This window comes from Astyanax mexicanus, chromosome 15 (assembly GCF_023375975.1).
Source record: "Astyanax mexicanus isolate ESR-SI-001 chromosome 15, AstMex3_surface, whole genome shotgun sequence".
Taxonomy (NCBI): domain Eukaryota; kingdom Metazoa; phylum Chordata; class Actinopteri; order Characiformes; family Acestrorhamphidae; genus Astyanax; species Astyanax mexicanus.
The window spans coordinates 9,175,609-9,387,500 of NC_064422.1; the positions used below are offsets into that span (position 1 = coordinate 9,175,609).

The following is a 211,892-nucleotide window of genomic DNA, read 5'->3' on the forward strand; positions in this document are numbered from 1 at the left end:
TGTTGATCCACTGTGTTTTATTATCAAGTCTATAATCAGTGCAGTGTTTTCCAGGAAAACTGACAATGGATTTCATTTTCCAGCAGGACTTGGCACACTGCCAAACCTAAAGATTGCTCTTGTACAATATTATCATTTTCTGAGAAACAGACTGAAGAAAAGATCTGGTGAGATGTCTTTATGTAAAAGTAATTTTGTGCACTTCATGAACATGTTTTGTATAGAACATAGAAGTATTTTAACTTGTGTAAAAAGAGGTATAATATATCACCTTTAAAGCAGAAACATTTAGAATATTATGTCATGTAAAGAAAGAGACTTTGCCTTTAATGAGGATATATATAGATGAGCTGTTCAGATTGGCTGCTATATACAAAAAAAAGGCCATTGTATAGGGTTAGGGTTAAATGAGCATGTTTAGGGAAAGTGGCCGGATAGTCCTCTATGTGGAGCTGTAATGCATTGCTGGTCCACTAGGGAGCAGCAGATCACTTCTGCTAACAGTGTATTAATTAAACATAGATAATATTAGATCATTTTTGCAAATACTTACAGCTTTAAAATTCCATTGTCACACATAAAATCATACTGTTTTATTTTAAAGAGAGGTAAAGCTTAGGCTGACAAAATATCAAGGTAATTCAAATCCTTTACTACAATCTAAATGTATCTTTGATAAAGAACAAGGTCATCATGATGAACAGTTTAAAATGTATGAAAATCTAGATCAACCACATTTACCTCCATTAAATGATAATTTTGGGTTAAAGTTATAAGGTTGTATTTAATGTCATTTAATATCATTTGTTTTATGTTTTTTATATTCCGTTATTTGAGCTTAAACACTGACACATGACGGGGATGCACATGGTTTGCATTGCAGATTGCATTTCCAATCTTCCAATGGTGCATGCTGTTGCCATGGCAACATAATACAGTGTTCATGTCTAAAAATTATATTATTGCTGTCATGCAAAAAGCTCATATCTTCAAAATGGGAACTTTACAGCAGAATCCAGATTTACATTATGGTATGTCAAAAAGTTAACAAAAGCAAAACTGGAGATTTTCTGAGACACTGATTTTTGGGTTTTCATTGGCTGTAAGCCAGAATCATCAACAATAACACTTAAAATAGATTTTCGGATGAGAAATCACTGGCAAAAAACTAGTGTAACAAATGTAATATTTCTTTGTTAAAATTCTGATAACCATTTTATTATCTGAGATTAATGATGTTTATGGTCCTTTCCTTCATGACAATCATTAGAAATTGCTAGTAGTACAGATCTGAAGCTAGTAACCTAGCTAAATATATTTACAGTTCCACCTTAAATGGTGTAGCAGTGGCATTCTGGAACCTGAAATTCAAACAAAACACTGGAGAATACCTTCAGAATAACTTCAGCTTTCTATTGCAAAGGAATTGTGGCTAGATGATAATAAATAATTGCCGGATTACATCCCACATCAATCCTACCATCTGTTGCGTATCACAACACCGACGCTGTCTCGTCAGCTAAAGAGCTTACATCTCTGTTTACAGCAGCTAGTTTCCGCTAGCTATCTTGTGTAGATAACTATAGGTTTAAATCGGATCTCCGGTTGATTCTGCGTTTTACCGAGACATTAAATATACATTATGGGAAGCACGGTTTGACAATGTAGCACAATTTGACAGAACCATTCCTGTTGAATTTAATAATATAAAGCGGACTCTGGGGTGCCGAATCACCAGGTCTGAAGTAAGAGTTTAGTAGCCTTAGTTTAGCTGAAAGAAACGTTATCAATGCCACAGTGAGAGCAGTATCGCTTGGCAGCGCGACGCTGAGAGTCTGACGTTTAGCAAAGTTTTTAAGTGTTAACTTTATCTAGCACTCAGTGCTGTATCTTTATAACTAAGGCTGTATCTCTGAAAAAAAAATCTCCTTTTAGAGAGTTTTAGAGCTGTAAAATTGACTGTGGGGAAGGCAGCAGGTAGGCGTTCTCTGCTGCAGTGCTGTTAGCCAATCAAAGGCGATATATTTGCATGTATAAATATTCATGAGCATGAGTCAAAACCTTCAAAACTGTCTTTCTTCAAAAACAAGTAATTCAGTGAAATAAAGCAAATAATGGGCTATACAGAAACACCAGAGCACCTTTTTTCACCACATATGGCATTCATTCATACTAGAGACCACAACTAGACATTTTCAAATGAATGAAAAAATGATAGAATGAGACCTTTCAAATTGGAACAGCAAGAGGGGTAGTGGTACAAATGAGGAATGAAATCTGCCCAGTAAAACTGAGCGTAAAAAAGACTCATTTTTGAATCTGTCTGTGATTAATTTATTTCTCCTACACCTCTCAGTATTGCAATTTCACAAGTTTTAAGAACAAAAACAGGCCATTTATGGTTGGTTAGAGAAAGACAGACATGCTGTAATGAGTAACATGTTCTAGCCTGCTCTGAAACCACCTTCCATCAACACTCGTGTCGCAAGAAATTGCGCACAATTCCACAAGCTGGAACAGAGCTTCGCCCCTAGACACCTCGCAGGATTTTTTTTTTTCTACTGGCTTTTCAAGATTTCACTTGAAAGCCCACAAGCTGTGTACAGAGAAGACGGCCAAGGATTATACAGCGCGCTCTCTGTCTGGAAAGAAAGCCATAAAATCTATCTGCATTCGACGTTTTAATAACGTGCACTTTCCTGTGGAGGAATCAACCTCTTAACAGCTCTCTCCCCCTCCATGAGCCTCTCTAGCACTGTTACCGAAACATGCTTACACGTCTCGATTGTGTGAAGCATCATTAGGCCTCGGCTGCCTCTAATGAGTTTTCAAAAGAGGCAGAAAATGAGGATCTCTTCAGATAATGAAAGGCAATTCCTGCTTCCGGTCCTTCTTTAGCTTCTCAGAACCATCACTGATTATCTGTCAATAATATTTGAATCCTAGAAATCGCTGGTTCTACTTCTTTGAATGTTAAAAAATGTCCATTTTGGAAGTTCTCTGGTCCACCAAGAGCAGAGCTACCAGTCCAACCATCTTATCTGAGACCATTATTCCCTCCACAGGCTATAATTTAACACAATTAACCAAAATTAATCAGTTCTCTCTCGATCCTGTGGAGACTAAATCAGCGGGGTTCACGTCCGTCAACCCTACGTCCATCCGTCCATCCATCCATCCGTCAGCTCTCTCCATCCTCTCCTTCTCCTCTCTGGTCCTTGTGCCCTCTTTCTGAAGCTCCGTCAGACGCCACAAAGTCTGTGACCACCACCCGAGCCTCCCCCAGCTTCTTCACGCACCGTCCCACCGCCTTCAGCACTCTCTCCAGCCGCCGGTCCAGCGCCTGCAGGTGGAGCTCCGTCAGGATGGGCCTGAGAGAATCCCGAGCCAAAGACTCCCTCATCACGTCACTCAGCCGGAACTCGGGCCGGGACAGCAGCCGGAGACGCAGCAGCGTGGAGCGCTTGATGCTGCGGGAAAAGACAAGGCATTAAAGCAAATAATGCTAACATTGCTAACGGCACATAAAAATGTTCATTGTTGAAACATTCACACTTGCTATGCTTTAAACTGATTTTTTCATAAATATCAGAAGCAGTTCAGTACAGTGCAGACTTCCCAAGTCTTCCGCATATCAATAATGGATCCCTTATGCCCACAAGTCAGATAAAATCTCTCAGAATCTAGAACGAGGCGGCACAGACTTTTCCCCCCAATCGCGTGTGGGAAACACCATGTTCATGAAGTGCATACAAAACTGAGAGAGGTCTGATTGGCCTGTCCTCTGCAAAGACTCTGTGAGTCAGCCAGTCAGTTTTTAGTGTGGGTGGGCAATGTTTTTTTTTCTCCTCCTGAATTAGATGCGTTCAGGAGCATCATGGCTCCCATCAAAACTGACTACTCTAAAGCACAGTACTCTAATTCATTTATCTCAGCAATATGTGTGTTTTACCTGAAAAAAGCACCACATGTGATCTAAACATATGCAAAAAAACATACATACAGTAAAACGTAACAAGGAATTCTCATTTTTAACTAAGTTAATGTTTTATCCTGTGAGCCGAGCTGAAGAACAAAGTGTAGAATCTCCAGATTTCTGCTGGATGCTCCTCAGCCAGCATGTGTATATTATGTTCAGTTCCATCAGCAGCTCACCTGATTTACCACATTTACCAATTTACCAAAGCAGGTGTTGATTAATATGATGAGAACTAGAAATTAAACTCTATAAAAATGATGTTTTAAGGAAAACAGGGATGTAAAAGCTCTGCTTTTTGTAAAATTGCTGTTTGTATTTTTTGTAATGTTGGTGTTTTACTGTGTTAATAAACACTTACTTCACAGATAAAAAGCTTTTTCTTTACTGAAATTCTCACAGGTGGGACTCAGATTTGATTTTTTTATGGCTGCGACATGAATGTGAACGGGTAATTCGGAATTCATGCGTCTTTTTGCTTTTTTACGCTGCGCTACGTGCTTCTCTCGCGTACCCACACATCTCTTGGTGCAGCTGTGCAGCTATAGCTGCAAAAAAAACAGCAAAAGCAAACCGCCTGGCCTTTTTTCTCCTCCTCCTTCAGACCAGCTGTTTACTCTTCACTCCAGCAAAAGATGCTCCACATATGAGCTGTTAACTCATCCATTTCCCTTTAGAAAGCTACGAGTCTCACGTCTCTCAGATATGAGTTTTTTTTTGTTGGTGAAGAAGATGTTTATACAGGTATCAGTGTGCAGCATGTGAGACGTTTTAGGGACAGATTCGTTCACATTACAAACAGATACAGATCACTTACATTTGTAAATGTGAACCATCAAGATCGCCAAATCCGATCTGAGCAAAAAATATTTTTTGAGCAACGTGGCTTGTAATGTGAACATAGCCTTAAATGCCATAGAGACAGACCAGAGGGACACAAAATAACATTTGTAGTAGAGAGGTGGAGGATGCTGGTGTTAAACATTATCCATCTATATTAAACCTTGAGGAAACATCAGTAATTCTGTTTGCATTAATGAGAGAAAACTCACATGCAGCACTGAGTCAGGGGGGCCAGAATGGACATCTCATCATGAGAATGCCGCCCAAACCTGTAACACAAACACACACATTAGCTCATCTGTGTAAACTGAAAACACAGTTGTACTTATCAGACATGTTGATGAACTCTGGGTAACAGCACAAACCCTCTGGCGTTGTCTAGATGAAGCAGAAATCCGTCGTCTCCAAACTTGGTGAAGATTTCGTAGTGGTGTCGGTCCATGTTCCCTAAAACAGATAGAGATGACAGAGTTCAGGGTTTTCCTGAATGTCTTTGGGAGCTGATGGGCTTCATTAGCTCAGTTTTTCCTCTTTACCCAGATACATTGCAGCAGAGGTAACTCTTGCTCTTCCTTTCCTGGGGTGGTCCTGATAAGTGACTGCACTTGAGGATACTTCCTATATTTCTTAAAGCATTTTTTTCTTTACTTAGTTGAGCAGTTCTTGTTTCTCATAATCTGGATTAGAACATTACTCAAATATTCACTATTCACTGTATACCTGTAACTCTACCTCTTCACTACTTTACAACTGATGCTCTCAAACACATTAAGAGACAAGAAATTCAAGTAATTAACTCTTGATGAGTTCAGCACAGCTGTTAACTGAATTTATAGTGTGTTTATAGTGTCCAAACTTTTGACTGGCACTGTAAATCCATTCTTTATTTCAGGTCTGCAGCACATTCCGTAGGGCAGTAAAGCATTTTCCACTACAGTGTAAATGACTGAAAAGAATATGTTTTTGCACAAAGGATATCAAACAGTAAAGTGTGATGTCCTATTTGTTCTTCAAATCTTCTTGAAAAATATATAATCTTAAAGGAAGCATATGCTGTTGTAACATTTTAAGTGTGAATTTCTGCATTAATGCGGAATATATGTAATACGCATTAACAGTCTCTTCTCCAATAAAGCAGACATTTATAAAGAGTCCATGCTGTCACAGTAAATGGATCATTTTTGGTATGTATGAAAGTGCTGTGAAATTTACAGAATGAACTGCAGGAAAGGCATGAAAAATCTGGAATTTTAAGAACCCAAATCCCAGAAACAGGAGATTTACATGAGACTGCTATTGTAAAAGAAAAGTGCTTTTTAATATATTTTTTAAACTTTAAGCACTAAAATTAATACGTACATAAATACATACTAAATGCACTATTTAGGAACAACGTATCGCAATTTAAGTATATTTCAATTGTAATTAAGCTACTATATTTAAATACAACATATAAGCATTAGCTTGTGTTTTTGAGTGCTTTTTTCATATAACTTATGCAAACGTAAGCAGATTTAAGTGTGTGTTCTTTAAACATACTTTTAATACACCTGTATGAAAGTATATTGTAAATGTACTACTTTAAATGCACTTTAAGCAGTATTTAATGTGACTACATATATTGTCTAACAACACAATGTATAATTTAAAGCATATTGCTTAAAAATACATTTTAAGAAAATACAGAGGAAGAATATTTAATGTGTGTTTTCATTGAGTACATTAAACAAAAAATGTACTTTTAGTATTCTTTACCTAGTTTAAACATATTTTTAACTTTTTTACAAGGGTGGAGAGCACAGTGCTGGGTGAAGTGAGTGAGCTGTGAGGAAGACGGAGCTGCAGTACCTGTGAGGAAGTCAAAGATGGTCATGTCGATGATGTTGAGCAGTCTGTTTCCAGAGCTGTAAGGGTAGAGTCTCTTAATCGTGTCACAGTATGATGGATTCACCTCCCATCTGCAACAACCAAATAACATGTGACTTTAACAGCATGTGATTTTTTATTATTATATTGGAGTTGCTGTGATTATAGCGAGCTGGTCTAAAAAAGAAATACAGGTTTGAATTTGGTTCCTGTCTGGTGGCAGCACCTTAGTCCCCTGAATTACCCAGAGCTCCATGAGTAGGAGTTCCCTTATAATATGAGTGTGTAATGGGTTGGGAGCAGTAGCTCTCCAGCCCAGAAGGTTTTTAGAACCCAAGTGCAGAGCAGTAGATCTCAAAGCAGGTAAACCCAAGAGAAATAATAATAATAATAATAATAATAATAAATATATATATAATTGTTATATATATATATATATATATATATATATATATATATATATATATATATATATATATATATCAATAGGATATATAATAATATTATGTATATATAATTATTATTAAACCCCGCTCCACGCGGGGATCGAACCCAGGCTGTCACAGCCGCAGCCCAATGCTCTAACCGCTGAACCAGCGAGCGGATTGGGACGCAGCCGCTTTATTTGCCCTTAGACCCTCCGCCGAAAGGGGCGGAGCAACGAAAAACGGGCGGATAATGAAAACGGGTGGAAAACAAAAGTCCCGCCTAGCGTGAGCGAGAGAGAAGGGGAGTGAATCAAAACAAAGACCGCCGGTAAGTGCCGGCTACCTCTTATGGCGCGAGGTGAGGATTAATTAAACAAAGGGCTTCCAAACTAAACAAAGAAGTGAACTAAGGTGATTGTGGATTTTAACGCTTCTCCACCAGAACAGCGCGGGAGAGAGAAGGTGAGCGAGCCGCGTGGCCTCGCAGCTGTTTCACCCACACACACACAGACACAGAAACTCAAGAGGAGAGCGGTGGAGCACACAGCTCTACACAGCCACACCAAACTCGAAAGAAAAAGGGATAGAAGAAAATACTTTGGCGGGAGAGGCACGCCAGCGATGCTGAACAATGCTCTCTCCAAAGGGAAAGGCAGGAAACCGGCTGTTGCCGTAGATAGAGCAGGGAGGAAAAGAAAGAGCCGATGCTCACTCGAGAAACCGGCATAGATTCGCTCTGATAGCATCAAAGATCCAGCGCCGAGTGGCTGGTTGGCGTTGCTTTTGAAGTGTTCACAGCAGGTGTTGGTAATTAGCCAAATCAACCCTCGGCGCTGGGCTGGCGCGCCCTCCGATGCCCTGGAAGATGCCTCGATCTGGCACCAGCCCTTACAGAGTGTGTAAAAATCTGTTTACGAAAGAATTCCCTCTTTTCCACAAAAATCTATTATACTAAATGTATTAGCTTATCAGTTATGTCGTGACTGGATGTACAAGTGGGGAAAACATCCATAGCAACTCCTTCCTTCAGCCTAAAAACTGTTTAACCCTTGTGTGGTGTTCATATTTTTGTTACTCGTTTACTTTGTTAATTGTATTTAATTCAGCAAAATTAAGCAATTTTACATTAAAATGCTTTACACATGCTTGCTTCACCTAAATTGCAAACAATATAAACAGCTTACATGGTTAATATTTGCCCTTTACCTTTCTTATGTTACATTTCTTTCAAAAAGTGCTACTCTTTTTTTTATTAGTTTTTTAATAAAATGTAAAAGGAAATGAATTAAACTCAAGATATGAGTAGAAAATGTGTTTAGTTTCAAATTTACAAGTGAAGCAATGTTTATTAGCCCTTGGCCAAACATACTGTATGTAATATAAATGTGTAGGGGGGGGGGGGGGGGTACAGTGTGTGTTTATCGAAAATGTGTTTTGATATATGTTTTTCACAAAAAAATGAGCCAATGCCAATGAGTTTGAGTTAGAATTTTTTTTTTTTAGTATCATTTGATGAAAAATGAAAACGGGTCCCACAGACCCGAACACCACACAAGGGTTAAAGATGTTTTCAGCACATTTAATCAGTCAATTAAAATCAGTTTTTGGAACTGTTTTACCTTTACCTTTATTTTTAGGTACTTTGGGCCCAATCCCATTTCATCCCTTCATCCTACCACTTACCCCTACCCCTGTTTTGCATGTGCATGTCTAGGGGTAGGGTGTTTTGATTCTTGTTAGGCTGGAAGGGTGGATTATTGGAAGTGTTGGGGCTACATGCTCCTTTAAAATGAGATTTATTAGAGGCACACTTAAAACATAGGGCTATGAGTAACACTGGAAACATGGCACTGGTACAAGCGACCAATGAAACCTACAAATTTGGGTATTTTCCTTGTTACAAATTACAACAACCAATTGCTATATTACCATAGTTTAATGTGTACCTTCAATGTTTATGGACATTTTCTTCATAAGAAGCATAACAAGAATTGCTAGTAGTTTGTCTCAGAAACTACCCTGCAGGCACATAACAGTATTAGACATTATACTGATACCCACTCTTTGTCATTTGACGCCATGATCAACATTAAACCTGAAATTAACGTCTATTGACGTTGGTGGCCAGCTGGGTATCTAGCTACCTAGCTAACTTTCCCTTTCCACCTTAAATGCTGCAACAGACAGCCCAAACTGCTGCATTTAAGGTGTAATGGATAAATAAAATAAAAGCTAATCAAAGCTAATTTCAGCGCCCCATCACAGAGGAATTAAGGAATAGACAATGATAATTAATTTCTGCACCACCTGCCCCCTTTCTGAAGATATACGATGTCTTAACCCTTGTGTGGTGTTTTCATTTTTCATCAAATGATACTAAAAAAATATTTTTTCTAACTCAAACTCATTGGCATTGGCTCATTTTTTGTAAAAAACATATATCAAAACACATTTTCGATAAACACACACTGCACCGCCCCCCCCCCCCCCCCCCCTTTTTGAAAGAAATGTAACATAAGAAAGGTAAAGGGCAAATATTAACCATGTAAGCTGTTTATATTGCTTGCAATTTAGGTGAAGCAAGCATGTGTAAAGCATGTTAATGTAAAATTGCTTAATTTTGCTGAATTAAATACAAGTAACAAAGTAAACCAGTAACAAAAATATGAACACCACACAAGGGTTAAATTAACTAGTTAACCAGCCGCTAGGTTGCTGAACTTTAGCGCCCCAATGCTATCATATCATCCCAGTAGGGTCATCTACAGGTTCTTGAAGGGTTGTTCCAATTCTTAGGTGGAGGATTTCACTCCGTCCCCTTATAACTCTGTTCTAAGACAAGGGTTACACTAGAAAACAAGGGTTAGGGGTACAAAGGAGAAATGGGATTGGGCCCAAGGGGTTTCCCCATTCATATTGCTAAACGAATGCTGAGTAAACAGAATTAAACAGACGGAGCTCTGGTTTACAGCTAAAGAAGCAAAAACCTGAAAATAAAAATGAGTTGGTATCTGGGGTAGAAGTTGATCTGTACAAATTATATATTCTAAACCATTTTTTTATTTATTATTTTATATATTTGAAGCTTACTCCTCTCTCCCGGTGAAGGTGTAGGAGCGGATCCAGGGGTTGGGGATGGAGATACGGGGAGCGATGCTCAGGCCGGGCAGATACGCAGACATGGATCCCTCCAGCAGGTCCGGGTGCCCACACACTGCGTACTCAGTCTTACACACGTACAGACACTTAGCAAAGAAGCAAGTGTTGTTTGCTGACCAGGAGAAAAAAAAATATTTAAAGTAAATACAAATATATACAGATTTGTCAGTTTATTATTAAAGCCTACGTTGTACCTATGATCATTGACCATTTTATGAGAAACACCTACAGTTTGTGCTGCTGCACAATGTATCAGCTTCCCTCTATCATATTTAAAAAGTAATTACACCAAATGATTATGAATGCATTTCCAAATGCGAAACAACATTTATATACGGTTGAGAGGATTCTGGATTAATGACATGTTTTTATAAAATTGCATATCATTAAAAGGATGGAGGGATATAGGCAAGGTGTTAAAAAATAATTCCTTTAAAAAAAAAACTCTTTTTAACTGTGTGTGTGCATGTGTGTGTGTCCATACTTACCTGGAGAGGTGAAGAAGACACTGCGGAGATCATCACTGTGAGTGGTGTACAAGATGTCTCCTGTCACGTTGACGAATCTTCCAACAACAGGCGGAACTCTCCGGAAATCCAGCACCCTGAACAGAACGAGACAGACAGAGAATAATAAAGAATATTGCATCTTTTAAAAAACGTTTAAAAACCCACTTTTACTTTTTGGTTTTCAAGAGCAATCATGGGAAATGTGCCTAACCTTTGTGGTTTGAATGTGCTGTTTTATTTATTTTTTATTATTTCTAATTTTTCCCATTTTCTCCCCAATTTACACAGCCAATTACCCAACCCACTCACTAGGACTCCCCATATCACTAGTGATGCCCCAACACACCAGGAGGGTTAAGAAGACTAGCACAAGCTTCCTCTGATACATGTGAAGTCAGACTCCGCCTCTTTTCGAGCTGCTGCTGATGCTGTAGCATTGCTGAGCAGCATCACAGTGCTAACGCTCGGAGGAAAGCGCAGCGACTCGGTTCTGATACATCAGCTCACAGATGCCCTGTGCTGTGGACATCACCCTAGGAGTGATGTGGGAGGAGAGCGCCATCTACCCCCCCGGAGGGAGCAGGGTCAAATTGTGCTCCCTCTGAACGCCGGCAGCTTGATGGCAAAGCTGCATAAATGCTGTTTTATTTATTTTATCATTATTTATGTATTTTTTTTTTATTATTTTATTGTAAAGCACTTTGTGGCTCTGTCTTAGAAAAGTGCTCTGTAAATAAATGTTACTTACTTACTAAACGTGAGAAAGAAGAAGAAGTCTCAAAATACATGTGGTGTGTCAACTTGCCCACAGTTTTAGTCACTCTGGGCACAACTTTTTGATAAAAGAAATTTCACACAGTTCGTAACTCTTCCTCAAGGCTTCACTTTAAAGCTGACTGGTAGAGAGATAGAGACCGCAGGTGATCACCCCCCCCCCCCCCCCCCCCCCTCAGCCCCCCTCTATAATTACTCACTTTCATAATGAAAGCTCTGTCTCAAGTCTAATCACGCCCGGCCTGTTGAGAGAGTCTCATTACAATGCAGCCCTGACACACCAGACTGCTCCCAATCAGACTTCAGGAGCTCTGCTGTTCGTAATGAAGCCCTTTGTCTCGACACGCTTCAGATGTTGTGCAAACAGTTCAGTGGTCTCGTCCCGCAGAGCGCCGGGAGTCTGATCTGTGTTTACTTGTAGCTTTAAAGTGTGATTTTTTTTTTTTACGCTGTGTGAGATCAGCACTGTGTGTGTGTGTGTGTGTCTGTGGGGGTGGTCTGGCTTCTAACTTTATCTCACACCTTTAGGAAGATCTGCCGGGTAGACAACACAGCGGGAGGGAAAATACTCATTACAGGGGAGGCTCTTTTACAATACCTGCTTATTTTCAGACACGCTCAGAAACGCTTGCCAACGTCTGACGACTCAACTCACATCCCTCACAGCTTCTTCTCACATCAGCATGCTGTTATTATTATAGGTTTAGTTTTTAGCATCTGCTTTGTCTGGAAAATGTGTGAACTTTTGAAGTATATCTACATAAATTTAGTAACTTTTTAAAATTTTTTAACTTTTAAATTTACCTGCCATGCACACGATTGTTGATGCTGTTTATTGTTCTCCTGATGTTGGACTCATGAGCATTAACATTAGCCAATGTGAGAGCAGCCTTCAGTTGCTTAGAAGTTAACTTATGCTGCCCGTACACTACAGCATACAGCTTGTACAGCTTCAACTCTGCATATAAGCTTCTTTTTCACACTTTTTTTGCTACAACCTTGTATAGCAAAGAATCACAGTTTCACTGCTTTACATTTGCCTTTGTTTTAGATAGAATTAATGTAAAAAAGAACATCCCTGTTCTTTGTATTTTCCGTAACACTTAATAATACAGCCTGTGTTTTAGAGAGTACGTTCCCTTTACTTATGGTGTAACTTAAAATAAAATACTTAAAATACTTACCGGGTCCCAGGAACAAGAGTGTAACAATTAGGTAACTTTCTAAAACTTACCCTGTAACTGTTCTCTATAAATCAGTAAATACATAATACTTATGGGGTCCTATTCGCATTTAAATTTAAGTACAAATAAGACACAGGAGCAATTTCCTGCAATTTCCTTAAACTTGTGCATTTTTCATATAAAATAAAATATAATCATTTTGCCCTTTGTTCGTGGCAGTTATGAAGGCTTCATTTCAGTCACACTCCAGGAAATTATTTGTCACGTCCTGGTCTTGTCTCATGTCTCTGTGTGTTATTCCCACGTGACCTATATGAAAACATATAGTTTGTAATGTCAAGACTAAAATACAATAATATTTATATATCTATCATAACACAATCAGGAATGCTGAGATTTTAAATAAAATATATTCATTAATACACAGAAACCACAGGGTTTTATATTAATTGTTAATAAACCCACACCTCACCTGATTTTTGATTCTTACTCTTTAAGTACACAGTATTTACTCAGTAAATACTCAGAAACAACAGGGAGTGGGCTGTATTATGTAGTGTACAGTGTTTTACCGTTCTTACTCTGTAATTACACAGTACTTACCCTCTAAAATGTGGGCTGTATTATAAAGCATTACCAAATTTTCATTGATTGTAAACACCTGACCCTAATTTTACCTTTCAAATGATCTATATCCTACAGGGTCACATACTTTTTCCACACACTTTAAACAATTTTTTAAAACAACATTTTATTTAAACAATAAATGAACAAGTCTTTCTCTCTGTCTTATCTTGATTAGAATCTTGATAAACCATCCATGCAATCCATGAAACAAATCAGAAAAGGCCTCTAATCCAGTTGAGCTGAAGTGACAGAATAATAGAGGAGAATATACAGAACCTGTCCAGATGGAAGGAGGCGATCTCTGCGTTGTGTCTCTGAAAATCAACAAAATAAAAGAAGTCCTCTGGCGTCTCCTCGTGTCGCTCCTGCCTGAAAAACAGGAAATTTACTGCATGAACTCACATGTGTCACATACTGTATATGTATACTGTATTTCCAGAATATGTTATGTAGTGTCATAATTAGACTTACCTCATAGGTTTAAACATGGCTTTTCCAAAGTCCTGCAGCTTCAGTGCCAGCTTTAGGTGATGCCCACTGGGCTTGACCACTGAGGAGAAGATACAGACACATTTTTATTATGAATTACTGAATTAAATCAGTTGCTCACAGTGATGCTTGATGTCTAGTGCAGTTGATAACTACACCTTTTTTAATGAGCTTCACTTTTACTTTAGTATTTAGTATTTCAGTTTTATAATAACAATAACAATATTGCTGTGTTGCCAATGTCTCCAGGCAACATGAGCGGCAGTTTAGGGATCGTGGGAAAAATATTCAGCAAATGATACAAAATCTAACTAGAAAAGTGCCTCTTCTGAAGGAAACAGAGGATGGTTTGTGGTTAAAATGTCTCTCAACGTTTGCTATGGTATGCCATGCTATGGTATGATATATATTGCTAAGGGGTTGCTATGGTGTTGGTAAGTGGTTGCAAGGTGGTTGCTAAGGTGATGCTTTGGTATCTGTGGTGGCTTCTATGATGTTGGTAACTGGTTGATAAGGTGTCCATGGTGGGTGCTATGATGTTGGTATGTGGTTGCTGAGTGGTTTCTTAGGTGTTGCTTGACGGTAGAATGCAAATATGTTTGGTTAATATTTTATGGTTGGTTTGACATCACGAGATCAAAGATCTTTATAAGGGTAAACAGATTATTTATTGCTCATTTTGCCTGGCATTTTTTCTACATTACCTTAAGTGATGCTCGGTGCGGGAGAGAAAGAGAGAGTGTGGCAATATTTCCTGTCACCTATCATTTTTCTAATATTTTTTTATCCCACCCATTTAGCTGTATATCCCCATCACTGGTGATGCCACAACACAAGGAGGGTGAAGACTAGCACATGCCTCCTCCGATACATGTGAAGTCAGACTCCGCCTCTTTTTGAACAGCTGGTGATGCAGCATCGCTGAGAAGCGACTCGGTTCTGATACATCAGCTCACAGATGCGGACTTATGCTGATCCACATCACCCTAGGATTGTGAAAGAGCACCATCTACCCACACAGAAAGAGCAAGGCCTACACCACTAACAAACTAACTACTTCTAACCTCATTTCCTTCTTTATCCCATTATTTCCCTTTGACCTTCTTTAGGCCCTTTCTATAAATGTTTTTTACCTTAAACTTTTATTACTAAATGTACATCATCAATGTACTGTAATGCAATGTAATGTAATTACTGGATACAAGCGTTAACCGAATGGATGGAATATTACATTTCTGAAGCTGTGCAGAATTTAACATTCCTCTACACACTTCCTATAGGTCAGGTCCCACAGGTCAGTGCAGAGTTCTTTAGCTTCTATGAGACACAATATTACTTCCAGGTCCCATGACATTTGGCACATCAGAGTATCTTCCAGGGTTTTCAGTGTTGGATTTTTTGTTGGGGTTTGAGGGATTTATATTGCTCTGTTTTGAAGTGAACGCAGGCTCCTGGCTTTGATAGCTTAATTACATAGAGTGTTTTTAAACTGGAGCTTGGTGTGCTCTGTCCTCATATGGAGCTGTTCCCTTTCCTTCTGCTTTGTCTGAAGTTGTGGCATTCCATGGAAAGCTGCCTCCAACCCCAAACCACAGCCTTCTTTTAGCCTCTCTGAGACTCGATCGCTTTAATAGTGCACAGCCACAACCACCACGCTTCAAAACAGGTGACTCATGATTCAGCACCAGAGCTGATTGCAATCAAGCAAAGTATAAAAACAAAAACCTAAAAAGAGCTTAAAGAAATGCAATGACACTGGATCAGTTATGTAATAGTAAAACAGTAGGGTGAATAGTATCAATAAAACAGGCCTTTTGTGCTGCAGCACAGTTACTATACAATATTATCTCTGAAAAAACACATTATTACAGATATAGAAGAATGTTAATTTTCATTTTAAAGAACTTTTTGTACATTATATACACTTTTCTTTGGTGTGTGTATGTGAGGGCTTTTTGCCACGTTCACAATTCTGCCTAATTAACTTGAGTAAATAAGTTTTAGTGGTTTTTAAGTGGTTTCATATAGATGTCTTATTATACATTTTGTTTCGTTCTTTCATTGCATTTTAATGACTTATTTAGCTATTTTTTTAAATAAAAATATCAAGCTAGTTAAACAGCATGGATGCATGCAAGACAAGACATAAAAATATATTAAGCTGGAAAAACATTTGATATCTTTGTAATCTCTGTAAATCTTGTAGAAGATTAAAACAATGAACGATTTTAAGTCATTTAGGTCAAACACAATATTAATGGTCCAGCCAGCAGCTGCTAAAAAGCTTTTCAAAAATAATATATTTTTTCTTTAATGAATAGTTTGGTTGGGATGAAAACAATATTAATCAAATTTGTTTTGTTTTTTTAATTTTACAGTCAATTTTACAGTATTACTCTTATATTTATTTTTCTGGACAATATTAATAATTAATATAGCAACATTATACTGTTTATTAAAATGCGTGAGTTTAGGCATAAACCTAACTATGAAATTAAAAAAAAGTATTCTTAACAGTATTTATAGTAATTTTACATGAAATTGATGATGTTATGTCAAATACAGATTATAAATCCAAGATAATGCAAAAGTACATTAAAATGGGGTGCTAGAAATTTTTTATTTTTTTTTTTACATTTATTTCTTTGTTAACTATGCTTTAATCATCACTATAAATAAATCTAATTTAGCAAGTTTTTATACAGTTAAGCACGATTTTACACCAAACCTTCACTCTAAATGTTCTAATGTCTTGTTATACAGATCATTTTTAGCTTTAACTTTAGTTATGTTAATATATGGTAGCTTTAAATCTGGAGGGAAATTCTTCAGAGAGAGAAAACAGAGGTTGGAGGAAAAGTCCCTGTGCTTGGAAGGCTGTGCTCTGTAAGTGTGTGAAAGGGCCTGTTTGGTTTTGGGGGGGCGTGGTGGCGGAACTGCACTCGCTATGATTCCAGGGCTAAAAAACTCTGCAGTTCAGAGTGATTGACTTTTACAGGCCGGTTGTTTGTAGCTGTAAGGTTTCTGTGGCTCAGCCAGAAGCTGCTATAAAAGGCCACACTGCCATAGTATCATTCTATAGAAGCCAGCAGAGCTCTCTATACAGGGCACAATATATATATATATATATATATATATATATATATATATATATATATATATATATATATATATATATATATATATATATATATATAGCTAAACTGATTCTAGTAGGATGTGCTTTAGGCCATTTTATCATGTTCCCATCGCTTTCTACCAATTTTCTCCAGATTATTTTTAGAGAATAGCACATTTTCTGTACCAGTGTCTCTCCAGACCATCACTGATTGGTTGAAACTTCACACTAGACCTCGAGCAGTTTGGACTGTGTGTCTCTCCACTCTTCCTCCAGACTCTGATCTCTTGATTTCCTTTAAATGAAATGTAAAATGTACTGATGATCAGTGATGGTTTGGAGAGACATGTCATCTGCTGCTGTTGATCCACTGTGTTTTATTATCAAGTATAAAGTCAGTGCAATTTATTTTCACACAAAATCTTACAGCACTTCATATCTTACAGCTTCCCTCTGCTACTGACAACTTTTATGGAGATGCAGATTTCATTTTCCAGCAGGACTTGTCACACTGCCCATTGCAAAATAATTTTACAGCAACCATTTCTGGCAGAATCTGGTAATACAATTTCAAACATACCTAAAAAAGACCAGACTATTCCATGTAAGTCACATTTGCCTGCCTTAATCATATTATTGGTAATCTGGCTTCATTTAGGGTGATTTCACACCTCCCTTGTTTGGTCCGGACTTTCTGACTTTACATTTTTTGGTCGGAACCAAAATAGCAGGTTTGAAAGTGGGTGTCCATGAATCACAGTCTGGACCAAATCACCAGAGTTTGGTCAGACCAAAAGAGCTGTTGTCGGTCTAAATTTACTGAACCATGGTCTGGTTCATCTGCAATGTGAAACACTTTTCTAAATGATTCAGACCTACACACCAGTGACAGGAAGCTGAGTCAGTCTTTAAACAAACCAGAGGATACCAAGAACTGGTGTTGTGCCGAAATACGACGGTGCAGGTACCTCATTTATTTACTGTAACATTAGATTAACCCCTATTTATAAACAGAAATAAAAGCAATCTTAGGATAATCATGTACACAAAGGGGAGTTGCATTCTGACAGAGAACTAGAATTCGTCATGACTGCAGCATCATCTTGCTGCAGATGATGTCACTGACAAACAGAGTCGCCTGAGGTATGCAAAAGCATCAAGCGTCAACCTCAGGCGACTCTGTTTGTGGCGTGCTTGCAGAAATGGCTTCTTTCGCATCACACCATACAGCTTCTCCTTGTGCAAAGTGCGCTGTATTGTTGACCGATGCACAGTGACACCATCTGCAGCAAGATGATGCTGCAGCTCTTTTGAGGTGGTCTGTGGATTGTCCTTGACTGTTCTCACCATTCTTCTTCTCTGCCTTTCTGATATTTTTCTTGGCCTGCCACTTCAGGGCTTAACAAGAACTGTCCCTGTGGTCTTCCATTTCCTTACTATGTTCCTCACAGTGGAAACTGACAGGTTAAATCTCTGAGACATTTTTTTGTATCCTTCCCCTGAACAACTATGTTGAACAATCTTTGTTTTTAGATCATTTGAGAGTTGTTTTGATGAGCCCATGATGCCATTCTTCAGAGGAGATTCAAATAGGAGAACAACTTGCAATTGGCCACCTTAAATACCTTTTCTCATGATTGGATACACCTGGCTATGAAGTTTAAAGCTCAATGAGGTTACCAAACCAATTTTGTGCCTCAGTAAGTCAGTAAAAAGTAGTTAGGAGTATTCAAATCAATAAAATGATAAGGGTGCACATACTTTTGCACCAGTCAAATTTTGGTTTAATGCATATTGCACATTTTCTGTTAGTACAATAAACCTCATTTTAATCCTGAAATATTACTGTGTCCATCAGTTATTAGATATATCAAACTGAAATGGCTGTTGCAAACACCCAAATATTTACAACTAAAAATGATTAAGATTAATAGGGGTGCCCAAACTTTTTCATATGACTGTATATAACAAAGACACAAACCTTAGTGTGAACTCTGGACCTGCACATGTCTACTATGTGTAAAGCTAGCTGCTATCTAGCTTTCTTTAATACACTTCACTGCCTTCAGTAAATCACTCACATGAAGAACATAGATTGTTTGAATTTAAAATTCCACCTTAAATGCTGCTGCTTTCCTATTTCACCTTAAATGCCACCTTAAATGCTTTAGGGTAAAGATGTGTCTTTAGGTGCTTTGAACTTAGGGTCTTCAGGATTTAAGGTTGAACAGATTATTCAAATATGAATCCAGGTTTTGTTTTTTTGTGGACTGTTTGTGATTTTTGCACAACATAAGCAGACGCGTATGAAGGTGGATCAGAAACACACTGTAGTACATACATTTCTAATCAAGATGTGTCCAAAGTGTTGTTGAAACTACCTGCACCATGTTTGGAAGCAGAACTTTAGTGTGGGTAGCTCTCACTGTGAGTGGTTTGTCTGTGTAATTACTGTGCAATTGAAACTTAATAAAAAAATAAATAATAATAAATAAATAAATAAATAATTAAATTAAAACATAAAAAAACACAATAAAAAAGTGTACCTTGTGTGCAGTCACATGACCCCTTTAAGGCTTTCTCATCCTGAGTGTAATCTGAAAGAGAGACAGTAACTTTTTTAGACAGACAGTAAACTTAAAAACACACTATCACTATATATATATTTTTTTTTTCAGACCTCAAATAATGCAAAGAAAACAAATTCATATTTATAACATTTTATTTATTCATATTTATAACGTCAATATTTGGTGGAATAACCCTGTTTTTCTAATCACAGTTTTCATGCATCTTGGCATCATGTTCTCCTCCACCAGTCTTACACAATGCTTTTGGATAACTTTATGCTGCTTTACTCCTGGTGCAAAAATTCAAGCAGTTCAGTTTGGTTTGATGGCTTGTGATCATCCATTTTCCATCTTCCTCTTGATTATATTCCAGAGGTTTTTAATTTGGTAAAATCAAAGAAACCGATCATTTATAAGTGGTCTGTTCATTTTTTTCAAGAGCTGTATATAGCCATTAGTGTCTTAACAAAGACATATCTAAACAAATAAATTATATTATTATTTTAGAATTAGTATAACATATCTGATTGTAGTAGCACACTACTAGACTATAATGCATTATAGGGTTTAATGGTTTAACAGATTATTATATTATAAAATCTGGTTATGATTTTAATCACCTGCACCGATGACCGGGGCGCTCTGCATGTCCTGCAGCAGCGTGTCGATGCTGTGGTCCTCTCTGGAGTACAGGGCATAGCGGGTAATCCCTAAGTGGAATTTCAGCCAGCTGGCACCTGGGTTAAAGGTCACGGGCTGCTCGGGCACTGAGATATTGGACGCAGCCGCCGCCTCGATGTACAACTTCTGCTGCCTGCAGGGGAGAGATTTACACTTATTATTAATATTATTATTCACAAACTACTTATTAACATCTTCATTCCACCTTAAAAGAGCCTGAGGTGCTAATGCTACAGCTGCATCAATTAAGGTGGAATGGAGAATTTTAATTAGAAGCCAGTTCAGACTTGTAGCTCCTTTGCTGAGCGATGCTGGATGTTGTTGGATAGTTTAAGACTACTAGCAGCTACTTACTGTATATGTATTATGTTTATTTGGAATTTGGAGAATTTCTGTATTTTGGAATAGAATTAACTTTGAGTTTAATCAACTGATTTTAATGAGTGACTTTTGGGGCAGAGTTAAAGTAACACTTGAATATTGGATCTGGGAGTTTTATCAGGAGTGACTTTTCTTAGAACATCACACTAGAAGTACATCTTTCCTATTGGCTCCTCGATTTCTTTTTTATTATTATTTATTTCTAATATTTTCCCAGTTTCTCCCAATTTAGCTAGGTCAATTGTCCCACCCATTCAGCCTCTACTCAGCTGTATATCCCCATCACTCTTTGTGGTTCTGATACATCAGCTCACAGGTGCCTTGTGCTGATCAACATCACCCTAGTAGTGATGAGGGGAAAGAGCGCCATCTACTGTACCCACCCAGAGAGAGCAAGGTCAATTGTGGTTATTATGGTATCCCATGTGTTTAGTTTGGTACTACTAAGTGGTTGTTAAGTAGTTTCCATTGTGTTGTAAGTTGGGCCACATATAGTTTAACGTTTAGGTCTGTTTTGGCTGTTACCCCTGTTTTTTGAAGAATTTACTTCTGGGCTGGCATACCCAGCATATGAGCTTTTTTTCTAAAATCAATCAATTGTGCTCTCTCTGATGGCAAGCTGCATGACCGGGTTTCGAACCAGTGATCTCCCGTTCATAGTGCCAGTGCTTTAGACCACTTTTGACCACTCCGCGCCTGTAGGTTTGTTTTTCAGTATGGTTTAAAGTTCTGACCTTCTGAAAGGGTGTGAGAATACATTAATTGTCATATGGTTTTGTCCACCATTGCTGCCTTTTTTTAGAGGTGAGTAGAATAGTAGTAGAAAAAAAAAAACTCAAGAAACTCATAAAAGTAAATTTGTTCAGAAAACTAACCAAGTAAATGTAAAGATATAAATGTACTGCATTACTGTCCACCTCTACTTTTTTTAGACCAAACCTTCAGTAAACACAGAGCTGATACATGACAAACTCCTAAAGAGGTGATCATCGCCTTCCAAGCTCACCCCTCGCAATCAGTAGAGCTGACCTCAGCACAGCCACAAACCACAGGTCCCAGAGAGCTTTACACAACACACCCCCATTTAAAGAACCCAGACCTGACCAGACCCAACCAGACCTGACCACACCTGAGAGTGGTTTCCGCTGTAGCTGACCTCCTTCTGTTTATAAAGAGCCCATATTACCAAACTGTACTTGTGTAAATGTGGCTTTAATGTTTTGTATAAACATTGCAAACATCTCAAACCATACAATTCCATGTATGTATTCATTGTTTTTATAATGTAACATTAATGAAACATTTCTCCACCAATTCACACTAAAGTGGTTCAGCCAAACCATTCACTTTTTAAGTAATCTGCTCATTGATTGTCTGTTCTAAGATCAATGGTATTAAAATATATTTTGTACACTGTTAAACCGTCAAAGTCCAGAAAAGTTTTTTTTTATTATTGTGGTTGATTTAGTTAATGTAATATACAACTCTGGAAAAATAAGAGAGCACTTAAAAATTATGAGTTTCTTTGATTTAACCAAAGTGAAAACCTCTGGAATATAATCAAGAGGAAGATGGATGATCACAAGCCATCAAACCACCAAACTGAACTGCTTGAATTTTTGCACCAGGAGTAAAGGCATAAAGTTAGCCAAAAGCAGTGTGTAAGGCTGGTGGAGGAGAACATGATGCCAAGATGCATGAAAACTGTGATTAAAAACCAGGGTTATTCCACCAAATATTGATTTCTGAACTTCATGAATATGATCTAGTTTTCTTTGCATTATTTGAGGTCTGAAAGCTCTGCATCTTTTTTTTATTTCAGACATTTTTCATTTTATGCAAATAAATGCTCTAAATTACTATGCTTTTATTTGAAATTTGGGAGAAATGTTGTCCGCAGTTTATTGAATAAAACTACAGTGCTCATTTTACTCAAACATATACCTATAAATAGCAAAATCAGAATAATATTAGGATGTTGGCATAGTTTTAAATGCTTACGCTATATTGCTGGGTACTTAAGTAGTTTCCATAGTGTTGTAAGGTGGGCCGTATATAGTTTTACATTTAGGTTTGTTTTGGCTGTTACCCTTGTTTTTTGAAGAACTTTACATGAAACTTTGCGTTAGCGCCCCCTTCTGGGCTGGCGTACCCAGCAAATGAGCATATTTGTATTCTTCCGTAAATGCAGAAATCTTTTTTTAAAGTCTACTGGAGATTGACATTTCTAAACTTGTGTGGATGAGGCCAGAGATGATTTGGACTACATTTGGAGTTTATTACACACTGTACCATCTTAAAACAAATCTTCCTCTGCGTTCTGTGAGGTGGGTTAAATTCAGTCTGCTCTAATTTAGATGGGAACCAGAGGAGAACCGATCAAACCTCCCACGAAACCACACTGATGGAAATGTGCAGATAGAAAAGGCCGCCTGTGTTTTTTTCTGAGGAGCTTCTGTAAATGCTAATACGCCATTCACGGTCCGTGCCGCTGTGTTATACACACACACACAGACCCACAGCGAAGAGACAGATCTCCTGAACCTGCTGCAAATCATATCACACCGTGAAGGCCATTTGCATATCCCTGATTGGAACTCCCTCAGGCTAAGATATGGTCCAATCCTCTTAAGAGCTCTTTATCTTAGTTTTAAATGTTTCTGAAAGAGCCACAGCAGAGCGAAGGTCCTTTTCTTCTGCTTGTGGTAAAAAGTACAGCTTTTATTATTTTTTTTTTTTAGTTGCTGAACGTTTTGAGTGACAAAAAAGAGTCACAGTGACCCGGTGCACACTCATGACCCTCAGACACACTCCACGTGGCCTAAACTCACGTGTTTAAATGTGTGTTTGTAGTGGTGGCTCAGTGGTTAGAGTGGATTATTAAACTCAGGGCTGTGGGTTCAATGCCTGTATTTGCTATGCTGCCACTGTTGGGACCTTGAGCGAGGCCTTTAACCCCTTTAACCCCTTACACACTGTGCTCTACGCTACAATATATGAAGAAAAAAATTTAACTATACTGTGCAAGAGTAAATATATACAGTACATATCTACATATATACAGTGGTAAGAAAAAGTATGCGAACTTTCTGAACCTTAAACATTTTTAGTTTGTGTCGAACAAAGAGGAAATGCATTTGAGAGCCATTCCTTGCCAAAATGGACTTTTAGAGAATCTACAATCAAAAATTGTTGATTTACATAAACTTGGAAAGAGTTATAAAGTTTATAAAAGAACAGAGGTCACTAATAGGCAATGCGGACCGATACCAATAAACTACTGAGAAGGATTAAATTCTGACTGAGTTTATTTAAAGCAGCGGAACTTTTCTTGTCTTTATTGTATATGGTATACAGTAAACTCACAGACCAATCACGTGTGTTGTAAGATCACCAAATGCTCTCCTCTGCCAATCAGATCTGTGCATATCGACCCTGTCCAATGAAAAACACTTATCTCCAAAATAGCAACTTTACAGGAGAGAGAAAAAAAAAACTTCTAAACTTTCTATGGAAGTCAATGTAAAAAAAAAGTTTATTTCAGGTCATTTTGAAGAGTTTCTATTGTTCATCAAGAAATTGTGGCACAGTGTAGGACAGTTTGTCTGTTCAGTTATGTAGTCAACTAAAATCGTCAAAAATGGAGATAAGTGTTCTTCATAGGACAGCGACAATATGCTGGAGCGCGGAGCCACACAGCAGAAATAGGCCGTGAGAACTTGCAGTCTGAGAATGAAGCGAGAAAGGCTAATTCAGATGGTGCGCACCAGAAAAAGAAATTAAAATACTGTATTTATAAAACATACTAACAATAAGTAATAATATTAAATTAAATAAAACTGCTGTTTTTAAACACATATGCATGATATATGATATTCTGGCCAAGTTCAGCCAACATTTCTCCATATATTGTACGATTTGTCATTCATGTAATTATCATGACAGACAGGCCTAAACCTAATATTAATAAAATCAAATAGAATAAATATAGCATTTTGAAATAAAGTTGACAAAAAGATTCACAGTAATAGACTCGATAAGTTAAATAAAATAACTGAGTGTGGTAACTGTGTAATTGTGACAGGCCTATTTAAAACAATAAATATTGTTGAAATATACTAAATAGTATTTGTAATTTGTTTTGTCTTTCAGTTGTTGATGACATAAAAACACTGACAGAACTACTAGGCTTCTTCAGTAAACAGGATATAATACTGAATCACAACACAAGTAAAAAATTTAAAAATGACGACAGTCCAGACCTCGGCCTGGCGAAATTGCCTCAAACTGAACTGTACTAAATTGTAATTAATTGTATTAAATTACAATTAATTGTAATTAAATACCCCTGCTACAGAAATTCACCAGTCTTCAGTAAAGCAAAATAATCTACGAATGGAGACAATTTGTGCGGGTGGCTGCTCTGCCAAGAGGTGGGTGGCACCCAGTCAAAATTACCCCAAGAGTACAGAGAGACTCATCAATAAGGTAAAGAAACAACCCTGAATGTCATTGTTACAGACTAGCATCTATGTTCATAAGCCTATAATCTGTAAAACCTTGAATAAGCAGGGTGTGTATGATAGGACACACCATGACTCTTACAAAAGAGCACAACGACACTCCACAATTGTACTGGCAAAATGTTTTGTGGACAGATGACACTAAAATTGAATTATTTCTGAACTACATCTGGCAAAGGAAGGGCAAGAGTTACCTCAGTTGCATAAAGTGTCAGAAAATCAAAGTATCTCCAAACTTGCAATGTATGTAAACATGAAGATACGCATAATCCTGACATTAACAAATATTTGGTTTGTAAAAATGACATTTTAGTGTTTTATTATGTAATAAATAACTGTAAGCTTTTGAAACACATGGAGACGCATTCTGTGCTTAAATCATCTCATTAAATATTTTAAATGCAAATACTGTAGCACCTGTTAATTAGAATGACGCATCTGCAGTCTGATCATACAAATCTGAATTCACAGACTTTAAACTTCAGCTGATTTTCCCTGCAGTGCAAATAAAGCCTACTGCCCCCTTTACATTCCACTCACAGTATTTACTTACACCTATCTCTGATTTACCCCTGATAATATTCACTATATTACACTACCAGGACTTTATCAGGGATATGCTGAGTGCCCCAAGGTTATTATACAGTATATACAGTACATACACGTACGCATCTTATCTTTCTAATCCAGAATAATTTGCCTCACACTGTAAACCCAAACACTACTATTAACTTATTATTAACTTTATTGGTGTATGAAGATATACACCTGATCATTTTATTGCTGTTAATGTTAATATATCTTTAATATATTTTAAAATATTTAATATTTTTGAACCTAAGTATGAACAGCTCTAATGCAGGATTTAATCATTTCTGAACACTTTCCATATAACTCAGTCAGCTGTGCTGATTTAATAATAATGCAGTGACCTGTAGGGGTTGTTTGTGTAATACTACCTCTTTGAATAAAGCTTACATAATTTCTATTGGCCTCTGGCACCATATATTTGCATACTGGGCGTGTCCTCCTGTCACTGACACTTACCGTCAATGTGTAGTCGTTTCCCCATGGGCTATCTTCTCTTAGGCACACATGCACATTATTTATTCATTATGGTTCAGTCATTGCCTGGGTTCAGTGTTCAGGAGGCTATAGGAGCAATATAGCTGTTTTCTGTGCTGTAAGTGTTTAGAAGATTACTGAACAATTATAAAGAACTAAATAATTATAAAGAGCATTATTATTACAAATATTAGGACAACTTTAAAAGCATAAAATGCATATCACTAATGAAAAAAAGTAGATTAAAGTATACTATAAGCATTATTATGCTCTAGTGCACTAAAGTGTTCTTGTAGCCACATTATTATTAATCAGTATATTTAAAGAGTGCTAAAATGGAACAACTTTTTTTGTACTTATTATATTTTAATTATATAAAGATATGTATAAAAACTGTGCTAAGTGTACTTAACTGTACTAAAATGGAACTATTTTAAATATATTTAAGTGACATTTAAACATACCACTTCATGTGTTATATGTAACCCCATATTTTAAATATGCTTACAGAAAATGTATAATACATTTAATGAGTATTACAACTGTATCACTATTATAATACACCGGGTATATTAGGAATGTACTAAGAATTAATGTAAAATATATTTACATTAGAGTACAAATATGCTTCTTGTACGTAGCACACTTCTAGTATACTTCGTTGGGTATAAAAATATATTTTAATATACTGCACTACAATTTTTAGCGTGTTACAAATTGACTTTAAATGTTATAAATGTAGTCATTTAATTTACTTTCTAAAAAGTTACATGATATATTGTACTTTAAGTGAACTACTGTAACAGTTGTTTTTAACACACTTTGCTAAAAATGTACAAAAATATATTTGGAAATAGTATTTTATATAATTATTATTATAAATAATAATTATAAAGTATTTTAGAAGTATAATAAATTAAATTAAAGTAAAAGTGTACTTAATAGTAATCTGTTTTTTTAATAGACTATATTGTACTTTTTAAAAAGGATCATCAAAGTTTACTTTCAAGCATTTGATGAAAGCATAATATTTATGTACTTTTAATATAATATATTAGTAAATACATAAATCTGTTAGTATATTTAAAGCATACAATTAGTACAATTAAGTGTATTTTTTTTTTATCAGGGATGTTATGTACATTCAATTAAACTTATTTTATTTAACTTACACCTAAATAAATGTACGTAAAATACTACAGAGTTTAGTTAAAATATTATTGGAAATAGTTCACTAAAACAAAAAAAATAATAATTTTATTTGGTTTTACAGTGGAGTAATTAATCATTTTACCTGATTTCAGGACATCTGTGCTCAACAAAAACAGAATATGTGAGTATCAGAACTTTATATTCACTGCAGTTGCTCTCACCTCTCCCAGCGGCTGACTTTCCTCCGATAATACCCCATCAGCTCCTCCTCCTCCAGCAGCCTCTCGTCTGGAGCTAGCTCTGGCAGACGGATGTTGTACAGCGGATGCTCGAACAGCTTTTCCAGCTTGGACCCCTGTTCTGTAAAGTTGGTGCTTGGGGTCCATTGTTGGCCAACTGGTCCCTCATACCTAACACTGTCATTAACCCCCCGGCAGGTGCAGCCGTTCCTGGACAGGTGATACCAGTTTCTCAGCCTGGGGAGTAGCACAAAATACACATCAGCTGCCAGAACAGTGGTCAAGGTGATGGCCAGCACGAACCGATCCCTCCTCATGCCTGCGATGAGATGGTCTTACAAGGTAGACCAAGGTAGAACGTCCACCATATTGGGTTCCTTATCAGTCACTTGGTTTAAAAGTGTCTTAGAAGGTAAAAAAATGTCTGTGGTTGATCTGATTCCACCTGTTACAAAGTTGAGAAGATTGCAGAGGGGTAAAGATCATTCATCAAACTGGGTTCCTTGGTGGATTAAGACGATCTCAGGCTTACCAGATCCCAATTTTTAGATATATAAAGGTCTTACAAGATGAACTAGCCACTGTTGAAGTTTCATCTGTGGATTTGATCCCACCTTAGAAGGTAGACCATCCACTGGGCTGGGTTCCTCTGTGGATGACGATAATCTCGGTTTGTCTGATTCCACTTCTTAAAGTTGTAAAGGTTGTAAAGATGAACTAGCAACTATGGCAGCTTCTTCTGTGCATCTGATTCCACCTGTTACTGGGCTTCACAAGGTAGACCCCCCGCCAAGCTGGATTCACTGGAGAATTTAGTCAATCCACCATATTTGTTTCTTCTTTGGGTGAAGACAATCTCCGACAATCTTTGGTCCCACTTTGACAAAGTTTAGATGGCCTTAGAAGAAAGATCATCCACTATTCTGGCTTCTCACTTGGTCAACAGGGGTTTAGAAGGCAAACTATTGATCTATTGAAGCTGGGCTCAAGTAAATCTCAGACTTACTTGATCTCACTTTTGACTTTTTAGTTAAGACGATTCTAGAAGGCAGACCATCCACCATCCTTGGTTCTTCTTTGGGTAAAGAAAAAGTCTCACACTTATCTGGTCCCACTCTTACTAAATTAAGATGAACTCAGATAATCCAAGGCAGATAATCAATCATATTTGTTTCTTCTCTAGAAGAAGACCATCTTCTCTGGAGTGGCTGATCTGATCCCTCTTTTACTGAGTTGAGATGAACTTAGAAGGCACATCATCCAGCATCCTTGGTTCTTCTTTTGGTAAAGAAAGTCTCAGGATTATCTGGTCCTACTAGGACTGAGTTAAGATGAACTCGGTCATGAGGTCCTGAGGTTTTGTAGAAGGTAAACCATTCTTCTTACCAAGCTGGATTCCTTGATGCATTAATTCATTACCTGACCCCACTTTTTTACAGAGTTGAGATGTTGAGATGATCCTCAAAGGCAGGTCATTCCACTTTACTTCTTTAGGTGAGAAGAACAATGTCTCAAGCTGATTTGTAGAGATTTTTGGGCTCATTGAGTCGAATTCTCTCTAGGTCAAGATGATTTTAGATGGTAACCCATTCATCCATCCAAGCTTCTTTCTCAAGGTTCTCAAGGTTCTTCTTGTTGGCTAAGTTTATAGTGAATTCATTCAGTCTGCACTGAATCAGGATGTCTTCTGGATGTCTTCTCAACTCCTACACCAAATGTATCAGGTGGATATGAGATGTTGGTCTTCAATGGGGCTTCACCAGCCAATTTGGTTGGTCCCCCTGTAGAGTAGGACTCAGGTTGAGGCACTGAAGCAGAATCGTTCTGTCTCTCTCTCTCTTTCTCTCTCTTTCTCCTCCTCGTTCTCCCTCAGCTGCCTGAGACCATGCCCTCAGCCACTGTTCTGCCACTGGGCTGCTCTCCTGCTCTCTCCTGACTGAAGCGTGGAAACGCTCTCTTTCCTCTCGCCTCTGGGCTCTGATCCAGCTGCACCTTCTCACTTCCCATGTAGGCACAGCCTCTGGTCAAACACACGCCGTCACAGAGCGAGAGAGTGAGCGAGAGTGACAGAGACAGAGAGAGAGAGGGAAGAAGGAAGGAGAAAGAGAGGGAGGACCCACAGTCTCTCTCTGGAGATTCAGCGCAAACAAGCCGAGCTCTCGTACCATGTGTTTTCAGTAGCAGAAATGACAGGGAAGAACGTGGCGTGTCGTCCTCGGCTCAGAGCTCCGGCTGGGGAGGAACAGCTGAAATTTGAATGTGGCATTTCTGCGGAATGCTAGAGCACCGGATGGGAAATACAGAAGGCATTTCCCAGCCTGCATCTGTACTTCTGCTGCCATGATATTTTACAACATCTGATATTTGTTTGTGAGAGAGTATGTGTGTGTGTGTCTGTTCTTGTTTTCATATATTTCCTGGACAAAAAATTATCCTCATTGTGGTAAAAGCAAAAAAGGTCATGAATTTGTAAAGTGCTTTTTTCAAATGTATTCTCAAACAGTTCAAAATAAATATTACATTATTTATAGGTACAGTGGTATAAAAAAAGTTTGGGCACCCTTGATCATTTTCATGATTTTCATTTATAAAACATTGATTGATTTCAGTTGAATACATCATAAAGTAAGACAAACACAGTGATATTTGAAAAGTGAAATGAAGTTCATATGATTTACAGAAAGTGTGCAATAATTCTTTAAACAAAATAAGACCTGCATAAATTTGGGCATTTTTTGCAGAAATAACAGCCTCTAAACTCTTCCTATAGCTTCCAATGAGAGTCTTTCTTCTGGTTGAAGGTATTTTGGATGATTTTTTTTTACAAAACATCTCCAGATCAGTCAGGTCTGATGGTTTCTGATCATGAACAGCATAAATGCTTTAAATCACACCACAGATTTTAATGTAGGTCTTTGGAGCTGCTCTGTGGGTTCACCATGACTGTTCTCATCATCCTTCTCCTCTGCTTATCTGAGATTTTTGGCCAGTGGTTCTTTCATTTCCTCATTTGAGAGTTTTGTTTAATCACTTTAATCGTTTATCATAATTTGATTGACCTGTATGAATGCAGGTCAAGGGTCAATGAGCTTTTACCAAACTAATTTTGTGTTCGAATAATTAATATATTCAAATCTGTTTAACAACAATGGTGCTTAATTTATGCACCTGCCTAATTTTGTTTAAAGAATTATTGCACACATTCTGTAAATCCTATGAACTTCATTTCACTTCTCAAATATCACTGTGTTCATCTGCTTTATGATATATTAGAACTGAAATTGCTGATCTAATGAACAACCAATGATTTATGAAGAAAAATCATTATAATTATTAGGGAAGCCCAAACATTTTCATAGCACTGTATTGGTTTTTAGATACTGTATATGAAAAATGAATAATATGAACAAAAGATTTCTAGATAGACAGCAGCTGGTGGTTTTATTCAAAACTTAAAAGTTGAGTTGGCCTCAAAACTTAGTGTTTTCTCAACTTTTATTTTTACAGTGTGTATGGATTTTACCCATAAATCCCCATAAAACTCTTTTTATATACACAATATCACATTGCATGCCTTCCTGAGGCTGAGCGTCGTATATGAGGAGTGTATTGTTGTCCTGCACTGAAATATCAGCGAGGCCGTGAGGAATGAAGACAGAAACCCGAGGACTATATTTAACTACTGTAAAACGCAGCTCTTCCCCCAAACTACCAAACACTCAGATGTGCCATTCCACAGGCACGGCTCTGTTCCGGACAGCGTTCCCAGATCAGTTTAGACAAACAGCTTTAACGGCGGCGGTGGCTTAATCAAAAGAAAACTCCTCATCGTTAAGGAAACGCAGCACTGACCTCTGCAGCTGTTGGCGTTGTTGATGTTTCCAGATGTTTAGCAGGGGAGCGTGTGTTTGGGTAACACCCTGTCTGTTACTACTGCACTGTGAACTCATCAGTGGCACGTCTCCAGGGATTAAAAGAAGGATGGTGGAAGGGGATCAGGGTGTCCTGAGTGGGTGGGAGGGGTGGACGTCCTCCAGGAGATTCATGCAGGACATCTGCTAGCAGAAGTTTGGACGGTTGGTCAGATCTAATCCTTGACTGAGTGTAAAACAGGGCCTTGAGTGTTCTCTTCCTGCCCGAGCTTCAGGGAGACCATCAAACTGATGCTCCTCTCTCCAGGCCGCTCAGTTCGCTGGCTTGGATTATTTACAGAGAGCAGCGGCTCAAGATTCCGGGATGTTGTCCAGTGCATAACAGCGCGTCAAAAGTTGTCTTTCGGGAAAAAAAAGGGTCGCTGGTATGCACATAGCATTCTGTAATCCTAAAGACATGCAATGTAAAATACATACACTGTAAAAAAAATGTCCTGTAAAATTACAGTGATTAATTGATTTGTTATATATGTGGCATCTACCTATAGCAAGTTTCTTGTACTAAATCCCTTGATTTTTGCTGACTCCACTCTCAGCTCAAGTTTGAATAAGGCAAAAAAAATGGGAGGGGTCATTTGGGAAGGGTACTGAGTGATCAAATCAAATCAAATTTATCAGTAATAGTCAGTAATCAATATTTGTGTTAATGTTTTGTGCTTACAAAATGCAGCATAAAACAGCAAGTTTTTGTGATGCATTAAGAGCCACATTATCCAAGGTAATGTCAGCATACCACCAAGAAGGAACAACCAAATCCAACAGGATTAACTGTGGACGCTGTAAGAGGAAGCTGTCTGAAAGGGATGTTCGGGTGCTAACCCGGATTGTATCCAAAAAACATAAAACCACGGCTGATCAAATCACGGCAGAATTCAATGTTCAGCTCAACTCTCCTGTTTCCACCAGAACTGTCCGTCACCACAATAAATTATTGTAGTCTAAAATCAGGTGTTTCAGTTTCATTGTCCAACCCCTGTATATATTCATATTATTAAAAAATAATGTTTAACATATTTTAATAGGTATAATCTGTTTGATTTAAGTTTAAATTTCTGTTTATTGAGGCCTACTATTATAACATGTTATTATAATCATTATTAAGCAGTTATTACCTGAGTCTCCTCTCCGCCATGTTGGAGAAGGCGGAGTCTGGTGTTCAGCGTAAGGTGCACATCCCCCCCTTTTTTGGTTAAATTCAGATCCAGGTCGCATAAAACCAACAGGAGTTTCCACATTCCCAGACAGGATCGAGGGCCAACCCCGGGATTCCAGCGTCATGTTTTTTATCTGAACTAATTCGCTCCCGCGACCTTCCAGCTTCATCGTCACTGGATAGGTAGAACAACTGATAAATCAAAACACGGCTGCTCTCGTGTTCAGCTGAAACTCTCAGGAATGTCTGAACCAGCGTCTGCCAAGATCCGCAGAGCAGACCGAGCTCGAGCCCGGGGCTGGAGCTGCTGATGAAGACCAACGTAAAACTCTTCCTGTGCGTAGATATAGAATACTGCGAAGAATGGAAACCATTGTTCCACAGGCTTATGGGAAAACTGTATGGTCATCAATCAGTCTATACATGTATACAGGTGCATCTAAAAAAAATAGAATATCATTGAAAAGTAATTTTTTTCAGTAATTCATTATTCAATATATATTATATAAATGTATTACACACAGAGTGATCTATTTTACGCGTTTATTTATTTTAATTTTGAAATCAATCAGTATCTCAGAAAATTAGAATATTTTATAAGACCAATTGGTACCTTTGGCAGTGTCCTGCTGGAAAATGAAATCCTCATCTTCATAAAAACCTCCAAACCATCACTGATTGGTGGAAACTTCACACTAGACCCCAAGCAGCTTGGACTGTGTGTCTCTCCACTCTTCCTCCAGACTCTGATCCCTGGAAAATCTTACAGCACATCATGCTTCCCTCTGCTGAAAACTTTTATGGAGATGAGGATTTCATTTTCCGGCAGGACTTGGCACACTGCCCACACTGCGAAAAGTACCAATTGGTCTTATATTATATTATAATTTTCTAAAACACAGATTTTTGGGTTTTCATTGGCTGTAAGCCATAATCATCAACATAAAAAAAAAATACACACTTAAAATAGATCACTCTGTAATGTTTAATACATCTACAGGGGTTGGACAATGAAACTGAAACACCTGGTTTTAGACCACAATAATTTATGGTGGTGATGGACAGTTCTGGTGGAAACAGGAGAGTTGAGGTGCACATTGAATTCTGCCGTGATTTGAGCAGCCGTGGTTTTATGTTTTTTGGATACAATCCGGGTTAGCACCCGAACATCTCTTTCAGACAGCTTCCTCTTACAGAGTCCACAGTTAATCCTGTTGGATGTGGTTGGTCCTTCTTGTAGGTATGCTGACATTACCCTGGATACCGTGGCTCTTGATACATCACAAAGACTTGCTGTCTTGGTCACAGATGTGCCAGCAAGACGTGCACCAACAATTTGTCCTCTTTTGAACTCTGGTATGTCACTCATAATGTTGTGTGTATTGCAATATTTTGAGCCAAACTGTGCTCTTACCCTGCTAATTGAACCTTCACACTCTGATCTTACTGGTGCAATGTGCAATTAATGAAGATTGGCCACCAGGCTGCTCCAATTTAGCCATGAAAACCTCCCATACTAAAATGACAGGTGTTTCAGTTTCATTGTCCAACCCCTGTATATAATATAGTAGAGTAGAGTAATAGAGTTTCACATTTTGAACTGAATTACTGAAATAAAGTAACTTTTCAATGATATTTTGTAAGATCGATGGGACGCTCTGAGTGGTTCTGCTGGTGGAAACTACAGTATATGCTATATATCTCAGCACTGGGTCCTTATGGGATACTGTTTCCAAGAATGTCCAGAAACGACAGTTTTCACAGTATAAGACATGCTGTTTAGGAAATGTAGAATAGTGTATTTTTATCCTAAAATGTTTATTTAAACATTCCTTTTAGACTAAGCCTGGACTATAACAGATATTTAATGCTGAATTGTTATCGTCACTGCAGTCTAGTCTGAAACCAGGCTTAATCTGTGTGTAGGAAACAACAGGAAAATCACAATAATTAAAATAAAATAAAAGTTCTGTTGAAAATAATATTGGAGATTTAGTCACTGAAGATATTCACAGTACACTCTAAGAAAAGTAAGTACAGATTTGTACTTAAAAGAGTACAAAGCTTGTCGCTGGGGCTGTACCTTATATTGAGGTACAAAAAAGTACCTTTCAGTGAAAGTCCTTTTTTGTACCCATGGTTTTTGTGGCAGTAAAGATCATAAAGATTATAAACGTTATCATCAACTAAATATGGCTCAAAAACTTGATGATACAAAATTGTCTGGCTTTCAAATAAAAAATGTGCTATTTAAATATATATTGTTCATTAGTACAGTGATGCAGAATACTGAATGTACCCTTTGGCTGGTTAAATGGTACAAATCTGTACTTATTGCTGTTAGAAATGACTTTGTACTTCAGAGGGAACAAATCTGACCCCGTAAAGACCAATATTGTACCTTTGAGGGTACAATTATAAAGAGTGTACCTTCGAGTACAAAAAAGTACTCATATCGTACCTCTGTTTTTTAGAGTGTACACAGAAAAATATCAGGCATATTCTGCCAAACGGGTGCCATTTCTGTCCACAGGAAATTACATGTATAAATGTGCACACAAAATAACTTTAAAACACCTTTTATTATTGTAAAAAAGCATAGTGTCTTGTATACTGACCTAATTGCAAAAGTAAGATATGCAATTAAAACATTAATAAAACATATTTTTTCATACTAAATCCATAATATTTAAAATAAGTTAAAATACACATTTCAGTTGTGTCCCTGGTTTTTCACTCAGTCCTGTTACCGTAACACATTACCCCATCTGAAACATCTGGAACATTCAGGAAGTGACATCAGCTGGTTCTTCTGAAGATCATGGGAAGATCCAAATTAAGTTCCCTCATTTGTTTTTCAGTGTATTCGATCTTATTGCAACGATGACTGATTAGGTCAATCTCAAAACTCTGTCATATTACCTAAATTCATTCTTAGATCTTAATTGTTTGCTTAGTTACTGAGGGACACAAAGAGGGCGGAGCCGTCGCTGGAGAGCAGAGGTGAGCTCAGATCAGTGGCTCGGGAGAAACACTGCGACCCATTCAGCATCCTCGACATTACCCTAACATCCTCAGTCTCCCTCAGTTCCTGGAAAAGAGAGAGAGAGGATAAAAGAAGGTGCTACTATGAAGAAGACTTTTAGTTTAATGTAATTCAATATACTTCTAAAATGCTTAATTCAAAATATACTTTTGTATATTTTTAGCAAAGTGTGTTAAAAACAACTGTTACAGTAGTTTACTTAAAGTACAATATATCATGTAACTTTTTAGAAAGTAAATTAAATTACTATTACAAATTTAAAAAATTTAAAGGAAATTTGCTACACTGTAAAAACTGTAGTACAGTATATTAAAATATATTCTTATACCCAATAATGTATACTAGAAGTGTATAGAGGAACAATAAATATATTTTTAACATTTATTCTTAAATTAAAGTAAATTCCTAATATACCTGATGTATAATAATAGTGATACAGTTGTAATACGCATTAAATGCACTATAATTTACTGTAAGCATATTTAAAGTATGGGGTTACATGCATGAAGTAGTTAAAAGGTTTAAATGTTACTTAAGTATATTTAAAATAGTTCCATTTTAGTACAGTTAAGTGCACTTAGCATAATTTAAGTAAGACTTTTGTACTATTTTTATACAATTAAAGTATAATAAGTACAAAAACAGTTGTTCCATTTTAGCACTCTTTAAATATACTGATTAATAATAATAATGTGGCTACAAGAAAACACTTTAGTGCACTATAGTATAATAATGCTTAGTATATTTTAATCTATTTTTTTTTCACTAGGTATTGGACATTTGGTGCATGCATAGTATTCTAAATGTTGTTTAAAGTTTTTAAACTAACTCAGAGTTGTACTGGCCAGTAACACACTAAACATGATGTCTTATAGATGGGCAGATCATGTCTATATTGCGTCCATTGGTCCAATACCAATTCTGCACTTCTACACGCCGTGCAAACTAGGTCCGCTATTTGGACGTCTAACTATGACCGTAATTGGACGTCAGTATGCAGTTAAACATTTGAACGTCAGAGCAGGTAACATTATTAAAGAATATATTTATTATTTTTATATTAATTTATCAACCTTGTTGTTATCAATATAATTGATCAATATGAATATATATTGTTTATTACTAAGCATAGTTTATTACTAATTACATTATATTTTGTATCTATTTAATTAATTAATGAATTTTGGTATTATTTATGTTTTTGTTTTTTTTGGAAATGCAATCTGTGTGGAACATTTTTAGGTTGATTTCAAGCAGACAGCGCCACTCTGATTTGCTGAGACCGCAGGTCATTATAACCCAAACTCCACTCTGATCCAGGCACCACATATTTGCATATTGGGTGTGGCCTCTACCTTACTTACCATCTTTGTGTTGTCTGTTGTATATATCATATATGTTGTATATATATTATATATATATATATATATATATATATATATATATATATATATATGCCTAAATTTCTTTCAGGAGAAATACAGTATCTATCTATCTATCTATCTATCTATCTATCTATCTATCTATCTATCTATCTATCTATCTATCTATCTATCTATCTATCTATCTATCTATCTATCAGATAAGGGCTAATTCTATCCCCAATTATGTCGTTGCAGACATCTTTTCTATGTAATTAGCCCTTATCTGAAGGTCTGGGGGACGTCAATACTGAACGTGAGGAAGACTTCGGAAAAAAGACGTCATCTGGCGTCACAGTCTGCACCTTCAGGAGACCAAAATTGGACGTGCAAAAATTACCTAGAAAAGATGTCGTTTCAACGTCTCTTTGTTTAGTGGGAAGTTGAGAATGAAAAGTTTAAGTTGGATTTTTAGAACTAAACATCTAACAGTACCAAATCTTCCTCACAGCAAAGTTACAACATCTTGTGTAAAGCCTTCTCAGAAGAGATCATTCTGATTAAATAAACCAAGCCTTCTCAGGGCAAATAAAGTCTAATAGTCTTTTCATACGCTTGTTGTTTTTTAATCTACGCCTCTTTTAAAGGATTTAATCCTCACTCTGGCAACCCAGGCCCAAGCCCATCTTGTGCAACCTGGTTGCCATAACAATGTCTCCCCCCACGATCAGGCGGTTCAGTAGCCGATGTTGGCAGCCGGCGACGCCTACTCGCTCTTTCACACGTGCTCTCGTGCTCGGCCTGGTGCTCCTTCATTTTTCACCGGATCTCTGGCCCTGAGCGTCGGCCCCGGGCTTAGCCCGATTTAAGGTGGCACACGCGTGTGTATGTAACCCCCATCACCCCAAAACCGCTGAGATGAGTCTGACATGGCAACAAACGCACAACAAACAGACAGACCAGAATCATCACCATCACTAATGCCATCTACATATGCACCTGTTATGGTACTTAACTCTAGAGAACTCTACTGCTGGTTCTCAGCACAACACTGTGGTATATCTACAGTTTACGCTAATTATTCAAAATTATACATTATTATTAATTAATAAGCTTGCATATTAATATACATATTAATAACCAACACTCTGGGCCCTATTTTAGCGATCAACCAGTCAGTTGCGCTTCGTTATTTAGTTATTTAGGGGCGTGTCCTGTGTCTTTGGTATTGTGAGGGCACAAAAAAATACACCTTACTCGCAATTATTACTAATTCTCTTTATTATTCGTGGGTGTGTTTTGGGCGTAACGTGAAATAAACCAATCAGTGTGCCCGCTGTCATTCCCTTTAAGACGTAGGTGTGCTCTGACTTTTGCGCATTGGTATCTTAAGAGACTGCCCTTTGTGCGTCTCAGCAGAGGATACTGACCTGCGCGTTCACACTGTGAAGATACGCCAGCAGCTCATTTAAGGGAACAGTATTATTCAATATTTCAACACACGTGCAAGACGTAAAAATAGACTGTTAATGGGGTATAAGATAGCAACAAGCATTGTGACATGCCTTTGCGCAGAGTGTACCATAGGGCCCTCTGCCTGTTTAAATACCACAATCAACAAGGAATCTGCGCATGACATGCACTTGCATTGCCAAGATAGCAATGCACATCTGACTGTTGACTGTTGTCAGGGTTTAAATCAGTCAGTGACGCACCTGTGTTTTCCGTAGCCAAGATATCTATACTTACTTCATTTGCAGACCATCATGGCGCTCAGATTTAATATATTCACAAGCACCTTCACTATTTAAACGACACAGATGGAAGGTGTGAAAATAGTAAAAAGTAAAAAGACGCTCACCACTATTTTCACGGCGTGAAAGGGGGTGCACTCGTTGCCGAAGCGGTAGAGCTTATTTCTATCTATGTCTCCAAACACCTGCCGCTTCTCCAGCCTTGCAGCTGTCTTCCTCTGCAGCTTCACGCTCTCATGCTCCACCAGCACACACTGAAAAACGAGTTAATACTATAACACAAATGCTCTATAAGCTTTACACTAATAGAAATAAGTGAAAGACATGCAGAAGTTTGATCTGACCTTGTTGAGATGATCTGGTGAGGGTGAGATTAAGCAGCTGAGAGATTCTGCTCGGCTCTTCCTGTCTGGAGATTGAAGGAGCAGGTGGTGGTCTTCAGGGATTGGAGGAGACTCTACAATTAAGAGTAACATTAGTAAACTGTGGACTATACAAATTGGCCTATATAATTACAGTTCTCACTGACAGCAGGTTTAACACCATTTATTTGAACAATATTTTAATGTTTTTACAATGTTTTTTATAACTGTCAGGTAGGAGCAGGAAGGAGATGTGGAAAGCAGATGCACTTATGGGTGATTTATTAATAAACAATAACAAATAAACAAAAAAAACTAAAAAACACAAAGTAACAGTACAACCAAGGACGAGGAACACAGGAACAAGGAGAACTATTTATACACACAGACAAGGACAGGAAACCAGAAACACCTGGGACAGAGTAACCGGGTAACAAATAACATATCATATTAGTATATTAGTATGATGATATAAAAAGAAAAATTATAAAAATATAAAATTTGCATCATTAGAACAACAAGTGCAATTTTTTGCTGTTAATCGCAGAATATTGTCATGATTAATTGGATTTATTTTTTTTATCGATTGACACCACTATGGGGAGAGTAATCCAGCTCAGAGTTACCTATTTGCAGATCATAGCTGGCATGAAATCATACATTGCAACAAAGAAAGCTGGTACCTTGCTCTTACTGCATATACTGTGTAAAATACAAATCAATAACAAAGGGATGTTATCCCTGGCATCCCTGATTACACAGTTATATAAATAAATGGTAAATAATAGCAGGAGCAACTTTTTGTCAGGAGCCTTTTGGTAAATTATTTAACTTAAATGCTAAGTCACACTTTGTAACTTACTCTAACTGAAGTATACAGTATTTCAGTTGCTGCAGGTAAGTAGATTTACTTATGAAGCTAATGGAGCACCATATTAACCAATTATTTCAGGAAACCCTTCTGGTTCCTAGAATCATTTATTTGTATAATGGGCATGACCCCCCCCCCCCCCCCCACTCACTAACCACCACCACCATGCTTAACAGTTGGAAAAATGTTTTTTTTTTTTTTGATGGAATGGCTCATCTTTACCACAATGCCTTATACCTAAGTATTTCTGGTCACTGTGACTAAACTTCACAGTCTTTGACACATCTGACCATAAAAGGTTCTTCCAGGCCTTCTCTTTATTCATGTGCAATGATGGTATAAAATGTCAAGTGAATCCAGCCCATATAAATGTAAATTATCAAGCGACAACATAATATATTGTATAATCATTATGTAAGGCTTAACAGTGTCTGTCTAACCTGGAGTTCTGAGAGTGTACTGCTCTTCAGGAAAAAAAATCTGAGCATTCAAACACTCTGACCTTGTCCCAGTGAGTATCTAAACACCCACTCGTACCGCAGACTGCACCCGGCACGGTGTAGAAGTTCCACTAATCGCTTGTTTTGGCGTGACAGGGGATCAGGGCAGACTGGGAGTGGGAGCTTGTCTCTACATTCAGCCTCTTTTATCCCAACCACATCCACTCAACCCTAAAACTACTGAGTTGACTAAGTATATATTTAGTAGAAATACAGTATTGTGCAAAAGTTTTAGGCACCTGTGGGAATTTTAGTAAAGAAAACGATTCTTATCTGTGAAGTAAGTGATTATTATCTCAGTAAAACACATTACAGCATTACAATAAATACTGGCAACAGCAATTTTACAAAAAGCAGAGCAGCTTTTACAGCCCTATTTACCTTAAAACATCTCCTAATCTCTCCTTCTAATCTGAGTTTAATAGGGTTATTTCTAGTTCTCATCATATTAATCAACACCTGGTTTGGTAAATTACTGGTAAATGTGGTAAATCAGGTGAGCTGCTGACGGAACTGAACATAATAATATACACATGCTGGCTGAGGAGCATCCAGGAGAAATCTGGAATCTCTACACTTTGTTCTTCAGCTCGGCTCACAGGATATAATATACTTATAATTAAAAATGAGAATTTCTTTGTACGTTTTACTGTATGTATGTTAATTTGCATCTGTTCAAATCATATGTGGTGTTTTTTTTCAGGTAAAAACACTCATATTTCTGAGATAAATGGATGTGTAATAGTGTAATTTGCTTTGGTGCCAAAAACATTTGCACAGTATTGTACACTTTACACCTCAGTGGGCTTTTGGAGAGAAAGTCATTTAATAGAAATAAACTCATTGTGATTCTGTTCTTTTACTTTTAATTTTAATGTATTGATTCTTTTACTAACGGAACCTAATATTATCCAGTGGAAATGTACTTTATTACCAGTAATGCTTAAAATCTGTTTTTAAACAAATATTTTAATAAATACAATTTGTAAAATAATTTAGTTATTCTTGAAACCAATCCCTGCTGTAGGCACCTCCAGGAACTCCTTCAAGATGCTGAGAAAACTATTCCAGGTGTCTCTCCCTCATTAAGACACTGAGATTAAAATACCAAAAGTCTGCAGCTCTGTCCTCAAAGATAAATGTGCTGCTTAGAAGAATCTAAACATGTTTTTTTTTACTGAATAATTCCACGTGTTCCTGTATAGCTTTGATATAGTCTTCAATATTAAATTTACAATGCAAAAAAAATAATAAAAAGAAAGAAAACACATTGAATGAGAAGAGGTGTCTCCAAACTTGTGACTGTTACTTTTTTCTTTGATAAACTGAACTGAAAGATGTGCTGCTGGGTCTGAATCTGTTCAGTCTGACCTGTTTGGTGACAGTTGCCCTCGCTGGGGCATCTCGCTCCTCTACCCACGTCTCCTGAGTTCTGACCCCAGTCAGTGAGATAAGGCGGGCCTTTGATGTTCTCTACTTGGTTGAGTTCACTGGTTTCTGTCTCTTCCTCTGTGGATGAACTGGTGAGCTTTCTGCAAACAAATAATCACATGCTGATGAATGATTAACCAAAGCACACACAGACTGCTTGCTCTTTTGAAGATGTTCTTCATGCATTATCATGTCATGACATGTCATAGTGTAATGTCATAACCTCAACACAAAGTTAAATATTATCTCATGGAAAACACAGTGTACCACAAATACATCTCCAGCATTTGCTGAAACACAAAAAGCGTTTGGACACCTGATCCTCCAGTGTATCTCCTAAAATCAGTAACCATGCGGACCAAGCTGGCATATACTCTAAATACACTCACCTACACAAAACAAAGCAACTTGCTCTTATAGCCTACAACACTGAGACCAGACAGTTATTACTATTTTATAACACATAAAGTATATATAAATCCCAAGAGAAGCAGCAGCAGCAGGCTGTGGGGAATGACTACACACTGATGGTGAGTGAGAGATGAGAGGACACGCCCAATATGCAAATAACGTGACCAACATCAGGTGAAAACCCCTGCAGAATTGCTCCTTAGACCACATTCAACTAAAGAGTCAAACTGAGCATGTGCAGTAGCTCAGAGTAGTTGGCTTGGCCTTGACTAGGGTTCAACTACAGTTTGTAAATTTTGCCAACACAGATTATTTATTTATTTATTTAGACCTAAAAAGTTGACTTAAATTATGTCTCAATAGAAGAACCACTTCTGCAAAGAATTATTTGTGGTATCTTTATTTTAACGACTACAATATGTAAAAATATGATTTTTAAAATTTGTTTTCCATGATATGCTGTAGGCTTTTACGTACAAGTCCTCCTACGCTAAGCCAACCTGATGCTAAGACGGCGATTATAGAACCTCTGTCTTGGCAGATGGTCGACTCTCCTCAGCAGTCATTCCACAACCTCTGAAGACCCCTGGAGGACGTCCAAAGAAAACAATATGGTGCAGGAGAACAGCTGATTGGCTGATTCCTCATTCGCTTGCGCAACCGAACGCTTCTCCCATCTGGTTTAGCTTAGCTGTGGTGATGTCTGACCATCGACAACATTCATTCCTCCCATTTATTCCTTTATTTGTTAGAGCCTCTCAGCGTGATGCGCCAAACCAGAGCTGCCAGCTGAGGAGAGCGATCACATATCCCTTAAAGCCCCTTCACTGCTGCAGCCCAGATCCTAACTGTGATAACTGTCCTGAGGGCACTTCCACAGCAAGTATGTATATCAGTAAGCCATAACATTAAAACCACCTGCCTAATATTGTAGAAGTCCTCTTCGAGGAGCCTTAAAGGAATGGTTTCTTTCCTTAAAGCAGTTTTGGTAGGTACTGACCACTCCATACCAAGAGCACCCAACATCCCAACAAGACCTGCCTGATGTTCTGAGCCAATCGTCCAGCCATCACAGTTTATCAATTTCTCTTAGGCTACCTGACCAAAAAAAGTTACTGTCTCACATAGGCCTGTCACGATAATTACATTATCGACTTATCGCACATTAAATAGACATGACCTCAATAATACTTGATAATTGTGATATCGTATATTGTGTTTATTTGTATGTTTGTTCACATATACTATAACTGAACATTATTTTATCCAAATTTAAATATTTTTAGTTAAAACACACATTCAAATATTTACATAATCTCAAAGAATTATTTAGTAAATAGACCAAGTCTCACTAAAAAGTATACTAAAAAGAATGTATCACATGCCATCCATGTGTTGAGACAGTGTAATATGTGTGTTTTGACAAAAAATAAATACACTTTAAGAATTATAATATATTATATATCATAAATTATTTGAGTAATATTGTATAAACTAATTGTAATTAGGTAATATTGTATGCAGAAACTAAGTAAAGTTTACTAAAAGAAAGGATTGATTCAGCAAAAATAAATTAAGTAAAGTTTACTAAAAGAAAGGATTGATTCAGTAAAAATAAATTAAGTAAAATTTACTAAAATAAAGGATTCATTCAGTAAAAATAAATTAAGTAAAATTTACTAAAATAAAGGATTCATTCAGCAAAAATAAATTAAGTAAAGTTTACTAAAAGAAAGGATTGATTCAGTAAAAATAAATCAAGTAAAATTTACTAAAAGAAAGAATTGACCGATGTTCAGTCCCCTTATTTTCTCTATTTAACATTTAAGTCTTGAAAAACCGAGTTAAAGTTACTTAAATTTATCTGAAATTAAATTTACCTAAAAAAAAGCAAATGCAGAAAGTTGCGAAACGTATTTAAGTAAATTTTACTCATCAATTTTTTCAGTGATTTTTTTAAACTAATTTGTGATTTTTCAAAAATAGATAGTAATGTTTACCTTAATTAATTCAATTACTTTAAAGTAACCAAATGGCACAATTCTGCAGGAATTCAGGTAACAGACATTCAGGTAACATAACAGCGTTCAGTGAAGTCAGTGATCTTTAACAGTAAGTTTAATACAACAAAGAGTTTAAGAAAACAAATAGGGGAGGATGTTTGAAGGGAGTGACTACACATAGATGGTGAGTGAGGGCGAGAAGGCGCACCCACAGTATGCAAATAGATGGTACCAGGAGGCTATGGGAAAGGTGTAAGCTTTACTCATCAAAGCTTTATCACTTCCCAAACAAAAAAAGTAGAATAAAAAATGCATTCATGTGTTTTTTTTAATCTACCTGTTGGCTCGGTATGTGTGTGAATCATTCAGATCCCACAACAGTTCCTGTCCAAAAGAGCCCACACAAACTCCACAACTGGTCCAAAGACAGGCGTTAAGGTCCACTGACACACTGACCAGAAACAGGTCTTTGCCGTGCTCCAGAACCTCCATGCTCACTACCGCCTCCTCATGGGCTCTCCAAGTGTGCACTAGTGGAGGCTGCTCACTGACAACCTGAAAAAAAAAGCAGTAGCAGCACAAACATTAAAAATTAAATTAATCAGAAGACTAGTGCTGCTACTGTACACACAACCTCAGGTGTTCCAGAGACCGACCTCATCTCCATCATACAGGCCATACTGGGAGATGTTCCAGACCTGGATGGATCCTGTAGTGTCTCCAGTAATCAACAAACTGTTGTCATGGTTTGTACGTAAAGCATTTACGCGTTCATCTTCTCTTTGAGGAACATAGAACTTTGCTGCGAAGAAAGAGAAGGAGAGAAGATACAGAATCAGGTCCGAATAATTTCACCTGGTTCCACTGTTTTGTAAAAGCTCTACAAGCCTTTTCTACACTCTCCTGATGTTGTGGTGGGGGGGTGGATAAGGGTCTCCAACCATGAATCATTATTTTAAGTAAGAGTTATTGCTTGTTTGGCATTCTTTCATTCCCTATCTTGTTCTAAATAGGGGTTAATTGTGGCGTAATTACTCCACCCCTAAAAGAGAGCAAAGTTCATAAAGTTATTAAATAAATTATTAAGTGAACAATAAAAATAATAACTGTATATATAAATGTATAAAACATTTAAGAATAAGAGTGTGAAGGTGTGGTTATCTCCAATCACACCCTTCACTCAGATAGCTAGTCGTTTCCTAATTCATCTGCACTGGTCCCAGAACAGCAGTGATGCTTCTCTGCCACTCAGGGTCACGTTATGCAAAACCAAATAGACACTTTTACTAAGTTTGACTTCTCATTACTCCAAAATGAAACTTATATCCTTAATAGCATGTAAAAAGTTCTCCGATGATTTAATGGTGTCTTTTGATAACAGTTTGATTTGACTTTAAAATCTGGTTTATGCAAAACCAAGTATACTTTCTATCTTATTTGACTTCCCATTACTCCAAAATGCTACAGTAATATCACTTGATACTTATATGATTATGACCATATTTCCTTCTTCCCCTCCTTTACTTCTCTATCCCTTTATTTCCCTTTGACCTCCTTTAAGCCCTATCTAAAAATGGGTTATCTTAATTCCTATTACTTTTGTACTTCATTATTGTAAGTCGCTTTGGACAAAAGCGTCTGCCAAATGTAATGTAATGTAATGTAATGATTAATAGTAGGGAAAGGATTCTATAAGAATTTAAGGGTGTCATTTGATAACAGTTTGATTTGCTGGTTTTATAGGACTTCAAAATCTGGTTTATGAAAAAAACAAATAAACATTTTTCCAGTGGTTGACCTCTCATTACTTCAAAATGCTGCAGTAATATCGATTGATAGTTATGTAATTAATATTATACAAAGGGTTCTTAAAGAATTTAATGGTGTCATTTAATAACAGTGTGATTTGCTGGTTTTATGGGACTTCAAAATCTGGTTTATACCAAACCGAATAGACATTTTTCCTAAGTTTGACCTACTATTACCGCAAATTGCTACAGTAAAATCACTTAATACTTATGTCATTAATATTATAGAAAGACTTCTTCAAGAATTGAATGGTGTCATTTGAAAACAATTTGATTTGCTGTTTTAATAGGACTCCAAAATCTGGTTTATGCCAAACTAAATGGACAAGTTTGACCTCTCATTACTCCAAAATGCTAAATTAATATCACTCGATATTCATACCACTAATATTATAGAATGGGTTCTTCCAGGACTTAATGGTATCATTTGATAACAGTTTGATTTGCTGGTTTTATAGGACATCAAAATCTGGTTTATGCAAAACTGAATAGACACTTTTACTTTACTTTAAGTTTGACTTTCCATTACACCAAAATGCTACAGTAAAATAACTTACAACAAAGATGATATCTTTATAATATATTGTTGTGATATGATAACCCTTTCTAGCATCATAAGCCTCATCTGATCGACTGCATTCATTGCAAACAAGAACACAGAGCTGAATTTTGGCCAAACCGCTGTTTTATGGGATCCGTTCCCTTCATGTGATAAAAATATATCATCACACAGTATCCGCTGCAGCACACTGACGCTGTGCAGCGTGAACGCCCACTCAGTTAGAGCGTGTTTATGGCAGACGCAGGGGGTCATTTGGCAATACAGTGAGCTGTATAATGAGTGTGTGTAGGCCTGTATTGTGACACTCAGCACTGATGCAGATCTTGAGGCAGCAGCTGTGGGAAGGACTGCAGTACACTGGCTGTGGGGATGAGGCGTGGAACGCTGAGAAGAACAGCTATTATCTTACTTTGTAATTGTGGTGTTTGACTGTCTGTCACTTGCACTCACTTATTATAGTGTCTGAGTGCTTGTGCCTGTGTGTAATATAGTGTGTGTGTGTGTGTGTGTGTGTGTGTGTGTGTGTGTGTGTGTGTGTGTGTGTGTGTGTGTGTGTGTGTGTGTTTACCGTGGTTGTGTGTGGGCCCACAGATGCTCCACCAACATATGTATCCAGCCTGAGAGCTGAGCAGAAGAGCTCTGTTTCGCCACTGTTGGTCCTCAACTCGCTTCTGAAGGAATAGCAGCCTGTCGATGGGAGGATACACCCTTGACACACACACACACACACAAACACACGCATGTATAGTTATCTCTCCAAAAGTTTATAACTTAGGGAAATTAAATTCCCTGAAAATGTAAAAAAAAAAAAAAGTATCTGAATCAGTTTCTCTGATTTTGCTATTTATAGGTTTATGTTTGAGTAAAATGAACACTGATGTTTTATTCTATAAACAAACAACATTTCTCACAAATTCCAAATAAAAATAAAGTCATTTAGAGCATTTCTTTGCAGAAAATGAGACATTAATGAAATAACAAAAAGATGCAGAGCTTTCAGACCTCAAATAATGCAAAGAAAACAAGTTCATATTCATTAAGTTTTAAGAGTTCAGAAATCAATATTTGGTGGAGTAACCCTGGTTTTTAAACACAGTTTTCATGCATCTTGGCATCATGTTCTCCTCCACCAGTCTTACACACTGCTTTTGGATAACTTTATGCTGCTTTACTCCTGGTGCAAAAAATCAAGCAGTTCAGTTTGGTTTGGTGGCTTGTGATCATCCATCTTCCTCTTGATTATATTTTAGAGGTTTTAAATTCTTAAAATATTTTTTACTTCTTCAGCATTGTATAAGTGCTGCTACTAGATCAGACCAAGTGAACTAACCTCCCAGGCAGTGGGCGTTGAAGTCGAGCGACAGGCCTCTGTGTGTCCAGCGTCCAGACGATGATCTCTCCATCGTAACTTCCTGTGGCCAACAGCCGCTTCCCAGCACAGTGATCTGCTGCCAGGATGTCCTCACTGTGTAACCGGCCTGACTTCCACGACACATCTGCCTTCACGTACATGTCCTACACAGCAAAGGTCAAGAGATAAATTAACTCCCACAGAGATGATGCTAAAAACAGTTAAAAGTCTATTAAAAAAAGAGTAGTAGCTTGTTTTATAGTTTTAAATACTGGATATAATGGCCTTGCTTCTCATTTGCCAGTCTCCTAGAACACTGTGGACTTCACTTTCATTACATAAAATGAAAGTAAATACACAAGGAAATTCTAAATGTTGTTCTAAATGCATTGAGTGAATTCTATAGTTGTTTATTCTATACTTGAGTAACATTATACCAAAGAAGTAAAATAAGTAGGCAGAGTAAAATTAAATCTCTGTAGAGTTGGGCAGTAAAAATAATTTATTTTGGGTTAAGACTAAGATATCAAATTCCGTCTAATAACTCCAGCATTAAACTCCTAGATATTATTGGGGTAGGTACTCCTATAATTAAAAAAATTGCTTTGTTACTCCTATTTCATTTCAGCTTGTTTTCATTCTGGCTTCTCATCATTCAATAAAACCCCTATCCAGATAAATATCTTCATTTCTCTCAACATTAACATTTTAATAGAACATTAGGGGGTGGGTAGTGCACTATAGGACCCTGTGGATCGGCCTACGTTTTTGTTCTTAATGGCTTTATTTTCCCACCTTACATTACTTTTATAGTTATACTTTAATTAGTTTAAAAATCTGATTTTTTTACACTTTTACTTAAAGAGTAAAAAGCTTGAGTTGATACTAAAACTTCTACAGAAGTATTTTTAAACCTAGTATCTATACTTCTACCTACAGAGTAGTGAATGTTAATATATTTGACTGATGGTCTTGAGGAGGCAACAGAGCAACTAAGAAGCTCTAATATGTACAAAGGGTTTAATAAAGTGTAGGATTTAATTCCTCTATATTTGTAATGATGTGTTTGTTCAGAGTAAACTGTAAAAAAGAGGTTTTGTTACACAGTGTTTTTACAGACATTAAAGGCAGGTTATACTGATATTGACCCGTACAGTGTATGAGACAGTAACAGGCTGTACTGCTGCTGTGTTTGAGACACAGTAAGCTCTTGTTATGGCTGTTAGAGGACGGGTTCTGCTGCCTCAGCTCCTGTGCGACGTCAGATCAGTCATGAAGACTGCCTTTTCTGTCAGGCACGTCTCTGAGTACAACCGCAGAAACCCCAGAGCTGAGCACGGGCTACAAAAGGTCTTACCTAAAAGCCCGGGGCTGCTGTTTATCCTGGCTCAGGCTCTTAAGGTGGCGCTGAAGGAGATGTGTGTGCTCTGTGTGATTGACTGTAGGCTACTGTACTGCATGTGAGAACTGCCCTCACGTGTGAACCGCCGATGCTGTACCGAGCAACCAGCCGACTCCAGCCCACGGCCAGCAGCTGGTCGTCATGGAGACAGATAACCCCTGTGACCTCTGCGTCCGACACGGCCTCCAGTTTGTGGAGCGGACGACCGTTCTGCAAGCTCCACACCTACAGCACACACACACACACACACACACACACACACACACACAGCAGAACAAGTTCTCCAGTGTTCCTCGAGATTTAGATGCAGATTTTATCATCACTTTATCATCTTTATCTCTCTAATTTCACTGCTATTAATCAGGTTTAGAATACTTAATAATAGCTGTAACTTTCCCAATTTCCCAAGTAAAAAAAAAGTAGATTAAAGTATACTAAACATTATTATTTAATAGTGCACAAAAGTGTTCTTGTAGCCACATTATTATTAATCAGTATATTTGAAGTGTGCTAAAGTGGAACAACTTTTTTTTTTTTACTTATTATACTTTAATTGTATAAAAAAATAGTACAAAATTCAACTTAACTATACTAAAACGGAACTATTTTAAATAGAATTAAGTAACATTTAAACATTTAAATTACTTTATGTATGTAGCCCCATATTTTAAATATGCTTACAGTAAAATGACAGGATTATTAGGAATGTATTAATAATTGATGTTAAATATATTTATATTAGTGTAGCACACTTCTAGTATACTTCGTTGGGTATAAAAATATATTTTAATATACTGTACTACATTTTTTAGTGTGAATGTAGTAAAAAATGTAGTAAATTAATTTACCTTCTAAAAAGTTACATGATACGTTGTACTTTAAGTTAACTATTGTAACAGTGGTTTTTAACACACTTTGCTAAAAATGTACAAAAACGTGTTTTGAAAAAAATATTTTAGAAGTATATTGAATTACATAAAATTTAAAGTGTACTTCATAGAATATATACAGGGGTTGGACAATGAAACTGAAACACCTGTTTTTAGACCACAATAATTTATTGTGGTGATGGACAGTTCTGGTGGAAACAGGAGAGTTCAGGTGCACATTGAATTCCTCTTACAGCGTCCACAGTTAATCCTGTTGGATGTGGTTGGTACTTCTTGGTGGTATGCTGACATTACCCTGGATACCGTGGCTCTTGATGCATCACAAAGACTTGCTGTCTTGGTCACAGATGCTCCAGCAAGACGTGCACCAACAATTTGTCCTCTTTTGAACTCTGGTATGTCACCCATAATGTTGTGTGCATTGCATTATTTTGAGTAAAACTGTGCTCTTACCCTGCTAATTGAACCTTCACACTCTGCTCTTACTGGTGCAATGTGCAATTAATGAAGATTGGCCACCGGGCTGCTCCAATTTAGCCATGAAACCTCCCACACTACAATGACAGGTGTTTCAGTTTCATTGTCCAACCCCTGTATTTTTTTAAATACACTATATTGCACTGTTTAAAAAGTATGATCAAAGTTTAGGCCTGGAGTCTGAATTCGGTGATTTGGATGAAGAAATGAATACTTTTGGCAATATAGTGAGTGTTATGTACAAGCAGAGTTGTGAATAATTTAATTCAATATATGGTCTTTTTAAATTTATATTAGACATTTTTATGTAATTTGTCATTTTTATCGAGTAATCCCTACTCCACATTGTTTTCAGTGTTAATGGTGTCAGCGGGAATTCTGGGTGTTCACCTTGATGGTGCCGTTGGAAGCTGCAGTGATGAGCCGGCGCTGGCTGGGGTCTGCTGTCATGGCTGTGATCTCCTCCTGACCGTGTGCGTTATTCAGCTCCATGCACTTTCTGCCTGTGTTCACGTCCCACACCACCACAGAGGATTTAGCACAAGCTGTCACTACCTGTTCACACACACACACACACACACACACACACACACAACCATTTACAATAGCCACTATTAATTAGTTTGATTACATAGCAGTTTAAACTTTGCTAAATTGAAATGTAGAGTAGATGAGGGGGTGCAAAATGATACTTTCTGCCTTTTTTATCTACAATATTTATCTATAAAGTTTTTTATAATACACTCTCAGAAAACACAGCTGTGAACAGGTGTGAACTTTTACCTATAGGGATAAATGTGTACCCTGGCTGTTTGTACCTTAAAGAGCTACTAAACTCTAAACCATATTTTTATTTTTTGACATTAATATCTGAAATGCGTTCCTTTGAAGTAATGAAGTAAACTTTACAGTCCTGATTACATTTTTAGAAACCTTTCCTAACCTTTAATAAACACTTTTACTGTGGTAATGTTTGCCTCTGTAGCGCCCTCTCAGGTTTAACTGTGCTATAGGTGAGAATGATGTGTTTGTTTACTTTGGTACGCAGACACATCATTACAATATACAGATCCATCAATCAGTAATAATACCGCCTCCCTGCTCACCGCTATCAGAGGCACACTGCTGCTGCTGCAGCACAACCAATCAGCTCTCACTCCTGCCCTGCCTCTAAACCCATACATCACCCAGTGCTCCTCCCAAAATACCCCTCCCATTTACTCCTACCAAATACACTATAAAAAATTGGTGCAACAAAAAAGTAATGTAACCTTTTACAGTTTTACAGTTGTTTTTTTTGTTGTCAACTTCAATCCAACAAAGTATTTTGAGTACGATGAATTTGTCTTTCAAACATAGTAAAGCAATATTTTAAATAGCATGAACTTGAATTTAATTAATTAAATCTATTGAAATCATTTTGACAAACTTTTAAGCACATTAAAATCCTTTTAAAGCTTTGTATCAACACGTGTACAAAACAGTGCCATGCAAGGTCAAACATGCACCTTTTATGTAAATAGATCACTGATGGGGTCAATACTGTATTTGTTTTGTAGTTGTCTGAACATTGTTGTGAGACAAATTTGTTTTCATTCAGTCCCACAAAATAGAGAACACTGGTGAGGTCTGGTGAGGTTACTTATGTTGGATGAACTGTTTGTATCTTTTGGATTTGGATGAAGCGCAATTTCTCCACAGGGGCTTTATTCCCATCATGCTTAGCACTGGAAACAGTGAGCACACTCTCTTGTTCACTGCTAGAGCTGCAGTCTAAACGTCAGATGCTTAACCCCTAGAACACTAACGTTAAAATTAATAACACCATCACTAAGCGTTGGGTTTACACTGGGTTTACAACATACAACATCACATTAAATAAAAAAGGTACCATGGATGACCTATAAAAAAACAGACAAATTATTGAAAAAAACATTAATGACATCAATAAGGATCACCCTGAAGCTCCCCAAAGTCCCATACAGCTCAGACATCAGCAACACAATGAAAATAACATGAAAAAAATGTGTAGGTGTAAATCACCCGGCGTTAGCGTTCTAGGGTTAAGGAAATAAAGCTGTACCTGTTTGAGTTTGGGGATGTACAGTGTGCAGGAGAAGGTTGAGGGTCTGCAGTTGGAGGTTGGATTCTGCAGTCTCAGCAGAGACAGATATTCCCTGCAGCTGATCAGCAGTGCAGGAGCTGCAGCCAGGCTGAGCAGCAGTGGGAAGCTGCCCTGCTCCGGGAAACATGCAGGCTGAATGTTGGGGAACCTCAGAGACAGGGTCTTCACACACTGCTGAGAACAGATGTCCCACATCTTCAGGACCTGGAGGGAGAGACGCCAGAGGCCAAAGGTCATCAAACTCTGGAGGACAGATACTGAACTGTACTGTACTGTGAGTCGCCCCCAAACCCACCTTTTAAATAAGGCAAGGCAAGGCAAGGCAAGTTTATTTATATAGCACCTTTCATACACAGCGGTCATTCAAAGTGCTTTACAAATTAGAAAATACACAGAGAAGTCATATAAAAAATAATAATAAAAAAACATGTAAAAGAATAACAGTAAAAATGGAAAATAAAAACTAAAATAAGAGTCAAGAAGTAAAATTAAAAACATGTAAAAGAACAACAAGGAATTGGAAATAAAATTAAAATAAGAAAAAAACATAATATAAAAGTGCCGTTACAGAATAAAAGTGGGCGGAGCTGCAGTGTTTTAAACTGAGCTGAAAGCCTGATCAAACATGTAGGTTTTCAGTCTGGATTTAAACATGTTTAGTGTTGGAGCTCTTCTAATGCTCTCTGTTAACTGGTTCCATTTAAGAGCAGCGTAGTAGCTAAACGCTGCCTCTCCATGTTTAGTTTTTACTTTAGGCAGCTCTAACTGACCAGTTCCTGATGATCTGAGAGTTCTGCTCTGCTCATACTGCTGGAGCACATCAGATAAATATGCTGGTCCTGCACCATTAACACATTTATAGACCAGTAACAGTACCTTAAAGTCTATTCTGTAACATACTGGTATCCAGTGCAGGGATTTAAGGATGGGGGTGATGTGCTCCCTTCTTTTACTCCTAGTCAAAACTCTGGCTGCTGCATTCTGAATCAGCTGAAGCTGTTTGATGGTCTTTTTTGGGAGTCCAGTTAGGAGTCCATTACAGTAATCAATCCTACTAGAAATAAAGGCGTGGATGAGTTTCTCCAGATCTGCTTTAGACAGAAAATCTCTGATCTTATTTATGTTCTTGAGGTGATAAAATGCTGATTTGGTGACGGCTTTGACGTGACTGTTAAAAGTGAGATCAGAGTCCATTTGTACACCAAGATTACGCACTAGTTCTTTAGATTTTAGACTTTTTGAATCCAGATAGGCAGCTAGTCTGTGCCTCTCATTACTATTCCCAAATAAAATAATCTCTGTTTTATCTTTATTTAACTGCAGAAAGTTCTGTCCCATCCATTTATTTATCTGCTCAAGGCATTTACACAGTGAGTCAATGGGACTGAAATTGTTTGGGCAGAGGGCCATGTAGATCTGAGTGTCATCTGCATAGCTGTGGTAAGATATCCCATAGTCACGCATGATTTCACCCAGAGGAATCATATATAAATTAAATAAGAGTGGCCCAAGAATTGAACCCTGGGGTACACCACAGGTCACTGGCACAGTCTCAGAAACATTATTTTCCATTTCCACAAAGTATTTCCTTCCTTGAAGGTATGAACTGAACCATTTTAGGACAGTTCCAGAAATTCCAACCCGGTTCTCAAGTCTATCTATGAGAATGTTGTGGTCAATGGTGTCAAAAGCAGCACTGAGATCAAGCAGTAGTAGAATAGATATTTTTCCTGAGTCTGTGTTTAAGCGAATGTCATTGATAACCTTAATAAGCGCAGTCTCAGTACTATGATTGGGCCGGAAACCTGACTGAAATTGGTCTAGACAGTTATTTATGGACAGGAAGTGCATAACTTGCTTGAAGACAATTTTTTCAATTATTTTTCCAATGAATGGTAGATTAGAAATTGGTCTGTAATTGTTTAATAAGTTTGTATCTAAATTTTTCTTTTTTAAGAGAGGCTTCACAACGGCTGTTTTTAATGAATTTGGAAAATCACCCGACATGAGTGAGGTATTTACTATTTGAAGAATGTCTGCTGATATTGAGTAAAACACATTCTTTAAAAACTTGGTTGGTAATGTATCAAGACTGCAGGTGGATGATTTGAGGTGACTCACTGTATCAATTAAAACTTCTTCATTAATAGTGCTAAATTGGGACATGTTGACTATGATGCATGGTTTTGGAGAGCACGAGGGCTCGTTGGTGAATGTAGATGTACTGATGGCTTGTCTGATATTGTGGATTTTAGTATTAAAAAATTTAGCAAACTCATTACATCTCTCAGTTGAAACTAGCTCAGAGGTCATATATGTAGATGAGTTAGTTAGTCTGTCAACCACAGTGAAAAGAACTTTGCTATTGTTAATATTATTGTTAATAATGCTGGAGAAGTAGGTTTGTCTACATGTGCACATTATTTTATTGTAATCACGCAATCTATCTTTAAAAATTTCTTTGTGAATGTGAAGCTTGGTTTTAATAAGTCTGTTCCTATACTGTATGTAACATTTAATTATTGACAAACCATTCATATTCCCATCTCAGCCCAAGTCTGTCCTACTCTAAGTCAAAAGTTGCATTAATAAACTCTAAAAAACACTATAGTACTTTAATTTATTTTTACAGGGAAACGAGTAAAGTACTGTTTCAATAAAATACAGGGCATTGCTGTAAATACTGATAAATAAAATCAAGTAAATGCTGAAATAAAAATTTCTTCAGACCACCAATATTTTCATCACTTTTTCAAGAAAATAAAGACCTAGTCAGCAAGACTACACACTGATGGTATTATGCACAGATTAATATGTTTGTAAATTATAAACCAGTGAATTTTCCAAAATTTATTTCAGCAATTCAATTTAAAATGTAAAACTCATATATTATATAGATGTATTACACACAGAGTGATCTATTTTAAGTGTTTTTTATCGTTGAGGATTATGGTTTACAGCCAATGAAAACCTAAAAATCTGTGACTCAGGAAATTAGAATATTATATAATTGGTACTTTTGGCAGTGTGGGCAGTGTGCCAAGTCCTGCTGGAAAATGAAACCAGCATCTCCATAAAAGTTGTCAGTAGCAGAGAGAAGAATGAAGTGCTGTAAGATTTTGTGGGAAAACTAAACTACACTGACTTTAGACTTGATAATAAAACACAGTGGATCAACACCAGCAGATGTCAGACATGTCTCTCCAAACCATCACTGATCATCAGTATTTTTTACATTTCATTTGTAAATCAAGAGATCAGAGTCTGGAGGAAGAGTGGAGAGACACACAGTCCAAACTGCTTGAGGTCTAGTGTGAAGTTTTCACCAATCAGTGATGGTTTGGAGAGACATGTCATCTGCTGGTGTTGATCCACCGTGTTTTATCAAGTTTTTCCCAGAAAAGCACTTCATGTTTCCCTCTTATATAGTGTTTTAATCAAATTCCTGACATTGCTGTGAATAGAACATCCCCATATGAGAATGTTTTTAACTACAGTAATTAAATGCAAATAGTAATGCATGCTTGTGTTATTTTTGTTCAAAACTGATCATCACTTGTTCATAAAGATGTAATTTTAACGATAAAAAAGCACTCATAGGCACTGCCTAATGGCACAACCTAATGCTTTTATGTTGTATTTAAATATAGCTTAATTACAATTGAAATATACTTAAGTTGTCATGGGTTGTTCCAAAATACTACATTTAGAATGTATATATATGTATTTAAAAATATATTTTTAATATACTTAAATACACTTTTCTTTTACAAGGGATGACATAGATAAGATCATGTTTCAAACATTATTTAACCATAAATGATATCCCTGATCCCTGATAAATAATTCCAGGAGCCAATGAGAAACTTAATGTGGTAAAAAAAATGTTTTACGGGATTTTATTTTAAAGTGATGTAATTTTACTTACAGCATCTTTTGAATAGCTGAAGATCTTGTCCAGAGTTTGGTGGATAACCACGTCCACCACTGTAGTCCTGTGACCATGTAGCACAGCAGCAGGTCGAGAGGTAACGTAGCGGTTCCATATCCTGAGAGCCGGGTCCAGCCCTGCGGTCACCAGCAGACCCAGAGACCAGCTGATATCAAAACACAGGATTCCCTACAGAATAGATACAGATAAACTTCACATCAATAAAACCCTGTAAACATCTCTGAAACGTAAAGGCAGCTCAGGTCTAGCGCCTCTGCTGGCTGGTTGCAGTATGATGTGTAGTTCTGCTCATCTGCTAGGGGTGGGCAATATTATATTGTATACAAAAAGTAGTCTATTATTTACTGTGAAGCTTTAGGTGCATTTATTGTATAATTGTTTTAGTTTGCAGTTTATATGCATGCACTAAATATTCTGCAATATTTTTAACATTATGATTATGCTGTTATACTCTTACACTATATTCCTGAAATTAATTAATTATTTTTCTGTTTTCCTATATTGCCAAGTATATCGTTATCGCAAAAAATACACTGAAATATCGTGATATTATTTTAGATCAATATCGCCCACCCCTATCATCTGCTCATATTTTATCTCATAGTCCTTCTTTAAACTGTCTTCATATCTCCAGTGTTTGACTCCTACAGTTGATACTGATACTTTTTTTTTTTCCATATTTGGCTATACCATACGGTATACGGAGGATGGAGTTATACTTGGGAATTAAATGATTGACACACTTTAACAAATAGCACTTTTTTACAATAAAATAAAATATTACATAACTGCACAACAGTGAGCTGGAATTCACTACAGGAAGTTCACTACTAGCAGTGGATAATAGATTTGACTGTGTTACGGTTGAAGCCACTCTCTAACAGTCTAGTTTATTCTGCACAGCATGGCTGTTGGATCTAGAGCTTCTTTGAGAGTTTCAGGATTAATCCGTCTAGACACCACATTAAAGTGTTTTTACCACTTGTTATTTTGTTACCATATTACAAAATAGAAGTTTTAATACTCTCCTCTCACTGTATTCTTTATTAGAAACCAAACACACCCTTCTGGAAAGCCGCAACAACAAATTGAAAACACCACCACCCTTCTGAGTCATGTGTTCATATTTAGCCTCAAAGGCAGCGGCACAGTCTTTCTCCACAGCTAAAGGACGAGGCCAGGGTCTGGACTTTGATCCACGGGTGAAGCAATCTGTGAAATTGTGCAGTGGAAACTCTTGCAGATAAAATAAATACAAGAGTGTTTCAAACATGGTAGCATTGTGGGAGAGATGAGTTTCTAATGTAATAGAAGAAGGTAGCTGTTTCTGATGCCTTCAGATAACCCAAAAATTGTTATGGAAAAATCTCACCCTGGACTCCATCTCTTAAACAATATAGGCCAATTATCCAACCCATTTAATTGCTAAATAGCTGTACATCCCCCATCACTAGTGCTGCTACAACACAAAGAGGTTGAAGGCTAGCACACGCCTCCTCCGACACATGTGATGTCAGACTCTGCCTTTATTTAAACTGCTGCTGATACAGCATTACCAAGTAGCATCACAACGCTCTCGGAGGACTTTTTTTTTAATCTATGTTTAAAATGTATGTTTATACAACATGGGACTGTGCAATTATTTGATTAGATGAGTTGAAATATAAAAATGTAGTATAAAGCCCTATCCGGACATGATTAATAATAAAATATAAAAAATTAAAATATGTATTTCACACTTCTACTCAGTGATAAAACTCTTGCATCCGGACTGCAACTGTAAAAACAGGAGGACTAGTGAGTTTTTAGGCTTTCTCGGTCACATGACATCAGTAGTTCAGTAGCTCCTCCATTTCCACTCGCTGTTGTGTTTACATGGACCTCTGTGGAAACACACGTCCAAAGTGTGATTATGGTGCGCGGCAATGGACAAAAAGCTATTTTATCAAAAGTGAGGTGATGAAATTCAGAGATGTGAGTCCGGACGGGACTAAAATTACCGGAGGACCACAGAGTTCAGAGAAAAACAGTAGATAATTCAGCCTGTAATTTTCTCTGAAGACGTTTGAGAAAAACATGCACATGTTCATTCCAGACGGGAATAAAATCACAGAAGACCCCCCCCCCCCCCCCCCATAAAAGAGAAAATTACTGAGAAACGAATCCCTCTCTCACCTTCTCAATTTTCCAAATGTAACTTTCCCTCCTGTGCTTCATGTCCACAATGACCAATGAGCTGCTCTCACTCTCTGATGACGTAATGATGAGTTCAGCTTCAGGCTCATATCTGATTCTGTTGATTGGTTCACTGTGGAGTTTTGGGCTTTGTTGGTAAGAGACCAGAGAGTTCTGGCCGCAGATGTCCTGTAAGAGTGTAGAGACAAAACAATGGTGAATTATTAGTGTTACTCTTTAACTATGATCCCAAGGGAGGTGTTTCTAATAAAGTGACCAGTTAGTGTAGGTGTAGCACGGTAGGTGCTTTTAATAAAGAGGCCAGTGAGCGGAAGAGAGTAGATGATTCTAATAAAGTAACCAGTTAGTGTAAGCAGAAAGTTTGTGTTTCTAGTAAAGTGGCCAGTGAATGCATTCACAGGGTAGGTGTTTCTAATAAAGTGTCCAGTGAGTGGAAGCACAGTACAGTAGATGATTCTGATAAAGTAACCAGTTAGTGTAAGCAGAAAGTATGTGTTTCTAGTAAAGTGGCCAATGAATGCATGCACAGGGTAGGTGTTTCTAATAAAGTGGCCAGTTATTGGAAGCACAATGTAGTCGTTTTTTTAATAAAGTGGCCAGTGAGTGGAAGTACAATTAAGGTGTTTCTAATAATGTGGCCAGTAAGTAAAAGTACAATTAAGTTGTTTCTAATAAAGTGGCCAGAGAGTTCACACTGATCAAATTCGTACTGGTAGAAACACTTGGTGGGGTTCACACTGGTTGGAACGAGTCTCAAACAGGCCTTTGTGAGGCTGCAGGAACCACAGCAAGTTCACAGCTCCTCTCTCATCCCCCCACATCAGCACACACCTCTCTCCTGGAGCCTGAGAGAAGATAATAAGCTAATGGTGAGTCAGTCAATAACAGGCTTGCAGAAACTGTGAGGGAGTGTTTATGAGCATTAAATTAAATCTTATTTAAACAGTGCCTAGCTTCGGTCGCTCAACCTACCTCGACATTGTACCAGTAACAGAGAGCAGTCGCAACATGACCGAGTCCTGCAAAACCACAGACACGATAAAACAATATAAAAAAAAAATTCAGTAAGGTTAAAAATAGCCAAAATTTATTTTTTACACACACACTCAAAATGTTCAAAATTTTGAGTGTCAGAAACTCAAAATTGCACTTTAAACAAACTTAGTTAAAGATGAACAGTGATTGTCTTTATCATGACAATTAATCATCATAATCAAAAAGGTTGTGAGGAGTGCAGGGAGAGGACGAGGAAAGCGGGTGCATTTGCGAGTATTTATTAAGAAACAGTGAAAACAAACAAACAATAAACCAAAAACTTTAACTTTTTAAGAAACACGCCGTACATTTGGACTGAAATAAAACAACCGACAACTAAAAACAGACACAAAAGGGTTGTTTATACACACAGATGGTGACAGGAAACACGAAACACCGGGGAACAGGTAACGAGGGGGCGGAGCTACAGAGGAAAACACAGGGCCATCGGAGCAGCCTGGTGGCCAATCTTCATTAATTACACATTGCATCAGTAAGAGCAGAGTGTGAAGGTTCAATTAGCAGGGTAAGAGCACAGTTCTGCTCAAAATATTGCAATGCACACAACATTATGGGTGACATACCAGAGTTCAAAAGAGGACAAATTGTTGGTGCACGTCTTGCTGGAGCATCTGTGACCAAGACAGCAAGTCTTTGTGATGCATCAAGAGCCACGGTATCCAGGGTAACGTTAGCATACCACCAAGAAGGACCAACCACATCCAACAGGATTAACTGTGGACGCTGTAAGAGGAAGCTGTCTGAAAGGGATGTTCGGGTGCTAACCCGGATTGTATCCAAAAAACCTAAAACCACGACTGATCAAATCACGGCAGAATTCAATGTGCACCTCAACTCTCCTGTTTCCACCAGAACTGTCTGTCACCACAATTAAATTATTGTAGTCTAAAACCAGGGGTTTCAGTTTCATTGTCCAACCCCTGTACTTCTACATACAGAGTAATGAATGTTGATACTTTTCACACCTTTGCATTTCCTACTGTAAACTTTTTAGGTAAAGGCAGCGTACCATACAAGTGGGATTCCTGAATGCAGGCACTGCTGGACACGTCGATCAGGTGGATGTCCCGGCTCATGGAGGCCACTGCAACCTTGTGGATGTTTGGCATGTATACAGCGTCTGTGATCCAGCCTCGGAACTGCCTCCCTGAGCCTCCAGTCTCACCAGCGCCCCCACACAACTTAACCCAGAACCAAAAGAAGAACACTGTATTACTCAGAACTGTGGTGATACAGCAGATTGTGGTGCCAGCCGCTGAGTAGCAATGACTGATATATGATTATATGATAGACACAGACATATAATAACAGGTTATAACACTCATAACACTACTTTAAAACCTCCCTGATTGTATCATATAAGACTGATAACACACCTTGCCTGTCAGTGGGCTAACACAGGCATTTTGTAAATGTAGACGACCACAAGTGGCGCTGTGTGTGCAGTTCTCTGCTCACAACATTCAGAACTGTCTATTCAGAAATTCTGAAGTACAGTGGTATAAAAAAGGTTTTGGCACCCCTGATCATTTTCACGATTTTCCTTTATAAATCATTGGTTGTGCAGATCAGCAATTTCAGTTTAATATATCATATAGCAGAAGAACACAGTGATATTTAAGAAGTGAAATTAAGTTTATAGGATTTACAGAAAGTGTGCAATAATTTCTTAAACTAAATCGCGCAAATGCATAAATTTGGGCACCAAAACAGAAACATGACATCAATATCAAGTAGATCCTCCTTTTGCAGAAATAACAGCCTCTAAACACTTCCTGTAGCTTCCAATGAGAGTCTGGCTTCTGGTTAAAGGTATTTTAAAGATGGCTACACTTATTTTTTTATTGTCTATCACACAGAAATGATCTTATATCTTATATTTTGAAACATACAAAAATTTTCTACTAGAATGTAATATCTACTAAATTACTAGTTATAATAAAAAATGGTTTGATTTTTTATAGTGTATTGTATAATGTAAATTGTGCTTATGCTTAAGCTGTATGCTAAGTTTGTAATTCTATATATTTTTTATATTATACAAATTTGGTGGAAAACTAATTTAAGTGCATAAAATGATTCTGATACGCTAGTTGTGCACTGTCATTTGCTCACAGATTTTTTTCAACTTATTAATAAAATAAATTTGAGGGGCTCCAAGTGGTCCAACAGGCTAGGCGCTGCCACTATGATCGGTAGATCGCTGAGTCCAATCGTGTTCATGTACAGTAAGTAGCTTGTCATTGGCTGCCGGAGCCCTGAGAGAGCATAATTGTTCTTGCTCTCTCTGGGTGGGTACAGTAGATGGCGCTCTTTACCCTCATCACTCCTAGGGTGATGTCGATCAGCACAAGGCATCTGTGAGCTGATGTATCAGAACCAAGTCGCTGTGATGCTACTCGGTAATGCTACATCAGCAGCAGTTCGAAAAGAGGCGGATGAGGAAGATATATAATTGTGGTGGAATGGCAATGATATAATGGTGTTATCTACATTTATGTATGTATTCATTCATATTTTTTCTTCTTACCTCCAGAGACCTGATGGCCTGAAGACTGCTGCTGTTCCACACAGTGAGTGTCCCCCCTTTGCTGATGGTGATGTAACGCAGGGGCGGTGGCTGACTCACTTCCACTATACGAGTTACTGGTTCCCGCTGGTGAGATCATTGAGAACATCATTATACTGATGACCCTGAATGATGCAGTAACAGAAACATGAAGGGTCCTGGAGAAGTGAGATGCCTGGGTTGGCCTCAACTTACCTTGACGTGTCGGCAGTGGCGTATCAGTGGATCAGAGCTGATGATGCTTTGTTTAGGCTCGGATAAGTCTTCATTATGGGCGCTTTTCTGTAGAACGTAGGTGCAAAGCTTCTCCCACCCATCACCACCTTCACAGGAGAGGTCCAGCTGAAACAGGGAACACATCTGAACACATCTGCCCTGAGAACACACACCCTCTGACCAGCCTCACAGTCTGAGTCTGATCATTAATAACGAATACAGTCATATGAAAAGGTTTGGGCACCCCTATTAATCTTAATCATTTTTAGTTCTAAATATTTGGGTGTTTGCAACAGCCATTTCAGTTTGATATATCTAATAACTGATGGGCACAGTAATATTTCAGGATTGAAATGAGGTTTATTGTACTAACAGAAAATGTACAATATGCATTAAACCAAAATTTGACCGGTCATATTAAAAAGTATATTTCCTTACTATGTTCCTCACAGTGGAAACTGACAGGTTAAGTCTCTGAGACAACTTTTTGTATTCTTCCCCTGAACAACTATGTTGAACAATCTTTGTTTTTAGATCATTTGAGAGTTGTTTTGATGAGCCCATGATGCCACTCTTCAGAGGAGATTCAAATAGGAGAACAACTTGCAATTGGTCACCTTAAATACCTTTTCTCATGATTGGATACACCTGGCTATGAAGTTCAAAGCTCAATGAGGTTAACAAACCAATTTTGTGCTTCAGTAAGTCAGTAAAAAGTAGTTAGGAGTATTCAAATCAATAAAATGATAAGGGTGCCCATACTTTTGCACCGGTCAAATTTTGGTTTAATGCATATTGCACATTTTCTGTTAGTACAATAAACCTCATTTCAATCCTGAAATATTACTGTGTCCATCAGTTATTAGATATATCAAACTGAAATGGCTGTTGCAAACCTTTAATCGCTTCTGTATGTTTCACTTGTTCTTGGAAAAAAGGAAAAAAATAAAAAAGGAAAAAGATATTCATAAAAAAAATACATTTGTTCTCCCAACTTAAAAGTTTGTATTATCTTAGATACTGATGACCAAGAATAGATTTTTAAAAAATAAAATGTAAGCTGACATCACTCAAATTCGCAACTAAGAGTTGAATTTATTTAACACTATGAGCTTCTCATACTTTTAATGACCAAAGCATTAATCAATGCCATCTTTTACAATAGTATAGCTCAGCTGTTAGTGGGCACTGTAGCCTTTAGGCAACATAAAGCCACACTCAGCTGCAGAAAAGGGTAACTTGAACTTTACTACATCCTGTCGTCATCAGCTACGTCTCATCTATGTTTTATAATGCTGCACAGCACATTGAAAAAAGTTTCTTTTTAATTTCACAGTAAGTAAATAAAAAAAAGTTGCCATTAATGGATTATAAAATTGTTAAAAGTAATTCACTGTATTACTCTATAATAAGAATAGTATTTTTATTTTTTTGTAAACAGATTAGATTATTAGAGTTTTTTAGAGTAAGTTTTGGCACACTGTAAGCAATTCCTGTTCTTTTTTTTACAGTAAATTCATACAGCAAATAACTGTTTAACAATTATATGTTGTAAAATATATAACATTATATGCATCTTGGGATGTCTTATGAATATGCCAGTTTTGTATGATGGCTGTCTGTTGTCTGTCTGGCCACAGTGATGTAGGCGAATGGGAAGGGCTATCTTAAACTGCTGTAGGCTGAATGGGTGGGGCTAAACTGCTGTAGGTTAAATGGATGGGGCTAAACTGCTGTAGGTTAAATGGGTGAGGCTAAACTGCTGTAGGTTGAATGGGTGGGGCTAAACTGCTGTAAGTTAAATGGGTGGGGCTAAACTGTTGTAGGTTGAATGGGTGAGGCTAAACTGCTGTAGGTTAAATGGGTGAGGCTAAACTTCTGTAGGTTGAATGGGTGGGGCTAAATTGCTGTAGGTTAAATGGGTGGGGCTAAACTGCTGTAGGTTGAATAGGTGGGGCTAAACTGTTGTAGGTTGAATGGGTGGGGCTAAACTGCTGTAGGTTGAATGGGTGGGGTTAAACTGCTGTAGGCTGAATAGGTGGGGCTAAATGTGTCTCCTTTAAGACCCTTACCTCATTAACCAGCTCCTCTAATGAACTGTTCCAGGACTCTTCCCCCACCTCAGCAGTCAGAGCTGTTCTGAGCTGCTCCAGGTCTGAAGAGCCAGTTTTAGAGTCCCTGACTCTCCTTTGAGAGCGGACGTTTAGAGTTCGCTGTCTGGAGAAAAAGTCCTTAAGGAGATGCAGGTGCTGAAGCTGCAATGAGTCCTGGAGACCAGCACTCCTGTCAGCGTACCTGGACACCACAGGAACCATAAAATAACATGTTATATAAATTTGATGGGAAAAAATATAAACAAAATGACAAAACTGATCAGCCAAGTCATGCCAAGTTAGCTGATGGCAAGCTGCATGACTGGGATTCAAATCAGCAATCTTCAGATCATAGTGGCAGCACTGGAGCACTTGTCACCTCTATATCGCTTTTCTAAATACACTTTGTTGCTTTAAGTAAATCAATCAAATAGAATTTGTCTGATAGTTCCACCTTAAATGCTGCTGAGGCAATACACAAGCATCAGGCTGAAAATGTGGCACTTTGAACCTTTTAGACACTTTGAGTGCCTAGGTGGAACAGAATATTTAAAATATATTATAACAGAATATTCAAAATAAGCACCTAGGTGTTGTATGTTGTTTGCAATTTCATGTACAACATGAGCAGAAATGAAATGAAAATGAGAAGATGAAAGTTAAAGCTTTATACTCTTGGCTGCAGTAGGGAGAAATTAGTTGCTCAGATGAGAAGAAAAACTTGATTATTTTTTTCTTAATTTGTCCCAGATTTTAGTGTGTAGCTGTCAGGGACTTAATAAATCCCTTATTTTTATTTAGTGCTAGTAATTGTGTCACTATGGCTCCACCTAGTGCAAGACATGGTTAAAGGCAAGGCCCTGAATTTTTATAAATATGATAGTGTGGTTCATAAATTTAAATGTATATCAGATCTTATTCAGATTTTTTTTATCTGAAAATGTATGGATGATGTGTTTTTGTTTTCAACAGCATTTTTTCACCAGAAGAAAGTTAACAAGATAAAAGCAGCATTGTCAAAATTAAAATTAGTAACTAAACTGTATAAATTAAATGTTAATTAATTAATTTAAATTAATTAAAAAAACAATACTTCATAAACACACAGCTCTGATTTGTTGGTTGAATTTAAAACCTTTTTAATGACCTTTAATGACTCTTACCGAATGGTTCTGCTGGGGATTTCCTCCTCATACACTCTCCATGGGTCGTCTTTGGCCCGGTCATCCATATCACCAAACCCTAAAGATGGATCCTCTCTGGTATTAGGCTGACTGTGATGTTCCTCTGGTCACCTCGCTGTTGGAGGAGGGATGTTGTAGCTTTCCAAAAGCTGAAAATCTCTGAAATCTCTTTTTAACACATAGTTATTCCTTCGCACCAACACACTAGTTATTCAGCGACTCTCTCTCCCTGATCTCAGAGCGTTTACTCTTCTGTTTCTCCCCCAGGCTGAGCATTCCCAATGGCAGCAGCTCAAACAACAAGGAACCAGTGGTCAGCTTTCCAGATTAATCATCCATCAATCACCAAGGTAATCTCACACAACAAAGATCCAGCTGGAGCCAACACTGTGTTCACCAGTCACACACATTGATCACTGTAATGCACTGTTAGATTCCTTTTCAGTGTTTTTCCCATCCCATCCAAGCTGATAAACCATGGAAGGGCCCATATATCAGGAAAGCAATAATAAATAAGGTTTAGTGTAGGACAGCCAGTCAGAACTGAGCAAAACTGGATAACATACCTCTGAAGAATGTCAGCTTTGAGTAAATGTTCCACCAAGAAAATATTAATGATAGACTAAGAATGATTTCAAGTTATCCCGGTCATTGTACCAATGATATGACAAGCCATGCCTCAAGAAATAATATAAACATATTAGTACATATAAGCATTTCTGACATAGAAATCCCACAGAATCAGCAAAAGCTTCTAATAAACATACAGTAACATATGAAGTGTTCACATTGGTGGCAAATTAAATAAGCAGATTCTTAAATCTCTTTAAATCTCTTAAATCTACCTCATGGAAAATTAATACATTAAATGGTTATTACTAACCCTTTCAGACCCAATTTTCCATTGCAATGGACATTATAGGTCTGCAATTTAGCAATCTGTAGCCTAGCCGTCAACCGAGCACCTCACAGTTTGATTTAGGGCGTGTCAGTGTGTCTTTGCTATCGTAATGACGGGAAAAGTATGTGTGCTTCTTGAAACGTGCAAAAAGCATGTACTAATTATTTTAATTTATCATGGCTGTGTTCATTGCTGTGTCTGCATTATGAATAAAAAGGCCTATTTTTATTGTGGTCATGGCTTCACCATTACTGTAAAGTAATGGCCCCTAAGGTGACAGCATGTTAAAAATAAAATAATGCGTGGCCATGACTTATTAAGGCGTGGAAATAAGAACCTCACTTTTTTTTTTACATGATATCACAGGCTCTGTTTAATAGAGACAGTTAGCTAGTATTACAATGTGTTCCTCTAATGTGTTTATGTATTCTGACAAATATATAATCTAATAATCTATGTTATACTAATCTGTAACATAATGTGCACCACGTATTGTTAAATGCAGAAAATGCAACAAAAAATAATAATAATAAAAAAAGCGTTTTTATCTAAATTAAAGACTACTACTATGTTGTTTTGTGGCTGTACTACATGTCCCAGAATGCAGCGCGGCCCCGTAGCTGCCTAAGTTCCTGGATACATGTCAACTGCTAGCCAGCAAAGCTGTAAACAGCGGCAACTGTTAAAACATTAGAACCGCAGGGATGTCGCTCAGCTTTATAGAGTAAGAACTGCTTATTTATACATTTATTTGACTTATTTTAATCTATTTTAGCGTGTTCTAGAGACTGTTGTAGCTCGCTGGCTAGCACAATAGCTAACTGAGCTAGCTAACAACAAATTAATGCTAGCTAGCTTAACTAGCTAACCCTAACTGTCTAACTTTTGTGTAATTGGAGTTATTTTACTACATGTTTGTATTTTATTAATGAATAATGAAGCCATGTGTAATACAGGCTTAATAAGATGAACTAAAGTTTGCCTTTTACTTCACTATCTTGTTATATGAATGATTCTGTCCACCTTAAATTCTGCAGCAGTTACATTAGGGGGATTCAGAAGTCAGAATGTAAAGGCTCAGAAACACTAAAGCATTTAAGGTGGAACGGACAATTGCAAAAATAAGCAATTATTATGTATTTATAAAAGGTTAAGGGTTAATTAATTGGTCTAAAGTAACTAAGTACCTAATAGAAGCGTTTCATACCGTTTTATACACACAATATCGTGACACAATAATATCATTATTTTCTGTGAAAGGTTTTTTTTTGGTATATCTGTCTATGTTTGCAGTTTATATGCATGTCTTAAATGTTCTGTACTTTAGTATTATGGTGTTTATTTTGGTACATTACATTATTGTTATGTTAAATTTTGTTTTTATGTTGACATGATTTTGTTATTACATTTAAAAACTAAATAAAATTGTAAAATAAAAAATGTCCAAGCATTTGACTGGTAACGTTACTGTATTTAGTTGCAGTAATAAGGATTTAAAATTTTTGTTTTGTCATATTGCCAAGAATATTGTAACTGCAAAAAATATCCTAAAATATATCTTATTATTATTTTAGGGCCATATCATCCACCCTAAGTAACTAATAGCCTTGTTTGATTATAATCAATTACAACAACTCACATAAACTAAATATAAATGCTTGGGTTTTAAATGTAATGTAATATAATGCATGTTGCAACATAACAGTGCATTGAGCACCCCTTCCCCTCTTGTAGTTGCATCTAGAAGCATGTTGTTGATTTGAATTTAAATCCTTTTTGAACATCTTCAACGTGACCCTTTGCTCCTTCTGCAATCATGATGATTGCATTTACATTAGAGATGGAGAAAATTCTGCATGCAGTCTATTGGCTGGAGATGCAGCTCAGATCAGACACCAATATTATAATAAGACTGAGGTGAAGATGTTTTTTTTTTTTCCCCTCAAATACAATATTCTCTTTTTGTCTTTTGTCTTTTTGCAGCTCTGTATGTGAGTGAGGGAGCTTGTCTGTTGATGGAGGACTTCAGGCGGGCCTACATGCAGCTCTGTAAGGAGGCTGGGGTGGAGCCCCAGGAGTCAGTCCTGGCTCAACTGCAGGGGACGCGAGCGGCAGCTGGAGGAACCAGGCTGGACCTAAGTGGTCAGAGTCTGACCGTGGAGTCTTGTGCCGTGCTGGGAAGGACGCTGCAGAAGGACACGCTGTTCACTGAGCTCGGCCTCAGTGACTGCATGCTTAGTGAAGAAGGTGAGTCTAAACTGACCTTATTACTGCTTATTACTTTACCTTTTAGACCTCTAATCTTCTCTTCACTGCTGAAACTGAGACTCGGTCCAGACATGTTAAGCTAAAGAGCTAAAGGCTAAAGCTGTTTCCATGTGGGTCAGCCAGACGTCTTCCTGTAGCAGTTTTCTCCAGTTTCCAAGAATCTTTTGAAGGTGTAGGAAACAGTACTCACCACTCTCTGGCTTCATCTGTAATTTGTCTAAAGACTGAAAGACTTCTACTTTCAATAGTTACAGAGTTCTCTGCTTTTCTTTGTCTTTTTCTAGTTATTATGATGATGAAAGTGTGAATGTGCTGTGTGAGTGTGTAAATGCTGCAGTAGAGAGTGCAGTAACATCATCTGTTCCGTCACTGCTTTACTACAGACAATTTTCTTTGCCATTTACCATCTGTAAGCTGTTAACAAATAAATTGTTTGCTAAAAATCACACACTCCTTTTTAAACAACATATGACTTTTATACTTTTTTAGTTTTTCATTCATTTTTTTCTCTTAAAGGTCCTGGCAGTTTACTAGAATTTTTTTTACACTGGATTAAAAAGCTTAAATGTCAAAAATAAAGGGGAAAAATTGCGGAGTTCTAAACTTTTGATCAGTAGTGTATATACGGATGGTGTCTCAGAGGAAGATCAGCTAGATGTAGATGCAGAGGATCCTTATGGTTCAATTTTTTTTACAGCGATTTTATAATACTGTTCTAATAGGTCTTAAATGCTCAATGAATGCTTGTTTAATTTTAAGGGATAAATTAAAGTACCTGTAGTAGATAAAAAAAAATTAAAATACTGGAAAAATATAAAATATGGCCCTATAACTTATTTAACATTGGCATTGGCATATTATCTTAAACAATTTGAAGGACAAATAGATTGCTCTGATGTATATAATCAGTACCATCTGTTCTGGATCTGCGTTTACAGGTGCCAAGCTTTTCCTGAGTGGGCTGTGTTCCAATACCACAGTAAAAGTCCTGGATCTTAAGGTAAGATCATAGTCATGGACTTTAAAATAGCCATTTCCTTTAATAGAATGTGCTTTTTTAAAATTAATTTATTAATGCATGCGAAAAGGGAATTTAATATGTTTTATGTTTGCAAGTACAGCACACTGAAATGTTAATGATGAAATGCTAATGATCATCAAATTCTTTAATATTAATAATTGTAAAATTCCTTAGGGGAATAACTTAAGAGGAGCCGGAGCAGAAGCTTTGGGGAAATTGTTGGTGAGGAATAAGACGTTACGAAGGTGAATGCCCATGTTTTACATTAAAAAGCACTATAGTTATACTCTAACTATAGTACCAGCTTAACAATTGTAAAGAGACAGACTCACTCATCAGGTTTCTGATTTTGCTGTTTGTATGTATAACGTCTGCTTCTTGTTCACAGGCTTGTTTTGGAGTGGAATGCTCTCGGGATGTGGGAAGAGGGGTTTTCTATATTCTGTGAGGGTCTCGCATCTAACAGTTGCCTCACTCAGCTAGACCTGCGTAACAATCAAATCAACCATCAGGGGGCAGCTGAGCTTGCCTTAGCTCTGAAACGAAACTCTGTCCTCCAAGAGCTTGGTGAGTGTTTACAGACAGGCATTATCGGACATCCCCACGTTTTGTGATCTCTAATACAGGAGTTTTGAAGCTTTGACTCCTCATAGCTCACCTGTTCATAACAAGAAAACATATCTGCTCACAAGAAAAAAAGTTTTTTTTTGTATATATATTTTATTTATTTCTTATTTCATACTTAAGAGCTGACACTAAATGTAAAATCTGAACAATAGATTAGAAATTATATCTTCTATTTGTGTTCAGTCACAGAAAGTATGTTTTTTTTAGGCTCCTACTCCTAAATTCATATTTTAAGCCTTTGATTTTTGGGTTGTACTTTTAATTTATTTTTTCTGAGGAACAGTATCACCATTCTTGGTTAAAAAAAAAATCACAGCTGAGATTTTTAAATCTGATGGTGTTTATTTTGCCAAATTACATTACTTCTGCAATATATTTTTTGTATATATAATGTTCATATTTTTAACGTGATTGAGGTTTAAATTTTTACTATACAATTTTTTTCCAACATACATTTCTTTGACTCTCCTACTGGATGCAAAACATTTGCTACTTTTTAAACTCCTCGTTTTTAATCAGAGGTGTGGTGTAGACAGATTTTCACTTAAAAAATCTGCAGCAGCATTAGAATAAAGGATGCGTCTCAGCTGATTGACTACATTTGGGATATGTTTAAATAGATTTATGTGTGTATGTCTGTGTTTGAGGCAGATCTGCGGTGGAATAACATTGGCCTCCTGGGAGGTCGAGCCTTGATGGACGCTCTGCAGCAGAACCGCTCTCTCCTCCAGCTGGAGATGGCCGGCAACAACATCCCCAGTGACATCCTCAGATCCATCGGTCAGACAAATACAGCAGATACAAGTAGATTTACTGTTTCTTCATTTTCTGCTAAAGAAGTCAGTCAGCCAAGACAGCGATAGTTACAGTATCGACTTTTTGTAAAATTAATGGACATGTCCTCTATCATTTGTGTTGACCTTGATATTGCTCATTGTGTTTACTCAGCAAGGAGAGCCAGTAATGTGAATTATTTATTTAAATTGGTATTTATATGCTCCATTTTAATATATTAAAAACAACCACAATGATCCTCCAGATAGTTGAAGTTAAGTCAGTTCTCAGTATTGATTGAACAAACAGGACACAGCTTCATTTAAACCCTTTTTAACTCTCTCCAGAGCAGTCTATGGAGCACAGCTCAGATCGTCAGTCCACTATGAGAGAGAGCCGCTCTAGAACCCATGTGCTCAGCAAGGAGATCCAGATCTTAAAGGAGGAGAAGGGACGGCAGGTCAGTTCTGCTGGGAGTTGTAGTTTGGAGACTAAAATGTTGTCTACTTGTTGACACTAATGCTCTATTTTTTTATTTTTAGTTTCTAAGCCTCATGGAGACCATTGATAAACAAAAGGATGAAATGGGGAGAAGCAGCAGGTCAGTCTTAAATTAGGTTAAATTTAAATATACAGCTTTGGAAAAAAAATAAGAGACCACTTATTATTATGAGTTAAGAGTTTATTTTATGAGTTTCTTTGATTTTACCAAATTGAAAACCTCTGGAATATAATCAAGAGGAAGATTGATGACCGCAAGCCATCAAACCAAACTGAACTGCTTGAAATTTTGTACCAGGAGTAAAGGCATAAAGTTATCCAAAAGCAGTGTGTAAGACTGGTGGAGGAGAACATGATGTCCAGATGCATGAAAACGGTGATTAAAAACCAGGTTTATTCCACCAAATATTGATTTCTGAACTTTTTATGAAACTTTATGAATATGAACTTGTTTTCTTTGCATTATTTAAAATCTGAAAGCTCTGCATCTTTTTGGTTATTCCAGCCTTTTCTCATTTTCTGCAAAGAAATGCTCTAAATTACAATATTTTTATTTGGAATTTGGGAGAAATGTTGTCTGTAGTTTATAGAATAAAACAACAATGCTCATTTTACTCAAACTTATACCTATAAATAGCAAAATTAAAAAAACTGACTCAGAAACTGAAGTGGTCTCTTATTTTTTTCCAGAGCTGAATGTGTCCTTGTTGTTAATGGTTTGATATTGGGATTAATCATTACTGCTGGGAATTTACAACTCAGTTCAACTCTGCTTGTGTGTGTGTTATTACTACTGATGAACATCTCACTCAAATTCTTCTAAACTTCTGGTCAGACGTTTTAGGATACCACTATTTTTTAGTAGTCTGGTAGCAGTGCTGCATGTTTTAGAATCTTTAAATATCATAGCCTTATCTTTCAGAAACTCATCCATTCGCGTGGGCCAACTTCAGGAAGCTCTGAGCGAACGGAAATCAACCGTGAATGCCCTCACAGCCAAGTAAGCACACTCCCACACTGTCTAGCCACTCCCACCCTGACAAAATACAAAACTGTTTAAATGTAAAACAGAGAAAACAGATTTTCTATTTAATTAATATATGTTACTTAAAATATCTAGCATAAGATTACATGTTTTTATACCCCCTCCCCCTTTCCCTCATAGTAAGTCTGTGTGGATTGTTCCCATTTCTGTTTGCACATGAAGACACTGCAATTTAACTCCTTATTAATTCCTTATTATAAACCTGCTCAATCTTTGTGAATGGGATCAAGTCTCAGCCACAAGTTTTCTATTAGATCGAGGGAATCGAGTGGAATAAAACGCTATCTGAAAAGTGGTTAAATTTAACTCTAAAGTGTTTAATCAACAAATTAATTTTTACGGTGTGGAACAGTGTTGTAGTGTGTGTATGCACTGTTCTGTAATAGACGGCGTGTGGTTTGTTGTTTTGACTGAACAGGCTGCAGATGACGGAGGCGGCTCTAGCGATGTCTGAGCAGAAGGTCAATAACCTGGGAGACCTGCTGACCAGAGTGAAGCTGGAGAAGACTGAGCTTATGGAGAGACACTCCAAAGATATAAAGAAACATCAAGAGGTTCTGCAGTCTAGTTTCATTTCAGTTTTCCTCTCAGCTCAGCAAAGTTATGCTGGATTTCAGTGTGTAGCCTGCTTCTTGGTATATTATAAGGCTTAGCTTCTATTACTTAGCTACATTATTCTTGCATATCCTTGTAGCTCTAGTTTTAAAACTACAGAAGCGTTTATTTATTTTAATGTTGACGATTATGGCTAACAGGCAATGAAAACACAAAAATCAGTGTTTCAGAAAATTATAATATTATATAGGACTAATTGGTACTTTTGGTAGTGTGGGCAGTGTGCCAAGTCCTGCTGGAAAATGAAATCCGCATCTCCATAAAAGTTGTCAGTAGCAGAGGGAAGCATGAAGTGCTGTAAGATTTCTCAGGAAAACCAAACTGCGCTGACTTTAGACTTGATAATAAAACACACTGGATCAACACCAGCAGATGACATGTCTCTCCAATTTGTAGGATAACGTCCTGCATGAAGGAAAGCTTTTGAGGGAGGTGAACAGTCTTTCTGAGAAGAACCACCAGTTAAAGAACAAGGTACAGGAGCTGAAAGTAGTATGTTTTTGTTTGCACTTGTTTTGTGGTGTGTGTGTGTGTTAATGTGATGTGTGTATTCTTGTGCTAGCTAGAAGAGCGTGAGCGACGCTGCAAATCTCAGCAAGATCAAATCTTTGAGCTGAAGCAAGAGCTCACAAACTCCACTGCAGAGCTGAAACTACGCTTAGCCCAGGCTGAAGGTACCATCATCTCACATCTTCTTGTCTCTCTCTTTAACACATTCACACACACTCACACACTCACACACACACACACACACACAGTATCTCAGACAGATGTTGTTTCATCAGGGTGCTTTCTTAACAGAGCGCTTGGACATGGAGAAGAGAAGAGCCAAGCAGGCTCTTGAAGACATGGACAGTTTACGGCAGAAAGAGGTAATTCCATAAGCAACACCCAAGCAACCACATAAGAGACCACTTAAAGCAATATTATGGCCTAATCCCATTTCTCTTTGCAGCAATTAATATTATTATCCATTTCTCTGTGATGGTTAGCTGAATTTAGCTTTTATTAGCTTTTATTTTATTTTATTTTGTTTTTTCATTCCACCTTAAATTCTGAAGCCTCTGTCATCTGTTGCACCATTTAAAATGGAACGGGGACTATTAGAGATTTCCTAATTCTTTTCATGAAAAAAATGTTCATAAACAAAACATTGAAACTACACATTAAACTATAGTAATATAGTGATTATGATCTTTTTTTAATGAGGAAAATACTAAAATTGATGTGTTTCTTGATTAACTGGTACCACCATCTTTCCAGTGGCTCTCTGTTTAAAGTGGTCCTTACGGTCATGAAAAACCTGAAAAAAGTCAGGGAATTTAAAGTTTTGAAAAAAATATAAATACCCAGAAAGTTTTGGAATATTCATGGAAATTTGGTCTACAAGTCTTTGTGATTCTGTTTATCGATGGAGAAAATCTATTTTGAGCTAACAAAATCTGTCAGCTCAGAGTTAATTCAGTAATTTAGCCCTACATAATGGAGCTCTGAGGATCTGACTCACATTTTATTATTAAAGGTTGTTTTAGATTCATTTTAGACCTACTATAATGAATTTTGATTATAGTTTTAGTTGATTTTTGAAAGTTGATAGATTTAGTTGATTGTTTGATCATAAAAATTTGCCTTGTAATGAAAAAAGTAATGAAAAATCATGGAAATTTATTGGTTAAAAAGTGTATGAACCCTGCAGCCCCCATCAAACTCCAGCTGATGCAGCTTTAACCAACATCACACTATTAGTTTGGCTAGAGAGCACCGTCTACCCACCCCTGAAAGAGCACAGCCAATTGTACTCTCTCAGACTCCGGCTGCTGATGGCAAGCGTTATGATTCAGGATTCAAACTGGCGATCCTCAGACTTTTGTTTAAGCATAAAACAATTAATTGTAGTAATACCCACAAATAATCTTTTTTATGTGTAGGTAGATCACATTAACAGGCATCTGGAAGAAAGTGAGAGAGCTCTACAAGATCGTATTCTCAAACTGGAGGGTCAGCGGATCCAGCTGGAGGAGGCAAGATTAAATCACCTTTTAGAACTTTTGACCTGGACTAAATGCTTTATGAGAGAGACAGAATTTACTTAGTTTTGAGCTGACCATCTTGCTTTATTTTCACGCAGGAGCTGAGCCGAGTGAAGGCCGCTATAGTGACGGAGAGAGCACAGGCAGAGGAAGAGCTCGGGAAAGTGAGAACGCAAGTGCGGCTGGAGGAGGTACAGAGCTCCACCAATAGAGCTGAATTACCCCTATAGACTGATATAGGCTAAATGTGTGGGGCTAAAGTGCTGTAGGCTGGAAAGGAGTCAAGGGTCAATATTTAATTGAAGATTGTATAGCTCTGGAGCAAAAATAAGAGATCACTTCAGTTTCTAAAACATTTGTTGTTTTATTCTATAAACTAAACACAACATTTCTACCAAATTCCAAATACAAATATTGTCATTTATATAGAGCATTTATATGCAGAAGTTGAGAAATGGCTGAAATAACAAAAAAGATGCAGAGCTTTCAGACCTTATATAATGCAAAGAAAACAAGTTCATATTCATCAAGTTTGAGAGTTGAGAAATCAATATTTGGTGGAATAATAACCCTGGTTTTAATCAAAATTTATATGCATCTCGGCATGTTCTCCTCCACCAGTCTTACACACTGCTTTTGGATAACTTTATGCCTTTACTCCTGGTGCAAAAATTCAAGCAGTTCAGCTTGATTTGATAATCCATTTTAATTTTAATTATGTTCCAGAGGTTTTCAATTTGGTAAAAAGTGGTCTCTTATTTTTTTTCCAGAGCTGTTTATTTATAGTTCTTCAAATTGGATGTTATTCATGACTGTGTCTCCAACCCTGCAGCAGCAGCATCTGAGCAGCATGGAGGAAAAGCTCCGGAATGCCCGCCAGGCCCGGGACGAGGCTCAGAGCCACTGCACCCAGCAGAAGCAGACCATCGCTGAGCTGCATGCACGTACAGGCCAGCAGAGCATCGAGATGGACGCCCTGCGCCGCAGAATAGACGAGCAACAGCAGGTGCTTTACATTAGGCTTAAAGTTTTGAAAGTCATAATTAAATGTATTTAATTAGCTGGAGCTGTGAGGCTTATTTGTGCACGCCAGCATGTCCAAAACAAGACACTAAAATTATGCCTGTAAAAAATTATTTGAGTACCTCATGTGACAGTTAAGGGCTTTATATCTCATCTTATGTTCCAATTTTGGTCCTTTGGTCTGGATTATGGTTCCCTGCACATTTTACCTGCTTATTTGGTTTGAGAGACTGTAACAGGCTTAATAAGCTGATCAGAAAGTGTGCGTCTGTGATGAGTGGGAGAGTGGACAGATGTCGGGGAGATAGTGGAGAAAAGGGTGAGGTGTCTGATGCAACAGCTGAACAACTGCAGACACCCTCTGCATGAGACCTTGGCAGCTCAGACAAGCAGAGGCTTCTCTCACTGCGGTGTAGAACTACAAGTTTCAAAATATCCTTCATTCCTGCTGCTATAAGACTGTATAACATCAGCTATTGACAGTCTGCTCTGTTATTACTATGTGTTTTTTGTCATTAGTAGTTGTCTTGTGTTCTGTGATGTACTTCTGCACTTGTGTGTAGTTTATTTTTGTATATGTTTGCTGCTGAACAAATGAATTTCCCCATTGGGGATTAATAAAGTGAAGTCAAGTCAAGTCAAGTATCCTGACACTGTTCTGCTGCTTGTAGGAGCTGTCTGGGAAGGAGCAGGAGAAGATGGCGGAGGTGGCGCGGGTCAGGGTGGAGCTGCAGGAGCAGATTGGCCACCTTCAGGCTGAGAGGACGGCTCAGAGCAGCCTGAAGGAGAAGATCGCTGCTCTGGAGAGAGAAATGAAGGGTAAAACCAGATTAGTAAAGGCTGTTTAAAAAAAATGGCAGGAAATGCTTGATTACAGGATTTGCTTGGCTAACTAGATGATAGGATTTTGGCTTTTGCTCATGAATATTCCTATATGCAAACATATTGCCTCTGATTGGCTAACAGCACTTCGATACCAGGATGCACGGACGAGATGGAAAACAGTATAAATAAAGACATTTTTGCACTAATAACTGTTTTTGCAATGGGTTGGCTGAGCCGCAGCAGAGTTGGAACAAAACCCTGGGGTGGATTTTTACTTTTAACTAGTGTAAACAGAACTGTTTTTAACAGACACCTACCTATCTCAATTGGACTTCGCTGGTGGTGTTCCATAGACAACCATGCTAACCATTCTAACTCTGAATTACTGGGTAAAGCATAAAACACTGATGTGTTATTCGCACAAATAACACAGGAATGAACTGCATGCTGTTCCTAGCGCTGTTAGCTCCTATCTGATGAGACAGCGTCGCTGCCCGGCTTCAGCTCTGCCTGTGGGCGATCGCGAGCCAAGGTGGGCGGGGCCATGAATACTAGTTCACGGGTTGATGTAGACACGGTGCTTTTCCTGATCGACTTGTTTTTCTGAATATTTTCTTTACTAGCTGCTGTAGACAGTGGAGGTTGAGAAAGAGTTTCATGTGCAGCATCATAAACAACTCAGAGAGACTTACTGTATTTCACAAACAAGAAAAACAAGAAAAAGTGAATTTTAACAGAAGGTCACATTTAAGACCGCTGTAACACTTTCTGTATGGTTAATAAAACACTCTACTTCATTTATCTTGTGTTTATTCTAATATTATGCACTGTAGTATTTTGTATTTGAAGAGTATAGTTTATTTGTTTTGCAGCACTTAGTACCTCCCACCGCGAGGCTCTTCTGGATAAAGAGAGTGAGATATCGTCTCTGCTGGAGCGTCTGCGCATGAAGGAGGGCGAGATTCAGCGCATGCGTGAAGACGAGGCACAGAGGGCCAGCTTCCTTCAGAACGCTATCCTTACGTACGTCCAGGGCTCCACGCTGGGACACCTCAGTCCCAAAAAATAACCCGCTGGAGACAGAGACACGGACCAATTCAAGCTAGACTCCTACACATGAACTATCTCCAGTTTCCTCCATAAATACACCTGGGTGGTCTTATTGTGTCTTATGAATTTGTACATTGTAAATACGATGACATATCACACAGCTATAAAGATGAGATATCATTTAGAGCATTATATTGGTCCTTTCATCGTGGAATGTTTACATGCTGTAAAGCAGAGCTGGTGTTTTCAAACAGTACAGTCACAGCGATGATATTCTTACCGATATGCATATATCTTTGGTATATCTGTGGTATTATGATTTTTTTTTTCTCTTCAACATGAATAAATTATTTTATTAAACCTCTTCACCCTAACCAGCCGATATCTCAGGATAAGCCATTTCAAGCAAGGCTTTTTTGGAACAAATGCAACAAATAATATTTAATCCATATTTTGGACAAAAACTGAGAGAGAAATAGAGAGTTTTGAATTTTCTGTTGTTTGCTGGTAGTGAATGAAAGACAGGTCAAGATTTTTGCTATTTTATACTTGAATATTTCTTGTATTGTTTTTACACAATAAAATGTTTACAAAAAAATGAGAATGGCATGTGTGGTAAAAACAATTACTTTTGTTCTCATGTAAACGCACAAAATGTGCTTTCAGTGGATGATTTTTCAGTTTTGCCCTGACTGTAACACTTAACATTTTTTTTGGTAAATAATTTATTTGGATTACAAGAGTATCTCACCAGTAAACATACATATAATATAACTACTGAAGGTAAACAATAGATCAATTCTACTTTTTAAATATGATCCTTCATAAACCAAATAGTAAATGTCTGCAGATTCTGCAACCATTTTATTTGCACAGTGGGTGCGTCTCTCTATCTCATTTACTTAACATCAGTGTGCAGTCAAGCCCCTCAGTTTTATTTAATATTGTTTTAATTTTTAATGAGCCTGATTTTTTTTTGTGTGCAATGGTTGACTGGCCAGTCTCAGTGTTGAAGAAAACGTCCTCAACTAAGTCATAATTATGAGATAGTAAGTCGTAATTATGAGATACTAAGTCATAATTATGAGATAGTAAGTCATAATTATGAGATAGAAAAGTCATAATTATGGGATAGTAAGTCATAATTATGAGATAGTAAGTCATATTTATGAGATAAAAAGTCATCTCATAATTATGACTTTCTATCTCATAATTATTTTACATTTACATTACATTTGGCAGACGCTTTTGTCCAAGTACAAGTTATGTACTTAAGTTAAGTTACAAATTATGACTTTCTATCTCATAATTATGACTTAGTATCTCATAATTATGACTTTCTATCTCATACTTATGACTTAGTATCTCATAATTATGACTTTTTATCTCATAAATATGACTTACTATCTCATAATTATGACTTACTATCTCATAATTATGACTTACTATCCCATAATCATGACTTTTCTATCTCATAATTATGACTTAGTTGAGGACGTTTTTTTTTTCTTCAGGTGGCGGAAATGGGCTTCCATATTAAAACAGAGCACAGTGATGGCCCCTTTAAAACCGCTCGGCATTTTCCGTACATTTCCGCCGAAGAGCCGAATCGGCGGCGGAGGGCTGGAACCGTGTGTGTGATATTTTCAGCTCCCCATCACAAACTGGAATTGCTAAATACACTAAAACTGCGAGATTTAGACACACACCGGCGAAGCTACGCTTACAAATGCAAGCTATTAAATGCGTGGTGGTGGGAGACGGGTGAGTAACGTTCATGTTCTTATAGATACTAACGGGGAGAGAGAGAGAGAGGGAGGAGATAGGGAGGGAGCATCTTCAGAAAAACACACACTGCAGGCTGTTGGAGAAAACCTGAGACACCTTATAAAGAATAAAACATATTTAAGCTCAGATTATGCTCTTATATTTGTGTTATAGTGAAATAAATCCCCTGTTTCAGTTCGTTTTAGAAGGAATCCAGTGTTAGCTTCGTTTTCTCCAACCTCTTGGTCAGAATTGTCCGTTCCACCTTAAATGGTGCAGCAGTTACATTGAGGCGCCACCATTTAAGGTGGAACGGACGATTCTGACCAAAAGGTTGGCTAAAAAGCCAACTACGCTATTTTAACTGAGCATTCTCTAAAAATATACAGAAAATTATTTCTAAATCTGTTAATACCATGTTTCTAGCTAATATTAAATCATTTTTAATTCAAAAATTGTATTTTCATTGATGCAAGATGAACCGAACGTGGTGAATCGATACTGAAGAACCGATTCTTCCAAAAACTGATTCGAGTAGCTTCTGAGAATCAAATCTAGTTTATTATGATTGAGAAAATAATATATGAAATATTATAAACAAAATAGCTAGATATTATTTAATATTATTATTATTTTTTTTTATATTTTTATAAGTTTATTTTTTAAATAGAATTCTGTGTTTGGCCTTTTATTTTCCCCCATTTTAATTAAGCTATATTCGAAAATACAAAATTGGGTATAAAACATAATCATTATTTTTTTGCAAATAGAATTTCAAGAAAAATAAAAAGGTGAATATTCTCTCAATTTTCACATTTGTCCATTTTTGTATCTTGTAACACAAATCTGTGGTATAATCCAACTTGCAAAATGCAGTGTGGTGAGTTCAGCAAATGTTGGCTGTAATGTATTCTAAATAATATGCATTAGGTGTGAGCGATATGAGAAAACATTGAATAAAAAATATATGTATAGTAATAATAACAGGAATACACTAAAGCAACTAAATTAATATTAAAAATATTTATTTAAGGATGATATTGCACACGACTAGACAGAAAGATAGAGTAAACATTGAATCAAAAACATATATAATAATTTTACGAATACACTACTGTACTGCATCAAAAAAGTACATTTTATTTGAGGATATTATTGCATACAATATGATGTATATGGCAAACCCCTATTTTTTTTTTTTTTTTTTTTTTACCAAATTCTAATAGTAAGTAAGCAAGTGATCTTATATGTCATGATATCAATACAATATATGCAATCCATATGTCCAGGGTTAAAGTAAAATAGATAGATAGATTTATATATTTTAATATTTTATTTATTATACCAGCAGGAGGGACAGAGGGAGTGTGGCCCTGGGCAGTGTGAATCTGGGACAAAGTCTGTCACTGAGACACACACACACACACACACACACACACAGCAGTACACACAGCAATACATCAGTTAACAATCTTGGCTTTATATGCATTATAATGCGTGTATAATTTGTGTATATGCGTAATAATAGGACACCTAATTAAATTTATACATATTTTAAACATTTTTAAACACGCTGAACTAAACAAAGTACCAAAAGATACAGTACCAGTCAAAAGTTTGGACACACCTTAAATCTAGTGTTTTTTTTTTCTTTTATATAGACACCTGGAATAGCTTTCAGTTAACAGCTGTGCCTCATCAAGAGTTTTCAAGAGAAATTTCTTGGCCACGTGATCAGCCACACTAGCAATTTGAGCCCCGGAGGAGACCACCGGAAGTTAAAAAGAAGCTTCAGCTGTACTCAAAACCTTAAAAAAAAATCATGCTTTTTTTTATCTTACACAAAATTCTATGTATTGTTAATGCACAAAAATTCCAGTTCTAAGTCTCATTTAAGGCCTGAGTTTAAACTAAAAAGCATTAGCAGCAGAGAATAACAATCTGCTTTGCTTTCCTAGTCTGGGACTAAATTCAGGTTGCTTGGAAATGGGAAAGGTTGTTAACTAACTGTTATCTCTGTTTTTTTTTCTCAGGGCTGTGGGTAAGACCTGTCTACTAATCAGCTACACCACCAATGCCTTCCCCGGCGAGTACATACCCACAGTGTGAGTACCCTCAGGCTTTAACCAGGCTTTTACCACTGTTAGCCTGCTTACTGTAGCTTTAGCTGACCCCCATTCAGACGAATGCTCCCTCAGCCTGCAGGAAAATCATATTTATTCATATCTCCCCCCTCTAACAGCTAATGCAAGCAAAATGTTATTTTAGGATTGTAGTAAAGGAGGCTTGGCTTGTCTATCTTTATACATACTGCAAATAACACAGCGAATTACAGCACAGTTGCACCAGTGAGAAACCCAATATAAATCCCCCTGGTTAACTTTACTGATGCTCATACTTGGCTAAAATAATGCACACATCCTGTCTTAGCTATGAGCACTGTGCTGACATATGATGTAATGATCAATATTGTAGAAAAAAATTACTTTGGAGTATGTAGGAATAATACTGCATCCCATTTCATTTGAGTTTGGATGTTGGAATTTCTATGTTCCAATTAGGAACGCTCATAGGTCAGATTTCCTCTACAGAAAGTTGTAGACAGTAGTCACAAGCCTATATTAATAATAATAATAATAAACTTTATTTATATAGCACCTTTCATACATTAAAATGCAGCTCAAAGTGCTGTACATAGAAAAAGGCAATCAAAACACTAATAAAAAAGGAAAAATGTAAAAGAAAAAAAATGTAAAATTAAAGATAAAAAGGAACATTATATATTATATTAAATTTTATTTAATTACATTATATATTACATTATATATTATATATTATATTAAAGTCTAGTCATGCAAAAAAAAATCAATTAATAAAGTAAAATAATCATAAAATAATAAAAATGAGTTAGAATCTTGGAAAATTCTGTGATATATATTTTTGGTCATACATCCCAGCACTAATCTGACGTCATTCCCAGCTCCAACGTCCGAGGTACAGTAAATGCAGCAAAAGCTTCCCTGTAAAGCATGTTTAGATATTTTTATATCTGCGATATATTTGCAATAAAACAGAGAATTTTACCAGATCTTACCAGAAGTCAGAAATTTGACATGTCATGAAATCAGTAACCCACTCTGTGTTTCCACTATTGGAGTTAAATAAATGATCTGCCTCTGGTAGATTTTCTTGGAAAATGAAAATGGTGTGAATTCTTCTTTTGTATTAAGCAGAAAAAAGTTTTGTGTGATTGTGGTGATGATGCTATATCGATGTTTTGCAGTGCTCCTCTAATTGGGGAAAAAGTGATAATATTAAACAGTGATCCTACACCTGTCCTCTGAATTTATACAAAATATTGAAGATGGTAAAAGATGGAAAATTACACCCTGCTTGTATCCAACCTCGTTTTCAATGATATTTGTTTTTACAAACACAACATAAAATGTTTTAGACCCAAACCCATCTAACTCTGTACCCATTTCCATTTGGTGAAATAGTTTTCAGTGTCCAAGTTTTTAAAAAATTCAGACAATTTGATTTTATTTGCCACAACTGTGAACGTAAAGCATTTAACATCAAACATCATTTTTTTCACATATTAACCATTTAATTATGCAGAGTTTTTTAAATACTTGGAATTCCTAAAGAATGAGAGATGAGGAAGAATTTGACCTTAGGTCACCACATAGTGATGCTGATTAGCATGACCATGCATTAGCCAGTGGGATGCTCTATAGAGCTAATGAACCGTGCAGTGATTCCTATCAGCATCAAATTCCAAATCCAGAGTGAAAGTCAGCAGTGACGTTTCAGATTGTGGTGAGCAAATCTGAATGTTCACGCTCCTCACAGAAATAAATATCTGGTCCTTTAGGGTCACTGGTTTAGAATGCAGGTTGGATTTTTGGAAATCCATTCTCCACCTAAAATAAAACTAAAAATATTTTGAAACATGACCTAATCGAGACGTTTCCCTACACAGATTCGATAACTACTCCGCCAATGTTATGGTGGATGGGAAACCGGTCAACCTGGGCCTGTGGGACACAGCAGGACAGGAAGACTACGACCGCCTTCGCCCTCTCTCATATCCACAGACGGTCTGAATCTCAGTCTCTCATACACTTAAAATCATATCATTAAATAATGTGATTTTAATGTTGTGTGTTTGTATAATTTCTCCACAGGACGTGTTCTTAATATGCTTCTCCTTAGTGAGCCCTGCATCCTTTGAGAATGTCCGTGCAAAGGTCTGTGTATAATATTTTTCTACGTGTTTCTTTATTTGTGAGAAAAGCTGCTTAAAATTTAAATGACAGAGTTTTCAATGTCAGAATAACAGAGACAATGTAAATATGTTGTGTGTAAACTGGCAAAACAAATGTATTCTTCCAGTTAATCCAGAGGTTAATTTAATTCACTTTTAATACTACAAAGCTGGCTCATATTAAACTATTCTATTTTTTGTTAGAAAGTTTGCCTTAAAGAGAGTAGAGAGACTTGAATGAGAGCTAAGCTAACTTAACATAGGCATTTTGTCATCAGAATAATACACTGCAATCAATAATACAATCAGTTTTCAAAAACTAGAAAAAATATATAAAAATTTAATTCGGGTAAGCATTGTAAGATAAAAAAAAAAAAGCTATTTCAAAATCTCAAAATTCTTGGAGTAAGACTGAAATAAACTAAAAATTTTATATTTTACACTTAGACACACTAAACTAAATAATTTGACTGGTGACTTTTTGTACTTATTTTGAGTTCAAATTACGTAAAATTAAGGGAAAATAGGAAAGGAAAAAAGAGACTGGGTAAGCAAAATAATCTTACAATTGCAATGCATGGTAAGATCTAAAAGCTTATATAAAAATATGTAATATTGCTATATACTGACTAAAGACAGCTAGCCTATATGTAGACTTTATACAACTGGATCTAGGTTACACTTTCTGCTTATTTCTGTTTGTATTATTGGATTTTTTTCCAATATATATACAGCTCTGGAAAAAAAAAATAAAAGACCACTTAAAAATGATGAGTTTCTTTGATTTTACCAAATTGAAAACCTCTGGAATATAATCAAGAGGAAGATGGATGATCACAAACCATCAAACCAAACTGAACTGCTTGAATTTTTGCACCAGGAGTAAAGCAGCATAAAGTTATCCAAAAGCAGTGTGTAAGACTGGTGGAGGAGAACATGATGCCAAGATGCATGAAAACTGTAAAAACCAGGGTTATTCCACCAAATATTGATTTCTGAACTATTTAAACTTAATGAATATGAACTTGTTTTCTTTGCATTATTTAATTATTAGTTTATAGAATAAAACAACAATGTTCATTTTACTTTAAACATGTACCTAAAACTAGCAAAATCAGAGAAACATCTCTGATTCAGATCTTTTACTTGTTTTCACAGCTGCATATATATTGTGATAATATTACTTCCAGAAACAAAGGAGTAAGTAGTAAAGGAGTAAAATGATAAGATTAAAGAGTGAAATTAATTAAATTAGATTAAATTAGAGAGACATAATCTCGCTCTTGTAACAATGTCAAGGAAAATGGCAACAGTATGAATGTTCCTTTTCATCAACCAACAAATAAATTGCTGTATTTTATTGAATTTGTCTTACATAACTTTGCGCATCCTGTGATGTAACTACTGAGCATTATCACATTGCGATGGTAATATTAAAACTATATATTGTGCAGCCCTACATTCTATGCAAATTACACTAATTAGTCGTTGAATAACAGTATAGCTATTTATCATGGTATTTATCATGCTTATTCTTCTGTGTACAGTGGTATCCAGAGGTGAGACATCACTGCCCCAACACGCCAATCATCCTGGTGGGCACCAAGCTGGACCTGCGTGACGACAAGGACACCATCGAGAGGCTGCGGGACAAAAAGCTCTCGCCCATCACTTACCCACAGGGCCTGGCCATGGCCCGAGAGATCGGTAAGAGCAGGAAATGTATTTTCATGTATTTTCTTTTTTTATGTTTTGTTGCACATTACACTATTTAAGAGCTGTTGTCCATCAGAATAGACCATGAACTATGAACCGGCCAATGAACACGTTTATAAACCAATGAAACAGTAACCTGGCACCACTGGTGGTCTAGCTTGATTATGCTTGGTCATACTGGTGGCCTAGCTTGGTCATACTGGTTGTCTAGCTTGATTATGCTTGGTCATACTGGTGGTCTAGCTTGGTCATGCTTGGTCATACTGTTGGTCTAGCTTGGTCATACTGGTGGTCTAGCTATGTTATGCCTGGTAATACTGGTGGTCTAGCTTGGTCATGATTGGTCATACTGGTGGTCTAGCTTGATCATGCTTGGTCATACTGGTGGTCTAGCTTGATTATACTTGGTCATACTGGTGGTCTAGCTTGATTATACTTGGTCATACTGGTGGTCTAGCTTGATTATACTTGGTCATACTGGTGGTCTAGCTTAGTCAGGCTGCTGATTATGCTTGTAGACCTTGCAGAATGGAAATACACCATGTACTGGTCTAGAGCTAAGCTGGTCAACCAGTATTGAACTTTCCAGTCTGTTTTTCCTTGTCTGTTTAAAACACAGCAGTACTAGCTTAGCATATAGCATCACTAGCATTTTGCCTCCTTATTGAGGTTGTAATTTCCTCAGGGTAAATGTAGATGTGGGGTATGGAACGGTTGAATGATCTGTGGTGTTATAGGTAATATAGGTAAAGTTTATATCTGAACTCAGGCTGGAGCTTCAGACGAGTAATGAGCTGATCCCTCAGAGCGAGTGGGTTTATGGGCAGTGTTGTCATGTGCTGGAGCTCGCTCAGCTCACTACAGTGGTCCATTGTGTGAACAGCGAGAGTGTGGGGGGTGTAGAGATGCAGAGTCACAGAAACTGAACGGCCTCCGTGAGGAGAACCACGCATCCGCTGGAACAGAGGACTCCTTTGTGGCGCTGCGTTTCCCTGGGCCACTGTCCTGAAGCCGAGTGGAGCTTTAGAGCCAGAAACAATAAGAGCCTGACTTGCACAAGAACGCTGTCCCAGATAATCGCCTCAGCTCCCAAAATGAATTGCTTTCTCTTATTTTATATATCTGTCTTATATCTGTGTGTGTGTCTGATCAGACTGGGCAGAAAGAAGCTAAAGTAGCTTACATTTACACAGCTTTAAAATTCCAAGAAATATCAGATAAATACAAATAAAGAGAAAAAATACAATTTAAAACTGGATGTAAGATGATTTCACTCACTAAAACATCTTTTTTAAGGCGTCTAAGTATTTATTTTTAAAGTATACTTAACATGGAAAAGTACATACTTTTAAAATGAAAATATATAGTTAAATACATACTAAATGCACTATTTTGTAAAAAATTATCGTAACTTAAGTATATTTCAGTTGTAGTTAAGCTATATTTAAACACAACATAAAAGCATTAGGTTGTGCTTTTGCATGCTTTTTTCGTATAACTTCTGCAAACATAAGTAGATTTAAGTATGTGTCTTTTAACAGAATTTTTTATACACTTTTAAGTATATAGTAAATGTACTACTTACTGTACTACTGTGTATTGATGCACATATTGTGAAAACCTTCAAAAACCTACAAAAAAAACATTAAATTGCACTTTAAGCAGTAATTAATGCCACTATATATATTTTTTTCTACCGAAACAATGTGTAATTTAAAGCATAATGGTTAAAAAAACATATCAAAATACTAAGAAAGTATATTTAATGTGTATTTTCATAAAGTATATAAAATAGAAAATTTGAACATAATTTAAATGCTCTTAAGTATACTATATACAAGTGCTAGGACCCGTTCTGCCTTTCACTCTGAGAACTTTCCAATGCTTTTTGTAATAACTACACTAAAACACAGTACTGTACTTTTACTCTCAGTTCTAACTACTTAAACAATACTTTAAGTACAAAAAATGTTGAATACTTTAGTACTTCCACTTAAGTGTGGAGCTTATAGAACGCTTTAACTTTTACTTAAGTCACTTTCTGGGTCTCTAGTACCTTATGCACTGCCTTGCCAAAAAAAAAGGCTCCACCTGGATGTAATAAGTAAATGATGTGGGGTTGGTTGATGCTGCAGTTGGTCTGCAGGTGTAGGTTCAACAACAGTATGTGCTGAAAGAATGAGGTCAGCTGACTACCTGAATATACTGAATATAGACCAGGTTATTCCTGGATCAATTGATTTTTTCTTCCCTGATGACACGGACATATTCCAAGATGACAATGTCAGGAATTATGGGGCTGGAATTGTGAAAGAGTTCAGGGTTCAGGGAGCAAGAGATCATCATTTTCACACATGGATTGAGAGAGTTCACCACAATGCTACAGTGAATGTGTGAAGCTGCAATCAAAGATAAAGACTGTCCAAAGAAATATTAGAGTTTGTGACCTTTTTTTTTTGGCCAGGCAGTATATATATATCTGCTAAATGAACATGCTCCTTTTTCTTCTTCCTCTCCTCCTCCTTCTCGTTCTCATTATATTAACATATCGGTTTGTGTGTTCTAGGTGCTGTGAAGTATCTGGAATGCTCAGCTCTGACCCAGCGTGGCCTGAAGACCGTGTTTGATGAGGCTATCCGGGCCGTCCTCTGCCCCCCGCCTGTTAAGAAGCGAGGAAAGAGGTGCACCCTGTTCTGAACGCTGGGACGACCTGGAGGAAGGTCCCAGCAGCTTCCTGCCCCACCCCAACACACACACACACACACACACATTGCTCAACACTACAGCGGTAGGATTCTCCACTGAGAGAGTCCTACACCAAACACTACGTCCGTCAGGCTCTGAGACAGACGCCTCAGTTTCCCGAGGTTTTTTTCCATGTGGAGAGTTAATACATGTGTGTGAGAAAGTGTATATATATGTGTGTGTGTGTGTGTTTACTCGAGTCGTTGGCATGGTTTGAGCCGAGGGGTGTTGTTTGGTCAGAAACATTGTGGTAGGTGGCTTTTTTAAGTCCGTGCTTGTTTTCCCTTTCACACCACGACACGACGTCCCTTTCACTATGTTTTCTGGTGATCACAGTGTGTGTGTGTGTGTGTGTGTGTGTGTGTGTGTGTTGACGTGCTTGTGAGAAGAACAGTGGCGTGGGCTACTGGACTGGCTACATGTTTAGATGGTTGCATAGAACGCTCACATGTCCTTGATATCGGTTCTGCTCCTGTTGGCTCTAGAACAAACCACAGGTTTGTAATGTTGATGATGGTAAAATAGTGGCAAATCTGATCAAATGCGTTTTCTGTTGGGACTATATACAGTATTCAGGAATAGTTTTAGGCACCTGTGGGAATTTCAGTAAAGAAAAAGTGCAGTTCTTATCTGGTCAGTAAGTGTTTATTAGCTCAGTAAAACACTACATTCTGCGTTACAATAAAATAAATAGAAACTGCAATTTTACAAAAAGCAGAAAAGACTTTTACAGCCCTGTTTTCTTTCATTAAAAAACATTCCTAACATCTCCTAATCTCTCCTCCTCATCTGAGTTTAATAGAGTTTAATTTCTAGTTCTCATCATATTAATCAACACCTGGTTTGGTAAATTACTGGTAAATGTGGTAAATCAGGTGAGCTGCTGATGGAACTGAACATATTATTCACATGCTGGCTGAGGGAAATCATCCAGGAGAAATCTGAAATCTCTACACTTTGTTCTTCAGCTCGACTCACAGGATTGAACATACTTAGTTAAAAATGAGAATTCTTTGTTACGTTTTACTGTATTTATGTTTATTTGCGTCTGTTCAAATCATATGTGGTGCTTTTTCAGGTAAAAACACTCGTATTGCTGAGATGGATTAAATGGATTAGTGTAATTAACTTTGGTGCCTAAAACTTTTGCACAGTGCTGTGTGTATATATATATATATATATATATATATATATATATATATATATATATATATATATATATATATATATATATATATATATATATTGCCGCACAACACCTGCATGCATCCTTTTAGCATTTTAATGATGTGCAATTTTTAAAACATCTTGTCAGGCATCAGGCAGTGTATTTATAACCAGAATTCTTTGGTGAATTAACTTTCTGTGAGGGAGCTTTTAGAGTTTGTAGAGTTCTGACCTGGTAAGTTTCTCTAGAACAGAGTATTTTATACCAAACCCACTCTGAATTCACATACTAATCATTTAATTAAGATAAAGTTTTCGAAATTTAGTTCAATTTCCCTTCAGTCAGGCAAGTGTTTGATAGATGGATAGTTGGATGATATGCTTTTTTTTTTTTTTAGATAAGAGAATTAAACAGGATGTCATCTGGTTATGCTGGGAAGTTGATCCACAGGAAAATATATAATCCAGAGTAAATATATTCCAGCAAAACTAGATCTAAATACAATCTGTGTAATCTATGTAAGACGCTTTCCTGCCCCCAAAATTGGGTCCACTTTGGAATACACTCCACTTGTTTGTGTTTTGTGTGGACGTGAGCATTTGCTCTGTGTCTGTGTGAGTGTGTGTGAGGGAGAGAGAGAAAGAGAGAGGACAAAAAGAGAGCTTTTATGTTTGTGTGTGTGTGTGTGGTCACTAGCAGTGTCCTCCTGCACAGGTGCTACAGCGTAACTACAGTGTTTCTGGAGCTGGAGGAGAGGAATGATGTTCACAGCTGCCAAAAGACATTTCCGTGAATGAGTGAAAGTGAAAGTGGAATATATAAAACACTGTTTTAGATGAGAAATGCATTCATTAATAAATCTACTCATGTCTTACTGACCTTCTTACATCAGTGCTTGTTTTTTTATCTGGATATTAATCAACAGAAATGGCTGATCATCAGGGGGATCGGGACAATTCCCGGTGGGCTGCTCTGAGTGTGGGCTGCTGAAAGAGCCAAAAACAGAACCTGACTGCAGTAATCCAATACTGAGTTGTCCATTGGTCCAAATAACTGAAGTTCCCGGCCATTAGCCAATCACGAACGTGACGCCACGTCTCCAGAATGAACCTGCCGGTAGTCACAGCAACTGCAAAGGGTAAAAACTGAAGAAACTACAATTAGATGCTTTGCTTGTAATTTTATGTCTAGTTAATGGAAATATAGTATATTTACACATGTTGGCATCTAACATTTTTGTTCCAAGTAGGTTTGGAGCATTTCTGCTGGTCGATTTATCATGAAGTTCTGACACAATATATATAAAACTTCTACTAGATACTACCAATGAACAAAATAGAGGTACTGTACAAGGTTTTTGCATTACAGTGACAATACACTGTGAATAACACTAAACAAGTCTTTTTATTCAGTTTTTTTTATATTTCCCTTCAGAATTCCCACGTTTTACAGAGTAATTTGTGAAGATCTGCAGATCTAGCAGGCCAGGAAGCCTCCATCTATAGGCAGGGTCACGCCATTGGTCATGGCGCTCTTGTCGCTCAGAAGAAACAGAATGGAGTTGACCACATCTTCCACTTCTGGAAGAAAAAACACAGACAGACATTTCATCAGTTTACTGTATTTTTTGCATTATAAGGCGCACCTAAAATCCTTTAATGCGCACTAAGCGCTAGCTCTTTTCGAGGCATTTAGAGGTGAGTATATTAGACTGTAGTCTTTGTGTTTACTGTCTTAAAACAAGCTACATGTGACGAACTTCTAGCTAATATCTCCCTTGGTTACAGGAACACTCAGGGTTCCTCAGTGTAGCGCTGTCGGGCGGCATTAGCTGATAACCACGGCTAGTGCTAGCGGTAGGCTGCTAAGGCTAATGCTGCTGCGCCCAGCCTTAGTGGAAATCTGGAAATCTAAGCTTACTGTAAATAAACGGAAGCGCTTTGCTCATCCAAATAAGCATTTATTAGGAGAAGAATTACAGTTTTGTTTATTTAGCTTAGTTTTACTTACCTGCTGAATTTGAAGGAAAATGTTGCGACACCACTGTTCCTTACTAGTGTTGCATTGTTAGCCTAATAATCCAATGTGCTTTATGCATATAAATAGACCAGAAAGTATGTGTTTATTGATAATGCGCCTCATAACCCGGTGTGAAAATAATAGTGCAAAATATACAGTAATCAAAAGATGTATTAAGAGGGTTTTTTTTTCCATTCCTTTCTGACTAAAACAAATTAATACAGATTTTTAATATGTAAAAGACTTTTCTGAACCTTAGGACAGTTACTCCAACAAAAGCAGGGTAAATTATTTGTAACACCCAAGATTTTGAAACCATGAACAGCTTCAGTGCTAATTAGTAGGGTGTAAGCATGCATTGGTATAGAATTTGGGCCAAATTATAACTATTTTTCATTTAATTTACAGTATTTATCTGATGCTCATATCCATAGTCTTACAAGGTTATTTCTATTACAGAGGTAGGCCTACACAGTGTTAAGAGTCTTGCCCAAGGTCCTTTAATGGTGTAGCGCAGATTAGTCACCCAGACCAGGAATTGAACCCCAGTCTCCCACATGATAGGGTAGCTCACCAGCAGGTAGTGGTGTTATCCACTGCGCCACACCAATTATTTAATGAACCCATACAGTAAATCACTGCCAGTATGAGCTAGCATGTCCTCTACTCTGTCCTAATATGAATTTCTCAGTGTCTCACCGGCAAATTTGCCCAGTGGGATACGAGATGTCATGGTCTTGGCCTTCACCGGATCACTCCATCCTATTTTACCCATATCCGTCATCACCACTGTTGGGTTCACAGAGTTCACTCGAATCTGCACAAAAAGTCAATCACAAAATATGAGCCAGTTCACAATTACACTTCACAAATTCTCCACACATACAGTATGACTCAAAAGTTTGGACACTACTCTTCTTATTTAATTTTCAGATTTTTTACATTGTAAATGTAATATTGAAGACTATATTAAAGCTCTACATGAATACATGGAATTATTTTGTAGTTTTAAGAACAGATCTGCACACTTATTTGCAGAGCTTTCAGACCTCAAATAATGCAAAGAAAACACGTTCATATTCATAAAGTTTTAAGAGTTCAGAAATCAATATTTGGTGGAATAACCCTAAGGTTTTTAATCATAGTTTTCATGCATCTTGGCATCATGTTCTCCTCCACCAGTCTTACACACTGCTTTTGTATACTTTACTCCTGGTGCAAAAATTCAAGCAGTTCAGTTTGGTTTGATGGCTTGTGATCATCCATCTTCCTCTTGATTATATTCCAAAGGTTTTCAATTATGTCAAATAAAAAAAAAATCATAATTTTTAAGAGCTATAGCTGTCAGAGATGGATGCTCTGGAACATTAATAAGTCTATGAAGCCTAAATTCACCACTGCCCAAAGCCAAATGTTGGCTAGAGGATAAGACCCAAACAATACTTCTGATTTCAGACAAAACCCTGGAGGAGCAGATTTTGTTACTTTTGGACAGAGTAACAGAGTAACAGATGAATGTTGTTTTAACTGTGTGTGATTGAATTACCTGGTGCGGCCCCAGCTCCAGAGCCATTACTCGGGTCAGCATGTCGAGAGCTCCTTTGGTGGCACCTTAATAAAAACAATTATAGCACAACATCACAGTCAGATGCTTTCAGAGAAGAAGACGAGTAAGAGAACGACCCACACCAGCACAAAAACTCTGTCCATACTCTTATATAATACACCCAGGTGAGATGTGAGTGTGTCCTACGCACAGTAAACCGCGTGATCTTTAACGGCACACTGAGCAGCCTGGCTGGACACGTTCACGATGGAGCCGCCTCGACCCCGGGCCTTCATTCCTCTCCCCACGATCTGTTATAAAGTGAGGTGATGCAGTTTCAGTCATGTGATTTAAACTGCAAAAACTGGTGATTAAGGATATGTGATGTGTGTTGGCGTGTTTGTTTACTTGTGCGACGTGCAGCGCTGCTTTCACATTCACATTGAAAGATCTGTAATTAAACACAATTACAGTAGGAGTCTTTAAGATACAATCCAACATTTCACATATAAATTCTAACAGGACTGTAGGCAAAAAAATAAATATTTAAATATCTATTGTCATTATAGTTTTGGTTGCATTGTTGTTATTTTTGTCATGGGTTAATAATAGCCAAAGGTGCATCTCAAAAAAATTTAATATCATTGAAATGTTACTTTATTTCAGTAATTGAGTTCAAAATGTAACTTATATATTATGTACAGTTCTGGAAAAAAATAAGAAAAAATAAGAGATCACTTAAAATTTAGGAGGTTCTTTGATTTTACCAAACTGCGTGAATTTTTGCACCAGGAGTAAAGGCATAAAGTTATCCAAAAGCAGTGTACAAGACTGGTGGAGGAGAACATGATGCCAAGATACATGAAAACTGTGATTAAAAACCAGGGTTATTCCACCAAATATTGATTTCTGAACTCTGAACTTTATGAGTATGAGCTTGTTTTCTTTGCAGTATTTGAGGTCTGAAAGCTCTGCATCTTTTATGTTATTTGAGCCATTTCTCATTTTCTGCAAAAAATGCTCTTAATTACAATATTTTTATTTTACATTTGGGAGAAATGTTGTCTGTAGTTTATAGAATAAAACAACAATGTTCATTTTACTCAAACATATACCTATAAATAGCAAAATCAGAAAAACTGATTCAGAAACTGAAGTGGTCTCTAAATTTTCTTCCAGAGCTGTAGATGTATTACACACAGAGTGATGATTATGGCTTACAGCCATACAATGAAAACCCAAAAATCAGTGTCTCAGAAAATTAGAACATTATACAAGACCATTTAAGTATTTTAGGTATTGTGGGCAGTGTGCCAAGTCCTGCTAGAAAATTAAATCTGCATCTCTGTTAAAGTTAGGGAAGCATGAAGTGCTGTAAGATTTTGTTGGGAAAACAAAACTGCACTGACTTTAGACTTGATAATAAAACACAGTGGATCAACACCAGCAGATGTCATGTCCCTCCAAACCATCACTGATTGGTGGAAACTTCACACTAGACCTCGAGCAGTTTGGACTGTGTGTCTCTCCACTCTTCCTCCAGATTCTGTTCCCTTGATTTACAAATGAAATGTAAAATTTACTGATGATCAGTGATGGTTTGGAGAGACATGTCATCTGCTGGTGTTGATCCACTGTGTTCAATCTAAAATGTAAAATGTAACATAAAGTAACATAAAGCAGTCTTACATGTCAAACTCGTCCTCTGTGATCTCAAAGAAGGACTGCAGTTTAGCACAGCCTGCATTGTTCACCAGCAGATCAATAGGTCCTACATTCTTCAGTGCGGTCTCTGTAGCTCCCCAGTTTGCGAGGTCCACACACACCGGATTGATGGAAGGACACTGGAGAGAAACAGGTATCAAATGGTCAAAGGTCAAATACACTAATGTTATTCTACGCTGATCCACTGGTTTCAAAGATCACCTACAAATAAATGGATAAAACGTGCTTTTCGTATGCCTCACAGGTTAGTCAGACACTAGGGGGCATCTGTCCATAATTAATGGCTTCCTATAGTAACATACAGCTCTGAAAAAAATATGGGACCACTTAATGATGAGGTTTTCCTTGATTTTACCAAATAGAAAACATCAAGAATATAAACAAGAGGAAGATGGATGATCACAAGCCATCAAACCAAACTGAACTGCTTGAATTTTTGCACCAGGAGTAAAGCAGCATAAAGTTAACCAAAAGCAAGGTGTAAGACTGGTGGAGGAGAACATGATGCCAAGATACATGAAAACTGTGATTAAAAACCAGGGTTATTCCACGAAATATTGATTTCTGAACTCTTAAAACTTTATGAATATAAACTTGCTGTTTTCTTTGCATTATTTGAGGTCTGAAAGCTCTGCATCTTTTTTGTTATTTGAACCATTTCTTTTTTTGGAATTTGGGAGATATTTTTTGTAGTTTATAGAATAAAACAACAATGTTCATATTAATTAAACATAAACCTATAAATAGCAAATTCAGAGCAATTTATTCAGAAACTGAAGTGGTCCCTTTTTTTCCAGAGCTGTATTTAGCCGTTTAGTACAGAGCCCCTAAGGTGACATCATGTAAAAAAAATTATGTGTGGGAACAAGATACTAATGCATGGGAACGAGATAATTAAGGCGTGTCCACGACTTATTAAGGTGTGGGAACGAGTTAATTAAACCAAAGCCATTAAGGCATACCAAAAGGTCCTTTTGTTTCACAGCTCTCAGGGGTTGTGTACAATACTACGTAAAAACTGCGTAAGGAAAGTAAACAGGTCTGCATACTGTGTCTGTGTCTGAGCCAATCAGCTTTTAGTATGAGATTAAGTGTTTTTTACTCAAAATGATACACTGTCTCACTGAGAGAGACTCCAAAACATCATTATAATTCATTCAGAGATAAAAAAAAAACCAAAAAAAAAGTTCACTCCATTTTCTTACAGAAGATTATGCTCGGATCGGAGCTTTGATGTCATATAAAGTCTTCTTCATGAGCATTCGTTTACAGAAAAGCAAGCTTTATTATCCTCCAGCTAGATTTGATGAACTGGTGCCCATGATAATGGTAATGATCTCATTCCCTCCCCTTAATTATCTCATTCCCACACATTAGTATCTCGTTCTCAGGCCTTTATTATCTCGTTCCCGTGGCCAAGCATTATTAGTTTAGTTCCATTCACTCCCATTGAATATATGCTCTTGTTTGTATAGGACTGGCCAATGACTGGGCCTGCATCTATAAGTGCATGCTAGCATGCTACGCATAATGTAGCTATATGAGGTACGTTCAGGCTCAGTGGTTACCTCCTGCACGAGACTCTCCAAGTCTGCCTTGGTGCGCGTGACCGCGGTGACCTCAGCGCCGCCGCGTGCCAGAGCGAGGGCGGTGGCCCGGCCGATACCTGCGGGAACACAAACAGAAAAAATGCACTGATTGAATTTACAGAATCTCCAGATGTGCACTGGATGACCACATAAATCACCAAGTCCCAGTGAGTTGTGGTGTGGGTTGTGTCATTCAGATGCTTCTGCAGAATTATGTCCCATTAGGAACCCAGGCGTTTCACAGACCTGTTGTTAGATAATTCTTCCATATTGGCATCTTGACAATTAAACCAGTTAAGACCGGCTGATGATGATAGTCTGGATTCTAAAAGGTCTAATCTTATCTCTGAAGGGCATTCTTAAATATATATGAGATTTTTACAGGTCTATGAAGTTCAAGGATGATTATCAATTAAACAAGGCTAATAAACCATTCGGTCATGCTAATAGCTAACACCTATGCTCTTCTAATAATACCCAATCTCATTATGTATATCATAAGTATATCATAATACCTTTGCCTGAATTCCTTACTGTCCAGCTCATGCTGCTTAAGCTGTCAAAGTCAGTTTAACCATTCTACAGTATGTTTTTTTTACTAGTGTGGTCCAATGTCCAATGTATAGGTGGCCTTAAGCACTTTTCACCAGCAGGAACCAATAAAAAATAGCTTTTTGACTTTAGTGAGTCACTGGGACCACACACTATACACATTATTGTATCTTCCCTCACCAAACACTAATTAACACATGTCTTGAGCAGGTCATCCCACTAGTACTGGTTCTCTCATTAGTACAGTGGTTGTCAGTGTTGGTTATGAACTACCATTAGGGCAATGGTGTACTGTAGCTAAATATCAAATATCTCCATACTCCCTAAACAGTGCACTATGTGATGTAAGAAGGTTTGGCTTTTACAGAACCTTGTGGTAGTTCTCCAGATTGCAAAATGAATTCAGTGGAAACGCATCAACATTATAGAAATATTTTCAGCAACAGCTGGAATTCATGCATTTCCACAGAATTCATTTTGCAATCTCCTCCCAATCCTACCTATTCATTTGTGCTTATCAATTAACCTATCCTGACCTGAAGGTACTGTGTGTATAAACACTGTTTTTAATAAACAGAGTTCTCGGTGCCTCAGAATTCTACCAATAAAGTGTGAAGCTACTTTTAGCTTGTTAATAGTGTAAAAATAAAGAACTTTTTTTGCACTTTGCACTTTGCATGTGCAGCACTATGCCCCTATCACTAGCATTGTAAGCCTGTTAGAAGCATCAGCTAAAAGCATATTTCCAAAAGCTGGTGTTGAACGGATGTGGGCTATTTAACAAAAGTTCGTACTTTTTATAATGTTTCACTAGAACCCAAGTCCATTTCACACCAGATTTCTCCTTTAATATTCATTTTTGTTTAATATGATTGTAGTAGTGTATTCTTGAAAAATATATAAATATTATTTAATTCAACATTTTTTCACATTGTTAAGAATAATGTTATCGTTGAATCCATTATGCACTGTTTGGTTGCAGAAACCTATAGAGCCCCTCAAGAGACATGGTGTATTTTTAAAGGGAAAAATGTGGTGAGTACCATATACTAAGTGGTGAGCACCAGATATTAAGTATCACAGCACAATGTAGCAGTATGTGAAGTCATGTACTTCAGACCAGTGAATATACTATCTGGTGTTTATCACTTATAGTATGTGGTGCTCATCACTTAGTATCTAGTGCTCCCCACTTAATATGAGGTGCTCACCACTTAGTACCTGGTGCTCATCATTTAGTATCTTATGCACACCACTTAGTACCTGGGGCTCATCACTTAGTATCTCATGCACACCACTTAGTGTGTGGTGATCACCACTTAATATGTGGTGCTCAACAGTTAGTACCTGGTGCTCATCATTTAGTTTCTCATGCACACCACTTAGAATCTTGTGCACGCCACTTAGTATTTGGTACTCAATACTTAGTATCTTTTGCACACCACTTAGTACCTGCTGCTCATCACTTAGTATCTGGTGCACATCACTTAATATCTCATGCACACCACTAAATATGTGGTGCACATCACAAAATACCTGGTGCTCAATACTTAGCATCTTGTGCTCACTACTTAGTACTTGCTGCTCATCACTTAGCACCTGGTGCTCATCACTTAGTATTTCATGCACACCACTTAGTATGTAGTGCTCACAACCTAATATGTGGTGATCACCACTTAGCACTTGCTGCTCATCGCTTATACCTGGTGCTCATCACTTAGTATTTAATGCACACTACTTAGTATCTTGTGCACACCAATTAGTATTTCGTACACACTACTTAGTATGTAATGCTCACCACTTGTGCACACCACTTAGTATCTGGTGCTTATCTGGTGCTCAGCACATTTTTACCTTAAGAATACACCATGTCCCTTCAGGGCCTCTGTAGAAACCATTATTTTAAGCCCTAAATAGCTAGTGCACTAGCTAACAGGCTCCCTACACAGGCAAAAATGAGCCAATTGAATTGGGATTTGCCCTGAAGGGCGCAGGAAATGAACCGCCGGACCTGCATTTCTGTGGAGCTTTTTCTTCAGCCACAGTTAAAAAAACCAAAACAGTGAATAAATGTAGCTTTAAATTAGTTTTTAATAAAAGTAGCTAGTTTAACGTTACCTTTCCCCGCTCCGGTCACCAGCGCGCGCTTTCCCGTGAAAGTGATCTCCATCGCGTGAGGCTAGTGTTAACGGCTCGGGCTGAAACACAGCGGGAATTTGTGTTCACACTGTTATAACAGTGATAATCAGAGGAAAGTGCAGTAATGTCGCTGTTCAGGAAGAAGATAAGGGTTTATAGCAGCTCTGTGTTACTTTCCTACCTTCTGCTCTGAGCGGGGCTGCAGCTGACAGAGCAAAGTCCAGCCTCGGGGTGCTTACTATACTCACTATACACTACACACTACTCACTATTCACTATAACCAGTACTCACTATACACTACACACTATTCACTATAACCAGTACTCACTATACACTACTCACTACAGACTACTCACTATACACTACACACTATTCACTTTTTCCAGTACTCACTATACACTTCTCACTACAGGCTACTCACTATACACTACACACTACTCACTATAACCAGTAATCACTATACACTACTCACTACAGGCTACTCACTAATCACTATAACCTGTATTCACTATACACTACTCACTACAGAATATACACTACGTACTATACACTACACACTATACTCACTACTAGGCCTGTCACAATAATTGCAAAATCGATTTATCGTACAATAAATGAACATGACATCAGTAGTTTTTGAATATCATGATATTGTCTATTGTGTTTATTTGTATGTTTGTTCACATATATAACAGTGAACAGTATTTAAGTCAGTCATGCTATTATATATGCTAGTATATAATTCCCAAATTACTTCAAAATTTGTTGTCTTTAAAAAAGTGTATAATTGTTTTTTATGCTATTCTGTTATCATTATGTCAGTGGCATTTAATATTCTTAAAACTACAAAAATATTGTGTATCGCAATAAATTCTGGGACAATACATCGTCCACAAAATTTTTTTATCATGACAGGCCTACTCACTACACACTATTTACTACACACTACTCATATCATTACTCATTACACACTACACACTTCTCATTATACACTACACAATACTCACTACTCATTATTCACTACACACTACCTTTGTAAATCTCCCAGTATTACTGCTTTACACTATTTATTACTGCTGGCTTTACAGTTACAGCAGTAAACATGTAGAAACTGCTGAATATGAAGAGTTAATGTATGTGTGTGTGTAAGTGGGTGGGTGGTGGTCAGAGCAGAAATGCTGACTGTTATTTCCCCTTTCCTTTATAAACAACCCTGCTACAAAATCCAGCTCAAGGCCAGCTGGTCATCCAGAAAATAATACAATAAAGGAAAGGGTTAAAAAATGAATGCCCTGTTAAAACAGGTATGATTTGTTTATGGATGACCAGCTGGTCTTGAGCTGGATTTTTATTCTTTAACCCTTCAATTAATCAGCTATATTTTTTGGGACATAAATAACTGTTTTCAATTTTTTCTAGAGCATTCAAATAGATTAATTTCCCAATTCAATCCTTCATGCAAGTTCTATTTGGACATTAATTCAATAGTATTCAGTCTGAGCATAACCAGAGTGCAATATATGGTATTTTGCATGTTCTCTGCCATCAGGAGGTCACTTGTTTGACCCCTAGTGATGTCACAGCCATCCATAATCATGTGTTCCAGATCACATAATGTTCTCTTACTTTCTAAATGGGTAGGATGGCCCTCCCTCTCCCCAATCATTTAGCATGGTGGATGTTAGCTAGCACGGGTGTCTGTGTTGTAACTGATCTAACCGAATTAGTGAAGGAAAAATATAAGAATGCAGAGTGTCTCAGAAGGCATTTAGACTGGAGTATGATGTGTCATTATGGCTCAGCATTTAACCACTGCTTCCTCTGCTGTGATGAAGTCCAAGACCTGACCCTGCTTTTTCTCAGTGCCTGGCTTCATCATTAGTCAACCACCAACCTTTGAGACCTGGGAGAAGGGGCACTGCTTAGATAAGAGCAGGCCAGCCTTTAGCCTTTTATTTAAGGAAACATGATTGAAAAGGTATTTTCTGAAGAACATATAATCTGGGTCTAGTTGATCTCCAGAAAATTTTCTCTAAAATTTTTTGGCCACAGTAACAGGCTCTGCTGTAGAAGTCGGAACATGTTGTGGTGTGAAGGTTTAGTGCATTTAATGCACAAAGCCCTACAAGTGAAAACTTTAGTTGATGAGTTGATGGTGTTAAATGGTTAATTCTGCCACTCCAACTACACTGTCCCAACAGTACTGGATTGAGCTTCATTACGCTTATTCAATGGGATTGCAGTATCATAAGGTGCTACTTCAGGGGTCATCTTGAGAATGCCCATATCTGTTTAAGTTGTGAGGTGCTATCTTGTGTGTGAGGTTAAACACTGGCCAGCAGACTCATGACAAATGTGTGATTTGTAGATTATTTCTTTGTTATAACAATGGATCTTTGCAATATACTGGTTTTATACCATTGGAAATCCTGTTCATTTCCTTTTAAATGGAGCCACATTTATAAGAAACGAGCATTTGTGGGATGAGCAGCAGAGCTGAGTATATGCTGAGGTTATGCCCATGAAAAATGTACCAAATCTTGGATCATGCTTTTAGGTGCTGCCAATCAGGTGCTTAATTTGCATATTCTAATCTGTTACACACAGCCCCCCTTATAATTTAAAATGAACGACACATAAACATAAGCAACTTGATTTATTCACATGGAAAAAGAGAGCAGACAACAAGAGCAAAAACTAAAAACTACATTTTTTGTGACAGTATTTGGCAGCATGTTAGAGTTCCTATATGAAGCTTAGGTCTGATTTTTGGTGGGATTTACGTGAGCCACTGACTGGCCTGCAGTGAGAAGCCACGTGAGTGTGGTGCACACACAGAAAAAAAGTACCGGTAATCATAATCATAATAGTATTTTGTAGAAGAAAATAAAAAACTTATTTTTGGCAGGAATCAGGGCTATCTACGTATACCATAAAATTCCCTTCATTAAACAATGGAAATTCACTTACTTTGGTACAGCATGGAAGTGCGTGCGTTTATATCCAAACCTACCTTAAAATTAAAATAGAATTACAGAATTTTCTGTAAACATTTTCTGTTTCTACTTGTTTGATGATGTTTAACTAGGAAGACATTCAGAGTGGGGTTTGGTGTAAAACATTTCCGTGTAGAGACCGAATCCCTGTGAATCTACATTTGCTTTTTTGTGGTTTACAGTGGAAATTGTATATATACATGCAATAAAATTACAGGGGTTGGACAATGAAACTGAAACACCTGTAATTTTAGTGTGGGAGGTTTCATGGCTAAATTGGAGCAGCCTGGTGGCCAATCTTCATTAATTACACATTGCACCAGTAAGAGCAGAGTGTGAAGGTTCAATTAGCAGGGTAAGAGCACAGGTTTTCCCAAAATATTGCAATGCACACAACATTATGGGTGACATACCAGAGTTCAAAAGAGGACAAATTGTTGGTGCACGTCTTGCTGGAGCACCTGTGACCAAGACAGCAAGTCTTTGTGAAGCATCAAGAGCCACGATATTCAGGGTAATGTCAGCATACCACCAAGAAGCACCAACCACATCCAACAGGATTAACTGTGGACGCTGTAAGAGGAAGCGGTCTGAAAGGGATGTTCGGGTGATAACCCGGATTGTATCCAAAAAACATAAAACCACGGCTGCCCAAATCACATAGAATTCAATGTGCACCTCAACTCTCCTGTTTCCACCAGAACTGTCCGTCACCACAATAAATTACTGTGGTCTAAAACCAGGTGTTTCAGTTTCATTACTTTACTTTTTCTTCTTACAAAAGCCAGTGCGTATCTCTTCTCAAATCTTCTTTAAAACTGTGTCGCAGACATCAGGCAGTGTATTAATGACCATAAGTGTAATTACTTTTTGAAGAGAGCTTTTAGAGCCTCTGGTGTCTTTTGTGAACAGCTGTGATTTGAAGTGTTTCACACCAAACCATCTCTAAATGAGTGTTTAACACTAAATCCAATTCTAAATCTCAGCATTTAAGGCATAATACAATTTAAACCTAAACATAAGCTTAACTCATCGCTTGTAAACAATGCCATGTTTATAACAGCTAAATTCAGCCCAATTGAAGCCTTTGTCTAGTGTGTATTTCACATTAGATTCACATTCACTGAATCATTGAATTAAGCCTTCAAATTTAGTGAGGCACATTCCTTCTGCAGCATTTAAACCACAAGGTGTGTCCCAAATCTCAAACCAAAGAAATGTTTCGGGACAAAATAATAAATTACCCTGTCATCATGTTTATATATGTTAAAAAAAGTTTAAAATTCAATGCTGTACCACAGCTCTTCAGGGGGAGCTGTTCATTAGTTACAAAAAGGTAAAAGTGGTAAAATGTCGCATAGCAATTAAGGAGACGCTAAGGCTACGTTCACACATCAGGTCAAAGCCCAAATCCGTTTTTTCACCAAAAATGTTTGGATTAAATGTTTATTTAAGACTGTTCCCACTATATTTTTAAAGTGACCCCTGTCTGACATTTGTCTGAATGGTTTGCACTTTGCACAAGAGATAAATAAAAACTGAATAAAGGCTCTTTTTGCAGGTTCAAATGTTTAAAAAAAGCAACACTTTCCATAAAGTTTTGGTTTCATCTTCCACAGCATCACAGGAGAAATCAGGGATTTTTACTGAGAATGAATTTAAGATTTCAGTAAAAAAAGAAAAAAAGGGGGACGTTTTTGGGCCATGATTACTACTTTGATTTGCATCTTTGATTTTTTTTAACCCCTTAAATGCCTTGTCCCGTATACAGGCTACAGGTGTAGGTTATACAAAACCCTTTTTTCTGCAGTAAAATAACTTTTTTACACTCTAAAAATTTGAGGGTTTGAAATCTCCTACAGGACACCGGGAGAAGCGGCCTGTTTTCTCTTTACTTCAATTAATAATTAATAATGATTCCAGATCAGTTACAGGAATGAAACCTGCAGGTTTGAAAACAGACTTAAAACTAGACAAACATAACGTAACTAAAGGTTTGGAGGAGATTAACTGTTTGAATTGTTTTCAGGAAAATATTGATTTTTAAATGAAGTTCAGATAAGAGCCAATTTTATGATTTTAATTATATGTTTTGACATTAGCAGATTTACTTAAATGTTTTTTTTTATATTTTCTATTATTATTACTTACTATAATTATGTTTTTCAATAACATTCCTTATCAAACATGAAAGCATTTTATGTAATGCTTGAATAGAAATCCTCAAGATTTAGTGGTGTAATGTCAGGCAGACAACTGACAAAAATCCTGGTCTGTTATGGGGTTAAACTTTATAAGCTACAATTGGCTATTTCTTTAAAAACACTGAGTTGGTGCAAGACAGGCCTTTTAATATTATTAAAACAGAGACATCAGACCCAAATATATATTTATAAGGTCTGTTACCTGTTATAAAAGTTGCCATCCTTCCACTTAAATCCTCATTCACTGCTGTCGTCCATTTTCTCTTCTCCAGGACGTAAATGAAAAAAATTATTCTAATCTGGTTGTTCAGAAAAAAATCGCATTGCTGCAAATCCAATATGTTTAGACTTTCAATACCATGTATTGTGCCATATGCACCATACATATATGTGTCATACATATTATAATTAAAAATGATTGGATTTGGGACACTTTTCTACCTGCTGTGTGAACATAGCCTAAATTAATACTGATTTCATATAAACCTTTAAAGTGGTCATTGCTCTTCCACTAAAGGTGCGGCTTGGAGAGACTGTAGTGAAAAACACTGAAGTATCGCTTTAATGCACAGGAGCAGCCATTTTTTTTGCAAGTGTTCAGAGGAGATAGAAGGTCCAGTCTGCCTTCGCTCTGTATACAGGAGTGTGTGCTGATGTCAGTGACGGACGTTGTGGGGACACCAGGGAGTCTCAGGGTAAAGCAAGCAGTGGACAGTCTTAAACCTGTAAATGAGAAACACTCCAAAAATTAAACATGAACACAAATTGATTTTACCAAACTGAACAACTCTGGAATATAATCAAGAGGAAGATGGATGACAAAAGCCAATAAACCAAACTGAACTGCTTGAATTTTGCACCAGGAGTAAAGGCATAAAGTTATCCAAAAGCATTGTGTAAGACTGGTGGAGGAGAACATGATGCCAAGATGCATAAAAAACAGGGTTATTCCGCCAAATATTAATTTCTGAACTCTTAAAACTTTTATGAATATCAACTTACTTTCTTTGTATTATTTGAGATCTGAAAGCTCTGCATCTTTTTAGTTATTTTAGACATTTCTCATTTTCTGTAAATAAATGCTGTAAATGACAATATTTTTGGGGGGAATTTGGGAGCAATGTTGTCTGTAGTTTATAGAATAAAACAACAATGTTCATTTTACTCAAACATAAACCTATAAATAGCAAAATCAGAAAAACTGATTCAGAAACTGAAGTGCTCTTTTATTTTTTTTTTCCAGAGCTGTAGATATAGTTGATGTACACTAATTAAAGTCAGAGATAGATATCTTGCCACGCAGTTGGTGTTGGTCATCCTAAAGACTGTGGACTATTTTCAGTGCACCAGTAACAAATAGGTGTTTAAAAACTCCATGTGCGCTTATACGATCAGTGGATCTAATTAAATAAACAAGGAGTGTAGAAACAAGCAGATGCTAGTAATTTTATATCTGACTGGCCACTAATCATTTCTTACTCATTGAGTCTTTTAGCTTGATGGAGTAACTGTGAAGATTGTTCAATTGCAAAATTGTTCTAGAAATAAAATCTGATTTGAATGATTACCGAGAAGGATCTTCAGCCAAAGAGAAATCTCCTGCGATGCTGACCACATTCCTCCTGTTCTCAAAGCCACCGTAGCTGAGGGTCACCTGCAGGGGGAACACAGCATGTTGGAATTTTATATACAGGCTGATGGAGTAATCACGATTTGACCTACAGACATTTTATCTTTTTAATCTAAAATATCTAAAACAATGCTACTAATTTCTAAACAGTCTGAGGACTGAACTCATACTGAAAAAAGTTCCAGCCCTGTTTAAGGGCGTCTGCCAAATACCTTAAATGTAAATGTACACTGAAATGTATGAATGGGATGGGTGTGACCGTGACCTGTTGGAGGACGTTATCAGTGGGCAGCCTCTGCAGGTTCTCCAGGTGGGAGTGGAAGAGCCGTGTATGCGTCAGAGGAACCTCCAGCAAGGCCTCGATGATATAACCGATGGTGCAGTCATCAGGGAGACGTATCTTCTCTGCAGTAGTGATGAAGTTCCCCAGACTGGAACAAACAGATCATCATAAGCATTCAAGAAGGAATTGATCAAATATCACTACAAAGTATGTGTATATACCTAAATCATGACTTTCGATACAATACCTGCCTAAATATCTCAATAGCGATACTGAAATGATTAACCTCACTCACAAGATAGCACCTTGCAACATATATACACATGTGGGTGTTCCCAAACTGTGCCCTGATGTAACACTTTAAGACCAACAAGCACAGAGGGGAACATTTTATCTGCAGAGAGGGTGTTTATAGGTAATTACCTTGCCCATGGACTCATCTTGAGCGCCAGGCCTCGGCTGATGCAGAATCCAGCACCTCCAGTGGCAAACCAGAACTTTACTGACACCTGAGACAAAACACAAGGAAACACAAAGGTTTAAGAAATCAGTGGGTTTATCCTGGAAATACCAGCAGTGTAACAGTACAGTGTAACATGCCATATAGTTAAGTATGAAGCTCAATTCATATGCAGTGCATCATATATTACACTGTGCATTTTTAAACAACAGATGCAAAATTTTGAAAGCCACCATTCAAACATATTTCAATTGTTTAATTGAAAAAAAGAATTACATTGAGAAATACATAACAAGTGCACATTTTAGAGCTCCAAAACCAGAGGTGGAAAGTAATGAATTATATTTACTCACATTACTGTAATTAAGTAGACTTTATGAGTAATTTGTCATTTTTTAAGTAGTTTTTAAATTAGGTAATTTTACTTTTACTCAAGTACATTTTGACACAAGTAATTTACTTCGTTACATTGGAAAACTCCCCGTTACTGAGTAAAAATTAAATGCTGGGGGGGGGGGAACAAAAAAAAAAAAAAAATTGAATTGAAATTGAATTAAAAAATCTACTAAAAAAATTGGCGTGGATGCGCCGGCACACAGATGCTCGCGCACGTGGACTAACGAGTCAAAAATGTCCTCAGGCAATGCAAAATGCAAAACTTCCCACATCAAACCTGAGAAAGCATGTGGTGGTAAGTATTTTTATCATTAAACAATCTGCTTGAATGTTAAAGTAATGTAAATATCAGTTAAAGCACAGCAATGGCAAATTAAAATATAACAAAGACCTGTAAAACTATAAAAATAAAGTTTATAGTCGCCTATAGACCGTTTCAATGAGGACAACAATAACAAAGCTACTGTGCATGTCTGTTCTTTTGACACTTCCGGTGGCGCTATTTTCAACTATACAGCTGTCAAAATGAGAGTGCATATTTCGCAAATCTCCCGAAAACAGAGCAAGCATATGGTCAGAAATTAGTAAAAAGTGATCAAACCTCTTTTCCTGATCCTTTTGATAAGGATTTAAGAGGGAAGTACCAGTACTCTGCATGGTTTATAGATAAGAAGGAGGGAGAAGTTGTGAGCGGACACTGTAACTGCATGACAGGTCAGCAGTGTGAAAAACGAAAGCAGGCGTGTTTACTGTGAAGGACCAAAAATGACATAAGTATAAATAAATAAATGTTTAAATAAATAAATGAATAAATAAATAAATGTTGACATAAGTAAATGCACATATAAATGAATAAATAAATATAAAAATAAGAAATGTATTTATTAATTAATTTATTTACCTATAAAATTATTTGTGCACGTATTTATTTATATATATATATATATATATATATTTATTTCTACATTTATATGTGCATTTATACATATATTTATTCATTTCAACATTAATTTATGTATTCATTTATTTATTTATATATTTATACATTTATATGTGTATTTATTTATACTTATGTCATTTTTGGTCCTCCATAGTTTACTTGTTTAAAGAACAATTTGACCTGATTTTCAATGTTTGTGACTCTCAGATTAGGTGAAGTTTGCATTCATGTTAAATTAAAAAGTTACATCCACTGTTTTGAACGCTGTTTACCGCTGAACGGAAGTGTCCTAGGAACAGCGACGTCACTTCCTACGCTCATGAATATTCCTCTGAAACGGTCTATATGACCATAACTTTTTAACTTTTTAACAGTAATGAAAAAAAATGGATTATATAAACCTATGCTACTTGTTCTTGAAAATGTAAAGTAACTATGTAACTTTTACGCAAAGTACATTTTAAATTGAGTACTTTTTTACTTTTACTTGAGTAGAATTTTAGCAAAGTAAAGGTAATTTTACTTAATTACAATGTTTCAGTACTTTTTCCACCTCTGCCCAAAACTAAAACATGTTTTTAGTATGGCAACACAGCTACATTAAATAAGAGGGCTCACCGTTCCGTCGCTCTTGACCCTCTCTGCAGCCTCTATAGGGTGGTCCAGGCTGGGCCGGCCCAGATACACGTCCTGCGTATGGGAGTAGGAGGACAGCAGCTGCAGGAGACTAGGGAGGATTATGTAGTTGTCATCATCCACGTGACAAAACCATCTAGAGAAGCGCAGAGAGAAAAGAAAATCAGATCTGGATCAGGTTTTAGACCAAAGAGACGTGTGTTTAAGTCAAGCTGAGGCTGAATTTCAATTAAATTCTACGATTTCAAACATACAACCAGCGAACAAAAAATTAAAATACAACTTAGCAGTGTTAAAACATGATGCATGTTATACTACAGGATTCCTCAGTTTCAGCGTATGCCGTTTCATCTTTCTAATGCACCTGATTCGCCTAATCAGCTCATTAACAAGCCCTTATAGAGCTGCAGTGGGTGTATTAAAGCAAGCTATCCTCTAAAATTGCCTGTTATTAATTTTCCAATCAGTGCTGGAGACTTTTTGCTTGATTACTGTGTATAACGATAACAATTTATCATGATAACAATAAAAAATTGTCATAGTGCTGACCTCTACTGGCAAGTACTAAGTTCATTTTGTTCTTGAAAGAAATCTTTCAAGTCTTTTTTGCTTTATGGTCTACTATTTTAAATTTAAATTACTGATTAAACAGTGATTTACAGAAAGTAAATATTCTAATATTTTTGAGATATCAGATTTTACGAGCTACTGCCATCTTGTCAACATTAAAACAAATATAATTTATAAAAATCATTTACATTTTATTTTATAAGTAAATGAATATAAAAATAATGTAATAACAATTTAAATAAACAGGTCTATTTTTAACATTTATGAAGTGTTTTACAATATAATTTTTTCTCCTAGAACAAGCAATAGTTCCCGGTAGCTCCGGTAAAGTGAGGTCTCAGGCACTTAAATGAAGACAAAACTCAACTTTTTCTGTGACTCGATGAACTTGTCGTACTCCACAGACATCTTACAGCACAGGGCCTGGCGGGTGTGGGCGGCGGAGCAGTTGGTGTTGATGACGTTGCCACCTTGGATGAGAGAACAGACAAAATAACAGAGAGAGATGAGAGTAGGAAATACAAACCACTAAAACTACACAACAAAAAACATGGTAAACTCAAAACTTAAAAAGGCCCATCCCATGGGAACAAGGTTTTTCTTGATGTAATAAAAAAAATAACAAGGTGTTTTTTTTTTTGTTGTTGTTTTTTTTATCAAAACTTCTGGAGGAGCCCTCCAGAACCTTTCCCAAACTAACTTTCTTTAAAAATGTTTCCACACCGATCAAGTGTTGAAACCCACGCAGACACAAAGAGAATATTAAAACTCCACCCAAATAGGGACTTGAACCCAGGACCCCAGTGCTGGGAAGTGAACGTCCTAACCACTAAGCCACCGTGCCTCCTTAGTGGCATATGCTTACTAGGGGTGTGCCATATCATATCGTACATGATAATATCGCCAAAAAAAATTTATATCGTGAACGATATTTTACCTGGAAAAAACATGCCGTATCACCCACCCCTAATTATCACATCAGGGTGCTACTTTTTTGCTGTTTTTAGCATTAGAAAAATTCACACTGTTCTCATTTCCCATTATATATCTACTAAAAACAGATTCTGTCCAGTAGCTTTCTTTTTTTTTTATTTAATACTGGAGCACATTATTAGTGCCATGACATTCTGGATCATTGACTTCTGTTACAGATCTGATAAATTTCTTGTATTTTTTAATATCTCAGTTAGGGGTGTGCCTTATCATATCATATGCAATAAGAACATTTAATGTTTATTTTGGTGCAGTAGTGTATTCTTGAAAAAAAAAAATTAAATCAGTATTTCGTCATATCTTTAAGAGTAGCGTTATCACGATAATATCATGAAATATTGTGATATTATTTTAGGGCCATATTGCCCACCCCTAATGCTTACTCTAGTTAATGTTAAGCCTACCCAATTCACCCATGCTGAGGTTATTGGAAGATTTCAATTCTTTTTAAATTAGAGCTGATAAAGAGCAGCCAAAAAGACATCAGTCATACAATTTAATTCTATAACTAATTACTGTAACATATTTAACTTCATAGGATAAAGAGAAATCGGAAAATGCAAAACCATGCAAATATTACAAGTAAAGGAGAAAAAAAAATCAAAGGCTTATGTAGTGCATGAGTTCCTAAAATGTGGCATGATGGATGAGGTACGCTTTAACACAGAACCCAAACCCCCTCAGAATTCCCAGAAACTATTAGTTTAGTGTTAATAGGAGATCACACATCTCAAACCAGGCTGTGTGCTATATTACCTGCCTTCCTCTTCAGCTCTTTATCCTCTCCATCCGTGAAGATAAACGTCTGAAACAGACAAAGAGGTTAGTGTCTGCCCTCCACACCAAAGAGAACAAGACCATATGTGAAGGCTTTTGCTAGATTACACATTACCAGAGCTGGCTTCTGCTAGCACCTGACTGATATGACCAATATACAGTGAATACTGTATATGTAGTCATCCAGACTATGAAGGAACACATAAGAAATCATAAAGTAAACTTAAAAAAACCCCAAAGAAACCAAAATACTATGTAAAACATTTAGGTGCTCTTATTTTGGATGCTTTTAACGTGCGGTAACTCTGATGAGCTTATGTCTCTCTTTCCTGGGGTGATCCTGATGAGAGCCAGTTTCATCATAAAGTTTTTGATGGTCTTTGTGAAAAAGTTTTTTTTTCTTTACTTAGTTGAGTATTTCTTGCTTCTCATAATATGGATTAGAACATTAGTCAAATAGAGCTACTCACATACACATACAAATTCTACCTCTTCACAACTTTACAACTGATGCTCTCAAACACATTAAGAGGCAAGACATTTAAGTAATTAACTCTTGATGAGTTCAGCACAGCTGTTAACTCTACCTCATAAAGCTGACTGAGAAAATCCAGCCAAGATGTGTAAAGCTGTCATACATGTCCTTACGTTCACTATATGTCCACATAAGTCCTTATAGTTTGGATGAATTTAGTATTAATCTACAAATGCAGATAATTTTACATTAAAGAAAAACCACTAAATTTAAGTACATGTTCAAACCTTTGACTTGTGGTTCATTTAAGACTAATTATACCACAGTTAGTTCTGACCCTGCAATGTAATTGGCTGAGAGGCGTTCTTTGAGTGCCATTATCAGCCAGTAATGCACTGTAACTGAAGCTGTCCATGTATTACTAACCCACATACAGGTAAACTAGCAACGATGCAGCTCTTACAGTGCAGCTACAAACAGAGCAACAATGAAACCATTTTAATTTGCAAAGTGTTTATAACCTAAGAGATCGTATTTTCTCATCCTCTTTAACTCAAAACCTTTAATAAACTGCGATAATAGAACTGTGGTATAAACGCAATAATACACTCAAGGTTCGTGCTATAACGTGTAATATTGGCACTGCTGTGCTGCGGTTGTAGGCATGAGGCCACAGTTATAGCACTCCCTCTCGTGTATTATTGCTTAATTAATTGATTGATTTGCTGGTTCAACACTGGGACAAAGCCAACACTGTTGGACCACTGCAGGCCTGGACAGTGCTGGGCCATCCCTGCCAAACCAAAACCACTCCAAGCTACTCCCTAATCAACTCCAGCAGCAGCTCTAGAGGAGCAGAGCCATCTCAGGACATCAGAAAGCCTCACATCAACTGAGTGCTGTTGTAACGTCTCTGGCAATCACAGCGCTTTTAGTGGGGGAGCTTGAAGCAATCAGAACATCACCAATGAAAACAACAGCAGAGCGTCTTACGAAATACTCTGCATGTCCAAACACTGAAATCAAGGCTATTAATATGGAGTTCACGGCAGGCTTGGAACATTGCTGTGAAGAGGATTTGACTGCAATCAGCCTCAAAAGAGCAAGCTCATCAATAAGGGCAATAGATGTAACGGATGTCAAAGAACAGTTTCACTGCTCGAAGGCTTAAGGCCTTGGAGGCTTTACACTTGGAGTGGGAATCACAGGAAATCTCACATTATGATATTTTCATAAAACTCTCATTATACTATTGTAAGACAACTCCATGATGCTTCACAGCATCTGTGTTACTGAAGAGGCCATGTATTGATAATGTATCACTAATGAATTTTGCCCCACCTCTACTTTATACCCCTCTAATTATTGCTCATCATTTGGCACAATGACTGTGATGGTCAGAGGTCACAGAATCACGACTGATCAGTGTTTTTTTATGGAAATTATACAAAACTGTGCAAACATTTAAATCACTGAATTCTAGGGCTGCAACAAACTGATTAACCCAAATAAAATCAATGATTAGAATAGTTAAAAACTAATTTAATAATTAATTAGTTTGGCATATGTTGTTATAGTGAAAAATATTTTCGCCTTAAATGTTGCAGTTTCCAAAAGAAGCTGTAGATTTAATTAATATTAACATTTAACATTAACAATAAGTTCTGTTTTTTTTTTTACTCTCACTGTTCCTAGAGCCTGATAGAATTTAAACAAGACATATCTCACAAGCATTTAGCAAGTTTTCTGTTCCACCTTTAATGCGGTGGCAGTTACAGCATTTTTCAAGCTCTTTTCAGACTCTGAAGTTATGTGGAAGTGTTTGAGAATCACAGCCAAGTGTATATTTGCATTACATAAAATGTTGTTGTTGTTGTTATTAAATAATGCTAATAAGAACATTAATGTAACTGTCAGGGTTACATTAATGGTAACAATAAGAGTAGGTTGGGTGATTCTTATACAATTACAAAATTAGTACCAACACCATTTGGTTTATTAAATAAAATGGTGGAAATCAAATTTAGCTTTTTTTTTTTTAAATCTAATTATCAATCATTCGAAGAACAATTTACAGATAAATCGAGTATCAAAAAAACTGTTGGTTGTAGCCCTATTGAATTATGAACAGAAAGGCTGTCCATATACTTCTGGAATTACAGTGCTTTTTATCCATGCAAACGAGAGCTCTATAAAGATCAGCCTGGTCAGGGTTGTGCTTCTTTAACAGAAAGAAGAGAAAATTGGTCTGTAGCCTTCAGCTGGGTGATTTTTATTGGGCCTTGTTGGAAAAATAAGCCACAGCGTGAACAAAAGCCTCTTTCAGAATATCTCTGGCTCCAGATGGCCCTGATGTAGAGACGTGATTTAACCCCAACAGATCCAGAGCTGTTACAGTCCTGTTGGTGAAGCAGGAATTAGCAATATGAGGATATTTCTACTGTTATTGTGAGAAATCGCCTTATAATAAATCACAATATGCTTTTATTAGTTTTTAACAGATTGCATTTTAGATGAGATTTAGATAAGTGTATATACTGGTATAGTGATTAGATTAGTGTTTTACATGATAGTGTGAAATTAGCCTTGTTTAATTGTATTTACCGCAGCTCAGTGTGTAAAAAAGAATAAATATTCTGAAATAAAAAGTTTGTATTGTATTGTGATTGTGACTGTACTCGACTAATCTACTACACAAATCAAATTAATTACATTAATTGATTAAACAACAACCCCTGGCGTAACCATAGAAAAATAAAACATTGAAATGTGCCACGTGCAATATTAAGATAATAAAATATTGCTACGTTTAAATGAAAATTATTTATTGAAAAAAATAGTAAATAAACAGACACTGTCTGAAAGGCATAAAAATGGCCATATATAAACTCAATAAAAGTGATCTAAACAGGGTGCATAAGTGTTTCCACTGTATAAACCTGATACCACCTCATAAACATGTACAAATGTATAAAACTGCAGGGGGATGTGAGATGTGAGACAGTACGTATGTGTGTTGGGTTAAGTTAATAAAATCTGTACAGATTTTGGAAGCTGATGCACCAGAGGGGCGGCAGGCGGTCCCACAGTTCTGGGCTGATTGCTGGCTCTCAGGGTTAGCTGATCTCAGTGTTACCGATGTTCTGACGTTTTATGCTTCTCTGTGGCACAATTAAATGCTGCACACTGCAGTGCAGTCTCAGAAACAGAATTCATCAGTGCACAAATACTGAGAAACTACAACAGTTTCTACAACAGTTTCATGCATTTTGCTGACAATAGAGGCCAACAGAAAGAGGTAATTCCAGTTTGCATTAGTCAGGAGGGCCGATTGTGAAACTGCAGTTATTTGCCAATGACGTAAAAGACAGAAAACTTAAAAACACTGATGAAATATGTTCTGGTTCTCTGCCTGCGCTGCATTAATTTTGCCAAAGAGAGCCATAAAACATCAAGAACACCCCCCAGATAACCTGGCCTCCATCTGGGGGACCACCACCACGCTTTCTGGTGCCTCTGCAAACACAAAGCGTCTTTACACATATGCGTCTGCAGGTCTCAAGTTGCAGAAAAACTTCCTTCCTTGACAGGGGGTGACAACAACCCCCCACCCACAAAAACATCCTACCTCCCTTTTAACACCAACCTCACCAGACATGCAGCAGCCAGACAGTCACAGTTCCTCTCCCTCCTCTGGCTTCCCACATTAACACCTTTAAGAAGTTGCCCAGCTGGCATTCTCCTTCTTATACTTATTCATATTCCACACTGTCTCAGATGACCAACACTATCTTTATTATGTGTGCTTAGACTGCCTGAGAGCAGCACATATACACTGATTCCTTCATCCCATGCAATTCAGGAGAATCAGTTTTTAAATCTAGACTGAATACATTTCACTATACAGTCATATTACGCCTGTCCTATACCTTCTTTGATTACAGGATTTTAATCATTATTGTTTTTGTCCCTCTTAATTAATTCTCTTGCAGGTCACACACCAAACATAAACCCTGTCCTAACCATTATCTTTCTCTTTCTTCCCTCTCGTCCTGAGCTGCGTGCCTCGAGGTGTCCTTTCGTGGTTCCAGTTCCTGTGCTCTGGTAACACGGCTGTTCCTCTACTCAGCAGAGTTTACACAACCAGTTTTATCTCTTTTTCTTTGCTTTCTTTCCGTTCGTTCTCTCTCCTTCTTTCTCTCTCTTTCTCACATATATATATATCAAATGCCTGGACTGCCTGCCAGGAGGTCTTCACTCATGTTTCCAGAATCAGGCCTGTAATTACTGTAATTTTGTAAAGTATTACAAAACTCAGTAGATGAAACTTTATCTAAACTTAAAATCCCTATCAAACCAACTCTACCAATGATGCTTCACCCACTGGAAGTTTTTGGGTAGGGGTGGGCGATATGGCAAAATTAGTATATCATGATTTTTTTCTTCATAATCACTATAACGATTTTATCACGATTCTCCATTCAGGGAAAGTGCAATCTTGCTGTTTAAACAGCAAACTTAGCCTACTACAAAAATAACAAGGCAAGACCAAGACAGTAACAATTAAATAAAAGCAGTTAATTAAAAAAAATGCTGTAAAAAATCTTCCTGTAACTTAAGTATTACTATTAGCACTGAATGTTTTGACAGAATTTAAGACTTAACTGCTTAGCTGACAATGTAATTTAGAACAAAACTTTTTTTTTTTAGAAAAAATAAAGTGTTTATGGCTGGTTTTCCACTGTTTTAAAAGGAACCATGTCCTTTGCCAGGTAAAAGTGATTCAAAAACGCTTCTGTTACCTCTCTCCATCGTTTACTTCTCTTCTTGTAGGGAGTGCCTCTCTCAAATGACCGCGTTAGCGTTGTTTGTTTTGGTCCGGCTGTAGCATTAGCCTCTGCTAGCTGCGGTGTGGTTAATCTGCCGGTTACCTGACTTTCAGCGTACTGTTTGGGATGTCGCCTCTTTAAGTGGTTAAAAAGATTTGTCGTGCTTCCGTCCGTCGCGAGAACGACCTCTGTGCAAATTTTACATATTACTGTTGATTGTGTAACATCAGCTTGGAAAAATCCAAACCAGGTCCATATTACTGAAATCGACCTTTTTTAAGAAACTAACTCTGCCGCTGTGTTTTCATTCATGGCTTTGCGCTTGTGAGAAAAGGGGAGGGGAAGTAACCAAAGGTGTTCCGGTGAGCTGATTGGTTTATGTGCGGGCCACTAGGGTGCGTGAAAGGGCACTAGCAAATAGTGAGCTTTGGCTGAGCAGAAAACTGCTGTAGTGGATAGAATGTGCTTAACGATCAAGCGGTTTTTCTGTGATGGCTTATCGTAGACACCTTATAATACTTCACGATCTGTTAGCGTCATGTCGCACACCCCTATAAGAGGGCTTAAAATATAGGGGTGATTTGACACCCGCTGTGTGTCGTCTGGACTTTCTGACTTTTCAGTTTGGGCCCGAACCAAATAGAAGGTGTGAAAGTGGATGCAAACCATGTTCTGCACCAGAGTTTGGTCCGACCAAAGAGGTGGTCTCGGTCCGGATCTGCTGAACTATGGTCCGGCATGTCTGCAGTGTGAAAGCACTTATCTAGATGGTTCAGACGTTCAGACCTATTACAGGAAGTTGAGGCAGTCTTTAAACAAACCAGAACATAAAAGAACTGGTGTTGTGCCGAAATCAGACTCCGCTTGGCCTGCAGCCTGTCACGCAGCAGTATGAACACAAATGCTGAGACTGGTAATTAATTTATTTACTGAAGCAGTACATTAACCCTTATTTATAAACAGAAATAAAAGAAATCTGAGGAGAATCATTCACACTCATTCTGTGAAAGAGAGTTAAATTCTGACAGAAAGCTAAAAACCATCAAGACACCCGGCAAAGCAACTCGCCAATCTTATAACTTACATTCTACAAACCAATTAATATGAAGTATAGACAGACTCAGCTCATGATAACAGGATGTAGTTCTTTAGTCCGCTCACTAAACTGCAGTGTGAAACCTAAACTAACCAACCAAATGTTCATTATACAATGTAATAAAGACTATGAACCATAGTGCGGACTCTAATCCAGCTCTGGTGTAAATCTGTCTTAAATCCAGTTACCAGTCCTAGATGTGTAATAACTGGCAGGTTTAAGGACTTCTATTCTAAGACTCAATCAATATAAACCCTTTTTTATTTTCAGGAGCGCTTGCAAAGGACTCCTACATCACCCACAGTGCAGTTCTAGAGTGCCCCAAGTGCTAGTTGAATGTGTTGATGTGACAGAATGTCAAGTGCCATCCCCCTACCTGCTCCTTGGCCTCTGCCACCCAGGTCTGAAAGAGCAGCTGCAGCCGTGACTTGTGATACTTTCTGGTGGTCTTAACAGCGATAAAAATGTCCTTTAGCTCTAGAGGCTCTCTGGAGCGAGAGCCAGGCGATTTAGCATGTGCCATGTCCCTGTCCTGTGACCTCAGCCGCCCCTGGGGTCCAGCCATAGCAGGGGGCGGCCGGGTGACGCTGGAATCCTTGGCATTACCGGCACCTTTGTGCCAAGTGGCATTGCGGGTGCTCTGGAGTCCATGTCCACTCCCTGCTCCGGCGGGCCTGGCAGGGGGGCGAGGCTGGGGGAGCTCCCCCTGGCGCTGAGATGTTTGCAGGGTGAGGATCAGCAGGAGCAGCAGGGCAGAGAGGGCCAGGGAGAGCAGGAAGCAGCGTTTACTGATGCCAACGGGCGACAGGTGCATTCTTCCTGTGTGCAGTGCCAGCTCAGCCTCCCGGGCTTGGCCACTGCTTTCCTCCGGTACCCATCTTTAATGCAACGAGACAGACCCTGTGCAGCATAAGGGAAACAATGATAAGTATGATTACTATGATTAATTACTTCCTGATACACTTGTGTATGATGGTTATGGTAAGAACATAAGACACCTGCATGAATTATAAGGACAAATATTCGATTTACTTTTTACCCAATTTAGAAAGACAATTGCCTAGCCCCATTTCATATGACCAACATCACAATGAAAGACTGGTGTGGAATAAGAGCACCATCTATCTATCCCTAAGAAAGCAAGGATAATTGTACTCTCTCAGGCTCTGGCTGCTGATGCCAAGCAGCATTATCTGGGATTTAAGCCAGCCATCCTCAGATCCTAGTGGCACTGAGCAGACTTCTACACTGGTTTTAATTGGTTTCTCTATCTATACATGAGGTCATATTTTTCCTGTGAAAAATATGAAATATATGATCTGTCTGGCTCACATGATAGACTGCATTTCTGGGCTAAACAACAAACAAGCATAAAATAAAGCACAAATGGATGTTATATATTATAATTATAATATTATAGTTATTTTACTTTCAAACTTGAGCATAATATGCGGACGAGAAATTGTCTCTGGTTGCTTTGTTGTTCTGCTCTGTGGAGAAGTTCATGTTTGTGGTATAAGGTCTGGTACATTTTTACTTATCATTCACTATATGTACATGACATAAAATTGTGTTGGCCTCGTTATTACCCATATATGAATGAGCCAGTATGCAGACTTGGTTTTAACAGTGGTGTTATTTTAGTGTATTTAGGATATTAAAAAAAATTATCTTACTCCAATTCCATTATCTGAATATTATTAATAATTAAATGTTTACTGCTCCTTATATGGGTGCAATAACATTATTATTCTAATATTTTATATTTGTATTGTGCTTATCACATTTTTTTCTGAGATGATATATTATCCAAACAACGAATTATTGTGACAGGCCTAGGAATGCACATCATGTTCTACACCACATCCACTAACTAATGAAAACATGAAGGAATTTTGAGAGACACACTGGTAGACAAATACTTTTGGAGATTTGGTGTTTAAAGAGTTGAGATTTACATTCCAACGTCCTGTTAACTAAAGAAGCATGTGTGAAATATGAAACAGTGTGAATGATACCTGTGAAGCTGAATCTGGAGTCAACTGTTCTTTTAATAGCAAAAATAAGCTTCACACATAACAGATACAAAAGCAGTGGCATTTGTAATGATTATCTGACGAAGTCAGTCTGTGTGCTTTTGTATATAATTCTTAAAAATTACTTTCCTGAATGCTCCGTAATTCCAGACGAGCTGAGTACAGCGTTGGCAGTAGTTTCTCAGCTGCCATCATCAACCCCAGGAGGAGCCTTTGCCATCAATGTGAGCCATTTCCTCTTGTCTATTTTCAGAGCGCCAATGATACCTTCACGAGCTGCAGATTTGGAGCCTGGAAGCTAAAACGTCAGCCGGTAGGTAATCATAACCTTGCTCTAAATCAGCTTCTTTAGCAAGAAGTTCTAGACAGCTACGGTTAACACAGCTGAACCACAAGATTGGTGAATGCTAACATTAGGCAGACTGTTCAGGTTAGTCCGCAGCTTTTCCATCACTGTTTTGCTGCTGGGGATGATACTATGGTCTCAATATTTACAATCTTGACATACATTTTTGAGAAATAATTGTCTTTTTGTACACCCTGTTTATATACCTGTAAATGTACTGGATGTGTGTTTAATGGTTTAATTGTGTTTCCAGAGTTAAGGTCAAAAATCCTAGATATGTACAACTGTTGACAAAGTGAAGTGTGTAATTATAATATTAATAATATTCTAAACTACAATTACCTGGTCATAGTCATAAGTACAGTACAGATATCTGTATTTACAAGAAAATAGATAGATAAGTATAGATAAATAAGACATTTTTCCCCTTACATTACTTTTACTTTTATACTCTAAATAGTTTGAAACCAGTACTTTTACATGAATAGAAAGCTTGAGTTGATACTTTAACTTCAACAGAATTTTTTTAAACACTAGTACTTGAAAAAAAAGTTAATGAAAGTAATTTGATTAATTTAATTACAGTATTAATGTGATTTTCAATAGGATATTCGAGATTGCACATCTTTACATATAGAAGCTGCAGAGTGAATCTCAATAGATAGACATTTGTTTGTCAGGTAACTGTACAGTACTATTTATGTGGCAGTGATTTACATATTTTACACTTTTCAATAACTGAAATATAAGGAGGTTATGTTTATGTAAATGTAAAGGAAACAACGGCTTGTGCATCACTTTAAATTGTGATGCACAAGCGAGATTATTCTTTTTTACAATATCGCACAGCCGTACCAGTATTTATACTTATACTTGAGTAGTAATTGTTAATTCTTTTGACACTTTTGGTGATTCCCACCACTATTAACGATATGGTCTCCTAGTAATGTACAGCTCTGGAAAAATAAAAGACCATTTAAAGTTAATGAGTTTCCTTGATTTTACCAAATTGAAAACCTCTTGAATATAATCAAGAGGAAGACGGATGATCACAAGCCATTAAACCAAACTAAACTGCTTACATTTTGCACCAGGAGTAAAGGCATAAAGTTATCCAAAAGCAGTGTGTAAGACTGGTGGAGGAGAACATGCCAAGATGGAAAACTGGAAAGAACTGGAAAACTGCATAAAAAACAGGGTTATTCTACCAAATATTGATTTCTGAAATCTTTATGCATATGAACTTGTTTTCTTTGCATTTTTGAGGTCTGAAAGCTCTGCATCTTTTTTGTTATTTGTTATTTTGTAATTTTAAATAACAATATATTTATTTTAATTGTAATAATTTGGGAGAAATGTTGTTCGTAGTTTATGAAGTAAAACAAAAATGTTAATTTTACTCAAACATATACCCTGGCCCTCTATAAATAGCTAAATCAGAGAAACTGAATTTGTTGTCCAGACTCAGAAAGACTTGATAGTTCTGTAGATGTGATATTATTAGCTACTAGTTAATATTTCAGAGCTGTTATCTGAAAACACAAGTTTCTACTAGTAAAAAAAAATAGGCTACACCGACAGTTTATCCTAATATACAGCAGATAAGAAAATCAGTGTTATCACTCATCTCCAGGTGCTAACGCTATAAAGCTAACTAACCCCAGCTAACCTAAAGCTAGCGTTAGCTAGTTAAATACCTGCAGTGCTACTCAGCTCCAATACAAACAGCCAGCTCTCCCACACGCTAACAAGCTAACCATTAGCTAATGTTACTGGTAAACACTGCAGACATTGTGCTGGTTATTTACTTAAAGCCTTTCTGTGCATAAAACAGAGTTAAATGATAACCTAGGGGTTTTAGATCAGACTGATAGTTAGAGGTTGAGTGAGAGTCTCACCGCAGGAGAGCAGATGTGGAGGAGCTGGATTGTGTTCTTGGAGCACCTCTGTCTTCATCCTCTTCACTTTAAACACGTAACTTAGTTAAATACAAAACAGAAAAAAAACTCCAAACAGTAAATGAAATGTCCCTCTAAAGTCCCTTTAAAGTTCTCCGGGTCAACCTGAAAAACTATAAAACGCTTAAAATCCGACTGTTATTGTCCAGAGTCTCCTCAGTCCGCAGCTCTGCTGCTGCTGCTGGTGTTGTTGGTTAAACTTCTAAAGGCAGATAAATATCTCTATCGCTCCGTTACCGCCACTGTCCGCCGTTATATCACTGTTTCCACCGATTTATCCCCCAAAGAAATACTGTTAACAAAGCACAACACCCTCCACTGACTGCCTGCCACACACACACATCGCTCTCCGCTGCGATAAATGACCTCTGTTTCTGTTTCTCTGTACAAAGCCAAGCCATTTGGCTGCAGAGCAAGTAAAGCCTGCCAACTCTCTACTAAAAGCGCCTATGGAAATATCTTCTACCGTACATACTAGAATATAGGCGCGCAACAATCCTCTTATTTGCGCTCTTAAAACCAAATAAATAAAAACTAAATTAAATAAAATTAGACTTAATTAAATTAAATTACAGTTTACTTGTCACATATATATAGTCACACACAACTAGTACAACTAGTAGTGAAACGATCTGATAACTGTGCAATTGTTCTAAATTAGATACAATTCTCACAATATAATTTTCAGAAAATGAAAAAAAAAATAGTCTTTACTCTGTCTGCATTTAGAATTATTTTTTTCCATTTTCTTATTTTTCATTTCTAGCCCCCAGGATCTGAACAGATGAAATGATTCATCTTGTAAAAAAAGGAAGGTTGGATTATATCGTCAATTTTTTGTTACAAAATGCAAAACATGTAAAATCAGAAAACTAAATAAAAATATTTTTCTCATGTGTTCCTGTATTTCTGATCGGAAAATTGGAAAAAATTAAAACGCTTTTCATTTTTTTCTATATCAAATGGAAAATATGAAACAATGAAATTTAACACTTAATTTTCAATTTTTTAATGTAGCCTCAAACGTTCAGAAAAAAACGGTGGCCTTACTCAACTATCAAATTTTCCATTATTGTATCTTCTTTCAAATATAGGTTGAATTAAACCATCAAAAAAATCAGGTAAATGGTCATTTTTCCAATTTTCATAAAATTTCGATTGTTGCAGTAAAACATTAAAAACTAGAAAAATGGTGGAAAACTATCTCTTTGTTGCTACTCCAAATAGGAAAAAAAAATAAAGTGTTACACCAAGAATTCTATTCCCAAATTAAGCAACAAACGGTCAGAAAATTGATCAGATAAATGTTACACGGACTACTGTACAATGCAGAGACGAGCACATGGTTGAGGAGGTGTAAAATTATTTTATTACCTGATTATGAAAAATAATTGTGATTATTTGGTGTAAATTCTGGAAGTGACATTCCGTCGTTCATTCCCTTTTTTTTTAGAAGTGCATCTCCGCCATCTCCTGGTGAACAATGAGAAATACTGCTGTTTAGCTGAGCTGAGGGTTAGTAGACCACATGGGACATAATGTAGGTCAGGAAAACAGATTACACGTCTAAACCACATATGTTATGATATGTATCGGCTAATCAAGGTCATCTGAAGGCAGACAGAAAGCTGAACTAGGATAGGAGTATTTCTCAACATGACATTTTTTATTAATGATGAAATATTGCTGGAAATTAAGTATTAAGTAATATTGTTTAAGTTAATGGTACAATGTTATCCAACAATTCGGTAGGAATTATTTTAATGTGTTTAAATGCGTCTACATATTATATATATATATATATACACACACACACCTTTAAGATCAGCCTCTCTATTAAGCGCTAAGAGGTTGACTCTGCCCCTCCCACACACCTGTGGGACATCACCTAATTAACAGGACTATTTATACTGGAACTCTTCCATAGTCAAGTTGGGAGATATTGTTGTCACATCTGTGTCTCATTGAGTGTTTCTTGTAATGTTTGTGTTTCTGTTTTTTTATCTTCTGTCTGCCTTTTGACCACATTTTTTATTTGTGTTTTTGGGTTAATAAAACTGCCTTGTAATTACATCCAACCTACCTTGGTTGGTTCTTACAATAATGGCACAAAAATTGGTTAGATTTGCCCCTAAATCTAATCTAAACTATTAGGTTACCTCAGTAACCACAATCTATTTTTATTTTTTTTTTTATCACAATCTATCTTTATTGCTCATTTACTTCAACTAAATTTAAGCTAGCTACTGTAGTTATAATAATTAATGTAACATGTTTACAGTTTTTTTTGTATGTTTAAAACTTTTCATATTGACGAGTATGTTCCTTTAAACATTATGTAATGAAAATTCATATAGCATAATAAACAATTTTTGGTAGTAGTAAAAATACTAGCAGTGCTTGAAGAAGATTTACTGTATTTAAATCAATTTAGCAACCTGTATTTATTGAATTTATGTCATAAAAGCACTTAAATACATTGTTTTAGTATTTGAATCATTGAAGTTTATCTCTTTTTTTTTTTTCAAATTGGCCATTCCAGTGTGAAGGGTTTTTGATTTATTGGAAAAATTTCAAAAAGTGTTACAACTGTCCCTGGTTGTTATGTATTGTTGCCATCCAATACAAATCAATTATCTCTATTTTTGACCATTTTTAATTTTCTACATAATTTGAACACACAAACAGTCCAACACAAACACTGTGTTAAAATCTTTTGATAAATAGACCAATAGAAGTTCTCCAAAAACTCTTTTTACATTGACTTCCATTGAAAGTTAATAAGGTTTTTCCTCTCTCCTGTAAAGTTAGAGACATGTTTTTCATTGGACAGCGGCGATGTATGATCTATTACTACTGGAAGCTGCATGTGAGACTGGAAAACACATTTAAAGTAGAATAAATAACAGAGTACAGAGACAGTACACACACACTGGGGTATACGGTTTAACAGGGACTGCAAAAATAGCCTCCCTCAGCTTTTAAACTCAGACGGAGAGTCCACTGTCTTCTCCAACTGCCCCTGTCAATCAGGGGTCAAAGCAAAATGGCAGGCTGGGGGGACTGGACTTTAGCACTCACAGGCAAGTAACTAAACTTTTAAATATGACTAACATGAAAATCTAACTTACTTATGAGGCAAAGTGTAATTTAGCCTGAACCTGGAGGCACTATAGAGCAGATTTAGGCCTTTAACCCTCTTAAGTCTCTGTTACAGCTGTAGCTTTAAACATATGGATATATGTCCATTTTTGTTTGTACAGAAACAATTTGCTGTGAGATACATATATAATAACGTTAAACAGTATAAATAATAAAAGTATATGTCATTACTGAAGTATTTAAACACCCTAACATTAATCTACATTAATATTATTATTTTTTTCAGTAAAATCTTGTGATTTATTCATGTGGGTTTATATTTTTAGAAGCAAACTAATGTTTTGTGTTTTGCGACTTTAGGATGCCTTTATATATAGTTGTGTTCCAACTGGACCTCTCTGCTCTGATTTGTGTGTGTTTTCACAATGCTCAAACATTTATTGAATCTTCAACACCAATGTGTGTAACTAAACTGCTATAGGCTGAATAGGAAATACATATTGTGACACGTGGATATATGAATTTGTGACATCACAAAACCATTCCAATACATTCAAATCAAGCTGTTTTTTGCAGCTTTCCAGCTCACCATTTTTGGTTAACAGAAAGTTTTATGAGTATTACATTTAAGTCCTAGAACGTTCTATCTGTCAAGTTATCTAAATGTTTTTAGAAAGTTTTTAAACGTTCTGGTAACGTCACTGCAACGTAACGTGTAAAAAATGTATTTTAGTTTAGTGAATGTATGTACATAATGTCTGAAACATTCCAATAACGTTGTAATGCAAACACATTATTGTCAGAACACTCCTGGGACATTATTTCTTTAACATTGTTGAAAAAGGAAAACAATTACATATATTATAGCCTGTAACATATTTGAGTAACAATATTTAGGTATATATATTTCTGTTTGCAGTGTGTGCAGCTGGTCTGCTGGTGGTCCAGGCCGACATTCTAACGTACGCTACTGTAGGCCAGCTGTTTGTGCACGAGCTGCAGAGGGAACATTTCCAGAATGAATTTGAGCCTTTCCTTTACGGTAACATATCTTTAATACACAGTTACTTTATTAGAAACATCTACCTTGTGCTTCTTCACACTATGGCCACTTTATTAGAAAAAAATAAAGAAATAAAGAAACACCTACCTTGTGCTTCCACTTATTGGCCACTTTTATAGAAACACCTACCTTCTGCTTTCACTCACTAAACACTTTATTAGAAACACCTACCTTCTGCTTCCACTCACTGGCCACTTTTATAGAAACACCTACCTTCTGCTTTCACTCACTAAACACTTTATTAGAAACACCTACATTGTGCTTCCATACTACGGTCACTTTATTAGAAACACCTACATTGGGCTTCCATACTACGGTCACTTTATTAGAAACACCTACATTGGGCTTCCACACTATGGCCACTTTATTAGAAACACCTACCTTCTGCTTCCACTCACTGGCCACTTTATTAGAAACACCTACCTTCTGCTTCAACTCACTGGCCACTTTATTAGAAACATACACCTTGTGCTTCCACTCACTGGCCACTTTATTAGATACACCTACCTGCTGCTTTCATACTATGGCCACTTTATTAGAAACACCTACATTGGGCTTCCACACTATGGCCACTTTGTTAGAAACACCTACCTTCTGCTTCCACTCACTGGCCACTTTATTAGAAACACCTTCTCTGTGCTTCAACTCACTGGACACTTTATTAGAAACACCTACCTTCTGCTTCCACTCACTGGCCACTTTATTAGAAACACATTCTCTGTGCTTCAACTTTATTAGAAACACCTACATTGGGCTTCCACACTATGGCCACTTTATTAGAAACACCTACCTTCTGATTCCACTTGTTGGCCACTTTATTAGAAACACCTACACTGCCCTTCCACACTATGGCCACTTTATTAGAAACACCTACCTTCTGCTTCCACTCACTGGCCACTTTATTAGAAACACCTACCTTTTACTTCCACTCACTGGCCACTTTATTAGAAACACCTACCTTCTGCTTCCACTTATCGGCCACTTTATTAGAAACACCTTCTCTGTGCTTCAACTCACTGGCCACTTTATTAGAAACACCTACATTGGGCTTCCACACTATGGCCACTTTGTTAGAAACACCTACCTTCAGCTTCCACTCACTGGCCACTTTATTAGAAACACCTTCTCTGTGCTTCAACTCACTGGACACTTTATTAGAAACACCTACCTTGTGCTTCCACTTATCGGCCACTTTATTAGAAACACCTACCTTCTGCTTCCACTCACTGGCCACTTTATTAGAAACACCTTCTCTGTGCTTCAACTTACTGGCCACTTTATTAGAAACACCAACCTTCTGCTTTCACACTATGGACACTTTATTAGAAACACCAACCGTGAGCTTTTTTAAAACACCTACCTTCTGTTGCACTCTTTGGGGACTTTATTAGAAACACATTCTCTGTGCTTCCTCTCACTGGCCACTTTATTAGAAACACCTTCTCTGTGCTTTAACTCATTGGCCACTTTATTAGAAACACAGATCTTTACCCAGTCTTCTGTTCTGTGTTTGGGTTCTCAGGGAGGGTGTTTAATGACCCCATGGTGTTTAAGTGTAACCGGCAGCTGTTCCCGGATCTCCCCCGGTGGCTGCGCTTCACCCAGCGTCACCCCTACGATAACGGCTTCCTGTACGGCACCCCGCTGCAGGGGGACCTGGGCAAGAACACAGTGCAGGTACTCCTCTATACCTGCATTATTAAACTCTGGAAAAAATAAAAGACCACTTCCGTTTCTAAATCAGTTTCTCTGATTTTGCTATGTATAGGTTTTTGTTTGAGTAAAATTAACATTGTTGATTTATTTTATAAACTATGGACAACATTTCTCCCAAATTCCAAATAAAAATAGTGACATTTAGAGCATTTATTTGCAGAAAATGAGAAATGGCTGAAATAACTATAAACTTTGAGCTCTTAGAAAACAACTTCATATTCATGAAATTTTAAGAGTTCAGAAATCAATATTTGGTGGAATAACCCTGGTTGGTTTTTAATCACAGTTTTCATGCATCTTGGCATCATGTTCTCCTCCACCAGTCTTACACACTGCTTTTGGATAACTTTATGCCTCAACTCCTGGTGCAAAAATTCCAGCAGTTCAGTTTGGTTTGATGGCTTGTGATCATCCATCTTCCTCTTGATTATATTTCAGAGGTTTTCAATTTGGTAAAATCAAGGAAAAACATCATCATTAAGTGGTCTATTATTTTTTTCCAGAGCTGTATAGTATATGAGTCATTTTAGAATGACTAATGTTGATTGAAATTTACTTTAATGAATGTTTCTTTTTTTAATTAGATATTCGTGACAAATAAGCGAAGTTATGACACCTTCAAGGAGCGGCTGGTTATAAATGTGGGGCCTGCAGGTACACAAGTGCTACAGAAACCTTGCTTTCAGTTATTATGCACGTGTTGGTGATGGTAAAGAGCCCATTTAAAAAAAAAATGAAGGTACATTTTTACCCTGTATTGTTTACTAAATAATTCCTCATAATAATATTTTTTCATAATTTGGATGACTTTAGTATTGCTCTATACAATGAAGAACATTTTACAATAATGTCATACAATAAATTATGTGTATTAAAATTATTGTTGGTGAAAATATAATGCTTTTCAAATTATTGTTCACTAAATATTGCTTTTGTGTGGTAAAATATGTTTTTTATGGGAGAACCAAATGTTCCCCCAGTACTAGACTGACCCAAATGCTGTATAGCTTGCAGTTCTAAGGTAATCATGTTTGTTGTTTCTCTTTAAAAGGCATTTATTTATTTATTTATTTTATAACACAGTATATCTGTATCCACAGTCAAACAAATGCCCTACCAGGCTGAGTTCTTCATTGGGCTGAGGGAGATTGAGAAGGTGCTTCCCTCTGAGGTTCAGAATGAGATAAAGAAGGACATTCAGATGATCTGGGGCACCGACAAGCTGGACTACGTCAACATCACCTCTGCCCTGGACCGGGGCGGCCGTGTCCCCCTGCCGCTGGCTGGACACTATGAGGGGTGAGTGAAGTCAGTTTAAGTTTATATTAAAATTTAATGATGCATAATATACTGATACTAATCATTTTTGTATTATTGTATTATATTGGCTTGCTACAGTTTGAGCAAAAACATCTGTCTAAATATCTGTTACAACGAACAATCAACTGATAATGATTTTGTGTCTGCAGATCTAATTCATTTAGACTAGTCGTATTAGCAGACATATGACATATGTTTAATGTGTTTTCTTTTCATCGACTATAACACAGTGGATCAACAGCAGCAGATGACATGTCTCTCCAAACCATCACTGATTGGTGGAAACTTCACACTAGACCTCAAGCAGTTTGGACTGTGTGTCTCTCCACTCTTCCTCCAGACTCTGATCCCTTGATTTACAAATGAAATGTAAAATTTACTGATGATCAGTGATGGTTTGGAGAGAGATGTCATCTGCTGGTGTTGATCCACTGTGTTTTATTATCAAGTCTTACAGCACTTCATGATTCCCTCTGCTGACAACTTTAATGGAGATGCGGATTTCATTTTCCAGCAGGACTTGGCACACTTATATAATATATAACTTATATAATAAGTTTAATAAAGTAACTTTTAATGATATTCTAATCTTTGAGATGCAGCTGTATCTGCAGTAGTAGAATGTGTAGTTCCATATATCTGTAATGCAATTCTGACTAGTAGTCATATACATTTAAGGTATGTGCAGTTTAAGATATCTAAAACTAGATTTTTTTTCTTGTCAGAATTGCATTGTAGATATCTGGAACTACCAATTCCACTAGTAAAGTAATTGTGGATATTAGTTTTAACATGTATAGCTGTAATGAAATGAGACTATCCACAATTGCATTAAATATACAGTATACAGTGAGTAAACATTTAATAGCTGATGTATGAAATGAGAGTTTCTGCTTGTGTAAATTAGTGAGTTATGGATTGTATGGCTTTATCCTGAACAGTGTGTTTCTGTGTGTGTGCATTAGCGTGTACGTGAAGCTGGGGTCAGACCAGCCGTACTCTAAGTGCTTGCGGAGGCTGCAGACGGAAGATCACCAGAGAGAGTGTAAAGCCGGCGGCAAAATCGCTGGAGACTGCAGCGTCTGCACCATCCCTGCTAACTGTGTAACCTGGTGCAAATCAGTCTTGGTGAGCATGTTAGTGTATTAGTTGCCACATGAATAAATAATTAACCCTTGTGTGGTGTTCATATTTTTGTTACTTGTTTACTTTGTTACTTGTATTTAATTCAGCAAAATTAAGCAATTCTACATTAAAATGCTTTACACATGCTTGCTTCACCTAAATTGCAAGCAATATAAACAGCTTACATGGTTAATATTTGCCCTTTATCTTTCTTATGTTACATTTATTTCAAAAAGTGCTACTCTTTTTTATTAGTTTTTTAATAAAATGTAAAAGAAAATGAATTAAACTCAAGATATGAGTAGAAAATGTGTTTAGTTTCAAATTTACAAATGAAGCAATGTTTATTAGCCCTTGGCCAAACATACTGTATGTAATATAAATGTGTAGGGGGGGGGGGGGGGTGTACAGTGTATGTTTATCGAAAATGTGTTTTGATATATGTTGCCAATGAGTTTGAGTTAGAATTTTTTTTTTTAAATATCATGTGATGAAAAATGAAAACGGGTCCCACAGACCCGAACACCATACAAGGGTTAAAAGAAAAAAATCCTGATGTAACAAATAACACAACAATTTTATTATTGGTAATTTAACATCATACCATAGAATTCATGTCAGAACTAGTTATATGGAATGAAAATACAGAACTACAGAATAAAAAAATACACTTTTAAAATGAGCTAGTTTTGTCTCCAGCACTAACCCGGATTATGAATATGCTTTCTCACACACTGTCCTGTAGTGATGCTCTTAGGATGTTCAGCATATGTCATTTATACACATACATCACCTTGGGGTCTTTTAGGCTTATTAAATTATTTTTTTAAGGATTCGCAGTCACCCATTCCCCGCTGTGTGCACTCAGCCTTTAGGTTAGTTTAAATGGAATTTTCTGTCCATGTTTCTCTTATTTTGCACCAGATTGATTTGTCCAGACCCGTTCCCCCTCCTCCAGCCCCGACTGTTGGTTCAGGAATCCTGGCCTGGGGTGGCGAGTTTAACCCCCCCGACTCTCCACCTGACAGAGACTTTTTACCCGAGTACATCGTCACTGTAATTATTCCTTTTATTCTCGCCATCATCCTCTGCCTCATTCTGGCCTATGTGATGTGCTGCAGGAGAGAAGGAGTGTGAGTGGATTTTGTTCAATATTTTTTGAACACATTTTCTTTATCACACATAGACCCAAACCCATTTATACAGTTCTACAGTTCTATCAGTTTGCTAAGCTAGCAAATATTTCATGTTCTTGGTTAAAACTGTATTTAATGTGTATTTTTAATTATTTTGTATTATTATTATTATTTTATTATAAATTCTTGATTATGGGTAAAGAAAATGTTAATTAGGCTCTGAGAGTGTGTATGTATGTTTACTTTCTTATCTTTTGTGTCTTTGCAGTCAGAAACGAGATGCCAAGACCTTAGAGTATGTATACAAACCTCTCCTCTCCTCAAAGTCTTCCTTAGATCACATGCTTTTGTTTTGTGGGGAAAAGTAAATGTTTAAGGGGTGTAATATTTAATATAACTGATATGATCTTTATTTCTATGCTTCTTTAATAGAAACTCTTAATTTGCTCTTGTACATGTACATATTATATATCTTGTACATATATATAATGTCTTGTACATTATATACAGTTGTGGTCAAAAGTTTACATACACTTGTAAAAAAACATAATGTTATGGCTGTCTTGAGTTTTCAATAAGTTCTACAACTCTTATTTTTCTGTGATAGAGTGATCGGAACACATACATGTTTGTCACAAAAAACAGTCATAAAATTTGGTTCTTTCATAAATTTATTATGGGTCTGCTGAAAATGTCACCAAATCTGCTGGGTCAAAAATATACATACAGCAACATTAGTATTTGGTTACATGTCCCTTGGCCATTTTCACGGCAACTAGGCGCTTTTGGTAGCCATCCACAAGCTCCTGGCAAGCTTCAGGTCGAATGTTTGACCACTCTTCTTGACAGAATTGGTGCAGTTCAGCTAAATGTGATGGTTTTCTTGCATGAACCCGTTTCTTTAGCACTGTCCACATGTTCTCAATGGGGTTTAAGTCAGGACTTTGGGAAGGCCATTCTAAAACCTTAATTCTAGCCTGGTTTAGCCATTCCTTTACCACTTTTGATGTGTGTTTTGGGTCATTGTCTTGTTGGAACACCCAACTGCGCCCAAGACCCAACCTTCGGGCTGATGGTTTTAAGTTTTCCTGCAGAATTTGGAGGTAATCCTCCTTCTTCATTATCCCATTTACTTTCTGCAAAGAACCAGTTCCACTGGCAGCAAAACATCCCCAGAGCATAATACTACCACCACCATGCTTGACAGTAGGCATGGTGTTCCTGGGATTAAAGGCCTCACCTTTTCTCCTCCAAACATATTGCTGGGTGTTGTGGCCAAACAGCTCAATTTTTGTTTCGTCTGACCAGAGAACTTTCCTCCAGAAGGTTTTATCTTTGTCCATGTGATCAGCAGCAAACTTCAGCCGAGTCTTAAGGTGCCTTTTCTGGAGCAAGGGCTTCTTTCTTGCACGGCAGCCTCTCAGTCCATGGCGATGTAAAACACGCTTGACTGTGGAGACTGACACCTGTGTTCCATCAGCTTCCAAATCCTTGCAGACCTGCTTCTTGGTGATTCTTGGTTGACTCTTGACCATCCTGACCAATCTCCTCTCGGCAGCATGTGATAGCTTGCGTTTTCTTCCTGATCGTGGCAGTGACACAACTGTTCCATGCACTTTATACTTGCGTATAATTGTCTGCACAGTTGCTCTTGGGACCTGTAGCTGCTTTGAAATGGCTCCAAGTGACTTCCCTGACTTGTTCAAGTCAATAATTCGCTTTTTCAGATCCACACTGAGTTCCTTTGACTTTCCCATTGTAGCTTTTGTAGCTGAGTCTAATCACTGGGTCAAATGAGCCCTATTTAAATGGGCTCATGAGAAGTCAACAGCTGTAGTCAATCAGAATCACTTACAAGAAGTGAAGAGGCCATGACATGAAGCTAATTTGATTGACACAACTCGCTACATCACCAAAATTGACAAATTTTGTTGCTGTATGTATATTTTTGACCCAGCAGATTTGGTGACATTTTCAGCAGACCCATAATAAATTTATGAAAGAACCAAATTTTATGACTGTTTTTTGTGACAAACATGTATGTGTTCCGATCACTCTATCACAGAAAAATAAGAGTTGTAGAACTTATTGAAAACTCAAGACAGCCATAACATTATGTTTTTTTACAAGTGTATGTAAACTTTTGACCACAACTGTATATATATATATATATATAATCATTAATCTGTTTTTACTATAAAACATCCGAATCACATTAGAACAGATGTCTGTTAGAGCATAAACATAATAAAATTAAACAGGAATTTCTCTCTCTGTGAAGAAAGTAGTTGAGATCTTGTGAGCTAGTTTCAGGAACAAAGCTTGGTTTAATTCAATTCAATCACCTGCTTCTCTGATATGATATAATGAGCACTATAAAAATACTATACTCCTATTAGAAGAGATTTGGAAATGTTTTAATGAACACAGTGATGTAAAACTACTACTTTTCATGAGAATGTTATTTGTATTTATTTTAATATTAGTGTAAATGTTTGAGTGAATGTTTGAAATCTTCTGATTCTAACTGTAATTTCCTTTTTCTCAGTATCCAGCTGTACCATTACCACACCATCCATGACAACAGCAGTGAGCTGAGGACGATGGCGGACGGTCGCTCAGGCGCTCCTCAGCCCCGGTCCACTCTGCCCATGTTCAACGCTCGCACTGGAGAGAAGGCGGCTCCTCAGTATCCCTTCGACAGCGTCCACATCCCTCTCATCATGGCCCAGCAGTGAGTTCACCATAGTACTGTGATACACATGGTAATACGGCACAGTGCTTTGCTTGTAGCACATGATTCTGGAGAGAAAACCTCAAAAGTCATCTTCTTTCTTTTTCTCTTTCTAGTTTCCAGATTCTTTAGCCAATTTCTACAAATTAGCATAGCTACTAGATTTGTTTAATTAGCCAAAGTTTTGTTGATTCCACATTGGCACCATAGTTAAATGTCACAATCCTGTTTCATTATTATTACAAGGACTATTAGACAGTCAGACATCCCAAGTGGCAAAAAATTAATTTCAGGGAGGAACCCCAGACCTGGATTACTTACCTCAACATACCTTTTGCAATCATTTAGTCCCCTGTGGGCAATGCTAAAATCCCTATTACAAACTGTACAGCGGGTAAGACTTTCATAGTTTTTACTTTTACCCGATATGGATATACTTTAGAGTAGTGAGAGGTGAAATGAGTTTTGAAGGAGCCATGATGCTTCTCACTGCCCGCCCACACTATAATCTGATTGGCTGACTCACAGACCTTTTTCTCAGAACAGGCCAATTAGAACCCGAGGGGTGCTGCTTTCTCTCCCTCTCCCTCTCTTTCTCACACGTGATTGGGGGAAAAAAGTCTGTCGAGTTACAAACTGTGTAACTTACTAGTCAGAGTCAGTGTGTCATAGCGAGAAGTTGTAAGGAGGAGTTTTTCACATGTCTTGCTCTCTAGATAAGGCACAGTACAGGGCAGCCAATCAGAGCAAAGCAAATTTTACATAGATCAGTCTTGAAAGTCACAATGTGTTTAATTGTAAAAGATGGGCAGGGGATGAAGGATATCCTAATGGACATAATTCTGTATCTCATCACTTGTTTGTGTTTACGCAGGGAGCCGAATGTAGACACCTTTCCCAGGTAATCCACACCCCTGTTTTACCTGAGTGGTTTTGGCATTATTTATATTTTAGTCAGAACAGAGGAAACTGTCATACTGTGTTGATGTATGTCTTAAATTCATCTCTTTGTGTTCTCCGTAGGAAATAACAGCACAAATCTGAGGAACACATAAAAGGAGAAATTTGCTTTGGAGCTTTTCTTTGTGGCCTGCTGCTTTTATCTGACCTGTGTTTCATATATAACCACACATTTGCACTGAAGTGTTTTGAGCTGTGAACATACACTTTACCATATATACTGCACAGATGACTTGTTCTGGATTTGTAATGCTGCCTGTTGTTTACCGTTTTAAACAGTGTTGGATTTTTATCTTCATATTTGAAAAATATAATAAAATCTATTGGGTACATTTTCTGTGTTTCTTAATATGTAAAACCCTATTCAGATTTAGTTCTAATATCCTCTACTTTTTCAACTTAACATGTTCAGTTGAAACAAGAAGTTTAAATACATTATATAAAAAGACACATATGTATGTTTTTCTTACTGTCTGACATATCAGGAACAGAATTGTACAATTGACTTTATCTGTGGGTGCAATTTGCCTGAATGCCTGAAGGTGCCTCATTCATCTGTACCAACAATTATACACTCCAGTTGGGAATGTCCAGCCGTCATACTGTCCAGGAAGGAGATGGATACTGTGTCCAAAAGATGAACATGCTTTGGTCCAAAATGTGCATATCAACCCACGAACAAAAGCAAAAGATCTTGAGAAGATGCCGCTGAAGCTGGAAAAAGTGTATCGTCATTCACAAAATTAATGAAGCAAAATCTCAAGACATCAGTCTGGAAGCTAAAGCTTGGGCCAAACTGGTTATAAAGTGGCTTGTTTAAGGTGTACTATTTCTAAAACACATTCGTTAGTCACTGTGAAGAAATAGATGTTAGCAATTTTTGGGTTGGAATGGATTAATTAGGTTTGACGATGAATTAATTAATTTTTAGTATCCATTTTAGAAGTGCAAAAGGTCTAAATGAGCTGAATAACATTCTTGAATGCATCAATGCAAGAATGGGCCAGATGACCTTTGTCTGAAACCCAATTGTTTGTTTATGTCAGAACGTACATATGTTTCTTTAAAGAACCATTTTGAAAAGGTTCTGTCCAGAAGAGTGCTCACCAATCTAAGCTCAACCTGTAAAACACTTGATGTCCACATGGTGGCGTCACCAAGCACATCAAAGTCCCTTTTAGGAACTTTCAAATCTAAAGAATTCTCAAAACTGGGTCAGGACATCTTCAGCACTTGTTACCTCTGCATTATCTCTGTTGTCAGACGTCTTGAGCTTGAAATGAAATGTCAACCAAGCATACGTTCCAGTTAAAAAATTGAATATATCCGCTATTGATAGATTTTGTTAGCTTTGTCTCATACTGGTTGATAAAAACACATTATATGGTATTTTGTTAATCCAAACACCATGGAATCATGTCCACAGATTTTGGAAGTTGGAGAAAACTGTGTGTACGATTGATTTTCCTGAAACACAAATAGATAGAAGTGCTGTATAATGAACTGTATATGCTATGTTTGGGGCAGCCATCTTGGATTTTGAACTCAGGGTTACTTTCCAAGTAAGAAATGTGACCTCCAGTTAAAATTTCCTAGCATTTCCTTTTGGTCAAAAGCAACAAAAGAAAGTTTGGGCTTGGTGGTATATATAGTCCTCCGGTGGTCCTGGGTTATTGATCACAGAGTTGTCAGCTGCGACTCTTGGGCTCTTGCATGGCCCTCTCTGCTGTTGACCAAATATTATTGATGTGGTGGAAACACCACCTGCCGACCATTCTCAGCTAGAGGCCCATTCTCAGCATAGCAGTGAAGCTGACGTGGTGTAGTTGGTATTTTGTAGGTTGTGAGTTGTGAGTGGGTCCACCACCCAGAAATATCCACTGAACTGACCACCGATGAAGAGCTAAAGGGTGGCTAACACACCCGATACACCCCAGCAGATGGGTTCCATCTCTAAATGTAGCTATGAGCAGATTCTGTGTTTCAGAAACAAATGAGTCAGTGGAGAGTATATAAGCTTGTACAGTACAGGCCAAAAGTTTGGACACACCTTCTCTTTTCTTTTTTTTCTTTATTTTCATGACTATTTACATTATAGATTCTCACTGAAGGCATCAAAACTATGAATGAACACATGTGCGGTTTTATGTACTTAACAAAAAAATACATTTTATATTCTAGTTTCTTCAAAATAGCCGCCCTTTGCTCTGATTACTGCTTTGCACACTCTTGCCATCATTCTTTCAATGAGCTTCAAGAGGTGGTCACCTGAAATGAAAAGTTTTCCAACAGTCTTGAAGGAAGGAGTTCCCAGAGGTGTTTATTAGCACTTGTTGCCCCTTTGCCTTCCTCACTCTGTGCTCCAGCTCACCCCAAACCATCTGGATTGGGTTCAGGTCCGGTGACTGTGGAGGCCAGGTCATTTTTTGTTAAGTACATAAAAAACTCCACATGTGTTCATTCATAGTTTTGATGCCTTCAGTGAGAATCTACAGTGTAAATAGTCATGAAAATAAAGAAAACGCCTGTACTGTAAAGACTGTTGAATGAATGAATTCATTCATGCATGCACGCAAACAAACGTCCACCAGTCACAACAGTCCATTAAATAAAGTAGAAGTTAGCATAGCTGAGTGAAAGCAGTATAGATCGTTTAATTTAACGGTGGGGGTCGAGAAGATAACATGCCGAACATTCAGGTGACCACTTAAAACATGCTTTATTTCAGCATCCAAAATAATTAAAAACATCTTGAAATATTATACATGTACAAAATAAGTACAGATCCTCTGGTTGAAACCATTAAAGTGTCTCGTTTGTGGGTTTTTGGTCTTTTTTTCTCATATGCCGCCTCATTTCATTTTTTTTTTCTTAGAAAATAAAGAAAACAAAAAAAACAAAAAATAAAAATAAAAGCAAAAATGAAAGGAGGTGTGCATTGCAGTTTTGCAGTATGAGTGTGTGGAGGGAATGAACAGTTGGGGGCAGGGGGCGGGGCAAAGCCTTGGATAAGAAAATGGCAAACTGTCCACGTACTTAACTCACGTCAGATTAAGTGCAAATCTTAAGCAACCGTCACATTCAGCTTTTTATTCCCCTCAGCTGACACTTTAATGGGAAAAAGGAATCACATTGACAACAAGACATCGAGTTGACAGTTAGCACCAAACAGGTCCCAAAAGCACAAGTGACAGTAAAAAAAGACAGAAAATGAGTAAGAGGAGTGTCAGACACAATATACACCACAGTCAGGACCTGCACAGGAAATTAGCACCTTTTTTCTGACTGTTACTTGTGTTCTAGCTAGCCAGCTATAGCAAGCACTTGTTTTCACTTGTTTTGCTAGTTAGCTAGTTAGCTAGTATGTGTGGCGTGGAAGGAGTCCCCCGAAAAACCCCACAACAGGTATTTTGGGTGATTTTTTGGGTTGTTCTGAGGTAGCCATTACAAGTTTTTCCTTTGGTTTTATGTCACACAATGCTTTCCCTTTCTTGGCTAGAAGAACAAGACAATTGACGGTCATTTTTCAGATTTATTCAACACCAGAGAATGGTACATTAGCACGTAGCGTAGTTGTTTTTTTCATTGTCCTTCTGCAGTGGTAAAAAAAAGGCAAAAAAATTCACCAGTATTTTCATTACCGTTTGGGTTCTTCTCAGTTTTTTTGAGAAGGTGGGGGGGATGTGTGTGATTTTACACCTTACAAGCACAGTTATATATTATTTTCTTGTTGCCAGGTGACCCAAAAATCATTCTCCCTAAGTGTCCGTGATGTTGACGCTGGATGGCATAGTGGTCCTCAAAAAACATTTTCAAAAAAAGAGAAAAAAGCAGAATGTCTCTCAAGATCACGAAACGAGCACAATCCTCACAGACGCGAGCGTAAGCAGTGGACCGACTGCAGCCAAATGACAGTTGTTTGGGGGGGTTTAATGCATAGAAAAAGACTCGGAGATGACCATTAGAAATAAAACAACATTTTTTTTAATGTCCAGATTTTTGTTTTTACAAGAAGCAGACTGCGCCAACTTCTACACCGAATTCCTGATCGGGAGCACCAATGTCCATAGGAGCGATGTCAATGATGGGGAGGCGAGTTGTTTTCGCTGTCTGATACTCGATGACTGTCTTGCCCCATGTGCCAGTGTGTGACTGTGTGGAAACGAAGGAGAGAAAGAGATGAAGGTCAGTAACAGTGAAACAGTTCACAACTCAATCTGTCTCTAGTTCTTTATAATGCTAAAGAAAATAATGATTAATAACCAAAAAGAAATGCTATTAAAATCTATTTACATTGACTTTAAATTAGGCATTTTGGAGAGTGATTTTATATAAACATACGCAGTACATTGTGTTATTTAAGCTTTTTTAAAAGTATGATAAAAAATAAAGAGAGATAATAACACTATTTATATATGATCAATACAATAGTGAAATAAATCTATATATTTAGCCACTGACAAAATATTTTCTTCTCATTATCTGATGAACCCTTTTATCAGTCAGAGAACCACTTAAGCCAAATTATAATAAATGCACTGCTTAATGCCTGAGGCACTATTTTATCATGGTGAAAGAATACATGAAGTGCATGAACATTGTAAACATCTTTAAACATCTATAGCTCAGAAGATATGTGTAGGGTCATTAGTCAGTAAGTAAGCTCTAGAATGAACCACAAGTTCAACACAAACGTTACTCTGAAACTTATTTGCTTAATGAGTTTTACACTGAAAATACTTTTTTCACATATATTCACTTTACACCTACAGTATATAACAGTGTCCTACACAGTGTTAGAAAGTCTATTACTGTCGATTACTGAACACATCTCCACACAGTGTGAGGAGAATGTGATGATTAAGGCATGGAGAAGGAGATTCAGGTGGAGAAAGAGATCTATCTATCTTTTAACACTCACCGTGCAGCCATCCTCGCTGACTGTGTAGGTGGAGCGGCTGTTGCCCTCGGCCCTGATCTCCACATCGTTGGATCCCTGCAGGAGCAGAGCCTTCTTCAGGTTGCCAGAGGCCTGGTCCATGTAGGCGATGCTGTTCTTGCAGTGGTAGGTGATGTTCTGGGACGCCTTGTTGGACATCAGGCGCATGAAGGTCATCTGGATGTTCACATCCTCAGGATCAGAGCCCTCGCTGCCATACTGGAACTGTGTAAAGAGAGAGAGAGAAGAGCATTGAGAACTGGGTTTGAACCAATGGAGGAACACATGGACATGCAGCTGAATATATGCATTGATTTTCGTAGGGTTTTCTACTTGATCATATACCTGGAAGCCCTCGGGCATGGACTCTCCGAACCAGATGTGCTTCTTCTCGCGGAAGTTCTTGCTGAGGTACCAGTTCTTCAGAGGAACGCTGCCAAGGGTTGGCTGTACGCAGGTCTCACCAGTCTCCATGTTGCAGAAGACCTTGATGGCGTCCAGAGGAGAGCCCTGGTTGGGGTCCACGAAGTAGGAGCCTTTAGGAAAAAACAGGAAAGGGGGACAGAGTGTGAGTTTAGAATGCTTCATAGTCTTAAGATCTTGTTAAAGAAGGTGCTGAAGGTGCTCAAATCTATTGTATTAGGCTAACAAAATAAAAAAAAACACTAGGGGGCGCTAGAGGGGTGTCTTTTAGTAGTATGTTTTTGCAGTTCTCATCTGTAAATAGTTTTTAGTGCAATTAAATTTTTAGCATATTGTACTTTCTGAGATTTTTTTTATGAATGGAATTACAGTATGTGACTTTATACACTTTATTATACACTTTACTTTTATTTTTAATTATATTTTAGGTTAGTGTCATGATTTTACTATGCGTTATCTTAGACATTTGAAAATTTGTAGTCTTTAAAATGAAAATAAACAAATTAAAGATACTTAAAGATACAATAAACTACAACTACAGTAGCCTGAAATAAACATTTATTTATCATCTATAACTCACCGCTCTTCCATTCGGGGTGGCACATTCTGAGGTCACGGCACATGCGGGCAGGGTTCTTCTGGGTTCCCTCGGGGCTGCGGATGTTCTCAATCTTCTGGCTAAGGGACTTGAGGGTGGTGTCGACCTCGGAGTCGCGGTCGCGCACGCTGGCGTCATCGGCTCTGTAGCTGCGCAGGGGATCGGCGGCCTTCTCCTGCTGGGGCATGATGGGGAAGGGCTCGCCCACACCGGGAGGTCCGGGAGGACCTGGGGGTCCGGGAAGACCAGGAGCACCCTGGAGAAGAGAAAAGAACGAGTTGAAAATCCTGAACAAGCTGAACAAGCTGAACAAGCTGAATAAGCTGAATAAGCTGAACACAAACCAAAGGGTCAGTTGCTGAGTTAAAGGTTTATGCTACTTACAGCAGCTCCCATCTCTCCAGCACGACCACGGGGTCCAGGAGGTCCAACAGGTCCAGGCATTCCACTCACTCCATCCTTACCAGGGGGGCCGCTTGAGCCAGAGGCTCCCTGTAGGAACAGGCAGAAGCATTATGTACTAAATGCAAAGGGATAAGCGTTTAGGGACTGAGTGGCAGAGATTTCTGAAGATTTCTAACTTACACGAGGTCCAGCGGGGCCAGTGGGTCCAGCAGGTCCGTGCTCACCAGGGGGGCCCTAGAGGTCCAAAAAAAAATGTATTTGTGAGCTCAAACATAAGTGCTTAGTTTGAGAGTTAACATGCTATTAGCACTATTAGCGCTATTAGCGCTTAAGACTTTGGGGCCACTTACAGGGGGTCCAGGGAGTCCAGCCATGCCGCTGAGACCACGGTGTCCCTTCATGCCTCTGTCTCCAGTCTCTCCAGCCTCACCTCTGTCTCCACGAGGACCAGCAGGGCCCTACTCAAACAGATAAAGGGGGTTTGCTTAGCATAAAAACATTTTTATTCCTTTACACAAAATAAAATAAAAAAGTATAATATGAATATGAATTTACTGGCACTTACAGAAGGACCACGAACACCAGCAGGACCAGCAGGACCAGCAGAGCCAGCAGGACCCTAAACAGAGAGAGAGAAAGAAAGAAGTATACAGGAAGACAGAAGTATAAAGGTTAGGACATCATTTAAATGAGCAAATTAACCTAAATCAGTCTCTAAAATTAAAAGTACTATGTTACAGCTTAGTATTGCAGATGAAATTGAAATTCAAATGAAACTTAACGTGTGCATCATGAAACATTGTGACATCAATTTCTTCCCATATTGTCAAATCCTTACTGCATATTCCCTCTAAATACAACCGTTTTTAGACGTAATAAGCATCATAGGCGCTCGGAACTCACAGCCTCTCCACGATCACCAGTCTTTCCAGATGGACCCAGGGGGCCGGGAGGTCCAGGGGGTCCGGGAGCTCCAGGAGCACCAACATGTCCAGCCTCACCACGGTCTCCCTATATTAGTGAACATATCAGATTGTACATTGTGAGTATATAAGCATATGATCTTCACTAAGCTAAATGTCACCAAGCTTTTAATGCTAGAAGTATGATGGAAGATTCGGTAGGTTTGGTAGATCACCTTGGGTCCAGGAGCGCCATCGCGACCAGGAGCACCATCATGACCAGGGCTACCCTGTGGAGAGACAAGGGAAGGGATTATTATGATAATCAGAATTATTACAATGAATAGTAATGGCATTAATACATGAAAATGCATTTTTCTTTAATGTAATCATACATACATATGTATTAGTATTTAACCTGTTTAGGGGCTTGTGGGTTGGATTGTGGGTTCACACTTATGTAGAACAATGCATATGATGATATTTTAGTAGCTAATTAATGATTTCCTGATAATAAAAATGTTCAGGGTTTATTTAATGTCATGTTGGTTTATATTATAACTATAATTACAATTATAAATGCTATATGCTACTCAAATTTGCTGCCCATGTTAATCACCCATATTTATAAATCATGGAGTAATAATAATCAATTAAATAACTTTATATTACAGGGGATTAACCTATTGTACATAATAGCTGGTAAAAATAATAGAACATTAACCCCCATTAACCCTTAAAGTATTTTTTCAGTATGAAACGTCTTCTGCTTGCCTTAATTAGTGTAATCAACATTTAATATGAAAATGGTTTATTTCACATATTTACAAATTTAAAACTAAAACAAAATTACAATATTACAATGGTTCAATCTTATGTAAAACTATTGTTTTCTTTGTTGGTCGTTTAAAAGTAATAGTAAAAGTAATGAAACATTAAAAAAGTTTGAACACGCATTTTTTTTTTATTTTTATGAAAAAGAGTGAATTATGCTAATTGAAGCATTACCTGTTAGAGGTAAGAAACACCATTGCACTAAATATTGATAGAATAATTAGTAGTGGAGTTAGTAAAAATATATTATACACTTCTTGTAAGGATTTTTTTTTGGGTTCAGACATTTTTTGGATAATTAAACATGCACCGGTTTAAAATGACCCTGGAACACCACTGCTGTTGCAGACAAAGGAAGATACATAATATGAGCTTTCATAGAATAGAATACTGAACACAAGTTCAGTTCAGTTATCTCCTCACCTCACGTCCAGCCTCACCAGTAGCTCCACTCAGTCCAGGAGGTCCCATTGGTCCAGGAGGTCCACGTTCACCAACAGCTCCGGGGCCACCCTGCTTTCCTGGTTCTCCCTAAGAACAATAGAGTGAACAAAAGCATAAATAAATGCCATAATCAATCAGACTATAGGCCTAAAGCTCTTCTGCTATGTTAACTGAACTCACAGAAGGTCCTGGAAGACCTGAGAAGCCTCTCTCTCCTCTCTGTCCAGGCAGACCCACAAGACCATTAGCTCCAGCCATACCAGCAGGTCCGGGAGTACCAGAGGGGCCCTAATATAGGAGTGAGACACATAAACGTGCACATCAATATCACATCATCATTAATGCAGGCTGATGCTGCTTATATTATACACTATTCATTCAGGCTTCGGTTAGGAAGAAGCAGCTGCTTACTGGAGCTCCATCAGAGCCAGGGGAACCCTTGTCTCCGGGGGGTCCGGGAGGTCCAGCACCTCCGATCTCACCAGGACGGCCGGGTGCACCCTTCTCACCACGAGCTCCTCTCTGTCCCTCTTTGCCAGCAGGTCCGGTGGGTCCAGGGGGTCCGCCAGCACCCTGAGATAGAGAGAAGTGAAGTTTATATGAGAGGGTATGATGCACAGTATAGACTTATAAATACTAAAACATAATACAATGGCAATACACAATAAACGGTACCACTTAAATACAAAATAAGACTACCCTTATAAAGGGTTTATAAATGAGATTGTTAATTATTATTGATTATGTTGTAAATGCCTTAAAAACAACACAATAGTTGAAAAGGCAACAGTGATCCATTGTTTGCTTAGTAATTTAATTCAATGTAATCATGTAATTTAGTAAATAGTAAATAGTTAAACATACTTACACCTTAGTGTAAATATGACATGTTTAATGCTGATTGATGGAAAACACAAAGTAAGATCAGTATCTAGAAAGATCTGAGGTTTGACAGCATAAATGAGTGTGAAATTAATATTTTACCATTTTTCAACTCACTGTTGCCATTTATATTCTTATATAATCATGAACTGCTTAAAACAGGGGTTTAAAGTACTTAAAGTACAACCTGATTAATAACTACTAATAAGCTCCTTTATAAACCATTCATAAACCTTTATTAAGGTAGTCTTATATTAAAGTGGTACCCAATAAACTACACTGATGTACATCTATAGTGATTAAGATGATGCTGTGCAGTAACTTACAGCGGGGCCAGGGGGTCCAACTCTACCAGCAGCACCAGGGAAACCAGCAGCACCCTATAAGAGAAGATGAAGATGTAGAATATAGAATATAAATCTGTAAACAATCATTTACCTTAATGTGTAATTGATACAGGTTATGCTGTATCTATTTTTGTAGCTAATGTAGCACACTCTACAATGTTAATGATAATTTTTTTGATTTTTGATTTTTATGGTTATGGTGTTAGGATATGAACATAATTAAAAGGTATAAAAGCATAACATATCACACAATAAACTGACATAACCTCAATAACGTGATAATGGACGATTACTATGATGAATTAAAATGCTGTTGTCTTTAAAATGGTATAATTGTATAATTTGTTGCTATGCTATTCTATTATCATCATGTCAGTGGCATTTAAATTGTCTTAAAATTACAATAATATTGTTTATCACAATAATTTCTTGGGGGATATATTGTATACACAAAAATGGCTGCATATTCTAAATAATGCACCAAGATTAAAAGCAAATGTTAAGAAGGAAAAGGTTCTTACAGGAGGTCCGGCACCACCACGAGCACCCTTGGGTCCGGTAGCACCAGCAGGGCCCTGAGTAAAACAAGAGAAACATTTGTTTATACGTATATACATAAAGAGTTATATATATATAATATTTATAGATATTAGCCGTTCAAAATTCACTCATTAATCTAACTTTCTAACATTGTACAGTTTAAACTTTAAAGAAAGTAACATATTTAACAATAACTAGGATTACATTTTGCTAGTTTTACATACTCTAACCTTAAACTAGACTTATACTTATTATACTTATTAAATTTAATCAATAGCACATCTGATCATTTAGTTATGCACTCATAATGTATGCACAACATTTTATTTAAATTAATTAATTATTTAGAAAATTGTGAAATCTAATTTTTTTCCACATGATTTTTATGATTTTTAGAATTATTTGATATCAGAATTTTTATCAGAATTATAGAGCTTTACATGAGCTTTAGATGTAACAGAGTTGGCCAGTACATTGGGACAGACATAACATATATTTTTTTAATTTCTAAATTTACATATTTTATGGAAAATAGCAATTCTATGAATCTCTATGATTTTATACCTGTTCAAAAATTAGGTTTAGAATTTTTTTTTTTAGCTAACTTTGATGTAAAAATCAAAAGGCTGAATGTGTGAATCAGGATGTTGTCAATAATCTGTGGATAAAATGTACACACTAATTAAACATTAATATTGACAAGTGAAGTTTATATATATGCATAAACTAGGTTCAGTACCTGAGGTCCAGATCCGCCGACAGGTCCAGGAGGTCCAGGAGCTCCGGCATCACCTTTGGGTCCAGAGTCACCAGTCTCACCCTTAGATCCGGGCTGACCAGCTGCACCCTTCATCAGAACACAGCACATTTATTCAATTTTTAATTCATTATAAATGATTATATATTCACAGACAGGTGAGAGAAGACTGCAGGACTTACAGGAGGTCCAGCGAATCCAGCAGGTCCAGGAGGACCAACCTCACCACGCTCACCCTGTGTGGGTCAGACAACAAATCAGTCAGTAAATTATATATATAATATAATAGTGTTTTATACAAGGCTTACCACTTAACACAGGTGATTAACACATGTGATTGTTTTAATGTGTTAAGATACTTTAACATGTTGCATATTTATTGGGTGATGTATAAATTAAAATAAAATATGAATTATGACCACATCTCTGTAATAATTTATTTTCATGTCTTCACTGTTTTTCTCCATTAGAGTTAATCAGTCTGGTTCTATCACTGTGATTTGCTACACTGCTCTATGCAAATTAACTCAGTTCAAAGTGGCCGTCTTATATTGTGCATATTGTACCTCATTGAAAACTTCAGCTTCTGTGGGAGGGGCTTAACTGCTAAAGACCAAATAAAAATACATTTTAATCAAGAGGAAGATGGATGATCGCAAGCCATCAAACCAAACAGAACTGCTTTAATTTTTGCACCAGGAGTAAAGCAGCATAAAGTTATCCAAAAGCAGTGTGTAAGACTGGTGGAGGAGAACATGATGCCAAGATGCATGAAAAAAACTGTGATTAAAAACCACCAGGGTTATTCCACCAAATATTGATTTCTGATCTTTTAAAACGTTATGAATATTTGCATTATTATAGGTCTGAAAGCTGTGCATCTCATTTTCTGTAAATAAAGGCTCTAAATGTCAATATTTTTATTAAGAATTTGGGAGAAATGTTGTCTGTAGTTTATAGAATAAAACAACAAGGTTCATTTTACTCAAACATAAACCTATAAATAGCAAAATCAGAGAAACTGAAATTCAGAAACTGAAGTGGTCTCTTATTTTTTTTATTTTTGGACTGGTAAGTGTGTTTTGAAGCTATGTCAAGCTCTTTTATTGTATATATATATATATATATATATATATATATATTTGCTATTTAGTGAGTTCCTATGCAATTCTGAACTATTTCTCTTGGTCCACTCTTAATGAAATGATCCCAAATATAGAGTTTATTCATCTAATAGTTTCTAGTTTCTGTGTTATGTGTACAGTGCTATATAAATACATGTGCACTGGATCAGATCTGGATTCTAGAATGTGTTCTGGATGCTATTTTTTTACTCACAGCAGAACCACGAGGTCCAGTTACTCCGGCAGTTCCAACGGGACCAGGCTCTCCCTGTGAGGAACAAATACACAGAGTTAACCATCACAGTTCAGTGCATTCTCAGGGTTTCTATTATAGAAAACAACGCATTTATAAACTGACCTTGTCACCAGGAGCACCAGAGGGTCCAGGGGCTCCAATGGCGCCAGCAGGGCCACGGGCGCCATCCTTACCAACAGCACCATCAGGGCCCTTGGGTCCAGCATCACCCTGTTGAGGAACGACAGCGTTAGTGACTGATTTACATATCTGACCAGAAAAACCCAAGAAATCTCATCAACTCAACCTGAACACAGTCACGATAGATTTCGGGTCAGAAATCAGATTAAGCTTAAGACTAAAATGAAGATGCTGCCTAAATCTGAGTTGAGGACTGAGCAAATGACTGATCTGAGTAATAAGCTGGAGACTAAGATCATGACTGAGATGAGGACTGATCAATAAACTGAGCTCAAGACTGGGTTTAAGTCTGAAACAGAGAAAGCTAAAGACTAAAATGAAGATGATACTTAAGTCTGAGTTGAGGACTGAGCTGGAGGCTGAGATCATGATTGAGCTGAAGACTGATCTTAAATCTGAGTCAAGGATTAAGCTGGAGACTAAGATTATGACTGAGATGAAGACTGATCAGTAACCTGAGCTCAAGACTGGGTTTAAGTCTGAAAAGAAAAGAATAGAATAGAATAGAATAGAATAGAAAGCTAAAGACTGAGATGAAGATGATACTTAAGTCTGAGTTGAGGACTGAGCTGGAGGCTGAGATCATGATTGAGCTGAAGACTGATCTTAAATCTGAGTCGAGGATTAAGCTGGAGACTAAGATCATGATTAAGATGAAGAACGATCTGGAGACTAAGACTGAGAAAGAACCTTAGCTCAAGACTGAGTTTAAGTCTGACCTAGAGAGAGCTAAACCTGAGATAAAGATGGTGCTTAAATATGAGTTGAGGGTTGAACTAAAGACTAATCTGTGGAATAAGATGGAGACTAAGATCATGAATGAGCTAAAGACTGAGCTTAAGACTAAGATAAAGACTGAGCTAGAAACTGAGCTCAACAGTTTAGGTCTGAACTAGAGAAAGCTAAAGACTGAGATGAGGATCATGCTTCAATCTGAGTCAATGACTGAACGAAAGACTGATCTGAAGAATAAGCTGGAGTCTAAGATCATGACTGAGATGAAGACTGATTTTAAGGCTGAGTTGAGGATTGAGCTGGAGACTAAGATCATGATTGAGCTGAAGACTGAGCTTAAGTCTGTGTTAGGGACATATTATGAATGAGTTGATATCTGAGCTGGAGAGTAAGATCATGAATGAGCCTTAAGAGTGATCTGAAGACTGAGCTTAGGACTGAGTTTAAGTCTGAACTGAAGACTGAGATTAAGATGGTGCTTCAATCTGAGTTAATGGCTGAATCAAAGACTGATCTGAGTAATAAGCTGGAGACTAAGATCATGACTGAGATGAGGACTGATCAATAAACTGAGCTCAAGACTGGGTTTAAGTCTGAAAAAATGAAGATGATACTTAAGTCTGAGTTGAGGACTGAGCTGGAGGCTGAGATCATGATTGAGCTGAAAAGAAAGCTTAAATTTGATCTGGAGACTAAGATTAAGACTAAGATTGAGAATAAGACTGCAATGGATACTGAGTTGGAGAATGAGATAAGGAATGAAATGAATACTGATTCTCGTGATGATGGAGATCAGAGTTTAAGAGTTTAAGACTGATCTCGAGACTAAGCTTAATGTTCATCCAAGGGTGTGTATCTAGTTTGTTCACTCACTCTGTCTCCTCTGGCTCCAGGCATACCACCAGCACCACGCTCTCCAGGCATTCCCTGCATACCAGCGGGACCAACACCACCAGGAGCTCCAGCAGCACCAGGCTCTCCCTATAAACACACGTGAACACATGTTAATACATATATTCACAGATCTATCTGAATAGTTCCCAAACTGGGATTAAGCCTAGTCCTGGACTAGGACTGAAAATGGTCCTTTTTGGTAGTAGAACTATTGTAGGTGCTTTATTTATCTGTTATATATTTTGGTGTCCAAATATTTTATTAAATTATGATGGTGTAATACAGGACTACTGCCTTTTTACTGATAAAACATATACATTATATACAAAAGTGAATATAATACATTCAAAAAGGCATATAATAGTACTTATTCATGAATAAAAAGAAAATATGTTATTTTATATTATACAAAACTCACTCTAGCACCGTCGTTACCAGCAGGTCCAGTAGAACCACGAGCTCCAATGGGGCCAGCAGGGCCGGGGGCACCGCGCTCACCGGGCAGACCTCTGTCACCCTGGAGGAAACCGTGTTTAAATAAATGATTAAATATATGTATTTTACATCTTTTATGTATATGTATATGTAGGAATCAAGAAGACACTCACTCTGGGGCCAGAAGGTCCAGGAACACCAGCTTCACCAGGCAGACCCTGTTTAGAGAGACAGATAGAGGTCATAAATATATACAAATATAAATATAAGCAGCTTAGGGATGCGCAATATATTGTTTCAGCATCGGCAATAGTAACATTTCATTACATGCAATTTCAATTTGCAATGTATTATTATGCTTCACTATGATATATAGCATGCATCATTAGTATCATTAATGTCTGTATTTTTAACAAGAGAACAAATATACATATATATGACAATATCAAGTTTTTTCAACATCATGCAGCCCTATTAAATATTGCATTTCTGTACCTGCTCACCAGGCTTGCCAGCCTCACCAGTAGCACCCTGAGTTCCAGGCAGACCCTGTCAAAAGAAACACAGGCATTGATTGACAGATCCTAAAAGTATTTTATATTGAATTATATTGAAATAAAGTAGATGTAGCTTCATCCGTGAGAACAGGTGAATATATGTGAATATGTACCTGGAATCCAGAAGGTCCAGCACCTCCCTGCTCACCCTTCTCTCCAGCAGGTCCCTGTTTATAGAGAAGATCACAGGAGAACATCAGTCCAGAGAACCATGATATTTAGTTTCAGAGTAATGCTTTATCTAAATTAAATCCATGCTTTTGTATTTAGAAACAGTGGAACGTACAGCAGGTCCGGGAGCACCAGGAGCACCAACATCACCGTCTTTGCCGGGGGCACCCTAAAACAATACATAAACACAGTGAGTCTTCACTGAGGGACACAGAGGCCCTCACAATAAAGCAGGATTCATTAAAAAAAAGAATGCAAATGATTTTTTTCCAGGGGAAGTATGATATGATACGTACAACAGAACCAGTAGGTCCAGTGACGCCTCTCTCACCAGGCTTTCCACTCTCACCCTGCAGGAGAACAAAAACACAACAGGTGTTTGAGGTGTTTAAATGCAGAAGTTGTTGGACCCAACATGTGCCTTTTAATATTACAGGCCTTACAGTAACTTCAGCATGAATGGGAGGAGCTAATATGCTGTAGGCTGATTGCATGGGGTTAAACTACTATTGACTAAAGGCACGGCCCTAAAATACATTAGCCTAAATGGGCGGAGCTAAAATTCTTTAAGATGATTGAGTGGGGTAAACTGCTGTAGAATAAAAGGCCGCCCTAAAATACATTAGTCTGAATGGGTGGGGCTAATTAGTTGTAGGCTGAATGGGTGGGACTAATTAGTTGTAGGCTGAATGGGTGGGGCTAATTAGTTGTAGGATGAATGGGTGGGGCTAATTAGTTGTAGGCTGAATGGGTGGGGCTAATTAGTTGTAGAATTGGAGGAGCTAAACTTCTGAAGGCTGATTGGGTGGGGTTAAAGTGCTATTGACTAAAGGGACGGCCCTAAAACATATTAGCCTTAATGGGTGAGGCTAAACTGTTGTAGGTCAAAAGTTAATCTACTCTAAATTGAATGGGTGGGCTAATCTGCAGTAGGCTAAATGGGTGGGTCTGATTAGTTGCAGGCTGAATTTGAGGAGCCAAACTTCTGAATGCTGATTGGGTGGGGTTAAAGTGCTATTGACTAAAGGGACAGCCCTAAAAGATATTAGCCTTAATGGGTGGGGCTAAACTGCTGTAGGCTGAATAGGTGGGGCTAAACTGCTATAAGATGAATGGGTGAGGCTAAACTGCTGTAAGCTGAATGGGTGGGGCTAAACTACTGTAAGCTGAATGGGTGGGGCTAAATAGTTGTAAACTGATAAGTGGGACTAATCTGCTATAGGCTGAACATCTGTGAATATGTAAATGTGTTGGATTTTGTGACATTGCCATGCCATGAGCATGCTGTCCATTGTTTAACTTCACTTAATCTCAAGATAGAACCTCACAATTTATACATTTCCATGCTGTCCCCTGAGAAAACACTTTCTGAACAATTTACATGATGGATGGATGTGTAGGTCTATGGATGCATATTCATGTTTTTATGATATGCTATGTAATAAAAATGATTCATTTTGGTTACACCACTTTATAGAAGAGTATAGAAGAGTACAGTTAATGCTGTGAAAGTGAATGTAAATGAATGGTCAGGGATTTCTTACATCAGCTCCCTTAGGTCCGGGGAATCCCATCACTCCGGGGGCACCACGAGATCCAGCAGGTCCTGGGGGTCCACTTGCACCATCCTGACCAGGAGCACCCTGTAGAAGAGCAGCAAAGCAGAGCATTGAAATCCAAGCCTGTATTATTTATTCATTTTATTAAAGTGTTATAGATTTAATACACCTATGAACCACATAGTCATACATTATGTGGCCAAACATTAATGGACATCTGCTTATTTCAGTGTTTATTCCAACATGAAAGCATGGGTCATGGGAAGGCTTTACACTAGATGAGAACATTGCTGTGAGGAACATTTGATTGCACACTCCATATGGGAGTATCATTATCAGAGCTCCACTGTTCCATAGATTAATCTTTATAGGTCTTTAGCCTTCCACTGACATTAGACACAGTGTCCATAGGCTTATGCAAAGTGTCCACCAATATTTGGACATACTGTAAGTGTACTATCCTGCACTATTGGTTACTTACAGTAGGTCCAGTCTTGCCATCAGGTCCAGGAGAACCAGGAGCACCAGTCATACCCTACAGAGATGTGATGAAAGAACAGGTCAGGCTGGAAAAGGAAAGCACCACACAGATAAAACAGGTCAAAGAGAGAGTAAACCCACAACTTTCTAACCTTAGATCCAGGCAGTCCAGGCTCTCCAGGGCGACCAGGCTCTCCGGTGGCTCCCTGAGATCCAGCAGGTCCATTAGGTCCGCGCTCACCAGGGGCTCCCTACAATCGAAGCACAGACAGCTGCTTTACACACAAATAAAGATCAGTGGATCTGTGCAGCTTCTGCTGAGCTGGTTCTGAGCTGCAGCACTGCGGACAGCTCCACACAGTTAGGAACACCTGCCCAGAGGAACACAGGAACACAGGAACTCATCTGCTTACCTTGGGGCCTGGAGCTCCATCGGTTCCTGGGAAACCACGGTTGCCGGGGGCGCCCTGTATAAAGAGAAAAAAATATACATGAGAAAAGCAAAAGGCAAAAGTGGTTCCTAAACATCTGTATATTACATATATTTTTATATATTATATATTTATATGCAGTTCCTTTTTTGTGTATGAACAGAAGAAAAGTCAAATATATTTCAGTGTGAAAATGTCTAATACGTAATTTATGCATATTTAATAATAATGTCATTTACTAATAAGTAAACTAAACTAAAAATGTGAAGCTTATGAATATTTAATAAAAAGCTTATGATTAAAGGCACTTACTCATTTATGCCTATTCAAATTTGAATTAATGACATTACTGGACATTTAATCTTCAATAAGTGCCATTATTGGACATTTACATAATGATAAATGTTTTTTTTAATAGCAAAACTTTATAAAGTGCCATATACTAAAAAAAACTTTAATAAATATAAACTTTAACAAGTGCAATTTATGAATATTTAAATCTCAACTAATCCAATTGACTAATTTGTGAACTTCTAAAATGGCAGTTTATAAATACTTATACTTAAATAAGGGTTTTATTTTTTATATTTTAACTTGAATAAGTAGCATTATTGGACATTTTATACTTATTAACTTAGATAAATATCAACTTAGCTATATAGAGATAGATATTTAGATATTTAAGTGTGATGTTTAGATGTTTTATCTTATACCTCACTACTTATAACTGCACTTCTCTAATTCTTCTTCAGTAATTTTAATAAATCTTCAATAAATTTCAATTATGGGAATATTTAAATGATGAATTATGAATATTTAAACTAAAATAAATAAAGAAAATAATTTTTTACATTTAAGTGGCATTATTGGACCTTAATAAATTTTTAATGTGTATGCAAGTGTCATGTTTGGGTATTCCTCATTAAATTTAAATTAAGTAAATACAGTTTATTCATATTTATTAACGATTCACGCGTGCTCACTGCAAGTTCAACAACTTAACTGCCTATTCTGTGAAGCTACTAGCAGGAGATCGTGTGTGTGTGTGTGTATATGTGTGTGTTTCTTAATTGTACAGAAGTCTAAAATAAGGGTTTTATTGTGTTTATTGGCATCTTTAACCTACACGAGCTCCAGGAGGTCCAAGAGGTCCAGCACCACCAGGCTCACCACGGGCACCTCTCTTACCCTCCTCACCAGAAGGTCCAGAAAGACCCTGAGGTCCAGCGGGGCCCTATAACAACAGAGAGAGAGAGAGAGAGAGAGAGAGAGAGAGAGAGACAGTGTCACTCACTGCTGTAAACATCAGCATAGTCTAAAGGAAAATGTGTGTAAAAAATATTCTTACTTAAAAAAAAAGTACTTACAGGCTCTCCCTTAGGACCGGGCTCTCCTTTGGCTCCTTGGGCTCCAGCATCACCCTGTGATTGGCAACATTTGAGAATCATTACTGGTTATATTTGCTGGTTGTAATCTGAAATCTGAGGCAAATCCCATAATCAATGTATTTTGCATTACAGCTCTGGAAAAAATAAGAGACCAAAATAATGAGTTTCTTTGATTCGACCAAACTGAAAACCTCTGGAATATAATCAAGAGGAAGATGGATGATCACAAGCCATCAAACCAAACTGAACTGCTTGAAGTTATCCAAAAGCAGAGTGTAAGACTGGTGGAGGAGGAGAACTTTCCAAGACGCATGTTTAAAACTGTGATAAAACCAGGGTTATTCCACCAAATATTGATTTCTGAACTCTCATTTCTCATTTTCTGCAAATAAATGCTCTAAATGAGAATATTTTTATTTGGAATTTGGGAGAAATGTTGTCTGTAGTTTATAGAATAAAACAACAATGTTCATTTTACTCAAAATAAACCTATAAATAGCAAAATCAGAGAAACTGATTCAGAAACAGAAGTGATCTCTTAATTTTTTCCAGAGCTGTATACCTGAATATTTAATACGCATATAAAATACCTAACACCCCATTAACCCCATTAACTCCATCTTATTCTAATTCTAATCATGGTCTTGAATAAAATCCAAGCTGCTACAAGGGCTGAAGGTCATCTACTTACAGTGTTACCCTTGGGTCCAGGGGCACCTGCAGCTCCAGCACCTCCAGCAGGTCCACGAGCACCAGGGAAACCAGGAGCACCAGCAATACCAGCGGCACCCTGTGAAAAAACAAAAAATAAAGCGCATTTTAACAATAATCTTTACTAATAAACCTGCATACATAAATTTCCATGATATAAAATGTGCAAAGATGAGAGCAACTACTTACAGAAGATCCTTTGGCACCAGGAGAACCATCAGCACCAGGAGGACCCTGGGAAATGAGAGGAAATGAGAGAAATAAGATACATGAGCCCAAACTGACTTATCACAGTCTTATCACATCTAATATAAATCAGTAGAAGCATGTTATACTGTATAAAATTAGAAACTTTTACAGACAGAGCACAGTTTTTACAATAGCCCCGCCCCCTTCTGATTGCTGATTACTGATTGAGATTTGTTATAAATATTTTGATTAAATTTCATCCACATAATTACATAATTAATTAAAATGACATCAATAGACTCCTTTAGTTTTCTAAAAGGTGTCAATATTTAAGGTGTCATTTATGAAATATTCTGTAAAAATGGAATACACAAATTATCTCATTTTTTTTACAGATTTCAGCTGGCAATTTTAAGAAAATCCATAATTTCATAGGGTTCTTTGTTAAAGAATTATTTTACATAATAAATACTGATGTTATGTGGACATATGACAAACTGTCAAATACAGTTTATAGCTGCAATATATAATTTAATAGAGACAGAAAAAAAAAAATTAAATATATCTGAAATATAGCAATAGTGACTTTTTGGCAGTAAAAAAAGTGTGCAGAAAAAATAAAAATAACTACTGCCAAATAATAAAATCATTTTTTACAGTCATTTCTTTAATAGAGCAGATTGGAGTCAGCATAATAAAATGCATGTTAATACAGTATATGTTGGATCTCTACTCTACTATGTGTCTTGAAACCCTTTTTTTTTTTTTTTTACAGATTTGCAGTGTAATAATGCTTCTCTTAAGCTCATAACTTCAAAACTTCCTCCTTTAATAACAATTCAGTGTAATTTACTACAGAACAATCATAGACTTACAGCAGCACCAGCAGCTCCAGCAGGTCCGGGGTTACCAGGCTCTCCACGGGATCCCTGGGGTCCCTCAGATCCACGTCCTCCAGCGGGGCCAGTCTCTCCCTAAAGACACAGCAGGAGCAGAACCACCAGCAGGGTCACGAGGGTCAAAAAGTGCACAGTGATTTCTCTGAATTTTATAATCAAGTAGTTTATAAGGACATTTAATAGAAAAGTAGTGATCAAATGTGTACCTTAGCTCCAGCACCACCTGGGAATCCGGGGGGACCAGAAGGGCCAGTGGGTCCCTAACGCAGATATAAATAAAAGAGATCATCAGAATCGTGATTCAGATAAACATCATTAAAATTGTGCTGTTTTATTATTAATAGAGCAGGTGGATCATACTCACAGGAGGTCCAGCAGGTCCAGAGTTTCCATCGTTACCACGAGCACCCTGCAGCAGACCAAAAAATATACCAAAAAAACATCAGTGACGGACATCACCATCATCATCATCATCATCATCATCATCATCATCATCATCATCATCATCACCAGCAGCAGCAGAAGTTCTATTATTACATTTTCTATATTTTCTATCTAATATACTTTATGAAAAAGCACATTGAATATACTTATTTAATGTATTTTAAGCAATATGCTTTAAATTATATGTTGTGTTGATAGAAAAAATACATATAGTGGAATTAAATACTGCTTAAAGTGCACTTTAGTGACTTTAGTGTATTTTTTTGTCATCATACAAAGAACTAATTGCTGAACTTTATATATATATATTTTTTTTACTTTATGTAAATTCATGTTCTAGAGTATGATATAGATCAGCAGCTGATTCAGTTTTAGGTTAAAAAGAAAAAAAAATAGAGCTTTTCTCTTTTTCCAATTTGTTGCATCTTTACTTTCAATCGCAAACATTTATTATTTGTATTATTTTATTTACTGAGCTGAATTTATGATTTAATTCTATAAAAATTACATTCAAGTATATATATATTACATACATATATACAACTGCATATTATTATAATTTGGTAATTAACGTAATTGGATATTATGACTGTGGTTCTTGATCTACAGTAGGATGTGGTGGTCAGGACACTTACAGAGGGGCCAGGAGGTCCAGGACGGCCTCTCTCACCGGGCAGACCACGAGGACCCTGGAGCACGGAGAAAAAAAAAGTTAATATCATATAATAAAGGTCTGAAGGATTAGAACTATTATAAATATATATACATATTAAATATACATAAGCTATGATAGCTAAAGAAGCTTAATCTACTACAATGCTCTTACAAAGTTATATAGCATATATAACTAGCATATATAAGATATAGTATAGCATGTTATTAAGCTATATATAATGTAAAGCAAAAAGAAAGCATACAATATCTATCAGGATTGGTTTGATACTATAACTAAGAGCAGTACGATCATTTAAAAGGTGTTTTATTATAAAAAGTATTAATATAACACTTATTATAACTGAGTTTAGTTATAAGGATGAAATGTAACAGTGCTTATGGGTTATATCTTTTTAAAAGATAATGGAGAGACTCACCATAGCACCAGCAACTCCGTTCTCACCAGGTGAACCAGCCTCTCCCTGCACACCATCAATACAAAACACAACACAGTTAAAAATACCATTCACAGCTCCATTAATATTGCTAACATTTTCTTATTGTTACAGGCTCTTTCTAACACGCTTTACAGTATTTTTCCTATACTATTTTTAATCTCTGGAAAATCATATTTAAATAATAAGAATTACTCAAATGTGTCATGTGTTTTTATTTTTTTTTAATCTTCTGTATACTTGAATAGATTTTTGCTGGCACAAAGTTATCTTTGATCCCTGGTAATTGCACAAAAAACAACTGTTGTGAGATGAATTTCTCACAATCAAATACAGTTCAAACTGCAAGGAAGTGTGTAAGAATATACTTCCATCAATATACAGTGTCTGTCACCCCTGTTGCCAGAAGTTTGCTGTGTTTTTTACAGTGTAGGCTCAGGGAATCGTACCTTGGGTCCGGCAATACCAGCATCTCCCTTGGCTCCATCTAGACCTGGGAAACCCTAATAGAGAGAAATCAACAATAAGAGAGGTTAACTAAAGGTCGAAGGTCGAGGATAAGGACATAATAAGACTCCACATGCTAAGGATACTCACTCTGTGTCCCTTGATGCCGGGCAGTCCAGGGGTTCCGGGGAATCCACGAGCTCCCTGTGAGAGACAGAGCAGCACAGTTTAACTAAAGCTGATGTGTATGGATCCATACAGTCATATAACCAGGGATCACCAGTGATCACCAGTGATTGAGTGTGTGTGTTGGTGAGTTAGTCACAGCTTTATGTGAGCTAAAACTCTATATTAATAAAGCTACATGTTGCCTTAACTGTTGGATGCACTGATTTTTGTTGCTATAAGATTGTTTTTAATTAAAATTAGCATTGCTTAGTATTATTCTGCATCTTTACAAGAACTATAAATGGTCACTGAATAGGTAAATGTATTCTGATTCAATAGAAATATTCTGTTTTAACTGACTGCATTGACTGTATATTTTCAGTTGAATGTACTTATTCAATTATAAGTGTATTTATAATTGTCTGTACTAAATGCATTCACAATACTGATTCTATTTATGGTACATGTTGCATTGACAAGACTTTATTGACTATACTGTATACTATACTGTACTGACTTCTTGCTGTATTGACTGTATGTGTTGTACTGATTTTATTTACTGTGATATACTGTCTTTATTGATTGTACGGACTGTGGACTGTTGTTGGTGTATTGTGACTGTACTCACTTTATTGACTTTACTAAACTGATTTACTACACTGATTTCCTTGACTGTACTGAATTTATTTACTGTACTGGTTGTACTTCATTTACTGACCACACTGTTTTATTAATGTTCTGACTGTGATGATTCTATTGAATATATTGGCTGTACTGGCTGTTTACTGGACTGAATTTAATGGTTTTTGACTGAACTGTCTGTACTGATTCTTTTAACTTTACTGTACTGACTCTATTTGATGTATGGACTGTACTGACTCTATTGAACATATTGACTGTACTGACTATTTACTGGACTGAATTTATTGGTTATTGACTGAACTGTCTGTATTTTCTTTTTAACTTTAGTGTACTGACTCTATTGGATGTACTGACTGTATTGACTGTACTTACTATACTGAATGTACTGACTGTATCGACTGTACTGACTCTATTGGATGTACTGACTGTACTGACTGTATTGAATGTACTGACTATACGGAATGAACTGACTGTATCAAATGTGCTGACTATACTCAATGTGCTGGCTATACTGAATGTACTGACTATACTGAATGTACTGACTATACAGAATGAACTGACTGTATCGAATGTACTGACTCTTTTGATATTTTGTTTGTTCTGACTCTATTTAATGTATGAACTGTACTGACTCTAATGAATATATGGATGTTGCTGATTGTATTTGCTGAATCCACAGTAACAAGCAGGGCTACTGACCTGAGGACCAGCGGCTCCACGCTCACCAGGACGACCAGCTTTTCCAGCCTCACCCTGTGATCCGAAATGAAAGAAAAGTTAAGCTAAGAATAAGAAAAAAATATGTGTATCATGTAAATCACATCATAAGTATGTGGACTAGTTATAAATCATGATTTAGTACAGTAGGTGAAACTTTCCCAAATCTGTCTGAACTTACATCATCTCCGTTCTTTCCAGGAGGACCATTGGGGCCACGAGGACCCATGGGACCCTGCAGACGACAAGATCAGGATAGAAAGTGTGAGCGATGTGTTATATATACATTTTTGTACATACAAAAGCTTTCAGATGCCTAAATGCATATGGGGTGTATTTTTCTTACATATATCTACATATATAATAGATATAAAGTAAATAATTTTATCATGTAAAGGCCTCATTAGTACAATTGTTGTGAAAAAAGAAGTGATATTTTTACTCACAGATGCACCAGGCTCACCAGGCTCGCCAGGGGGACCAGTGAATCCTTGAGGACCCTGAGAGAAGACAAAAAGACAGAATGGTCACTTACGTTGCTTCTTAGGTAAAATGAGCTCTATGAAAACTAATCATGTGATCTAGCATGCTTTCAGGTTTTTCCCATTACAACAACTCAATATCAGTTATAAGCTTCTCAACACAAGGTGTGGGTTTATAACTTATTTATATTTATATGAATGCTTTATAAACAGTGTGAACACTTACAGGAGAACCTGCAGATCCGGGAGGTCCACGGGGACCCATTGGGCCCTACACAGAAGAGACAGAAACACATCATGAAGAGCCACACTGGAGATGAAAGAAGTTTTATAATGTAGATGTACAGGTGCTTGTTGTTGTTAGATAAGATGACATTCTAGATTTTGAGTTGTTTTAAGAAGAGTCTAAATGTTGAGGTGTTTCAGAAACAGTCTGAATGTGCAGGTGTTTAGAGAACAGTCTGAATGTGCAGGTGTTTAGAGAACAGTCTGAATGTGCAGGTGTTTAGAGAACAGTCTGAATGTGCAGGTGTTTAGAGAACAGTCTGAATGTGCAGGTGTTTAGAGAACAGTCTGAATGTGCAGGTGTTTAGAGAACAGTCTGAATGTGCAGGTGTTTAGAGAACAGTCTGAATGTGCAGGTGTTTAGAGAACAGTCTGAATGTGCAGGTGTTTAGAGAACAGTCTGAATGTGCAGGTGTTTAGAGAACAGTCTGAATGTGCAGGTGTTTAGAGAACAGTCTGAATGTACAGGTGTTTAGAGAACAGTCTGAATGTCCAGGTGTTTAGAGAACAGTGTAAGTGTTCAGGTGTTTAAAGAACAGTCTATATGCTGAGATCGTTGGTAAGATGTGTAAACATTTAGAGAACAGTCCAAATGTTCAGATGTTTAGAAAGCAGTCTGACAATTCGGGTGTTTAGAGAGCAGTATAAATGTTCAGGTGTTTAGAGAACAGTCCAGATGTTCAGGTGTTTAGAAACAGTCTGAATATTCAGGTGTTTAGGGAACAGTCTGAAAGTTCAGGTGATTAGAGAACAGTGTAAACATTTAGAGAACAGTCTGAATGTTCAGGTGTTTAGAGAACATTCTGAATGTTGAGGTAGACTGAGAACAGCTTAAATGTCCATGTGTTTAGAGAACAGTGTAAAGTTCAGGTGTTTAGAGAACAGTCTAAATGTTCAGGTGTTTAAAGAACAGTCTGAATGCTCAGGTGAATAGAGAACAGTCTGAATGTTCAGGTGTTTAGAGAACAGTCTAAATGTTCAGGTGTTTAAAGAACAGTCTGAATGCTCAGGTGAATAGAGAACAGTCTGAATGTTCAGGTGTTTAGAGAACAATCTTATATATTAAGACAATTTGAGAACATGCAGAATGTTGAGGTAATTTGAGAACCATGTGAATGTTGAAATGTTTTAAGAGGAGAGGAAAGATGAGGGATTATTTTGGGGTAAAATGTTAAATGTGATAGTTGACGTACAGGGGGTCCTGGGACAGGTGGACCACTGGACTTCTCACTGCCGTAAGAGATCTGGGGCAGGTAACCCTGCAAAACAACAAAGAAAAAGATGTTATAAAATTAGCATTTCCCTACAGGTGAACACATTCTCTAATTACTAATGCTAAATATACATCTATTGAACATTTAATGATTTATAAATCTTTAGATAGATAGTTAGATGATTCTGCTGAACTAATATATTCTGTCCAAGCTAGTATACATTAGCTTCTTTAGCTTTAAACACACCTTTTATCTAGCTTTCTCATCTTAAAACATCATAGCATAATCTAACTGAATCCTTTGACTCTAAAAAAAGAAGAACAGAAGAGTCCCAGACGCTGTCCACCTCAGTAGTGCTGGTTTTAAAGGGACACACTCGTTTTCAGTCATGATTTTTTGAAATCTTTGAGCTTTGAGTCCCAATGCTAAATGCTAACTCTGCTCAAGTAGCCTACCAGAATCCAATGGGTGGAATATAGAAGCAATAGAACTTTACAAACTGGAACTTAAAATAGTATATATATATATATATATATAGTATTTAGCATAAATATAGCATTACTAGCCTCATTAATAATAGCCTCTTAAATCTCAAATAACCAACTTACATTCAAAACAACCTCTAAATTTAAATTTGAATACTTATAATTAGTATTCCCTCCTTCCTACAGATGTCTATGTCTGATAACCAGAACTTAACTTAAGTCACCCCACACCTCCTATCCAATGGCTAACCAGTGGCTGCACAGGTCATGCAGGTCATGTGCAGGACACCACTGACCTCACAGTCACACACTTATCAATGGAAGAACCTTCACTACTATAAAAATCTTAAATATTCAGAGGGTTTACACTTTAAAATAAACGTATCTGACTGGGCCGTCAGCCTGTATACTCACTCCGCCAAGGCCAGGGGGTCCAGGGGGGCCAGGAGGTCCGGGAAGTCCAGGCTGTCCGGGGATGCCGTCATTACCAGGAAGACCTTCGAGACCCTGAGAAAGTAACCAAAGATGATTAAAAGACGGGAACACCTGACTAAAAACAGACTTGAAGTGAGTGAGTCATCGGTATTGCGATGCATCTGAGTGAAGGCCAAGTAAAATCCGGTGTAATGCTTAAAAACATAAAAAGGAACATGATCGATATTTCGTAGCAATCTGCATTGAATAATAATATTAATAATAATAATAATAATAATAATAATAATAATAATAAAATTCACATGCCAGATGCCAAAGGTCAGTAGAGTCAAAAGGTCAATATGTTACAAAAATAAGGATTATTTTTGCACTCAATTAACTGTATAACCTCTGCTTGTCAAAACAGGCATATGATATATAAGCTAATTGTCATAATCATAACGTGATTATTGACACTTGAAGCCACGTATAGGTATCATATATAGGCTAGCATTTCTGTTCTTATCATTTACCATTTTCTCACATAATCTGAACCAAACAACTATCTGACATTCAACATTTTTAATGAGCCAATTTGAATGCTCCAAAATTACTTAATTAATACAATTATTTCACACTGACTTCCAGTCAAAGCTAGCTCCCATTTTGGAGATACAAGGCCTCCAGTGACAAAATATGCATTTATATACTCATATATTTTATACAAAGATGGAAGTAAATTTATATATTTAATCCATTATCCAATTTATTAAAGGTTAGCCATGTAAATCAATCATGAAAAAAATCAAAGGTCACAAATATGTCTGAGACATAATCAAAGCTAGTCTCAAATAAAAGAAAACGCTCACCGGGTCACCGTTAGGTCCAACTGGTCCTACGGGTCCAACCTAAAAACATAAACACGAGTTTGTTTCATTATGTTATGGTTCATCGAATTGGGCCTTGTTTCAGACCAGGTGTCTTACTCACATTTATATAAATCACATGTATTTTACACTCAAAGTGATTGAACAGAACGTATGTATCAGAATTGAGCTAGTATGTGTACTAACCGGGATTATTGGGTCTGTGGTTTGTCCGTCTAGAAAACAAACAAACGAAACGATCGTTAGAGCTTTGCTGGGGTCGCTTACATAGAATCAAATAAAACACAAGGACAGGAGAAAGAGAAGGTAGCTTGTTGTAACTGCTGAGGATATTAGACATTACACTCTCTGCACCCAGTGAAAGGAGTTTTTTAATTGGTTCACTGAGAAATTCCACAGAAGAAATGCTTTTTATAATTTCAGAAAGAACCATGTGTGTAACAGTAAAGCTTCTTCATGGAATCCAACCTTGGCTTTTCTTTTGTGGTATCATTTAAAAGAACCATTTAAAACACCTTCATTTTTAAGTGTTTAAGGTGTTTTAAGTTTTCCTCCCACAAATGATGGTGGTTTTATGATGACCACAGGAAGATAGCTGTTGCATGGTGGGCCAAAACCATGAGCATCCAAAACTGAATCTCAATCCAGAGCAACTGGAAAAATGGTTAAAAAATCTCAAAATCCCAATACGTCCTCCAGCATCCTACAGCGTCCTCCTACACTGTGAGAGCAGAGCCCCTCCAGCAGGACAGGAGGAGTCGGGTAAGCAGAGGTCGGTCTGATATTTCCCAGGCAGGCAAGCAGCAGGGCAGCTAGAGAGCGACATTAAAGGCTAGCCCTGCCACAGGGAGGCGGGTATGAGTGGTAGTGGTGGTGATGGTGCTGAGAGTACCGTCGAGGCAGATAGGGCAGCATTCTCCATCGGGGATCTCTGGATTGGCACAGTCGGATGTGTCCTCGCAGATCACCTCGTCGCACATGACCGTCCCGCTGTCGCAGACGCAAATCCGGCAGGGCTCAGGTTTCCATACATCCTTGTCATTGTACGACTGGCCTTCTAGCGTACAGCTACCGAACAGGCCTGTGTAGGAAAGAGTTAAGAGTTGTGTGGTTAACAGTCAAGATCTGGGTCTTTAACAGATCCATCATGGACCAAAGTCAAAATGTGAGAATATGAAAAAATCAGCCAATAGTGGAGGAAATGTTTCAGCCTAGAACTAGAGCTGTGGACCAATGGCGGATCGCATCACTTCATGAGAATGTGTGTAAGTGCTAATACACATTTTTGGCCGAAGCAGAAAACAGAACAAACCCGAAATCGTGTACGGCACAGAGTTTTATATTATATTTATTATTTTTTTTAATCATTGCATGAAGTAAATTGCAAATAAATATATAATTGTCTTACATTTCAAAGAAAAGCCAAATTATTCAGTTTTTTCACTTATTCTTGCTTTTCTATGCTTTTTCATAACGTAACAATTTTAGTTGCTTAATATACATAGTGCATCCCTCTTTGTTTACTGTTTTACATATGCAAACACATCTGTAGGCACATCTTGCAACCCAATGCATGATATGCATGATTTTTACTTATAAAAAATCTTTAATTTTTACTTTTAAAAAACTATACGTATACGTGCAAACAATGTTAGCTACATGTTACTTCTATTCTAAGGCAAAAAAGGAAACTAAATCGTAAAATTGGAACAACAAAAAAAAGAGAAAAATGTAGGCGTGGTTAATTTATTAACTCCTCCCCTTTAGAAATAAAGTCAAGCATCTTGCAATACCACGCTCCGCCACCAGCTGTCGCTGTTGGATCGTAAACGCCACGCCACGCAAAACTCACGCCCTCCCTACATCCTCGAACATTGTTTCCTAAATTGTGATTTTTTTTAAACGTTATAAACTGAACTAAACAGCAAAATAAACAACAAAATATCCTGTTCACTAAAGTTTTATTAATATTATCACCTTTTAACGTTTTAATCAATACGTTTTAATGGAAAATGAAAGATAACGTCATCTCCAGATGTTGCACATCTGGGTGATCACTCCTCATCATCGTTTCTTCTTTTTTTTTTGTTCATAATCCTGAACCTTTTTATTTATTTATTTATTTTTATTTATTTTTATTTGGTTTATTCCTTTGCTTTTTTTAAAAGTAAGATAACAAATGCATAAACATATCTATCTAGATATATAGAGATAACTTATTGTTAATAATATTGGTGAACATATCCTTGCATACTTCCACAAATACAAAAAAATCAGTTTAACATTAAAAAGTAAAACTAGTGAACAAAACAAGCTGCGAGAAACTAAAAACATAAAAAAGCAGCGTGCGCAAAAAAAGGATAGTAAAACTTTTTTAGTAAAAGTTTTTTTTTTTTTTTTTTTTTTACAAAAGAAAGATTTTATATCCTAAGCGACATATTGTTTAATTTGTTTTCCCAAAATAACAAGACAATACTTTTTTTCAGTTGGTTCGAACATGATAAAAACGTGCGTAAAACCCATTAAAAAAGGAGAAGAAGATGCGATTTTAAACTTTTTTTAAGACGTTTAAGAAGTTAATTTAGTTTAAAGTTTGTCACAAGTCTTTGTAAACTTTATTACGTGTTAAAAAGTGCAAAAGATTTGATGGAACTAAAGGAAAAGCTGACTATGCTCTGAAAAACGCACGTTGTTTTGGAATTCTCCGTTCCACCTTAAATGGCGCAGCAGTTGCATTCTGTCGCCTGAGGCGACAGAATGCAACTGCTGCGCCATTTAAGGTGGAACGGAGAGTTTCAAAACACCGTGCGTTTTTCCATCTCCAAAGTTAGTTTTTCTGCCTTTTTCGCACATGCATCTTCTCACAAGCCACCACGAGCATCCAAAGCACCTCACACACACTTCACACACCACACACACTCCAGGGATACTCACTATCATCCTCGCCTTGTCCTCTCACCAAGAGGGCTGTTGCTGCGAGCAGCAGCCCTAACCGAACATCCACAAAGCTGAACATGTCTAAACGTTAGACATGTAGACTCTTTGAGGCAAGGGGGCAGCCCGGGTTAGCTCCACTCATGCACGCTGGGTCCGGCCTGTGGGTGTGTGTGTGCGCAAAATCCAGACCCGAGCGGATACGTCCCTACTGCCTAAACGCACGGCTCGCCCTGGCTTTTATATAGCAGCCCGTTTTTTTTGGGAGGCGCCGAGAGCCCTAAATAATCCTTCTGCATGTTCTGCGCGCTCTCAGGCCCTCCTCCTCCTCCTTCACGAGACAGAGGGGCCGCCTATCTCTCACTGCAGCATCTGCCTCCTCATTACAACCTTACAACGTGGACGCTTTTCAAACATGTCAGCAGCGCAGCAGCGCAGGAGCAGCAGCAGCAGCAAACCCGCGTGCGCTCAGCATCTCTGGGTCAGTACCAGTATCAGTATAACGTGGATTTTTTTTTTTTTGTGCAGCAAACGAGTCTGCGGCATCGTTTTAGTAGTTTAAAGTTCATGCAAACACAAGATTTCACAAGATTCACTCTTTTAAAAAATTATTTCAAATTTTTATCGCATTTTCTCACCAATTTTCCAACTCCTGCTGATGCAGCATTGCCCAGTAGCATCACAGCAAGCTCGGAGGAAAGTGCAGTGACTCGGTTCAGATACATCACCCTTTGGAGCGATGTTGAGAGAGAGAGAGCAAGGCCAATTGTGCTCTCTCAGGGCTCCAGTAGCCGATGGCAAGCTGCATAACCGGGATTCGAACCAGTGATCTCCTGATCAAAGTGGCAGCGCTTTAGACAGCTGGACCACTTTATTTACTTCTAAAGAATGCATTAGTTGATGGTGTCAATCGATTAAACAAACAGAATAATTGTGATTAATCACGATTAATCTGGATTAATCAGGGTAGCGGATGGCTGACTAGCACATGCCTCCTCCGACACATGTAAAGTCAGACTCCAATTCTTCTCATACTGCTCCTGTTGCAGCACATTGCCTAATAAGTAGCATCACAGCGTGCTCGGAGGAAAGCGCAGCGACTCGGTTCCGATACATCAGCTCACAGACACAGCTTGCCCCTTTGCTGATCGACATCACCCTATAAAGTGATGTGGGAAAATAGAACAAGGCCAATTGTGTTCTCACAGAGCTCCGGTAGCCGATGACAAGCTACAGGACCGGGATTTGAACTAGCGATCTATCGATCAGACAGCTGGACCACTTGATTTACTCTTAAAGGACACATTAGTTGATTGACTAGTGGTGTCAATCAATTAAACTAAAATAATTAATTGTGATCAATCGCGATTAATCGGGGGAGCTGGTGTCTGACTAGCACATGCCTCCTCCGACACATGTAAAGTCAGACTCCGCCTCTTTACATACTGCTGCTGATGCAGCATTGCCGAGTAGCGTCACAGCGTGCTCAGAGGAAAGTGCAGCGACTAGGTTCTGATACATCAGCTCACAGACAGCTTGCGCTGATCGACATCACCCTTTTGGTAAAGAGAGCAAGGCCAACTGTGCTCCCTTAGGGGTTTTTAGTAGCCGATGGCAAGCTGCATGACCGGGATTTAAACCAGCGATCTCCCGATCATAGTGCCAGCGCTTAGCCTTCTGGACCACTCAGATTCCCACAAGATTCACTCTTAATGAACATATTTTTTGATTGACTAGTGGTGTCAATCAATTAAACAAACAACCCAAAAAAACTAATTAAACATAATATAATCCTGTGATTAATCACAATTACTAAGCTTTTCGATAATGGATATTTCAATGTGAATAAAAGAACCAGTGTTATAAACGCTAATAGAGCTTTTCCACCAGAAGTCTGGTTCTAGAACCGTGGTGCTTTTCAGCAAACCAGCCCACGATTGCATTAGTTTTAGTGGAACCTTCAAAACTTCACATCATACATCATTAACAGAGGTAACTGCACGGTGGCAGTGAACAGGAATGGTCACGGTTCATGCTAAAAAGCCTAGAATTCATCGGTTCTCTCTGCAAATTAATGTTCCTGGTTCTGAAACCTATTATTATTGGTGGAAACATAATGTACAGGTTCAAAATTAGGGTCACGAAACAGAAAGGTGCCAGTTCCATGGTTCCAGCATCGTTTTAGTAGTTTACACTTCATGCAAACAACAGATTTTACAAGATTCAGCCTTAATGAACCCTTTATTCGATTGACTAGTGGTGTAAGTCACTTAAACAAGAAAAAATAATAAACACAAAAAACTTTATAAAATCTCTCAAACTCTTTCATTCCAGCAACCTTGTCCCACCAATAAGGAGCCATTGGCTGCTTCAGGCAGCTGCTTCACACACTGAACACCAAACAAGCCTTGAATATTTAAGTGCTTGAATAAAATTAACCAATTTACCCTTAGTTTTAAGGCATTGTTTGGACACCCCAGTTCAAAAGACACGTTAACATTATTATTATTATTATTATTGTCTTTTTTAGTCATGGTTTTGTATGTGTAGTTGTTTAACAATTGTTCAGCTTTGTCTTTGTTTAGCCCAGTATTATCTCAGAGGTTCTCATCCAACACCTGTTTCAAATAATTTCTTCATCCTGTTAAGTCAGCAAGCTCCTCAACACTGGCTGGAGACACCCAAGATATTAGTCATCTTCCCAAAAGTGAACTATTCTTACTTTTTGCATCAATTTTAATCATATATGGGGTTTGTGTAAGAACACCTTTATTGGTAAGATTACTGGGTTTGTTATGGTGTATAAAAAGTGAATATATTGTTGGTGTTTAAAATCTTTAATTTCTGATCTCTGAATTTCTCAGGGGAATCTTTCAAACTTTCAAAATGAAAAAAAAAACAACAATAGAAATCGCCAATTCATCCAATGACAATGCAGAATTCACTTGTAATAAAATCTGTTCTTATTTATTTAGATTGACTCAGCACTATAAGGACTGTCAAACTGTGAGAAAAAGCAAAATTCTCTGGTCTGATAAACCAAGATTAAATGTTTTGGCCTCAATTCTCTTCCTCATGTCTGGAGGAAACCAGGTATAGCTCATTACTGTAAAGCATGGTGGTGGTAGCATCATGCTGTGGAGGGTTGTGGCTGGCAGATAGAGACTGGTTAGGGTTCAGGAAAAAAAAATAATTGGAACAAAGTACAGAGATATTTTTAAGAAAATCTGATATGAAAGTGATCCTACACACGCAACCAAGATAACACGGGATTGGCTAAAAGTCAACTCAGGAGATGGAACATCTCTGGAGAGATCTAAAAATGGCTTTTTACTAATGGTCCTCATCCTTTATGAACAATCTAAAGAGGACCTACAGAAAAGAATGGCAGAAAATCACAAAACTATGTCTTATGTAATTACTGCCTACGTTTCTAGTAGGAATTTCGACCTGTAGTGTTCCAGAGTGTTCCAGATTTCAAATTAAAATGCAGAATTATTTTTTTCTTTTTTCAGTAAATGCAATGTGTATAAAGTATCAAATAAATTATTTGTGAATAAACGCAAGGAAAGTCTGGTTTCACTGATATGTTCTAGCACTGTTAATAGATATTTTATTTTAATCTGTGTCTGTGGCAATCTATTATTTCACTGAAGACAGTTGTTGAACAGGCAGTAGGCTGTTCTTCTGGCAGGAACGCGTGTGATTGAGTGCACTGGGAACAGGTTCTTGTGAGGTAAGAGTAAGACCCCCCCCCCACCCCCTTTACCACTTAAAAATTATGAGTTTCTTTGATTTTACCAAATTGAAAATCTAGTAATCAAGAGGAAAATCGATGATCACAAGCCATCAAACCAAGATGAACTGACTGAATTTTTGCACCAGGAGTGTAAGCAGCATAAAGTTATCCAAAAGCAGTGTGTAAGACTGGTGGAGGAGAACATGCCAAGATGCATGAAAACTGGGATTAAAACTCTTACAACTTTATGAACATGAAGGTATAAAAGCTCTGCATCTTTTTTGTTATTTCAGCCATTTCTCATTTTTTGCAAATAAACGCTGTAAATGACAATATTTTTATTTGGAATTTGGAAGAAATTTTCTCCATAGTTTATAGAATAAAATCTGAGAAACTGATTCAGAAACTGAAGTGGTCTCTTAATTTTTTCCAGAGCTGTATTTAGATCAGCAGACGTTTAGGATATGTGTATTGTACCCTAAAATAAAAAAACACTTTTAATAAAAGTCAATGAAAAGAAGTCTATTGATGCATTGAACATAAAATGATGATACAATGTGAGAAACAACTGTCAGATTTACACTAGTTTCAAAAAGTAAACAAAATATAATTTATGTTTCAGAGGATCATCAGTGCTCAATGAATTCCATTGGCACATTGCATTAAATGCATTAACTGAGGTGCTAAATATGCATTCAATGTGTATGTTTCAATTCACAATGTGCCAGATGGAGAGAGAGAGACAGAGAGAGATAGAGAAGAAAATTTGGCAGCATTTCAAAGCACTCATTGCGTTGTGGACACGTTGCAGCTTCAAGAGCCACGACGCGTTCCAGCAACCTCATCCATCATCACACAGTCCGGACCGCCTGATTACTCACACTTAGCCCCACCGAACGAAGAGGAATGAGTTAAACTGTAGTCTAGAGTTAAAAAAGTCAGAATGTTAGATGCTTAGAAAACTATAAAGGAGCTCAATCACAAGCTCCTCCTGAAGATACAGAAATGAATCACTGAGAGAAGGTTTTTGCTTTTTGCATTTCTCATTGCTGACTGAGCCTCTCCGAACAGCTCCACACCGTCTCACAGCTCCACACCGTCTCACAGCTCCACACCGTCTCACAGCTCCACAATCTCTCTCTTTTACAGCTCCACAATCTCTTACATCTCCACACCGTCTCACAGCTCCACACCGTCTCACAGCTCCACAATCTCTCTCTCTTACAGCTCCACAATCTTTTACATCTCCACATAGATTGGTCCACTTTTATGATGTGGTCTGATGCAGGGGACAAGGTTCCCGGCTGAGCCTTTAATAGATGCTGGTTTGATACAAAAGTCCTGGAAGTTCTCATAAAAGTGGTGAGGAGCAGCTGTTTCAGACACACTGAAAATTTAACATTTAGGGCATTTTCACACCAGTATTATTTGGTCCAGTTAAAACAGACAAAGGTTTGTTTGTACTCTTAGTTTGGTTTGATTGAGTAGGTGTGAAAACAGTGCGGATCAGAACAACCGGAACGAGACCTGCAAGTGGAGGTTGGTCCCAAACGGTGAGAATGTGATCTAGTCTCCTAATCTGTTATACAGTACAGTTTAATCTGATATTTTAGCCAGATAATGCTAACTACCACAGCTATGAACAAGTGTTGGCTCTGCTGCTCCATGCTGCTTACACGTGCAGTATGTGCAGCATTTACTGCTTGCAGGCACGTGACTCCGTTTACTACATGTACATCTGCGCCAAATGTTTAGTGACACGTCACTCTGCACAGATATACGCGCTGGAACACAGAATCTTCTTGCTATATTTACTTTCTTGCGGAGGAGACAATAGGCTTGCATTTAGTTCATCCCTAATATTGGGTTCTTAGGTTTTTAGCTTCTTAGGTTTTGTTTAGAGATAAAGTTTGAGTCTATCTGCTGAAATCTTACATTTTTTATTTTTTCAACTGGATTGAAGCCTTGTTTGAATGGGTTTCCATGTTTGATTTCTGGACAGATGTGTTTTTGGGTCTTTCAGCCACAGGAACATTTGTGAGGTAAGGTGTTAATGTTGAGTGATAAGACCTGGCCCACAGTCAGTGTTCCACTTCATCATCCCAGTGGTGTTGGGTGGTGGATGTTGTTGAGGTGAGTGCTTCTGTGCAGACTGGTCAGGCAAGCTATGGGATTCTTATCTGACTTATCGGTTCTAATCAATCAAAGCTTTTTAAAATGGCTTCTGCCCCCTTGTGTCTGCGTGACCCTTCTGTTGATTTTTTGAAGGGTGTAGTAATAAGTCTGTTAGCAAAGTTGCAGGACAATCTAACCAATCAGAGTCATGATTTTCACTCCGCGGGCGGGGCCATGGCTGTCCAACCCCTTCTCAGCAGCGCTCTGGATGCTGGATTAGTTCAATAGTTATAACTATCATGAAATTGCGACTGTAAATCAGACAAATATTGTGTCACATCATATTAAATAGCCTTTTTTAAGGCTGCCCTTCAATGTGAAACTAATTCACAATAATTGGCCGCCTGTGTGTGTACTCAATGTTTTGGCTGACCTGGTTGACTGTTTTGTAGGCATACAAATGAGTGATCTTCGTTGGCCGGCTGTACTTGTAGGAAAATTAAGCATTTATTTTGTCCTTTGTAGGTGTAGGAATTATTCAGTTTCCAATATGAAATGTCAAGAATTTACTGCTAATTTTGCAGTATCTAGTATGAATTGCTAATTATTCGAATTAAATTATTCTGCATCTATTATGAATCATTCATTACTCCATTTTGAAATATTTATCTACTATAAACTATTTTTGCACACAAATAGACATTATGATTTATTCCATATCCACTATAAAATATTCAATATTCAATATAAATTCTCCAATTTTTGCTAAGATTTTTTTAGCAGTCCACTTTGAACAATTGCATCAACCATGTACTGTATCATCCCCTGTGCACTTTGAATTACTCAGTGTTCTAGAAGCATTCAATCATTACTCAATTAATAATCACTATGAAGTATTTATAATAACTGTATGTTGCCCACAACAATTTCAATTCTAACAGTGCTAAACTTGACAATAAAATGTGACAATAAAATTATGACAAATGACAACAAGCAAATCTTTAGGCCACTAGTTTCAGAGGGTTGTACAGAGTTTTTTTTAGGTAGCAGAATTTTACTGGTTAACAGTTTTAGAGTTTTAGAGTGCAACGAAAGAAGTACTTTAACCCTTCTATTATGTTTATTTTTTAGAACCAGCGTGGTATTCCCGGGTCATATTTACCCTCGCATGTTTATTTATCCAAAAGATATCTGAAAAAACAAGCAATGTGATTTTTTCTAACTCCATTGCTAATTATTATCAATATAATTAATATTTAGTGCAATAGTGTTCCTTACCTCTAACAGGTAATGGTGCAGTTTGAATATTTCACTAATTTTTCATAAGCAAATACATGTTCAAACTTTTTTCAAACTGTTTTCCTACTTTATTACTTTTAGTTTTACTTGTAGTATAACATAACACTAAAACATAACATTGCAATTTAGTTTTAGTTTTTGCAGGGGGTGGTTGCAAATATGTGAGATAAACCAATTTTATATTATATGTTGATTACACTAATTAAAGCAAGCAGAAGAATTTTCATACTGAAAAAAATATTTGTAACTATTTTTTAGATCTTCAAACTTCTAGACGGGTCAATTTGACCTGTAACATAACAAGAGGGTTAATGACTGTCATTGATTTCCAGTGTGGGATTCATACAATCAGTGTACAGATGTGAATTTTTAAGTGTCTGACCAGCAGGTTATATATCACTGTTGGAGATGGGGAGTGGTGGAGATACAGTACAGTATAAACTCGTCTGGATTTAAATAGAAGTTGCAATTTTCTGTGTTTTTGTTTGACAGGAGTCACAGTAATGCGTGGCTCTGTGGTCAGTGTCTGGGAGTTCAGACTGGTGGTTAGGGTGGAAGCACACTGGACCAGTGCAGCTCCTGAAAGAGGTCTCACTGGTTAAGAGCAAGAATGCATGACCTTTTCATGAAAGTGACACACTGTAATGAGAAAAAGGCATTAATGACCAATTAAACAGTCTAAGTGTGTGTTTCACACCTGTGGTCTTTTGTCCCCTTTAGTTCGGTTTAGTTTCACACAAGGACTATTGCAAAATCCTGTGCATATATTTATTTATTTTATTTAATAGTGTAAAGTTTCTTTATCACTGAACAACGAAAATTTAAGCTGCACTTGCAAACAATTCATTTTTAATTTAATACATGGTGAAGATGCCTCTTTTCTTGCTTTAAACTCCTCAAAGGTGCTTTTCCACACAGGTTTTTTTAAACAGGCAAAAACCGAAAGGCACCAAAATGCACCCCCAAAAAAACCATGTGAGCACACTGTCTCCTCTGATTGGTCAGAGCAGTGTATATGGGAAATAAATCAGGTCAAACTGCACCTGAACAGCAGTTCAGCTCAAACCTGAGGAGTATATTTGATAGTTGGGTTGGATCAAGGTTGGATCACGTTCTTACCACAAATGAACTGCCTCGTTTGTTCTAAGACCTCCCCCTGACTGTGATTGGCTCTGATCTCTGCCTCTTTTAATTTAAAACTTGCCTCTGAATGTGATTGGTTCTAATCTCTGCCTCATTTGTTCTGAGACCTCCTCTTACACGCAATTAATCCTGCTTAATGCTTTGTTTGTTCTAAGAACTTACCCTGACTCTGATTGGTCCTAATCAGTTCTTCATTTGTTCTGAGACCACTTGAATATGATTTGTCATGTTGACATTCGTTTGTTCTGAAACCTCCTCACTGTGATTGGTCCTAATTACAGCCTTGTTTAATGTAAAGTTTCTCAGGGGGACGTCTGTGAGAATATTTCACACTTCTACTCAGTGATAAAACTCTTGCATCCGGACTGATATTGAAAAAAACAGGAGGACCATCACATGACATCACGATCAGTAGCTCCTCCATTTCCACTCGCTTGCTGTGTTTACGTGGGTTTCCTAGAAAGTGTAATTACGGTGCGCGGCAGTGGACAAATAGCTATTTTATTAAACACGAGACGATGAAACTCTGGACGGGACTAAAATTACTGGAGGACCACGGAGTTCAGAGAAAAACAGTAGATAATTCAGCCTGTAATTTTCTGAGAAAAACACAGACATGGTTGTTCTGGAAGGAAATAAAATCACAGATGACCCCCTATAAAAGAGAAAATTACCCCAGGACCCCCTGAGAAACTAATCCCATCTGGATAGATATTGGCAGTCCAGGAAAATTCCCGGTCATTCAGGTAGAGGGCTATGGATGGCTTCATTTTAGTGCCTATAATTTACCTTAAGGTGTCTTGCTAGATGTTTTCTGCTCCTCTTGGTGTAGTCAAAACTCATGTGACTTATCTTGTTCTGTTCTCTGATCAGCATTTATGGAGATATTTTAGTAGATTGGTAGAACAGAGCGGGTAGATTGCCATAAACACTGTTACTATATTCACTATATCTGCTGAATGAGTGAATTATCCTGGAGATGGCACTTGCCATTTACAAGTCCTCCGAGGGTTTAGTTTTACTAATATCATTGCCTCAAACAGTGTAGCAGCACCTAAATTAGACGAAGAGCCCATATTCAGTGACTCCTCTGTTTTACAGGATTCCCTTTCAAGTCCTATAGTCTGTCCTGATTCTCTTAACATCTGTGCTGGAGGAGCTACCTGTTAGCAAGTAGTGTCCTGCCTTACCAGAATGACATAAAAGCAATGGAAAGATTTAGATTTCACCACAGACTGAAGTAAATGGGCCATCCGTGCTAGCCAGGAAAAATCTGTTACTATGCTGGACGCTTGTGCACCATCTTCAGACAGCTATTACAGAGTGATGTATGACAGACCTACACCAATATTTATCAAGAATGTAAGAACTAAGTAAGAACACTGGTCTGATATCAGATCTCTCTTGAGTTTGCTGTTGGATAATTGTCTGAGCTCATCCTGAAGCATCTCACTTTGAGAAGTTGAGAAGTTTAAAGTTGAACATTATCTCTCAGTAGTTTAAAGATCTTGTAAAAATCTTTTTCAAATCACAAGAGCAGAGCTTACAACTATTAAATACCATGCCCCTATATAAGAGTTTCCCAATTACAGTAACTAACCTCAAAAATAAATTGCTCTGGGAGATCAGCTGTGTAGTAAAAGGGCATTGGTAGAGTGAAGAGCCATATTGACTTACTTTTTGCAAAATAAAACAGTTTATCACTTGTTTGGTTATAAAAAGTTAGTTTTAAGGTAGTGTTAAATATGTAAATATAAAGTTTATAAAGTTATTGTTCTGAGTACACTTCAACATTTCTTAGTGCTTTGCACAAAATTCCATCTTTCCTATTGGCTCCTGGCATAATTTATTTTCATAATGAGTGTGTCCCAATAACTCTCAAACACCATCGGTGTATAGTCTTGCCCATCATGGCTACATTCCCTTGGGTTTTCAGTTATATTTTATAGAATGGACAAAAATTCCATCTTTTCTATTGGCTCCTGGCATCATTTATTTGCATAATGGGCATGTCCCAATAACTCTTAAACACCATCAGTGTATAGTCTTGTCCACTAGGGATACTTTCCCTTATAATATTTTATATAATGATTGGCTGCTTGGCCACAGTGTTGTAGGCAATAAGAGCAAGTTGTCATTAAGTCACTCTTTATTGGGAAAATATTTTACTATTTAATGAGCAGATTCTAGAGCTTCTATAGGTTCCAGTCATTCTAGAAAACCATTTTAAGGAATTATTATTAAAATAAGTATTTGCTGAGGAAACTGTTGCCGTTTAATTACTGTCATTTTACATAATAGTTTTTTTTACAGTATATATATAATGTGGTTCTTATTAATGAAAGGTGCTATGCGGTTTTATTAAGGTGTTATTTCATGGTTCTTTAGGGTTCTATATTTGTAAAAGAGACATTTAAAAAGCCTCCATATGTACAATGAAACAGATCACAAGAAGAACCATTAATCTCCACCACTGAATCCGTTAAACATTTGTCCTTTAGTTTGAGAACCTCGGAAAGTACACAGCTGGATTAGTCAGCAGACTTCGTCTGATGGAGGGATCTGTACCTACTGTCCATGACATGTCAGCAGATAAGGGAGATGTTAGTACTTTCAAATAATGTTAAGCATAATAAAGTTAAGCATATGGCATTTTAGCACAAGCTAACACTAACCTTTAGTAAAGGCTCAACATAAACGTGGTGTGGCCAGCAACAGCTTATTTGCATAAAAGAGACAGAGCCCTTAAACGGCTTATTCTGAAAGCGACTGAAACTGATGAGAACAGAGCTGGTGAGAGGTCTTTAAGGTGCTATAGTGATGTTACCCACTCATTTTTACTCTGAGATTGTGCTGATTGGGCAGGAAGATCTGAGTGAACTCAGCCTAAGGCGAATAAACGCAGTCTCAGAGCATCTGGCCTTCCTCACGTGTTCCTACTTGCAGAGATGTAAGCGAACACTCCGCTAGCGCTGGAGAAAATCCCTGCACCCCCTCCAAACTTTCTTTGTCCACTCCCTGTTTCTTGCCTCTGCTTCACTCCCTGTTCCTTGGATACTATCAATCACTTTGGAATGGCTCCAGATAGATCCTGAAGCCACGCCTTGAAGAATCTGCTCAGTTTGTACAGAAACGCATCTGAAAATGTATCTGAAACTCGTTATATAGAGTTTTCTTCTCTGGTAAAAAAAAAAAAAACAGAATCCATGTCTGACTAATGCTTTCCTGACATCACTCCAGCTTTTCCTGCAGATTGTCCGACTCACCACACAGCTAAGAGGCATTCCGTCTATGTGTTTTTCCAAGCTACCCATGCAGATATGCTGCCGCTATGACATTTTAAAGGCATTTCAATACTTTAAAAACCTTAAAAAAGTATTTTCTAGACATTGACCACAGTCAGTTTTGCCACCTGACCATCATCTGGACTTTAACTTTCTCTCCACAGGGTAGAGCATGTTGTCAAAAGGTAAAAGGACTTTCAAAAATGAGGTATGGAAAATAAACAGAGTAGCCAGAAATCACCTAGCGTCTTTCTCCTTTACCTTTTCCAAATTTTGAATAATTCTAGTTTCCTCACTGAGCCATAGTTCTCCTTCTTTTCCTCCCTCCCATCCCCCCTCCCTCACACTCCTCAAGACTTGGTTTGGTTCCTCAGGCCATCCAGACTTGCAAAGAGGGGCAAAAGGTTATACCGCCACATTGCAGGCTGGAATCTAGAAGATCAGATTCCAGGAGATCCTCTCAGTGTCTTTATTGGTTTGGGGATCCAGAATGCAGAAACAATTGTGGAGAAACCATTCAATTTTAAAGAACCTTAATATCATGATCTAAAAGGTTTCCAAAAAAGGTTTTTACTTGATGCCGCAGAAGAACAATGTTTCTAAAAAAAGAACTTTCCTTTCATGGTTCTTAAAGGTTGCTTATTTGAAAATGAGATACTTGAAAAGCCTCTATATGTACAATGAAACTGATTGATTGGTCAAAAAAAACACTAGATTAGTTAAAGATTGAATTTTGATTGAGAACCTCGGACAGTACACAGCTGGATTAGTCAGCAGACTTTGTCTGAGGGAGGAATCTGTACCTACTGTCCATGACATGTCAGCAGATAAGGAAGATGTAAGTTCTTTTTAAATAATGTTAAGCATAATAAAGTTAAGCATATACCATTTAGCACAAGCTAACACTAACCTGTGGTAAATGCTCAACATAAACGTGGTGTGACCAGCAACAGCTTATTTCGTAAAAGAGACAGAGGTATAATATGTCCCCTTTAAAACTTCAAATTTAAGAATTTGTAATTTTTCTGTACAATCCTACGTGATAGAACCACATTTGTATACAATATTCAGTTTGTTTAGGTTCAAAATGTTAAAAATGCATACATATAGTTCATAAAAATCAGTAAATCAGTAAGGCCAGGCTAAAGTGCAGCTTCCAAACATGGTGGAGGTAGTTCACACCTACAATGTGAGAAGTAGATATGGAGCCGACAAGAGCTGACATTAGCATTTAAAGCACCACTGGGTAGGATTTTCTTGATTTTTGATGTTTTTAAAGAGATAACAATTCCAGCTGGAGAACTGCGACCTGCTTTCCGACCTTTAGTTCTAACAGTTCTACTAAAGGACTACTGGTTCATTCTTTACAAACTAACATACAGACACTCTGGCAGAAGCTGGAAAGAGACCGAATATGTCTGTGAAAGCCAGAAAACGAAAGAGAAACTAATCCGCCTGAAACATTTATTACACTCTACAACTGTAGGGGGAGCCCAAAAAATAATTCTAAACTAATATTACAATACTTTCATAATTTAAAATAATGCTCTATATGTGATGCATTTCTGAGTTTTATAATCAAACATATTTTAATTTAAGTATTTATTTTATTTTAAATCTGAAAGTGCTGTAACAAATTGTGGGGGATGCTGGATCTTCCAATATTTTTAAATTTATTCAGACAAAATCACATTAACTTTCCTTACTCTTACTTTCAAAGTGGATTTTGCAGCAAATGTGTCCCAAACACTTCCCTGCGAGTTAAAGTCCTGGCTCCTCCCCTCAGGATTTGTGTGGGAGGACTCAATTACAGGGTGGAAGGCCGTCTTCCGAGTGCTTGGCTGCTGTGTACCTTGGAGTTTTTGTGAGCTGCAGTGATTCGGTAATGACATGGCTTACTCTGCCTCCATCTTTAGAGCTAGTCATTGTCCAACTCTCTCCTTCAGACTTGTAATTTACACTAACAGGAAAGTGTTTACTGTCTTAGCTCCAAGGTATGAGCTTCAGTGAGAGAGGAGTGCCTCTAGTGGTAGCAGGGTTCTGATGATTATCTGATAAAATTGGTGATGTAGATTGTGAAAAAATGATGTCACTATACTTTACTTAAGAAAAGCACAACTTTAATTGCCAGTGATGCCCCAGCCATCTGTAAGTAGGAGTCTCTGACAGCATAACTGTACACTCTCACCTGGTGAGTAAGGGGACCATCCCTCTTCCCCATCACTTATCACGCTAGTAAAGTTAACTAAAAAAAATTAGCAATTAGCACTCTCCTTCCACTGCGTTAAACCCAGTTCAAAAAGAGTTTAAAAAATCTTTTAAAAAGCATTCCCACTCTTTCCAATCTTTCATTAGTAAAGTAGGTACAGTGGAATGCCTTCTCCGGGTCGGGGGGGGGGGGGGGGGGTGTGGTCCTGCCTCAAGTGGAGGAGTTTAAGTATCTTGGGGTCTTGTTCACGAATGAGGGAAAGATGGAGCGGGAGATCGATAGACGGATTGGTGCTACGTCAGCAGTGATGTAGGCGCTGTACAGGTCCGTTGTGGTAAAGAGCGAGCTGAGCCAAAAAGCAAAGCTCTTGATTTACAGGTCGATCTACGTTCCTACCCTCATCAATGGTCATGAGCTTTGGGTCGTGACCGAAAGAACGAGATCATCAAGAGGAGCCAGTTGGGCATCTCACTAGAATGCCTCCTGGACGCCGCCCTGGTGAGGTGTTCCAGGCACGTCCCACCGGGAGGAGGCCCAGGGGAAGACCCAGGACACGCTGGAGGGACTATGTCTCTCGGCTGGCCTGGGAACGCCTCAAGATTCCCCCGGACGAGCTGGCCCAAGTGGCTGGGGAGAGGGAAGTCTGGGTTGCCCTGCTTAGGCTGCTGCCCCCGCGATCCGACCCCGGATAAGCGGAAGAAAATGGATGGATGAATGGATGGTACAGATCCCTCTGTCAGACAAAGTGTGCAGGCCAATCCTGCTGTGTACTGTCTGAGATTCTCAAACAAAATGGACAAATTGGCATCTGATTTAATGGAAATTTAAACCCAATGAATCAGTTCCATTGTACATATGAAGGCTTTTTAAGTGTCTCATTTACAAATACGGCACCTTAAAGAACCATGAAAGAATTTTTTTTTTTTTAGGAACATGGTTCTTCTTTGGCATCATGTAAAAAAAAAAACTTTTTGAGTACCTTTAAGCTTTAAGATCATGATATCAAAGTTTGGTTTGTCAACAATTGTTTCTGCATTCTGGATCCCCATATCAAGCAAGACACTGAGAGGATCTCTTGGAATCGGATCTTCTAGATTCCAGCCTGCAATGTGGCGGTATAACCCTTTGCCGCTCTTCCAAGTCTGGATGGCCTGAGGAACCAAACCAAGTCTTAAGGAGCACTATCTGAAAGCTGTTGATGCCCAAAAGGAGTTTTAACATTGTGCTTTTTCCCTAAAAGCCCTTTCTACACATGATTCTTCAGAGTGTCATATTTGTAAATGAGACATAAAAACTAGTTCCAATGGCTCCTATAAAGGGCTGGATGTGTTAGGCAGCAAGTAAACCAGATTGTCAATGCAAGACTACTGGGTCAGAACATCTTCAAAACATTAGACAGGTCTTGTGGGGTGTTTCTGGTATGCAATGGTCAGTATCTACCAAATGGGCCAACCAAAGTGAAGTACAACCGTTGAACCGATGAACCAAGACTCATTGATGCTTATTGAAGCTTTTAAGAACTGTTCTATGAAGCTTTAAAAAAGTGCTCAATATTGTTATTGTTTCTAGTCCAACAACCCTTTTTTAGGACTATATATAACGGTTATAGTTTATCGTGTAGTCTGAGTAGAACATCACCTGAACAATAACTCCACATTAAAAAAGGAAGAGGCAGGTTAAGACTGAGTGCCTGTACTCCCTACTCCTCTAAAGCTCAACGTGTTTTTGGATCCAGATTTGGACTTGGAGCTGAACTCGTCCATTTGGTTCAGATTGTGACATCACTTCCTTCTTTCGTCTTGGTCCTCCTTCACCTCCTTAATCACTGAACGCTGTCTCCACAGACCTGCCTCCTCTATTACCCTCCGCCTCTACGCCCTCCCTCATACCCAGACACCCGGGCTAAGGGTGAGAGAGAGAGAGAAAAAGAGAGAGAGCGAATGGAAAATATGACCGAGTTCTTCCCAGACTGCAGATAATGTGCACATGGTGGATGGAAGCTAGTCACAAGTCAAGACCACAGTCCCAGTCAAGACAAACAGAAAGACTGGCCTCTTTATCAATGCAAACTGAGTTTAGAGCTTTAGATGACAAAATAGAGAAACTTTATTTGGTTCCCTGAAAAAGCCAAATTGAGCTTTTTGAGGTTTTATAACAAGCATCACTCCATTAGTACCTGTGGATGTCTTATTAAAGAGGCATCAACTGGATTTTCTCAGTTTTTCCATAAATGTGAGGATATACTTTGAAGCCATGACTTGTCCAAAATGAAGGGGACTGTGGTGAAAATGCAGAGGGAGGAGGGAAGTGGAAATAAAAAGATGATCCACACCCATCCACGTGTGTCTGCAGTGAATTTTACTGCCCAGAGGGGTTTTGCAAAGGAGCCCAGATGTGCCTTGCAGACAGTGGTGTGTTTAAATAGCAAACCTCACCTTAAAGCAACAGGTCCTCTTGTCTCTCACTACCTGCACCAATACCTTACAGGAGGCTTATGGGAAGTGGAGGCCAAAAAAACCCATCAAGAAACTGCTAAAAGTGTAAGTGTAAGGGTGTTTTCACACCTGAGAGTCTGGACTCAATTTATACAATTAGAATTTTCCTATATCGTGCCATCAGAACTTCCTGCTTCTCTCTGATTGATTTGTAGATTGTAAGATTTCCAGTCCAGCAATTTGCTGTTGCTGTTGTACAGCAGCAGAATAGCTATTTTACAGTTAAATACAGGTGTCATTAGTATAAACAGCTGCATCAATTCTGATTGCAAATGAACTGGACGATGGTTCAGTTAATCTAGAACAAGAATGCCTCTTTTGGTCTAACTGATTTTGGCCATTTGGTCCAGAAGAAGTACCTATTTATTAGGGTACTGCATGATTTAAGGAGGAATGGAAACATTTAACTGAAAAGGTGGCAAATAGCTCATTTCAGCTCCCTTTAATTGAGGAATTATGTTTTATTACCCTTAAACCTTTTATTTTATTTTATTTTATTTCTAATTTTTTCCCAGTTTCTCCCCAATTTACATGGCCAATTACCCAACCCACTCATTAGGACTCCCCCTATCCTTAGTAATGCCCCAACACACCAGGAGGGTGAAGACTAACACATGCCTTCTCTGATAAATGTGAAGTCAGCCACCGCTTCTTTTTGAGCTGCTGCTGATGCAGCATTGCCGAGCAGCATCACAGCGTGCTTGGAGGACAGCGCAGCGGCTCGGTTCTGATACATCAGCTCACAGACGCCCTGTGCTGTGGCCATCACCCTAAGAGTGATATGGGGATAAAGCGCCATCTACCCACCGGGAGGGAGCAGGGCCAATTTTGCTCCCTCTGAGCGCCCCTTAAATCTTTTCAAAAAGGTACAATGCCTTAATTTACAGTGAAATTTGTAACTTTACCACTCTTTTGGTATCACAACAGACGGGCAGGATCACCTACAGAGCAACACTGCTGGCTGCTAATGAAGGAATGTTCTTTTTTATTTATTTATTTTTATGACATATACCATCTCTTAGGGGGAGGAGTTCAACCCCTTTCCCTCATAACTCCATTCCGAGAGGAATGGGGACACTCCAAACAAAAAGTAGGATTATTAATGACAAACGGAAGCTTTACATTATATAAAGAATCCATGCTTCTACGTTTTTTTACGCTCTGATGGCAGTTCTTTCATGACAGCACCCTGCTGTAAACCCCTTTATGCCCTTTAACCACTCATTTCCTGATTCCATTACACCTCACTCTCATGGTGCTGACTTGATCTGAGAACTGCTCAAGTGCTAGTGCCCTTAAAACACACTGAAATGGGTTCTGTTACTCTGCACAGAACAGCACAGAACATCAGTGAGAACACACACACACACTCCTGAGGAACTTTGTTTCAGGCGCTGGAGAACGGTTCAGTCATCATTTAATCTAGACATAATTTCCAGTCTTCCTGGCAGACGTGCAGCACCGAAACCTCTGCCCAGGAAAACATCTGGAAAAAGATCTCTTCAGCCCCGGCGTCTAATACATTGTCCTGCACTCTGTTGCTCAGTTCTGCCTGTTTGTTCTCCCTCCGATTGTTTTTGTTTGTGATGGATCTTGATATTGTTGGGATTTGGAGGGGTAAAGAACCATGTAATTTAACTACGACTACAAAACAACTTTACAAGAATTACAAGCAGAACAGCATGAAGTGATGTGCTGTGTGTGTAAAAGGCTGCTGAGCCACTGAAGATAATAAAATAGAGGCGGGACCAAACTGAACCAAGCGTAAAATTTTACCAGAAGACTTTCCAGCCACACATGCAATAAGAATCCAAATGTATTGTTAAGACGCAATCAAATTTAATAGGAATAGATAACAACAATTAAAAGATTTAGTTTTTTGTTTGGGGCACGGGCTCCATTACTGGCCCAGATCTTGCACCACTGCAGATCCTGCTTTGTGTGATTGGAAGAGGGCGGAGTCTTCCAACTGTGCAAATGGTGCTACCAAACTGGAGGTGGTGGAAGGATGGAAAAAGGAATCAGTTTGTTTGAAAAGTGAATTGTGTAGGTTAGACTTCTTTTAAAGGCAGATGGAAGCTGGTGATTGGTTGGAAGATCAATTGATTTAGCATTACTCTGCGATCCCAGTAGAAAGCGAAGTGTCCCTTGTGTCACCCTGCGTTTGACGCTTGTGGTCCAGCTTCCGACAAGAAAAAATGCACAAAAAAATGATTGCTTCAACGGTCCTGAAAAAATATTATTTATTAAATGTGTGTTTGTATTGAATATGTATTTGATAACTAAATTAAGATGACTAAAATGGTTAAAAATAAATTGATTTTAAGAAGATATGGTGAATGTTTTTTTTATATAACATTCACTTTCCAGTCATTTTTAGTCACGCTTGAAAAATATACATTTTGTAGAGAAAAACTTTAAATAGGGTATAAATATAAGGAATCGCTTGGTCATTTATTTTGCAGCTATGACTTCTGAGCTTGCTAGACTGTTGGCTGTTTCTGTGATTTACCTGCGCTGGAAATGCATACATTCTGGCAGATCAATATGGGTCCAAAATGTGAAAGGAACCAAAATTTCAGAGAGCAGAAGCTTGGGGACCTCGGACCGCCTTGTATGTGATAGGTCCAAAGAAATGCTAGTAGCCAACCATGTTAGAATGACGCTTCACCGCGTCATAATTCATTTGCATAAAGCTCTGCCGCTTTGTCGCTTCCTAAATTGCTGCGACAAATGGTGCCCTGCTATAGGAAATTGAACGGTTGTCTGTCACTTTCTTGCTTTCCAGTGTGAATGCAGAGTTAGAGTCTCCTGGTAGAACTTTTGTTAAAGCTTTCAACAACATACTGATAAAAGCTTTAGCAAAAGTTCTACCTGGAAACTTTTACGCTAGGTCATATTATCTGTCTTTATAAGTAATGTACTTAAATGTGTTCACATGCTGATATTTTCTTCCTGTTTTTTTCCTTTCCTTTTCCTTTTTCCCACAATTTTTTTTCATCTCCTTCCTCGACCTGTTTGGTCCTACCTGGTTGCCCAGGGTTTTGGCTCCGCCCCTGACATCCATGTGAAGATGTGAGACAATAATGTGGCCAGCACCACATCCTAAACTTTTAATTATTGTTACATTTTATTAAATCCTTTTCAATACGTTTTCAATACATTTGTACTTGTATTGCATTCTTGGCTCAAAACTTCCAAGATTTTCTTAGAGGCTTTACGTTACTAAGGTATTAAGGTTTGTAAAACTCTCAAAAAGATTCTTCACTCTCTTCAATCTCAACATCTTTTACATAAATGGTTCTATAAAAACCCATTCTTCTATGGTAATGTAGGTCAAGGGAGTTTTTTTTTTCAGATTGAACTTCTTCACATCTTAAGTTAACAAAGCAGAACATGTGAGAGACGTCAGTAAAGCCTGGCTTGATTCTTGAACTCGTCTGCTGCCATGGTAAAGAGCTAGCATATGGTATTTAGGTGTGCAGGAGGTGTAATTATGGTTTCTTTACAGGAAGCCTTCGCCGTGCAGCCGAACACTCTGTGATTTCTCTCGCTATATTCATTAAAACTGCTACAGCTTTAGACTCGAAACAACAGTGAAATCTTTTAGTGCTACTTTTAAAACATTTTTAAATAGCCGCTAAACACTAAATTATATTTTTATTCATTAATAGCTGAAATGTGTTCTTCTGAAGTAATGAAACATAACAGTCCTGCTTAAATTTGTATACATTTTTCCTAACATTAAAAAAAATGCTTTTATTATTTTTTATGACATGCCAAAAGTATTAAAATCAGAGGAGATAGTTGGGGAACACCCAAACCTCTATAAAAGTAAGATGTTATGTTTTGAGTGAAGCTAAATACTGGAAATAAGTCATAGAAGGCATTACCACCCACAGTGAACAGAACAGTGGGTGGTAATGAATGTGACTGGCAGGGGGAACAGATGAGAAATCATAGCAGAAATCACATCCACATACAGAGCAGGAGGCAACACACATATATCCAATTTCACCTTCAAAGTAAGTGCTAAAGAAAGCCAAACATTAACATACATTTCCCACTCATTGATATGTAATAGTGGATCATTTTCCTCAGTAATTAAGTTGATTTTTTAAATCTGATGATGTTTAAGATCACATTTATGCAGAAATATGGAAAGTTCTAAAGGGTCAACTCTAAAATATTTAGAGATTAGTTTCTAAATAAGTTTATCTGATTTTGCTATTTATAGGTTTATGTTCGAGTAAAATTAATATTGTTGTTTGTTTTATTCTATAAACTACAGACCATCTTCTATTATTTGCAGAAAATGAGAAATGGCTGAAATAACAAAAAAGATGCAGAGCTTTCAGACCTCAAATAATGCAAAGAAAACAAGTTCATATTCATAAAGTTTTAAGAGTTCAGAAATCAATATTTGGTGGAATAACCCTAGTTTGTAATCACAGTTCATAAGCATCCTGGCATGTTCGCCTCCACCAGTCTTACACACTGCTTTTGGATAACTCAAGTAAAATCCAATCAGTTCAGTTTGGTTTGATGGCTTGTGATCGTCCATCTTCCTCTTGATTAAATTCCAGAGTTTTTTCAATTTGTTGAAACAAAGAAAATCATCATTTTTTAGTGGTCTTTTATTTTTTCCAGAGATGTATATCATAAATAGGTATATCTATCTCTGACTAATTGCACCAAAATGAAGGAATTGTTTTTTGCCACTAATCCTCCCATCCAGCCTTGGCTACGCCTATTTCTTAAAGCAATGCACTCTCCAGTTTTCTAAAGCCAGCCTCGCTGGAGGTTGCTGTGTGAGAGTGGGGGAAATTAGCTCAGCGCCGGGGTCTGGAAACCTCATCAGTGCTCCCCTGACGCCACCGAGCAAGCACTCATAAATACAGCTGCAGGCCTGCACTCAGACAGACAGACAGAACACGGATGGAAAAAGGGAGCAGAATGGGAACGACTAAAAACGAGATGTAGAGGTGAAACTCTTGCTGTAAGACAGTTTTAGAAAGTTTGTGAGTGTACTACAGGTAGAAACTACACTGGTAATGGGGATTACAGTAGTGAACTGTTAACAAATAGTTGTTATAAATACATAAATGTAAAAAAGACAAGTAAAGAAAAGTAAAAGACCAACGTTAGACAAGTTACCAGCACAATTACAGTTGTAATAGGAGAAGAGAGAGTCTGTAGAAGCTTTAAGGGCAGACTGGCTTGAATAACTTCAGACTGACTCAGGCCAGTGCTGCGCAAAACCGTGGGAGGGCCGAAAGGCAGTAAACGAAACACTAAGCCAGAAAGAGGTCAGCTGGCCAACTGCGTAGCTTTAAAGGGGTGAAAGTACAGTTTAAGAAAGAGCCTTGCTTCAGAAATACTGAGTAAATTTAATATACAAAGATACCCAGAGGACGAGCAACGTCACATGGTCAAATTTACTAAATTTGCTATTAAAGGTCTCATTCTGCTAAAATCCACTTTTTCTTGTTCTTTGTGAAATACTATAGGTCTCTCTGAGTTGTATATGGATGCTGCATATGAAACTCTTCCTTAACCTCTCTTGTCTGCAGTAGCTAGTAAAAGAAAATCCTCAGAAATACAAGTTGATGAGGAAAGGCTCAGAAATCAACGTCAAGGATTTGTTCTGTTCAACTGCTGTATGCTCTTGGTTGGCCATTGTGCTGTAGCTCAGTTGTAATGTGTTGGCATTCTTCTTATAGCCTAGGCCATCTTTATGTAGAGCAACAATTATTTAAATCTTTAGAGAGTTCTATACCATGAGGTGCATTGTTGAACTTCCAGTGACCAGTATGCTCCCTCGTTCACACCTGAGACCTAATTGGGCACAATGTGGCTTGTTTTCTCTTAGGGGTGTATTTAAAGGCTCTGTGTTGAGTTATTATTGAGTTATACAAGCTGTACTCTGACTATTTTACACTGTATCAAAATGTCAAATCTTCCTTGTTTTCACATTAAAAAGTAAATAAAATATTTACAACGATGTGAGCAGTGTACTCACTTTTGTACTCGGTTTTGTGAGATACTGTATACTTTTTTTAAACTTTCTCTCTCCTTGCCACTCTGCAAGTCTTCAAGCTGTTCCCATTTCAGCATATTTGGCAAGGGTTTGTACTCCACCCCATGCCCCTACCCCTTTTCATAAGCCACACCTCCAGCTTGCCTCTCTTGTTTTCCGTTTTCTTTTTTTTAAACAAAGGAATTTTACATCAGCACTGCACCCGAATATCCTAATACTCATCTTAAAGCAGCTACTGCAGGTGTATTCAGGCTGCTTCCGGTGCTTGTAGCACCTAAGACAAGTATCTGTTCACGACGTCAACAGAACCTGCTGGGCCAAAGCGATTTGGCCGCTGTCTGCACCGACTGTGTAAGTAATACCTTACACCAGGAGAAATATTCCCTCAGCACGGCCAAACCCTGTCGCTGTGTTGATACTTTCTAAAACGGAGAGGCAAATCCCTGAAAGGAAAGCCAACAGCAACATTTTCCTCTGTCTTATGTGCGGGGGCTGCCAGAGAACATCGCTGAAAGTAATCTATGTTTCCTTTCCTCCCTCCTCCCATCTCTGTTCCACTCCAACCTCCTGCTCTATCTGTTCTGTCTGAGAGCATCAGGTAGGCCCATCTGGGCTCCTGGCAGATTGTTGCTCTGCGTGACAGCGCCGCTGAACAGCCACTAGCGAGCCAGAGGTTAGCGCGGCTGTGAAGAGGAGGCCAATGAAAACTTGAGGCCATCCAGAGTCATCCCGCCCACTGAGAGTTAAACAACTCAAGACAAATTCAAAAAATGATTAAAAACCTCTTCTCTATCTGTAGATCTTCACACTCACTAGGGGTGGAAGAGCTGTCGGTTAAAACAACTCTGAGCAATTTAACATTCTGCACACACATGGTCCTTTCAGAATATTATGACCACCTCATTGTTTATGCATGCACCGTGTAATTCTGTAATTACAGACTATACTAGTGCATCTCAAAAATGTTAATTTAATTGCAAATTTACTTTATTTCAGTAGTTCAGTTTAAAATGTGAAACTCATATATTATATAGATGTAATACACACAGAGTAATCTTAAGAGATTATTTTAAGAGTTTATTTCTTTTACTGTTGATGATTTTGGCTTACAGCCAATGAAAACGCAAAAATCAGTGTCTCAGAAAATTGGAATATTATATAAGACCAGTTGGTATTTTTGGTAGTGTGGGCAGTGTGCCAAATCCTGCTGGAAAATGAAAAACACATCTCCATAAAAGTTGTCAGTAGCAGAGGGAAGCATGAAGTGCTGTAAGATTTTGTGGGAAAACAAAACTGCACTGACTTTAGACTTGATAATAAAACACAGTGGATCAACACCAGCAGATGACATGTCTCTCCGAACCATCACTGATTGGTGGAAACTTCACACTAGACCTCGAGCAGTTTGAACTGTGTGTCTCTCCACTCTTCCTCCATCCCTTGATGATCAGTGATGGTTTGGAGAGACATGTCGTCTGCTGGTGTTGATCCACTGTGTTTTATTATCAAGTCTAAAGTCACTTAATTTCAAAACTACAGCACTTCATGCTTCTCTGACAACTTTTATGGAGATGCAAATTTCATTTTTCAGCAGCACACTGCCCACACTGCCAAAAGTGTACCAATTGGTCTTATATAATATCCTGAGATACTGTTTTTTTGTGTTTTCATTGTGGATCCCACTTTATAATAAGTGTCCCTAAGTACTATGTAGTTACACGGTAACAAACCATGTAACTACAGTGTAACTACTAATGAAGTACACATTGTTACAGATTAATAACAGAGGTGCAGGTTATGTAAATACACATGTGTATTAAGGTAATTAATAGAGCAAGTGTACTTACACATGTGTAACAATGTGTGTGTACTCAATCAGCCCTAATTACATACTACGCAATAGCTGTTGGATAAGTTTATACTCAACTTATCACACACACTATTTCACATGTGTAAGTACACACACCCTGGTACACAAGTCAAAAGTAACCTTAATCCACAAGTGTATTTACATAGCCTGTACCTCTGTAGTTAATCTGTAACAATGTGTACTTCATCAGTAGTTACACTGTAGTTACATGGATTGTTACCGTGTAAGTGCATAGTACTTAGGAACACTTATTATAAAGTGGGACCTCATTGTGTGTAATAAATCTATATTATATATGCATTTCACATTTTAAGCTAAATTCCTGAAATAAAGTAACTTTTCAATGATATTCTATTTTTTTAAATGCACTAGAATAGTCCTGTATCTGTTTTTCTGCACACTTGATTATCATCTGTATAGGTCAGGACCCCACAGGATAGACCACCACACAGCAGACACTGTCATGGTGGTGGTGTATGAGGTGTTAGTGTGTGTTGTGCTGGTATGAGTGGATCAGATCCAGCAGTGCTGCTGGAGTTTTTAAACACCTTAATGTAATTGCTGAGCTGAGAATAGTCCAAAAGTCATGCACATCTTATCTGTGGCGACTAATAAAGAGCTAGAGGATGACCAACACAAACTGACCAGCAACAGATTCAGAGCTTCTGCTTTTAATTTCATATCTGCAAGCTGGAGCAGCTATAGGTAGTAGTGTTAGTGAGTGGAGTGGACAGTTTAAAAACTCCAGCAGCACTGCTGTATCTGATCCACTTATACCAGCTGTGGTTACAGCTGCTCTGTGGTGGTCCTGTTGGGTTCCGACCATTGAAGAACACGGTGAAAGAAGGCAAATAAAGTATGTAGAGAAGATGATAAGTAATGTAATGTCCCAAAACTTAGTTGTAGACCCCAATACAATTATGTCAGTATGATCAGCTGTAGCCAAGCCATCTCTAAGTAGGAATCTAAGGTAGAAAAGAAGATCTAACAGTTGGAAAGACTTAAGTGCTCCTCAAAAATAAGCCCATGTAGGCTAGTCTTCTAAATCTGTTTATTTTCTTCCGTGTTCCCACATTCTGACGGCCAAAATGAGTCAAGGGAGGGGGTACCAGAGTGAGTTCCTCACTTCTGATTGGTCCATCCAGCACCCCACTGGGAAAGAAATGGCTATGGCAGCAGTAAATCACTTTATTGGACCAGATGACTCAACAATGGGGTGTAGGTATGGTTAGAAGTAATTCCCTGCAACTTATTGATGTGGCAGTCTGAACACACTATTTAGCAGGCAGTTTTCTTTTTTACAGTAAATAATCATTTTGGCATGCCTTTGTTTCTGTGGTAGTGTCATGAAGGAATTAAAATTTCAGACCTTTTCTTCTTTAGAGCTTCAGAGTCTCTCAAAACTTAGGAGCCTCACTGAAATCAACACTGTTAGCTTTTTTTTAAAATCACAAAATCTTCATGCCTCGCTTAAAATGCAATGCTGTACAATTACACAGTCTGCTTCCACCACTATTAGGCGTTTTCTCTCCACATGCTGCTGTAGTGTTGAAGGCGCTCTACAGTGTTTTAGGTTCAGACGTTTCCCTGTGTCTGCTCTGGCCTCCTTGAGCACTTGAGAGCACAGCAGAAATGATGACTTCAATGGAAAAGTATGCACAGCGGTCTTTACTCCCTCCCTAACACTGAAACTCAGGCAATATGTGCTCATTCTCTTGCTCTCTCTCTCTCTCTCTTTCTCTTTCTCTGTCTCTCTCTCTCTCTCTCTCTCTCTCTCTCTCTCTCGTTTTCTCTCTCTCTCTCAAACCCAGGTTCCAGCTTGGAATATGAGGGAGAATGTGCTGGCTTTTTTTCCAAACCGAGTTGTGGAAAACCACAGTTCTGCTTTAACTTTTCCTCCCTCTTTTGCTCTTTCTCTCCATCCTTTTCTCTTTTCCTCACTGAAAGAAATGATGTTGCCACGTCAGATTGTGCACACGAGCTGAAAAAACTTAGTAAAAGAAAATGGAGAACTAATTGGCGATCTTTCAGACTCTCCAGACTGCTTGTTGATTATTAGATCAGATAGAGAACAGAGATGTTTGCTAGAACATTTTTTTTAATGAGAACATGAGATTTTAAAGTCTCCTCTTCACTGGTTCCTGAGAGCATGTTTAGGGCTGGGGCTGTTTAGTTTGAGCTTTGTGAGCTTCAGATGTTCACATGCTTTCCCTGTGTCTCAGCACAGTCCTCTCATGAGGAATAATGACTAGTTTTCTGTTTTCTTTCGCGCAGGGTAACTGGTTGTTAGCCCAGTCTGAGGTGGCCACCACATCCATCTCTCTTATGCCGGCCTTAAAACCGAATGACTTTTCAAGCCGCTTCTCTGTTGCAGCAAATGTTCAGTGTTGGATTAAAATCGTGTCTTGCTAGGGTTGCAGCTCACTCCCATCATCTCAATCAATTAGTGTGATAACGTGAGAATTACAAACATTTTTCTTATCATGACGTTCTGCTAAAATCACCATTGTTTAATATGATCAGGTTTTAGATTTTAGTTTTGGCTCATGCAAATTCTGATGTGGATATTGTGACCAAAATCCACATGTGACTAAATTGATCTCTCTCTACATCCATCATCAAACAGAAAACAACATTATTAACATTCTCCATTAATTTAACCGGGGTTTTGTCCACATACTGCTGTGTCTTCTACTTTTAATAGTCTGTTTATTTTTAGGCTATTTTTAAGAACAAACACCTGATAACCCAAAGGCATCTGTGGCCAAATGTCTCATAAATGTCCACCAGGGGTGTTATGGGAAATAATAGAGGTCATTTTCACACCAGCACTATTTGGTGTGCACAGCAAAAAAGCAAGTGTTAAATTACCTTCCACAGGGATGATTTCAACTTTTTCCTAGGGTTTATACATATACAGTAGCTCCACTCTCTTTGGAGTTAAATCAACACATTCAAAATAGTTAAACATTTAACATCTTAGAGCCAGAGTTCCTTTTAAACTCACATTTGTATTTGTTTAACACTGAAAAGAATTTTAAAAAATAAATTAGAAGAAGATTAGTCAATTAATATGACTATTTATTATTTAATTATTATTAAGGAGAGGTTAGCTTGTGTTTTTGGTTCCTAATAATACAGGATGAACCACCCCTGCTTACATCTTACCAGTGTATTTTTTCATTGCATGGTAACTTTAATTCTGCGTCGCAGTTTTCAGTGTACTGCCAACACTTTGTGACGATTTACAGTACAGAAGATGGTAACTTGCTCTTATAGCCTACAACATGCTGACTAGGCAAACAACCATTATATAAAATATAATGGAATACCCAATGAAAGGTAACCCAGGTGGGCAAGACTACACACTGATGGTAAGTTAGGATTACCTATTATGCAAAGTTTAATTGGGCGGAGTTTAAATCTCTATAGAGTTGGAAAGTATTTATTGGGCTTACAGTTTAAACACTCATTCACCTCGATGAACAGCTTGGTAGCTAGCAGGTAGCTAACGCTATTTACATTATCTATGGATATAAGAACATTTTTCATGAAGAGTCAACCACAGCTCTCTGCCACAGAAACCCATTTAGCTTTAGCAGCTTTAACTTCAACTAAAGAAAAGCAGAAAGATGTTTCATGTGAGTTAACAGTGGGTTAGCATAATAAACCCTTGAGATAGAGCTCTGGATAGCGTTATTTAAGTTAGTAAAGATGGCACAGTTACTGTGTTAAAACAAACAAAAAAACAATAAAAACGATTATGAACAGTTTATGAACATTATGTAATATTATGCCAATGTGCATACACCCCCGCTTGTTACGTACACATGGACACGCAGCAGTGCACAAACCCATAACGCATGCCTGTCGGCAGCTATGCAAACTTTTAAATCAACAACAAAAAGAATGAACAAGCATGAACGAGCAGGTCATCTTTCTTTCTCTGCTGAGAAGCGTTGGACACATCCAGGTAGCTGCGCCCCTGAAATAGCAATGTGCCAAAATCAAAGCACACCTGACTTTCTTAAAGGGAATGGCAAGTGACACACTGATTGGTTTATTTTACATTCCGTCCAAAACACACCCATGATTAAAATTAATAAAATTAGTGCATGCCTTTTACCTTTAAATTTGTCGGTTCAAGCCTTGCAAGGTGTACTTTTCCTGTCGTTACGATAGCAAAGACACACTGACACACCCTAAACACACTCTAAATTTGTTGGTTCACCTATAGGTTTTACTATATAGTGAACTGACTAGGTCATAGGGAATGACCAAACAACAAACTCAATCTTGGTTTGTGCCGATTTGAGGAACTCTGACACAACATCAATGCATAACATTATGGTATATATTGGAAATTCTAGCGTACATCATCTGTACACTACATTTAATGATGTTTTATGGGTGTTTGGGAATAGGGAATGAAATGTACTGTTCAGATTCAGCACTAGTGTGTAGTTGGTATTAGAGAATTTCAGATGATGATCCTCAGATGATGTTTCTCAGAGAGAGAGAGAGAGAGAGGTGTAAATGTGAAGTTTCAGAGAGCATTTTCTTATAAGCCTCTATCAGATTTGGTTCTGTGTAGTTTCAGAAGGTTGATTTATAGTTGTCACAGTGGACACAGGTTTTAGTAACTGCTTTCAGATGGCAGATGATACTTGATGAAATATCTCCTACCTATGAACTCATGTGGTATTGATCGAAAGAGGAATCTGCTCTTCACACAGAATTTCTCCACTTGTTTCAGGGAGCTACAAATGATGAGATGAAGTTGGCAGACAATTGCTGAAAAATGCTGGATAGTTTTGTGCATATGGCCAATATTTCAAACAAGTATTTTATAGCATAATTTCATATTCTGGCATTACTGAATTACTGCACTGAACTGTCATCATGCTGTAACTCTTACTGCATTTATAGACTATAAATATTAATAGGATAAATATTAATGTAACACTGACAAATATAGATTTAGTGCCAGTTTCTATATATTATAAATGTTTCCTTGCCAGAAACAGACGTGAAACTATAAGGTAAACATTTAAGAACAAAATTCCTGAATCAGATAATCCAGAAATGTATGTTTTGTTAATTTTGTAATTCTTGCAATATTATGCCTACCTATATAGGACTTTTATAACAAATACAAAAACATTAAATAATATATCCAGTTCATATACACAGACAAACCAAGTCTCCCTGAAGCTGCAGGAGTCTCCCGCATTTCGGTAGTGGCTCCCTGATGATGCGAGTCACATATAATCTCCTGGAATTCAGAACGAATGCCCCACACTGCACACAAACGCGCACACAGGCACAACCTCCCTGAAATCAACTTGGACTTGCAACTTGGGATGTCTGTATACAGTACTGTGCAAACGTTTTAGGCACCAAAGCAAATTACACTTATCTATTTATCTCAGCAATATGAGTGTTTTTACCTGAAAAGCACCACATACGGTTTAAACAGATGCAAATAAACACACATACAGTAAAACGTAACAAGAAATTCTCATTTTTAACTATAAGTATATTATATCCTGTGAGCTGAGCTGAAGAACAAAGTGTAGAGATTTCAGATTTCTCCTGGATGCTCCTCAGCCAGCATGTGTATATTATTATGTTCAGTTCCATCAGCAGCTCACCTTATTTACCACATTTACCAGTAATTTACCAAACCAGGTGTTGAATAATATGAAGAGAACTAGAAATTAAACTCTATTAAACTCAGATGAGGAGGAGAGATTAGGAGATGTTTTAAGGAAAGAAAACAGGGCTGTAAAAGCTGCTGTGCTTTTCGTAAAATTGCTGTTTGTATTTATTGTAATGCTGTAATGTGTTTTTCTGAGCTAATAAACACTTACTGCCCAAATAAGAACTGCCCTTTTTCTTTACTGAAAGTCCCACAGGTGCCTAAAACATTTGCACAATGCTGTATTTGTGAGATAATACGGTGATGGTGACCGGTGGCATCTGGCTAGACATGTCCATGTAAATAGACAAGCAAATCTGTCCAAAATCACATCTATATTCAATGCAGGCAGCCCCATACACATATACCACAGGTCAGTGCAGCGTCCTTCAGCTTTAATGAGACATGACAAAATTCATGGGATGCAGTAACAGTGAAACGACATGCAGCATGTGTAAAATGTAAACGCTAATTTTAGACTCTGCTGCTTTAGGTGAAGAATTATCAGGTCATGAGAAAGAAGATATTCCTGCATAATGAACGTGTACAGCAGAATAAAGGAGAACCCAGAGTGCACACACTATAATACAATAAAACCAGCACCATTTAAATTATAGAGTACACATGGCTAGCATGAGTCACACACACACACACACACACACACATATGCACACACACACGTATCACATAGGCAGTGAAAGGAACTGCAGAAATACCACTCTACCATCCTGGTCTTTTCTCTGGGCATTGGCAGAAGGCACAATAAAGTGTCCTGAAATAAATCCCTAAAATTAAAGGCTATAAAAAAAGCAGTTCTAGAAAATAAAAAGTGCCAGCCACAGTCTGTCCACCCTGCACACAGCCGAGAGGACGGAGAGTCACTCCGGGGTGTTTTTTACTGCTGCCTAGCCGTTTATTTTCACATTAAAACTTCATAGAAAATCATGTTCTTTGTAAGTTCACAACTCTACAAGTGCGCGAAAAATGCTATAAAGTGTAGTTCAAAATCACTGTGTACATTTTTCTTTTATAAAAAAAGGGTAGAATTGTTTTGTTTTGCTTTAAATAGGACATCACAAATATAAACCAAACATGGGTGGACTCGATAACATGAAATATATATATTCATCTTACCAAAAAAGCTTTTCCACACCTCAGATATAAAAATCCTTATTAATATTATTCTCTCTATTTAGAAACAGGAGCCATATTTAAAGTGGAATGTGATAGGGCAGTATGTGACCAGATGATACATTTTATACTGAAATGAAAAAAAAAAAAAACACACATGCCAATCAGTTTGAAATTATTTTATTACTATAGTTGTGCAGTTTTAAAAAATACATAACGGTAAAATAATCTGTATATATCTAATTTGCGTGATGGGGTTTGTGTTGGGTTAAGCTACCAATGCTACCAATCTGTACTGCCTGCAGGTACAAGCTAATGGATTAAGGTTTATTATGTGAACCAATCCAAATAACGTTTTCAGTATGAAACACCTTAGTATATTTAGAATTGTCCATTCAATACGCACACAAAAATATAATATATTTAAATTTACGTTCTGTATATTGTACTGATTGGTTGAAAGGATGGAGTGGTTAACATTGAAAGAATACACTGCCTGGCCAAAAAAAGGTGACACTCTAATATCTTGTTGGACCATCTTTATCTTTGATTGCTGCACGCATTCACTGTAGCATTGTTTCAATAATCTTCTGCAACGTCACAAATTTATTTTAATCCAGTGTTGCATTAATTTTTCACCAAGATCTTGCAGCAGCATTGATGATGGTAGAGTCTGACCACTGCACAAAGCAGCTCTTCTCCATCCAGCACATCCCAAAGATTCTCAATGAGGTTAAGATCTGGACTCTGTGGTGAACTCTCTCTCAATCCATGTGTGGAAATGATGATCTCATGCTCTCTGAACCCTGAACTCTTCCACAATTCCAGCTCCATGAATCCTGACATTGTCATCTTGGAATATGGTCGTGATCATCAGGGAGGAAAAAAATCCATTGATGGAGTAACCTGGTCTATATTCAGTATATTCAGGTAGTCAGCTGACCTCATCCTTTCAGCACATACTGTTGCTGAACCTAAACCTGCAGAACAACTGCAGCATCAACCAACCCCACATCATTTACAGGCTTTCAGTTTCATAGTTTGGATTAAAATATTGAAAACATTGAACATGGTGGTTGCTGTGGTATCTCAGGTTGTTGCCAGGTGGGTGGTTGGTGTGTGAAGTTAATTACAAGCATGTCAATCAGAATTTTTTAATTTATTAGATAAGTTGCTTTATTTGCAATATTGAGAAATATACATCTTTTAACTCTTCAAGACCTGAATTGGTTTTAGTGATGAACAAAATATAAGAACACTGTTTTCTGTCTGTAATGCACTCAAACAAGATTCAGTAAAAAAATTAATAAATAAAATACTAAATACAAATCAAATATTATTTGTATTATTTATGTGCATAAAGAAATACATGATGTCCACTTCACTAGACACAGGGCCTGAAAGGGTTAAAGAGCCACTGACCAATAGATTACTTTGATTGTTTTACTTAAATGGTCTATAGTTCTACAGTTTTGCATATCAATGAAATATTTATTGTCTAAGAAACCATTGAAAAAGCAAAAGGTGATTCTTCTATGTGATACTTAATGAGGAGTAATGGAAATAATTAGTGCAAATAGCTCTCGAATGGCAAGAAATCCTCAGGACGTCAGAAAAGTCAAAGACAAAGGAGCTGTGCTACATATTTTCAGATGGTGAGGGGGAGGTCTTTGGAAAGAGAGAGAGAAAAAGTGAGAGAGAGGAAGAGAGAGAGAAAGAGAGAGAGAGAGAGCATAAATCGTGAACCCTTGAACCCCACAAGAAAGAAAAACACTCCGTAAGTCTGTAACAAGCAAAGCAACACATAAGAACAAAAGAAAGAAAAGAAATCAATGTTCTTCACTCTTCTGCTGTTCTTCACTCTGGATCATTTATCAGCAGATCAGATATTTAAACAGAACACAAGTTTCAGTTTCTGTGTCCCCCGAGTTTCAGATCCGTGCTGCCAAATGCCTTTAGCAGGCCATCCTCTCTGGAGCTGAATTCCCTGACCCGGAGCTGTGTGGTAAAACAGCCAAGAAACCAGATGCTGCTGGACTGGAGCAATAAAACCAACATTAACACCATCACTGGAGAAGAACCCAACTTCAGCTGAACTAGAATAAGCTTCATACCTGAGTAATTATGCTTAATAAAGCTTAATAAAGAACCATCCATTGAAAGATTATATGGACCCAATATGTTTTGTTCTATGGTATGTTCCAACTGAGATGTTTTACTTTGGAACCAAAGTTGTTCTTCTATGGTTTTGCTTCAATTGGGAAATTTGTAAAGTAGGCAAAAGTTATTTTTCTACGCCAAAGTTTCAATTGAAAGGTTCTTGGCATTTCTGCTACTAAAAGGTTCATAAAAGGCACCAAAAATGGTTTGTTCCATTGCACTGCCTGAGTATAAAGATATTAAAATGGAACCAAAAGTTGTTGGTCTATGGCATTTCTCCAAACGAAAGCTCCTTTTTCATGACATTGTTGCATTAACATTAGTCTAACTACAAAGATCTTAATGGAAACAAACATGGCTCTCATATGGCATTGCTCCAAATAAAAAGCTCTTAAAGGGAACCAAAAATAGATATTCTATGGTATTGTTCACTGAAAAAGTTCCTAAAAAAGAATATAGTATACGTTCCTTAAACCTGAACATGTTTTATGTAATAAATTCCAAAGTTTATTCCAAAGAACCAAGTTCTTAAAGGGACCCAACATGGTTTATAATTGAAGGTCAGTCAAAAGTGTTTTTCTTAGGCTTTGTTCAAATTGAAAGGTGTAAGGGAACTAAGATTTCTTGAACTAATTTAGTAGGAAACCAAAACTGGTCACACTGTTTGCACTGTAGATGAGCAAAACTCCAGGAATTGCTAGAGGTAACTGCCTAAATTAACTATGTGTGAAGAAAATGCTTGGGTCCTGTGAAGAAGGACCCAAAGCAGACAGAAGAAGGTAGAAGGTAGTTTTAAAGACGGATCTGTTCACGTTATGGCCCAGTTAACTGTGTTATTAACAGTTAATAACAGGTAGTTTTCTTAAAGATACTACAATGTAAAGTGTTTGCTAGGTCACCATACCCAGCACACCCTGCATCTCTGCCAAGATTTATTCCCCCAAGGCTTCCTGTAACCACCCTGCATGTAGACAGTAGTCTATAAAGATGCCTGTGCAAATTAGGCGGTAATCAGGACCGCACAGCAGGTAAGCAGTCCTGTGGGGAAACTGCTCTTAGACTAATCAAGCAGGCTTTTTCAGCTAAAGCTAAAGCTTCTTCTAACCTGAAAGCACTGGTGGACTCTAGGTGGGGGGCAAAGGGGGCAACTGCCCCCCAAGTAGCCCTAGTTGTTGAAAAAAGTTAGTTTGGAAGCCTAAAGTGTCTCTAAAAATGCTAAATAACGTCATCAAAAAAATTGACAGGTTAAACATTTTAAAAATGCTCATCGTAACATTCTTAATGGATTTTTTACAACCAAAACCATGCACTTTATATTTTATATAATATTTTGGCTTCAAATAGATAAGAGTTCACCGCTGCATGTAAATCTAAAGCTAAACAGTAATGGTACTCCACATAACAGCCTAAATGTAGTCTGGCATCCAATCACAAACCTTTCCAGAAGTACACTCTGAAGCAGGCTCAGGTTGTAGCTACAGATTGGGTGGGTTTCATCTCCACAAGACCCATGAAAGTGTCCTGTGGTATCTGGTATCAAAACACTAGCAGCAGAGATTTTCTGACCCAGCTGTCTAGACATTAACAGTTGGGTCTTGTCAAAGTGATTCTTATGCTTTCCCATTTTCCTGCTTCAACTCAACAACTTCTGACTGACTGTTCATTTGCTGCCTAATATATTCACCCCTTATTGGTGCCAATGGAACTAGATAATCAATGTTATTCACTTTACTTTTTTAATGATTTGGCTGATCAATATATTTAAATGCAACATAGATGGCTTTAAACACTGAAAATGTCAAAGCTTAAAGCACTTTTTCTCACAATTTCATGCTTTTTGCAGACTCCTTTGTTAATTACAGATGGAATGTTTTGGCTTTATTGGTGATCCAGCAGTCCAGAGCTTTCTATAACCACCCTGTATGTAGACAGTACTAGATGTAAAATTGGGTGGTAATCAAAACTGCACAACAGGTAACAATCGCGCAGCTTTGGTATCGAGAGGGTGTAAAAAAATTTGCATGGTTCGAAATACACAAAAGACATTCTTTTAATTCTTTTAATTAACTCTGGGTGTGTTTTGGGTGTAACTTGAAATAAACCAGTCACAATCAGTGTGTCGCAGGTAAGCTCTGACTCTGACTTTGAACGTTCACACTGTGAAGATACGCCAGCAGCTCAATAAGGGAACAGCAATGTTATTTTATTCTTTATTCTGTTTATTGTTCAGTTAAAAGTTGGGTTTGTGCTCTGCAGTGCATTCGTGTGTGTGTGTGTGTGTGTTTATTTAACAGGGGTGTACGAGCGCTGGGAGTACGAGCGCTGGGTGCACCTATAGGAATGGACTCTGATGATTGACTGTTGTCTAGGTTCATTTCAGTCAGTGGCGTACCTGTGTTTTACATGCCTAAAATGTATCGGAACACACCTCACTTCCAGACCACCACGCCCATCAGTGTAGATTTATTCCTAAACTCTGATGCTATTTTAATGGCGTGGGAGCAAGGCGTGACAATAGATTGTTTTAGGCCCAAAAGTAAAGGCCCAGAAACAGGCCTACTAATTCTGATCTCCTCTTCCTCATCCTGAAACCCTGTGTAGCTCTGTGGTAGGTGTGGTCCTGAGCTGGAGGACGGGGTGGGGGTTCTGTGGAGACATTTGGAAATGCAGATACAAAAAAAAAAACTGAGTAAAATGAGACAAGCTCTTTTCTTAAGGCTGACCAGAACATGCAGGTCTGATTACTCGTGTTTACAGACGCCTTCTGTTGGCCGGAGAGGGAACCGCAACCATGTCTAAGAGCTTGCGGGGATGGGGAACCCAGCCTGAAGAGGGGAAAGAGAATAAAATGGGGCTTGCTGTAAAGACGAAACATGTTGAAATGCAATGTACACACATTTACAGATATATTATACTGAGGAATTGATGTTAAATGTTATGAAACAAGGTCTGGAATGCTGTTACTACTTTTATATTTGGTGTTTGCATCTCTTGTGCACATGTGCATTCCAAAGAAAGTAGTAACATGCTAAAGGTCAGCATTTTGAAAGCATTTCATTGCAGATCTGAGTAGTTCTAAGTTCTTAGGCTACCTTAAAAATGTGCTTCACACTTCACAGTGCTTCATAACTGTTGTTCAGGCCAACGCTGACCTACTTCTTCCAGCTTTTTGCTTAGTTTGGACTAAAGCAAATATCATGGATACTCCTCAGCCATTAAGGATCTAAAGGCACTGCGCCAAGCAACATAACCAAGCGCCAGATCTGCACGGCAAAATTCCCACCATGTAAGACGGAGTGAGAAAGGGCTTCACGGACATGTTTCAGTGTGATCTGCAGCTCAGCTGAACCCTGCATGTCCAGATGGGAAGCAGAAGTGTGTATCGGCAGGAAATACCAGGGAAGACACACAGAAGAATCTGGAGTAGATAAGGGATGGATCTGCCTCAGCTTTTAAAGCCAAACGCAGGAGAACATGTTAAGGTGGGACAGCTTGTTTCATGTAACATAAGGAGGACCTCAGGCTTCTATAATCGTTTGTTCAGGCTGCACTACGAACACAAAGACCGCACCAAGGACTGTTTGTTGTAGACTGATATACAGTAAATATGTGACGTGTTTCCATATCAATAAAACAATAATATCAGGTGGTCTCAGCTTCTGTTACACATTTTAAAGCATCCCCCTCCAGCCAGCTGAGGTCCAAAATGGATTCTAAGGTCACGTGTTTGTCTGGAAAAAGAATAACAGAAAAGTGGTGGGGGTGGCGGAGGTGGAGCTAAATGCTAACTCAAGCATACTAATGTGGTGTGGGTGGAGCCCATGCAAATTGGATTTTGCTGGTTGGCCAGGAGGTGATGGCCACGTCTCGATGAGTAATTTCTCAGCTCTCAGGCCCTCTTTTGGGTTCTGCAGGAGAACAGTCTCTTTCCTCTCTCAGCACATCACAAAAACCAAACCCGTCCCAGTCGTACAGTAGATCCGCCTCCAGTTCTGCTATCTGTCTTACTGTGTTCCTCATTCTGCCCTAAACACTGGGTTTGTGATTCCTGCAAGACAGATTATTATACACTTGCATTCTTGCAATCTCAAATATACACTGACATGCCAAAAGTCATGGGAGTCTTGGGAAAGCCCACTGCTGTATGTATTGTGAGTTCGAACACTGATTTATAAATTTGAGTTTGAGTTCATTACATTTCTAAAGTTGTGCATTTGATGCCATGCTTCATCCACAGTGTCCGAGTAATGTACAGTACCAGTCAAAAGTTTGAACACAACTTCTCAAAAAATATATATATTTTTATTATGTTTTCTATTGTAAATAAATAGTGACATGATCCAGACTATGAAGGAACACATAAGGAATCATGTAGTAACTTAAAAAGAGTTAAACACACCAAAATATTCTGTGAATTTAGTATTTAGGTGCTCTTATTTAAGGATCTGTTAGCTTACAGTTTCTGAGGCTGGTAACTCTGATGAACTTATCCTATACAACAGAGATAACTCTAGCTTCTCCGTTCTTGAGGTGGTGCTGATGAGTGCCAGTTTCATCATAACATTTTTGATTTTCTTTGCACTTGAGGATACTTTCAAAATTCTTGAAATTATTTGGATTGACTGACTTTCTTTTCTTGAAATTATTTATTTCTGTACTTTTTAGTTGAGTAGTTCTTGCTTCTCATAATATGGATTAGATTATTACTCAAATATTCACTATTCACTGTATACCTGTAACTCTACCTCTTCACTACTTTACACCTGATGCTCTCAAACACATTAAGAGACAAGAAATTCAAGTAATTAACTCTTGATGAGTTCAGCACAGCTGTTAACTGAAAGCCTGAATTCCAGGTGACTCTACCTCATGAAACTGACTGAGAAAATGACAAGAAGTGCTAGAATTGCATTAATTTTAGGAGGCCCAACACACATATCCCACAGATCAGTGCAGCGTTCTTTACCTTCCTTGTGATGTGGCAAAAGTCATGGGACATAATACAGCATAAAACACTCTGTCTGATATGTTCTTATGGCTCTTCTCCCAAAACAGAGCCTTCAGAACAATAACACACATGTTATTCATTTCCAACAGCTTTGTAAAGTTTGAGATTAAAAGCTGAAACATGATCCTCTACCTCTGAGTTGAACCGGCTCAGACGCCAAAACCTGCTTCTTGTCAGATGTTTGAATTCTGCAGTAGATCACATTTTCCAGCTTTCACTAATAAGCTGATAAGCAATGATGCCAAACCTTTATCTCCTGGTTTAACCCATTCCTGAACCAACAGGTTTGCTCTTATAGAAATACAGCTGCTAATACATTACTTTGAGTAACATCTGGAGCCTTTTGCCTTTACCATGGTTCTTTTATGAAAGTTGTTCCTAATTCTGGTACTAAAACTAAAACTCAACAGATTCATTTTGTGAAGACTGAAACTACTTTACTAAACAATCAGGTGTATTTGGCCCTTGGAATACACTAATTAAAAATCCTTCTCTTAACAATAGTGGAACATGTTTTGCTACTACACAGATGTACAGAAATATCTAGAAAAACTTTTGAACCAATGTGATATGTGGTCCTACATAAAATTCTTTATTAAAGAACCACTGAAGAACCAATTTCTAGGCCACAAGACAGGGTATCCCTGCTCTGTATATAATATGAACAAAAACCAAAACCAGTAAAAAGTGAAGAAGTGAAGAACTTATTAAGCAATGTTCAGACTGCCGGAAAATAGAAATAGATTACTCAATTACTCAAATTAGATATTTTAATGTTGCTGACCAAATAACTTGACCAATGATACTTTCAATACTTTGGATACTTTTTGTCTCTACATCACAAATGTGTCCACATAGGTTGCTTGACAACATCATGAACTAACAGTATTAGGAACCATATAGTCAAGATGGTGATGTGGCTTTTATGTGTGTTATTGTTCATAGGGTTGTGATTGTCGCAAGAAACACTTTGAAATTAGATTTTACCTGAGTTTTTTTTTTTGTAATCAAATTTTTATACATTTAACAAATGTTCAACAACAGGAAATGGTGGAGAAGAGGGAGCAGATGATAGAATACTATAAATTTAGCACAGACATTATACAATTCAAGATACAAATATTACTAAAGAACCATCAGATAAGAGCTTATAAATCAGACAACTCATCAAGAAGCTACAAAATCCTGGATCGACTCATATAATTCCTCCCAGGTCCTGATTGTTGAATATTTAGCTTTGTTAATTTTAGCTGTTAGATATTTTATTTTGACTATTTTTAAAAAACTAGAGATACAGAAATTCATAACTGAAAGCTGAGGAGAAATCCAAAGTTGCAGAATCGTTGTCTTAGTGTAAAACTGTAAAACCTGCGAATAATATCTTATTTTTTATTATTAAAGGTAACTGAAGGTCTGAATCATCATTTAAAAATGTGGTGTAAGTGGTATGCTTTGATCAAGTAAATTAAATAGTACATCTACTGTAAGAATCTATTCCCAAAGCATGTATAAATATGAATAAATATCCCAGGTGCTGAATTACAGATATTACAAATATAACTAGAAATGAGTTGATGTCTACTCAGTGCTTTTGGATGGGGGGTTGGAGAGAGATTAAGAGCATTATGAGAGGCTTTCTACATTTCTCTCGATTCGTCATTTGCAAACATTGAAGCCTCACACAGTGTCATTTTACAAACTCTGCCACATCAACACGGGGAGGGAGCTATGAAAGACATGAGGGTTAAAAAATAGGACGCTAAACAGAGAGAGAGAGAGAGAGAGAGAGATGGAACTGGGCAACCCCAGTAAAAGAATGGGTGGAGTCTAGCCCACAGCTGAACTTTGTATGTTGAATGGATAAACACATGTACTCTCCTCCTCCCCCACCGACACACATAATGCTCCTCATGAGGATCTACACTCTTAGTAAAAAGGGTTTCAGTACTATTCAGTACTATATTTCTCATTCTAAACCAAAAGTGGTGTGGTTAAAAAAAACATTTTCCTTATGTTAAATTCTTAAAATACTGAAAAAACTCTTCAGGATGTTCTTAACTGATTTGTTTTTTGTTTAAATTCAGTCCAGTTGAATCCATTAGAAAAATGTCTTTGTTGAAATAAAGATATTTTCTAGACTGATACAGAATCATGGTTCTATCAGTTAAACTGGAAACTTTTCTCCTTCTGAAGATATACAGTACTTTTCCTCAAACACATAAACCTCATGCATAATCATTTTTTCCCCTCCGTTCTGAGGCATTTGAGAATGTGGCTCATGATTCAGGCCGTGTAATGACTTTCATACGGAGGAGGTCTCAGTCTGCACGAGAAACGAAGGAAGGAAGAAGCCTTAAGAGTTTAAAACATAAGCCACATGAAAGTTTGCCACATAACTCCACAGTCCTAACCTCTCCTTTCCCCCAAAGAATAGATATATAAAGCAAAAGTGACCATTTAAACCATTTATATAAACAATATAAACAATTTAGATCTGTAAAAAACATCTCCAGCCCAGAAAGGTGGACATTATAACAGACCTGGAGACAAGCAGATAATGACGGTCCCTCTTCCCCTCACCCCACCTTCACTGCTGAACATGTTCAGACACTGAGCAGCGAGCATTCCTCTAATCTCCACTAAGGGGAAGGAATCTGTGTGATTTCCTCGGGGTGCTGCAGACGCTCTGCTCATTTTCAGTGACTGTAGGCCTGATTTACCCTCCTCATAAATAATAAAAACAAAAAAACATTATCTTCTGAGTAAAATCTTTTCAAATGTGAGATTTTACCTCAGCAAGGAAAAATGTGTGCTCTGATGTGCCTGTACAAATATAAATAAATTCTCTAAAAACCCTTTTTAGGCGATTCTTTACATGTGAAGAACTACAGCTCTGGAAAAAATAAGAGAGCACTTCAGTTTCTGATTCAGTTTGTCTGATTTTCTATTTATAGGTATATGTTTGATTATCTATCTATCTATCTATCTATCTATCTATCTATCTATCTATCTATCTATCTATCTATCTATCTATCTATCTATCTATCTATCTATCTATCTATCTATCTATCTATCTATCTATCTATCTATCTATCTATCTATCTATCTATCTAGTCCAACACATTGGGTGTAATTTAATTTACCTTGGCTGCTCTGGAATGCTTTGATTACCAAAGAGGTCGAAGAAACATACAGCTCTGGAACAAAATAAAACACCACTTAAAAATTATGAGGTTTTTTTATTTTACCAAATTCATACCCTCTGGAATATAATCACAAGGAAGATGGATGATCACAAGCCATCAAACAAAACTGAACTGCTTGAATTTTTGCACCAGGAGTAAAGCAGCATAAAGTTATCCAAAAGCAGTGTGTAAGACTGGTGGAGGAGAACATCTGAGTGTGATTAGAAAACAGGGTTATTCAACCAAATATATTTCAAACCAAAAATATTTCTGAACTCTTAAATTTTTATGAATATGAACTTGTTTTCTTTGCATTATTTGAGGTCTGAAAACATTTTGTTATTTCAGCCATTTCTTATTTTCTGCAAATAAATAAATGCTCTAAATGACAATATTTTTATTTGGAATTTGGGAGAAATGTTGTCTGTAGTTTATAGAATAAAACAACAATGTTCATTTTACTCAAACATAAACTATAAATTAGATCTGGATCTCTTTATCCTGGATTTCAGAAACGTTTATTGAGGAGGAAATAATCTATATTGGGCCAATCACATTCTTTCTGCAAGAAAGAATCCTTCTCTTGGCATTTTCTCAGTGTCTTCACAAAGTAGAGTCACCTGGAATAGTTTTTCTCAGAGTCTTGAAGGAAGGAGTTTCTGGAGGTGCAGCTCATCCCAATTAAATCACCTCAAATCACCATCTCAGTTCATCAGGTTTAGATCAGGGGATTGTAAAGAACAAAATATTTTTTTTAACTGTTTACGACGTAATTACATATGTTTCCCTTGATTGTTTTCATGTCTCTAATATTAATCTACAATGTAGAAAATAAATTGAAAACATGAATAAAGAAAAACATGGTATAAAACTGTCTTAAAATTACAACAAAATCATTTAGTACAATTAACTCTTGGACAATTTGTCATCCATAAAAAAACAGGTATTAGCCCTAGTTAGACTAATATGAGGACTGGGGCACGTAGCTCCCTTGAGTGTTAGTGCTAAGGGATTTGGACATGGACAGACTTGATATCTGGGTCTGGAGGCATTTTGGAGGCATGGTGCCTTTGGGTTGTATTGATAAAGAGATGGTGTGAAAATGACTCTCAATATACTGAGTTGTAATTTGTAATCTATTAACATACAGTATTTTGTGACTGCAGGGTTAAAGTGTGTTTATTATGTGTTTGTGTTGGATGAGGAGGAAACCTGAGTGACACTTTCTCTGACTTATTTTGCTTCTCTGTTTGTCTCCCTCTTTTTCTCGTTCTGCTTGTCCGTACCTGTCCACACCTGCTTTAAAAAGAGTGAAAAAACCTTCAGCACTTAGTTTGAGTTTACTTTTTCTTCTCTTCCCCCCTCTCTTCACGCCTGCGCTGCCCCATCATCACCCCCTGGCAGTAGACACACGAAAACGATTCTCTCAGTCCTTCCCAACCCCACCCAGAATCACGGTCTTAAACATGAAGCTGCCAGAAAGAGTTCATTGGCTTGATTCCAAAGAAGAGGCAGGTGAGATTGTTTCTTTTTGGGTTTGCAGAAATTAGTATTTTCTTGGAGTTTGTTATGTACTGTAGAAGAACCATGGAAAAACCTGAAAGCAAGGGTTCTCAAACCTACACATGTGCCACATAGAACACCTGGATCAGGCCATGATGGAGTTTGTCTGTGTTGTCTCTCTAGTTTACTGAACTTGTTTTTGTATTTTTAGCCCTGATTCTCACCTTGCCTCTGATATTGCCTTGCCATGCTTTGACCCCTGGAATGTCTCTTGTTTTTGGTATGTTTAATCCCTGCTACTGCTGTTTACCAGTGTTGGTCCTGCTTGACCTGACTACTTGCTATATAACCCCTTTTTGTAATAAAGTCTGTTAATTGCGTCTGCGCATGTCTAAGTCCACCCTTTTAAACAGAGCTACCCCCCCTCACTCCAAATGGCAGGTTTTTTTGTATGGCTCCCTGAAGTTCCCTAATTTCCACTCACAGTATATTTTAAGTATCTAACACCAAGAAATGACTACTTCTGATTAAATGCATAGTTCTATAATACAGTCAGCAGAATTTCCTAAAGGAATTTGTATGGTAAAGTTGTAAAGCAGACATTTTCCGTTCATAGCTGTTCATAGCTGTTCATAGCTCACTGACTTGCCTGACTCTGAAGCATGTCTTATATTTTCCATCTTCTCATGCAGAAACCTGAGTCCTCCATTTTCCAGACTTTCTCAGCCACACAGAGCTTAAACGTTTGGAAACCTGTCGCCCGTATTACAGGCTCATTTAAACACCAAACCAGTCCCATATGTATAAAACGCTGGTCCTGATAGCTGTTGTTGGTAACAATATGAGCATAACATCAATTTTCACATTTTCATTTCAGATATGTTGTGAGAACTACACTAAAACACCTACACTCTTTTTTATTGTTCAACTCTAACATGCTTTGAAAATGTAAAAAGTGGATTATTTTTTCTGCCTCGCTCTTTCTCTCCCTCCCGTCCTATCTGTGATACGCCACTTCCCTGTAGTTCAGTCCATGTGTTCTCTGTTTACAGCATCTGGAACTGCTTAAACAGCCGGGAAGAAAAAAAGAAAAAAAATTACAATAAAAAAAGAAAGACCCCTGGTCTCAGGATAATGGCTGCCATGATTTGAGTTAGCAATGCTAGCTAATTACTGAACTGTAAAAATTACAAGACAATAAAAGTGAATCACATAATAAAACAATACATAGTTTAATATCTAGTTTAATATATATATACTTTTCCTTTTCTAAACAAATAAAACTACATATTACTCAACTTGCCAATCAGACAGACTGCTTAATATAACATAACAAACTGTCCTGGTTTCATATTTCTGCATCTTTTCTGCTTGTATTTTGCAGATATTTTGGTCTGGAGAAAAAAGCTCTAGAAAACCAAAAAACATCATAAATTTCACATTTAAAAACAACACAAAACTAATATAAGAATGTAGAGAAAACTCCTGATATTTAGTCTAGACATCCCACCCAACAAAAACCTTTTTTAAATAAATAATAGTTTCAGAAAATAGTTCAGAAATCAATATTTGGTGAAATAAATCTTTTTTTAATCACAGTTTTCATGCATCTTGGCATCATGTTCTCCTCCACCAGTCTTGGATAACTTTATGCTGCTTTAATCCTGGAGCAAAAATTCAAGCAGTTCAGTTTGGTGGTTTGATGGTTTGTGATC

At 37.5% G+C, this 211,892-nt stretch overlaps 8 protein-coding genes across 12 annotated transcripts; 3 read left to right on the top strand and 5 right to left on the bottom strand.

The window, feature by feature from the left end:
• Positions 1–1,673: 1,673 nt before the first annotated feature.
• On the bottom strand, positions 1,674–29,724 carry fam20a (FAM20A golgi associated secretory pathway pseudokinase). The gene is made up of 11 exons (XM_022669303.2): positions 27,567–29,724; positions 20,164–20,357; positions 19,520–19,570; positions 13,838–13,916; positions 13,643–13,735; positions 10,761–10,876; positions 10,204–10,384; positions 6,668–6,777; positions 5,185–5,266; positions 5,029–5,088; positions 1,674–3,470 (listed from the first exon to the last, which is right to left on the bottom strand). The coding sequence occupies exons 1-11, from the start codon at positions 27,899–27,901 to the stop codon at positions 3,182–3,184; spliced, it is 1,590 nt and encodes a 529-aa protein (XP_022525024.2). The 5' UTR covers positions 27,902–29,724; the 3' UTR covers positions 1,674–3,181.
• A 5,508-nt stretch (positions 29,725–35,232) lies between these two features.
• Positions 35,233–66,712, bottom strand: LOC103044175 (WD repeat-containing protein on Y chromosome). The gene is made up of 20 exons (XM_022669302.2): positions 66,269–66,712; positions 65,085–65,307; positions 62,992–63,138; positions 62,758–62,883; positions 61,237–61,408; positions 60,144–60,190; positions 59,882–60,016; positions 59,151–59,339; positions 56,952–57,143; positions 52,982–53,227; positions 51,289–51,453; positions 49,607–49,756; positions 48,109–48,293; positions 47,347–47,486; positions 45,065–45,210; positions 44,746–44,963; positions 41,935–42,095; positions 39,175–39,287; positions 38,938–39,084; positions 35,233–35,760 (listed from the first exon to the last, which is right to left on the bottom strand). The coding sequence occupies exons 1-20, from the start codon at positions 66,334–66,336 to the stop codon at positions 35,623–35,625; spliced, it is 3,108 nt and encodes a 1,035-aa protein (XP_022525023.2). The 5' UTR covers positions 66,337–66,712; the 3' UTR covers positions 35,233–35,622.
• Positions 66,713–67,802: 1,090 nt separating this feature from the next.
• On the top strand, positions 67,803–79,557 carry lrrc45 (leucine rich repeat containing 45). 3 transcript variants are annotated; one of them, XM_022669299.2, is made up of 18 exons: positions 67,803–67,914; positions 69,174–69,437; positions 70,397–70,458; positions 70,654–70,724; positions 70,868–71,046; positions 71,758–71,910; positions 72,228–72,340; positions 72,423–72,481; positions 73,304–73,381; positions 73,845–73,980; positions 74,438–74,515; positions 74,604–74,715; positions 74,843–74,913; positions 75,970–76,062; positions 76,170–76,262; positions 76,904–77,077; positions 77,766–77,913; positions 78,792–79,556. In XM_022669299.2, the coding sequence occupies exons 2-18, from the start codon at positions 69,206–69,208 to the stop codon at positions 78,986–78,988; spliced, it is 2,049 nt and encodes a 682-aa protein (XP_022525020.2). In that variant the 5' UTR covers positions 67,803–67,914; positions 69,174–69,205; the 3' UTR covers positions 78,989–79,556. The 3 variants fall into 3 exon arrangements, with proteins under 3 accessions (XP_022525020.2, XP_022525022.2, XP_049320283.1); XM_022669301.2 differs by having other exon boundaries at positions 71,758–71,886; positions 78,792–79,555; XM_049464326.1 differs by lacking the exon at positions 67,803–67,914 and having other exon boundaries at positions 69,179–69,437; positions 78,792–79,557.
• Positions 79,558–80,564: 1,007 nt separating this feature from the next.
• On the top strand, positions 80,565–91,521 carry rac3b (Rac family small GTPase 3b). The gene is made up of 6 exons (XM_022669298.2): positions 80,565–80,733; positions 82,770–82,841; positions 84,722–84,839; positions 84,927–84,989; positions 86,554–86,713; positions 89,289–91,521. The coding sequence occupies exons 1-6, from the start codon at positions 80,699–80,701 to the stop codon at positions 89,417–89,419; spliced, it is 579 nt and encodes a 192-aa protein (XP_022525019.1). The 5' UTR covers positions 80,565–80,698; the 3' UTR covers positions 89,420–91,521.
• Positions 91,522–92,020: 499 nt separating this feature from the next.
• On the bottom strand, positions 92,021–100,491 carry dcxr (dicarbonyl/L-xylulose reductase). 2 transcript variants are annotated; one of them, XM_022669297.2, is made up of 9 exons: positions 100,387–100,491; positions 100,185–100,264; positions 97,494–97,591; positions 95,890–96,044; positions 94,609–94,651; positions 94,412–94,511; positions 94,201–94,265; positions 93,354–93,471; positions 92,021–92,215 (listed from the first exon to the last, which is right to left on the bottom strand). In XM_022669297.2, exons 2-9 carry the CDS (start codon positions 100,234–100,236, stop codon positions 92,112–92,114), a joined length of 735 nt encoding a protein of 244 aa, XP_022525018.2. In that variant the 5' UTR covers positions 100,237–100,264; positions 100,387–100,491; the 3' UTR covers positions 92,021–92,111. The 2 variants fall into 2 exon arrangements, with proteins under 2 accessions (XP_022525018.2, XP_022525017.2); XM_022669296.2 differs by lacking the exon at positions 100,387–100,491 and having other exon boundaries at positions 100,185–100,380.
• A 2,356-nt stretch (positions 100,492–102,847) lies between these two features.
• rfng (RFNG O-fucosylpeptide 3-beta-N-acetylglucosaminyltransferase) lies at positions 102,848–123,254 on the bottom strand. Its single transcript, XM_022669295.2, has 9 exons — positions 122,772–123,254; positions 118,868–119,391; positions 112,071–112,119; positions 110,689–110,791; positions 109,734–109,887; positions 107,743–107,828; positions 107,302–107,467; positions 106,975–107,060; positions 102,848–106,129 (listed from the first exon to the last, which is right to left on the bottom strand). Exons 2-9 carry the CDS (start codon positions 119,303–119,305, stop codon positions 106,063–106,065), a joined length of 1,149 nt encoding a protein of 382 aa, XP_022525016.2. The 5' UTR covers positions 119,306–119,391; positions 122,772–123,254; the 3' UTR covers positions 102,848–106,062.
• Positions 123,255–124,302: 1,048 nt separating this feature from the next.
• Positions 124,303–136,322, top strand: sgca (sarcoglycan, alpha). Of its 2 annotated transcripts, none has more exons than XM_049465140.1 (11): positions 124,303–124,375; positions 126,853–126,975; positions 128,519–128,673; positions 129,297–129,366; positions 129,813–130,011; positions 130,998–131,160; positions 132,082–132,290; positions 132,562–132,588; positions 134,842–135,027; positions 135,902–135,928; positions 136,051–136,322. In XM_049465140.1, exons 1-11 carry the CDS (start codon positions 124,360–124,362, stop codon positions 136,055–136,057), a joined length of 1,182 nt encoding a protein of 393 aa, XP_049321097.1. In that variant the 5' UTR covers positions 124,303–124,359; the 3' UTR covers positions 136,058–136,322. The 2 variants fall into 2 exon arrangements, with proteins under 2 accessions (XP_049321097.1, XP_022525015.2); XM_022669294.2 differs by lacking the exon at positions 124,303–124,375 and adding an exon at positions 125,812–125,914.
• Positions 136,323–138,687: 2,365 nt separating this feature from the next.
• Positions 138,688–167,520, bottom strand: col1a1b (collagen, type I, alpha 1b). Its single transcript, XM_022669292.2, has 51 exons — positions 167,296–167,520; positions 165,254–165,442; positions 164,548–164,576; positions 164,344–164,382; positions 163,475–163,567; positions 162,555–162,620; positions 161,303–161,347; positions 161,041–161,094; positions 160,776–160,829; positions 160,577–160,630; positions 159,218–159,271; positions 159,070–159,123; positions 158,603–158,647; positions 158,147–158,200; positions 157,432–157,476; positions 157,274–157,327; positions 157,044–157,142; positions 156,169–156,213; positions 155,960–156,058; positions 155,248–155,301; positions 155,007–155,114; positions 153,863–153,916; positions 153,602–153,700; positions 153,451–153,504; positions 152,955–153,053; positions 151,707–151,760; positions 151,526–151,579; positions 151,353–151,406; positions 151,178–151,231; positions 150,856–150,900; positions 150,666–150,764; positions 150,227–150,334; positions 148,541–148,648; positions 148,397–148,450; positions 147,241–147,294; positions 147,041–147,148; positions 146,283–146,336; positions 145,741–145,794; positions 144,944–145,105; positions 144,713–144,820; positions 144,512–144,619; positions 143,491–143,544; positions 143,256–143,363; positions 142,918–142,971; positions 142,703–142,810; positions 142,533–142,586; positions 142,332–142,439; positions 141,930–142,203; positions 141,272–141,462; positions 140,909–141,151; positions 138,688–140,139 (listed from the first exon to the last, which is right to left on the bottom strand). Exons 1-51 carry the CDS (start codon positions 167,375–167,377, stop codon positions 139,993–139,995), a joined length of 4,341 nt encoding a protein of 1,446 aa, XP_022525013.2. The 5' UTR covers positions 167,378–167,520; the 3' UTR covers positions 138,688–139,992.
• Between the last annotated feature and the right edge of the window lie 44,372 nt (positions 167,521–211,892).

What these genes read in the sequence shown, in the direction of transcription:
- fam20a (XM_022669303.2), bottom strand. Translation starts at nt 27,901, where the DNA reads ATGAGGAGGGATCGGTTCGTGCTGGCCATCACCTTGACCACTGTTCTG. An exon ending in AAAGTCAGCCGCTGGGAGAG is followed by an intron (nt 20,358 to 27,566) that starts GTGAGAGCAACT and finishes TCTCCCCTGCAG; the next exon opens with GCAGCAGAAGTTGTACATCG. An exon ending in CCCCTGACTCAGTGCTGCAT is followed by an intron (nt 3,471 to 5,028) that starts GTGAGTTTTCTC and finishes CTTTTCCCGCAG; the next exon opens with CATCAAGCGCTCCACGCTGC.
- LOC103044175 (XM_022669302.2), bottom strand. Translation starts at nt 66,336, where the DNA reads ATGGATGACCGGGCCAAAGACGACCCATGGAGAGTGTATGAGGAGGAA. An exon ending in ATCCCCAGCAGAACCATTCG is followed by an intron (nt 65,308 to 66,268) that starts GTAAGAGTCATT and finishes TGTGGTGTCCAG; the next exon opens with GTACGCTGACAGGAGTGCTG. An exon ending in AGGCCATCAGGTCTCTGGAG is followed by an intron (nt 61,409 to 62,757) that starts GTAAGAAGAAAA and finishes TTCTGGGTTAAG; the next exon opens with TTGTGTGGGGGCGCTGGTGA.
- lrrc45 (XM_022669299.2), top strand. Translation starts at nt 69,206, where the DNA reads ATGGAGGACTTCAGGCGGGCCTACATGCAGCTCTGTAAGGAGGCTGGG. An exon ending in TAAAAGTCCTGGATCTTAAG is followed by an intron (nt 70,459 to 70,653) that starts GTAAGATCATAG and finishes AAAATTCCTTAG; the next exon opens with GGGAATAACTTAAGAGGAGC. An exon ending in ACGCTTAGCCCAGGCTGAAG is followed by an intron (nt 74,716 to 74,842) that starts GTACCATCATCT and finishes CTTTCTTAACAG; the next exon opens with AGCGCTTGGACATGGAGAAG.
- rac3b (XM_022669298.2), top strand. Translation starts at nt 80,699, where the DNA reads ATGCAAGCTATTAAATGCGTGGTGGTGGGAGACGG. An exon ending in GGCGAGTACATACCCACAGT is followed by an intron (nt 82,842 to 84,721) that starts GTGAGTACCCTC and finishes TTCCCTACACAG; the next exon opens with ATTCGATAACTACTCCGCCA. An exon ending in GGCCATGGCCCGAGAGATCG is followed by an intron (nt 86,714 to 89,288) that starts GTAAGAGCAGGA and finishes TGTGTGTTCTAG; the next exon opens with GTGCTGTGAAGTATCTGGAA.
- dcxr (XM_022669297.2), bottom strand. Translation starts at nt 100,236, where the DNA reads ATGGAGATCACTTTCACGGGAAAGCGCGCGCTGGTGACCGGAGCGGGG. An exon ending in CAGCGCTGCACGTCGCACAA is followed by an intron (nt 94,512 to 94,608) that starts GTAAACAAACAC and finishes ACTTTATAACAG; the next exon opens with ATCGTGGGGAGAGGAATGAA. An exon ending in CCCACTGGGCAAATTTGCCG is followed by an intron (nt 92,216 to 93,353) that starts GTGAGACACTGA and finishes TTTTTCTTCCAG; the next exon opens with AAGTGGAAGATGTGGTCAAC.
- rfng (XM_022669295.2), bottom strand. Translation starts at nt 119,305, where the DNA reads ATGCACCTGTCGCCCGTTGGCATCAGTAAACGCTGCTTCCTGCTCTCC. An exon ending in TTCATCGAGTCACAGAAAAA is followed by an intron (nt 109,888 to 110,688) that starts GTTGAGTTTTGT and finishes GCGCTTCTCTAG; the next exon opens with ATGGTTTTGTCACGTGGATG. An exon ending in AAGATGAGTCCATGGGCAAG is followed by an intron (nt 107,468 to 107,742) that starts GTAATTACCTAT and finishes TGTTTGTTCCAG; the next exon opens with TCTGGGGAACTTCATCACTA.
- sgca (XM_022669294.2), top strand. Translation starts at nt 125,878, where the DNA reads ATGGCAGGCTGGGGGGACTGGACTTTAGCACTCACAG. An exon ending in TGGGCAAGAACACAGTGCAG is followed by an intron (nt 128,674 to 129,296) that starts GTACTCCTCTAT and finishes TTTTTTAATTAG; the next exon opens with ATATTCGTGACAAATAAGCG. An exon ending in TGCTGCAGGAGAGAAGGAGT is followed by an intron (nt 132,291 to 132,561) that starts GTGAGTGGATTT and finishes GTGTCTTTGCAG; the next exon opens with TCAGAAACGAGATGCCAAGA.
- col1a1b (XM_022669292.2), bottom strand. Translation starts at nt 167,377, where the DNA reads ATGTTCAGCTTTGTGGATGTTCGGTTAGGGCTGCTGCTCGCAGCAACA. An exon ending in CTGGTGCCAAAGGATCTTCT is followed by an intron (nt 156,059 to 156,168) that starts GTAAGTAGTTGC and finishes GTTTTTTCACAG; the next exon opens with GGTGCCGCTGGTATTGCTGG. An exon ending in GTGGTGGTGCCGGACCTCCT is followed by an intron (nt 145,795 to 146,282) that starts GTAAGAACCTTT and finishes CTTCTCTTATAG; the next exon opens with GGTGCTGCTGGTTTCCCTGG.